Source organism: Pangasianodon hypophthalmus, chromosome 21, assembly GCF_027358585.1.
Source record: "Pangasianodon hypophthalmus isolate fPanHyp1 chromosome 21, fPanHyp1.pri, whole genome shotgun sequence".
NCBI classification, from domain to species: domain Eukaryota; kingdom Metazoa; phylum Chordata; class Actinopteri; order Siluriformes; family Pangasiidae; genus Pangasianodon; species Pangasianodon hypophthalmus.
In genome coordinates this window covers 7,060,042-7,305,799 of record NC_069730.1, presented here as the reverse complement: position 1 = coordinate 7,305,799, position 245,758 = coordinate 7,060,042, and the positions used below count along the sequence as shown (strand labels likewise).

Genomic DNA, 245,758 nt, shown 5'->3' with positions numbered 1-245,758 from the left:
ATAGCCAAATGCAGCACTTTTAAGTCACTGCAACTCTTTTCCAGGTTTCAGTGCCCACAAAGGTTCTGCTTGCCCTGCATGTTCTCGGGCCCTCTGAGTGCCTTAATTTCTTACACCAAATTTTGCTTATAAATCGTCATGGAGGGGCTCCCTTATCTAAGCAGAAGCTAATCCACAGGGTGGCAAACTTCATCACTATGGCCTATAGATGTGCTGGACACCCAGCCCTTACTGTTACATGCCACTCTACGACAAGCATCTCCTTCTCATAAACTCTAGGCCACTCTAGTGTGCACTCTAGGACATCTGAACTGATGTTGCCTGGATGTCAATGTGCACTTTCTCTTCCCAGTGTCACAAGTGCAGCGACCATCTCATTTACACTCTTGCTTTGAAGTTGCTATAAAAACATATCCTTGTGTTAGTTCACTAGGTCAGGGACTAAAACATCTTCAAGCTAAAACCTTAATGGAGAATGGGTACCAGGACAGAGAAGAGTCTTGTCATCTTTGTGCCTTGAGGGATGCTGGGTCCAGGTGAGCCATACTAGAAGCAGAAAGGGAGTGTGTTGCAGAGCAGGGTGTGATAAGTACTGTAAAATCAGTCGGTGCCTGGGCATTTTTGGCTTTGTAGGCAAGCATCAGTGTTTTAAATCTGATGTGGACAGCTACAGGAAGTGAGTGGAGGGAACATGCCAATGGTTCCCTCTTGGGGTTGGAAACAAGTCTTGCAGATGAATTCTGGTTCAGTTACAAGGGTCGGAAGGAGAGCAGAGGCAGACCTGCTAGTAGACCAATCCGAGATGACAGGACTGAACAAGCACCTGAGTGGCTTCTGTGGACAGGAAAGGTCAGATCCCCCCTGGTGTTGTATATATTGTCCAAGGAGGTCACAAAATCTTGATGTGGAGATGTATATCCAGGGATATACAGCAGCTCAGTTTTGCTAGAATTTCAGCTGGTAAGCTGCTTTCCATGTTGAGATAGAAATGCTGAGATCTGTGAAGTAACATGAGTGTCTACAGGAGAAAAGAAAAGGATGAGTGTCATCAGCATAGCACTGGTATGCAAACCCAGGTGAGGATATGACCTCACTGAAAGAACAGGTATAGAGGGAGAACAGGAGAGGACCCAGCACTGAGCCTTGTGGGACTCCAGTAGAGAGTTTGTAAGGAGCAGATGTGGATTTCCTCCATGTCACCTGGTATGACTGTCCCTCTAGATAAGAATTAAAACAGCTGCCATGTTGTGCCATGTATTCCAAGACTCATGATGATGGACAGGAGAGTCTTGTGATTGATGATGTCAAAGGCTGCTGAAAGACCAAGCAGGATGAGGACCAATGAGGTCTGATCAGTAATGGCCACATGGGCAGATTCTGTAGAGTGTGCCACTTTGAAGCTAGACTGGTTAGGATCTTGAAGGTTGCCATGTGCCTTGGCTTCTTCAACATGGGAATAATCCTTACTCTCTTGAAGGCAGTGGGCACATGGCCAGATGTTATGGAGTCGTTCATAATGGAAGTCATGTAGAGGAGGAGACCTTGTGAGATGGTCTGGACCACTGTGAAAGGGATGAGATCCAGTAGGCAGGTGGTTGGATTGCTGGATGAGATAATCTGCAGCATCTCTTCTGTAGAAAGAGGAAAAAAATGTGATAAGGAAAGAAGAAGATAAGGGTGATCGTGAAATGCAGGAAACCAGTTAATCCTAAGGTGGATTTTGTTCCTCATGCCATATGTTATCCAGGTGATTCTCACCACCTCTGATAGTCAGGCAGGTGAAATAGAATGTCCAATATTTGCTGTCATTCAGAACCAGCACCAAGAGGATTCCAGGTGTGACGGCAGGCCTACAGCCTTTGCACTAAAGCCACTTCACACTCCTCACGCAACTGCCGCTCAGGTGCTGAAAGGACAGCACCACGTCAGCACCAGTGTTGCGGATGGCGGGTGAGCACATGGCTACAAGGCAGGGCAGCGAAACAGAAAGCAGCTGGCAGCCAGTAATAGTGGCAGAGGCTATTCACCCTCAAGGAGAAGACAGGAGATTATAAAAGGGCACGGCAGATACATCAAGGGGAGTCAGTTCAGTCTACCCGCGAGTGCTGACCCTTTTCTCTGTCTCATGCAGAAACAGAAGACAGTGCCAAAGACTATCCTCCCTATCTGCGCTGTGCTGAGAGCTCATTGCCCCAGCTCCACACAGAAACCCTGGGGACTCACCTCGCTGCGGCATGCCGCTGACTGGCTGTGCCCCTGTGCCAGACTGACAGCGACTCTCCATCCCTGCACCTTCACCCAAGACACAGCTCACTAAATCTGCCTGCATTTATCTCACTGCACTCCAATAAATCACCATTGTGTGCACTAACTTGGTCTCACTTGTGTCTGTGTTCAGCCTGCCGCAGCCTCCAGTTGCTACAATGGTGGTGAATTTGTGCATGACCATGGACCCAACTCCCATCGACACAATGGACCCTATGTTGAAGCACCTTCTAGAGACCAGCCTCCAACAACAAGTGGTGACTCAGGAGCTCTATGTAGCTCAGGAGTGCTAGGGCTTCGCACCGCCACTGAGGAACTGCTGGCTCAATGCAAACTTAACACCTCCGCTGCCACCCCTCACCCCATCCCCTGCCGGGATGCCCAGTGACTACTCACAAAGATGACTGCCGAAGATGATGCCAAAGCCTATCTGCATACATTCGAGTGAGTCGCCCCTCCATGAGGGCTGGCCTGAGGGGGCCTGGCCCCAAATCATTGCTCCATTCCTCTCTGGGGAGGCCTAGTTAGCCTACTACTCACTCTCACCAGGGGAAACATCCAACTATGAAATCCTAAAAGGGGAAATCCTGGCACCTTGTGGACTGTTCCCCATAAACGAGTTTAAGACCCCACTTGGAGTTGTGGTACGACAGTGGCCCGACCATGTCCCAGAAGCCCGCCGTTGTGCTATTGAGGAGGAAGTTAACCAGAAATTCTAAAAGGGGAAATCCTGGCACCTGCTGTGAGAAGGCATCATCAAAGAGTCTGGAAGCCTGAGACTGTGTAACAACTTCCAGAAGCTGAACCAGGTCTCGGACTTTGACAGCTACCCCCTCCCTTGGGTGGACGATTTAGTGGAATGACTAGGGAAAGCCCATTTCATTTCCACTCTGGACCTAACCAAAGGATACTGGCAGGTGGCCCTGGCTCCAGATGCCAAGCCAAAAACAGCTTTTAGTACCTCCACTGGCAGTACCAGATTCTCCCCTTCAGGCTCCATGGAGCCCCCACAACGTTTCAATGGCTGATGGACATCATCCTACGCCCACATGGACAGTTCATGGCTGCATACTTGGACGATGTCATAATCCACTCCACCACATGGACTGGACCACCTACACCCCCTCAGGGAAGTCCTGGGGAGCTCCAGAAGGCTGGGCTGATGGCCAATCCATGAAAATGCCACCTAGGGCTGACCAAGGCACAGTACCTGAGGTACTGCATCAGCCATGGGTTGTTGAAGCCAGAGGAGAAGAAAATTGAGGCAGTAAAAGGGTACCCCCCCGCCCCACCACAAAGAAACAGGCATGTGCCTTCTTGGGTTTGGCAGGCTCCTATTGGAGATTTGTCCCTTCTAACTACCCCCTCTCAGATCTCACCAGGAAGGGCCAACTAGACCTGTTGCACTGGATTGAGGAGGCAGAGCAGCATTGCAAGCCCTGAAGAGCACTCTCACCAACTCACCGGTACTCAGGAACCCAAACTTTAATCAGCCATTCACGGTCCACATCAGTGCCTCCAAGACTGGGCTGGGCACCGTGCTCTCCCAGACGTTCAACAGGGAGATGCACCTGGTCTTGTATGTAAGCAGGAAGCTGACCCCTGCCGAACAGCAGTACTCTGCTGTTGAACAAGAAGCCCTAGCCATATACTGGGCCATCAAGGAGCTCTGATACCACCTCGCAGGCCGACACTTCATCCTCATTACAGACCACCATTACACCAATGCCAGGGTAACTCGATGGTTTCTCTCGTTGCAGAACTTCTCATTTCAGGTGCAGCACAGAGTGGGGGTCCACCTTGGCAACGCTGATGGCCTTACCCAGCTATACAGTCTATGGAAACACAGACGTCACTGGCAGTAGGTTCGGAGCTGAGGGGGCGGGTACTCTGATGGCAGGCCTACAGCCCCTGCACTAAAGCCACTACACACTCCTCATGCAACTGCCACTCGGGTGCTGAAAGGACAGTGCCACTTCAGCACCAGTGTTGTGGACAGCAGGAGAGCACGTGGCTACGAGGCTGAGTGGCGAAACAGAATGCGGCTGGCAGCCAATAATAGCGGCAGCAACTCCTCACACTTGATGACAAGACAAGAGCATATAAAAGGGCATGGCAGACACAGCAAGGGGAGCCAGTTTGGTCTTCCCATGAGTGCTGACCCATTTCTCTCTCTCATGCAGAATCAGAAGACAGCGCAGAGGACTATGCTCCCTATCAGCACTGCCCAGCGCTGCCCTGTGGCTCCACAGGGAATGATGGCTGTATGACAATGGCATTTATTACAAATACCGTGTCATATGTCCCTTCCTGATGTTGTCAGAAGGTTTTGGAATCCAGGTGATTCTAACTGCCCCTTGTGGTTATCCAAGGTTCATAGAACCACTATGACATTTAGAAGTTTCTGGTGACCACAGTATTATCCTCTAATAATTTGCATATCAGACTGTAATAGGTTAGTTTGTGAAATTGCTAAGTCCAGACACAATGCTCAAAGTTTGTCCTTACAGTTTTTTTAATCATTGTTTCATCAATGTACAAGCTATTATAATGTAACCAAGTATTAACTTGAGGAATGAAATGTGGAATGAAGCAGGAGTGAAACGAAACATGGATGACATGGATAATGTTTTTTTCAGTTACTACTGATAGTATGTGCTCTACTGCTATATGTGCTGCTACCCAATGTGTTGCAGGTGCTATATCCTGACATACTCATCCTGCTGGGGCTCCTTTAATCTTCCAGACCTGCCAGATTCATCCTGATGCTGTACTCCTGCTCTGTCCCTCCTCCTTCTTCATCTGGAACGTTCTGTGCTGGTGACTCATCTCCTGCTGTTGTGGATAATCTCAACTGGATACCCTAAATACTTGTACTCCCCAAAAATGCCTAAGACTTACCTTCCTGCTTCAGTGAATAATCTGACCTGAATGCTATAGACTTGTACATAAATCATATGCCTTTCCTTTGTACAAGTATATAGTGTACTCATCAAAATCCCACAATCCACTGTCACCCAGAAGAGGATGGGTTGCCTTTCAAATCTGCTTCGTCTCAAGGTTTCTTTCTTGTGTCTGACAATGTCTATTGCTAAAAGTGCTATACAAACATAAATTAAGTGAGTGAAATTAAATAGTCTGTCATATTACATATGATTGTTGGTGAAGTAATGATGGCCAATTATTTTAAGATATAGAGAAAAAATTTCTATGAAATTCATTTTCTATGAAAAAGGCATATAAAATGACTCACAAATGTGAATCATTTTTTGCTGTAGGAAAAAGTGAACAGTATGATGGGCTTTCCTCCTGGCTCACACCTATTCTGAAGACCCAGGCAACCTTCAGGGACTTTAAACTGCTTTATATGCGTGCACACACACACACACACACACACACATACACATACACACACAGAAACCTGGTCTGTCAAGGGAGCACCTTTGTTTTGACAACTCAGCTCAGACACAAGGTTCCCTTACAACCAAACACAGACTTCCCTATCATTGGCAAAATGTCAGCCAGAGGACTCCAAGCCACTTAACAGCGGATCGGATTTCCCATTCGTTGTGTTGCCCATTAGCCAAGAATAAAAGAGTCCAAATTACTGCCATATGATCCCTTTTGTCACCTTAAACAAAGAAGGCGACAAAAACACAACAGGTGCATGCGTCGGTCCAAATATATCAATGTATAAGATTACCACTGTCCCCAGTGTCACACTTAAAGACATGTAGGTAGCTAGTAATCATTAGGGATTACATTACAAGTCATTGGACAGCAAGACATAGAAGGTGTCTATAGAAAAAAACTGCTTATAGTTAATTAAAAGTCATTTGGGTTAGTTGAGGGTCAGACTTTAAAGTTTATAGTGACATATAAATTAACCTTAAATCTGCTTGTGCCACATGTAAAAAAAAAGTCTTTAAAATAAAATGTTATCTTTTGTTCAGCTGGAAAAGATGGAGTTATGTTATGGAAAGAATTTAGGCAAAGCTACCTGATATGGAAATAAAGGACTCATTTCTTTAGATACATTTTATAACATCCTGGCAACCATAATGAGTGAAATAATACCTAATATACAATACTGGGCCAACTTCTTTAAAAACGTAATTAGCTAAAGCTAGCTAGCTATGCTATATGGCAAACTAGAGTGTTTATTTGTGCTAATCTGTTGGTAAGGTAGTTTAATTATTTTGTTTAACTTGACTGGAAAACTGATGACATACCACCTTGCAATTGAAAAATGTAAATAGTCAAACTAGCTAGCTAGATAGTAGCTTCACTAGCAATGCTACTGTCTAGCTAGGCTACACGTTGAAATGCAATCAACATTTGTATGGCGTCAGCATTTAACATTGACAATTTTACATATGATATTTTGATCCTGCAAGAATCTTGTATTTCTACTGGCTCAAGGAAAATAAACCACATCTTCACATGCTTTCTTCGCTATAGCAGACCAAAAGACCCATTCTAGATGAGAAGTGACCTTTAAGTTGCGTCAGATTGACTGGAGTTGACAGAGTGACTAGATTCCTCAAAGAAAACAGCCTACAGCATTATTGAACTAAAAGTCAGGCCAAAGACTGTTCAGATAGCATCAAATAATTGAATGAGGGGACTCTGATAAGTAAAAAAAGACGACAGTTTTAATTAAAGCAGAGGCAAGGATGGTGGCATAACTAAAAAAATCTATACTCGACTAAACTTTCAGTGTAGTCAATAACTAAATCTGCTATTTAAGACTGAGATCAGGAAAACTGAAGCACCCCAGCAAACCAAGTGCACTAATGTGGTATTAGCAAAGTTAGTGCAGTCGTGCTGCATTGCCTGTGTAGAGTCTGAAGAAGTCCCCCGTGCCTGGCTGTTCCTCCTAATATCATCCTCCTAACTTAAAAAAGAACCTGTTAGGACTGTGTCCAAGATACAGCGATATGTAGGTAATGTTTAGATAGTGCTGTGATAGAGCACTGGTGTAACACCAGCTTATTTAATACATAATGTTATTTAATACTTAATTTTATAGAGTTATAGAAGCTATCAGCCACACCACATGTGACTCACACCTGTGTGTTATTATCTCGGGCCATATACTTCAATGCCAAACGCGATCCATAAAAGAAATTCCCACCAATTTTGTACATATGACAAAACATATAGAGTTCAGATTTGGCCTGTGCAGTTATACCATTTCTTGACTAAATGTACCAGGTAACAGTTACATGTGGCCAAATTGTGCATGCTACTTCCAAGGTCCTTGTTCCAAGGTCCACACTCTGGTGAAAATAATCTATATTTAACACTATTTTTTGGTAATATACTCACATAAGAGCCCTTTGTTGTAATGCTAGCATATTAAATTAGCAAGCCAGTTGGGATAGGAAACACTTGGGATTTGGCCTGTTTTGAAGGGGGCTTAAATGAAAATATATATATATTTTTCCACATGAAAATGAAATGAAAGTGTAACTAATCTAAGACATTTAGCCAGTTTTTACCTTTTGTGGTTTATATAATGCACGCATTATTCACTCATTAATTGTCATAGACTCAATATTTGAAATACACGCAAATGGAAACTTTTTAAGTAACTGCAAATGCAACTTGACAGGAATTTGTCAGCTGTCCACTCTGAGAAAAGAGTTTGTTGGATGGTTAAGGGTTCTAGCTTCCTAGAAGGAAATCTTCACTAGTGTTCTACAGAGAACCACTACGGGTTACACTAGAGGTACAGATGTAAAAAGGTGGAACATTTTTCTCCTGAAAGTGTAGAGTACACAAAATACAGCGGTCAGTAGTATAATTAAACTGATAAATTTTCACTATGCAGTTTTCATTTGTCAGCTTTCTCTATATTTCTTCTTTTCATTTGCAACTGAAAAATATTACTAATTTAAAAAAAAGTTAAAATAGTAAGCTAATAAATCTATATATCATAAATTAGTCTTATGATTGGTGCTATATTTCAGTCTGAGGTAGAATTGTTAAAAATAAATGATGAACCTTGTATGTGTGGTGCAGACTTTTGAAAATGTAGCCAACATAATGAACTTATTTGTATTGGTCTGTGTTTTTTTTTTTTTTTTTGTGGATTTTTTTTTTTTTTTTGGTGGTAAGCATTTTTGCTAATTGTGTATGCCAGATAACTACAGTAATGCTAAACAATGTCTTCAATGTCCAATCATTTGACTGTGGATTGTTGTCAGGAAAGAAATAATGAGAGAGAGACCTGATCCTTTCCTGATCCAGCCTTTTGTTTAAACAAATCTGACCTTCCCTGGTCTATAGGAATATGACTGCAAGGAAGCCATTTTTTTCTCACTCTCTGTGCTCTGTGCTTCACGCATATTCTGGCCCACACATATTTCACACACACACTCACTCATACACAGACACATGCAGACACACACTCTCCCACTGGCATTCCATGTCCGAGCCCCACCCTGCTACTGCAACCATTGGCTAGCTGGAAGGCAAGGACCGGCATATAGCTGTAGCCAACCTTGAAGTACTAAACTAGGACACAGAGGGGCTCGAAATGTGAGTAGAAGAGGGTGGTAAAGGGGGAGGAAGAGAGAGAGAGAGAAGGAGGGAGGGATGGAGGAATGGGTGTGGATGTGGGAAGGGGTGGGGTACACGAGAGCGGTCTCCTCTATATAATGCATTTTTCTCTCTGCCTTCTAACGGTGCACCGGAGGATTTTCACAAAGACTAGAGGTCTAATTGACCATTAAATGATGCATAATGTAATAGAGGTAAGGCTCTACATGAGGAATTGTTCAGTATGACTGGATTCTTTTAAATTTTTAGGCAAGATATTTGTCTGTCCTTCCCATTCAGACAGCATTCATTACGAATAAAGATGTTCACATCAGCATGTTGCTTTTGTGTCAGCTAGCTTGTTTAAAAAAAAAAAAAAGGTGAGTCAAAAAGCACTCTTGAATCTGACTCCTCAGCTTCACAACTCGATTCAATTCAAGGGCGCCGCGTTGCCTAGTAACGATGGCACACAACTGACCTTATCTCATGTGGTCATAAAAATGTATGAAGCCCCCCCACCCCCCCATTTTTCCCTCTCCCCTTTCTTTATCTTTCTCCTCTCTGCACACAATCACTTGCATGCAGCCAAAGGCTAAGCACACCATGCGTTTCCTTATCCTGCAGCACTGGTGTGTGTGTGTGTGTGTGTGTGTGTGTGTGTGTAGGTGTGTGTGCATGTACCTGGAAGCTCCCTTGTTTCATTACCATGCTGCTATCACAGCACAGCCTTACATCACACATGGGTGGAAAGGAGGCAGTAAGAGATGGTGTAAATCTGAGAGAGGGAGGATGAGATGTCTAAAAAGGAGCACACGCTGAAACGTTCAGCTCAGCGCAGAGCTGCATCATTATTGGATTGGCCTTGATGGTAATCATTTCAGAACAATCCATTCCACCACACGGGGAGGGGGAGCATGGAGCAGAGCATTCAGCAACACCTGACACTACGTCTCCATTGATCTGCTCCACTTAGGTGGAATTAGCACTTGGCTTCTGTTACAGCAATAATAGAATTTCTTGCTACATATGAGCTTTTTTATTAGACGTTACCATGTTACAACATTGACTGGTTCATCACTTGGTACTGCCTGTTATTGATCCCTGCTTCACTAGCACTCCAGTCTTAGGTTTAGTAGCTGGTGTGAAACAGAAGTTGCAGTTATGAAACCAGACAGTTTGCAGTTGTATGGTGTTTTGATGCTTCGGGCGTGTTTGCCAGGAAATAGGGGGCAAGAGGGGGGGCAGCAGGGCACCGGTACTCGACCTCCCTCCATCCAGAGCACAGCTGTCAGAGCACAGATGGCTGGCAAGGGCAATACCTTGGAGATGCCACCCTCACCATGGCCCTCAGGAGAGATGTAGATAAGGGAAGTGAAAGAGAGAGAGAGAGAGAAAGAGAGAGAGAGAGAGATCTGCTAGGTACTGGTGTGTGTAATGCTTAAAGTGTGGCACACACAAATGCAGATATAAACATTTAAAGTTTTTAATCTTTACAAGTGTTTCTTACATCATTTAAAAGATACTATAGACTGGGAGTTTAATAATGTATTAAATGAATGTATACTTATGTAATGAATCTCATTAGTTTCTTAAGTTCAGGATTCTGTTTACATCTTTCTGGCCCATAAATGAGCTCCGCCCCTGCTGAAAGAGCGCTATGTAGCTCCACCCCTTTTTAAATTCATGATGCATACACTGTTTTGGTTAGGGGAAATTGGAAGGCTTGTCTGTATTTTCATTGCAATTGTGACTGGAAAGGGTGCTAATAATTAAATGCCGCTATTCTAGGATTCGTGTAAGAATTTCCAGGTTCTAAAAAGTTATGATAATATCCATTATGAAAAAGCAATTTGTAAACAACACTGAAGTTTGTAATATTTAAGAACAGTAATTAGCTCCATCATAATTACATTGCCAGGAATATGTCCTTCCCATTTGCATCCAGTACTTAGCTAATGAGCATGCATGCAAAGATAGAGCTAAACAAAACTGGATAAGTGAATGGAAAAATGAATTAAAAGAAAGTGACTTGTAAAAGCTGAGATGCTGTTGAAATGTGAGCAACGACGCAGTCACCAAACAGGAACATCTAATTATCCAGCTACGCATTCGCTAACCTACTGCAGAGAAGTTTCTTTTATTTCATTATTTTTTTTATGCTTATAGCCAGGACCATTTATTAAATGTATAAATGTGTTAAGCTAACACAGAAAAAAAGCTGGGACAATTCAACACAATTCAAAGCATGCATGGTTTTAATTCCAGTATGATGCACATGATTAAATTATGATTAAAAGTGAAATTCTTTGATTATTACAAATCGAGAAAGAAAAAATACTGCGACGTCATTCTGACATCAGCCGTGCCTTCTGCTTGCAAACACATAATGGGAGCCTATTGTGATTTTTAACAGCAGCCAAAATTTATTCTCTAAAATGTTGTGTTGTGCTGTTGGGTGTCAGAATCGGAAAAATATTCACATTCGTATTTACTGCATCCCATTGAATCGGACACCTTTCCAAGCCAACAGAAGACGGTTGTGGTTACAGGCAGTTAGGAGGGATAATTTTCCATCTTTGCAGGGCCCATTTAATCTTAGCTAAGCAGCTTAACTGTCATATCAGTGTAGTTGGCTTGTTAACTAAGAATTCACCAGGCTTGGCTTGTAAGTTAGCTAACATGCATAATTTATATTGCTTTAACAAACGCAGCTTGCCTAAAATCTACAACATAAAGGTAGCTAGCTAACACTAGATAGCTAGGTGATGTTCTTACTGAGGACTTGCCTATAATGGAAACTATTAGCTAGCTAACCTTGTTCAGCTAACAAATGAGTTTATTATTTATTATTATTTATTATTTTTATTGCTCTCTAGTATAATCTCTCAGAGTTTATGTGAAAAACTAGCCATTTCAGGTTAAACCATCACTTAGGATCGTTTAGCCACTGACAGGATGATCTTCTAGAGTTTGAAACTGTTTTTTTTAATCTGTTTTTTTTTTATCTACTGTTTTTTTATTATCATTGTCTGTCCTGTCTTTTAGTCATAATTCATAATAATAAGCCCATAATAATTTAGCTAGTGTGAATCTGATTCCTGAATAAAATTCTTGATTCAGTCAGATTATAACCATGTAGCGTCATGTTGCTAGGCTACTCGGGTCTTTTTGCAACCAGGTTGCGTGCATCACTATTTGTTTACAAACACCAGTCTATTGATAGACAATAGATTTTAACCTCGCAGGTAATATCATGACCATCCATCACTGATGTCAGTAGTTGCCTCATTTCAGGCATCTGTTGAATATTTGCAGACCTGGAACATAGTCAGGAAGCATTTAATTTTAAATGGAATGGTTTTAGATGATTTTTTTCTAGTCAGAGTGACAAAAGAAGGAGTTCAGCATCACCCACTACAAAAAGGAAACATTATGTTTGTAGGTTTGTGCCTGTGCATTTTCCATCCAGTGCATCATAAACAGGAGATGCTCTCATGCTCTCCCATCAGACAGGAAACACTGGGGAGAATTTCTACCCTGACGCTGTCTCTATATTTCCTGGAGAATTGCTAGAGAAACAGCACCGCTCTGCCTCTGGTTATTCTGCTTGTAGCATGTCAGCTACTGACATTCGAAAAACACAGAAAGAGAAAGAGAGAGAGAGAGAGAGAGAGAGAGGGAGAGAGAGATGAGGTTAAGCACAGCTGTCATAATAATAAGAGTCTAGGTTTGTGGCAGGTGGAAGAAAATTGAAGCTATTGGTATAGCTTCACAGCTTCACACACACACACACACACTCACACACAAACACACACATGCACACAAAACAAAACAAAAAAACAAGTACAGCAACAATGCTCAGATAGTCTGTGGCATTCAAACAATGCTCGATTGGTATTCGGGGCCCAGAGCATGTCAAGAAAACAATCCCTACACCATTACACCACCACCACCAAACTGAACTGTTGACACAAAATAGGACAGGTCCATGCACTCATGCTGCTGATGCAAAATTTGGAGCCTACAATGCATGTCACAGCAGAAATCAAGATTCATCAGACCAGGTGACAGTTTTTCCAGTCTTTAGCTGTCTAGTTTCAGTGAGCCTGTGCTCCCTGTAGCCCATCCACCTCAAGGTTCAACGTGTTGGGGATTCTGAGATGCTTTTCTGCTCACCACGGTTGTAAAGAGTGCTTAATTGAGTTACCGTAGACTTCCTGTCAGCTTGAACCAGTCTGGCCATTCTCCTCTGACCTTTCTCATCAACAGGACATTTCCACCCACAGAACTGCCACTCACTGGATGTTTTTTGTTTTGTTTTGCATAAAAAACCCATACCATAAGGTTTTTTCTAAGAGTGTCATATCAGTTAATATGTATAATAGAAATTGCTTGTTTTGTCCCTGAATGTGCAACGGCACATAGCAGCAACTGCCATCATTATTAAAAGATCATTCTGAAAATGCCAAAGTTTTTTTTTATTTCTGTGCCCATTTGTGCGAGTTAACCATCTTTCCAGATTAATCTTTAAACACACTCACTGAAAACTCTCACTCAGCCTAATTTAGCAAGCCATGCCAATATCGCACACAGTGGGACTTGAGAACCCCTAAGGAGAAGCCATAAACATTCAGATGAGTGCAATGAATTAACAAATTGAGAGATACAAGGCAGAGAGAAAGAGAGAGAGAGAGAGAGGGAATGAGAGAGCTTGAGGTAGAGAGAGACTGAGAGACAGACAGAGAGAAAAAGACCACAGGCAAGCACAAGACTTGGCATTAGACTGTCTAGCAGAGCTCAGACACCTTCTGTGGATTCTCTGAGAATCTGTCAGACTTGGACTGCTACTCTGATCACCAGCAACAAACAATGTCCCAATCTGCCTCATATAAAAGGGCCAAGGCTGGAAAAGAAGCTTTGGAAAAGAAACATGTGGACAGGTCATTACAGTGCACTCACCCAACCCCTTCCCAGCTTAATCCCAGATTGTGCGGCTTCACTTCCCTGCCTGTAATTACACAATATCCAATATCGTTTGGAAGATCCCAACAGATGCACTGCATCTAAAATGAGCATTATGGACTTAGGGATGGTCTACTCTTTTGGTTGGTACAAGGGCTTGATGATTAAGTGCGCAGAGGTCTGGCTCAACAGGTGAGAAGTTTCATGGACCAGTGGAAAAATTCTCAACTAACTAATGACTTCCAGAAAATTTTTATAATACAAGAAAAGAAGACCTTGTATTTTATTAAATTCAGTTTTATTCTATTTTATTTGTATAGTGCTTGGGAGAAACCTTGAGAGGAACCAGATGTAAATAGGAACTTCTTCTGGGTGATACCAGATAATGGGATTAAACATATTTCTCTTCTACAGCTGTATACTGTAAAGACAAACAGTACTACGTGTGTTGCATATTGTGAATAAGAGGCCTGGTATGTGCACAGGACAGTCTTTATGATTTCAGCAGGTACAAATCTACAAAATCCATGTGAGATTATCCACTGAAGCAAGTGTGAGACTTGGGCATAATCTGTTTTTTTGGGAAGTGCAAATCTTTAGGGTATCCATAGCCATTTATAATACAAATTTAATTTTAAAATAGGATTTTTGCCAGTATGAACGATGTTCATAGAAATGTATACACACATAAAACCCCTTCACATGGATCTCCCTCATAGTAGGTATAAGTGCAACTAAGAGATGGACAAAATGACACAAGAACTAAAATTTTTGTTTGATATTCATAAATAATAATCAACACATATTTAATCTTTTTGAACTCTCAGCTCAACATCATCTATATAGTATAAAAATGATATTCCATGTTTACTAGAGCCCAAGAAGCATGGGAAATCATTTTTAGTATTGTTCCACAAACTAAAATGGCTTCATTTATCTGTAATTGAACGTAAGCTTCATTACAATTTGAATTTTAATCTCAAAAGTCATGAATATGGAATAGACCTGGAACAAATAGAGTACATTTAAGGAAGCACTGCATAATTTGTTACAGTTATCACAGTGTTTATTCCAGATGTTCCTTCTGTGCATGGGCAGAGTTAACTAGCGCGGTAAGGGGTTAGTTAAACTAGATATGTTGTGTACATGTCTCTAATTCCATGTGTTATCTAAAAAGTACTCTAGATACTTTGGCAATGGGTTGGTGCACGGTCTTATGGCAGAATCTGCACTTTCTATTATCTTCTATTACTATGATGGGCTATCACTGGACAGTAAATTGATAATACTGTAAAGTTGCATTCTGTCCTCAAATATCAAACTCTGCCCATGTTTCTTCACATATTACAACATCCTGTCCATCTCACATGGCCCTATTGTACAGTCAGGATGAATATATATATATATATATATATATATATATATATATATATATATATATATATATATATATATATTGTATGTGTGTGTGTGTGTGTGTGTGTGTGTGTGTGAATGTAGTCAGTATGCTTTTGAACATGTGACATGTGACATCTAAAGGTGGCTGGGAACAAGAGTGGCTCTGGTGTGAAAAAGGACAAACATTCAATTAAAAAGGAGAGAGAAATCTCTGTTTTCCCTTCATCAGATGTTCCAATCAGGACTCTGATAATCTGAGACTTTAATGTTATTTACACAACAAGCATGTGAGCCTGCTCATTGTGCTAATCTGCTTAATTTACTGAGCCATGCATTTAGAGTTCTAAAGGGGCAACACAGTGAGATTACAGTACATGGCCCTCCTGTGGCCTTTTTGAGTATGGCAGGTTGGGGAAAATCCATTTTGGGAGCAGGGGTAGAAATCTGCAGTACATGTTGCAGGGTTCTATTTTAAGGTATTTATTAATCACACCACAGGTTCTGAATGAACAGCTATTGTTATTTTAACTGAACAGTATACCATCATAAATAAATAAATAAATAAATAAATAAAGGTTTACTATAAATGGAAATGTACAAAAAGCATTTTATCAATGAGAAGTTTGTCTCTTGAAGCCTGGTACAGGAAAAAACCCCATTTTAAAAATAGAAATCCAGAATTTTTGATTTTTCATTTTTCCAGTTTCCTAAACTCTTCTGATTTTCTGATCAGTTTTCTTGCTTATTCTGAAACTTCCACAAAAAATGGAAAACACAATATCTAATATGCATTAGAAAGGTTTCATTATTGAAGAAAATAAGGGAGCCAGAGAATTCAAGAATATTAAGAGCCCAATTTTTCTCTTATTTTCTTTAAAAAGAAAAAAACATAAGAAAACATTAAAAAAATACATTTTTTTCATGATGGATGCTAGAAAATGTTCTCATATCTCACACTTCTTTTTTTCCATTTTTATTATGGTATTAGTACTTAAGACTGTTGCTACAGGACCAAAGTATTTAGAAGAGTGTCTGAGAAACTAAAGTCACAGTTCTGTTTCACCCTTCCTAACTGTACCTTCTTGTGCACATTGCATCCATGTCAAAAACTTGCCACAAAGTCATGCGGTGACCTTATGACCTTACAAAATGCTATCGTCAATAGCCATCATCCCCGGTCTTCTCATACACATGTTGGGCATTTTTGAGCTATCTGAGTAAAAGCTTGTGACTACAGTTGGCACTAGAAATCAACTTGTACTCCAAAGCTTACAATAGTCTCATAATAATTTAAGTTCTTCAGTTGGATTAATTCATGAGGTGCTTAACTCACATTGCTGAGCTTGTAAGTTTATGGGTTCCATTAACATGCATATTGTATATAGGACAGAGTTGATTACCCTCCATCTTCCCGTATCAGTGGTTAGTATGTTTCCATCGGTGTGCTGGGCCCTCGCCTGGGCACCCTGATTTGTGTGGTGGCCGCCAACAAGGTGGAGTGGGTTGCCCTCGTAATTCCACATGCAGACCTCTATATTCCACTTGCATGTACAGACCAGCGTGGGTTCCCTCCATTTTCCTGTATCAAACTCATCAAACTCAGTGAAAGGTAGGTCACTCATAGCTGGCCTACTTTGTCTTGGGGTCATTGACAGCAGACTAAGATTGGAACTGAGTCTCTACTCAACATTTCAGAGTCTCTGAAACATTTCAGAGTTCATTCAAGCAGGTTGGCCTGGCCACATATCTGCCATTGTCACTTGCACCAAGTCACAGATGGCTTCACCAGATTAAATACTATATTCAGGTACAGAATAACCAAATACTGAACACAGATTCACTACCAGTATCCTGGTGAGGTCTTACTGCAGTGCATTGCACGTGGTGCACACCAGCAATTAACTACTACTGCTTGCATTTGTGGAATCACTCCAGACTGCAGCCACTGATCAGTCTGTGACAGAGCTGATTGAAACCTCACTACTGGCAGTGAGATATCTAGGGTAGGATGCAGGATAAATCTACACCAGTTTGGTTAACGGATGATGCCAGGTATGGTTGGCACAATCAATATTGGAGGACATATGCAATTAAACCAGGGCCTTATGGTTCTTCTCCTTTCCTGTCATTACTGGCCCCAATTAGGACTCTGAAATTCTGTGACTTTAATGTCGCAGTGAAGTTTATTTGTACCACAAGCAGGTGATCTTGCTCTTTTTGCTAATCTGCTTAATTTTCTGGTAGGCTATCGCCAACCAGGGCCACTCCTTAGGAATGCAGCCAAAGAAGCCCTGGAAGGAGGAAGGCATCAGATTCAAAAGCCAGAGCAGCTGAATGGATTGGCCAAGTGGCACCCTTGAGTGGCCACAACCTAGCCCAGCGGTTAGGCAGCCACATAGATTCCTCATACAAGCCCTAAATGGACAAATATTATGTTCTTTGACTCTTATCAGCTGTCTGAGCACTATCAACTTAATCATGGATTAAGTGTGTGTGTACAGACCATCCCCACCCTGTGGAGCCATTCATAAAGGACTGACAATAGGACATTTACTATTTTTTCAAAAACTTCTTTAGCAGCTCTGCATCAGGCTTCTGCATCAGGGGTATTCTGATGACTGAGCGGCAGTGTTATAAATTTCAATTCTGCCATCGGTCCAACTTTTGGAGTTTAGGTTCTGACCAATTTCCAATCTCATTAAGAAACAGTCTGTTCCACGAAAGTTGTTTTTCTCTAGACAGAGGCACAATCTGAAAGATACATCCCATCGTCTGAACAATGGGTTCTACTTCACAAAGCCTACTTCTTAGACCTCAGTGGGCCCGTATGATGCACCATTTGTACACTCCTCTCCCTGGAACACAGTTCCTTTTGGGGTTGTCTTTTCAATGACAGGCATTCCAAATCCAACCTTCCACCTAGAGCAAATGGTGCAGGCAAACAGCCCTGTCACTTCTGGTGGCCAGAGGCATAAGGGTATGGCCATACTCAGACAATGGGTTTCGACAGGCCTCCACCAAGGAATAGGACATCCAGGACATATCCATCCTCCTGTTGCACTTTATGGTGCTCAGTCTCCCAGTGAACAGGAAGATCCCTAGTAACGAATTAGACCATATGATTCGTATGAATTTAGTGAAGCTAGATTCATTGGGAATGATAGCCACCCTGTTATCTCAATGCATGTCAAACATTTACTGGTTTAGATAGGCCACTAGGGGTAGTTCCAGGTCTTACAGGTATACATGGAGTAATAAATGCAGCTGTGGCAGTAACCTCCTCTGGGGCAGAATTAAGGAAATCTTGGAAGTAGTTTGAGCCTGTGGCTAACCCTGAATCCCGCTGTCTGATTTACTGCCAAGTATGGTTTATGGTAGTAGCCCACGACTGAACAAGCAGAAGAAGTATCATTGTAGACATCCTTTTTGGCTGATGATCATCTCATCAAAGGATTGAAAGAACTGCCTGCCTTAGCGGTAAGCTGGGCTGATGACCAGATGGTTCCAGGGTGACCTTATGGTCTAACCCAGGGTTCCTGTCTAAGGTTATGCATCTCAAAAGTGAGAAACTGCCAATTAACTTTGCAGTGCAATGGTCAATCTGGAGAACGTTCCCTACCTTGTTCTGTACACGCCTTACAGTGCTATTTGAGCTGCACGCCAGGTATTTGGACTTTCTGAATTATCTATTCATCTGGCACAACGCCTGTCTAAGTAGAGTTTTGGGCCACCAATAGAATGTTAGGTTACATATGGAGAGAAGATTCCAAGGGAACAATGGGCATTGATGGTGGCAATTATAAGGACATAATTCACCACATGACTTTGTGGTAAGGTCTTGACATCCATGCATATATGCAAAAATGGTATCCAGGTGTTGAAACCATATGTTTGACATATTTTGTAAAAATCCATTATGTCTATTTCATCTCCAGATTGAAACTCTAGAAAATGTAGAAAGGTTCAGTGGGGATGAACAGATTATGCAAGGATAATGTGTTTTGTGCATTTCTATCAATGTACAGTGCTACACTGCTTTTTAATGTGCATTATATATTATTAAAAAATAATTAGATATGTCTAACTTGCCTAATCTTTAGCAAATATACATAGCAGACCCACAGACCCCATCTCTTTTGATTAATTTTCATGACATGATTTTGTTTATATGTGATTATTTAAAAAAAAAAAAAAAAAAACAGGTTTTAGGGATGTGGTTATATTTTAACTACAAAAATGCAAATGTAAGCAAACACTAGCCTACCAAAAGCAAATTTGCCTTTGGGGCATGGTAATGTTTATTTAACATTAACAGCATTTTAGAGACATCACACAAGGTGTACATTGCACACTTGGTTCTGAGGGAAATTACTGTCAGTAGTAAAGGTCTAAAAATGTTGAAATGTTTTAAAACATGCTGTCTTTATGCTAGTGGCACACAGACCTACATATTTTAATGCAGGATTTGACTACCTTTGAATTTGCAAGTCAGGTAAACTAGAAGTTTCTAGGCAAACACTAAATGTTGTCTATAACACATGATATGATTAAAATGTAGTGAATTAACAGGCAAAATGATGTATTAGTAGGTGATATGTTTAATAATATGAGGCCAATTTCAAGACCTTGATTTTTGGGAAAACTGCATGTTTCTATACACCTTATTAAAATGTTTTGTATGATATACTGTAAATATTGCAGTATACAGTATTTGCCACAATGGAGTTTTATACAGGATTTCTGAGGCACATATTTTGAGTTTTGTAATTAGACTGGTTGAATTGACCATTGGGCTGCTTTTCTGGGTTAGGTTTGAAAGTGCATTGGGCTGGTTTTGTCACAGAGACCTGGCCGACCTGGCTGTACAGTGGCTGTAAAGTGCCAGTTAATACACAGGCTGTAAAGTGCCCTTTGCTGTTTATACTGTCAAAATGACTGGTGGTGTGTATAGGCAGGTTAGGTTTGTTTTTCACTGTTAATTTGCACCAGTGTCTACTTGCACTTGCAGTAATGACTGTTGTGTTGGCAGAATGACTGCAGCAGAAAAGTACAATGCAGTGGCTTGGGAAAACATGTTTGGGATAGCCTTGTGAATATAGTCAATCCATCCATCCATTTTCTGTACCACTTATCCTACACAGGGTCGCCGGGAGCCTGGAGTCTATCCCAGGGGACTCGGGGCACTAGGCGGGGGACACCCTGGACAGGGTACCAACCAATCGCAGGGCACAATCGTGCACACACATACACCCATTCACACATTACGGACAATTTAGAGATGTCAATCAGCCTACAAAGCATGTCTTTGGGGAGAGGAAACCGGAGTCCCCGGAGGAAACCCCTGAAGTACAGGGAGAACATGCAAACTCCGCACACACAGGGCGGAGGTGAGAATTGACCCCCAATATAGTCAATATATATGAATATTACTTTAATATTTTAAAAGACAGGGTTACTGTCTAGTGCTCAGATGTTCTCCCTGTGCTTGTTTGTGTTTCCTCCAGGGTTCTTCAGGTTTCTTCCCACATCCCAAATGCTTGTATGTAGGTGAACAGGCTGTGCTAAATTACCCTTACATATGAATAAGTGTGTGAACATGTGTGTGCTTGGTGCCCTGCTATGGCTTACACCAATTGTTCTTGGGATAGTTTCTGGAGCCACCGTGAGCCTGATTAGGATAAAGTCGTTACCGAAGATGAATGAACTATGTTAATTCTGTGAACTATGGTCGAACGGCGTTCCAAGAGTGCCTATATTTCCTATAACCGCACTGGGATGTTTCACTGTGTGCATCACTCCACTCTTCTGTGTTCACCACATAAAATTCCTAGTTCGAAACCGTTACTACAGTAGTGTTAGCGACATTGTCAGCGGACATGGCAAATGATACTTTTCAGGAGTATAACTTTTGGCTTAAAATATGAAATCTCATCAGATGAAGATGAAAAGGAAGAAGGGAGGCCAATTTTACCGGAAACCTTTAACGGGAACGTGCAAACCAATGTGTGCTAGCTAGCGAGCTCGCAGATGGGCTATAAAGTGAGTATGGCTTCTTCGGGATCTATTTTCACTAGCGGAGCAAAAATAAACAGAACATTTGGCCATATTGTGTCTGAAATGTCACTTACTCTATATTAATTTCTTTTTATAGAACTGTTAAAAGCAATATCGCATGAACAAGAGTGCGGTTCTACTGAATACTAGCACGGCTGTGATTACCTACAGCACTCGTCCTGCGATATTCAGTAGAACCGCACTCTTGCTCTTGCGATATTGCTTCATTATAATAGTATTAGAGCAGTGGTGAAAGCCACGCCCTTCTGCCACGCCACTCTGGATGTGCCCATGTGGTGATATGCCGTTTACACGTTTCCGTTAAACACTACACAGCAATGTTTGGCTGTAAAAGAGATGCCAGCTGTTCTCCTTTAACATGTGGGATTTGTAATTACAATATCTTGATTTTATTTTTAAGGGTCCCTGATCATGTTCACTCAATACAGTGGAACTGGATCAGTGCATGTTCAAAGGTAGCATGCTACTGTATTAAATAACAGTATGCATTTTAGCAAAGTGCCACAAAAAGTACTATTTTTACATGCTATTTAGTATGATAGAATGCATTTTTTAGTTTATATATATAAACATAGTACAGTACAGCTTTTTAAAATTATGTTTTTTAAAAACATAATCCATCACTCAACTATTAAGCTCGTGATTTGAATAATATTCTATCTTATTTATTTATTTATTTATTGAGTGATTGATTGATTGATTGATTGATTGATTCATTCATTCGAGAGCTGTATTATTCCAGAATTTTCCACCAACTGAACACATTAAGTGCAATTTAACATTTTGAGTTTTTAAGATTTAGATTAAACCGACTCAGTACAAATGGTCAGTCAGAGACAGATAGATTTCTACTTATAAGAGCTCAATAATAATAATAATAAATATAACTTTGATAATGGTGGGTGATATCCACCATTACACACACACACACACACACACACACACATTATATATATATATATATATATATATATATATATATATATATATATATATATATGTATATATATATATATATATATATATATATATATATATATATATATATATATATATACACATAAAACATCACAGACCCCACAGCTTTACTGTATGGATGAGTCAATATAACAAACACATCACAAATTGCAAGTAGCAAGAAATGATCTAGGAAGATTAATAAACCTAGTTTAATAAAGTGATCTTCATAAAACAGTCATAAATTGAAAACAATAGGTTTTTCTTTCTTTCTTTTTTTTTTGGATAGTCAACAAACTAACGTCTGGGTACTTATTATTCCAAAGACTCCATCTGGGGATCCTTGTGTATGTGTGCTGTGTACTGGTAAAGTACTCGTCATGCACGTGTAGTGGCAGTGCTGGAATGTCTTGTGAGTCGTCACATCCGTCAGATGGGAGTGCAGGAAGTTGTCCAGCGCAAACTTTGGAGCTGTTGCTCGCGCAGTTGTCTCAGTCTAACCTGCCATCACTAATTACTCCCAAGTGTCAGAAATGGGCGACTGGAACACGGCACGACTCTGTCTTCTGACCCCAGCCTGATTTTTTTCTCCCTCCTACACATGTGCGGTGGTTAGGAAGTGGTTATAATGTTTATCCGCGGTTTGCCGCTGCTGTGTCTCTGCTTCTGGAGCTCGCAGTCACTTTACCGCGTCCCTCTGAAGATGTTCAGCGGAAAGTTGGACTCGTCGGTGCTGCTGGAGCTCAGCGCTTTACAGAGGAACCAGAGCGCATCTGGAAGCGGCCTGTCTCTGGCCTCAGATCCTGCAGGAAACGTCAACTTCTTAAACATGGTGGATAATTTAGAAGGAGACGCTGGTCGGGGTTATTACTTACAGATGGTTATTGGGACGCCAGGTCAGACGGTAAGTTTTTTTTTTTTTTTTTTTTTTAATTAATTTTTTTAATTAAATAAATATTAAAATTAAATAAATACTGGAATAATATGCTGTTTGGTCCAAAACCTTCTCACATTTATACAACTTCACAAAACACTTATAACTTCTGAAACTCTGAAACACTGCCTCTTTAACAGTGAAATAAATCCTCACACCCCCTCAGTACTGCCTTGTTTTCAAAAACATAATCCACCATTCAGCTATTAAGCTCTTGATTTGAATAATATTGTCTATTTTTTTTTAAATATATATTTTTTATTTTTATTTTATTTATTTATTTTTTTGGAGAGCTATATTAGTCCAGAATTTCCCACCAGCTGAACACATTAGGTCCAATTAAACATTTGTTTTGGAGTTTTTACGGTTCAGATTAAACCCATTCAGTTCAAATGGCCAGTCAGATAGATTAATAGTTATAAAAGCTCAATAATAAATATAATTTTGATAATGGTAGGTGATATCTACCACTGTAACAAAGTTAAAGAGAGAGAGAGAGAGAGAGAGAGAGAGAGAGAAACGTATTTATCACAGACCCCACAGCTTTACTGTATGGATGATGATACTTAGCCTAGCAAAGTGCTAGCAAAACAGTAGCAACAGTAGCACTATGATTGTAATGCAGAGTTTCAGCTTTTAAAAGCTGTATTTCTATGTTACTTGGTTGTTTTTTTATAAATATAATTAAATTAATAAAAATGTTATTTTATATTAAAAAGTGGTACTTGCCACTTTCTTTATTGAAACTGTTATATAATCTTTTTTTTTAAAGACATTAGCTACATTAGCTCAATTTGCTTCTTAAGAACTATTTAATAAATCCTGTTTTTCATCAATATTCAGTTGTATTTTATTTTTCTGTCCCCAATATCACTTCTTCCTCTTTTATGTAGTACTTTTGTACTTGTGTAATGTTTTCACCCAGTATACATCATCATTTTTGGACATCATCATTTTTGGCCAAATTAACAAGGTTTTTCTTTTCTTTTTTTTTTCCCCCTTGAGGTTCAAGCTACAGCTGGTACAGTGTCTTTTAGCAGTCTTGTAATGTTTGAAAATGAAATCTGTTTTGCTAACGAAATGCCAATGAAAATAGTGTTGTTGCGTTATAAAGTTTTCAGCTGTCCTCAGTAGTGAGGACAGCTGAGAAGATCATCGAGTTCTCTCTCCCCTCTGTCACGGACATTTACACCACACACTGCATCCGAAAGGCCAACAGCATTGTGGACGGCCCCACACACCCCTCTCACACACTCTTCACACTACTGCCATCAGGGAAGAGGTTCCCAAGCATTCGGGCTCTCACAACCAGACTGTGCAATAGTTTTTTCACTCAATCAGGCTTCTCAACACACAACTGAACTGGAACTAAACTCACACACACACACTCATTCAACTTCATACATTCATTAAGTTATTACAAACAAGTTGGCTTGTTCTACTGTTTACATTGTACATTTCACAACTGTTACTGCTGCTCTGCTCGGTTCTTTTTGCACATCACTGGCACTGCCACTTTAATTACTTGTAAATTTGCACATTGCACTGTATATAGATATATATACAGTAGGTTATGGGTTGCTGCTATTTTGTGTTTGTGTACTTGTCCTGTACAGTACTTGTCCTGCACTGTCTCGTGTTGTCTGTTCTGCACTGTTTTGTTTTGCACTGTTTGCACTAGGCTGCACATGATGCACTTTATGTGGCTAGGACAACTTAGTCTAGTCCTCAGCTCTGTGTTTGTATCTCTATGTTGTGTGAGGTCACGATGTTTTTATGTAGCACCTAGGTTCTGGAGAAACGTTGTCTCATTTCACTGTGTACTGCGTCAGCTATATATAGTTGAAATGACAATAAAAGCCTCTTGACTTGACTTGACTAAAGAAACTTGTTTATTTTTGACTCTCAAATGAAATTTCTAGGTTGTTTTAGTAATAGGTTTCAGGAAACACATCAATTATTGTAAGGCCTAAATTGGTGGTATGATATCAAAGATATATTTATCACTTTTGATGACGCGTTCAGGTGGGTGACAAAAATTGTCTAGTCGATGAACCAACCACTACTAGACATTTCAGATGACCTGGATTGCTTAAGCCTTGTATAGACAGGTTCTGGATAAGAATTACGATCATGGTTTTGTGGTATTGAGGGCAGCATGGTGCAGCATGTGATTCAAGAGACTATGCTTGTCCCCCTTGGCTAACACAAGGGAGACCAAGACTTTCCTTCATATGTCTGCTGTGGGCCTGAAAGCTCGAGCTCACATGAGTTCACATGATTCCCAGGCAGGCAGCTGACTGAGATTATGAATAAAGAGAGCAGCAAAGGGAGCATGTTCACCAGGAATGGTTTATTAACCCAACACCTCTCATTGCCTCTACGTTGTATGCACTTTCTTGAGAGGATGAGATGATTACTTGTGGTGCAAGTGGTTTTTCGATGATTAAAATAGCTACAACATAGCACACCAAGGACAAAAACACAATAAGGATCTAGATCATAAATCCATTGTGCTGCTCATAAGATGACACAAAACACAGCACGAATGTAGTATATATGTAGAGAAAAGAAAAGCATGCACTGAGCAGATGGCAGCGTAGATTTTTTTTTCCATTCCGACTTTTTCTCATGATATGATATTTAATATTTAAATGTAGTAATATCCTGCAAAATAACCAGCTTTTTAGAACAACTTTAAATATTTTGTGAAGGATGATGATGCTGCCACCACCATGCTTCACCATAGGTATGGTGTTCTTTGGGTTATATGCAGTCTTGTTTTTGTGCCAAACATATCTTTTGGAATTAGGCCCAAAAAGTTTTTGCTTTGGTCTCATCAGACCATAACATATTTGATTATTGTTGTCACATGCAGGGAATGACCAGTACTTGCCAGATATTTCTGCAGCTCCTTTAATGTTGCCGTAGGTCTCTTGGCACCCTCCATTCTTTTCTAATATGTCTGTGGTTCCCCATCTAATGTTTTGGAAAGTCTTTTGTACTCCTCTCCTGATCAATACCTCTCAACAATGAGATCCCATACATGCTTCATAAGCTCTTTGTGGTCCATGGCTTCAGCAGTCAGTTGAATCCAAGATGTCAAGAAAACCCCACAGAAACAGCTGATCTTTATTTGGGGCTAATCAGAATCGCTTCATTAATGACAGGTCTATGATAATTACTGCACTTTTGAACATGAGTTTGAATATGATTGGTTAATCCTGAGCAGTCACATGCCCCATTATAAAAGTGTGTGCACATATATGCAACACTTTTCCTAAAACATTTCTGTTTGCTTTTCTCTTAAATTTTGTTGGTTGCTATATCACATTAAGTGGAAAAAGATCTGACATGATTTATCTTGGTTTCATTTTCTACAATTTCTACAATTTTAACAGGGGTGTGCACACTTTTTACATCCACTGTATTTTTCAAAAAATTTTTGAAACATGGATTCACTTTGTCATTATAGATTATTGTGTGTAGATTAATGGCAAAAAAAAGAAATCTATTTAATAATAAATATACACATTGATCCTCACAAATTTGGTTAAAGAATTGTGGGTAAGCATTATGATCTCAAGCCTAAGCCAAAATATCATGATTCCTACATCATCAAGAATTGTGCAGCCCTAATATCCAATAATTAAGCTATACAAAACAAATATCTATCCTAAAACAACAATGCTGGAAAGCATATGCAAGTGCGAAGTTTGTGGAAAGTAGGCTGAACGTGGAGGGAAACTGATTGAATGAATCATTTGAAATACCTTATAGACTCAGTATTACATTACCTTTTAAAAATAAATAAATAAACAGTCTTTTAAAAAAAATTGTTGTATTGTTGTGCTTGGTTTGGTTTGACACTTAAAATTTTATGTAATCATCTTCAGAAATGTCTTTGAAGCTGATGAAGTGAAGGAAAAATATGAAGGTGAAGAAGAATACATTTAATTTATATCGCCTCATAACATAAAAACACTGTATAAAACAAATATAGAATACATCAAAATAATGTTCCCTTTGTCACAAAGTGAGGAAACAGCAAACTCATTCCCTCTTCCTTTTCCTCGTCTTCCCACCCAGTCATTCCCCAAGACCATGAGCTCATTCCCGCAGGTTAACACGTGATTTGTGCAGATCTTGTGATCTCCACGTCATGTGATTGCATTTCAAGTACATCATGATTTGATGATTGTTCAGTCTGTGCTGCTCCGTGTGAAATCTTCATTATCCAGACGCTTCTCCTCTCAGTCCTCTCATCTCCTCCTTAGATGCCTAAACAGGCTGACCCGAATGATGCGAGCATTTAAAACCCAATCCAAGATCCTCAATGGATATGTAATTAACGGTACTTATGTTAATTGACACCAGGCTTTTTAAACAAGGCACTAATTGTTGAATCTGTCGAGGTCCGCCGAGGCGACGGCTGGAGTGGCTCACATCTGCTAATTGTTACAAACAGGTAGCAGATGTGTGCACGGTGACAGAGAGTGCCTGCCAATTAGCCAAGGCATCTTGATGTGGGCCGATTAGCCTAGCGTGCAAAGTGGTGGAGTGGGAGGATGAAGAGGAGAGGAAGGGAGGGGGATCAGAGGAGCATTAGATAGGCAAGTAAACAAGATCCCAGCCAAGAGAAGTTAGATTTCAGCACTGTATTTGCAAGTCTAGTTGCAAGTTACAAGTCTAATCCTGTGTCCTCTGATACTAAGCTCTCCCAGCTTTGAGTGGACATGCTTTTTCTAGATCATAGGTGTGAAAATGGGCAAGTCTAAATGTGGAAGTCTTCAGGTAGGCAGAAGGAAGTCACTGGCATTCATATACAGTGGTTTGCAAAAGGATTCAACTTTCCTGGAATTGATCAGATTTGGCTGCATAACAAATGATAAATACACACATTCTTCCTGTCAGTATTTTTACTGCAAACTCGTGGTCTCTTGAACAGTGAATTTTCAAAGTCAAAATTTATTATTGATCTGTATTTCAAAGACAATCAAAAATGCCAAAATGCTGCTTGCATAAGTACAGTATTTAAACCACCAGGTTCTGAAAGCTCCAGATGAAAGACATAATTGGCTTATGATTGGCCTTCACCTGTGAAACATTAAGAGTTCCCATTTTCTGGACAAAAAAAACACCACAGTTGAATTGTCATTGAACAGACTGTTAGCCTGAAGAAAGGAGTGAAAATGAAGGCTAAGGATCATTTTAAGGAAATTAAAGATAATGTAGTAGAATTTCTCTAACTTGGTATAAAATTATATCTAAGAGACTGGACATCCTAGTAAGCACTGTTGGACCAGTGAAGCACTAACTAGACAAGTCCCACAAAACCCAGGACAAAAACAAGACAGAGACTGGTGATGGAAGCCACAGTGAGGCCAACAGTAACTCTTTTTTTTTTAAGTGAAGTGAAGTGTGGCCAAGTATGGTGACCCATACTAGGAATTTGTGCTCTGCATTTAACCCATCCAAGTGCACACACACAGTAGTGAACACGCACCCAGAGCAAGGGCAGCCTTTTTTGCTGCAGCGCCCGGGGAGCAGTTGGGGGTTCGGTGCCTTGCTCAAGGGTCTCACCTCAGTCGTGGTATTGAGGGTGGAAGAGAGCGCTAGTCATTCACTCCCCCCACCTACAATCCCTGCCGGACCCGAGACTCGAACCCACAACCTTCAGGTTCACCTTCGGGTTGCAAGTCCGACTCTCTATCCATTAGGCCACGACTGCCCTGAAGGGGTTACAGCGTACAGTGGCTAAGAGTGGAGTGATGGTGTACCAGACAACCATTTCAAGAACTCTGCATAACCGAGGAAGGGTGTCTAGAAAGAAACTGTTGCTCAAAGCACAAGAGTGACCTAGTGAAGATGTGTGTTTTTTTTTTTTGGTGTGATGGGACCAAGATCGAAATATTTGTTCAAGACAAGTTTCAAAGTGCTATGTGTGGTGAACACCAAACACAGGCCACTGACGTATTTATCCATGTAGCTAAAATCAACAAACCTGACTGGATTTCTGAGAGAATTCTTAAATGACATTGGTCAGTGGTCATAATCTTCACTTGTAATGCTAGTCATGTAGCATCTAATATTTCTCAGAAAACCTCTCGGAAGGTGAAAATTCAATTCAGTTTTATTTGTATAGCTCTTTTAGTCATTCAGTAGACATTGTCAAAAAGCAGAATTTACAGAATTTATATCTTTGATGAGCAAGCCAGAGGCTCCAGTGGAAAGGAAAAACTCCCTGACTCCATGACTCCACTCCACGATATGAGGGAGAAACCTTGGGCATCATTTCTTAAGCTGGATATGGATTTATTCATAAATTGTTCATAGGAGCATTTACACAAGACATTTGTGCAATACTTTATTAGAGCCAGCAGTAGTGACTGATAAGTGACCGATCTGGTATGCCTCAAGCTGAAACATGTAGTATACTATATAGTGTGACATCGTCTGGCTTCTGGCTTCCTACTTTTCCAAAAGGCATCGAGGAGGGTGCATCGGAGCATTCTGGTCAACAGTCACTAAGGCGCTTTGCTTTGAATAAAAACGGCGTTTTTCTTGTGCAGTGTGAATGGTGTCCATGATCACCTGGGTATAGTAGATTTTATATTCGTTTTCTCCGTTTTCATGTCAAACCATTTTCTGTTCACCTCACATAACTTTACATCTAATTCACCTTTTTCTGGTCTTTTATTGCCATAGGCACAATAACTTTCACTTCTACCTCTGTGAAAGTCACATTTTGCCGTTTTACTCGTCATTTCCGCTCTGTGAGCTTTGCCTTTTATGGAGTTTATGGAGTTTTATTGCGCACCGGTTTGGCTTATGCAAACATTCACGCAATTTAACTAAACAATTGATAAATGGAGCCCCTTGAGAGGATCCAGACTCAAAAGGGGACCCAACCTCTTCTTGGTGACGGCTGATAGTGTGATTATAAATCATTACTCTTCTATAACTCTATACTGTGAAGTCAAATAGTTCAGTGTGTTGTACTGGGATGATCACAGGACAACCTTTATGATTACAGAAACAGTTTTTAGGTACAGTATCCACTTTAGCTTATCAGCTGAAGTAAAGGTGAGCCTTGAACACAAACTATTTTTGGTGCAAATATTTAGGGTACCCATTTGGGAACATCCACAACATCAACTCCACTTTTTTAGTGTGGATTCAACCAACAAGAAATGAAGTTGCTTCTGCTAGTGTATGGGCAAATGAACAGCTCAGAACACACATTTGCACAGCAGACCATTTGTTAGACATGAGTGCATTCAGATGGAAATTGGAGCCTTTTCTGTGTAACGTTCAACCCGGAAAAAGTGGGAGATTAATGAGTGCAGGATTAATTCCTCAGTTGGCTCAATCGTGCATATATGACAAAAGAATGAACTTTGAACTTTCTAGTTTCACCACTATATCTTAAAAGTCTGGTTTCCTTTCACATAGTGGCTTCACTTCACACGTGAAAAATGAGGAAACTAATTAAACAAAAAACCATAAGCAAATGGCTGCAGTGTTAGAAAAATAATTTACGAAGAGAAGACTCTGTAGATAAACAAATGTTCTTCATTACGTCACCTCAGTTGCTTGAATAAACTCAGCATTTTTATTTTCCCTCTCCGTATGGTTTGATTGAGATAATAAGCCATTAAAATGAACGGCGGCGTTGAAGAGCTTAACTGATTTGAAATGGGACAATGGGAGATGTTGGCGGCATAGTGGAGCCCAGAGTCAGTAGGTTTATTATGATGGAGTTAACGATGAGGAATGTCTGTAATGGCCCCTCTGCCCACTCGGCAAGATGGCACTGCTCCGTTATCTCATTAGTTCTCCCTCGTTGAGCTGGTGCTCAGACAACATTATTCTGACTGCTGCGGCTTGCTCGCGTGCGTCTGCCAAAACAGGAGCATATGTGTGGTGTGTGTGTGTGTGGAGAGGGAGAGAGGGAGAGAGAGAGATAGAGGGCTGTGCCAGCAGAGTCCCTGAATGGGATTTTCACAGTAGCTTGATGGTTAGTGTGTTGGAAAATTTGAGCAGGGTTTAGATCATTAGCCTTGTGTGTGTGTGTGTGTGTGTGTGTGTGTGTGTGTGTGTGTGTGTGTGTGTGTGTGTGTGTGTGTGGGCATGTTTTTATATCTTGGTGATATTTTTTGAAGCACTGTTTTGAATTTATGGGGACATTTGGTTGGTTCTCACAAGGAAAACTTTTATTATTACTTTTTTTCTTTTTTTTTTTTTTTTGCAAAAACTGCAGCTTTAATTTAAAATCTAAAAGAGTCATAAGGTTTCTTTTTGGTTACTGAGATTAAGGTTAGGGTTAGATTTAGATATAACAGAGCAGTAATTAACTGCATTAATAATTGAAGGTCATTGGAAGGTCCTCACAAGGCTAGTAAGATAAATGTGTGTGAGTGTGGTAAATGAGAAATGTCTTACTCATTGATATTTCATGAATTAAAATCAAAGTGTCACCCGTTCTTCCTCCCCTAATTTACACACAGCTGTCATTACAAGTATTGCTACCCACACAAACATATGATTAATTCCCATGCTGTTGTAGTGATGGTTAATATTCTTAATTATTTGTAAAGTTTGCGGTTCTAGTTTAACTTTGTGAACCTTCCCGAAAGCTCAGCTAAGGTGTGACTCACAGGGCGGGAGTCGAGTCATGAAATGATTCATCATATTTACAATGCTCATGGGGTTTTTTTTTTTTTTTGTGCTTACAGCTGAATATCCTGGTGGACACTGGAAGCAGTAACTTTGCTGTAGCTGCTGCATCACATCCCTACATCTCAACATACTTCAATAGAGCACTGTAAGATCATGAATCTTATCTTCAGCTTATTGTTCTGCTGATAAACTGTGTGTTGAACTGTGATACTCTGTTGGAACTTCAAGTAGTTCCTGAAACTACATTCCTTTAAACCAATGAGTGCACCAGCACATTTACGTAGCCTAGTTTGAATGTAATTAGGAACTACATTGGAGTTTATGAACCACCAAGAAAATTATTGGTTGCACCAAATGACAGTTTCACCAAGTTATAACTAAAAACTTAAACGTACCTCCCTAGTAGAAATGGAAGTTATATTATTATTATATTATCATTATATTTGTTGTTATGGTTGTTATGGTAAAGTGCTGTTAAATTTGTTGACCAAGAGCCAAAGCCTACCCAAGCTAGTCCACCTTATTTTAAAACAATATGACTATAAAAATCTAACTAACTTGAAGTACATATATTACACTGAAAAGAGCTCCTCCCTGCAAATCGACAGACCTCAGTTATGCGTGTAATATTTCCAGTTATACAACAGTTAGATCCGGTCCACTAATTTGATTGGTCAAGTGGTGTTCCAGGAGTGCCTATATTTCCTATAACCACACTGGGATGTTTCACTGTGAGTATCACTCCACTCGTCTGTGTTCACCACGTAAAATTCCACTTCCTAGTTCAAAACTGTTACTACAGTAGTGTTAGCGGTATCATCAGTGGACAAAATGATACTTTTCAGGAATATAACTTTTGTCTTAAAAGATGAAAGATCATCAGTTGAAGAAGGAAGAAGATATGGCACTGTTACTGGAAGCACCTTCAGTGGGAATGTACAAATCAATGTGAGCTAGCTAGCGAGTAGGTGTGGCTTGTTCGGGATCTGTTTCCTCTAGCGGAGCAAAAATAAACAGAACATTTGGCAATATTGTGTCCGAAATGTCACTTACTCGATATCAATTTCATATTTATAGAACTCTTATATAAAAGCAATATGGCACTCGCAATTGTGCGGTTATTCTGAATATCAGCATGACTTTGATTAGCTACGGCATTCGCCCTGAGGGCTCCCTGCAAATTTAAGTTCATTAAGTAGCATTCAGAGATTGACATGTTGAGCTGCAGTTGATCATTCAAAACCAAACTAACATTGATTTGAATCCTAAATATTGAACATGTTGGAAGGGACTGTATATAGAGGCGTTAAGCTTGAATTTTTCCACACCAACACACCAACACCATATCATAATCTGGGAAGATAATTTTTTAAGACCAGTCTAGATTTGAGACATCAGCAGGAGGGAAGAGTCGAGTCTTGTTTTGAACACACTCCTACGCTCTAGCTAATTAGTGAGACAAGCGGATCATGTTAGCTAAATTTATACAGGGCAATCTACGAACACAATTATGATATATGTTGCTTCAAACTTTGAAAGAGTTTTTGGATGTTTTGCCACAATTTTGTGTTTACCTGAAAGTAAACGATTCCTAAACAGAAGCATCCACTTATTTTTAAAATGAACCTTAGCACTTTAGCTCAGACGGCACTGCAGTAGTAGACGGCAGTGCGTCTTCTGTATACACTAGCATTTTGAGACCAAAAACAGGATTGACTGCCATCAACAGCAAAAACAGGATTGACTGCCATCTGTTTTCAGTTAAATTTTATTTGTATAGTGTTTTTGACAACAGACGTTGTCACAAAGCAGCTTTGCAGATATCTGCATGTAGGTTTAGTTTCGTTGTAAGGAAGTCAGAGATGACAGTGGCGAGGAAAAACTTTCTGAGGTGACATGAAGAAGAAACCTTCAGAGGAATGAGACTCAAAAGGGAACCCATCCTCTTCACATTATAAATCATTACAGTATACAGGTGTAGAACAGGAAAGGAAATATTACTGTGTGCTAAAAGGATGTTCATTGTGAATATGAGTCTTATTGATTACAGCAGCAGTTCTTAGGTACAAGTCTACAGTATCCAGTTGGGAAAACAAGGGTGAGACTTGGCCATAAACTGTTTTTTTTGGGATGAACAAATCTTTGGTCCATGTGGGACCATCTACAACAGTATAAGATGAGTCTCAAGTGCAGAAGCACAGCCTCAGGATGAATTACGCAGGTCCAGAGGACAAGAGTTTTATATAAAAAAAGGCCTCTCTGTCCAAAGACGTACATCAATGCTTGTTCTAATGGATTACAAACCGTGCTTGATGAACATCCATGAACATCCGTTGAAGTCTTACCAACAAATGGGATCTTCTAAAACAATTTCCATCCCTGAGTTTATGAATATTTACTGTTTCTAGTTATCATATATTGACCCATGTACACAATTCAAGTGCTTTCATACCTGTTAGTCCATTTCCCCAAACAGAAACAGAGCAAAATTGAGGGTTTTGTTTGCTAATTGATTTATGTTTGGTTTCACACTGCAAATGATTAAATGGATGAAAAGCAAACAAATAGAAAAAAACAATGGCTGAGGTGCATTTAGGGCTGAAAATGTACTTGGGAAAAGGTAAACAAACCTTGGTCAAGTGCGTAGAAAAATAATAGCAAAAAAAAATAAAAAATAGCACAGAGAGCCAGCACTAAATAAATCACATATGTATCACATTTATCTTTTATTCTTTCTTTTTATTTTCAGTTCAAATATCCATAACACACATAGCACTTGGCTCAGTTTGTGCCTCAGATTTCAGAAATGTTGCTTAAAACCCAAGACAATGTTTGGTTTGAATTCTTTCCTCACAACAGTTGAGCTACGGAGAGTTTGCTTGAAGTAGACTGAGAACACACCTCACTCGGACACTTGATCCACACCCAATCACATTGTTCTCACCTGCCTAAATGCAACACACCACACGGGGGGAACAGTCCAGTGTTTGATTCAAACAGACTAATCATCGCATGTGAACACACCCTTAGGCTTAAAACCCCAATCAGTGGTTGCACTGTGCACATTTTTACAATAGGTAAAGGATACCGAAATAGATCAGAAGAAGTTCTAAACCGAAGCCTGTATTAATCTGCCCCTCAGCTCCAGTACGTATAAAGCGAGTGGCAAGTCTGTGTCAGTCAGATACACTCAAGGTGACTGGCAGGGAGAGCTGGGCTCAGACTTCGTCACGATCCCTCAAGGCCCCAACGGCACCATTTTGATTAACATCGCTGCTATCTTAACCTCGGACGGCTTCTTCCTCCCTGGCATCAACTGGCAGGGCATCCTGGGACTGGCGTACCCCTTACTAGCTCGGGTAAGACAAATGACGGAAGTGTTGCTCTGTGGAATGTTGATATGGATGTGGGTGTGCGAGTGTGTTTGTTTAGGCACAGCCTGCACTGTGAGATGACGTTGTTAAGGAGCTGTTACAAGGAGTGGCTGATGTTTCAATGTTAAATTATGGATTCATAACCTGCACCGTTACAGTGTCATAATCCGTCATAGGATGAGAAGACACAAGATACTACTGCTGTTCTGTTGAAAGCCTACAAATATCTTGAATATAGTCAAATTTATCTAGTATTTCTTATTATAAGATTACAATAAACCAAATATAAGATCATTAAACCTATTTCTGGACATTGTTACTCATTTCAAACTTGTAGTTTTCTTAATCTATTAATTTCATATTCATTTTGCTTCTTTTTAGAAATAAACGCTTAAAATGAGTAAAATCATCTGCCAATAGACCAAGACTATTTCAAGCCTGAAATGAGTACAAATGGTTTAAAATAGGTTTAATAATCTTACATTTGATTTACTGTAATCATATAATAGGAAACGCTAGATAGATTTGACTATATTCAAGGTATTTCCACTTGATAAGAAGCATTTTAGCATCAATTTGTTAGCATTTATGTCATTAGGTTATAATTCTATTACATGGAGCAAATTTTGTTGAATGATAATTATAACTAAATACTTGTAAACAATTGAATCAAAAACAATCACTGCTGTTATTTCTCTCAGCCCGACCCATCTGTGGAGCCCTTTTTCGACTCGTTAGTGAGGCAGACAGGCATCCCAGATGTTTTCTCTCTCCAGATGTGCGGAGCAGGAATCTCCGCCAGCACTGCCACCAACCCAGCAGATGGGAGTTTGGTGAGTTTTAGCTGTTTTGCTCATCCACGCCAAAGTACATGCTGCTGTATTTACACTGATCTGCAACAGCTGGTGCAGCTGGCAACAGTTGGCACAATTCCAAGCTAAACCTGCATAAGAACACTAATACACATCTAAATTACAAGCAGTGGACAGATCACTAGCTCAGGACACGCATACTTTAATCCATAGTTGCTCAGTGTACAAGTAGGTTCAACAACCAGAAAAAAAACCTCCATATTGATGTTTAGCATAGCAAAAGTTTTAGTTTGCTATGTAGCTATGTGTAAATTTAACGCACATAATGCACACTCATTCCAAATCCCACCACCAGCTATACTACAAACATTGACCGTGGCGTGATCTACTGACGGGAGAACAATATTTACTAGGCTGGTTTATTGATGTGACAGACGATCTTTTCAGAATCAGAAACACACAGGTATGTGGAAACAAAGCCATCATATATGTAACTCTACTGGTGTAAGGGCTCCGTGGGCTAGCTAAGAAATTTATGATTTGTCCATTCCTGATTACACTGTAAACTTTCCGAACCTGTACCTTTATTGGGTCTGATGACATCATCCTTAAAAAGAGCCCTTGAAGACCCCATACAGGTTACAATTGTCGAGCTAGCGATCCGTGTAGGTAAATGTTTAGCTACTGAAATGATGAATGGCAGCTTATTTAGTACTTTATTTTATTTCATACATCATTTTATATAGTGATAAAGGCTATAATCTAGCTGCTAAACTGTACGTTTTGGTACTTCAGTGACAACCACTTGACGTAAGGCAAAAATCCACCCTGAATGACTTGCGTATCAAGATTCAGCTTTCATACTAATATCACAGTGAACAAGCTGTAACTCAGCACAACTGTGTCATATAACTGCATTGCATTCTGGAACTTTGAGTCCACCATTAGCTGTTTCCACAACTGCTACACTGGACTTCTCATTAGTACGATGTTGCTGAAAAATGGTAAGTGAGAAAACGAAGCTTGTTTTAGGAGCTAAACAGCAAAATCTGACCGTTTTAACCGTAAATTACCCGACGTGTGCACTGCACAGCTGATTTGCATTTGGTGATGCCCACAAAACTCCATAAAAGGCAAAACTCAGAGCTGTGATAGACTTTCTCAGAAGTAGAAGTTATTTAGACTTACATTTATGCCAATAAAAAAATATTATTTAACAGCGTAACAACACCTGAATGGCCAAAATCTGGAGTTAAATTACAGAAAGGTGAATTAGATGTGTATTAAGTGAGGTGAAAAGAAAATGGTTTGACATAAACAGAGAAAATTAAAAATGTATGTGTGTGTATCAGAAACACGAGTCGGATATGAACATTTTTCTGAAATTACAGGATTTTCATGAATACCAAATTTCTTTTGTAAATGCTCCGACAAACGATTTACAAATAAATTCGTATCCAGCTTGATAAATGAGGCCCATTGTGAGGGAGCATGAGGTGCTGAATGATGTCATACAATCAGTGTTTAAAAAGAGAGTTATGTTTCGTTTGTTCAGATTTCAGTGTGTGTGTTTATATAACATTTGCAAACTATTAAGTAGAAGTAAAACATTTCAAGTGAACAAAAGACAAACATCCTAAGGCCTTATAATAAAATATATAAATAAAAAGAAAAGACAAGCCAAAATAATCTAAAGTCACCTGAACCAACATTATATACAAGTCCAAGGAGATCTCAATGCAAGTGAAGGAGGCCATCATTAGGCTGAAAAAAAAACAACATAAATCTATAAGAGAGATTGCAAAAACCTTAGGTGTGGCCAAATCAACAGTTGGGTACATTCTTAAAAAGAAAGAAAGCACTGGTGAGCTCAACAACATTAAAAGGCCTGGAAGACCACGGAAGACAACTAAAGTGGATGATCACAGAATCCTTTCCTTGGTGGAAAAAAAAAACCTTCACAACATCAACAGAAGTCAAGAATACTCTGGAGAAGGTAGGCGTATCATTGTCAAAATCTACAATCAAGAGACGCCTTCATGAATGAATACAGATGGTTTACAACAAGGTGCAAACCACTGGGAACATTCAAGAACAGGAAAGCCAGATTAGACTTTGCCAGAAAACATCTAAAAAAGCCTCCCATGTTCTGGAATAAGATTCTTCGGACTGATGAAACCAAGATTAACTTGTACCAGAATGATGGGAACAGAAAAGTATGGCGAAAGAAAGGAACAGCTCATGATCCAAAGTATACCACATCATGTGTCAATCATGGTGGAGGCAGTGTTATGGCATGGGCATGTATGGCTGCCAATGGAACGGGCTCACTGGTGTTTATTGATGATGTGACTGCTGACAGAAGTAGCAAGATGAATGCTGAGGTGTATAGGGCTATACTCTCTGCTCACATTCAGCCACATGCTACAGAACTGATAGGACGCCGCTTTACAGTGCAGGTGGATAATGACCCTAAACATACGTGTATGATGAAGGCAGAAAGACCCACAAACAAGCAGCAACTGAAGGTGGCTGCAGTGAAGGCCTGGCAAAGCATCTCCAGGGAGGAAACTCAGAATTTGAGTTTTGAGAACTTGGGCTCCAGACTTCAGGCAATCAATGACTGCAAAGGATTTTCATCCAAGTATTAAAATTATGGTTATATTTACAATATGTCACTTTGTCCAAATACCTTTGAGCCTCTGAAAATGGAGGTATTTTGGTGTGTGTGTGTATATATATATATATATATATATATATATATATATATATATATATATATATATATATATATATATATAGCACCAACCCCCTGGCTGTTTCTAGCTATAAGTAGCTACTTGGACCCCCGAGCCACCAGAGGTCCCCATAGGCAAATTGTTGTCAAAAAAAAGAGGAATAAAACACTTTGGGATGTGTGTATATATGTACTGTATCTATACAGCATAAAAACATTTCTTTTTACTTGTCTTAAACATCAGCCATTTCTCATCATCAGCTTGCCTTTTTTATGCTGACCAGAACAGCTGGCACAGCTGGCAGCAGTCTGCACAATCCTAACCTGAAGTAGTGTAAGTAGAGCAGCTCCACGCCACACGATTCCTTGAGGCCAGGTTTGAACACTAATAAGCCATGAGTGGGTTGGATTTTATCACAAGGATCAAATTATCCTGCTGCCCGAAATCATATAAACTAAAAGCCCTCAAGGGCAGATGAGATTCACCAGCTGCATCTTAAAGAAACATGAGAGCTCGCTCAGTCCCCATGTGCCTTACTGCAGCTCCCTGACATACACACACACACACACACACACACACACACACACACACACAGAGGAGAGAGAGCGTCTCGTTAGTGAGTGGCTAATTAAGCTACAGAGGGCCTCCAGCTGAGCGCACGGTCTGTTAGCAATATGGAAGTGTTTAAAGTGGAGGCGGCTGTTTCACCTGTTGAGATGAGCAGATGGATGATATGAATCTGTGCTCTAGTTTGTTTCCACTCCCACCTCACTGAAATATCTCTCTCTCTCACTATGATAATCATGGAATATAGAACAAAATGAAAACGCAACCTCTTGAGACTCTCCTGTTTCGCCTTTATGCAATTCTGATCCAATTTGGATTTAACTCTTAGAGACCTGCAATTCTCTTATCTTTAAGTATTATCTTACTCTAAAATTCCATAAAAATGAAGCAATGTAAAGGTTACTAATGTGTCTGTATTAGTCATCATTCTTGAAGTTTTTTAGCAAACCAAATAATCAACTATCACTGCAATATTGTGCTGTGTGTTCATTTATGGAAAGATTTCTGTGGATAGTGCAGGCTACATGAAAATCTCTGCACAGCTTCTATGGGCTCCTATGGCAGATTCAGTTACATTGTTTTAATGGGATCAATGATTAATGCTTTGGAGGGAAGAAACGGCTCCATATCATAATGCACCCACCACCGTGCTTCACTGTGCATACAGTGTTCTTGAGATCATACTTTCTCCTTTCTTTCTCCGAACACGAGCTAAATTATTGCTAAAGTGTTCTATTTTTGTGTTCGTCTGACCAGAGTATATTGTTCCAAAAGAGTTCTGAATTTGTCTGCCTGCTTTAGATGTGCATCGCTGTGCTCATTTTTTAGCAGAGGAGTTCTGCGTGGGGTGTCGGAATTGAGGTGACTGTGGTGCAGTTCATTGCGTATTGTTCTCTATATAACTGCTGTTCCCACTGCTCTCTCCCACTGCTGTCTACCCAGCTTTCTCTCTTTCCTTCCTTATCATTAGTCTGGGAGCATGTGGCGCACATGCCTGGGGATGATTCATTGTGGTTCCATGAACATTTCACCAATTTACAGTTTGCACGAGAACTTGTTGTTATTGTAATAACGAGAGTTATTGTCATTTTAGCTGTCTACTGTAGTATAAATCTACCGCAATATGAAATTAAATAATGAATACGAGCTCATGACTTTCACCTTTAATTTGAGGCCATTTGCATCCAAATCTGGTGAACGGTGTAGGAATTACACTTTTTATGTACTTTAATATGTTTTTAGTTTGTAATTGGACAAACTAACAATCATAAATTGAATTGTCATTTTTTTATACTTGGTTGCAAATCCTTTTCAGTCAATGACTGCCTGAGGTCTGGAGCCCATAGACATCAGCAGATGCTGGGTTTCTTCCCTGCTGATGCTCTGCAAAGCCTTTACTGCACCTGTCTTCACTTCCTGCTTGTTCTTGGCTTTCAGCAAGTGAAATGCATGCTTAATTTGGATTCAGGTCAGGTGATTGACTCGGCCATTGCAGAACATTCCACTTATTTGCCTTAAAAAAAAAAAAGCTCGGGTTGCTTTCGAAGTATGCATCAGATCATTGTTCATCTGCAGTGTCAAGCACCGTACAATGAGGTTTGAAACATTTGGTTGATTCTGAGCAGATAATGTAGCGCTACACACTTCAGAAATCATCCTGCTGCTTCTGTCAGCATTGACATCATCAACAAATACAAGGGAACCAGTTTCACTGGTAGCCATGCACGCAGACACGGCAAGTTGAGGTGGCATGCTTCGGGTCATGAGCAGTTCCTTCCCTTCCCTCCCACACCTAAAGCTCTAGACCGTTTATCTGTTTACTTGTAAATGAAATAATGATGGAATAACACACACATGGCTATGGAACAGCTGAGCAGCTGATTGTCCAATTACTTTTGGTACCTTGTAAAGGGGGGACAACGGCATATAAAAAGTGCCATCAAATTAAAACTGTAAGTCTGCACTTTGAGCTCATATTCATTATTTCATTTCAAATCCAACATAGTGTGGTAGATAGTATACAGTTGAATAGTTTCTGTAAGCCATTCTTTTTCCTAGAAATATCCTATTCTACTTACAGAGCCTAGCTCATTGGTTTTAATCGACAGAATCCATAAGTTAAAAATTGAACATTTTTCTTACATAATTGTCTTTAAAGGGCTCACAAAAATGCTGATGTGGCCCAGGCAGAATTTGATTTTTGATACCCCAGCTGTATACTATAACACTCCTAGGATTTGCTTTAAAAAGTCAAGATTAAACCATAACAATCTCTGTAATAAATCTTTCTTATTGACATTTTTATTTTAATTTCTCACATGTTTAAGATCATGGGAGGACTCGAACCAACGCTGTACCGCGGCTCAATGTGGTATACGCCCATCCTGCAAGAGTGGTACTACCAAGTGGAGGTCTTGAAACTGGAAGTTGGAGGCGAGAATCTAAACCTGGACTGCAGAGAGGTATCTCACTTCATTTACTTTTACAGTACATGCTGTAAAATATCTCTGTTTCTTCCCTTTCTCTATTTTTTTTTGCTTACTAGATGCAGCACAGCGCAGTTTGTTCCTGTGCCTGAACAAATCTAGCCATCCATTTTGAAAGAGTGAGGGAGAAACCGATTATGTGACCTTATAAAAACTCAAATGCATTTTGCTTGGAAATACTTATGAAAGGATTGGCTGAGATTGTTCTCTCCAAGGCTACAGAGAGAAAAAAAAAACCTCAGCACTGAATTTCCTGTTGTGTAGATGTGAGAACTTTGTTTATGAAAGCCTGAGAAAAGAGAAGGTGGCTTTTGTCTGCTACAGGCCTTGACTAATTTCTGTACGCATTTTGTTTTCAGTATAATTCAGATAAAGCCATTGTGGACAGTGGGACAACATTACTGCGTCTTCCTGTGAAAGTGTTTGATGCTGTCGTGGAGGCCATCACACAAATGTCAATGGTACGGCCATGGTTATTTGTCTTAGATATTCAGTCATAACTGGTGTTTGAACAGCTTTGTTTGTTCGTTTGCAAATACAAGTCCTTAGAATTGGTGTTACAGCCACAAAAGCCTATGTGAAAACAGCATAAGTCTGTATTCTAGCATCAAATCCATGTGTTGCTAATGGATTTTCTTTCTAAAAAACTCAACAACTTGTTTTAAAATGCCCAGCTCTCCTCTGAATAGCTAATTCTGATTTTACAGTTACCACAGAGCTACATTTTCTCTTGAAAACCAGTTCCAGGTCTGAATTTCTCTTTTGGGATAAATTCACATATTTACAATATATTTTTTTGAATCCGTTTATTTCAGTAAAGCTGCTTTGCGACAATGTCCATTGTTAAAAGCGCTATAAAAATAAAATTGCATCGAATTGAATTGAATTTGTTTACCATATAGTGCACTATTTGGAATACAATATCTGCACTAAAGTCCCAAAATGCATAGCAATTTGTGTAAATGTAAAATGTTTAATGACCACTAAAGCCAGCTTGTTAGTGGCGTATTCAATATAGAATATTGCTTAGAATACTGAATTTTGTGGCTTCAGATTAGTAGGTAATTTATACTGTTTTATACTGAGTTGTTTATGTAATGGTGGGAAACAGTGGGTTTTTACGGAGCACTCACTAGTGAATGTTGTCAGAATTCTGTCCTGTCTTCGTTACTGCTGCGCTTTAAAGTACTCTATGTGAAACATTTTATATAGCAAATAGTGAACGAGCAAGTGGTGGAGCACTTTTAGACACTGGAGACACAAGTTTGTGATCTGACAAAATAAGCTCAGTGCCTTGAACCTATCACGATCCATCATCCTAATTATCAGAAGATTACAATATGATACATAAAAACATTTAGCTACGGAACCTGTATACTAATGTCAATGTTATATACAATTAGAGCTAAACTTTTCCATTCTGAACCCAACCTGAGAAATGTCAGTTAGTTTATTAGCAGTTAATCGACTAGCTATGTGCTAGCATTCCTTCCAGTACAGTGCAGTTGTACAGTAACATGTTGGTAAACACAAGTGGATAACTGAATACTGATATGTGAACAATTCATCTATGTTTACTTTTTCAAACTCTGAGTCAGTTTGAAGCTAACACTTCCAGGGTTGTCTTTCTCAAATGTATTGAAAGTATAGCTGTCTCAGACGTATGAAAGTCGAACCCTCTGCTCACGTTCTTCTGCTCCAGATCCAGGACTTCTCCTCCGGTTTCTTCTCTGGGACCAAGTTGGCGTGCTGGATGAAAGGAGAGTCACCGTGGGGATTCTTCCCTAAAATCTCAATCTACCTCAGAGCAACCAACACTAGCCAGTCATTTCGCCTCACAATTCTTCCACAGGTCAGAGTCGTGCCGACATGCTACAAAAATTCTCTGTATGATAACCCCTACCGTTTTTGTCACATCACAGTATCAGATTACAACTTTAAATTTTCAGTAGAGACAATATTACATGGCAAATAACACTGCCACGGGACTGAGGTTTTGGTTTGGGGAAACTGCTCAGACCTTTTAAAAACAATTTCTTGAGATAATCATCTTTAGCTTTTATTAGTTCACTAAAACAGTCTAAAAAATACTTGCACTATGTAGCAATGTGAGATAAATGAGGCTACACTTTCCTGAAAGAAAAGGAATTCTAGTGATGTGGAATTAGCTTTTTCTTGATGTACATGTAAGCTAATTAATTAGGTTAATTTTAACAGTGAATTTGGATTTAGTCTTGGACTTTTGACAAAAATATAAGTTTAGTCAGATTTTTGGGCTATGGTTATTGCTAGTTTTAGTCTAGAGTTAGTTGAAAACTATAGAAATTTTAGTGAAGTCAAACTGAACAGTTTCTATCATCAAACTTCCACAATATATTCTTTTTATGTTTCCAAAACACAAATGCAAAAACCTTCTTACATTTGAATTCCTTCTGAAATGGAACACCTTATCCCTTTACAAAAGCCCTTTGCAGTTACAGACTTACTAAAGCCTTTCTTCTACTCCCATGTGAGCTGACTAAACAAAGTCACATGGCTACAACAAGTCCATTTTTGTGTCTCGGTGTGGCGTCATCAAGGTGCACTACTGCTAGCTATCTAGTATTATATTAGTCGAACAAGTCCAACACTAAGCAGACAGTTTTATCTCGAGGATGAAACATTTTAATCACAAAATGGTCACTGTAGATCTGAGAAGACAGAGGGTGTCCTCTCGCCTTGCCTCTTGCAACATGCAGTCGAGCACATAGCATGATCATTGTTTTAATTCATTTCACTGTATAATCACATAATTTACAGTATTTACAATGTTAGTGTACATTGCATTATTTATTAAATTTACAATGTTAGTGTACAAAGATGAGAGAAGAAATATATATCATAACTTGTCCAGTCAACCATTTTTGTCTCATTTTTATTTGTTGAGGAAAATTATTTTGTTATTGTTTAGTTTTCCTCATGGAAAATGGTTGTTAACGAATATTTTTTGTCAAAAAAGAGATACCAAGGCAACTTGTCGCTACACTATACAGCCAAATGTTTGTGGACAGCTGACCATTACACCCATATGTGGATCTTCTCCAAACTGTTGCTACAAAGTTGGAAGCACGTAATTGTATAGGATGACTTTGTATGATGTAGCATTAAGATTTTCCTTCACTGCCAAAAGGAGCCCAAACCTGTTCCATCATGACCTGGTTTGCTAAGAGAAGAACTTGAATGGCCCAAGCCCTGAACTCAACCCTATTGAACAGCTTTGGGATGAACTGGAACTCCGTCTGTAACCCAGGCCTCCTCGTCTAATGTCAGTGCCTGACCTCACTAATGCTCTTATGGCTGAATGAGCACAAATCCCCATAGCCACACTCTAAAATCTAGTGGAAAGCCTTCCTAGAAGAGTAGAGGTTATTGTAACACCAAAGGGGTGACCGACTCTGTTATTCTCCATAGTTTTGGAAAGGGGACATACAGTATAGGCGTGATGGTCAGGTGTCCACATATTTTTGGTCATATAGTGTAGCTAGTTGATGTTAGCCAGGTACTTTAATGTTGGTCTTTTAAGTCTGCTTGCATCTGTTAGGTGAGAGTCGATTACATGCTCACTTTTAGTGTTTGTTTTTTGTTATCCACTGTGCTTTAGTTAGCTAGCTAATGTTACCTGACTAGTTCACTAACATCAAGTCTCATTTATCAAGCATAGTGCGAACAAATTTATTTATAAATTGTTCACAGGAGCATTTACACAAGAAATACATGACATGCACTAAAATCCAGTGAGTCAGGAAAACCTTTGTACAGGAATTGTTTAAATTTGCATATTATAAGACTCAGTAATATGAATCTTGACTTAAAGGCTTGAAATCCTATAACTGAAATCAGTTACTGCAATATTAAACACGGTTTACATTGACAAATTTAAATAGTTTATTTATTTCAATTGCACACAAATTTTGAATAGCTATGCTGATGAATTGGGTTGCTCTGACAAATATGTATCCGTTTAATTTTTTATATCATCAGTGTTAAAGTCAAAGCCAATATTATGTTTAAAAACATTCCAAAAGGTCCAAGGGTGTGGATATATATTAGGAGAATATAGGAGACCTATAACACAACCTTGAGGGACACATTATTGTACTTTTTTCCATTTATGCTGAAAATCTGGTAATGGCCTGTCAAAAACCTGTCTGTCTAACACAAATGTGTCTTCACGTCTGTTCATTAAAATCTCACGGTCCGTAGTGTCAAGTGCTGCACTAGTCCAACACTAAGACAGAAACATCTCCACAATCTGAGGCAAGCAGTAGGTCAGATAACTAGTGCTAATTCTGTACTGAAATACATCCTCCTCAGTACTACTTATTCACAAACATATTTGCTATAATTTGTGCTAAGGTGGGCTAAAATTATTGGACATCTAGCTTTTCCAGAAGTCACATAAGCTTAATGTAATTAAAAAAAAAATTTTTTTTTATTGGACACCAGACGGCATGCGACTGAAAGATCAAGATTAATCATTTACAGCTCTACCTTAAAGATTAACCGAGCTAAATGGGCTGTGTGGTAGATGATTTAAAGGACGGCACTGCTGTGCCAAGCACTGGCAAACTGCTATTGTGGATAATTGGAGGACTGAAAGAATCCTCTCATGTTTTAACCACTGATCTGTGAAGCACCATATGCTCTAAAGCTTAAGTTCCTCTGTAGCGCAGGAGGACTAAAAAGCCAGTTATGTTTCGTTGCAGAACAGATGATGATGATGATGATGATGATGATTAAACTGCACCAGAGACAAAATAAATACGACTTGTACATTGCATTATGATATTGATATTTGGATTATCAGTTTTATGAAGGTTGAAGAAATAAAGCATTAGCAGGCATTCGAGTATAAGCTCATCTTGATTTGCTGCTTTAAAAATAAATAATAATAATTTAAAAAAAAAGAAATAAACACACATATTACACTGTCAGACACTATGCAAAGCAGCGAGCTAACGAAGTAGAAAGCAGTCCCAGGATAAAGAGCAGTCTCTGTCCATTGGCCTTACGTGATTGGGTCACAAAAGTGCTGACTGAATTCACCACTTTTAACATTTGAAATGTTTTAAATATAACCATTTTTTTTATTTAAATACACTATGGCATCAAAACTGTGAAAAAGCATTGCAAAAAATGTCAAGAAAGCACAAAGTACAGACTAAAACCTTATTCATGTAGTCCTAGTTTATAAACTGTTTTTCTCACATGGGGTTTACTGTAATGTCCACTGGTATGTGGTACTTAATGTGCTTTGCGGTTGTTGAGGTTTGAAAAAAAGGTTGAATGTCGTCCAGGTCTTACAGTGATATATCATTGTTTGTCTGCAGCTCTACATCCAACTGGTCGCAGACGTGGATGGCACACTGAACTGTTTCCGATTTGGCATCTCCTCCTCCACGAACGGGCTGGTGATTGGCGCAACAGTCATGGAAGGCTTCTATGTGGCTTTCGACCGCGCCCACAAGCAGGTCGGCTTCGCCGTGAGCACTTGCGCCGGTAAGGACATTACGTTCCTTTCACTCTTATGTTATTTGCTAGGTACTAATAAATGTTCTGTTTCACCCAGGCCTTTCTGTTTTGATTATACTGCCATGTTTGTTATAAAGCCATGTTGTTGTGCAAGTCAAAGCTTCAGTGTACTGCCCTATCCTATGTTTTGGTTGCTCGGAAACCTAACTGACAAAAAAAAAAGGTACCTAGCATATGCTAGTTATCTACGTGAATTAATACTGACACAAATGAGAATATAAAATTCTGCCATAGTCATTAGACTTTTTCTAACAAAGTGTCTGAGGTCACACATTGTGTTTGCATCATCAACAAAAAGTCAGCCACTTGTAGCAAACATTTGGCTATAAGCTGTGCTGTTTTTCATTATTTCAGTTTTTCAGTATTTCATTATTATTTCAGTCTGGCTAGTGTCTTTATTTTTTTTTCAGAACGAGTAGGGATTTTTTTCTCTGGTTGTTGAATAAGAGAAGGAAAAAAAAAACACTCGCTAGTTTCATGGACCTACTTGTCTGTCGAACTAAAAATACAAATAAATACAACTAGCCTGGAAACAATCTTCTTATCTCAGGCACCCGGGATTTTTGTCTGCTCTTGAATAGTCACACGGACTAATGTAAGCACATTCTTAATTCTGATTGTTGCATTAATTTGCCTAATTCCAATATTGTCCTGCCCTGTCCCTCATTCTGGAGAGAGAAATACAGCAGAATCTGTTACAAATCCTTCAATAGATATAGAATGGAAATGTGTTGACAGGTTTAACAAATTGCCAGCCACATAAAAAAAAAAAATCTAAAGGGTATAAATGGCCAACACATGAAAATTTTTTAACTTACTTTTTCACCCTCTTCCCATGCTTCCAGAAAGTAACGGCATTCCCGTGGCAGAGATAACCGGTCCGTTCCTTGCTGACGGCGTGGCATCGGGCTGTGCAGGCGGCCTTCGACTACAGGAGCCTTTGATGTGGGTGGTGGCCTACACCCTGATGGCACTGTGTGCACTGGTACTGCTCATCCTCCTGGCACTGATCGCTGTACCCTGCCGACGGCGTCAGCTGGACGGAGAAATTACAGACGAGTCCTCGCTAGTACGCAATCGCATCAAATGATGCTGTGCCTAAAACTCAGCCCGAAAAATAAGAATGATCAGGCCTCGGGCTGGGGACACAAGTGGAGGACACGCCCTTCTGACTGAAATCAGGTTATTGGTTAATCGTTTAGCGTTAGAAGATTGAACTGTTGATTAGAAGATTCATAAGAGGACAAACCTCGCTCTGAAGCGAATACTACTACTGAAAGATGACATGGGTTTGGGGTTCTGGATTTTTCCACCAAAGAGCTGTTTTTGTTACAATTTATCAAACACTAATGTAAAAGGTCACATCATTTGCCACTAATATGTTCCTGTTGGTTGTTGGTTAGGAGTGTATGTGTGTCATCAGTTTAATGAAACATAGGAGAGCAGCACGGTGGTGCAGATTTGGTTGTAGCGTTGCTGCATCACAGCTCCAGGGTGTTCAGTTCGATCTTGAGCTCGGGTTACTGTCTGTGTGGAGTTTTACATTTCTCCCCAAGTCTGTATGCGTTTCCTTCCACCTCCCAAAAAAGATGATGGACTGGCATCTTATACAGGGTGTATTCCCACCTCCCGCCCAGCGTTCCCGGGATAGGCTCCGGATCCACTGCGACCCCGACCAGGATAAAGAACTTACTGAAGATTAATGAGTGAAACATAGGATCTCACAATGAAGGAAGTGGTGTGTGAACATTGTATTCTAAAATGTTTATATTTCATCAAAGGATTTGCCATGAAATTAATTAATCTCAGTTTTAAATAATGGTTATTAAATGATAACTAATTTATTTTTAGTCGACTGTAGATAAAACTCAATATATTTCACACTAAAAATCCAAAAAGCAGTTCCATCATAAATCAGAAATGACCGCAAAATTCCAGAAGGTTGCATCAGTGTAGAAGGAAACTGAAATAAATACAAGATGAATTGATGCTAAAGAAGCTGACATCAAAGTTAAGTTACTATTTAAATACACTAGGAGGACACTTAATTGTTAATATGGTAATGATGATGTTACTGAGACAGCATATGAAATATGAAAGGCACACATTTTTATTAGAAGAGCTCAAAATGAAAGTTTTGTTAAGTCCTGTAATGATTTACCTCATTTTCCCCCCTCTGTCTTTAGATTTCAGTGATCTTTGTATTATATGAGTACTTGATGGTCTGTGATTGTTTGGCAATGGATTGTTATAGCTTTTACTACAATCATACACTATGCAAATATGATATGCAAACACTGTGTACAGTGCAAAATGAGAAGAATTCCAATAAAATTTTAAAGAATGTTTATTTTTTTCTACACAAAATGTTAATTAAATAAAAGGATGTGTATATGGTGCTAATGCTTCTAAACAATCAAAAAAATGCCCTCACTCTGAGTATTTTAGATATTGCATGACTCTTAATGACTATTAACAGTATAGTGATTTTTTTTTTTTTTTTTGCAATGCTATAGCTAGTTCTAGGAGCTTTACAAAGTGGCAAACATCATTAAAAAAAATAAATTAGAAATAAATGGGTTCCTCAAAGGTTCTTTTGGTGGTTGATGGTTCTAGGTAGGGATGCACCTTTGTACAATTCCATGTTTTTGGTTTTCATCAATACTGATACTGTAATGAGTAACCTACATAGTATTTAAACAATCTTTAACGAGGGGCATCGTAGAACATTTTATTTAGCTCTTTTTGTGTCAGTTGTTGCCGTGTGGTCACCTTATGCATAGTTTTATGTCTAAGATGTTATTGCGTTTAAACAGTATCCTTAATAGAGAGCGTCTCTGTGCTCAGTGCTCGCAGAACTGAAGTGCTGTCTCGTACAACACTTTGTCTGCATCAAAAATGCCTTTGTGTACGTGCAATTCCCAGCACGCTGAGCACATTTTTAATGACTACGCTCACTGATACTGCTCTGTGGACACCGGTTGGTCGTCCTCACACTCTCTATTACACATGCTGTTTAAACCTAAATAAGATGTTTCATCATTTTAATAGTTCTTCACAGAGCACAGTTTGCAGTCTGCTTCGCTTTAAATGTTATTTGTGAAATACTTCCAGACCACTGTAATTTCCTGTCACCTGTTCATTAGTGCAACAACATACACTAGGCTTGTCACACAGTCTCATTAGGTTTTGGTGCATTTTTACAAGGACGAGTAAACGAGCACATTAGCGGACTGGTATCTGATACCACTATCTGTCTCGACGCATCCCTGATTCTTACGTTCAAAAATGATTCTACCCAAAACTTTTTCTGAAAGGGAAACTTTCTGTTGCAGGTTTCTACAAAGACTTTCAAGTGCCAAACCAAAGAAGCCTTCAGAGATGCTAAGTGAAAGCTTTTCAGCTGTAGCAGAAAACCTCACGCCATTCTGATAAAGTGGCTACCATTTTTCTCTGCTGGTTTTACAGAGAAAGGAAGGAAAAGGAGGATAAGCTTAAAAACCCAGACCAGACTCAATTAGGCCTTACAGGTATGTGCTCTACGAGAGCTGATTTTATTAATTCTTCATTAAGAGCTGCATTATTGAAAATGGTTTTCGTGCAGCTGTAAACAATATCTGTAGGCGTTACACAAATTGTTGAAATTGTCCAAACTAAAATTTAAAGGGACACTCCAGCCAAAACAAAAAAATGTAACCAATACTACTGGTGTAAAAATCTCTACTTATGAAATAAATAATATCTAAGCAGAGAAGCAGATCTTCCCAAGTAAAACTGAGCCAAGTAACTATAGTATACGATTCACATTTGTACTAGGATACAGGAAAAACAATAACTTAATATTAGTAACCAACAGTAAAAGTGATCCAGCAGAATTTGAATATTTTCTTCCAGATGATAAGAGTATGAGATTTAGTTGCCTTTTAAGGAAACTAGGCGGGGCTGAGCTGCTCTGTTCTGGCTGGAGGCGGAGTTAATTTCCTGTCCTGAAAACGAGATACTAGTGACATCACAGTTTTTTGTTTGTTTCTTTTTTTTTTAAATTACATAACTATGAAGATTATGAGAAGGACTTGTAAACATTTTGAAATGCTTAAGCAGCACCTTTAAGAAGTTGACGTTTCCTAACTAAATAAGTACACATACGTATTTCATAATTACATTTCAACTACTTACATTTCAAAAATTTTAATTTAAGCACTTCAGTTCACTTGTGTGAACTCCACAATATCTATGCTTCACTGAAAGAAATTCAGATGTACAGACTCAGTTTGTAAGTCTCCTAGACTGAATATAAGCGTGTACAATTTAAAAAAAAAAAAAAAAAAGAACTCCATGAAACACAATGAATACCATATTATAAATAAAATGTTAAAAAAAAAAGAGGTCTGTAATAAACCTGTGTACATTTATGCTTGTTGTGGAGCCACCTGCTGGTGTGTGGTGGGAATCACACATTCAGAAGGACAATAATAATAATAATAATAATAATAATAATAATAATATTAATAAAATAAATTGATCTACAATTTTCTAAAGATTATACGTTTGAGTTTCTCCTTGAGTTTCTTGTGAACCCAGTGAATTATTAACAGCCTCAGTTTAGTAATAACTTATTCACAGATAATTAACACGTACTTAGGGTGTGTTAGTCTTTGGCTAATTAACACTTTAAGCAAGCATTTGTGTCAGTTTTGCTGCTGTAACATCACTGAATAGAACACAAAGCTTTCAGGCAAGTGGTGCAGTGTATGGCTGAGAAAAAAAGTCTTTAACAATTACTTCACTTCACACCTAATCCGATGAGTTTTCAGATTTAATACATGGCATACATTTGTCCCAAAATATATATATTTATATAACGGGCACCCACAAGCTCAGTGCTAAGACTGCTGAGGGGTTTGAGAGGACAAACGTTAGCTAGGGCATGCTTCCTCAGGTAACGACGCTGCTATATATAGACTTTACACCAGACCATCAAGCCCATATGTGAGTCTTCTCCAAACTGTTTCCACAAAATTGGAAGCACACAATTGTATAGGATGTCTGTACGCTGTAGCATTACAATTTCCTGTCACTGGAGCTAAGTGGGCCAAACCTGTTCCAGCATAACAATGCTCCTGTGCACAAAGCGAGCTCCATGAAGACACAGTTTGCCAAGGTTGATGGAAGGACTCGAGTGACCTCCACAGAGCCCTGAGCTCAACCCCACTGAACACTTTTTTGGATGAACTGGAATGCTGACTGCACACCAGGTCTCCTCGCCCAACATCAGTGCCTGATCTCACTAATGCTCTTGTGGCTGAATGATCACAAATCCCCACAGCCATGCTCCAAACTCTAGTGGAAAGCCTTCCCAGAAGAGTGGAGGTTATTATAACAGCAAAGGGAGGACTAAATCTGGAATGTTAAATGTTCACAAAGCAGGTCAGTTGTCCACAAACGTTTGGCCATAGTGTGTACCTACAACCAAAGGACAAGGGACACTCCTTTGAGGACAACGTATACGTCTGGAAAGGATTCTATATAAATGAAACTGCACTGTAAACATCTCTAAACCAAGGGGAAAGTCTGCATCAACACCGAACAACATACCTACAGTGTAGGTGGTTACACTCTGGATCCTTGGTGTCACATCAGTCTCATGATGCCACTGGTGTGAGTCACACGCTGTGATTAAATGGTGGGGGGATTTTCCCATCATCAGGGAGAACTACTGCAGGACTCGTCAATGACGTCAAAAAGGCGCTCCTGAAAGAAATCTATTGACTTGTTCTTTGCTTAGTAGTTTACATATTTTGTCATTTCCATTGGTTTTTAGGTGCTAATTGTAATAAATGCCATGTCTGTAAAAGTCCTAAATGTAAGACCTAAATCCATCTCTCAGAAAAGTAAAAATAAATACACTACCTTTCCAAACAAAACTGTCTGGATCATGAATAATCATGAATAGGAAAACCCAGAAATAATGGTCAAAATGACATGTGACTGAGCCACAATGAACCACGTTTTGTATAGTTAAAGCAATCCAGCATAACAATTAACCCAAAGTGTGTGTTCTGTTCTGTTTTTGACCCAGTTACATAACTGACCCAAACTGTCATTTAACTCGGTGTGAGGACTGTGTTTCTTTATCAACAATGCTGCACCTCCAGACCGAGCAGGTTTACATCCTTATCCTTACCTTATCCTCCTGACATCCCAATGTCTATAAAAAGCACAACAGAGAACATCCTAATATTCATTCATTCCTGCTTTCCACACATAATTAGCTATTAATTATAGAAGAGTATTGTAAAGTGTTACCTGATTAATTTACCCTCTCTTGTCAGTACTGATATCCAAGCATGACTCACCATACAAATTTGAGGAAAAAAAAAAAATCACTTCTGTGTCTCAGGTAGTTATCTAACCTTAGATAACTTAAAAAAAAATAATAATAATTTAATTGTCAGTGTTTTATTATTTCTCAACGGCCCCACATGGCTAATTTCATCCCCGTGGACACACCGGTTTATGTCAACAATGCTTGTGGAAGCAAAATAACCTGACACTTAATTGCGTTTATTACTTGCATTTTCCAGCCTCTTAAACAGCAGAACTATAAAACAATCATCACTTCATTTGGCATGAAGACGTTTGTGCATTTTGTCATTGTGAAATCACAGTCAGTTGGGCAAGGAACATTCTAAACGTTTTTGACAAACGTGATTGCATCCGATATTTCATACGTGTACTCTTAAAGGAAGCATGTGACTCCTGATGTGATTTAATCACTATAACCTACTGTTAAAATGTGGGTTGATAGTACTAAAGTACTATCACATTAAGCAGCTTTGATCATTTTCTCTCAACAAATCATCAGTATATAACAAGTATATAGGCCTATGTATAAAAAAAATCAAGGGTTGTCAAAAATATAAGATTATAATTCTTTTTTTTTGGGAGGGGGGACAAAGGAAAAACTCATAAATGACAACATGAAGCCGACAAACAGGGACAAAGCTAGAGCTACAGCTTATTCAGTTTATATACAGCAGAGTGCAAAAGTCTGCATCCCCCACAGTTCCACAGTTTCCATGTGAAAAGAAGAAGAACCTAAAAAAAAAAAAAAAAGTAGTAATAAAGATCTAAATCTGGGCATATAGATTATTAGGGAATATTTATAATCACATCCAGGAAGGGAGACGGATTTTTTTTTTTTAGTATTAATATCTTAATATACACATAGAATGTCTTGTAATTGCAGTAATCACAGGACATTTGTGAAACCAAGCAGACTAAAGGCATTGATTAAATTTCTTTTTTCATTCAAGGGTATACAAACTTTTGCACTCAGCTGTACTTACAAGTGCTAAACAACCATATCACTGTATCTGATAGTGCAAAGAATCCTTTCAAAGGAATTCCTGATGATACAGATACAGTACATGAGTAAATTGTTCATTTCTCAAAGCTATTATCTGTGTGCATGAGCACGAATAAGTGCATACACCAGATAATGAAACACAACTCAAGAGCAGGTGTGTGTTTCAAACCCATGCCTGCCAGCCGGGGAAGAGGCGGCTCAGGTTTTTAGGATCCATGGCCTGCTGGATGAGGAGGTTGACCTGGCCGCCGACGCTGAGCACTGCTCCCTCCTCCACACCTTTGAGTTTCTCCTGCAGCCGCAGCAGCACGCGCTCCGCCACCTTGTTGAAGCTCTGACTGTCACTGAAAACACGGAAAACAGCAACACGTGTGAGATTGAACTGATTAACCACAAAGCAACACAACATGCCTGTGAATCGATGTAGGGTCTGCAAATGTAGGGTCCATACAGTCAAACTCTTTGGGGTTGATTAGCTTAATCTCACTGAAATCAAACCTTTAAATAAAGTAATTTTTTAATTTAATAAGTTCTCAGTTACTGTTCACATCAAACATCAGAATGTGGGGAAAAATCTGATCTCAATGACTTGGTTGTTGGTGCCAGATGGGCTGGTTTGAGTATTTCAGAAATTGCTGATCTCTTTCACACAGACTCAAAAGTTTACACAGAATGGAAGACAAAAAAACATCCAGTGAGCGACAGTACTGTGGTCAGAAATGGCTTGCTTGATGAGAGAACGGCCAGACTGGTTCAAGGGAACAGGAAAGCTTTGTTCGATTGGACGATGAACCCACTTAAGGCCTTCTATCAGCCTCAGTTTCCTGTTCTTAGCTGACAGGACTGGAACCTGATGTGGTCTTCTGCTGTTGTAACTCATCCACCTAAATGACTAATGTGTTGTGTGTTCTGAGATGCTTTTCTCCTCACCACATTTGTAAAGAGTGGTTAGTTGAGCTAAAATAGCCCTCGTGTCAGCTTTGAACCAGTCTGTCCGTTCTCCTCTCCTCTATATAAAAACATTGATGTCAGTGTGAAATAGGCAGAGAACCCAATGTTTTTTTTAACCAGATTTCAGCCACAGACACATATGATGGGTTTTCCCAGGCCTCTACACATTTCCTACCTTTCTATCTTCGTCTTTTTTTTTTAAATTGGTTCTTTTATTTCAGCATATTTGACCTGTTACAACTGCTCTGTAAAGCACTTTATATAGTTAAGATGTATTAATATCATAATTAATAAACATTTAGTAGAGTGTGGGTGTTAAACCTGGGTTTGCGGTTGGTTTCGGGTTCCTCTCCTGCAGGTGTGGGGTTGAGGGTGGCGTTTAGCTCGGCCTGCTCGTCCTGCTGCTGCAGATAGAAGGCCTTAAGTGGGTTCATCGTCCAATCGAACAAAGGATCATACAGCAACACCTGCAAACCAAACACACACACACACACACACGTTAGGGCTTCCAGATTCTGTTCCAGGTTTCCAGATTCTGGTGATGACCTGACAGCGCGCCCTCTCACCTCCACTATGGTCAGGAGAACCTCCTGAGAACTCCTCATGACCTCCATGGTCTTCTCACAGCACCTTAGTTAAAAGAAAGGCAAGAAAACGTAAGTTAATTTCATTAATAACTGCCTGATAACACATGAAACGACATACCATGTTATTTATTATGTGTAATATTGCTATGGTGGCTGTATCATCACTGTCACTATCCCTACGTTCGCCTCCTGGACAGGGAGCAGGTTTTGGGGAGCATCTGTGCATTTGAGAAGTGTGTCCTGTATCAAATACAGCGAAAGACATGCCGTACAAATCCAAACGCAGAGTAACATGTCTGCGTCAGAGAACACCATAATGGAGGCAGATTATTTATATTCTCAGAAACACAAATACCTGTCCCACTGCACCTGAAAACACATACTACTGTAATAAATATTTTGTCAGAACACCACAGAAATATTTATACATACTGCTTAGTGCACATTATATGGTTTGGGATACAGCCTTGAATTCTTATTGAGTGTGTCTTGAAAGTGTTTATTCCGAGTGTTGTAGCGCAATATTGTAAAATGTTCTTCTGCAATAGCTTGCAATAGCATTTTTCTACTAGAGAGGGCAAAATTTCTAAATCTTGCATTCAGCAGCTTTAAACACAATATATGTCAAGCATATTTTTTCCTGTAAATCACTGCTTTCAAAAATATCAAGATGACGTTTGGTGAAGCCTCCGCCTGGGAAAATAACAGCACTGAGCTTTGTCTACTGCAATTTCCTTATATTCTGAGCTTGATAAATGTAAAGACCATGGGATTCAAATGTGGACACTGATTTTGTTCCCTACAACCGTTTAGATTTTTGGTTATGGTCTTGCTGGAAAATCCAGGTACAAACAACCCATAACCTCCTGGCAGAGGCAATCAGGTTTTGGGCTACAATTTCCTGGTTAGACCCAAAGTATCAATGATCCACCACCATATTTTACAGTGCATATGACGCAATATTTGGTCAAACATGGCTCTAACAGAATTCTGACTGCGTTCTGTGAGTTGCTCTCATGAAGGTTTTCTTTCATGCAACTCTTCAAACTGCATGTTTTGGAGGTGGCATCGAAATTAAAAACGAAAACATGATGAGAAAACAAATGAAGAACTGACCTTCTGAAGACTCCTTCTACGCCAGTGATGCCCATGCCATCCACAATGTCTCTGGACAGCCTGAAGGGCACAGTCTCTGGAGTGGGCAAGATCTTCCCTTGCTCAAAGGCAACACCTGTTAATTGAAACACGGCAGGTTAAAGCTGAAAACGAATGACTTGACCAAACAGGAAGTGAGTTTTCACTTATTTTCCCTCCACTCACCCAGGTCTATGTGCACCAGTTCTGCTGTCTGCTCGTCTATCAGAATGTTCTGGATGTGTCGATCACCCAGCCCAACGATGTAGCCCACTGTGAGAGGAACAGCCGTTAAGAATGAATGAATGAACGAATAAATGAATGAATAAATAAATAACCCACAACCAGGGCTTCAAAGTGGTTCAAACAATGAAAACGAAAATGAAACAGGAAACAAATGGTATTTTGCCAGGGACAAAAATACAAAAGAAAACGTACACACTCGTACACACTCTTCTGCAAGAGAAACTTTTTTTTTGTTATTTAAAATCTTTGTTACCAGTTAATAATGTTCTTTTTTGTTCTAGTGGGGGAAAAAAACAGAAAGAAACGATAAAGAAAGCAGCTAAATGTACTTTGTTAGTCTGAAAATATTTCACACTAGATGAACTAAATTCTACATTCAACTGCACAAGTACATATTTTTTTTATTTTCTTTTGCTTTAATGTACCGTAAACGCTTTGATATCACTTTGCATGTAACGGAGAGCTGTGAGATCCCACTCAGCTAGTTTAGAGTCAGATCAGCGGCACATGGCATGCCCATCCAGACTCACTTTTTGAGGCTACTGAGTTGAACATGGTGGAAAAACCTCCCAGTCATTGCTGTAAGCGCTGCATCCTCCATCGATTATTAATCTAGGATTTTATCATCATTAAGCAATTTCAGCTGAGCTGCCAGCTCATCCACACGGGTGTAACATGACACGCAAGATTTATTATTTTGCACCTTTATTACACCAATTTATTAACATTCATTGTTAAAGTGGAGCCTAAAAAAGCACTGAAGATGTGGGAGTGTGGGAAGTGTGGGAATTAATTGAAGTGCACTTTGGCATGTTCTTTGCTATTCTTTGCTTTAACTATGGATAAGATGGATAAGCAGTCAACTACTTTTTTTTTTAATTGCTTGTCAACTAGAAAAAAAAAATGAGTAGCTGTGCAACCTCTAGTGTCAATACCTATAGAGGAAGTAGCCACGCTGCGTGTGTATGCCAGTCTTTTCTCCATCCATATGGCCGGGTCCAGGAATCTCTCCATGCAGAAGTAACGGAAAACGGGACGAAAGTTCTGGCACACCTCCATGTACGCCTGCAGCTTCAGGTCAGATTCCATCTTCTGAGCTTCCTATATGACAATTATACAAATATCACAGTTCAAAGATCATTTCAATGGCAATTAATATAATGCGAGCAAAACAACACAGTTCCTAACCACAATACTCATAATACTTAATGTAAGCCATAAGATCACAAAAAAGTCATTTTTATTAGTGAGCTGCTTAACCTGAGCTCCCTGAAACATCAATGAAAAAAGAAATCCTCGTTGTTAAAGGCTTAAAGGCTGCGACTGATTGTTGAAGTAAGGAATAAAACATGATGGGAGTGTACGAACATTGAAAAACAATCACCAACTCGGTCTTCAAGTCTACAATACACAGTTACAATAAATCCCTCCAAATGTTTCATGTCAGTTTTTTCTACAATAATGAGTATGCAAGTGATTATTTCATTCATCGGGAACTGGAAATTTCCCCTAATCAAAACTCATATTTCAGTCAAGAGCAGAACAGATCTGAGTGTGGACGTGTACGAGAGTGAAAGAAGAGAGAAGCTGTCTGAGAGAAGCTCCTGGATAAATCTTTTAGAGTTAAACCCAAGCTGCATATTCTGCATTAATGAGACAAATTAAAAGAACTAGTCCAATCTTTGCGATTGCTTGTTGCAAAATATCAGTAAAAAAAAGTGGGCAAAACGCATTAGCACGTACCATCATTTTCCTGCGACAGGCCATGCTGCTCCAGTCTTGAGGCCGAAAACGTTTGTGTGCTCCCTTCTGAGCGTCCACTAGAAACTCTCCTATTGGGACGGTACCAGAGCACCACTCCAGAACCCCACTCCTCTGAGAGAAAGGCACCACCTGACACACAACAGACCAGAACGTGTATTTCTAGCACGTAATCTAATAACACCTAATAGAATTCAGCACATACAATTACTCATTTACAGTAACAGTTCCTAGAATTTTAACCCGTTATAAAAACTAAAGACATTTCCTACCGAATATTACGTGATTATCCTGAAGTTTTTAAAATGTTTTTAAATATTTTATTTTTTTCCTCTATTGTCATCTACATTTCATTCGTACCCACTATATTAAATTTTATACACTAGAAAAATAAATCACATAAAAGTGAGAAAAATGAAAAGCAGCAGTGATGAAGCCTTTTTTTTTTCCTTTATGAAGGCGGACCTTGTAGCGGCGAATGTTGAGCTTCCTCCTGCGCGTGTCAGCGTTGCGCTGCAGCAGTGTGGAGCACATCTGAAACACCTGCTGCATCACTGCATCCTGCCGCAGATCATCCTGCCCCTGTACAGCCACGGTGATGATGATGATGATGATGAAGATGACAAGAGGAAGAAAAAGAATGAGAATTAAGAAGAAAAGATGAAGGAAAAAAATTAGATGACGAAAGAAAAAAGAGGAAATAAATTAAGACATAAATAAAGATGATGATGAAGAAGAAGAAGAAAGAAAGAAAGAATAAAAAAAGGAAGACGGAAGAAATAAGAAGTAAGAAATAAAGAAAAAAATATGAAGAATGAAGAAAGAAAAAGTAAAAAAAATGTTGAAAAAAGTAGAAACAATGACAGAACAAGATGAAGAAGACAGATGCAGAAGAAACAGAAAAACAAAGATAGAAGAAAGTAGAGGAAAATAGAAGAAATAAAAAATGTTAGAATTCGAGGAAACGTTGAAGAAAAGAAGAAAGAATTTAAAGAAAAAAAAAGAAGACATGTATAAGTCTGAAGCTAAGGCATGTAAGAATAAGAATAGCTTTTTATTAGCTCATTTCAGCATTCCCATAATTCTTTCCCTCTTACATAATAAAGATGATGAATGGTACAAATTTCCTTATTTATTGATATTTATTATTTATTCCTGGTTTAAAGATCAAGGTGAAATGGTAAAAAAAAAAAGTCTTTTCCACTGTAAATCTTCACTAATCGGGTCGATGTTTATCTTACGCATCAACAATTCATTTCGTTTAGATAAAAATCCAGCTAAATTAGAAACTGAATCATCTGCATTACAGACTGAAGTGCTAGAATCTAGTCTGTGGGTGGTTTTTTTCTTTCTTTTCAGCAGTCTCACTTTGACCAGCTGTCTCCTGCTCTGACCATCCGAGCCCACACAGTCGATGATCTTCGGCAGGTTGACGCCTCCAGCCAGGTGGAAGTGAGGTTTAAAAGACCTGATGGTCACCAGATCCTCATATTTCCCTGATGGATCCACCTGTATAAAAACACACAAACAGCAATACGTAATACACACACCAAGCATCAGTGATAACAGAGACTCCATACACATGTGCCTCATGTTCATATTTCTAAAAAAAAAAAAAAAAAATCCATAGTGAGATGTTTAATACGCTATGTTCTATACTAACCCTGCTTTCACACCATGACCAGTCGATCGTGACGCCTGTAGTCTGTCTCTTGTGGGCACGGAGCGACTGCTGGTGATGTCGTTTGCGAGTGTACACTGTCCAGTGCTGCTTCCTTTCAAGCTTTATTTTTCTTTGAAATGTTTCTATACGCATTTAATGATAGTACAGGATAAAATGAAACCATTATCATCAGTTATGAATATTTCTACCATTGCTGAATAGGAAAAAGGAACCAATTGCACGTAGAACTAACGATGTGAACGGAGAACTGAGGAAACGTCGGACCACACACGCCATAGGATTGGTTCGAGGAATCCTTTGAATCGGTTGTTTGAATTTGTTGCTTTACCTAATTACTGTCTTACCTAATTTGCAGATGTCACATGTCGCTTGTCGCTGTTGCGGAGATTACAGCTCCGTGTCACATGTACACAGAAAATGAACGTGTTTGCGAGTGTGAACACAGGGTTAGTCTCCTGGTGTACATTTACTACAATGTTTGTCTAAATAAACCTTTGTGTTGTAAAAAGGATGATTAGATGCATGTCTTGGCTCTATTAATTATATATAAATAAATATAAATATATATATATGTGTGTGTGTGTGTGTGTGTGTGTGTGTGTCAGGTCATGCAACCATTTCCCAAAAGGCTTTTATTACCATCACATTTTGTAGTTTGTGTTATGAACTACTGCTAGTGCAACATTATAATCTGATTAATATTCAAATGCATTTGAATACAAGATCTTTTCACTAAATACATTTCGAATGGAATTTTTAAAGCTGTTTGAAAGCCATAGTGCATATGCAATGGCACGCAAAGTCCCCTTCAGAACAGCAGGGGTACATAAGGGCTAAAAGTATGTGCACTCCTGACCATCGCACCCATATATGGTTCTTCCCCGAACTGTTGCCACAAAGCTGGAAGCACTCAATTGTCTAGAATGTCTTTGTATGCTGTAGCTTTAAGATTCCCTTTTAACTAAGAGGCCCAAACCTGTTGCAGCATGACAATTCTCCTGTGCATGAACTGAGGTCTACTCTATGAAGGCATGGTTTGCCAAGGATGATATGGTCCAAACACTAATGGGAAGCCTTCCCAGAAGAGTGGAGGTTATTATAGGAGCAAAGGGGGAAAAACTCCATATTAATGAGGTTTGGAATGGGAAGGTCAACAGTCAGGTGCCCACATACTTTTAGCCATGTAGTGTACCTTATTGGTTCTGATTCTGATTCAGGATTTTAATTTAAAAAAAATCGATCTAGCCTGTACCTTAATCTCCATCGTGGGGATTATGACGTCCTCTAGATCTTTAATCTGCATGATGGGTTGATCTGCCGGGATGGGGATTGCCTCTGTACCAACACACCGAACACTCAGCACTGTTATTTTGCTGTTACTTAATAATAATAATAATAATAATAATAATAATAATAATAATACACACTCACACACACACACACACACAGTACTGTGCAAAAGTCTTATACACCTTATATTTTTTAGTACAAACTTTGTTATAGATTTGTATTTTATGACTTCTACTTTACTGATTCAGTACAAAAACATTTTAGATTCCAAACATTAGTTTTCCAGCACAAAATTAAATGTTACAGAAAAATGCATGTATGTCAGTAAAGAAAGCAGCAGATTACAGAAGACCACTTTTATTACTTTTCAGACAAGAAAAACATAATGAAGGCTGCTGGATTTTGCTGCAAAAATAAGAAGCGAGTGTGATAGTTAAAGTCTCCAGAAGAACTGTGGCTGCTTCTGCAAGATGCTCAGTAACACTTACAGCTCATTTCCTTATAAAACTGCACACATTGTACCTGAGACCAAGTTTTTTTTTTTTTTTAGAGCAAAGGATCGTCACACCAAATGTTGACTTTGTTTCATTTATTACTGTTTACTGCTCTTTATAGTTTTTTTTTTTAAATTTAGAGACATTTAATTTCAATATTTTTGAAGGCATCTTTACTCTACAGCATTTCTTTGCATGTGCCTAAGACTTTTGCACAGTACTGTATATAAAAGTGACCACATCCACATATTTTTCAAAAAATACATTTCTTTTCTATAACACGGATGTGATTAAAAGGTGTCCAGCATAATTCTTTACATTAACCACAAATCACTCACTCTTCTCAGTTTTATGCTTGCTTGCATCCATGTATGCGAGGGTGATGTAGGCGTGGCAGAGGGTCTCAATACCCCGGATCAGCTGTGCCTTCTTCTTTCGGATCGCATTGAGGATTTTCTGTGCCACGTCGGCTCTGTCCTGCAGACCAGCAGCATGTAGCGCAAATCAGTAACACTTTCTATAAGCCCTTCACACACTCTAATGCTGTCTATACAGTTTGGCTGAATCGAGGTTAGAAAAGAAGCTGAATGAACTCCGGCTGATTTATTATTAGGTGTTAGGTGTACCAGGTCCAGAGGTGAAGGCTGCCGTGCGCTGCTCCTGGACAGACGGCTGCGGGAGAAGCACTCATCCTTGTTGGCGTTGACCAGAGCGAGGATGATGAAGAGTGTGTGATGAGGGTGTTCCATGGACGACCTACAAATCAGCTGTGCGGCAAAGACGGTTATAATGGCATTGAAGTGTGATAAAGGAACCTGTGATACTGTTAACATTTTTTCTATTCTATTGCGTATATGTATAAGCAATGATGCCACAAACAATACATACATTCGTGAATAAAAAAACATTTTACAGAATCTTGACAGAATATTTTCAAGAACAATCATAACAAGCCAAAATCATCAAGCATGAAATTCTTTGTTCTGCGTGTTCAACTGCTATAAAGCCCATGTTCAGCTGGTGCTGATGTTCTGTTCGACTCTTCTCCACTTCATCCATTCAAAGCTCACGTTTGAATATTGGCTTCTATCACCAAGATCTGCACCTGAGCTGGCTCCTGAGGATTCCACGCCACCACAGAAGCACTCTGAATACTAGTCATGGCTTAGGCCCAAAAATAAAAGAGAGAATGGGTATGACGCTCCATCCAGCGCCATCCATTTTCCAACTTCAATGGCCAACGTCCTGCTGTCTATATCAACCAACATCTTTTATGGAGTCTGATGAGTGTTGGCATCAGACGCCTTAATCTAGTGTTCAGGTCATCCCGCAGTTCTCCTTACCAAAAGTGACCCTCTGGGAGCTCGCATTTTATGCCCATCTTCAAACCAGAATCTACCCTTAGGTAGCTCAGTGGTTAAGACGTTGGACTACTGATCAGAAGGTCATGAGTTCAATCCCCAGCACCGCCAAGCTACCACTGCTGGGCCCTTGAGCAAGGCCCTTAACCCTCAACTGCTCAGATGTATAAAAAATGAGATTAAATGTAAGTCGCTCTGGATAAGGGCGTCTGCTAAATGCCATAAATGTAAATGTACCCTTAGTAAATGCTATTTACGTGATAACGTTTTTCATTCCGAATATCACTAATTTTTTTTACATAACCACGATGGATCTAACCAGCGAAAGACCGTCCCAATCACATGCCTGCCACCCTAGAAAGTCTAGGCTGACCTTCGCAGCCTGCTAAAGTGGAAGGAAAATGAATGAATGAATGAATGAATGCATAACCATGATGACTGAAAAGGAAAAGATTAAGTGTAAAAACGTAGCCATCTGTCATACTAGGTACCTCGTTGAGAACAGTGTGGAATCCCACATCCTCTGAAGTGACTGGATTGGACACTTTGGTGCCCATGCGGGCAGCAAGCTGGTACATGAGAGGCAGGAACTTGTAGGAAGGGATCTTTTTCACACCTTCCTAATATGTGAAAACAGACACATGGAAACTGTGATGATAGTAAAACTAATGCAACTAATAAATTAAAAAAAAAACAAAAAAACATAATAGCATTGCATTATATCAAAGCTGTATGCTATGTACTGGGCTATGTATCTGCTGAAGTTATCTAGATTATACAGAACAGTAGAAATGTAATGAGAGAAACTCTCGCATGTCTGCTGAACAAACTGGTCAATCACCTTCATCAGGTCGTTGACGTTCTTCGCGTCGACGTTCTCCAGCCAGAGTGACGCCAGCCTGAACACCCAGGTGTCGTGTTCTTCACCCAGCGCGAGGCAGCGTGTGTAATTCTCCACCGCCTTCAGTAGGAAACGTCTGCGGTCGGCCTTCAGGTTGTCCAAAGCACGGACGTCCAGCTTCAGCTCCCTCTGCACCTTCACTGTGTACCTGCACAGAAACAGACAACAAACCACACCCCACCGTGATGGAGCTTTTCTTTCATTTATGGTGTAACTACATTTACTCTTGAAGTACTTCTAAATGTGTAATATTAAACCATTAAGAAATCATTTATATTAAATAAAGCTGACCTATTATCATGAACTTTTCTCTCCTTCATGAGCTCCACTTCCTCTCTGGCCTTCTCCAGCAGCGCCTGTTTGTTCTCAAACTCCGATGACCTCATGTAGTTCTTGATACTTTGATACTGTGCATCAGAGAAGCGGGCGAGCGAGAGGAACGCCTGAGTTTTCTGCCTCTGCAGTTTAGGTTCTGAAGATCCGCCCTGGCCCACAGTGACAGCCTGACCAATAAGAAAATATATATAACATGCCTAAATAACATGCCTAAAAAGGTTTTATTAAAAAGGGAATTTATTAATGTAACATCCTTAAATCATAGAGCTGTATTCAGAGTGGAGTTAAGCGTACCCTGTGAGGATTTAAAACCAAAACGCACACATCAGTATTCAGACCTCAGACATAACCTCAGAGCTCAGACGTAAACACTGTTCAGAAGCTTGCCTAAAACGAGACGCGTCTCAGTTATGCCCAATTCTGATCATATTTCAATATTGCAAATACACACCAATAAACTAAGAAATACAATTTGAGGGCAATATTAAACACCTAAATATGGCACTCAATTAATTACTAGTAAAAGTTGATTTTAAAGGTGTGTTTTCACATGGTGGAGATCAGACGAGACGGTACGTTAATATGAGACATTGCTGATTCTTAGGAGCAAATATTTTATGACTAGAATTATGAACACCACTTATTTAGGTGAGCTGTAAGTGTAGCAGATGTGTGCTTGGTCAGATTATCCTTCAAACTGGCACATTTTCTTTACAGGACAGCATCATGATAAGCATTATTTTATTCATTCTACAACTAAAAAAAAAACGCAAGCTAAAAAAACATGATAAAATAGCCTACAATAGCCTACGATTTCATGACCTTAATTTAGTATCAACTTCAGAGAAAATCAGCTTAAGCAGGTACATCACCCATTCTGAATACGCATAACATTCCCCATGTAAATACTGACTTTTGGACTTCAGTGTTCAACTCTGAATATGGCCCATAGAATCCTTTGTGACATTTTATATGCCACATAATTTTTTTTCTTTTTTGGTTAAAAAAGCCTTATAACTGCAAAATGACTCTCACTCTCTCCAGGTAGGTTTCCAGTATTACAGCAGGACTCTCTAAACACGTCTCAGCCAGCCAGCTGCCACATAATCTCAGACACTCGGCATACACCGGCACCACAGCAGGGTTCACGTCCACCTGCGAACGCACACACACACACTTCGTTAATCTTTTTAAGGTCAATTTACATTTACATAATTATTAATGCAGCTAATTAATGCTATACTACACCTAAATCTAATCCTAACCTTAACCTCAGCAACCAAAAATTCATTATAAATAAATAAATAAATATAAAGACAGCATGTTTTGTGCAGTGATTTTCAGGATATTTGACACTATCTTATCATTGTAAGGATGTGTGGTCCTTATGCATAAACCAAGTGTGTGTGTGTGTGTGTATGTGTGTTGGGGGGGCCCACTGACTTTCCTCATAGTCTCTCTTTCACCTTATAACGGCAACATGATAAATACTGACAATGTAAGAGATTTTATGGAAAATCTGCTCTCAAAAATATCTTTCTATGAAAGAAGAACAATTAGGGGATTATTCTTATTGTTTCGCTTTTGTTTGTTGTTATACAGTCAGCTCCGAATGTACTGGAAGAGCAAGGTCAGTTCTTTTGTTTTTGCTGTACACTGAAGACATTTGGGTTTGAGATCAAAAGATGAATTTGAGACGATAAATCAGTATTTCAGCTTTCATTTCCTGATATTTACATCTAGATGCGTTAAACAATTTAGAACATGACACATTTGGTGGCAGACTACCCAATTTTTAAGTGAGCAAAAGTATTGGAACAGATAGACTTAAAGTAAATAACACTTAATATTTGGTTGCATATCCCTTGCTTGCAATAACTGCATCAAACTGGTGACCCAGTGACATCATCAATCTGTTGCTTTCTTCTTTTGTGATGCTTTTCAAAGCTTGTACTGTAGCTTCTTTCAGTTGTTGTTTGTTTTGGGGGTTTCTCCCTTCAGTTTCCTCTTCAGGAGGTGAAATGCATGCTTAATTGGGTATAGATCTGGTGATTGACTTGTCTAAAGTCTAAAACTAGTCTAAAACCTTCCACTTTTTCCCCTGATGAAGTCCTTTGTTGTGTTGGTGTTTTGTGTGTTTTAGGTCATCGTCTTGCTGCATGATGAAGTTACACTTCTCTGTAAATTGGCAGACAGAACGTTTCTGTAGACTTCTGAATTCATTCTGCTGCTACCATCATGAGTTACATCATTAATAAAGATTAGTGAGCCCATTCCAGAAGCAGCCATGCAAGCCCAAGCCATGACACTACCTCCACCATGTTTGACCGATGAGCTTGTATGTTTTGGATCACGAGCAGATCCTTTCTTTCTCCACACTTTGGCCTTTTCATCACTTTCTTAGAGGTTAATCTTGGTTCCAGAACTTTTGTGGCTCATCTCTGTATTTCTTTGTGAATTCCAATCTGGTCTTCTGATTCTTACTGCTGATGAGTGATTTGCATCTTGTGGTTTTTCTGTGATATTTCTGCTCTCAAAGTCTTATTCGACAGGTGGATTGTGACACCTTCACCCCTGCCCTTTGGAGGTTGCTGGTGATGTCATTGAGTGCTGTTTTTGGGTTTTTCTTCACAGCTCTCCCAATGTTTCTGTCATCATCTGCTGTTGTTTTCCTTGGCTGACCTGTTCAATGTCTGGTTGTTAGTACACCATAGATTTTTTTTTTCCCAGGACATGCTAACTTGTTGTATTGGCTATGCCCAATGCTTGTACAATGGCTCTGATCAATTTTCCCTCTTTTTTCAGCTTCAAAATGGCTTGCTTTTCTCCCATAGACAGCTCTCTGGTCTTCACGCTGGTTTATCCTTTTTGACAACAAATGGAGTCTTAACAGGTGAACCCCAGGGCTCAAACCAAGAAAAGACATTTAGAGCTATTCATTGTTTAAACACTCAATCTAACAGGGCACACCTGGGCAACAAGAAATCTGTCAGTCAGATGTTCCAGTAATTTTTGATCACTTGGAAAATGGTGGGTTCAGACAAAAGGTGCTATGTTCAAAGTCGTTTAATACATGTAGATATAAATATCAGGAAATGACAGCTGAAATTGGCCTTGCCTTTCCAATACTTTCAGAAGGAACTGTATGTACAAGGTTTTGCAAAGACAAATTTTCACAACCTGCTTGTGTGTTTTTAACTAGTTGAGTAATATAGTGATATGATGTTTGCTGTTTGTGATTACTACCATCTATTTGCAGCAAAAAGCCTAATAAAGCTCTCATTGAAAATTAATGAGCTAAACTACACTCGTACTGGGCTAAACTACACTCATAAAGCAGACTTGACACTCACCAGATCCTCCAGCTTATCAATCATCTGTTTGAGTAATCCCAGTGCAAGTCCTTGCTCCTTCTTCACCCAGAACACTTGAGCCTCCTCCAGCTGCCACGCCCAGGACGTAGCGGTGCTCACACTCGCCATGTTCTGCTGCTTCATCTGAAACACCGCCCGCTCTGCTAGCTAGAACGCAGACCCACGGAATGAGTCATATTTTTCATGAACTCTTGATCTTAAAATTTTAAATTGCAGCTTGTGTCTTGGCTCAACTGGAAGTCACTTTACATAAAAACGTTTGCCAATGAATAAATGTAAAATATAAAATGTAAAAAAACAAACGGCATAGATGCACTTACTTAAAGAATAATAATATCATTGTTAATATTACATGATGGACAAGCTCTCTGACATGCAAACCTGTGTGTTGCCTGCAGCGCGCGCCAGTCTGCACAGCTCCATCAGGTGTGAGGAATAGATGGAGCTCAGGAACCTCTTCCTGTCTGGGTCAGTCTCGCATTGGAGAAGTGTCTCCTGAATGGATGAACGCAGAGCCAGGATTGGCTCGACCAGGCTAAAATCACTGTCTGTCAACAGGTCTAAATGCTGATGCCACTTCCTGCAGACGTCCAGTTGGGTGGATTCACTAACATACACACACAGACACGCACACAGACACGCACACAGACACGCACACAGACACGCACACAGACACGCACACAGACATACAAATACCCACATGTGCACACAAACATCAGAGCGTAGAGTTAAACATTAAACATTGTCATAAATACGTTAGAAAAGACATTATAAAAGGAGACTTTTATGGAAGGAGTCTCCAGCGTCAGTGCTTTGTAACAGTAAGTTTTCGCCATGGGACAGTCTCCGAGACCGGATGTTTTGGTTTCTCAGTAACACAACAAGCCGCATTTTCTTTCTTATTAACTCCAATAAAGAGAACAAGAGACAAGAAGAGTGGTACGTACAGCTGCTATAATGTAAATGATAACAGGATCTAACATTCCATAACATTAAACATAACAAAAACGGAAAAAAGTATGATGCATTGTTCTTTACTTAATAAAAATTGTAATAGTTGGCAAATAGTTGTGATACAAGAGAAATCAAAATACACTTTGGACCTTTGTTTCGTGTTGGGCCACAATACACCACTCTCCCCTATTTCTTTAAATGTTTGCTACTACACCACTCTCCCCTATTTCTTTAAATGTTTGCTACTAACACACAGTAATAAATCCTGTTATCTCTAAACAACTATTACACTCAAATAGTTGCATGCATGTATTGTATTATGCATTATCATCTCTACTGTATTCAGTCAATGATTATATTATATTATATATATATATATATATATATATATATATATATATATATATATATATATATATATATATATATATATATATATATATATATATAATTTTACAAAAAAATATATAAAATGAAATGATTTTCATAATAATAAACTCTTTTGGACCAAACTGTCCCATGAACTCATAAAATACAACTGCATGTGACAATGCATTCAGAATTAAATCCACTGTTTAAATACTATTAGAATTATCAGATTTGGTAGGATTTAAGATCCTACTTTTACTTTGATTTGAAAACCCACATTTTGTAAAGCCTTTGTCTCATAATGTAGGAAAGGTATGAAACATCTATGTCAATTTTGTAACTGAACATAAAAAACATACCTGAAAAGCTGTTTGACACTTTGGATTTCTTCGATCATCTGCAAGCTGCGTAGAGCTGGATAGAGAGAGGACACGGCCTCCAGACTGCCACGACAGAGCTCCTCAACCACGCTGCCTCTGAGAAACCACACACACACACACACATATATGCATGTATATTATATATATATATATATATATATATATATATATATATATATATATACATACACACACACACACAGCACTTATATATCTATGAGGCTGTGTTTTCAGGAAAGCGGCAAATGATATTAACCACTTTATCCCCTTATCCCCTGATCAGTTAGGCTGCAGGACAATCCTAGAAGAAAACCGGGTCCACTCTGCCAGAGTCTTGAGACTGAGGTGGAGGTTCACCTTCCAACAGGACAGTGACTCTAAACATACTCCCAAAACTACACTGGAGTGGTTCAAATCCAGCAAGGTGTTAGAATGTCCCGGTCAAAGCCCGGACCTCAATCCAACAGAGAATCCATAGCAAGACCTGAAATTGCAATTCACCAACAGTGTTGCAGACCAACCGAGAAGTGGACGTCCACGAACATCCACTGATGAAGGCACAGCCGATGTTGTGCTGGCGTACATAGTCCCCTGTGTATGGAGACTTTTGGGACACCCCGTATCATGGGCTAATTTGTATAGATTCCTTGGCATACAATATGTTCACGGGGGGTTGAACACTTAGGCAAGTATACACTCAGTGTTGAGAAATAAACACACTGAAGAGGAGCTGCTGATGTGTTATTGGTCTAATTTTTTTGGTCCGGCCGACCTGACATTGAACTAAATGTAAAGTAGCACATTACCTAAATTGAGTTTGACACCCCTATTATAGAAGTTTGATATTTTTGCATTTTTCCTGTGCTTATGCTGATCCTGTATACCTGGTGTGTTTCAGCGTTTGCTCAAACATGAAGAAGTCTTTGTCCTTCAGTGCTTGTAGAGCAGTGAACACAGACTCGTTGAAGCCAGGATTCAGTTTCTCACTCCTGCAAAATAAGGGAAATCCATTCCATTCATCAAGCTAGATACTAAATAACTCAAAAACAAACTGATCATGTCAAGTGCAATAACTTGGTGAACATATTTAATTAACATAATTTAATATTTAACAAATAAAAGAGAGCCTAGTGAAGCAATGAGAGTTTATAGCTGCTATATTATATAGTATGTGATAACAGATACCTGCATATCCATGCAGCTAGACTCAGCATGTTCTCATCTCAAGTTTTTTATTTTTTTAATTTTTGGTATAGTGAAACAAATTTGTTAATGGTGTATGAATCTATCAACTCTAAAGAGAGGAATGATGGAAAGAGCACCAGCCAAACTTAATCGAGGGCCAACTTGTATTCCTCAATTCTTTTTACTTTTTTTTTTTGCTTTTGAAATAAAATCTCCTACCTCTCATCCACGTCCGTCTCCCACTGTGTGTTCCTCCAGGCTGCCTGGAAGTGAAATTCTCGGAGCTCAGGTGCCCACTCGGCCCCGTGTCTTCTCAGACCGTGCAGGTACGTGTTCAGGATGCCACAGAGCCCTAAATTCTGCAAACCCTAAAAGAGAGCATAACTGATGAGGTACTGCAAATGAGAGAGGAACTGAAGGATTGAAGGAAACATATTTCAATATTTCATGAAATTCAGACTCATCTTTACCTCCATTATGCCAACTTGCCTCGTCACCTCTGGGAGATTGGCGTGAAGGTCATAGGAGGCCAGAGCCTTACCCCACAGGGCCTCATGCTCGTACGTCCTGATTCTGGTATTTAAAAAAAAAATCGGAAATATGTTTAAATAAAAACAGGGCAGTGGTGGCTCAACAGTTAAGGCTCTGGGTTACTGATCAGAAGGTTGAGGGTTCAAGCCCCAGCACCGCCAAGCTGCCAATATTGGGCCCTTGAGCAAGACCCAAAACCCTTATCATGGCTGACCCTGTGCTCTAACCCCAACCTCCTAACAAGCAAAGAAAAGAATTTCACTGTGCTGTAATGTATATGTGACAAATAAAGGCTTTTTCTTCTTCTTCTAAAACAAATGCTATCATTACTAATACATGTGTTGAGATAAGTGAGGTATGCTAATGTTCGTTTCAATGCCTGTTCTTTCCACACACATCTTCTAAATGAGCAAAAGCAAAATATGCATGAAAAGGGGACAAATGCAGTCTAACCTAGTGAGAGGATTAATCAACTTGCCACCTCCACATCCATACAGGCTATCAGGCTCCCCAATGCTCCTGTACACCTCAATCAAGATGTCCTGCAAAATGTGCACAACTAAAATTAGCGCACACAAACCAACGTCTTGGACTAGAAATAGATTCTATTAATGTGCGAGTTACCTGCAAGCTCATGCCCGAGTCTTCTATACTCTTCTCAGACATACTGCCGATGGACAGGCTTTGGCTGCTATCATCAAACGTGATCCTGCGTGATGTTCTGGATTGAGCTCTGAAGAAAATCAAAATTATATACACAAAATTAAAAATAAATAAATAATAAAAACTTCCCTCAAGAGTAGCCGGAGAGGATTATTTGAACCAGTCATTATAAAAAAGCAAGGAGGGAGTCAGGAATAAATAATATGGCTATGAGGAATATTCACCAATGCAATAACATGAAATATCATATATCTGAAAAGAAAAAAAAAAACAAAACTCTATGTGCCGATTTAAACTTATTTTTATGTTTTAGTCGTGTGGGTGCTCATTTTTATCAATGAAATTCCCACTCTGGCATGGAATTATATGGTTCTGATGCCTGTGCATGACTTTCTTTGCTTAAGAAAGCAACAATTTTCACCTTCTGTGTCTTACATACAGTGTGAATGTGAAGGCTCATCTGGAGTAAGTGATACCTAATTAATAATCAAATGAATTTGAATACTAACTGGTGTTTGCATTTTCTAGAATTATAAGACATTTGTATGTTCTTTGCACAGTTGGATGTTGACCCATAAATCTGAGTTGTAAGTCAGTACTTCAGCAGTCCAAAACACAGCCCCACAAGTCCACAAGTGGTACCTGCGCTTCTCTTCCATGCTGTTGCGGATGTTGTCCACATAGATCTCGGAGTACAGAAGGGCAGTGAAATGGGCGGAGCAGAGCTGTGCTGCTCGAGCCACTTCCAGATAGTTCAGATCCAGCCAGAAGTTGGACTCGCACACGGTTCCACACTCAACAGCACTACAACAGTATTGTTAAAATTCATTATTATTATTATTATTATTATATTATTATTATTATTAGTAGTAGTAGTATATAACCAGTTAAAGGAAACATCCACCCTGACCTGCACATTAATCTTCAGTGGCATCCAAGATTCTGAGTTGCCATGAAACATGATTATTTATAAAATGAATAATTTGATAATAAAGTGTTAAAAAGTGAAAAAAAAGGAAAAAAAAGAAAAGTGATGTGTCAAAATCTTCTATTCATCAAATATACCAATCAGATATAAAATTAAAACCACCTGTCCAATATTGTGTACTGCCCCCTTATGCAACCAAAACAGCTCTGAACCGTCAATGCATGGACTCCACAAGACCTCTGAAGGTGTGCTGTGGTATCTGGCACCAAGATGTTAGCAGCAGATCCTTTAAGTCCTGTAAGTTGTGAGGTGGGGTCTCCATGATTGGATTTGTTTGTCCAGCACACCCCACAGATGCTCGACCGGATTGAGATCTGGGGAATTTGGAGGACAAGTCAACACCTTGAACTCTTCGTCATGTTCCTCAAGCCATTCCTGAACAATTTCTGCAGTGTGGCAGGGCACATTATCATGCTGAAAGAGGCCACTGCCATTAGGGAATACTGTTGCCATGAAGGGGTATACTTGGTCTGCAACAATGTTTAGGTAGGTGGTATGTGTTAAAATAGCATCCACATGAATGCCAGGACCCAAGGTTTCCCAGCAGAAAATTGCCCAGAGCATCACACTGCCTCTGCCGGCTTTCCTTCTTCCCATATTGCATCCTGGTGCCATCTTTCCCCCAGGTAAGTGACGCACACGCACCCAAACATCCACATGATTTTTAAAAAAAAAAAAAAAAAAAAAAAAAAAAAAAGGGGATTCATCAGACCAGACCACCTTCTTCCATTGCTTCATGGTCCAGTTCTGATGCTCACGTGCCCGTTGCAGGCTCTTTCAGCGGTGGACAGGGGTCAGCATGGGCACTCGGACTGGTCTGCAGCTACGTAGCCCCATACCCAGCAAGCTGCGATGCATTGTGTTCTGACACCATTCTACCATAGCCAACATTAACTTTTTCAACAATTTGTGCTACAGTAGCTCTTCTGTGGGATCGGACCAGATGGGCTAGCCTTTGCTCCCCACATGCATCAGTGAGCCTTGGGCGCCCATGACCCTGTCACTAGTTCACCAGTTGTCCTTCCTTGGACCACTTTTGGTAGGTACTAACCACTGCATACCAGGAACACCCCACAAGACCTGCCATGTTGGAGATGCTCTGACCCAGTCATCTTTTGGCCCTTGTCAAAGTTGCTCAGATCCTTACACTTGCCCATTTTTCCTGCTTCCAACACATCAACTTCAAGAACTGACTGTTTACTTGCTGCCTAATATATCTCACCCCTTGACAGGTCCCACTGTAACAAGATCAATGTTATTCACTTCACCTGTCAGTGTTTTTAACGTTATGGCTGATCGGTGTATGCTCCAACATATGGTTTTCTTAACAAATCCCTATGTGCAACAAATCCCTGAGAACTGTGTGCATTACATGCTCAAAACACTATTTAGAGAGTTTCAAGGCGCTAGGGCTTCAAGAAAGTGTTTTTTCAAAGCAAACACATATATGCAGCTGGGTGGATTACTGTTAAATGATGTTTTTCACATGATTATGATGAAAAAGGTTATGAAACCAGATTGTTTAAAGAGAGCTATGCAGCAGCACTTTAGTCCTTTAGTCTGTCCAACTCTCTCAACTCCTTATCTGTACACTCTGCTCAAACAGATAAGATTCTAAAGCTTGAAATTCTATGCTAATACGACTCACGACCTTGAACTCTGATCAGTAGTCCAACATCTTCACCAGTGAGCTTCTTCTACATTGGATTTCTCATCAATATAACATTTTTTTCTAATATTAAACACCATTGTAATCATGTTAGGAATGTCCTACCATGAAGTCAGCATGACAGAGGAATTGCATAAACCTGTTAGGTCCCAGTGGTCGTCTTTGCTGTCTGAGGTAGTCGATGACTGCTAGCATGGTGCGCAGAGAACATTTATCTGGTTGGCCCTGAACGCCAACGTCTGTGTCTCCTGTTGAGAAACGATTTCAATGTACTGTCTGAATATCCAAACCCAGTATCTAGTCTACCCATAATGCTTGTAGATGTACCTTTAAGGTATGCATTAAGCTTATAGGTAAGGCTTGTGCTATATCTGTTTACATTTATCTATGAATGATAGGGGAAAATGGTGGGCAAATGTTCATGGTACATTGGTAATAAAGAGTAGAGATAGAAATGTGAACCTGAATCAGAGGGCATGGGGGTGGTGGGTCGACTGCCGGAAGTGCCCGGTCTGCAGCAGCTGCTGAAGAAGCGCTGGATGTGTGTGGAGAGAAGTTCCCTCCATGAGCCATTACTGTCTCCCAGCAGCATGTCATGGATGAAGAGGGGAAGCATCTTTTGGCAGAAATCTGTTTTCACCTGCAGAGAAGAAAGATTGTTGAAGGCTAATGGGTTAAATCATCTTCCCCGATACATCGTAAGGGCAAGTCTTTGACACAACCAAGGAAAGTGAACTGATTCACTCATTTACAAACACGTCCTGGGCGTGTTTTATTTTATAATATTTATAATCGAGAGCTAGTGAACATTATCTCGCAAAACTGGACTTCAGTAGGGTTGCTAGAGAGTCTGTCACGGCCACCATGGACAATTTCTTCCCAGACCACCAGAGCGCACCTTCACTCACTCTTTGAATCTCTTCTTTTGTTGTCTGCCCCATTTCCTTTCCTGATTTTGCACACCTGTTTTGTATTTCCCTATTAGTCACCCTATTTAAGACCCATGTTTTCCCTCTTTGCTTGTTGGAGCATTATGCTTATGTCTGCATCTGTGTTTGTGTGTGGTTAGATTCTGGTTACTGTTTGTACTGTTTGTTTTCTAGTTTTCCATGCCTTGCCATGCCTAGCATTAGCCTAGCCCTTTGTTCTTCTTTTTTGTTGTTTTCCAGTCCTTGTTTGTTTCTAGTTGTTTTTTTATTAAAGAGATTCTACACCTGCCAAAAACCACCTACTTTCGCAGGAAAAAACCACAGACCTTTTCTTGTTAACCTTTATACAGTACTGTCCTAAGCAAAAGTATTCATTCCCCTTGAACCATTGTAGTATTTCAATGGTCTTAATTGGGATTATATGTCATAAATGAACACAAATAGCTAGGCTTGGGATTGATGCCTGTTTCATGTATCAATAAACAGGAAATTTCCCAATTATCGATTTTTATCAGTAATTTTCAAAAATAAATACTGACTGCTGCAGCGCATCCTTAAATCTACTGCGTGGGATTACATGTATACTATTAAACCACACAAACAGTGTTACATCAGGAAGAGCCATTAGATAGAGCTGTATTAGGTTTCAGAGGACTGATGGAGACCAATCGTATCTACAAGATCTGCTATATCTCCCCACTGTGGCCTCCCACAGCTATTACACCAGGCAATATTAAACAGTAGTAGAATAAATTACAATGTGAAACAGCTAGCAAACGCAAACTACCCATTTAAATTTAATTTTAAACCATCAATATCTCAAAGATGCATTCAGAAAATAATGTGCTTATCAATAATCAATATATTTTTGGCCTTGGCCCAAAGTGCTACGATTGGCAAAAACCCACCACTGCTCATTTACCCCAAGAACACCATTCCCTCAGTAAAGCATGGTGGTGGTAGCATCATGGTTTTTTTGAGGGGGGGGAGTGGATAGTTTTCAGCAGTGCAATCGAGAGAAAAATTGGGGAAAAATAAAAGTAAAGGTGATTTGTAAATACCTCACAAAGGGCTCTGGTCATGAGCAGGGCTTCATTGCAGACCCCTCCACTGTCCAGCAGAGCCATGCACAGGTTCCTCAGCCACTCATTGTGTTTTCCAGGCTGCGCTGACCACAACTCTGCACTGTCCACTCGATCTCTGGAAGCTGACGTGACCTCCGGTCTCACCATCTGCTCCTAGGATAGGCAACAGATAGATACAGTGAAATACAAGAGGATAAAAACTTTCCAATAAGACACTATTACTGGTGGATGTGACTCATTTTTATCAAGTTCCATGACAAAAATGAGTCACATCCACCAGTAATAATGTCTTATTCAAAATTATAACCAATAGTGTCTTATTCAAGGTTATTCAAAAACATATTTTTAAAAACAGGCTAAAGCAATCAAGCACACAAGCAAGCAATTTCAATAGCAACAACTCCATGTATTTCTTTATTTTGATTTAATCTCCACCTCCGTTTTGTTATTGCTTCATTTCCTTCATTGTCTTCACCCGTATCTAGTTTTAATTCCGTAGTTTGTCAATATACATATACACATCAGTTTGTGTATATTGTAGTACTAGGTTGTCAATATACATATACACATCAGTTTGTGTGATGTAGTACACATCATATTGTAGTACTATGTTTTGGGTTTTTGTTTTCTAACTTTCTGTAGGTTTTTTTACCTGGATATTTCTAATGTAATTCAGTCTGCTTGTAAGCCCAGCTTTGGCTAACGACTACAATTTTTTTTTTTTGGAACTGCAATACCAAAACCTTCTCTGCTTCTAACCTCCCTCCAACTCCCACACATTTATTTTAGACATTTATTTCATTTAAATGGAGAATCTCTGCTGTCTCTAGGTGTAAATAAGTTAATTACACTAACAAAACCTTATTTAAGATACAATTGGAAAGAAATTGCAGTAAATAAAACAATAAAATAAAGCGAAGAAATAAACGCATTATCCTTTACATTATGGTTCCCTTATTTAACGTTAACAAACCATGAACTTCAGCACTAATAAACCTAATAAACATTAAATAAACATTAAATAAAGTAATGTTGACAAGGTAAGTTTATACACGTATTAACTGATGTTTGTTTCACTGTTAACGACATACATGTATTGAGCAACGTTTATTCATTCCATCATTAAAAATAAGTCCACACACACAGTAAATTACTGTAATAACATACTGAACAGGTTAAATATTAAAATTTGCTCTTCAGCTTCAGTTCTGAATTTTCACAGTAAGCATCTGAGAACATATTCATCAAGATGCTGGATCATATTGGTTATTCATATTGGGTTTCATTTTTCTCACCTGATTAATCATTTAGCTTATATAATTAATCATTTGGCTTATATGGTTTATTATTTTAAAATGTATAAATTATGGAGTATTAATGCTTAAGTTCATAGCTTGTTCATATTAACTAATGTGTTATACAACATCAGTTAGGAAAACCTTAATGTAAGGTTCCCAAAAGCTGTTTTTAGCCGTGTGGTCTGAATTTTGGATCCTACTGTATTATATGGACACCAGCTTTCACTGAGAGATACTTGCTTTTCTCTTTGCTGAGCGAAAAGGACTCAGGTAAAGCAGCATTGGGTCTCTCTGGCTCTTGTGTATCTCCCAGAACTCCAAACCGGACGCAGTGGCCAAAATGTCCTTCAAACACACAGCAGCAGCCTGGCGGATAGAAATACTAACACACACGTACACAATGGTTAGACACAAGATACACAGATTATTCCTTTAAATAATATATTTTAATAATAAAGACAACAGTTGCAATGGATAAGAGTAACGTAAGAGTAACACAACAACATACTTTGGATTTGCGAGTACATTAAACTGAACGCTTTCCTAAAACCATCTTCACACACATATACTCTATAAATCCACCATTGTAGGTATAAATGTATTTCACCATTACAAAAAAGTCTGGATTTTAAAAGAGTAGGATGATGTCTGGTCAGATTGCTGCAGAATCCATGTCACCTGTGGTCCGTCAGTGCGTTGTTCATGCAGCTGAGGATGATGGAGATCCACTGATGAAGAACATCAGGATAAAGAGAAGCTGCCTGGGTGTAAATCTGATCTTTCCCATGATGCAGTGCAATAGTAGACAAGTCCACAGGCCCGAGTTCTCCCAAGCAACCCCCAACAGCCTCTGAGAGAACAAAAGCGAAGGTTAAACGTGTGCAGAAATATTCAGTAACCCATTTCTCTTTTCTTTTCTCTTTTTTCACTCATGAAAGCATGAGTGAAATAAATGTGAATGCAACAGAAACTGCTTACCTAAGATGTCTCTGCCTCCAGGATGGTTGGCTGCCAGTTTGCACAGCTGCAGGAGGTTCAGCACCAGCTTGACCAGCACACTGCTGGCCGGATCAGCTTTGCAAAAGAAATACTTCAGAATAAGTTTGTCTGTAAAACCTTTAAACCCTTAAATCTGTAAGTGAAACATCTACTAAACAAAATCATTTGAAACTTATACTGAACTTCAGACAGTAATTTAGTATGAAGGATCACTTAGTGAGCAGCCATGTTGTCATAACAATATTTAGTTGTAGCTCTACTATAGCAGTGTTTACACTGTAAGATTTGCTTACAATGCTGTTAATGCGAGCTCCATTTTGTTCACAAGCCTGAATCATGCGGATTGATCAGAAAATATTGATTTTTGTTTAATCACAGGTCTATCGTTAGAGGATCTTCATTGTATAATCTGACCTGTCTGCTTTAGACTTTGACCAAGATTTTACTGGGATCTCATACATTGTGGCAAGTAAAACAAACAAACAAACAAACAAAGAAAACACATGTAAAAGTGTAAAATCGGCTTAGATCAGTCAGATTACACAATGAATGAAGATCCTCTAACGATAGACCTGTGATTAAAGAAAATCAATACGTTCTGCTTACGTGATCAATCGGCTCAGGCTTTTGCACTAAACTGTAAGTGAATCACTGCTTTAATGTTTAGATACGAAAAACTGAAATAAATTTGTGAGAGGAAAGTGACAATTCATTTGTCTCTTGCTCACCATGACATTCTTTCAGCAGCTGCTCAATCTGCTGTTTGTGAGTGTGTAACTGTCTCTTTAAATCCTTTAGGCCCTCCATTCGAGTAAGAGGTAACGAGTCACATGACGTCACAGACAAGAAATGCTCAATCTCCTGCAAAAGCCATGAAAGAAAATCATGCATTTTTGCATTTAATATTTAATCACGATTCAGTGTTAACTTCACACTACAATATATCAATAAATAAAAATAAATCCGGCACCTGTCTGAGGGTGAAGGCTCCGGAGCTGTATTTGAGTGCGTGCTGAGCCGCTCGGAGCTCTGCGAATGCCGGCTGATCAGGAAAAGGCTCAAGCAAAGGAATTGCTCTCTTTAGACACCCGTCATCTGGGTTTTCTATCACCAGAAACTTGAGCAGACTCAGCACCTGTCACAAAAACAATACACTCTGCTGTTACTTTATAGATCCAATCTAAAATAAAGGCAATTCATTAGTTCAAAAAGGTTCAGCACATGTGGCACAAAGATCTTTGCAATGTCTTTTATCAGTTAGTCATTTATTATTTCCATCATTAATCCTAGGTCATTAATTCAATGTGTTCTTTTACAAATCCGGATCAAGATATACCCTTTGTATGGCATGTTTTGCAGAGCAGTAAGAGTTATAACTAACCTGTTGAGATATGGCCGGATGCTCGGTGACTTGTGCAGTGAGAGTTCCTACAATGACCTGTAGATGGCTCTCTAGCGCATCGCTGCAGAAGCGGATGGCTGTTTGGCACACGGTGGTGAGCAGGTCACAGCACAGAGCGAGACTGCGCGCAGAGACCTCGTCCTGATGACCTGACCTGAGGAAACGAACCGGGTGTTTCATCAATTCATTCATCTTCAGTTAACGGCTTTATCCTGGACAGGGTCACGGTGAGTCTGGAGCCTATCCAGGTAAGGGAGGAATACAACCTGGATCTAATCTATATCAGTTTACCAAACACCACTCATCACTCATCCTCCAGCCAGAGCTTAAAGAGCAGGACTGGTATGTAAAAAGCACTATTTTATGCAGAATGAAGTCCAAAGAGCATCTTTAATGTTTATATCGTCTTTTAATATCTTTGATGCAAAGACTGGAATTGCACGTAGTTAACAAAATGAGAAAAAACTTTTTTTTTCTTAATGTGACTGCAGAATTATATAATCACAGTAGCTATAATAATGTTAGATAAATAAAAGCACTACATTATTACACCATTTAATATTGAATAATTATGTGTTGCTCTGTGGGAACCACATTTGTTCTGTTTTTTTTTTTTTTGCACTTATTTAATGCAATGAAGGACCCAAAGGCTTTAAAGTGATAGAAAAAAATTGGGGGGAAAAAGAAAACCTTTTACTTTAAACACTAACAGAGCTTCAAAAGATTTATTTCCAGTTACTGAAGTTAAGTGTAAGTGCAGGCAGAAGTCAATGCAGAGACCTCATAAAATCAGTGAAACAAGTGTGTGTGTGTGTGTGTGTGTGTATAGACCTGCCGTTGATGTGGTGCATAAGGGTGTAGATGATGTCTCGGAGCACAAAGGCCCACGCTCCACCCAGGCCATCTTTAACCTCAGACAGCAGCAGGTTCACAAACAGGTGATACATCATGAGGATGCGGTGCCTCTCGTAGGCGTTAGTGGTCTCGGCTGCGCGCTGGCAAACTGAGGTCAGAATCTTCTGTATGGACATCTAGCACAAAGAATAAGACCCATTTATAACACAGTTAATAGCTTGGATGAGTACAGGACAGATGCCAGGATCTTCATTATACAGGTAAGTATATATGTATCTAGCATAGACATTTTAACATCAGATCCTAACCACGTGAAGAGGCTTTGTATGTGTATTGGCATATATGTTCGTTATATACAGTCACCTCCAAAATTATTGGCACCCTGGGTGAAGATTACGAAACAAAGTCTTTGTGGTGAAATAGATTCACCTCATACTGTCAACATGAAAGAAATCTAACCTTTAACTGAAGTAAATTTATAGTAAGAAAATAAAAACTCATCAAAAATGTTCTACGTGTCACAGTTAATGGCACCCCTGCATTTAGTACTTTGCACAACCTCCCGCTGGAAGCATAACAGCATTGAGTGTTCTATAATGCTTGATGAGACTGGAGAATAACAAAGCAAGGAATCTGAGACCACCCCTCTGTATGCTATTACTGAATAACGTCAGGGTCTTACCGGAGTCTTGGACAGTATGGCTACCAGAGACTTGTGACTGGTGCTATGACACTTGCTGAGGTAATCTAGCGTTGCTTTAATCACGTGTGAGCTGAAGAAAGGCGGATTTGGAGCAGGATCCAACTCCCTAGACAAGGGACAACAACAAGTCCAAGACTCAACTTTACATAAACTGTTCACTAACTCTTAATAACTAAAAAATGTTGCCATAACAATAAAATAAATAAATAAATAAAATAAAAATAACTCAACCAAAGTTAAGACTTTGAACACTATCAATAGTATGTATATAAATGTAGGTAATAATATGTGAATGTAGGCAGTATGTATACAAATATACAAATGACCATTAATTAATATATGAAAATATTTTCATGACTGTTATACTGTATATACAGTATAGTTACCCAATAAACTTCTGCAGGTCTCCTCTTTCTGCAGTGCCTGATCCTGCGCCTTCATACAGCGTCATCAGCAGCTCAACAACGATGTCTGCCAGGTTGCCACATATCAGACTGTCGATTTGCTGCAAAGAAGAAACGCCAGCACAGATGCGGCAAAAGCAGAATCAATCAATCAGCGTGTCTCCTGGCCCTCAGGAAAGTGTCACCTTTTAATATTAGAGTGGAGGAAGGGTGCTTTAACCAACGTAATATGACATGCGGGGAAATTTTATTTGAAGCACAAAAAACTCAGGCTGTAATTTAAGTAAGAAATAAACCACTACAGGTCGTGCCATTATAGGAAAATCAGTGACAGTGTGGTGTGATGCGTTATTACCCCAAAGTTCATTATCATCCCATAAAAGCACTCTGAAGTGTTTTATTCCACTTATACCACAGCAATTTGCCAACACTAACACTTTTTATTTTATGCTAACACATTATCTTCTTAATTTAATGTTGTGCAACGTCCAGAATCAAGTCAGTTCCCTTTATAGTTGCTTTAACATAAGTGATAAACAGCTGTTCTCTCACTAGCCTCTCTTTCTCTCTCTTGAAGTTAATAAGGCACAAAAATGTCATTTGTCATGTTACCAAGAAACCACAGAGCGCAAGAAGTCCTCTGTCCTCAAGACACTCTCATGTCTGAAAGTCTAAGGTTACAGCTTCATCTCTGACACGCACTTTTTTTTAGGAAACTGATTATATAGCGTGTCTGCCATACAAATCCCTGTTAAAGAGCTGTTACTACAAAAACAGTGATGTATTAGAATGAGTGAATTAATACAAACCTGTGATTTGCAGCTGGACCACTGTTACAGAAAATGAATCAAAAACTGACCAATCAGATTTGAGATTTCAATATCATTGTGGTATAACATAAAATATAACCTTTATTTAATTAGAATCCACTCTTTTTCGTCACGTGTGAATAAAGGCAATGACCGAGATTTCATTTTCGTAGTAATTCCCGTGTAACGCCGACCTCTCGTGACTTTGAATTAAACAGGTAAAACTTAAAAAGGGCTAAAACAGGTAACGTCCTGGACTAGCTGAACTGGATTAGAGCTCGCACCTGTTTCCCCAGGCACTGGTCATCCTTCAGCAGGTCATAAACGTGGTGCGCTTTCTCTCTCTGCTCTGCCGCCTGTGAGTCATGGCTGGGGAGGGCGAAATGGGGCAGGATGTTCACCATGATTTTCGGGAAGCACTTAGCCACTAGCTGCCTCCAGTCTTGCTTCAGGTGACACCCAATAGATTTCACCTGCTCAAAGTCATTCAGGAAGATCAAGCGTGGGATAAGAACATGATACGATGACCTGAAATGGAGAATGAAAAAAATAAATCACGCACGATGAATCAGAGCTGTCCGTCATGTTCCTTTTAGTATTGCAAAAACCACGATTTTTTATCCTTTTAAATTTTCAAAAAACTGGGAAGGGAGCCTTATGGGGGAATAAGTTCGAATACCTCCGATCTAAAGCAACCGTGAGGTAAAAGTGCAATGATCTGATTATTTTTCCCATGTTTTAATTAGTGCACATGCTCCATCTTCAGGTTTTTCTTCATATGCTGTCAGATATGAAGCTTGCGGGACAATGAGACCATGTTCACGAACAAGAATGTGCGGCGCTGCACGACGAATTTAGAGTATTCGCTCATTCATCCTTAGTAACTGCCTGGTCAGGGTTGTGGGGATTTAAATGAAGCTATCTTCAGGAACATGTGTAAATGGAGCACCTGTAAAACTCCTCCAGACTGCTGCAGTTTAAAAGCGTATAAGGGAAGGACTGTAGCGTGTAGCTGGTGTCCGTCTGTCTCTGGCTCAGCCATTCAGCCACCAGATAATTCAGATGAGAGCAGACAAACGCCTCAGAGCTTCTGTAGCCCAGAGTAAGAGAAACACTCGCCAAAACCTGCACAGGAAAAAAAAAAAAAACTGCATAAAGTTGCCCGTACAACACACAGAAGGACACACACATGCATAGAGTATATTAAAGTATACACAAACGTTACCGAATAGGAATACATTATGAACAGATATTATGTACTAAACAGATACAAATACAGATATGTATAGCAGGCAGACTATTTGTGTTTATTTTATATTTATTTTATATTTACTTATTATTTTTTTACGACAGCTTGCCAGAAAGGTTCACAAGGCTTCTGGTTTGTAACCATTCATGTGTGTATCCTGACTGGGATCCGAGATCCACGGGAAGCGACAAAACAGTCAGGCAAGTGAGAGCTTTTTATTTCCATGCTGGCACGAGCATGCTGTCAGATATGAAGCTTGTGGGACAATGAGACTATGTTCATGAACAAGAATGTGCGGCGTTGCATGATGAATTTAGAGTATTCACCAGGGCTCGCAAAATTTCAAAATCCCTGGTAGACCTTCGGGCAGGCACTCTTCAGATTTTGGTAGCCCGAAATGAATTTAAGTAGCCCAAATAAAAAAAAAAAAAACATTATTTTTAATGTAGAATATTGTAAAGGAGACAAAACATCAATCAATAACATTTTCAAAACACAAATAACAACAACAATCGTATAAAATAATGAAATTACAATCATCAATACAAATATTTGGTTCTAACTGAACTGAAATTTCTACGAACTTGTAAAAACAATATAGAACATAATTCAGTCTGTGTCAGATTCAGATTCAAATATCAACACATAACTTTCAGCGATTTTCTCCACTGCGCATGCAATCTCTATCACATGTTTAAGCTTGCTGCGGGAGATTTCACTTGTCGTGTGAGGATAGTAATGACTGACACGACGAGCGTCACTGATACACAGTCACTGATACACAATCGCGAATTGAAAGTGAAAGTTGAAAGCGAGCGCGCATTCAAACGCGATTTCAATACCCCACATATTGATAGTGGCTCCCCGATGCCCAAAAATTACATACAACATAATTACCCGACCAAATTTGTGAGAGAATGCAAAAGCATTGTAATATATTTTTCCTCCCTATAAGACAGCCTGACGGGCAGGGCGGACTGGATGACACAATAACCCCGGGACTTTGGGCTAGCGATTTTGCGAGCCCTGTTCACTCATTCATCCTTAGTAACCGCCTGGTCAGGGTTGTGGGGATTTAAATTAAGCTACTTGGTTTGTTTATATTTTGGGAAAGAGAACCAACTAAATCTGTTTGAAAAAAAAAATTATAGGCAGGTAAAAATAAAATAAAACAAAACAAAACAAAAAAATAAATGTGCAAACAAGATTTTAAAAGGTTCGAAAGTTTTAAAACCAGAATGTGACTTGGGGTTTTCCTTCCTCTCTTTGACTTTAGGTGACACTGTATCTATAAAACTACATGAATATAGACACTATATTTTATACAAACATACAAAATCAAAATCATGTTAGAGTTATACAATAGTAATATAAATTTTTGATAAACTTGTGAGAATGTTTTATTGGTTGTATCTTAGTAAAATAATAAAAAAATAACATTATGAGAAAAATCCATGAGAAAAATCCATAAATAATAGGATTTTCTGTTCTTTCTGCCTGTTATGTCTGTTCTTTACAAAGCAGGAACGGTTTTAAACCTCTGTCTAATATAAAGAGTCCTGCTGCTTCATCCTGCAGTTTTTTTTTTTTAAATCTCCTATTCACAGTGCACCATCACACTCATTCCCTTATTGTGCACCTTTTTAATCAGGTTCTCCTCGATGCTGTTCTCCTTGTAGGACTGAAAGAGGGCGAAGAGGGCCTGCTTCTCACACACAGGGCTGCAGCACATCACCATGGACAGGCTTTTCAGCAGAGTCGCCCGACGGTTAAAGGTCTCATCAGGCAGGTCTTCAGGGGATTCGTTTCTCTGTAGGGATGAACAGAAAGAAGTAAATTGAGGTAAAGAACAAACTATGCATAAGAACAAACTATGTTGCTGTAACGGTGTATGTACATCATTGTCTTTTTTTTTTTTTTTTTTTTTTTTTAAGGGATTCCACAGAAGTATGATAGTCCCAACTTTTCACCTGGATGAGTTATAGATTTGCTTCTACTTTTGGAGATATTTCAAATGATTTGAGACGGGTATATAGTGTCATCTGCTGCAAGTGTTTGTGCACATTTAAGGGTGCGTTCAAGAAGAACTGAGACTTTACAGTGTCTAACTGTACTCTGAGTGACAGCTAAAGGAATAAGAAGTCGGGTTCAGGTAGCAGTACATTAGGCACTTGAGTGTGACACGAGTCACAAGTCTTTCTTCATCGTTGATACTTTGCATTGAGGCATGCAGCGTTCCCAAAGCATCCACCTTTCTGACTCATCCGCCAGACAGTGAAGCGTATCTGCACTACGTATTTTTTACAGCAGTGAGTTGTACACCTCTCTAGCTAATGCTTGGCACTGTTGATCGTTGTTTGGTTCCTGATGTTGCATATGAAACTCACTAATGAATGATTTTTACACACTCAGCCCTACATTTCTGTGAGTTTCATCAGTTACTGCTCTTAAACTAGAGATCATTAGACTTACAGGCAGCAGCCTGGCACTTTTCTGAGCTAGTTAGTGGATTCATACTGACAAGTAACATGCAGCTTTCTCAATTCAAGCAACAATTCCAAACAATTCGCCAGTCCAATCCTACGGCACGTTTATTTATTTAATATAAAAAAAGTTCCCCACTCACAACTAAGTTCTTACCTGCGATTAGTTTCCTTTTAATGTTGGACTTGCAAAAATGGAAGAAAAACCATGGTTTTACCTTATCCTGTCATACACGATCTCTCATCAAACATGCAAAATAACTACACTAAATTTGTTAGAATATATTGTGGGCAGGTACAAAAATAAATAATAAAAATAATGACATGCAAATGAATTTTAAAAAGGTTTAAAAGCAAATTTTGATTTTCTGTCTTGAGTAGTTTTGACTTTGACACTTTATCCATAAAACTGTTAACAATAAAAATACTTTAATAAACTTTTGTGAACATTTTATTGGTTCTATCATAATAAAAAATGCATTATTAGAAAAATCCATCGAATTTCAAAAATCCATTTTTCATCCATTGAAAAATAATCTATTCCTTCATCTGAATATTGTAATAGATTTTAATTTGTGTATTGACGTATATTTTTTTACCGTAATTGCGTTTCGAAGAAAAATAAAGCTCGGAAGGAAGTAGGAGAAGTAGCAGAGATTGTTTTTGGTTGCTTTGCTAATCTAATCTGCCAGTGAAAGCCTAGTATATAAATCAAACTTAAATCCATAAAAAAAAAGTGGTGTGTATAAATGGTATCGTAGGATGTAGGCTATACATTTTGGCTACTATAATTTCTCATCGGAACTAAAAGAAACCCTGGACGGTGCACGGTCACAAGAGACATGAGTAACTAGCCACCTGCTAGCGTGACCGTAGGGTGAGATGATATAGATATCACTCCATGGCATTTACCTGGATCCTCGTCCCCTCCTGTGCCTTCAGGTAGACGTTCTCAAAGGCTGTTTGCTGGTGTTTTAGTGGGAGCATCTTCTTCTTCTCTCCACCCCAACCTACTTTCTCCAAGAACAGTCTGTAGGCATGAGGAGTTTAGACAGCTTTTGATTACTTTCTGAAGAATGGCTGTAGGTCACATTACTTGCCTGATCATGACTTTGTGTTATAAATGACTGTAATATTAATATCAGTTTCTGTATCAACATTATGAATTATTTTAAAGACACCTTTCTACATTCATGGCTGCTTGCATGCGAACATGGTGGTGGGGGTCTGCAAGGTGTGAGGGCAAAACCGCACATGCCGGAAGCTCCTCCCCCCTCAGAGATAAGACCACCCACTTACAGCAAGGGTCAACCTACGCAAACACAAAACTGATTAAATATTAAATATTAAATATGCCTTAATACCATAATACGGTGCTTATACCATAGAGCTGTTGAATTCTCTAATATGATTGGTCAGAAGATGTTTTAATATTGTATTAAGTGTTTTGCAGAATGATCATTAAACAAGTTAATTCTTGTTATCACTTACGTTATAGCAGCTATAAACAGTCGTTCTCTCACCAGCCTCTTTTTTTTTTCCTCTCTCTTGAAGTTAATAAGACAAAATAGACAAAAACAGACTGCCTTGTCCATGTTACCAAGTCCTCTGTCCTGAAGACTTTCCGCATGGCAGAAAATTTAGAAAAGCTTCAGCTTTACTTCCGACTGTTAGAAAGCTCTGAGACTCCTTCCAAAGATCTCAAAGAATAAACCTCTCCTGATAGAAAACTTCACCATATCAACATCTACACAAGCGTTTTTGTGGAGCGTCCACCATACAAGAAACCATAACATATTAGAACCCTCGCACTACTGTTAGGACTGCTGTTAAAGACAATTAATCAACTCTTTCTTCTGACCAATCAGAATCCAGAATTCAACAATGCTGTGGTATAAACAGATACATCATTCACTGAATGAAATAATATTTAATGTAGTTGTAAGGTTACACTACGTTTAAAGTAGTTTGTAAAGTTTACAATTATTTTTACTCCTTCTTGTGAAGGGTGCCAATAATTCTGGATTTGAATGTATTGTACTTTTGTATATTCTTGGAGATATTCTAATCTTTAGTACGTGCTCTACACTATTATTTATTTGTCTCATTCTGCTGTTCTTGTTGCATCTGTGTCCAGTTTCATGCTCGTGACATCTTACCGAGCCAGTTAAACACATTCGCATTAGTTCATTAATAACTCCATTTCTTGCACACTGAGTTTATTCTTACCTCCATTAAGGCAAGTAAACAGCGTCCCAGTGCTGCCCTTACAGCTGAAGTGCATTTGCCACTTTTACCCAAGATGCTGTGGGGGAAAAAAAAAATGGAGAAAATCTTGCTAGTACAGTTCTTTATTCACAACATTTGTCTCACTCCTCTTTACTTAACACTATACTATGTTCTCATCTTAATAATTATTATATACTTGTATTATTTTTGTGAATGCGATACTATATTAAAAGCCAATATATCAAAAACCTCTTAAAAACACATTTTTTTCTCTGAATATTACTCTTCAGTTCTCAGTCTGTAAATTGTACCCTGTTATGGATGTTCATATAAATTCTCTGTATCTCTAAGCTAATTTTGTAAGTGGGCTCTGTATAGGTGTGTGTTATGTGCTGGTATGTGCATCATATTATTATTATTATTATATAAATTAAATGCACGTATTATGTAATAATAATAATAATAATAATAATAATAATAATAATAATAAAAACATTAAATAATAACAATCAATAACATTAATCACATTATTATTATTATTATTATTACTATTATTATTATAATACTTAGTCTTTTCACCCACCAGAAGCCTGAGACCACTTGGAGCAGCGTACCCCGAACGTGATCCATGTCCTCGCCCTGCTCAGGTGGACACTGTACTCCACGCAGGCAGCGCACACACGGCAGCAGCGCTAAAAGGATGGTACAGCACATCTCTTGATCTTGGCGGTACTGTGAACATATGTCCCTGGTAAAAAAAAAAACAAAAAAAACGGAAAAAATCATAATAATAAAAATGATGCTATTAACACTATGTATGATTCCAGAAATAACATTTATTGACCCTAATACCTTTGGGAATGGTTTCAATGAAAATCTGCTGGTCTGAGTTTTGACAACAGTTTCAGAAAAACTGGCTTTAGTGCAAGTATCAGTACGTACACAAGCAAACACTGAGCTACAGATCATTAGCAGTGACTGATATTTAAAACTGTGTGAGTTTCAGGGAAAAGCCACTGGATGTCACTGTGATACAGGAGGTTCTATCTGACATGAGAAAACTTCTCTTACGCAAGAGGTCTGAGCAGCAAATCAAACTCTTCAGCCGTCAGAGACATCCTCTCTGCTGGAAGCACCTTCAGCAGAACCAGATACTGCACAAGAACAAGAAGAGAAAGCGCTTCAGATGCACAGTAGATAAGACTGATTAAGCATGTTGGACAGTGCATACAGTTATGGCATACATTTATGGCATATGGCAGACGTCCTTATCCAGCGCGACTTACATTTATGTCATTTTTATACAACGGAGCAGTTGAGGGTTAAGGGCCTTGCTCAAGGCCCCAGCAGCGGCAGCTCTGGGATTTGAACTCATGACCTTCAGTAGGATCAGGAGTCCAACACCTCAACCAATGAGCTTCCTCTGCCCATGTTTGACAGATCTTAGTCTTTCAGAAGCGCTTTATCCTGGGCAGGTTTGTGGTGGATCACTGAAATGTTTTGAACTGCTGTCTTGTCGCATTTCATTTTTTCATTCCTTGGAATTTTTAAATAGTTCTAAAAGACATTTGCATTTTCCTTGTTCCTAGTTAAAAATCATCAGGATGTAAACCTTTGCACACAAATATATCACCCTCTGTGCTATGGCCTGTATTCTGCTTGACTGGGATAAAAGCGTCTGCCAGACAAATTACATTTAGTGTAAATGATGCATACAAACCACCCTTTTGCTCTGCCTCGTATTCATCTATAATCTCAAACAAAAAGGCAGAAAAATTGCTACTCTGTCACCTGGCTTTCATTTGCTAACTGCCATAGACATGATTAAAACAAGCTGAAATGTCAGTATCAATATCAAATCCTACAATACTGGCTCTCCTGGCTCTCAACAACCTCTTTAAATTAATGACACATTAAAATATTCACCATGTGGAGGTGCAGCGGTTTGGCACAGTCCATCAGATCCAAAAGTTTCAGCAGTTTGCGTCGAAGGTCCAGGGGTTTAAAGGTGAGTCCGGTACTGAGTTCAAACGAGGCGCACAGTGAAAGGAACTCCAGAGTGTCTAGGAAGGCCAGGTCCTGTTTGGTCAGATGCTCCTGTGATAGAGGGCTCTTCGCTCCTAAACAAACAATAAACAATACACACACAATTAGGAATTAATATGCATTGATTTAGTGGGTTTATATTATACTCTTCCCTTACGTTGTTTCTGTATATTCATACTTACTCATGTATATTCACACTTACTCATATTCATCCTCACTCATGCTAAGTAAGGAATTAAAAACATGCCGTTATCGGAAAATAATCTTGGGAGATATTATTACCACTGCAAAGTTGATTATTTGCTCTAACAGCATGTCAGAAAGTGTTTTATTCCTCCTATACCACAGCTATTTGCCATCGACTGCAATTTTTTATTCATTAAACAACAAGTAACACTTTTTATCTCTTTAGAGTTACTCTGTAGAGTTATATAGAGTTATTTATTGTTTAATGTTGTGGAACATTCACAAAATAAGCTCACTTTTTATAACAGCTGCTCCCTTACTTCCGCCTGAAGTTATTAATAAAGTTATAAACTTATTAATAATACACAGCTTATTACGGAGAAACTGCAAAAGTCGAAGTCCTCCGTCCTGAAGACCTTCCCACGACGGAAAACGTAAATTTATGGCTGTTACAAAATGCTGACACTGGAGACTCCTTCCATAAACGTTAAATAAACATCTCCTTACAGAAACCTTCATCATATCAACGACTAGACATTCATAATTCATCAATTTATTATTAGGATTAGATTATGTGGAGCGTTCATGAGCGTTCTATGAATGAGTTGTTACAACAGAAACGTATTAGAACGAGCGCATTAATAATAATAATAATAATAATAATAACAACAATAATAATAATAATTGATTTGAATTACTACTGTCAGTGCTGCTGTTACAGAAAATGAAATCAACACTTTCTGACCAATCAGAATCAAGAACTCAAGAGTACTGCGGTATAACTGGTACTGCTAAGACAATTTCGTGGTTCACAACAGTTCTCTGTTTTTTTTATTTATTTATTTATATATTTTTAATACCTAAGCCATGCTGAGAATCAGCCAAGTCAGTATTAAGCGTCTGTGTTCTGCTGTTGCCATGCTGTGCGCTGTCTCCATCATCAAACAGATCGACTTCCTCCTGTGGGTTCTCCTCCATCTGAGTTCTGCTCACGTCTATGTCATCCGGATCATTATCAACCCCTGCGCTGTCTCTTTTAGCAGAGTTACCTAGCTGTGGAGTGGGATACGTTCCACACAAAGACAAAAAAAATACAGATATTCAGAAATAAATGCCTGATATACTGGATATTAATCACGAAAACATTAAATCCGTTGTACTTCACATTAGATGAACTTTTGTTATAGTGAAGAAGTCCCTGCACTCCCGTCAATTCCATACCTTCCACCCAAAAACTCTACACTTCCTAAGCTGCTCATGCAGACACACACACACAAAAAAAAGCATGTCCACTGAAGAGACAAATCACAGAGACAGTTTATTTCTCAGAGCATCTGTTTTAGCAAATGTGTTTTAAATAGTGCTCTTTAAGCAGCATTAAATGGCACTCATACCTTCTACAACTAGCTAAAATTTGCCAGTTATGTTGCACTGCATATTTCTGTTGGTTTTAGTTATGGACGCAGAGTTCAGAAAACACTTGGGCATTTTTACTTACAAGAATTCATGGAAATTTAAATGAAAAGTCACTGACATTCAGTCCTGTGCAAAAGACTAAGGTACATGCAGAGCAAACGTGCCTTTAATAATGAAATTAAATGATCCTACATTTTAAAAATAATACTATAAAGAGCAGCAAGCAGTAATAAATGAAACAAAGTCAATATTTGGTGTGACGATCCTTTGCTCTAAAAAAAAAAAAAAACTTGGTCTCAGGTACAATGTGTGCAGTTTTATAAGGAAATGAGCTGTAAGTGTTACTGAGCATCTTGCAGAAGCAGCCACAGTTCTTCTGGAGACTTTGACTGTCACACTCGCTTCTTATTTCTGCAGCAAAATCCAGCAGCCTTCATTATGTATTTTTTTTGTGGTCTCTTATGTAATATGCTGCTTTCTTTACTGACATACAAACATTTTCCTGTAACATTTAATTTTGTGCTGGAAAACTAATGTTTTTGCACTGAATAATGTAGAACTCATAAAATAAAACGCTATAATAAAGTTTGTACTTAAAAAAAAAATACGGTGCCTAAGACTTTTGCACAGTACTGTATGCCATATGACTTTATGACTTCTTAGTTTGAGATATTGTCTCGTTATTCCAACATATCATCTCGACTTTAATATCCATCAATAAGACTAATTCATTGAATATTAAATTCTTATTCCATATGTTTCTCAGATAAGTGAACCAGTTTCAGTGTAACAAACTCTTTAAGCTGAATGAATGGACTGATGATGCTTATAGGGATAAATTATGATAATACAACATGTGCCACGTGACAAGCACGTCAAATTGAAAACGAGCGCTATGATTATTACGCACTTTCATCACTGTAAGTGGCAGGAGTCAAACACATCGACCACACCTCAATGCATTTAAGTTAATTACCAATAATCATTAAACATTTAATGTGTAACTGAGTAAAACTAAAACAAAGCCTGGTTTACGTATTATTTTGGAAACATCATAGAGAATAAGAATTATAAGGTAATATTCAATAAATCAGTCATATTGCTCATTTTTAATCTCACGATCTAAATAAAAATTAACATAATATGTTGAAATAAAGAGTTATTAACTCATAATAATGAGATTATATTTTGAAGTTATTACGCTGAAGTAATGGAATCAATTTTTCTTTTCACAACTTGCACTTCAGGGCTTCTGTACATGTATATTAGACACATTCAGCTTGAAATCCACTCTGTAACTGTAAGGAATCACTTATAAACGTTACATAGCTATAAAGAGCAATCAAGTGTGTGTATGAGACTTACCATTAGCTTGCAGATTTCTGACAGCTCACTCAGCAGTCGAGCGGGGACAGCCTTCATGACTAAACTGCGAGAGATTGTCGAAACGCTGTCCTGCAGAAGCAGATCTTATATTAGACTCCTTTATGTTAAAGATCTTTTTATAAAATGCAAAAAAAAAGGAGAGCTGAACTGATATCATATTTTCCAGCACTTTTATTTAAAACTCTTTATAACAACAGGGATATCGAACTCACTTTATTCTTCGTGCTGATGCTTTCTGAGTACAACAGCATCACAGATTTAAGCACGGACAGAGTTTCATCTTCACTTAACTTGGTCTTTGCAGAGGTGATGTAATTACTCAGGTCCTGCGCTATAGTCTGCACACAACAGAGAAGTCTTTTAGTGAGAAATTTTGGAATACAATCTTATGGTTTATGTGCATACAGATAAAATTGTTTCATTTTTTTTTTTTTTTTTTTTTTTTTTTTTACACGGTGTTACCTTTGCTTTCTGAAAGAGAGGAGTGTGACACGCAGTTTCCTCAGTAAGGACTCCGACGCAGATAAAGGCACCCAGGGTACCAGTAAGTAGCCTCAAGCAGTACACCATACACGCAAGGGAAGTATTAGGAGTCTTAAAAAGAAAGAAAGAAAGAAAGAAAGAAAAAACAGCCTTATACATAACTGCTACGGAGAGCTGCTTTGAATCGCCTTTATTGCCAAGTTTACATGTACAAGGTATTTGTCTTGGTGTACTGGTGCTTAGTATAACAGAAAAAAAACAAGAAGTAAAAAGAGTAGTAATAAGGTAAACAACTATGAACATAAATATAGAAATATAAAAATTTAGGAGAATAAAATAGAGACATTAAAGGTACATTAGTGCAGGATGTGCAAAAGTGGGCCAGTGCAAATGCTCACAGTTTGAAGTAAGAAAGTGAACACACACAAAAAAAACTGTTTTAACAAACAAAAACGAGACAAAACAAAGCACACCAAGACACCAAGGCAGCCATCCGCGGCGCCATCATGAACCACACCTTTTGCTCGCAAAATACTAGCAAAATTAATGCAGAATTAATTAAAACTCGATCAGAAATCTAGTCAGCAAAATTGTGAAGCAACCCGAGAAACAGTTTTGCTCCATTTTCTGCTTATACTCACTGGACCAATTGGTATTAAGAGGCCAAGTGTGTGCAAAGAAAACATTCCCCACACCATTATACCGCCACCACCACCAGCCTGAACTGTTAAAGGCAGGATGGATCCGTGGATTCATGCAGGTGATGCCAAATTCTGATCCTACTATCTGTATATCACTGCAGAAATCAAGATTCATCAGAACAGGTGACATTTTTCCAAACTTCAACTACCCAGTTTCAGTAAGCCTGTTCCCACTGTATCATCAGACTCCTGTTCTTCCTGATTTGATCTGCTTTTTTAGTCCGTCTGCCTCAAAGCTGGATGTGTCGTGCATCCTGAGATGCTTTTCTGCTCACCACGGTTGTAAAGAGTGATTATTTGAGTTATGGTAGACTTCCTGTCACTGCGCTCACTGGATGTTTTACGTGAACGTTAACTGGAGCTCTTGATCCATACTTGAACTGTTTTTATGCACTGCGCTCCTGCTATATGATATGATTGGCTGGTTGTATAACTGCATGGATGAGCAAGAGAGCAGGTGACTGAACACCGCGTTTATCATTACGTTTGTTAAGTCGGCTCCTCACCCCATATGATCTTTACACAAAGAGTCTAGGCAAGATTTATAATGAAATAAAAACATTTCTAGGTCGTTTTGGGTGAAATTTATTTATATTTTCTTACAATTGAGATGTCAAAGTATGTTACAGAACACAATTTTAGTCAAAATCCAATTTTCTATATATCATTATTTATAGTTTTTGTTCCAGTGTTAGTGGAATCAGCAGCTCAGGGGGAAAGTACAAGGATGACGGGCTTTTTTATGGTACCTTTTATTCTGTTCTCTAGTTACATTGTGCAGTGAAGCCAGAAATTCAATCCCAAATCCAATAATGCAACTGACATGCTACAATTAGTGAAGGCTGATGTTAATTTGATTAATTAATTTGATTTCGCTCTGTACAGGAGTGCTTGCTAAATGAATACCACGTTCATGAACGTTCGTCCCACCACATCTGAATGAAATGAATAACAAATATGGCGTGACTCACGTCAGGAGAGTAGGAGTTGAGGAGATGGTCAGCTACAGCCTGAAGATTCTGCTCCACTCGAGTCCTGAGAGAGTCGATGACTGTGAGCTGAGGCTTTTCTCGACATGTTCGACTTCTGTCTTCTTCGACTGCGCAATGCGAGGCCACGTCATCAAAACTGACCTGCAGGTACAGCGTCTCAATGTCGTTCAGCAGGGTTCTAGCTTCCGCAGGCTGATCCGCAGGAGATATGCTGGATGGGGCAAATACGGAGAAAAGTATCAGTAGCGTTAAAAATGTATGCAGCATGGCAGACGTAGACATCTGTAGCCTGAAGTGGTGATGTGCCGTACAAATGCTATTGTCAGTGGATTCACTTTCTAATAGAACTGTGTACTGGTCGGAGCTGCACTGGGACTTACTGTGCCCATTGTCTATCCCAGTAGTCATCGTACTGTCTTGTGCTGTCTTGTGCTGTCTGCACATGTTTGCACTTGTGCACTTTATGTATAAATTTGTGTAGTCACTTGTAGCTCTGTGTTTGCCTTGTAGCATGTTTGTCATGTAGCACCTTGGTCCTGGGGGAACGTTGTTTCATTTCACTATGTACTAACTAGCTAGTAGTATAGTATATGGTTGAAATGTATCTACTAGTATATGGTTGAAATGACAATAAACTCCACTTGACTTAACTTGAAATGCAAAGCACAGTCATTATTGTGACTCAAACTGGGGGAAAATGGGTTGTACTTAGGTATTTACACCATTATTTTCTCCAAAAACAGAAAGTTTACACCTGGTTAATTTGTCACAAAATAAAACTGATGTGCAAAATAAACCTGTAGTTTGCTTTTCTAATAAGATAATCTTTTTAGATTTCCATTCTGTAATCGAGAAAGCAAAAAAGTTTGTACTTTACTTTACTTTACTGTACTATACTACTACTACTAATAATAATAATAATAATTACACTTGCAGTTAATTTTAAAAATGCGAAAACGATAACCTGAGTCATAGTAAACACTAAATCATGCGTAGGAATGAAAAACTCCAATCTGTCATGGCCTCATTCACCTTATTATCAGCTGAAACTGATACACTCACCACTCTGGTTGAAGAGAACTCATCAGAAACGTCATTCCTGCCACGGTATCTTTCAGCGTCAAAGCCACCAGAATTCTCGGGATAAGATTTAGAGGAAAATTCCTGCAAACAGGACCAAAAAAACCCACAAGCTTAAAAATGAATTCCCATGAACTCTCTAAAATAAGAAAGCTTTCTGCCAGAATGTCTAATTTTCCTGAAAACTATATCACAATGCCAGAACAACGTATTCACTACACAGAGCTAAAATCGAAAGTATACCACATCGTTGCTGAATTCTCCATTCTGATTGGTCAGAAGGCATTGATGAGTCTTCTATAACAGTTCAGCTCAAACAGCAGTTCTAGGTTTATATTAATGTGTGTGTGTTGTTATTTAACAAAGAAAAAAATAATCAATGATATAGTGACTTTTTTTAAGGAGACATTTATTTAACATTTATGGAAGGAGTCTCCAGTGTCAGTGCTTTCAGCTACAGTAAAGTTGTTAGGACAGAGGACGTTGCTCTTCGGGATTTCTCAGTAACATGACAAGCTAGGATTTTGTCTTTTTTTTTTTTTTTTTTTTTTTAAATAAAAGACTGAGAGAGACGGAACAACTGTTTATAGCTGCTATAACGCAAACGACAACTAGAACCAACTCGATTTGCAGACGTTCCACAGCGACAGAAGTAACTATAAATGGATAAAAAGTAAAGTTTTCTTTTAATAAATACAAATTGTAATCATTGGCAAATAGCTACAAGAAACAAGAAAATAAAAAAGAAGAATTTAATAATAAACAGGAACATAAACAAGAATATTACAAGAAAATAATCAACGTCATGTTGGTAATAGCTGCTTTGTGATGGACATCACATCACCGCATCATTGATCATTTTCCTAAAACAGCACGTCCCGAAGTGTTTTATACCTTAACTTATTGTACACAATCTTTGAAAACTATAAGACAGTTGTACAATATTAGTAATCATATGAGCAAGAGAATAACATCAATGTCCTTATCATAATAATTATACACTACTTACCTTTATTTACTAGTTATACAAAATCTCAAGTATATCAATGATCAAGATACAGGCATTCAGAACTGTTCAAAACTAGTAACTGCATTCACATGATAATACTAATAAAATATTGGCACCCATATATACAGGTGGTTAAAGCACAGAAACCCGAGATTTAAGACGTAAGCACCTGCAGATGATTGGGTGAAGCTTGACGCTGTCCTCCATCTCATCACTCTGCTCATTCATAAGCAGCCAGTCAATGAGTGCTTCTTTCAGCAAGGGCGGAGAGCCGGCATCCAGCAGCACCGATGACAAACACTCACTGCTGTACACACTCTTCGGAACCGAGCACTTAGACAAGGCCTGGGCGAGGCTGAGGGCCGAAACACTACAGAACAATAATCAAAGGAAGAGTGTATTTATTATAGCAGGATCCTAAGGTTTGAGCCCACTACTGATAATAAAATTTCTGCAAAACTAGTATTAATCTGTTAACATCGTGTATTAGAAGCATACCACAATATACACTCACCGGCCACTTCAATAGGAACACCTGCTCATTCATGCACTTATCTAATCAGCCAATCATGTAGCAGCAGCAGCAGCGCAGTGCATACAATCATGCTGATACAGGTCATGCCCCGTAGCCTCAGATTCCTGTTCTTGGCTGACGGGAGCGACCTGAATGCTGTTGTAGTCTTTCCACCTCAAGGTTTGACGTGTTGTGCTTTCTGAGGTGCTTTTCTGCTCACCACGGTTGTAAAGAGTGGTTGCTTGAATTAACATAGACCTCCTTTCAGCTCGACCCAATCTGGTCGTTCTTCTCTGACTCACTTTTCCCCATTCTGATGTTTGATAAAAACATTCACTGAAGCTTTTGAATTGTATTTGCATGCGCTGCTGCTGCTACGTGATCGGCTAATTGGGTAATTGCAGGTGTTCGTAATAAAGTGCCCGGTGAGTGTATATCAAACAACACATAATACTGAGTGTGTGTAAATTGCATTAAGATATCTTCTAATTTTATAGAGATGGGTAATAGTCTTGAGACTGAGACCTGAGTTCACAGTTGTTCATTTTAGTAATCGCCATACATCTGATATTTATTCTTGGTATTTATAAAAACATTTATAAACTTAGCGACAGGTTTTCAGCAGGGGCGACTGCGAAAAGAACTCACACAGATGGTTTACACACGCCACCAGAGAAGAGCTTCCAGAATTCTCTGTCGACGGGCACAAGGTGGCACTGCACCAGGGTTTGTAACAGCTCTAGGCACAGAGCCTCGGTGTGGGCAGAACTGACGCCTCGCACTGCCAGCGCCCACACTCTGGCCCAAATCCGGCCTACTTCCGCCGGCAGAGCCTGGCTCTTTCCTGAGATTTTGGCCTGGCACAGAGCCACCTGCTTCAGGCAGCGCAGCACGTACGGACCCCTCTCTCCTCGACGTTGCTGCTCTCCCAGCAGCTGGCACAGCAGAGATAGCAGAGGGGCCAGCTCATGGGCAGGAAGCATGGAGGGGTACTTAGAAGCCAGAGCAGCTGTCACCTGTAGCCTGGAGATGCAGAAGAAGAAGAAGTGTTGGAGCTTGGAGTCTACACCAAAAGCAATATGAATCATTCGGGTGTCGTGATTTGATCATTCTTTTAAATAATTCATATTATTCCACAGTGCCACTAAAAATCTCATTTAAATGACATTTTCCATCATTACATTATCTTTACCCAGACTGTGGAGCATCATCAATTATTAATTTTAAAAACAGATTACTGTAAATTACCCAGACCCTACTAGAAATATATGAAAGTAAAGGATTACCAAGGTATCATGTCGAAGTCGCTGTGATGGGGTTGTAGGTGATCCCTCAGTGTTTCCCAGCCGAGCTCCATACGCCTCCGCTTACTGCTCTGTGTGCTGTCCCTCAACACAACACGCAAATCCTGACTAAACAGCTGAAGAAACAAACACAGATACAGTTATCTAATATTAAAACAAAATATCCAAGTTCATGCAGCTGACACAATTCAACAACTATAGGCGCTGGAAAGCTGACAACTCAAATTAGATGTTCCAGGAATAAGCCAAAGACTTTTCTTTATTACTTTTAAATACTGAGACTCGTCATTTTCATACATTCGCTGATGTGTACGTGACGGAAACTGATGAAGTAAAGGCAAATCATTTATCACCTGGTGGCAAATGTCTGCAGTCAGTTCAATAAGGTTTTCTTTGACAGCGATATGACGAGAACCCGTAGCGTACTTTCCGCGACTGCCGATCTGGCTGATCTCCCCCACCAGAGCATCGTACAGGCTGTAGAGGAGACTCTGCCATTTCGCCCAGTCCTCTGCGTGGGCACCTGGACCGACACACAGATGATAACATTGCTAACAAGTAAATCCTAGCAGGCAGAAAAAAAGAATTTTACCACAAAAAAACCCTAGTTTATATCTATGGACCATGAACATATCTATGTTTGAACATATATTCAACTAGCTGAGTGTGTAAACTTACTTTATACACCTGTGACACTATTTAGCAGAAGTGTGTGTCAGGTCTGCAGTTTGGTCTACGTCAGATATTGCACATAAGAATAGTAGTAATAATAATAAAGTATATAATATAATAATAAATATGCTGTCTTTAAAAAAAATTCTTGCCTTTCTTTTATGAAAGGAAAGAATCAAACTAATTAAAAAAAAAAAATAGTTCAATCCTTAAAAAAGAAATCGTGACCTATCACAGACCTGTGTGATAAATGCTAAAAGAACATATTAAATGTTGACAGACACTGCACATTCATTACTCAACGACCTGCTTATTAACACAGAATGTAAAAAACCTCGCACTTTTACTGTTCTTTTGGCTCGCAAGACTGTGGTTCATTTAAATAAAAAATTTGCTTAAATAAATTAGCAAAAATAACCGCTACAGAGGCAAACACATATTATTCATGTCCTGCGTCCTTTCCCCTTCAGTGAATTGGCTTTTCCGCTTATATGCATTTGGGCTGACGGATGCTGAAAAAGCAAGGGGTCAGAAATAAATGCTAAATGTTGGCACCTCTGCGAACAGTATTATTTCGTTGGTAATATATACATATATACAGTATATACGGTATACATACATATATATGAAAGATGTCAATACTTTTTTTCAAACCCCCATAAGCATTAATAAGAGATTAAATATAGACCCCTTTCTTGTACGGCAAATATTAGAGGAAGAAACGAATTCACAGCTCTAGATGATGACATTACAGCACGGTACAGTAAGTTTTTCAGACTGAAAACATGAACTCTTTACAGCGTGTGTCTGCTTGCACTTAGTTGGTCACACTGAGCAGAACCCTCACCCGTCTCCAGGGTCTTGGCTCCTTTGGGATGATGCACGCTGAGCTGCATGTTAAAGAACTCCACCATTTCCTCTTTCAGACTGGAGCTGGGCCTCATCTGGCTCCACACGTACACGATGGAAGGAAACAATTCTTCTCCGAGTCTGCACACTCGTCTCCTGCGGTTCATGGCCACGGAGCGCAGGAAGACGTTCAGAGCGGAGATCAGGTGCTCCAGCACCTGCAGCTGTCTCTCTGCTCTGAAAGAAAAGTCCACAAAGTCCTTATTTTTGCCAAAGTAATCAACCAGCTATTAAACATCCAGCTATTAAACAACCAGCTATTGACCAAATGTTAGAGTAGAATAGAGATGATGCTAGAGATGATGCTTACAGTGAAGGATGCGCCTTCAAACTAATTTTAATCACGTACTAATACCATGAGAATGGTTAAACGACAGGAGAGGGGGAAAAAGGTGTCTTTAATGTGGCGTAATGAACTAGCATCAAGTGTCACTTTCCTCCTGTTGGTGCCAGTGCATGTGTTTAGGTCTGAAGTGCGGAAATATTTAGTTGACAGTCAGTGAAGGTGACATTAATAAAGTTGTTGCGGTGTATTCAATATTTTAGCTTGTAGCAGTACACGTTCTGGCATAACAACAGGACAAGAAAAAAAACTACTTTTTTCCCTCTAATTTACACTAACAAAAATTATTCATACAAGAACTTTTTATTTAATAGTATTTTATCTTAAAAACATATGAGGCAAAATTATTGCTTCCATAAAGTACTTTTAAAGTACTTTTTTCTTTTAAAGTACTTATAAAGTCCTTTTGTCATTCATCACTATAGGGGAAATGCTACTGAGGCAGATGATCAGGTACTGGGATATTTTATTTAAAAAAAAAAAAAAAAAAAAAAAAAAAAAAGACAATTTGTGAAGCTTGAAATGGTATGCATGCAGCAGGGCTCAAGGACCTCTTCAAGTGTCTCCAACTACAGGAATTAAGTTCAGGGCTGTTATTCTCTCCAGAGAATGCTTCCCTATATTTTTACTGTGGGGTGCCAATAATTTTGAAACCACTGTTTGGTTGTGCAAAGTAGAATCTTAGAAATATGTACACAAATTTCAGAGTTTCTTAGTATTTGTTATGTCCCGTTTTTGCTTTAATGCCTGTGCTTTAATGCACTTGAGCTGACAGAGTCCACGGGTTTGTGTAAAGCCTGATTATCCATGTTAGACCGAATCCGTCTGCGTGTTCTCTGAACATGTGCAGTGGAAGGGATAAGACTCACGGAATATCTGATCTTTTGTACAAAGACGTTAACATGGTCAAAATCAAATTTGCTTACATTTAAACAGTGACCTAAAATTGTGCAACGTCATAAATACTGAATAGACAGGATGCTGCAGGAAAGTCAGGATGATTTCCTTTTTCCTATCATAAATAAATGTTTAAAAAATCCCAGGTTTTCAGTGTGGTCTCAGAAAAATATATATACATATATATGTTTCACATGACTGAAGAGTATACACATACTCTGTTTTTTATTACCTGGTGTTACTTAGAGCTCTTGAGAAAAAGCTGAAGAGTGTGTGCGACAAGCCGTCAGTCTGAAGGCAGCATCCCTGAACCACAGTGTGAATGATCCTGCTCACTAAAACCCGGTTTATGGATTTGGATGCGGTGAAAAGTCCGCAATACACATCCAGCAGACCTAGACAACAAACAACAAAACAACAGACATAGACACAAAGATATGCACTGAAGATCAACACAACAAAAATTTCCTTATTTTATTTACGCAACTACGTTTTGCTTTTCGAGGCAAATCCTGGATTTCAAATGACACACTTAGCGACACACTTCACTTAGTAAAGTGCATTTAAACTTTAAGGATATTTGAATCAGTAGTGGGTGAAACATACAAGAGTCCCCGTGTGGTTTTATACGTATGCAGGGATAGACAAATCAGAAGCCGGGGTGTCCAGAACAAGCAGATTTCTTGTCAAGCCAATTCGTTTTTTTATTCACAGTTGCTCAGCAACCAACACAAAAATAAACCCTGCTTCCTACTGACTTTCACAAAGCGTAAGTTTTCTTTTCATACGTAGCTTTATTTAAGCCTTGATGCTGTAACTATAGAGCATGGTTCCAAACCACACAGCTCACTGCACTACACACACCGACTGAAAAATTCAGCCATTTACTCAAGAACCAGGAGCCTCAGGCGTAAACAACCTGGCAGATCACCTCAGTCCTCCCTCAAATGGATATGAACATAATGATCTGCTTGTTTGTTCAGGTTTTTCCTCTTGATCATAAACAGCACATATGGCTCAGGAAAGCTGGAGCACTTCCTACTATTAAACATAGCCAAATATTTCTCTTAGCTCCACCCAAACTTTTTTTTTCCCCCTTTGGCTATGTCCACATTAATCGGGATAAATTTGAAAATGCCTTCGGTCCACACTGAGATGGCGTTTTTGTCCAGTGAAAACGGAACTTTCTGAAAACACTCTCCCAAGACGTTTTTGCGTTGTAGTGTGTGCCCGAGAAAACAGAGATATACAAAAACAATGCCGTATTTTTAGTCACATTGCGCAGTCATGTGACCCATTCAACTCAAAACAAGCAAAATGGTGGACGATGTTGTACTGCAGTTGTTGCGCTTGCTATCCAGTTTGATCGCGTTTTTAAAGATTAATGTAACTGCGTGTAAAACCTGTAAAAACTTTGTATAACTTTCAGATTGTATTTTCCCAAAGGGGACAGAATGTTCACTCACAACTACTCAGTGTTTTTCATCAATTCAAAGAGACGGAAAGTAAATAAACAGCTGACGGAAATGACGCACGTGCACTATAGGGATGTAAGCGTTTCCAGATTTTTCAGTGTAGACCAGCAGTTTTTTGGAAAACGTTTGAAAACAGCAGTGCAGACGGAGAGCATTTTAAAACGAAAATATAATGGATGTAGCCTTTATTACTGGCCTTAGATTATATGGAGTGACTTCCCTACAAGTCCCTGTGTGTGAGCCGTTACTACAGGAACCATAATAAATTACAACGAGCGCATTAATATAAACCTTCTATGATACCTTTAGACGTACTGAGAAGAGGCTGCAGGAAGGGTGGAACATGGCTGCTTTTCAAAAACATTTCAACTTTTCTAAAAAGCACACAGTGACGTCAAGCACTTTTTACTGACAATCAAGTCGCACTTGAAGAGTTAAGTGCGAAAAACAAATACAGAGCACAAAGTGCTAGTGACAAAATGAGTCTTGTTAGTGAGTGAATATAAGGAAATTTACATCATGCTGAATAAAAAATATTTCATTACCAAAATTAACAAAACAAAACTTTCACAGACTTTAACAAAAATAAAAACTTTCATATTTTTTTTCAAGCGATCTGCAAGTACTGTAAGAATGACTTGGTATGTTCGGGACAGTCACAGTAGGGCTGGGCGATATCACCATCAGAATCAGAATCAGACTGAGCTTTTACTGCCAAGTGTGCTCACACACACACACACACACACACACACAAGGAATGTGAACACACATACCAATAAGATAGCAAGACATATAATAATAAAAATTACAAATAATATATGTATGTATACACACAACTGTTCATGAGGGAAATGCCTTGTTGGAAAAAGCTGTTCTTGTGCCTGGTTGTTCTTCACTCTGGATGAGTATAAGTCCCTTTAGGGTGGGCAGGGGAGCACCAATAATCCTCTCAGCGGTACGGACACATGACAATATGATATTGATATTGTGATAAGTTATATCACAATACACTTTTCTGAGATATCGCGGTGTGACGAGGAGGAGGGAGAACCCAGGCTGCGAGGATGCACGCCTGGCACTGAGCTGTCTAAACAGTGGGAGAGAGGGATAAAGGAGCAACTGGAGACGCTGAGGGAGAGATAGAGACGCACGCATGTCATGTGTGTTACGTAATGTTTATGATTAAACTTTACGCTGGCGATCACTCGGTTCCCGCCTCCTCCTTACCCGTTGTTGTTTGAAGATTGTTACACGCGGATATTGTGATATCTTTTTTAGTTTATTTATTTATTTATTTATTTATTTATTTTACAGTTAAAAACTCTGGATGCGGATTTGATCAAGTGTTCTACTGTCGGTATCTTTAAAATGGTAAAATGTTACAGGCTTTTTTCCCACATTTTTAATTATTTTTCTCCTTTTCAGTGTTGATTATTTTTACACACATCCTATACAAGTATCAAATAATTGAAGCTAGGAAGTTAGATGATTCTAGAAAGGACTGCATCGCGTGAGCCACTTCTGCCACGTGTGAATGCACACTAACTGTAGCTTCTGGTAACTAAGTGGATGAATCCAGGTATAAAGATTTCAACTCACAGTGCCACTGCTGCTGAGTAATCTCACACCAGTACTTGCGGACAGAGAGGATGTTCTTGAGCAGGATGCTGCTGTAGTCCTCTCCGTACGCAGCACAACTAAAGGAGCTCTGCAGAACCTCCACCACATGAGCCAGCAGATCTGCACACTTTAACTTCGGCCCTCCTGGAGGAGGAGAAAGTGGAGTTTAGGGTTGATGTCCACCAAAATCACACCATATAGGCACAATACATACACATCAAACTCATTCATTTACTCAAAGATGCATTAGATAAGATAGATTAGTCATTTGCAACATTTGGATAAGTCCCACCCATGTTCGTGAAACTCCGCCCCCAGGATCTATGGTGCCCAGTAGAGTAGAGTATCTAGAAAATGATTAACAGGAAGCGCATCCAAACACAAACAAGCATTCTGAACCAGAAGTCAGTTTTCCACTTTTTCCACTTTTCCCGGTTATATATACAAGTAAGGAATAATAATAAAAAAAAAAAAACATCGACTATTGCAGCTTTAAGCGTAAGCATGAAGGCGGGTCTAATGAAAAACATGGGCTGAACACATACACAAACTACTGAAAATAATACATGCTAAAATATTTCTGAAATATGTGCATGATAGCAAACAAGAGCATTACAGTAAACATCTAGCAAACTCTGAATTATAAATACAAGCCAGAAATGTGATGAATCACAGCTCAAACACTTATCACACTGAGCTGAGAACGGTCTGGGCGTGGCCTAATATTCAAATGAGCAAATCTGATTGACAGTTCTCTGTCTGAGACTTCTAGCATGCTAATCCATGCTTTTGCTCGCTAGTTTGCCTTCATTTGCTGAATTAGTTCTCAATCTTATGTTAGCACTCACTAGTTTAATTTCACTGCCTAGTTTACTTTCACTCACAGAGAAAGTTTTCACCCAGTAGTTTGCTTTCGCTTGCTAGGTTAGCTTCTGTTTGCTAGTTTAATCTTCGCTTGCTAGATTAGCTTTCACACACTAGTTCGTTTTAGCTTGCTATAGGTTAGCTCTTGCTTGCCAGGGTAGCTTTTGTGGAAAGATTAGCTCTCACAAAAAACGGTATGCTTTCACTAACTGGGTTAGCTCTTATTCGCTACGGTTTGTTCTCGCTCACTAGGTCAGTTCTTCCTCAATAGTTAAACTCTCGCTTACTGCGTTATCTTTTACTCGCTAGGTCATTATGCACTCACTAGGTTAGCGTTCACTCTCAAGGTTACACTTTGCTCGCTAGATTAGCTCTCACAAGCTAGTTTGCTTTCACTCGCTAGGTTAACTCTCAGTTGCATTGAGATTCCACTCTCAGAGTCAGATTAGCGCTCACTTGCTGTTTTGCTTTGTTTGCAAGGTTAGCGCTCGCTCGCTCGCTCATTAGTTAGCTCTTGTTCTTGTACAAGTTTGCATTTCCCTGTTAGGCAAGATGACTGATACCAGCTTTGTGACTGATTAGGAAGAAGCTGCCAATCTTTATCCAAACTAAGCCCCGCCCACTTTACAATTCTAGTAAATGTACACATTCGAATTATATAAATAATCACACAATCAGTTCATAAGATCAACGTGATACCATGATATAACATACAAACCGCGCAATGCATTAACATTTTTAAAAAGTGAGCAAGCATGGCTGAAGGCTTACGTTTGTTGGCACATCGGACAAAGAATTTAATCAGGCTGCTGATCTCCTGCATCTTCTTTTGCCGGTTGGCCTGAGTGGTGGCTGAGACGTTCACTTTGCCCGACTTCAGGAGCTCCGTCTCCTTCTGCAGGTACTTCTTCAAGAACCTGGAGTGAGATTATTTATGCATGATTTAAGCATGGAGCACACCCAAACGACGGCTGGCTAGTCGAGTGATCAGCATCACACACCTGAACACAGCATCCCAGGTGAGCTGGGTGCTGCCTCTCGAGGCTTTGCTGGTGGACACATTGTCGAGTTCCCGCACCGTTTCAGGATCCCGAAGAAGCCTCCTGAGACGATCAACTTCCTTCTGCATGGGAGAATAAAGTAATTCATGAGTATGAGGAATAAATGGCAAGCGTGACCTACGTCCTTGTCGGTGTGGTACTGTCCTGCTATGAAGCACAACACTGGCTTAACGCTGAACATCGTCAAGAATGTGACAGATAAAATTAGCTAAAATATGAAAAAAATCAAACGGGTATTTGTCAACCCTTCATGTTACCTTGACAAACCAATATCTTGTCATGCCCCAAAGAGAACAGACCTCATCTAAAGTTACTGGATATGCATAATAATAATAGCATAATAATATAATATAAATAAAATAATATAATATAAATAATATAGCAAGCATTTCTGTTGTGTAAACTGATAGATGATTTGATGTCATATTTGCTATTCTGTACCTCAAGTTTGGCGTGTATGTGTGTGTATACATATAATGTATGTATTAGTATATATACACATATACATACATATATATATATACATATATACACACACACACACATTATATATATATATATATATATATATATATATATATATATATATATATATATATATATATATATATATATATATATATATACATACACGCACCGCTACTGCTGTATGAGGATATCGGTATCAGGATCTTTAGATCCATCCGTATATATCTGAATTACTGACAACTATTTCTGAGCCAAATCCTGGCGTACTATTAAGTCTTCAGAATCTTGTCTGTTTTTATGGTTTTTGTACTATCTAACAGTAAACAGGCATTGGAAATGGAGCCATGGAGGTGTAGCTTGCCTTTATTTGCTCAATTAGTTCTCGATCTCATAAGAGCTCTCACTTTCTCGTTTATTTTCACTGCCTAGTTTCCTTTCACTCGCAAAGAAAGTTTTCACCCAGTAGTTTGCTTTCACTTGCGATGTAAGCGTTTGTTTGCTAGTGGCAGTCAGAGCGGTAGGCTATCGATAGACAAGAATGGAAAGACTGCAGTTTAACACACAAGTGAAATAAAACTGCTTTGAGAAACAAGAAAACTCTGTTTCTCTCTCACACACAATCTATCTTGCCTTGATACGTCCAAATGCTCACTCACTTGCCATTTCACACACTCACACACATTAATTGTTCATTATGGTGCACTGAAGTCATGTCGGAAAGATCGTATTTACGAGTTGAACGCACACGAACGCCACTACAAAGTCGAGTGGGAAACTCGGGATTTTCTTTGAGTTCCGAATTGGGGGCGTGTCAGTAAGAAAACATGGTGGAATCAGTGGATGCAATGTCTGTAGCTGACGGTAGATTTGTTGAAATTGAATGGGCATTTAGAACTGACATGTCTTTGTCAGGCTTTTTTATTTACAATAAAATAGGTGAGTGAGTAGAGTAGAGTAGAGTAGAGTAGAGGTGAGGTGAGGTGAGTAGAGGTGAGGTGAGGTGAGTAGCGTAGAGGTGAGGTGAGGTGAGGTGAGGTGAGGTGAGGTGAGTAGCGTAGAGGTGAGGTGAGGTGAGGTGAGGTGAGGTGAGGTGAGGTGAGTAGCGTAGAGGTGAGGTGAGGTGAGTAGCGTAGAGGTGAGGTGAGGTGAGGTGAGGTGAGGTGAGGTGAGTAGCGTAGAGGTGAGGTGAGGTGAGTAGCGTAGAGGAGAGGAGAGGTGAGGTGAGTAGCGTAGAGGTGAGGTGAGGTGAGGTGAGTAGCGTAGAGGAGAGGAGAGGTGAGGTGAGGTGAGGTGAGGTGAGGTGAGGTGAGTAGCGTAGAGGTGAGGTGAGTAGAGGTGAGGTGAGTAGAGTAGAGGTGAGTAGAGGAGAGGTGAGGTGAGTAGAGTAGAGTAGAGTAGAGTAGAGTAGAATAGAGTAGAGTAGAGTAGAGGTGAGGTGAGGTGAGGTGAGGTGAGGTGAGGTGAGTAGCGTAGAGCAGAGGTGAGGTGAGGTGAGGTAAGTAGAGTAGAGGTGAGTACAGTAGAGGTGAGTAGAGTAGTGGTGAGTAGAGTAGCGTAGAGGTGAGTAGAGGTGAGGTGAGTAGAGTAGCGTAGAGGTGAGGAGAGGAGAGTAGAGTAGCGTAGAGGTGAGGTGAGTAGAGTAGAGTAGAGGTGAGGCGAGTAGAGTAGTGTAGAGGTGAGGCGAGTAGAGTAGCGTAGAGGTGAGGCGAGTAGAGGTGAGTAGAGTAGTGGTGAGTAGAGTAGCGTAGAGGTGAGTAGAGGTGAGGTGAGTAGAGTAGCGTAGAGTTGAGGCGAGTAGAGTAGCGTAGAGGTGAGGCGAGTAGAGGTGAGGTGAATAGAGTACCGTAGAGGTGAATAGAGGTGAGGTGAGGTGAATAGAGTAGCGTAGAGGTGAGTAGAGTAGCGTAGAGGTGAGTAGAGTAGCGTAGAGGTGAGGTGAGGTGAGGTGAGTAGAGTAGAGGTGAATAGAGTAGCGTAGAGGTGAGTAGAGTAGAGGTGAGCAGAGTAGAGGTGAGGTGAGGTGAGTAGAGTAGAGTAGAGGTGAGGTGAGGTGAGTAGAGGTGAGTAGAGTAGAGGTGAGGTGAGGTGAGTACAGGTGAGGTGAGGTGAGTTGAGGTGAGGTGAGGTGAGGTGAGGTGAGGTGAGTAGAGTAGAGTAAAGTAGAGGTGAGGTGAGGTGAGGTGAGGTGAGTAGAGTAGAGTAGAGGTGAGGTGAGTAGAGGTGAGGTGAGTAGAGTAGAGTAGAGGTGAGGTGAGGTGAGGTGAGGTGAGGTGAGGTGAGGTGAGTAGAGTAGAGTAGAGGTGAGGTGAGTATAGTTGAGGTGAGTAGAGTAGAGTAGAGTAGAGGTGAGGTGAGGTGAGGCGAGTAGAGTAGAGGTGAGGTGAGTAGAGTAGAGTAGAGTAGAGTAGAGGTGAGGTGAGGCGAGTAGAGTAGAGGTGAGGTGAGTAGAGGTGAGGTGAGGTGAGGCAAGTAGAGTAGAGTAGAGGTGAGGTGAGTATAGTTGAGGTGAGTAGAGTAGAGGTGAGGTGAGGTGAGTAGAGGTGAGGTGAGTAGAGTAGAGGTGAGTAGAGTAGAGTAGAGGTGAGGTGAGTAGAGGTGAGGTGAGTAGAGGTGAGGTGAGGTGAGGTGAGGCGAGGCGAGGCGAGTAGAGTAGAGGTGAGTATAGTTGAGGTGAGTAGAGTAGAGTAGAGGTGAGGTGAGGTGAGGTGAGGTGAGGCGAGTAGAGTAGAGTAGAGTAGAGTAGAGGCGAGGCGAGGCGAGTAGAGGCGAGTAGAGGTGAGGCGAGGTGAGGCGAGGCGAGTAGAGGTGAGTAGAGTAGAGGTGAGGTGAGGTGAGGTGAGTAGAGTAGAGGTGAGTAGAGTAGAGGTGAGGTGAGGTGAGTAGAGGTGAGGTGAGTAGAGTAGAGTAGAGTAGAGGTGAGGTGAGGTGAGTAGAGGTGAGTAGAGTAGAGGTGAGGTGAGGTGAGTAGAGGTGAGGTGAGTAGAGGTGAGGTGAGGTGAGGTGAGTATAGGTGAGGTGAGTAGAGGTGAGGTGAGGTGAGGTGAGTAGAGGTGAGTAGAGTAGAGGTGAGGTGAGGTGAGTAGAGGTGAGGTGAGGTGAGTAGAGGTGAGTAGAGTAGAGGTGAGGTGAGGTGAGTATAGGTGAGGTGAGGTGAGTAGAGGTGAGTAGAGGTGAGTAGAGGTGAGGTGAGGTGAGTAGAGGTGAGGTGAGGTGAGTAGAGGTGAGTAGAGTAGAGGTGAGGTGAGGTGAGTAGAGGTGAGGTGAGGTGAGGTGAGTAGAGGTGAGGTGAGGTGAGTAGAGGTGAGGTGAGGTGAGTAGAGGTGAGTAGAGTAGAGGTGAGGTGAGTAGAGTAGAGTAGAGGTGAGGTGAGTAGAGGTGAGTAGAGTAGAGGTGAGGTGAGTAGAGTAGAGTAGAGGTGAGGTGAGTAGCATAGAGGTGAGGTGAGTAGAGTAGAGTAGAGGTGAGGTGAGTAGAGGTGAGTAGAGTAGAGGTGAGGTGAGTAGAGTAGAGTAGAGGTGAGGTGAGTAGAGTAGCATAGAGGTGAGGTGAGTAGAGTAGAGGTGAGGAGAGGAATGTCAGTACCTTCCTCTCAGTGGTCTTGTCATTGTCCAGTCCTCTGCAGCACAGCAGCAGCTCATTCAGTACCAGACTCATTTTCCTGCCATTGGCTTTAAAACTGTCAGTGAGAATGAATGAAGGAAAACAAATGAAATATCAGTACTGTGAACAGTTCACTCCCACACAGCATGCTGATAAACAGGTGTGATCTGCTGTGATCTGCTGGGATCTGCTGTGATTTGTTGTGATCTCTCACTGCACAGGAAGCTAAGCTAAACCTGCTAGCTAGCAATGATTTGATACAGACATGATTAGCTTATCAATTTCCCTCATATGCTCGAAATTAAAGCGTCAGCAAGCTCGAAAATAAAACCAAACTGTACTAAACAAAACATGTCTGCAGGCTAATCAGAGGAGTGACACATGCAGAATTGATTATTATTAGTTGCTTACACAGTTTGTTTATTTTCTGTTTTCTCTCTGCCAACTCGAATCCAACTCTCACGCACACGTGTGAAGAAAAACCCGCCTTCCTCTCTTCTTCATCTCGGATTGAATCCTAAATCAAGCAGAAATAGCTGGATAGGGCACAGAATTCCTTACGATAAAGCCTATTGAGTGCACCTATATAAGGACTCAGTGGTGCATTTGGCATTCAGCCTTTGCTGCTTGTTGTGACAGAGAGTGAATCAGCGCCACCTACTGGTCAGGAGCGCCTACAGAGGATTATTATTATTATTATTATTATTATTATTTTTTTTTTTTTATTTCCTTTAGACAGCGGTTCCTGGTACCTAACTCACAAAATATGCAGCATGATATAACCTTAATTTTCGTATTTTTCTGTATATATTTTTAATTATTTACAAATAATTAAACCAAATGTATTTTTTCTACACTTTGGGTAATAAAGCAGGAAGTATCGCCCCGCCCTCTCTACCGACTCCGCCCTCTTTTCATTCGGCAACATGGCCGCTGCGAGGAAACACAAACGCGTGGCGGCATCTCAGCCGGGCTTTTTGCCTTTAAAATCGGATCCTAATAATGAAGCAAGTGCAAACCTCGGGCGTCGAAAGCGTGTCAACAAAAATAAGAAAAAGAACTGGAACAAGTACAGCGATGTACAGGATGTCGAGGAGTTTTTGGAGGACGTGAGACTCCAGGAAAGAGCTACAGGGTGAGTTTTCACGCGTAGCCGATGGACGGAGATGTGTGACTTATTCAGTAATTTCATATGAAATTCGAAGCACTTTAGACTGCACAGTCCGGAATTAAATGAAGGATTTGTGTAAAATCAGGCGCTGGTTTAAATTCCCCATGCTTCACCACGTGCGAGAAAGATTTCTAGTCACGTGGTGCAAAAGCGATGGCGTCATCGGTTGTTATCGTCGTAGGTGTTTTGGTATTTTTTGGGTGCGTTCACGCCATGTCTTAATTACCGTAATTACCCGATTCTGACTTGTAAAAATGACATAGAAAAAAAAAAAAAAAAAAGCGTTCACTTTCCTCGTAGAACCCGTAATTACAGCTCGCACACTAGGAATTTTCTGACTTGTACCACGTGACCGCTTCGACGTCACGCCGAAACACTCAAAATGGCGGCGGCTTCAGCAGTAAAACAGTTAAATAGTTATCTCGTAATATTTGTGTAATAATTCGTATAACAGTCTATTATTAATGTCTTAATAATGCAAGATTAATCTGAAAATAAACGAAAGACATACAGTACAGTTTAATGTAGCTAGTACAGCGAGACAGTTGTTATATTGTCGTATAATTGATGCAATTGTAGTATAATTTTATCTAAAAAATAATATTGTTTAATTTTTCTTACTGTTATTATTTTATTGTTGTTGTTTGTTTAGGTTTGCAAGAACACATTACTAATGCCTGCGTTATTCATAAACATGTTATTGTTACCTGATGCTCTTTCTGTGTTCTTCAATATTTAGCCATAGTATAAAATGTGATTTAATGTTGTAATTGTGTATTTTGCGGTTGCCAACAACATCAAACGTATAATTCCGAGTCTGAGGACGTGAATAGCTCGGAGCAGAACGTCCAGGTTTTCATGGTATTCAGTAAATTCCAGGAGTTTCAGTAGTGTGATGTAGAGTGGGCGTTTCTGGAGGCGTGGCGAAGACGCCCCTTTACACGTCACCGAAAATTCGCAAAATACTTAGTTTTTTGCGTGGACATTCCCAGGATCAGCGACGTATGATGAACAGTCATATCAGTAGCTGTTTTTCGATGTTTTATCATCAGTTAAACGATTTTCTAAATCCTGAATCTCCTGGTTCTTCAAACTGTCAGCTTTGCTCTTTCTGTGTAAATAAAGTTGCGTATGAAAGCGTGCATAATTGAGTGTTTTTTTTTTTTGTTTTTTTTTTGTTTTTTTTTTTTATAATGAGACAACAGCAGTGGAAACAACACTGAGGTTAAAAAGAACTAAGTTTTCACTGCAGATTTTTAGTCCTGCATCATAGAATTGATGTAAAGTCAGTAAGACTTTGAGCTTATTTATGTGAAACAAGCGTTTCATAACCGAATAATATTTTTCAAACACGAAACCCTGCGATCACAGACAGGTATCTGAAGTTATAGCAGTATGAATGTAAAAGGTATTTGGCACGAAGCCCCTGCGATCACAGACAGACAAATATCCACAGCAAATGGCTTTTCTTCCCAGACTGCACTTGATCGTTGACCCATGCAGATTCTCAAATAAGCCACGCCTAGACCATGCCTACCCGATGACGCAATGTCTGTTACGCTCGTCATCTGGTAATTACGGTAATTCCGACATGGCGTGAACACAGCGTTTGTTTAGGAAGTTTCTCGACTGTATAACCTTAACAACTTTATAAACATTGTACATCATAAATAAAAGCAATAGTCTATGGTGTAAGAATAATATTAACATATTGTAGCTAGCATTATACTGTAAGACCTGAGAGCATCAAGCAAAACTATGTCATTTAATATAAATGAATAAATAAATAAATAAAGCAAGCTTTCTGTGTTGTCCATGGCTGAGGTGAATTTGTGTGTGAAGTTATCAGTTCATGGAAACGTTGAAATGAACTAAACAATAGGTATTTTGCAATTTTTTTAAAGTGTTATTAGTATTGATAGTATAACTTTAAGGCTTATAAGTATTAAATCTGCAATTTCCTCAGCAATTGAATGAGTTTTCAGGGGGTATGAAATGATACTGAAGTTTACTTCAGCTTCATACGAGCTGCCCTCGTGTTTATTTTTCCTCCTCTACCCTGCCTGTGTGTCCGCACAATCTTTCTGACTCCTCTTCCTCTCTCTATCCATCCACAGAGGTCTGATAGCAGACAAACCAGACGAAAGTCTCTTCTTTGTGGACACAGGAGAGAAGAAGAGCATCCCAAAGCCAGGTAAACATCCAACTCCATTCACTCCCACTCCTGCTTGTTGACATATTTTCCAACGTGTGTGTGTGTGTGTGTGTGTGTGTGTGTGTGTTACCCCTAAAAGTGAAAAAGTGAAAACTGTATTTAAAGAATTTGTTTGAATTCAGCTGAAAGTGCAGAATGGGAAATGGGGGATCATTTCTGTCTCATCACCTGAAGTAAAAGTCACTCACGCTGTTCAGACACGAGCCTCATCGTCATCGCGTCACGTGACCAATCACGTTAAATTTCTCTGTTTTAACAGTAATATGATGGTGCAGGAGAATCAGACGTTTTTTTGTAAACGAATAGACATTTGATAACCCAATTTTTTCATTTATTTATTTATTTTTTTTTTAAATTTGTTTTCACTATGGCACATAACTATCCAACATTTTGATCAAAGCATGGCCCAGAGCATTTCCTCATGATGATGTGTGAGGAAATCACACTTGTGAGATTTTAGACATCTGTAGGGTTGAACAGTATACCAGTACTGCGGTAGTATCTCGACACTAAAGCCTCAAAATACCAGCAATGCCACTGTATTTTTTAAACAGTAGTATCGTCAATACGGCAGTACCCTAAATAACGTTGTATGTGAGGCAATTAACAGTATTTTCGCTAAAACGACACATCCCAGTGCTTTTGCAGAATACAGAAAGATTAGTGACACTTCATCTGGGACTGGGATTTTCATGTGTAATGCATATGCAAATACATGTTCAATTCATGTGCAATAAGGGACTTTCATGTCCAATACAAATTTAGGTTTATATATTTATAAAATAGGTATATATTTATTTTCTTTTCTTTCTTTCTTTCTTTTTGAGAGCAATTGTAACATGGCAAAGCAATTTCCCCCTGGGATTAATTAATTAAGTTCTTTGAATCTTGAATCTAACCTAAATTCTTTACCTCAGTCTTTAACGATTTCTTGTTTAATAGTAAGAGAGCTAACGTTACGCTAACTGCTATGTGTAAATAATAAAATTGGCCGTATTAGATAGTAAGCGAGCTAACATTCCCAATTTTATGATTTTTTTTTTTTTTTTTTAAATTTATTTTTTGGAGTTCATTTCCAAATTCAGATAAGGACACAGTTTTTATTTTTCACTTACTTATTCCTAATGTTGTGTTCATTCGTAGTACTCTAAGGTACTCTTCATTGCTCTATAGGGAACAATAGATGAAATATCTGGCACATTGAATTAGTTGCTTGCTGATTGTGCGATTCTTCTCGAGTTTTTCCAATAGCCATTTATTCTATTCTCATTAATAAAGTATTCAGAGGAAAATTTGGTTTGTCAGTTTTAATTTCTATCTCCCTATTTGTGTAAATTCAGTTCATTCTGTAGATTTGAATGAGGAATTAACACAATATTGCGTGGCACTGTGCTACTGCAGATGGTGTAGGATCGTAAGCTGTGATTATACAGAAGGCAGACTGGTCTTTGGGACGTCTTCCTTACGCTCTGTCCCAAATGCCCATTCACCTCTAGTGTCCCTATCTGACCTTTTGCTTGTTTAGTCCTGAAACATATGGAATACTTTATTACACATGTTTTATGTGGTAGTACTGGTTTCTGATGGAGCATGTGTAATGAAATAATTTGACAAGTTTTGGTTGTAATGTAGCTAATTGTCATTTGTGTAGCATCTCTGTGCTGAGCACATTTATTGCACATTATTGCACATTACATCACACAAATGGCACATATATATATATATATATATATATATATATATATATATATATATATATATATATATATATATATATATATATATATATATATATATTTAATATTTTTCTTTATATTACACATGTAATATAAAGAAAAATATTATATATATGTATTTTTATATTTAATATTTTTCTTTATATATTTTTTTTATGTATACATTTTTCTTTATATTTAATATTTTTCTATATTTTCTTATTTTATGTCGGAACAGTTGTATAAAGCATTTGACCGCAAGTCGTACTGTGTATGGTTCTGCATGTGACATAAAATTTGAATTTCTCACAAACCGCAAGTTGGCAAACTCTTAACTTCTTACTGAATAGATGGCAAGAGTGCAGAGTTTTCTCTCCTAGCAACTTTTTCTTTGTCTATTTAAGCAGTTTTTTTTTTTTTTGGAAAGAATTCCAGTAATGATGATAATAATGAGCGTTTGTGGCATATCCGACATTTCAGTGGTTTCATTTCTCTTTCCAGAAGCCGTTAAGAAGAGTAAACGCTCCAAGCCACTCCGGATAGATCTGATCCTGCAGCCGGATTCGCAGGTTCCGGCACCTAAAGAGTAAGTGAATGCTGAATAACTCTTCGTTGTCTTAAGTCACCTGAAATGTGTCCTTGTTGATCGGCTCAGGAGCGGTCAGCGCTCAGTACAGGTGTGAACGGGGTCAGATGCGTCTCGAGGGCGCGTTGTGGTACCACATCGGCGGTGGTGATCTGGGACGCAAATGGCCGCATCACGTTAGTAGTGTGAACGTCTCTCGATGCGTTCCAGACAACAACGAAGGATCACTTAATAGACCGCGTCATTGCCCTAGCCGGGAAATATGTAATCGTTACAAGACTGCGTGACGCTATAACGGCGAAAACAAAAGCAGCTGCCTTTTTCAAGTCAAGTCAAGTGAAGTTTATTGTCATTTCAACCATATACAGCCAGTTAGTACATAGTGAAACGAAACAACGTTCCTCCAGGACCAAGGTGCTACATAAGACAAACACAGAGCTACAAGGGACTACTGGGATAGACAATGGGCACAGTAAGTCCCAGTGCAGCGCCGACCAGTACACAGTTCTATTAGAAAGTGAATTCAGTGAGAAATAGTGCAAAGATTACAATATAAGTAGCTGAAATAGTGTAAACATAAGAGTAGCAGCCTATATACAGTATAATAAATATTGTAGCAGCATAATGTAATGTGCAAAAATATGCAAAAAAAAATTGCAAAGAGGGTGGAAGATGCTCAGGTGTGTGTGTGTATATGTGTATGTATGTGTGTGTGTTTCTTCAGTCCAGTTTCTGAGTGTTTAGGAGTCTGATGGCATGGGGGAAGAAACTATTGCGCAGTCTGGTCGTGAGGGCGCGAACGCTTCGGTACCGTTTACCAGACGGCAGGAGGGCGAAGAGTGTGTGAGAGGGGTGTGTGGGGTCATCCACAATGCTGGTGGCTTTGCGGATACAGCGAGAGGTGTAAATGTCTGTGATGGAGGGAAGAGAGACCCCGATGATCTTCTCAGCTGTCCTCACTATCCGCTTTTCATAGCTTTATTCAGCATCTCGGCTCTCATTCATCTAGACAGATAGACAGATCGATCACTTCATTCATCCCAGATGGAAATTCACATGTTACAGCAGCAGTTACACAGAGTTAGAAAGTCTGCTAAAAGTAATTTAACATTATAAATGAGATATATAAAAAAGAATACAGTGTAAGAGTGCGATGTGTAGTGCAGTGGGGTGTGAACATTGTAGATATAAGCAGCAGATATGAACAATTTCAACAGTGTAAACAGTATAAAGAGTGATAAAATGAATAGGGATGTAGAGTATTGTGTAGAGTGAATATGAGGAAAAACAAAAATGAATAGAAGTAAAGTGGCAATGTATATTGGAGATGGATAGTGGTAAGGTTCAGCTCTCGTCTAATTTATTGGACATTAGTTTCGTTTGATTGACGGGACAGTTCTGCCTGAAAATAGATGATGCAGAAGATTGACGTAATAAATGTGCATGATGGTCTTTCTCCAACGGAACCCGTGTATGAAATCCAAACACGAGTGGTCACTAGAGACTCGTTCAGAGTGCCAGGTGTGAACGGCTTTACGTCTCAGTTTGTGCGATGTCTCCCCTTGTGAGCCGATCATCCAGGACACATGTTAATGCCTGGTGTGGGTTTTTTTTGTTTTGTTTTTTAAATTAATTCCTGCACATTTTTATTTCCTCGTTTGTAAAATGCATCAAGCCCTGTGATGATCTCATCCTTGCGCTCCCAGTATTTCTTTGGGAATGTGAAGACACTCACTGGGACCTGGAGAGCTGTTGTGTGAACGCTCGTCTAGGATCTGAGGGCTGCTTGGGTTTTCATCGCGTTTGCTAGACCACCTGATGCGCTTTGTTTCTTCAGACATCAGGAGTGCGCCACATAGTGGATCTGTTTTTCAGATATGGCTTGGAGGAACAGATATGTGTGCACATGTACACAATCTGCAAAAACGTGCCTCCACTGGTTTCCACCTGGTCATTTTATGCATGTTCATGGTAGATAAATGATAAATTCATTAGCCTATTTGATAAGTAAAAGCTCTAGTGTGCTGCCCAGTCCCTTTTTTTGGTTTCCAAGGAACCTAGCTATTGTATTGCTATATTAATTGTATTGTATAGCTATTGTATTTGAACTACATATGGTTAGCTAGTTAAGTGCACATCATATTTGTGCCATACACACGTTTCAGCTATGAGCTGTGGTGTTCTTTTCTTTTTTCAAGTATTATTTGAGTCTTTTTGAGTATTATTTTTTTTTTAACTTAAAGTGACTATATGTTGCACTAACGAGATCGTTGTATCACAGTGTTGCACTGCATTTTATTTTGCTTGCTTTCGTCAGTGTTTCCATACACCTGCTCACATATAACTGCTCAGTCATCCAGTTCACACCTCAGGCAATGCGTGTGGTGCAGCAGGAGGTGGGAATAACACGCTTTGCGAAAGTCAGTGAGGATTTGTGACGTTTTCCTTTCTCTGGAGCGTATTTGTCCACTAGGCAACCATGAATTAAAAAAATACTACCAGGCAAGAGACGAAATCTGATTGGCCCACATGCCCAGGCTAGTGATTTGTCCACCGCTGATGTGGATATAATGCTGATACCAACAGTGGTCATTAACTTAAACTATAGTTACATGAACTAAAATACATTAAACTCTGATCATCTGAGTTTTATTTATTTTTATGTAAATAATTAGTATGTTATATAAGTATAAAGAAATCAGTCTGTATAAGCCACATGAATCAACTAAAACCCATTTGAAATTAAGGCCTTTCACCAAATTACCGAAAAAAGAACAACACAGTAAGTGAATTATCAGTCTTTTGAGCAATCAGACTTTAGTTCAGGTCCCCGAGACACATGCATAAACCTTCCCAGGATCCAATCAAGATACACGATGCATGAAAGAACAGGTGGAAACCATGGGGTCATGGACGACTGGAACTATCAGAAGTGTTACATCCTTATGCTTCTTCTTTCCTGATCAGTATCTTGGCGTATCAGCGTCCCAATGCCAAGAAGCTGCGCCGCCTGGCCGAGAAGGCCGAGAAGCTGGCTGCCATGGGTATGCTGTCACGCCGAGAGAAGCTCCTGCAGCTACGCAAGACAGCAGCAACACACGTTAAAGAGAAACCCCTAAACAGCAAGGATCCAGGGAGAGGCTTCTACGATCTGTGGAGTGCAGGCAGTGAGTAGACGAGAGTGATTTAAGATCTTTTAACAAAGAAATCTGTTACTAATAACACTGTAATAATAATAAACAGCAGGTGAGAGGGTAACTTTATAGACGCTATAACGTAAGTGATAACAGGAGCTAACGTTCTGCGGATGTACCACAACATTCAATGTAGCTATAAATGGATAAAAAGTATTGGCACATTGCTGTGGTACAAGAGGAAGAAAACACTGGCTGTTATTGGAAAAGAATCAACTCCAGGGTGGTACCAGTTCATGTCAGGCTACTCATGGGTTAATTTATTTTCCTTTAACAGCATAAGTGCTGAACGCAGACCTTTTCATGTTATCCTTGGCCCTTTTTTTTTTTTTTTTCCTCTAAGCAGGAATCAAGATTTGGCATGTTTGTCTCCCACTGTTTTTTTTTTTTTTTTTTTTGTAGATTTTGTGCTATTTTGTTGATCTGTAGAGTAAGCAGTATGATATCAAACAGTTAATGAGTCATTCAGGTTTACAGTTCTCATGTTCCCCTCTTACAGGCCCTGACCCTGCAGATCCCTACTACCTCGAGCAGACTAAGAAGAAGCTGGTTAAGGTGAGAATATTAGCGTTCCTCCGCCAAACACTACAACCCACGGCTCTCCCATCCAATCAGTGTCTCAGACCCGAATGGTTGTTAGGAACAGCAAAACGTGAGATGATTTCTGGCGACGCGCAGAGCGCGAACCTTATAGTGAGCACGCCCTTATGTAAACAAATCAACTGATCGCAAGTGACGAGAAGTCATGCAGTGTGAAGGAGTGTTTGAAACTCTTTACCAGATGCTAAATTTCCATCAGTATCTCATGCGTCCTAGTGTATTACCCACTAGTGGCTGCTGTATGGATTAGAAATTCTGGAATTCTTCATTCTTATTGTAAAAATTACACTCCTGTATATAATTTTCTGCCTCCCTCTCTCTCTCTCTCTCTCTCTCTCTCTCTCTCTCTCTCTCTCTCTCTCTCCCTCCCTCCCTCCCTCCCCAGAGACCAGAGAAGCTGAATGAGAAGCCCTCCATCCTTCCTGCTGTTGAAGTCATCGCCCCTGGAGGCTCATACAATCCTGATTTCCTTTCTCACCAGGTACACCAATGCTCTTACTGATACTCGTTGATAGTTTTGTCGAAGGTGTGCATGCTGCATTTTACTATTTGTGTGGCGATTTGGGAAACCCAGTACATGTCACAGTGGCTGATTTCTGGCATAAAGTCAAAAATAACCAAAAAAAAATCGTGTTTGATCAAAATTGTTTTCCTGCCAACAACATTCTTTGACATCTCAACTTTAGGAAACCATAGATTTATTACACCAATGTTTTTTGTTTTTATTAAATTTGTAATCTCACCTGTGCTACCTTCCTACAAAGAGCATGCTGGGTAATGGCCCATTTGTACTTGGATTAAACGTGGAAAATTGTTCACAAAGCTGCATTGTTCACTTTACGCAAGATACCCGCTTGCGTATCTTATGTACGCATATCTGGAGGATTAAAAGCAACGTCCACTAGATGGCACATCAGAGCCTAAACATTCCTGTCTGTCAAGCTATAAAATCTTCAGTGATTTCATTCACATTCAAATATATAATATATATATATACAAATAGAATTTATATTTTTCTTTATATTTCATATTTTTCTATATTTTCTTTTTATGTTGTACAAAGCATTTCACTGCAAGTCATACTGTGTATGGTTATGCATGTGACATAAAATTTGACTTTGAATGTGGTTATGCTAAAGTGTGTGTGTGTGTGTTGTACTCATTAAGACATTGCTGCTGGAGGCTCATGAGGCCGAGGTGAAAAAGGTGAAGGCTGAAGAGAAGCTGGAAAGACAGCTGGCAGTAAACAGGATGGACATCGCCACTGAGGTACAACCATTCAACATCCGTCTTCACCAGGAAAAGACTTTTTGAATTCCTGTAGTTAAAAGACGCAAACACAGGACTCACTTTGATCCACACGTTTGGGGGCGTGGATGGCATTTGGATTCTTCAGTATATAGGACATACTGATAATAATTACACAACTGCTATTTACTCTAAGAGCTTATAATGCGCTTTAGAGAGCTCACACACATGAGGCTGAGAATAAGAATGGGACAGTTTTAGCTGGTTTAGTTACTCAGAAATATCAAGGGTTTTTTTTTCTCCATGATTTGAATCTAAATCTATAAAATTAAAGGTGCAGTGTGTAATTACAGTTGTAGAAATGCTTTTTGTTCATTAGTATAAATACAGTATGATAGTGATGGTCAGTATTTCTGTGCATTCTCTGCAACCTGTGGCTTTGTTTCAGGTTTCAATTTTTTATTTATTTTTTTTATAAATAGCACAGCGCTGTAGAATGCTCAAATCTGATTGGTCAGAAAGTGTGATTGATGTTCTATCACTGAGGCAAAACACAGGTTTATATTATGTGTGTATTCCAAGACGTTATCATTGCCATGGTAACAACTCACAAGCCGGGATTTGTGTAGTGGACGCTCCACATAATAATAATAATAATAATAATAATAATAATAAGCAGATTTAAAATACGTTTTCAGTAGTTTAACAATGAGGAATGTGTAGATATTGCTTAGGTGAGGTTTACTCTTAGATGTTTATCCAACATTTTATGAAAGAAGACTTCATTTAGTGATGTACAAGTTTTCTTTTGCATTTCCTAGCGGTAACAGTAACTCACCAATGTGAAATGTAACTATAAATGGATAAAAAAAGTATGCTGTTTTTCATTAATTAACAAAAAATTTTATTTGTTTATTATTTTCCTATAACAGTGCGTCTCATTGTATTTTTTTTATTATGTTTTATTTTAGAGAATGCCTTAAATTCATTGATCAAATTTAGATAAACATTGTTGCAGGTCTAAAAGCACCATTTTTTTCATTCTGCTCAAGGTGAATATATTGTATGTTTGTGCAGGAGAGCGTCTTTAACGAACAGGTCGAAGGTCTGATCGAGGAAGACGAGGGGGAGGAAATGAAAGAAACGGAGCACACAGCGGAGGATTCCAAAGACGCAGGCGCCGGGCCGACAGCGCAGCCGGAGAAAAAAACGGAGAAACAGAGGAAGAGGGAGAAAGCCGAGAGGATAAAGGTAATGAGGGAGGAAAAGACGGCTGATTAAAGAGCTTTCTGCTTTCCATCCCGCCCTGAACCCTGCTTCCTGTCTCCGTCCCTGCAACAGGAGCTGCAGAAGAAGGCGGAGAGGAAGATGCTCAACAGCCGACAGCAGCTCTTCCAGCTGCGTTCCATCGGTGCAGATCTGAAGCAGAGGGAGCTGAGGACCAAGACGAGACAGACCAAGCGTAAAGCCAAGCAGGAGGCACAGAAAGCACTGCCTCGCCGTCTGGGCAAGCTAAAGTTAGTGTCGGTTTATTTATATCTGCCTCGTTTCCTTTCCAGTTAACAAGTTCTTCGTCATTCGTCGTTTTACTCTACCACTCGGACACATTTGGTCATGGAAGTTTTTGTTTTCTTTATTATTTTATGCTATTAATGAATAATAATATCAATAATAATGACAAACTTCAAATTCCTAGCATTGTGCCTCAAGGGACATGGTGCAATACACAACAACAAGCTACACAAATTTGCGGATTAAGACCATTTTACACCAGAAGTGACACTTTTTTTTCCTTTTGCACTGCTGTAGCACCTGGTGTGTGTGTGTGTGTGTGTGTGTGTGTGTGTGTGTGTGTGTGTGTGTGTGTTTTGACAAAGACTGAGGACGCAGGGGGCTTTTTCCCACAACTCATTTTTATATTAAAGTGTTTTTCAGCGTGTGTTCAAACTGTCCCACAAAACCAAAAATAAACACATTAAAGGTTCAGCACCCATCAGCGACATTCAAGAAGGTTCAAGATGGGTGTGTGTGTGGGTGTGTTGGTGTGTTTTGAAGCTTTACCAGCTCTGTCACTCAATCTCTCACTTACGATAGTTTTCCCAAAATCACAAAAGTAAAAAAGCAGTAAAAAGGCACAAGTGAGAATGATCCGCCCCCAGGCAGCCGACACTCGGCCACGCCCACTCCACCACAACTGGTTGCAGCAGCTCTTATATGGAGCATTTATTTGTTTTATTCACCAGTTTAGTAAATATCACGTTCAGATATGTGACAGACAGTTGCGTTATTATACATATACACCATCATCTTTTCCCAATTCTATTTTCACTGCTCAACTCTTGTTGATCTCAAAGTTTGAATTTTCCCCAGCGCTGCAGGGTTACTGGCTGAAATATTGATCTGACCTTCAATATGCACGTTTGTAACAATGCGGCCATTTTGGCTTACTGGCTAAACACCTAATAGATTGGTCCTGTCGTCCAGATAGGCTTTCTTACCTGAAATTCGGAATATTCCACGTAATTTCTTTTAAAAATTCTTTCCAGTTTGTTAAAACACATCATGAAATACTCAAACATGTCTTTCGTTCAGCTCGTGTACTTTAACAGCAAGGATGATGAGATCTCTCCTTAAAGATCTTTGTGAATATTGTTGAGATTTTTTTTTTATTATTTTAAATTAAAATGATCTAAGTTGTACATCTCGTATCAACGTTTGATCTATGGAGTTGTGAGGAGGAATAAGTTAAACAGTGCATAACGGTTCGTTTTATTATAATAAATCTTAAATCTGGGTGGGGTTATGCAATCAACATAGTTCAGAAATCAACACGTAAATTTGTATTTACGACATTTTACTTTGTAATGAGTGTAAAAAAGACAAACATTGAAAAAGCAGAATTCGAAAAGATGTGATATCCCTCATAGTGATCCTTCATTAACGTTCAGAACCTTGAACAATCTTCACTTGCTTGGTTTTTGTGAAATCATGTGAAAACAAACCACTAGGGATGAGAGAAACATCTGGGATGCTGTTTTTTTTTTTCTTTTTCCTGCTTGAACTGCAACAAATACAGCATCCTGCGCTCTGATTGGCCACTCGTTCTTATTCACGTGATGACCGGACATTCAGCCGTCACGCCTCCACGGCAACCGGAGCAAGAAAGTAGAAATTGATGAGAATCACACATTTTTTTTCCCCTCTTCCTCCTTCTTCTCTCTCATCTTTTGACCTCCGTTTTACTGGATATTCTTCCGTTTGTATCACATCTTTTCTGTTTTGCTGTCCCGCATGTCCCGCCTTTTGTACTCCTTCAGTGACGTGTTACGCACGTCATGCACGTGCTTTTAATCATGCTGTGTGAGGGACATTTCACAGCATCCAGTATTTTTCCCCTAGCAGTGAAATTTCAGTCAGAATGTTCATGTTTGCTCCAGCTGCTGAAAGATAAAAATAATGGCACCCTGTAGGTTATTGAAATAGCTTCTCATAGCCCTGTTTCGGTGGTTGCTGTGACGACCGTATTCACCCGAGAGATAACTACGGTAATGATTCAAAGTGAAGGTAGTAATTCAGGACATGAATATCTCCTTTTTTTTCCCCCCCCATAGTCTGCTCTAGGTGTCTGTTCTAGAGCCGCTCTGTGCTTTTCCTCTCATCTCAGCCAGCAAACGCTCCGAAATTCTGCTGTTCAGAAACCAACGAGTGACGGCAGTAAAATAAGTAGTGATGCACAAAAATGTGGGCCAGCAAATTTACAGTTGAAAACCTAAAGCACTATTTTTAACCCCTTTTGGGTTTTGTTTGTTTGTTTGTTTGTTTGTTTGATGGTCAGAATTTCACCTATTTTTTTGTTATTTATAAAAATGCCCCTGACACAAGAGGAAAAAATGGGGAAATGTTTGACCCATAAAAAATCCAACAATGAAGTGTCAAATTTTCTTCCTAATTTTTATTACTGTTCAAAATTATTTGTAAATTGATTCAAAACTGTAAATTCTGTAGCCATAGTTTTTTTTTTTTTTTTAACAAAATAAAAAATTCACAAACAGTACTGAAGAAAAACAAAATTGTTGCATATGATATGAAGAAACTGGGGCCTCATGTTGTTCTTGTCCCAGCATAAGTCACATTAATACATTACATTATTATAGTAACATAGATAAACTTTCTAAAAATTATTAAACTATTTTTATTTCTCAGTCAACTCAGTCTTGTCCTATAGAATGGACTGACTTGATCAGTAATAATAATATCAACAACAGCCCACATTTCTCCAGATATCTTTTTATTTTTTTAATGATTTCATTCATACAAACAGGAAAAAGAAAAGGGAAAAAAAAAAATGTTAGATTTTGAATTTCATCCCTGAATTTCAGTTTTGTCCAGCACTTTTCATTCAAAATAAGGCTTATCGTGGGGGATGACCGAAAGCTGTTTGAAAGAAATGATATTTCAGAACTGTGCATCACTAATCCGAGGAGGAATCTAACATTTTACAGTAGCAGTGAGTTAAACGGGAGTTACGCTCATTCTAATGAAACTCGCTTTGGGAAATCTGCTGCTTAGCGCTAAAAGCAATAATATTTCTCCTCTGATGCATAATAGTTGCTTTGTCATTGTGTCTGTGAGATTTGAGTTCAGATGGAAAACGATCTCGAAAGGCAGAGGTGAAACAGAGGACTCCATGGTTATTATTTTAGTAAATAATAGTAAACTCCAGCGTCATGGTTCAGCTGTCAAACCAGTGGAAACATCGGAACCAAAAATGGTTCCTGCTTCCATGAAGCCTTGCTGACGTTGTCGATTGGCGTTTTTTTAGTAGCTGTAGTCTGATTGTGGCTGTGATTTCTTGTAACTGGAAATTGAAGTGTGTGTGTGTGTGTGTGTGTGTGTGTGTGTGTGTGTGTGTGTGTGTGTGTGTTTTCACTTCAGGTTCCAGGTTCCGGATCTGGAAGTGCAGTTAAGTGATGAACTCGCAGGCTCTCTCCGCACACTGAAGGTCTGTATAGATAGTGAGAGACGTGTACACCATACACTGAGCTCACATTAGTGTTCCACTAATAATCCTGTGGTGTTTTGTTCTGCAGCCAGAGGGCAGCGTACTAAAGGATCGCTTTAAGAGCTTACAGAAGAGGAACCTGATAGAACCCAGAGAGAGAGCGAAGTAAGAGTCTTTTTTTACTTTTCGAAGATGGTCATTAGTGATAGGTGTGGGCAAGAAGACAAAAAATACCACTATGATACTTGATGACATTTCTAAAATATGTGTTCTTTTCTAATTAGATTAGATTTAGATTAGATTCAACTTTGTCATTGTGCAGAGTGCAGAGTATGAGTGGTTTTCTAACCTTATGTAGGACTGCTAAAAAACAAAAAAAAAACGTTATGTTAAAAAAAAACTGTAATCAATGAGTTTGTTAATTGTTTAAAAATACTGAGATTTGTGATTTTCAGCAAAAATCGATTAGCAAATTGATAGAGCTTAACACAATATGTGTGTTTTATGATCATATTATGATCATACGTAGCCCTAAGCAGTAAACTCTTTTCCGTCAATCTGCCGTGAATGTAGCTAATAGTGGTGCTTAATGTAACGTTTGTCGTCTAGTTCATCATTATGCGGCTCAGTATTTATGAATGTTTATGTTCTTTCATCTTTTTTTTTGCAGGTTCAAGAGGAAACACAAGGTGAAATATGTAGAAAAGAGGGCTTTCAGAGAAATCCAGTGATTACCGACCCGGTTGCATTGTGTTATTATCGCTGCTGGAGTCGTCCAGTCGTGTCGCTCAGTGCTGGCAGATGCTGTCTGGTTAACCTGCAATGCGGGCTTGTCTGATCACATAAACACCCCCCAGTGTGATGACAGAACCTTCAGCATGAACTGATCAGTGAGAGGTCTCATTCCTCCCAGGTTCCCAGAATTTAAAAATCGACCGTGATATTTCTGAAGCGCAATGTTGTGGAAATGTACTCTAAAGGAAAGGTTTAAATCCCCCAGTTCTGCTTTTCACAAATTCTACAAGTACCAGCTGTGAAAACTGACTTTTGCAGCTTTCAACATTTTCAGTGAAAGCTGCAGATTTTCTCCTCCAAATTTCCAAATCAAAATGTCAATCACATGGATGACTACGGATAATAAAACTATATTTAATACTGCACATCAACGTTTGAATGTTTTTTTACACAAAATGTAGTCCAATTACACAGACAAGATCAAACAAACAGTGCTTAAAGGAAAACTCCACCTTAAACACGTCACTATGTTAATATTGAAATATTTATGATTGGGGTTAGTGATTCTGGTGCTTATGTGGTAGTTTGTGCTGTATTAATACTGTGCTGTGAAAGCTTAGCGTTGTCTCCCGCTCTGACATCACAGGGTGACATTGCTAGTTCAATTACAATGGTTTTTAATCGGAGAAAAAAATTAACCAATTTTAAATGTAAGCAATAACGATCAGGTTTTGCTGTTAGCTCCTAAAACCTTTCTCACTCGCCATATTGACTTTCGATGTCGTGTTAATGAGAAATCCAGTGTAGACGTAATGGAGACAACAAGCGTTGGACTCAAAGTTCTACAGCGTGTCCCAGAAGTCTCCATACACATGGGACTATGTACACCAGCACCATGTTGTTTGTGCCTTCATCAGTGGATATTCGTGGACGTCCACTTCTCGGTTGGTCCACAACACTTCCAGTCTTTTTGAATTTGTTATTAAGTTTAGGAGCAGTGGTGTGTGTGTGTGTGTGTGTGTGTGTGATATGTGCTTGCCATGTTTCCTGTTAAAGTCCATCACAATTTTGCGACAGCTTCCTGATCCAGCCATGAGAATGATTTCAATACCTTCTTCTGTTGTTAAAGGCTATCTGAAAAAGATATAATATAAGTATGAAAAATTATGGAAGACATTTTGCTAAAAAGTATTCATTTTCCTTACGTATGGAGACTTTTGGAACACCCTGTAGAATGGAATGCAGCTATATGATGCAGTTGTGCCGAGTTAGCTAGCGATCAATGGGATGATGAGCACAATCGCGTTCATGCTTGTTCACGCATGAAAGCTGAAGTTTTGGAAGCTGACCTGTTTGAGCAGAGTGTCCAGATGAGGAGGTGAGAGAGCAGGACAGACTGAAGACTCTAGAAGACTCTACCTCTTTAGGTAGAGATGCAGCGAGGGTTAATTCCCATTGGTACAGGTAGTCAGATGGCATTGTGGGTAATGGAGGAAACCAAAGTGAAAATAGACCAAAATGTTTATGAAAGATATTAAAACTTAAAAACGCAACTTAGAATTTCATTACAAAATAAATGTTGGATGCCACTGAAGATCACATGATTATAAAGATGACTGTGAAGGTTGCTCAGGGTGGATTTTTTCTTTAATAATGCTGCGTTTATGCCTTTACTGGGGCTGGTTAAGGGCCAAAACAGCCTTACTAACTCAATATTGGTCCTGACCAGAGAGAACCACTCATTCTAAAGGATTCTTGAATAATGTAAGCTATAAGAGCAAGGGGCAGTTTTTAAAATTTTCATTTTCTATCATATACAGAACTCTCTTTTTCTTTGTTTACTAATCTGTACACACATAAGCAGTGCCCATTTTGTGCCGCTCTGGTGGTAGAAGGTCAAAAATTGTCCAAATTCGACTGAGATTGTAAATTATTAGCCATTTTGGAAGCTTTATTAGTCTAATATTCACAAGGCAAAATGCTAGTCATCATGATTGGGAGAATAATGCAAGGCTGTGACTGTATCTTAATATAGTACATTGCCCTTACAGATTAAACATCTTTGTTCCAACTTTTGTGAAAACGTATTATGCATAGGATTCTTTTTTTAGTCACAATTTTTTAGTTTTTTTTTCTTTTTTCTTTTTTTTTTCTTCTTTTTTTTAGTAACTTGTTTGGAAGAACATTTTCTGTATTAAAAATTGCTTGATGTGGCAGCTCCATTAAAAAGTTATTAGACAGAAAAAGGCATGAAAGTGCTGACACTTTACATCTTTACAATTTCAGATACTATGAATATGCAAATTGGGAAAACTGCCAACCCTACAAAACTGACCTCTTCAGAAAGTCTGTGTTGCATGACCTGCATTTGCATGTTGTAATTTCATTGGGCCTTTCATGGATCGAGACCTTGTCATGGTGAAGGGGTTTGCGCTAATAGAAACCCATTGGGGCAGGAATCACGTTGCCCCATACTTGCTGGAACAGCAAACATGGCAGTTAATGACAGGGTCAACGGGGTATAAACACGAAACACGGTTTTACACAAAGTTACATGAAGCCACCGAGATCTTGTTTTATAGCAAATAGTTGAAATTAAATCTGATAAATTTCTGCAAATAAAGGCTAAGTGGAAGTGCAGACAGTGTATCTATGATGTAAGGGAACCACTTATAGTGTAAAATAAACTGGAAACATTGGGAGAGGGAAAGGAGCATTGTGGAGTGGATAATGTCCATACATCAGAAATGCGTGTACACCACAGTGAACTTCACGCAAGGTCTGAAGAAAAGAAGAAAAACATGCCTCCTTTTTCCAATACTTACAGGTTTTTGTGTGGTTTGTGAGATATAATTAACTCATCGTTGTGCGTCTCACATGCAGTGACAGAAAACACCTACTGTATTGAACACAGTTGAACAAATGTACATCTAAACCCACTCAAAACGAGCTGGTAGAGTGTATGCTGGATGACTATGTTGTCATCTCTCAACTGTTTATTATGGGGTTACTAGATAGTAGTCTAAGCAAGTGTGATTGCTTCCCAACTTCATTTTGTCTGAGGCTATGTCATTATTAATGACATACTGCCCCACCTAAAATCTATGGTCATGAGCTGCTGCTTGTTCAATGATACCTTTTTAAAGGTACACTACATTCATATTACGATGCAAAAAATATACGCACAAAGTACAAAGATATACCCTTGAGGGTACCACCATGAGTGGCAAGAGAAAGTACAGTTTAGTCCTTATTTCTGAGAGATCAGGAGAGACCTGATCGTATCCACAAGTATGGGATAACGGTGTAAAATTGACAAATGGATATCAGGTCAGTGGCAGCATTGTTCTAATCGCTGTTCCGGTCTGTGGTGGTGAAAGAGGAGCTCTCTGTTTACTGGTCAAGATACACCCCTATACGGGAGCAGTTGTGGTGGCCTAATGGATAGAGAGTCGGACTTGCAACCTGAAGGTCGTGGGTTTGAGTCTCAGGTCCAGCAGGGATTGTAGGTGGGGGGAGTGAATGACCAGCGCTCTCTCCCACCCTCAATCCCACGACTGAGGTGAGACCCTTGAGCAAGGCACCGAACCCCCAACTGCTCCCCGGGCGCCGCAGCAAAAAAGGCTGCCCACTGCTCCGGGTGTGTGTGCGCACTTGGATGGGTTAAATGCAGAGCACAATTTCCAAGTATGGGTCACCATAATTGGCCATAAGTCACTTCACTTCACTTCATACTCACTACGAGCTATGGGTAGTGACTGAAAGAATAAGGCTGTGGAAATGAGGCATCTCTGTTGGACTTACTCTACATGATAGTGTGAGGAGCTCAGGAATACAGTCGAGCCTCAGAGTAGTCTTTGAATAGAGAGGAGCCTTTTACGGTGGATGCCATGGGGTCAGCTCCCACTACAGCAGTATCAGGCATGCCTCACTTGACAGAATCCCCAGAGAAGACCCAGTACCCGCTTGAGAGATTACATCTCACAGTTCGCTTGGGAACATCTGGGGGATCCCCCAGGAGATACTGCAATTTGTGGCTGTGGATAGAGAAGTCTGGTGTGACCTTCTAAGGCTGTTGCCACCACGACCCCACCAGGAAAAATGAAAAAAAAAATGAATGAATAATTTAACAACTGATGTTGCAAGAACTCTTTCTTCTCCAGGGAAATACTTTTTTGGTGCATAAGGAATAATAAAGAGCACCAAAACAAGCTGGAAAATTGCAAATCCAGACCAGTTTCTTTTTAATAACAGTGCTTGAAACTGGCTGGCAAGATGGAGTTTGCCCGTCCCTGCATTAGCACCTAGATCATCTGTCACAGTTCTTAAAATAATTCCCACAGGATGAAGTTAAAACGCAACAGTCTTCTGCTTCCAAAGTTGTGGCTCTTTCTAATGCTCTACTGCATGTACACACCTCAGCAATCAACCTGCCACTTTGCAACAAAATTTGTCAATATTTAATTATATGTCTTCTAATGACAGTGGCGTTAAACACACTCCATCTGAAGCGGCACTTGACTGAAGTAATGGTGGTTTAATAAACAAATCTTCCTTCCTCCTTCAGGTCTCATTAATGACTTTCACCATGACATGGCTCGTTATCCAGACCAGTAATGAAAACACATCACAGTGTGCACTCTACAATCGTCACTTAACATCTTTTACAAGAAAAGAGATTACTGATATTCTACTAACCTTTTTTGATGACCTTTTTTTTTTTTAACTTTTGTCACATTATAGCACTGAAGTACAAAACTTAGTGACTGTATTTAATGAATATATACATTCACCCGCCACTTTTGTTTTAGCAATCTTAAACTGTCTAGTTTCATTGAGCCTGTGCCCACTGTAGCCTCAGATTATTGTTCTTGGCTCTCGGAGTGGCATCTGATGTGGTCTTCTGCTGTTGTAGCCCATCCTCAAGGTTGGCTCAAGGTTACATGTGTTGTGTGTTCTGAAATGCTTTTCTGCTCACCACAGTTGTGGTTATTTGAGTTACCACAGCAATCAGCTCGAACCAGTCCGGCCATTCTCCTCTGACTTCTGACGCTTACCGAAGTGTTTTTTTTTTCTTTTTTGTAAACTCTACAGACTGTTGTGTATAAAAATCCCAGGAACTCAGCAGTTTCTGAAATACTCAAACATCTGGCACCAACAACCATGCCACCCAAGGTCAAAGTCACTGAGATCACATTTTCCCCACATGATCAGTAACTTAACATTAAGCTCTTGACCTGCGTCTGCATGACTTTATGCATTGCGCTGCTGCCACATGATAGTTGATGGCTGATGATGCTATATAGTTGATGGGATAATTGCATGAGTGTACTGGTGTTCCTATCGAAGTGGATGGTGAGTGTAGAAATCTTGGAAAGTTGTGACTGTTTTCATCATGGTGCTAGCCAAGAAATGGAAGCACAAACCTCTACTTTTTTTCTGTCATTCCTCCACATGAAAAGCTACACCTCACGAACAATTTCATGATTTTTATGCTAAACCAATACTGCTCTATAGTTAAATATTTCAATGAAAGTATGCATATATTGTTCTGGAAATCTGAGCCACATATTACTTTGTCTTGATTTATCACTTTAGAGGATGAAAGCCTCACTACACTCAGATAGAAATATACATTAACCAGAGACAACATTACTAACTGAAGTGGCATAATCCAAAATACAAAATGCTGTTTTTGCTTGATACCTTTTTAATAAGCTGTCAAGATTTCTTTAACTTGGTGTGTATATGTGTGTGTGTGTGTGTGTGTGTGTACGACTTTCACTCAGGCTTAAGAAGCTAATGCCACCCAGCAGGACAGGAGTTTTATGAAGTGAAGGGCGGCTGGTAATTGATTCCAAGCCATTAGCCTAAGCTTTAATTACCCTTGCTGGTGTGTGAGTGCTCTTGCCCTTTCTCTCTGCTGACAGTGAGCATAGGAAAAGCTGATTATCATGTAATCGAGGGCGGATCAGGGGAGGTGGGGGCATAATCTTTCACCTAAAGAGTGTCCCCTTGTGTCTTGTTCCACACAGGACGTCCCAATCCAGACTGTTAATCTGTGTCCCTTTATATCCTGCCAGGAACCAGAAATAGCTCGTCATTGCTTTTTGGATTTGATGGACAGAGATGAATACAGTGATTATTTGTCAATATAACATGATACTCTTTTTGGGAATTTGGGAATCTGATTGGTCAGAAGATGTTGATTAATTTTCTGACAGTAGTGCTGGGTGGTTTATGTTAATGCACTCGTTCGTTAATACATTATATGGTTTCTATAGTAATAACTCTTCCACAGGGACTTATAGTGGTGTAGTGGACTTATACGTATAGTGGACACTCCACACAGTCTAAGGCTAATAATAAATGGATTGAAAACCGTGCTGTATTGAGATGATTATTTAACATTTATGGAAGGAGTCTCTAGCACTTTGTAACAGTCAGTAAGTTTTCCACCACAGGAAAGTCTTCAGAATGAACTGATTATAGCCATTATAAATGATAACTAACTAACTTCTGAGTGAGTTTTCACACTATATATATATATATATATATATATATATATATATAAATGGGTTAGCAGTCCCTCTACCTTAAAATATATATATATATATATATATATATATATATATATATATATATATATATATATATATATATAAACTCAATATGTATCATTTTGTTAACAAATGTCTTATTTTTGGATTTTTGTGGAATCATGTGCATCAGCACCACTAATGGTCGTAATGTGTGTAATCCTCGTTCTTATTAGGCCATTCATAAACCCTCTTGATAAATTACATTGCTCAACCTTTATAGTTTCATTATCGAGCTATCAGTAAATATTAGCTTTTAGCCTCTTATCTAATATCATGACCATCCATCACTGAAATCATTCACCACTCAGGGACATTCATATACCATGAAGTGAGCTGATCACTTGGAGAAGCAGCATATCTTATAAATGCAAGACATATCCTTTGTCTGGCTTAAGCTATTTTATCTTGATCCAAGTCATAATGCCAGTGTGTCCAGTCTCATCACATTGTCCTCTTAATGATCTCATCTACCTATCTCACAGCATTCACTTCTGAGCATCTGTGAGACTGTTTCCTCTCCACTCAGACACACTACAATTGCACTAGTGTCGTATTGGATAATAAACAGAGTCGTGTAATGTACACAAACTGCATTCCGTGAGCCTTAGGCTCCTTTTGGCTAGCGCTAAAGCCAGCTTAAAGCACGTCAGAGCTGTGAAACAATACCTCTAAATCTCTGACCATCAGGCTGTTTTGGTTTTTTTTCTCATATTCTCCTGGAATCTCATAGCCTAAAACCCATTTGTCCTTTCTTCACTCTCTGTATGTGTGAGAGAGAGAGAGTGTTGAGTGCGTACAAACATACTGCCTTGAATGCAGCTATTAAAGCATTCTTTGAAATGACAGTTGTGCCAGCGCTGTGTGATATTATAGACAGTTCCAAAAGACTGAGCACTTCCAAATAACAAACAAGTTCCTGTACATGCTAATCACCGTCATTTGGTGCACTTAAGTTGAGTGGTTGGCTACATTTTCACTACCATGCTCCCATATCTCAACCTTGATATGAACCAGAACTTGAATGAAATGCCACACAAGCATTAAATATGGTTAGCTGCATTTGGGCCATTTTCATCCCAGATTCCAAATGCCATGAAAAAGATATCCTCCAGGGATTTTTCAGACAACAATTTGGGTGTGCGGACTAAAAAAAACAGAAAAACTGTTTATTTGAAACTTCCAGTAGACTGGAAGCATTAGGGCAGCTATCGCAAGTTTTGACCTATCCCAACTTTTAAAAAAATCCACAAGCCAATCATAATAAAATGGGCAACTTCAAAATTTTGTGCTTTTGTCCCCCCTCGTTTCCGAATGAAAATATGTGAGTATGCTTTCCAAACCCAACACTGCTCATCACCTTGAGATCACCATAGCCACAGTGAAGCATGGTGGTGGCAGCATCATGTTGTGGAGTGAATTTCATTTAATGCAAATTTTGATTCAGATATACTGTATGTGATAGTGTTTCAGCTAATGGAGTAATTATTTTAGACCGCATTAAATAAACAAGCAAATGTAATGCATTTTGGACTTATTTTCACCAAAACACACTTCTGCATTATATTATGGAACAAAAAGGAAGGTTTTCCTCAACTGTCATTGTATAATTCGCCTTTTGAGTTGCTGTACTCCATCAATAAACATCAAAATACAGAATAAAACACAGAAATCCTGCTTTCCAACACTGAAGCAAAGCAATGCAAAAATAATTGCAGTTATTTACACTTTACAAAAGATTGTGTGGTATCCATGGTAATGTATAACCACAATTTTTTCCCTCTGAAAGGATGTGCCATGCAGATACAGAGTCTAATTTTCAAAGACCTTTATAAAGACTGAATAATTCATGAAAGCACAGGTTCTTTTTTAAACTATTTATTTGCGGTGTAACTGCTCTTCTGGATTTATGTTATAACACCATTATAAAGTTTTCAGTAAACAGATTTTCTGTTTTGTTCTTATTTCCAAGGAAGGGTGTAAATTTGAAGCCAAATACACTTGTCACTGCCACAATGGATGCCCATGTGCCTAAATACCAGCATATTTTAGAGGAAATGATCAGCCGTCTAGGATGTACTCGCATCCTTTCTTCCCATTCTACACAGTTCAGTCAACGGAAAGGCATGTAGAAGCGAGAGCAGCGTCTGAAGATGAAAGGAGGGACAGAATGCTTTGGATGGCATTTGGATGAGAGAAGCGAGAGGTAGCGAGAGAAAGTGGGAGGGGCGGATAAATGAAAAGAGATTGAGGAAGGTGTAGAGCAGTGATTCCTCTCACTAATCTCCTGGACACACGCACAAACCTTGTGAGAGAGAACAAAAGAGTGATGAAGGGGGAAACAGGTGAAAGAGCTGGTATGAAGATGACAGCAGTAGAGATGTTTCCAGGGAATCAGAGCTTCTCACATGAACAATTTTGAGCATATTTAATAGGAACTGAGCGAGGGTGAAAGAGAGAGAGAGATAGCAAGCAAAAGCAAGGGAAGGGGAAGGGAGGGAGGGAGGTAGAGAGGGAGGGAGTGTAAAGCCACGCTCACTCACTGTGACAGTGCCAAAGCAAGCGGAGAACGTGAGAAGGAGGGGTAGAGAGAGCAAAGCAGAAGCCTCGAGAGCGCTGGAGGAGAGACTCGTAGTGACAGAAGGGTCAGAGGGAGCGGTAGAGAGAGAAAGGAAAAAAAGAATGAAGGGCTAAAAAAAGAAAAAGAAATGGAAGGATGAGAGAAAGGGATAAAGATGTGGCAGTGAAATTTCCAGAGCTGGATAGACACATCTAAAGATAGGAAAGAAGATAAGCATGGAGTAACTAATACTCGATGTCTGTGTGAGGTGTTCTGACTGACGGAGATTGGGAGATGCCCTACTGGTGGATTATGACAGATGAAAGTAAGGACGAGTGTGTTTTAGCGTAAGGCTTGAGTGAGGGAGAGCGTAAAGTGTAGGGGCATCCAGGGTCAACGTGAAGTGAGGCTCGGTTCAGTTCACGCTTCATCACATACTCTCTCATCATGGGATTTTAGAAGCTCTCCATCCACAAGACCTCATAGTAGGATCACGCAGTCTCTTCTACCCCTTCTCTCTTTCACTTCCTCCTGTTGCTGATCATCTCCAGAGAGAGAAAGAGAGAGAGAGAGAGAGAGAGAACGAGCCTCGTGGATCCTGAGGAGGTCTGAGGAGCGCCGAGGCAGTACGTAGTGTTCGGTGGATGCCTCTAGTATCCAGCCATGGGGGAATGGACCATCCTCGAACGCCTCCTAGAGGCTGCCGTTCAACAGCACTCTACTATGATTGGGAGGTAAGAACATCTCTTTGTGTTTGCACTAAAACGATTTGTTTCCCAGTGTGAGGTATGTGTCAACATCATGAAAGAGACCATTTGATCCCAGGCCTTTTGTTCCATTCAACCCAGGAAAGGAAAAGGAATTTACGAAGTGATTAAGGAGAAATATTGACATATATAGACACATATTCGGTGAATATATATATATATATATATATCAAATTAGACTATATATACCGATTCCATATTAATAGTCAGAATATGCATGGTGTGCTTTTTCCCAGCCTCACCATTATCTCTAAAATGAATCAGTTTTACATTGTGAAGGTTTGGTTAATGGTTGAATGCATGCATTTCCTTTACTCAGCTTAGGTAAGACCCCCAGTGCAGATTCACCTATGACCTATGCCTAGTGAATCAAAATCTAAAATGGCGATGAAATAAAACAGTGCACACACTATGCATTTCTACTGTAGACACTGGCCCATTACAGTGGCTCATGGCAGAGAGAGTGACGTGCTGGGTGATCATATGCTGGTGGGGCTTTGAGTTAATCCTATAGGATGAGGGAAGCAAACACACACACACACACACACACACACACTACTGTTGGCTCAATGTTTAAATGGCAACAAATACAACAAGACCTCATGTGACATCTATTACAAAGCACACACACACCTCATTCTACACTGGGTTCATTGTAATTCTTTCATCCTAGCATCTAAAATGATTTCGATACTTACAGTAGAGCTGTACATGCACAAAAAAGCCATACTACAATTGCAATTACATTTACGTTTATGGATTTCACTGAAACAATAAAATAAATAAATAAATATTTGTATGCAACATAGATTTTTATTGTTATTTTTATATATGTATTATTATTATTATTATTATTATCATTATTATTATCAGTATTATTATTATTATTATTATTATTATTATTGTTATACGCAGAATGTATGCCCCATGTACCAAAAAACATAAATCTGGTAAAAATCTAGGAAAGATGATACATGAAAGTAGCTAGCAACCACGGCTAATGTAGCATCTCGATTTCCTATATCACAACAAACCTACAATTTAAACATGAAGCTATATGAATAAAGTGCACATGATATGTAACAGACTGTAAATCAATATTAAAGCTATTATTACTCTTTTTATTCATTATTAACAAGAATAACATCACATATTTTCTGATAAGCATTTGCTTTAGGTATTCAATTTCTTGCCTGTCATGAAGGTAGTCCTTTCTTTCCATTTCTTGTCACTGAAATTCTGACTTGCATGGAAACAGAACAGTGTGTGAGTGCCTCATACTGTTCAACTGTCTAATCCCAAGCTAAATGTCAATTACGTCGCTAGTTGAACGAACCTCACCATACGTTCATATTAGCAAGTGACAATTCGTTTGTGTCGTTTGTATCTTGTGGCTGTGTAGCGACTGTTCCTGTTGTCGCTTGTGGGCGTGAACCGTCCAGTGATGTTTTTTTTCCCCTCTTTTTTTAGTTTCAATGAAAATAGTAGTAACTAAACAGTCCACTATATGATTCATACACGTCACTTTTGTTTAAAATGTATTTAGGTTTGAGTTACATGGTACATGCTACACTTTGTACTAGCATCTTTGAGGAATTAGCAAAGCAAGCTACCTGTATGTACACTCTCACCACTTTATTTTTCTCCGTAAAGTTTCTATACACATTTAAATAGAGGTGGTATATGACATAATAAGATGAAACCATGGCTGTTTATGATTCTTCAAAACAGTAAATTGGAAGTAAACGCAGGTAGAAACTAAACTTGTGATTGGGGAACTGAAGACACGTCGGACCACACGCTTGATGTAGGATTTAAGATTGATCTGAGGAATCATTCAAGACAATCATTTGGATTTCTTTACTTTAGACCTGGACATTTTCTCTCAGTGACAGAGAATTTCCATTGGATTCAAATTCTATAATATTCACATGATAATCAAGCCAGTCACTCACACAGTATAGGAACATGGTTACTAAGCAACGACACACTCCTAATAAAAAAAAAAAAAAAAGTCACAGATCGGGTTTAGCTGTATGCTATTGCACACTTTTTTCAATGCAAAATATTATACAGTCAATATTCATTTGCATAAAATTTGCACCAGGGCCTATATCTTTCCGTCAGAGGCTTGAACTGAACTTGTGAATTTGTGCTTTCGACATTGGAAGTCAAAATCACTTGTCTTTCAAATGATTAAAGTCATGTGAACACTGTTGCTAAGCAACTGGGAAAATATGGATGTCGAGCACACGCTTGCTAATGGCGGAGGATAGCGATTTGACTAGCTAGTCATTTATACAAGCAAGGAAAAGGCAGATTGACACTGGAAATGAGACCTGAATATCAAGCTTTCCCTCAAACGTGTTGGTAAATTACTAAGAAAAGACTCTGTATGACTAAAATTACCCCAAAACTACACTTTGAGCGCAAACACTACTTTTACAGCACCAAACTAAGAAACATTGCAGCACAACTCCGCTTTAAGAAATCTCTTCTTTCGAAGTGGTTAATACTATAAAAGTGGAATCTTTAAAACTAGTAAAAACAGTGGATGCAACCCTGTTTGTATGCAAAAAAAGTAGTCACATGATTTTTTTTCACATGTATGTGATTTTATTATTATTATTATTATTATTAATTAATTTTTTTTACAAATGATTCATTTATTTTCATATGCACTTTTCACATGAATCATTTATTTATTATTTTGCATGACTCATTTAGTTTTTCATGTGATTTTTACACGAGTCATTGATTTTTGCATGCAATTTTTACGAGTCATTTATTTTGCATGTGATTTTTGCTTGATTAACTTATTTTCGCATGTGATTTTTATGTTTAATTTATTTTCATGTGTGATTTTTACGTTTCATTTATTTTCACGTGTGATTTATACACAATTCATTTATTTTCGCATGTGATCTCTGCGTATTTTATTTATTTTTGCATGTGATTTCTGCGTATTTTATTTATTTTTGCATGTGATTTCTGCGCTTTTTTATTTATTTTCACATGTGATTTTTACATTTCATTTATTCTCGCATGTGATTTTTACACAATTCATTTATATTCACATGACATGATCCCATATTGTTCACATGATGTCACATGTGTTTACATAATTTTCAGGGTATAACAGGTTGAATCGCAACTTCAAGTGTTTTTCACACGAAAACGTGAAATGTTTGAGATTTTTCCTTAAGCATTTGTCTGTTGCAGGTTTCTGGAACATCAGTCTATATATACTGTACAACCTGTGTTTATAACAACATTCCTGCAAGTTTTATATCTAAACAGTGACAGTCCATTGTAGTCGTTTATTGTTGGTCTGGATTATTAGGAATGTAACACAGAAAAGGAGCATTAGGTAAGATTTGTAAAAATTTAAATAGATGAAATTTAAATAGATTGATGATTTTTTTACCCCTTGAGTCTGCCCCCCATCCCATTCCCTGTCTGACAGTCATGACATCAATTTCATTGCCCTGTCTGACTGTCATGACATCAAAGTGCACTTGAAAGCCAAGTTTTAACACTAGAAACACACAACATTCAGCCGTTAATGATTTATGAGAATGCTCCTGAGTGCAGTCGTTGTCCTTTTTTCTTTATAATAAAAAAAACATGCATCTACTTGATTTGTTATGTAAAGCCAGCCATTCAAACAATTCAAAGCTTTCAAAGATTGCCTTTATATACCTGTCCAGGAGCAATGTAACTAATTCTGTGTCCAGCTTTTTCCCTTTCACTAGTAATAAATTAATATTAAGTAATAAAAAAAACCCTGCCAGTGTTTATTCTGGTTTTACTGCATTTTTTATGTTAAGTTTTTTGAAACACAGAGGGATTATTTTGCTCACAGGAGAATTATTGCCAATTTCACACTTAGATGGAGTGCAGTGAAGGGGCATTGAAGAGTATCTGTAAAATGACTGACACGAGACCCGTCCAAACACAAACAAACTTTCCGGACCAGAAGGCAATTTTCTAAACTGGTGTCCTCAGCCACATTATACATGTGCTGAGGCCATGGCTTAATCAATTATTTTTTACCACGTTCTACAATTTTTTTCTATGTTACTCGTACTAATAAGAAATATACAGCATTCTTGCTGTTATTAATGATGCTGGTGATAAATACACCTGTAAGCAAACCCTGTCATACACAATGCCTCTCTCTCCATTAGTCGAGGAACATAAAAATAAAACAAATCGTGCATGCTTCACTATTCCCATACTTAGTGAAACATTGATCTCCACCCCATCTTCTGTGCACTCATCCTTTATATTGCCTCATTTCATCCTTTAAGTAGACAGGCTCTTGCTGTGATTATGACCCTGATTTGCACAGTGAGCTCAAACCTTAGGCATGCTCAAAGCGAATACACTTCTGTGCTAAGAATGATTCCACTGCATGCAGATTCTCATTCATTATTCTACACCCAGAACTGTTCAGTTGCACCTCAGTGCACGCAATCAGGTTTCTGTGATCACCGGCGCGTGAGTCTTGCAACAGTCGTGATTACAATGCTGTGACTATAATTAGCAATGCCTCTTTTATAGCATCACGCTTCATTTTTATATATAGCAGGGTTTTTTTTTAGAGTGGGTATATTTGCAAATTGCTCTTTCAGTTGACATTTTCATTTAAAAAGTAAGGGGATGAGACATATATTTTAAATTGTCTTCTTTATTATTCATAAATACTATTATCTCATGACATAGGACTATGACTCTTACTGTGCTGGTGAGATTTAGACCAGTCTATTTGTTTCAGGAGGAAAACTGAAGAACGTTTATTTCTATAATAGGGAATTCAGTGCTTTATCTATTCAGCTTCCTTAAAAAGTAGGGAAGGATTTTCTCTGGAAAGAGCGAGTTCAGCCATGTTTTTGCCATTTTAGGGAAAGAAGAGCAGGCTTCAAATATGAATTGGCAAATGACATACATACAAATGTGTAAGGAATAATTTACACTTGTCAGAAAAGCATTTTTTTTCCCATTTACACACTCACTTCCATTGTGCTATTGTACAAGGATCCAGACAATATTGTTTTTTTTATGAAGTATAATGATACATACACTGGATTTCACAAGGATGATAATGGTTTTTATACGATTATGTTTGTTGAAATAGCAAATTGCCAAGGTGAAGAGGATACAGAATGCTCTTCTCAGCTTAGAACTTAAAACAACGGCTTAATTATGTTTTTGTATGCAAATGGGGTTTGTGTTTCTGTAATGGAGTCTAGCAGTAGGTCTTTTATGAAACCTAAAATGGAGATAGGCCTTCATGATTTCATGTTTATTTAAAGGGAGCTTAATATATCCATTAGTCATCGCAGATGAGATCCAAACCTTTCAAACAATGCTGCTTTCATACTAACCTGTCTATAATGAATAGCTCATCTTAATGCACTGGCCTAAGGAGGCCATTTTCTAAAAAGCATTTGTGCTATTTTTCAGGCAACAGGATGAAACACTCAAGTCAGATTTTCTGTTCTTCGTTACCTGATTGGGCTCAGTGCATTAGGCAGTAGTAGATCAATAAAACCATTCCCCCCCACATACATTTCATAACAGTTCAATGGGTTTCTGGGAATTGGATTCTGTGAGAAGTCAGCTAGCAGGGACCCATCAGCTGAATAAATATTTTCCAGTCTGCTATGTCTGAAGTGAATATATTACTGGTTGACCCAAAATGAATGAAGAACCATACAAATGGTCGTCAACTAGTGGATCACAGAACCAGCAAAGTAGGAGTGTTATTGTGTCTGTTTAGTGCTCCAAATATTCGTATCTGTATTCGGATTTAAACCTGAAGTGGATATGGCCTAGACCAATGCACATCTCTAGTCTCAGCCAGGTGAAACCAGATGCCCTGTCAACCTTTCTAATAAAATGAGTAGTGCCCATTTACACATTATCTATTCAATCCGATTATTGTATTAGTATTCCGTTGCATCCCTACAGCAAAAGATTACAGTGGACTTAACCAAGTGCTTAATAATACCATCAACATATTACAAAAAAAAGCCTGCCAATTGTTCAGCAACTCTTAACATGAACTTGCATTTATTCCATCATCAATTATTTAGCTGAAGGCAGGTCATCAGACCAGAGACTAACTACAAGGCTAGAGACATAAGGTCAGAAAGGGGAGAGTTTCCCAGATTTTTCATTTTATTTACCCTCTCCGGTCTGATTAGCAAACAGCCGACACGGCTTTTTTTTTAAGTGACTATGAAAAAACAGGAATGCATAAAGAAGTATCCGTTTATTCTCCTTGCATCAAATTCAAAATATAGTCAAAAGTAGTAACATAGAACATCACTATGGAACAAAACATAATAACAATCACTTCAAATTTACATTGTATATAAAACCATAAACTAATCATTAATTATTAAGCATTTGTGCTGAACAACATTTAGGAATTTTTCTGTACACAGACCTTTACAAACTTTAGTAGAATACCCCTGAAATATACATGCAGTTCATGTGAAGTATATATGCAGTTCATGTGATATAATAGGATTGGTGGTGCCCCTTCATTAACATTTTAAAGCAAATGTCACATGATTGGCAATGTGTAATGACTTTTGCAGTACTAAGAATTGAAATGTCTATTTAGATATAAATAGTAGTTGTTTGGAAAAGAATATGGCTGCTGGATCCTTGCGGAAACCGTGTACTGGTTAATTTGGTAATTAGCTAAGACATCTGTGTAAACTGATATACAATTTATGTGGTGTACATCAGTGTTGACAGCAAAGCATTCCAAAATTGACAAGCTGTTATAAGAATGTCCTAGCATGTTAAGCTGGCATGGAAAAATCTGGCACATACCAGTGGTGTATTTGGATCCAACTTGGCTGACACTCATAAGAATATAAAACGCAAATACACACAGTAGCAAGAGTTTCCAGAACCATAGGGAAAAAAAGAATTTATGCTTCCTTCCATTCATCTATCCATCCAGTCAGATGATCAGCCATTCATTAATTTCCTTTTCAGTTATAGTCTCATGGGTACATTTACTATTCTTTCTTTCCCTTTACATCTGTCTTTCTTTGTTTCTTCCTTCACTGCCTGCAGGGTCGTCTAAGTTGAGAATTCCACACGGAGGTCGAGGGCATGAATGTTAACTGCCCTATACTGAAAATATAACATAACCTGTTTACTCCATCAATAATCACTTTAAAATATGAAATATATGCCACACAATATGCTATTATATGGCTTTATCCAACTTTCCACCACTGGAAAATTATAGTAAACTGAATCTAAGAAAACATCGATTTAACCATTCAAAAATGCATTAACCCATATCACAACATTTTCCCATTTCTTTCAGTTTGAATTTTTTGACAATTGTAAAATAAGTAACAAGGTTGAGTTTTTTTTAGAATAAAAATACACAAAATGTAGTTAGCTAGCACCCGTGTTAATGGCATGAGGCCATTAAGGACATTCTAATGATTTAGTTACGAACAAATTTCATTAAATAATCTTTTTTTCAATCGATAATTTGGGTAACGGAGTTCTACAGTCAAAGTGACCTTTTCAGTTAATGTCACAATATAATTAAAAATAAAGAAAAATAAAGACTCAAAAGGACTTATCTTCTTCCCATGATCTTTGGGAAATTCAGATGATTCAGATTTCTGTTATTTTCTGGAATATTCTAAATAATTCATAGAACTTGTGAACATGTTCAGATGAAACACTTAAATGTACATTTTTAATACGCTATAATTGATTCATGGAAGAAGGTGTTTCAAGCATGTTAAATGACAAGACATGTTAAATGGATTCACATGATGATGATGATGCAAAAATAATATGATTTTTGAAGTATTTCGGTGATTTGACGACATTTCAAGTGTAGTTATAGTCAGATTGGACAAGCAAAAGTGTGGTTTTATAAGTGCTCTAATGGTTTTATTAATGTTTTAAGTTATTTATTAGAAACATGCACACAGGTTGTTGTCAGGGACACTTTACCTGTGTTTAAAATGTCCTTTACATACATACTGTCTGCTCTGAAAGTATTGGAATGGCAAGGGGTTAAGGTCTGGTGATTGACTTGGCCAATATAAAACCTTTCACCTTTTTCCACCAGTGGTTTCTTTCTTTTTCAGGACATTCCAAATTGTTGTAGTGGCTATGCCCAATGCTTGTGCAATGGCTCTGTTTTATTCTCAGCATCAAAATGGCTTGCTTTTCTCCCATAGACAGCTCTCTGGTCTACATGTTGGTTTATCCTTTTTAACAACAAATGCAGTCTTCACAGATGAAACCCAGGGCTCACACCTATAGTAGACATTCAGATCTATTAATCTTTTAAGAAATCAATCTCACAGAGCACACCTGGGCAACAAGAAACACTTGTCAATCACATGTTCCAATATTTGTGATCACTTGTGATCAAAATGTGAGGATTCAAACAAAAGGTGCCATGTTCTAAGTTAACACATCTAGATGTAAATATCAGGAAATGAAAGCTGAAATTCTGGTCTATCATCTCATATTCATCTTTTGATCTCAAACCCAAATGTCTACAGTGTATAGAACAAACAAAAGAATTGGCCTTGCTGTTCCAATACTTTCAGAGGGGACTGTACATATTTAATCAATATAACTAGCTCCCCAATCATGGAATCACCCAAAAAGTACAAAATGTACAGTTACTTGTGCTTTGTCTGAGGTCATACCGAACTTCGTTGGTATCACATAAATAAATATCATTGATTGAAGAATTCATGAAAAGAATCACCAGAACTATGTATTTCTTTTAAGTACCCTTAAACTTCCATTGTAAGTAGGTTCTAAATAATAAGATGGGAAGACATGGAAAATAAGGAGAAAAAAACAAGCTTTAAAGTGACAGTAAGATAAATGAGCTTTTGCCTACTTTGACCAGACCTTGTTAGTCTCTTGGGTGAGAGTGCACATTGAGGCCAAACTCCTAATAGGAACTGAGAGTGTGTGTCAGGCTTACTGGGGCTATAAATGCACACAGCTAGACGCACCAGCCGAGCGCTCTCCACATCATCTAGCATTTGTTTCAGATAACTATCAGCTTTGGTGAACTCAGACACTGCTGTGAATCTCCAGCCATCCATCCATTTTCTGTACTGCTTATCCTACACAGGGTCGCAGGGAGCCTGGAGCCTATCCCAGGGAACTCTGGGCACAAGGGAAGGGACACCCTGGACAGGGTGCCAGCCCATTGCAGGGCACAACCTCACACACACTCCGGACAATTTAGAGATGCCACTCAGTCTACAGGAGTTCAGGAATCGAACCCCCAACCCTGGAGGTGCTAGGGCAAACATGCTAACCACTAAGCCATCTCCAGGGTTGGGGTTTCAATTCCCGAACCCATGTAGGCTGATTGGCATCTCTAAATTGTCTGTAGTGTTTGAATGAGTGTGTGTGAGATTGTGCCCTGCGATCCCCAACCCTCAAACCCCCAACCCTGGAGGTGCTAGGGCAAACGTGCTAACCACTAATCCACCTTGCCCCTCCACCGCTGTGAATCTCTACAACTTATATAGACAAGATGAATGTAATGCTGCAGTTAGAAAGTCAGCATGCACATGTGTGTGGTGTGTCAGAGTCGTGAGCTGATTTTTAGTAAAATCTAGGTTGACTTAAGGAGATCTCAAATCACCGGGGGGTTGAGCGGGGTATTAATTAAGATTTTATCCCACCAATGCAAAAGAAAGTAAAGAAAGGTTGGAAATTTTAGAAATTACACTGTGTTCAACTGTGTAAACATTGAAATATATATTTTTCTAACCAGGTTTGGACATTTTAAACACCCCTCCAATGGGTCATACATTTCTTCACTGCTGCCTCAAGCTTACCTTTCTTATCACATAATGAGTCTTTGTGAAGACAATATGTATAAATCAAGGCTTAACTTTGCTTGTTAGCCCTAATTACAGTATTCAATCAGCAATTCATCCACCACACCAGTTGAATCATGTCATTTAGGTTAGGTGTGCAGTGGTATTTGATTATTTGGTGCTAGCTAACAATAGTTGGTTAACTTATCTTGCTAGTAGCTAGTCACTGGGTTAGCCATCTCTGCTTCAGTTAATCATTACATTTTAGATACCTTTTATGCTATTTTTTCACATCTTTTATTGCCACTAGCATACCATGAATCAAATTATCTAGCTAAAATTTTAGTAACTAACCCCTTCTCTGTCCTGGGTGCATGGAGTTTGCATGTCCTCCCGTGCCTCGGGGGTTTCTTCTGGGTACTCCGGTTTCCTCCCCCAGTCCAAAGACATGCGCTGATGGCACATGTAGGCTGACTGGCATTTCCAAATTGTGTGAATGACTGTGTGCAATTGTGCCCTATGATGGGTTGGCACCCCATCCAGGGTGTCCCCTGCCTTGTGCCCCGAGTCCCCTGGGATAGACCCTGTGAAGGATAAGTGGTACAGAGAATGGATGGATCGATGGAAATTTTAGTAACTGCAAATACAGTGCATTTTAGCTTTTAGCTAGTTGACAAGCTGGCTAGTTCAAAATGTGGCTACATTTCAAATGAACTCATTCTGATTGCAGATGCTGAATGAACTGTTTTTATACATGTACCTATCTGAGCAGTCTCAGTTTATATGCACTTTATATGAAATTTGATCCAGAATTACATATACGTGGGAAGTGAGGTTTCAGAGTTCAGATGGCGTATTCAGCTTTTTAAGTGCACTGCTTGTGTTGTTAACACAGTTTGAATGATTTCACACCAAAACCCTTATCTAAGTGTGATTATTGAATGGATAGAGAGAGTTTATGAGCGCAGTAATGTTGCTCAGCATTTCAAATTTGCCTGATATTCAGGAACAAGGATGCTTGTTGTTGAAAATAACATAAAATGCACGTTATCCATCTTTACATGGCCTTTAGTCATCTTCTAATGTTAAAGACCATTGTTTTGGAATAACTGTACAAGAAATTTAGGTTTTATTAAAGTTCTTACTTTTATACAGAGCTGCATTCTTGTTGAATGTCTAGTAAATAGCTTATTAAATGTCAAGCCCACATTACAGAAATCACTTTGCGTCTCTCATCTGCCTCAAAATATTACTTAGACGCTCATCCAAGTACATTACAGTACATGGCAGCAGGGTCTTGAGACATATGAATAAATTGTGATAGACAAAGTAACCAGACACAAAGTTTTTCATGGCTATTATGCTTTTATTTATTGGATTATTACAACGATTATGATTCAGTTGCATGTAAATTTTATTCAGACTGACCTCAATCATCTTTCTCTATTCTGATTGAGGTGTATACATGAACATTTTTTAAAATTCTGATTTAGCTATTAGTTATTAAGCTATTATTAACAGATTATCGGACTCTGTGTAAACATAGCTAGTGGTATGTTTTCGTGTGTGGCATAAATATGATTAGAAAAATGTCAGGAGCCATTTGCAGAAAGAACTTTGAAGCTAAAGTAACTCCTAATTGGAAGATGTAGTGGATGGGCATACTTATCTTAATTTGAGAAATCTGTGAGAACATAGACCAGAGATGTATTCCAGTGGAATTACTAAGGAGTCACTTAGACTAAGATGATCATACATGGCTTCTCTCAGTGTTTAATTGTGCAATAAATTTTTTCATAACAACGTGCTTCTAGTAAGATATCATCTCAGTTGTGTGGGTATTGCACCTACTGAGACAAGTAATGCAGCACCACTGGAGATCAATGATGACGACTGGTGCTCACATGAACCATGAGAATATCATCTGCGAGTCGTGTTACACATCAGTGCCTTCTCCAGACCATATATTGTCCAACAATTCATCTTGTTATTAGTTGGAGCTTAATGTGATATAGTGAATTGGAATTTCATTTATGAGTTTACTGCGGCCCGATACCACATCAGCTAATAACTGACAATATTTATTCACTAAACCCCAGCCCTGTCTCTTAGTGTAGGAATTCCTTACTAAAAGTACCTCTCAGCCATTCCTAAACAGCTTTTATGGAGAAACTCCTATGTTTAGTGTCACTTCTAACTTTTATTGGACAGAAGATAAATACACATTCATACTGTGACAGCCAGAGCTGCAAGAAGATCTGGCGCAAGTGCTACTGCTCCAGTGCTACAAACGCAATTCACTTGTCTCTCGATTCGTCTGACGTTTAAACATGATGTCAGAAGTCACAGATACTTTTTTGTGAGTAACCAAATGGGAACACTGGTTCCATATATGCATAGATTTATCCCTGTTCTCTCTGAAATGACTGTACGAGCAACTTGTTCTCACTGTTGCAAATTCATAATAATACACTCAAGCCAACTAATCTGAAAAAGTCACTGAGAAATCCGAAAAGTTAAATCCAGTTAGTCATTCATAACAGTTCGTAAGTTTTCCGCCATGGCAAATTCTTCAGAACAGACGGCTTTTCTCTTTCATATTTCTCAATAATATGACAAACTGCGTTTTTATTTATTAATTTGAAGATGAGTTTTCAAGCTGATTAGTGAACGATTGTTTATAGCTGCTCCAACATAAGAGACAACAGGAACTAACTAGCCTCAAGAGACGTTCCACAACATTAAATGTAACCATAAACTATAAAAAAAAAGTGTGGTATGTTGTTTAGTAATAAATAAAAAATTGCAATCATTTGGCAAATTGCTGTCACATAGGAGGAATTAATAATAAATAAATAAATACACTTTGTAACATGCTGGAAAAGAATCAACTTGGGGGTGGTAACAATAACTCTGATTTATATTTGACCACATCACATTACCCCGACGTTGATAATTTTCCTATAACTGCATGTCCCGGAGTGTTTTATTCCTTAAATAATAAGGCTGTATTTCGCCCCAGTTCTATAAAAACTATCTAATACCACATACTGGTATTATATATATTAGATACCAGAACTGGTGCCTAATACACGTGTGTTAATGTGTGTGTGTGTGTGTGTTCAGAGTTATAGGCTGTCACTTCTGCTGTATACATGAGCCAAAGTGAGGAAATATGTGAAAGTCAGTGGATTAAACAGACTATTAACTCTCAAAGACACACATTAGAATGTTCTCTCTATAAACACAATAATGATTCATGTTTTATACAAATGCTGTAGTGATAAACCTTGGTGTGTGTGTGTGTGTGTGTGTGTGTGTGTGTGTGTGTGTGTGTGTGTGTGTGAGAGAGAGAGAGAGAGACAGAGAGTGTGATGCACTGTCATACACGGATGATCACCCCCACTGGAAACCCGAGCAGAAAACAAACACAAGCTCACACACAGGCGGTAAACACCATAAACACAACCTCTCACGAGTGATTCATATGCACGGAGACACACAACACTTTAAGGACCAGATGGTCAGCCATATACACACATACAAAGAGAGAGAGAGATATAGATAGATAGATAGAGAGAGATAGAACTGAGCTATATTTAAAGCCAGTGAAAATCATGCCAACACTCAGTAGTAGGACCAGAAAGTCCTATATCAGGAGACTCCTTGCAGTTTTCACAGACTAGCACATACACACACTTTTACATGGTATTAAACAATTATCCTCCTGTTTGCAGACACACATCATGCCAACACAATTTGCTATTTACTAGCAAGTGTGTATCTGCGTATCAAAACCAAGCAACTATTCTGTGGCCAAGTGGCATCTGGTAGCGTTGTGTAAAATTTAATAATCAGACTCGCAGATTCACACATTCACATACACAAACAAACACACACATTTGAATAAGCTCAGGGAATCTGCCGTGAAATGAATTACACTCCAATATCCACACAAATAGTAAGTAAGTAAAGCAGTAACAGCCAAACAAATTCAGTTCAGATTCATTTGTATAGCACTTTTAACAATAGACATGGACACAAAGGAGTTTTACACGAATCAAGATGTTCATTTTTAGATCGCCATAGGAGACAGGAGGAAGAAATCTTGAGGGGAAACAGACTCAAAAGGGAATTCATCCTCTTCTGGGTGACACCTGAAATTGGGATTATATACAGTATATTACAGTATATAGTTATATACACTGAAAGACAATTTCCACACCAAAAAAATCGTAGCAAATTTAACTAAGCATAATTTAAGTAAGGTTTACATTGCACCAAGGATTATTCTCCTCAAAAAAGTTAAGTAAATTTAACTAGCAAGTTTCTTATTTTACCAAGTACATTTTACTCAAATTTGAATTAAATGAACTCAATAAACCACTTTTAACAAATACACATCATATAAACTTTATCATTACTACATAACAGTCAGTAACACCTTCAATGACTCCAACAAGAAGCACATCAATGAGTGAATACAGTCAGTAAATAAATCAACCTTCGTATAAACTGAACTGGAAAAACCCAAGATGACTAATTAACTAAGTTGTGTGTACGCACACACCATACAACTGACTGAGAAATACGAAAAGGGTGAACCAAGAAAACTTAACTGAAACACTCGATCTTTCAGAACATTTCATAATACAATAACCTTAGGCCTTAAAGCTGACATAAAACGAGAAATATCGAAAACATCCCATCCATAATACTCAAAATTAAATCAGTTTAAAGTTCTGTGCACACATTTGCAGATCGAGTTTAAAAACCACGCCCCCACTTTAGTACTCCATTGATTCAACATTGCTTCAGTAAGCGTTACTTCTTTTTTTCCACTAGTAAAATGCTATTTTGTAAAATACTAGTAAGCCAGTAAAGTAAGTAAAATATACACTTTTAGCTGGGTATTAGTTGTGGGTTTTAGCTGCATATTTACATGAATTGATCTAGTAGAGAATGTAAAGCATGTAAGTAAATCTAAACATTTTTTGTGTCAATATCACAGATTTGTTTTTTGTCACATTTACTGAACCACTGAATCATTATTTTTCAGTGTAGAGGAAAGGCAACGGTATTAACCATGTTAAAAGGATGTTCACTGGGAGAATATTGTTAACCGAAGCCCTGGAATGAGGACAAGGTTATTATTATGATGATGATTGTTATGATTTTTCTGATGACGATAATGATGATGATGATTATTGTCATCATCATGATGGGGCAAGTCTACAGTATCGAGCTGAGATTATCCATAAAAGTAGGAAGGTGAATCCTAGATATAAACTTTCTTTGGGACTTGAGTGCTATTCAGAAGTTATGCAAGTTATCAGCTGAAACGTGGACTAAGTCCAGCGCCACTGTCAGACACACAATGTGTCACACTGGAGTTTATGCTTTGTGCTATAAATACATCTAACTATGGGATGCCATTTGAGGCCAGTTTTAAATACAGAAATATGATATAAATATGATCATTCATTCATTAATTAATAGTACGAGGACATCCAAGGAGACCCATCTTAATCGGAGACATTGCAAAGGATTTTTTTTTTTTATTTTCATGGATATGAAGTTATGAATCAACTTAAACTAAGCTGTAAGCTTAGCAGATGAATTACATAACCTCGATTTAGTATCTCGTGGCTTCCTTAAGTTGTGCACGGCATTTAACTCTAGAGCACAATATTAAAAAATAAAAGAAATGCAAAATAATAAGATGTGCTGGATCAAGTGCTATTTTAAAAGCTGCCGAGTAATGCTGAATATGAATGGCTTCATATTAGAGGATTATTTTAATGCTTGCCATATTCTCATTCATATATCATTAGTCTTTTTTATTTGGCATTTTAAAATTGTCTGTTGATATTATGTTACATTGCACTACTTTGACAGCAAAGGAATAAAATGATATATTTTTTATATTTTCAGTTCCTCTTTTTTTTCCGTCCATGTTTTTTTTTTTTCTGGAATAAAGGCAAGTGCTTGGATTTAAGCACTTGATCTAGAAGCTAAAGAAAAATCTGGATGTGTGAATTACACACAGGTCATTTGGTGCACTGGAAATTGACTTAAACTTGTACATAACCTGAATGTACAGTAAATACACAAATTCCCCTGTGGAATTATTAACAGAATTTCTCACTTCATTCTTTTCAGATTTATAACATTTCCAGTTCTAAATGCAATACTATATGGACTTATTTGGAGATCTGTTAAATAATCATGACAGATGACATAATAGGGTACATTTCTTTCTGTTTCTTTCACTGCAATAACATTTTTATTTCTCTATTCTTAATAAAGATGGGTAAGTACATTAAAGCTTGTAGGTTATAATTGTTATTGCACAGCTCTTATCAGACCGGCATGTCAGATTTGGGGTGGATTAATCTGGATTACAGTTAACCTTCCACTGTACTGGAGCTTTTTCCAAAGTCAGATCCTCAAAACAAGGACAAAAGGGTTCAGTGCCAGGGGATGGGAATCTGTATAGCACACTATGAAAGCATAAAATTCAATTATTCAAGTAGACGAACAACAGGGACACCGGGCTTTGCACAATATCCTTCACTGACAAACGATGAAGAAGAAAAGACACCAGAAAAAAGTGACTTTTCAGCTCTAGAAAGTCAACCGTGCAACCACAGGAACTACCTTGCTGCTTTTTGAGCATTTAAGAGCTGATTTAAGAACTGATTTTGCTTTATTATTTAAAGAATTTAATAGCTTTTCTGAGGTTATTTATTGGCAGGGTGAAAATAACACATTATAGTTATAACTTGAGGTCTATTTTGTTGAAGTTATCAATATTTGAAGTTATCATTATTTGGTGTGACAACCCTTTGCTTTAAAAAAAAAAAACATCAATAGTCTCCAGTACAATATGTACAGTTTTATTAAGAAATAAGAAATTATAATAAGATTTACTGAGCATTTTGGAGAACCTGCCACAGTTCTTCTCCAGACTTTAACTGGCACGCTTGCTTCAGGATGACCTGGAACACTGACCGAGCCCCAGACCAACATCGGGGTCAGACCTCATGAATGCCCTTGTGCCTGAATGAGCAAATCCTCACAGCCACACTCCAAAATCTAGTGGAAAGCCTTCCCAGAAGAGTGGAGTTCATTATAACAGCAAAGAGAGGACTAAGTCTGGAATGGGATGTTCAAAAACCACATAAGGGCATGATGGACAGGTGTCCACATACTTTTGGCCATGTTGTATATTCGAGCCTTAAGACACATAAATGACTACACACTCATAGACCTATGTCCAAGCCACCTACTATTATATTTTTGAGAGATGGGAGCAAACCGACATGGGCATGGACAGAATATGCAATACTCCACACAGACAGTAACTGAAGATCAGGATTGAACTGGGGACCCTGGTCCTTATTCAATATCACACACTTGTTGCTGATCGGTTACAGAGAGCTGGAGGATATTTCCAATTAGAGGAAAAATTAGCCTAAATAAATTTACTGATGTTAAAGTTATTTTAAATATTCTGTCAACTTTTCACAGCATTAATATGAACGCTGAAGAACCCACCTAAAGGAAGGAAGGTTATTCAGAAGAAAGAACTTCTCCTCTCTATAATAACATAAGCAAACTCGCATGAAATATTAGTTCCTAGGATAACTAGATATCAGACTGAAAATGTCCAATTTGTTTCCCTTCATGATAGTTATACGCCCTGTCCAATCAGCAACGAGTGTGTGATGTTCAATAAGGACCTACCCGTTCTGTTTTGAGTTCATGGTAATGTGTTTTTGATTTCTTGTCGTCTTTTTGGCGTTGCTGTTGTATTTTTTTTGGTGTTGCTCTTATGTTTTTGGTTTTGCTGTTACGTTTTTGGTTTTGCTATCACATTTTGTTTGTTTTGCTCTTGCATTTTCTGATGCATTTTTGCTCTTTTAATGTGTTTCGTACTTAGAGACCAGCAAACATGTGATTGTACAGAATAAGCAAAGAAAATCACAATGCTAACGTTGTCCAAAGCACCTACAGCTTGGCCATGAACACCACAGGCTACAATCATCAGCTAGTAAATCCAACACCATTAGTGTTTTAAGCTCTCGTTTTAACGTATATGAATCTGTACAATTCTTTATCTTTCATTTTCTATATAGCAGCCCATTGTCTTTGAAAGATGGTGAGTGATTGCACTGAACAGAATTTAATTTCATGGGTGGCTGCACAAAGGGGTTGCCAGTGGTTGTCTTAAAGCCTGTGTGCTTTCACAGAAGGCATTGGTGGATACAAATGAGTCAATATCAGGTGTGCAAATTCTCATCTACCACCATGTCAGGCAGCTGGTGGGTGAAAAAGCAGCAGGTCTTTCAATAGCCGGTCGTTATCTCATACAGTAACTGCTTCGGCTCATGCCGACCTCTCTCTCTTGTTCTCCTGCTCTTTCTGCCTTGTGCTGTTGCCGTGGCAACAGGCGCAGAGAGATGGGTGCAAAAGAGGATGGAGTTGTGGGTAAACCCCCCCCCCCCAGCTTCCCCCCAATCTCCCTCTCTACTCCACTCTTATTGCCTCTCTTCTCTTGACTAAGTAGCTACAGGGTGACTGGCTTCGTTACTCTCTTTCTCCCACACACACTACAGTCATCATCAGTGAATAAAATAAATCATGATGTCAGCTGGCAGATTTTGTGCAATATAATGCAACAGCCTGCAAAACTTCTGCAGCAATTTGTCAAAGGAAGAGCTTTCAGTAGAATTATTGATTTCCGTGTCATGCAGTAAATCACTTTTTTAGCTCTTGACTAATAATGACTTAGAGTGCATAACAAAGTGTTATTTAAATAATTGTTAAGAATTAACAGTATAAATTGAATGTTTCACATTGCTCCTTTTTCACTGGGCGTGAAAATGCTAGAAATGATCACACACTTGATATCAGGGGGGAAAAAAAACGCTCATGAAAAGAAGGAGTAGGTGGGGGTTGGGGATGGATAATCTAAAGCTATTGGATAGCATTAAAACAACTACTAATGCAAGAATCCCTCTACTGGCTCCAGTACAGATTAAATGTTTGCATGTGGAAGCATTATATAATTCATTTTCTGATGAGATTTTGTTTTCCATTTCATTTCATTTCATTTTTTTAATCTCCTCTGTACGTGTGTGTGTGTGTGTGTGTGTGTGTGTCCCTGCATAAATACCTTATAAATGATTTCCCTTTCATTCTTGCTTTCATGCATTCCCCCTTTTGTATTTGTAACTGTACACAACTGCACATTTCCAGTATGAAGAATTATAATGTATCTGACATTCCTCAAGTGTCTTCCAGCAAGAAGCCTTTTCATTTTCAGCTTGGACGGAATCCAGATTTCAGGAGGTGATTCCTCCTCCCCAAGCTGGACAATGCTGTGTGTGATTTGATGCAGATTATTCTTGGTCCTCTTTGACCACACAGCTGGAATGCAAATCCATTATGATTTGGATTAGAAAGCAAGAGGGCTGGCCAAATGAATTATATTATTTATTAAACACCTTTGCACATGGGCTGAAAGGGCAGGTGGCTCCCCTTTTTAATAAAAAAAAAAAATATAAAGCAAAATGATGGAATTGTACATCGTACATTGTACAGTGACGGCTGCTCATGATATTAGATAGGAGGGCTAAAATGTAATATTTATCAATAGCTCGACAGTGAAACTATTAGGAGTGAGCAATGTGTTATATCACAATGTTTCACTGATGGCATAATAAGAATGAATAAATAATAAATGTGTGGAATAAACTACGACACGCACACCATTAAAGGTATATATGCAGTGTTTCGAGTCTGTAATGCCCTACTGGCTTCATGTCATGTTTCCGCCGAATATCAAACATGTTAAAAACAATTTTAATTTCTCCTCTAAAGGCATTTTAAAGGGAAAAGCCTGCTATTAGGCTGCATGAATCTACAGTCTGGGCTAGAAAGAAACAAATCAGCTCCTGTATTGCTACTTCATACCATTCTGTGTATTTTTCTTATGACCATTGGTGGTGCTGTTGTGCTTGGTTCCAGAAAGATCCGAAATAAGACATTAACATAAAAAATATCAAATGTGGATGCCTGCTAGCCCATTTATACAAGCTGCACCTGAATATTGCAATTATATATATATATATATATATATATATATATATATATATATATATATATTTTTTTTTTTTTTTTTTAATTAAAAAAATATATATATAATCTCGCTGTTTTGGTTAGGTTATCAACATACCTAATTTGTCATTTTTGTGGTAACTTTTGTAATGTAAAGAGAACGGGGATACTGATATATGAACAATTACATTTTTATACTTCTAATATAATATATAAAAGTATATGCACTAACAATCCTTGTACACACTAAACAGCCTCTGTCTATTTCTCTCAATTCTAAACACATCTCCAGAAATGGTTGTATATGCTTATGAACTGTTCTGTGCTAAATACACATTGCTATAGAGAGAAAGAATAGAACTGTCTGCGATCATGTGTAAATGAAATGAAACATCTGGTCTGAAATTCGCTGATGAAGGTTACCCGTATAAACAGGGTTTAATGGCACGGAAGGCGCTGCTATAATTAGTGGTTGAGTGCGTGGCTACGTCAGCCCTCACTTTCAAAATAGGCTACTTCATTAAACGAGCAGAGACGGCCATGAAAAGCATGAGCACGAAAAAGGCTCATTTGAATAGCACAAATATGGCTAATTAGCATGTGAGTGAAAAGATTTACGTCAGCAGAAGCCTCTTTTTGCTTTCATAAGGTTTTCTAATTTGTTTTACACACTCTTCCCTTTTTTTTCTCAGGATTCTACTGACGGTGGTCGTGATCTTCCGGATCCTCATTGTAGCCATTGTGGGTGAGACGGTGTACGAGGACGAACAGACAATGTTCATATGTAACACACTTCAGCCCGGCTGCAACCAGGCCTGCTACGACAAGGCCTTCCCCATCTCACACATCCGCTACTGGGTCTTTCAGATCATCCTGGTGTGCACGCCGAGTCTGTGCTTCATCACGTACTCTGTGCACCAGTCAGCTAAACAGCGCGATCGCCGCTATTCCTTCCTCTACCCAATGCTGGAAAAGGACTACACCCGAGAAGGCACCCGCAAAGTGCGCAACGTCAACGGCATCCTGGTGCAGCACCCAGACAGCAGCGGTGGCAAAGATGAGCCCGACTGCCTAGAGGTCAAAGAGATCCCTAATGTAGCACGTGGCCTGACCCACAGCAAGAGCTCCAAAGTACGTCGGCAAGAAGGTATTTCTCGTTTCTACGTCATCCAGGTCGTGTTCCGTAACGCCTTGGAGATCGGCTTCCTGGCAGGCCAGTACCTCTTGTATGGCTTCAGCGTACCACGCATTTTTGAGTGTGATCGCTACCCATGCCTAAAAGAAGTGGAGTGCTATGTGTCACGCCCCACCGAGAAGACAGTCTTCCTGGTGTTTATGTTTGCCGTGAGTGGTATCTGTGTGGTGCTCAACCTGGCTGAGCTCAACCATCTGGGCTGGAGGAAGATCAAGACGGCCATCCGGGGTGTCCAGGCACGCCGCAAGTCTATCTGTGAGATCCGCAAGAAGGACATGGCGCATTTGTCACAGCCTCCCAACCTGGGCAGGACCCAGTCCAGCGAGTCAGCTTACGTTTGATCCTCTATTACCATCTTTAAAATGGAGTCAGGGGGTTGAATCCTGATAGTAAGGGATAGGGAGTAGCCTTACCAAACCAAACCCCATTTCCACCAACCACTCCATTCCCATGTGTTAGATAGTGTTGTGATGTTGCATGAGAGGGATGATGGGGAGAGTGCAAGAGGGAGAGTAAACATATATTCTGAGATTCTTGTTTCTGGAGAGTCTCAAGGATAATACGAGGGCTGGGAGAGGACAGAAGAGCGGAAGAGCCGTCAGGAAAAGGTGACAGACTTCCACTGCAACATGCTACAGGAACAACAATGTCTTGGATCACCTTATAACTACTCCTGTTATTTTCTGGAAAAAAAAAATTGCATGAGAGTGTCATTCCTGCCATGGATCATTGTCATGGAAGAAAATGACTGTTTATGCTCGGTTTTGTCCCTGAGTCTTGCTAAAGAAAATAATGTGGGGTTATCTAACAGATATTTAACAGATATTTGCTTCGTTGCTCCTTTTCTTCTCTCCCAGTCTACTTCATGTAAACTTGATGGCACCTTTATATCACAGTGCCCTGCCCCAAGATGTCCTCTGTCTTTGTTTTAGTCTATCATCCCTACATATCGTATCATAAAGAAGAGAAAGAGAAAAAAGAGAAAAGTGCACGCAGAAATGAGTAAAAAAAATGGTTATATCTTTATACTTTGAGATATTATGTAGTGCCATGATTTTAAATGACTTCATTTCAACTATATATATATATAATTCGCTATTTAGTTACCAAATCATTATAAAAATAGAATGATTTAGCTTTATCGGAAGATGGGATGAAGCTTGTAATTTATTCAGAGATTTCATATATACAAATAACTCTTATCTAATAATTATTTCAAAGCTTTTCTTTCTGCATTTATGAGGAAAAAAGGAAGCTATTATAAAGGTATGACATTGAAAAAGGCATGTTTACAAAGCACACTCTGTTGTGCAAATGAAATGTGTTGTTTTGTTGTGAGGGAGCTTTTATTATTTGATTATTAGCTTTCGTCCGTCCGTGGCGTGTTTCGAATTGCATGCCTTTTACGAGAAAAGAAAGAGAGGAATCATGCATGTACACATTGCACCTTGTTTATCAGAGAGACGGGGAGAGAGCGGCTGAGAGAGAGAGAACTCACTCAGGGAAGGGGTCTGCTGATAATGCTCTTACAGCAAGATTTCGTTTAGTTCACTAGCCAAAGAGACAAGAGTGCAGAGGACATGGAGGCAGCCTTGAGGGTTACGTCTATAAGAAGTGACACGCACAAGCTCGACTGCTCTAAAGAGACTTCTTAGCCTTTAGTGGAGATAAAGATGGAAAGGAATGACAATACTTAAGACCACTCCACTTTTAGTGTCCTTACTTAGTACTGAGTACATTTAGTGTCTTTGTGTGTGTGTGTGTGTGTGTGTGTGTGTGTGTGTGTGTGTGTGTGTGTGTGGTCTGATCCATTGGTAATGCTTGGGTTAAAACAAGGTTTAAGGTGTCCCATGTCCATGCACACACACATGTACACACTCGGAGCTAATATTTCAATGAGACACAATTAGGTCTATATTATCAACACTCGAGCATAAGTGCTTGAGCATGCACTCCACAGATAGTGATGAAACAGTGCAGAGAGCTAGCACAGGCGTGGAGACAAACCACAGACTGACAGAAAACTGCCAGGAGAAAGTCGGAGGGAAAAAAAAGAGAGACAGTCACATGTTCTTTTTCTGGTGTGTCACATACACAAGCCTCTTTGAGAAAGAGGAACTGTTTAGGTTTGGAGCAACAAAAGCTGCAGTCTAGCCATAACTCAGCTCATGTTTTAGCTCATGATCTCCAGCCAGGAGAAGGTTGATCTGTATGTCCTACTTTAATTAAAATAGTGAAATCAATGTGATTAAAAGGGCAGAATGAGTTTATTTACGTCTTTAACATCGGTATTTCGGATGCTCCTGTTTCTCCTGCAGCCATTAAGCCAAAATTTGCTTAGAATCAATACAGTGGAAAAGGCAACAAAATAGATTTTTACATAAGGACAGATTGGAAATCCATTTATTTAACAAAGGCAAATTTGACTCGCATTAGTATTAGCTGGAAAACCAAACGCTTTGCCTTCTTTTCTACGGAGCTGGCTCTTAAATGACTTTGGCAGAAAGTAAAGGAACTATTTAAAGCCAAGGCTTAGTGTTCCTTCTTTATTAGGGGAACAGGTGAGAGAAAGCTGGGCAGCTAACATTAGCAACTATATTAGTAACCAGACAAAGACATCAGCAACTCACTATAATTGGGCTATTATGAGAGAAACATCAAAGTCTGACCAGGTGCTTCCCTAAGTGAGCTTTTCTTCAGTTCCTCTCCTACAGTTCTTCAACTCCTCTCCTCAGTCTCTTCTTCTACTACCTTTATCAGTATTTAAATACAAAGAGAGAAGCAGAATTTATGCAAATGCTTTTGCTATTTTTTCTTTCTTTTGGCTTGTGTATTGTTCTCTGTATTTTCATTGTTGTGGTGTTTCCCAGCCTGGTCTTCAGGAACCACCAGATGGTCCTGATTGCTGCTCTTTCTGAGCTTCTGAAAACATGGCCTAAGCCAAACAATCAAACATGTGCTGTTATTTTTGAAAGTGTTGGCAGTCGTGCTTATCCAGTGCTTTGGTGATTAGCTGGAAATCATACATGCCCTTATGCTAGTGCAGATTGGCTTAAGTCTAAAGATGCCAACACATTACAGCACTGCCAATCATGGGTCAGGAAATAAGTTCTTACAGTACATAGTGTACTTTTTTCATGTTGAGTGTTAATCTAAGTGCTCATAAGTCTGCAATCTGCATTTAAGCAAAGGAAGGGACAAGGCATTTCGGGAAGACTTCATCCACAACCACGTGCCAGGATTTAGGAGTCTGGATGCTTGTCTTTCTTGTTTGTTAAAGCAGGGCCATACTTGTATTTCAAAGGGTTTGAGGTACACTGTGGGATTTCACCTTTGTCATTAAGTAGGCTGGTAGTTACAGCCTCAGACTCTCTGTGAACCATGACATCTTTTGTACACTTATCTGGCCACAAGATTCAGAATCTTAGAGATTGCAATCTGATTGCATCTTCATGCATCTGTATACAGACTTTTACATATCTAGAACAGGGGTCGTCAAATGGTGGACCATGGTCTGCATGCGAACCCTGTAAAGTATTTCAGCGGACCGAACCAAGTACTAGAAAAATATTGTAGCAGAGATGAAAACACTTGCCATTGTTCAATGACTTTCGTTTACTAAATCTGAACCAGCTCGACTTCTGTCATGCTTTATCCAATCACGTGCAACTATGTAAATGATTTTACATAAGAGCCTAATGCGAATACGTCAGAAAGGGGTTAATTTTCACATTTCATTTACTCTCGATTGTCTGATTTGTGAATTGATGGCATCACTACGATTTTAAAACAAAAGTCAACAGAAAAAAAAGATTATTTCAAGAAATTTGGACAGAGAAGTATGAGTTTATTCTCCACCTGTGAGAGTCTGGTAATGTAAAGTACCACTACAAAACCTTCAAATTCAAATTGTCTTATTTATAGCCATAAACAAAACATGAAGCATGGTTAAGCGTTATAATGTAACAGTTGTCGCAATTTTAGTAGTAGCTTATCTGGAATTTTGTAAACAAGGAATTTTATGCAGATAGATTTTAATGCAGATTTTATTACAGATTTTAGTTTAAAACCCCTGAACTAAGCTTTTTGGAGCTAGATATAGAAAAAATCTGACTCTGTAGCAAAGAATATATGGTCAGCTGGTTTGGAAGCTGGTAGAGAGCAAAAATAGCACTGCCTGGAGGTTTGCCTAAGGGCTGATTTGGGAAACACTTCTGTACTGTAAAGTGAAGTGATGTTAAGAGCTTTGGGGCATTTGCATTAAGAAAAGAGGGTAATATGCCTGGGGAGTGGAAATATACATATCCCTCACCAAAGTACTGTAATATGCAACTTACTTCTTGAATTTGGGGTTTTAAAGACATTAATAGGCTTGGATATGTGCATGCTTTAAGGAATGTGGCTGGAATGAACTTGTTTTGTAATTTCTTTTTAAAGGAAAAAAAGCTAAAGCTAAGCTTTTTTTGTTTTTTTCACTTTTTTTCAAGACTAGTTCTACTTAATAGCAGAGTTTCAGCCCTGGTCTGTTAGTTAGGCAAAGTAGACCAACTGAAAATTATGGTAGCTCAATCATAACAACTAATTATGCACAAAGTGCAATATTATCATTTGAACAAAAAATATATGTATGTGCTGTGTTTTTTTTTTTTAATTTTTATTCTTTTATTTTGGAGAATGTGGTGTTTATGAGAAGATTATCGGACATTTTGTCTTGTCACATCATGTCTACAGCCCCTCACTGCCACAGTGTTTTCTAGGGTTCGATTTTATGTTGTTTTCTCGATCTTTTGGAGACATAATTGATGTGTTTGTAGCCGTGATCTGAGCATTCTGTCGACTCTATAACCTTAATCACTGCCACTGATCGGTCCTTCACTTTTGAAGTGAGGACGTTTTCTACTATTACAGGAGGTCATAAGGTTGATGGAGCGCTCAGAGAAAGTAGTGGACCAGCATTAATGTCTACTGCACATGCAAAAAATGTCTCAGGTATGTTTTTTTTTTTTAATCTGCCACTTGGAGGTACATCGTTTTTACTTTTTCTACATTTAATACTCAAATGTATCTTAGTAAAAAGCCATTTGGGATTGTACCCACTTTTTTTTTTTTAAAAAGTTGTTACTGGCCAACTGTAAAACCTGTAATCTCTGTGTTGTGCAGCACGTATTAATGCATTCAAAGATGAACAAAAAAGCTTGTTTTTTTAACTTTTCAGCCATGCCAAGGGACAGTGATGTTGAATATGACTGTTCAAACAACAGTGTTTTATAAGCACACACAGCACATACAATGCGAAGTCTACAATCTTATATTGCCACGTATTAATCCCTTTAAAAGAACCATCATGATGTACTAATGTGCTCTCTCTGTGCTCATGTATCTAACCACAACCCACTCAATCCAGCATGTAGCCTCTTATTCCAGTAAATACTATTAAATCACAGAGATTTCCTCGCTGTTTACGTTTGTTGGGTTGGCGCTGGGTTGGTTGTTCTGTTCTTGGTAAAATGTTGCCTCTTAAGTAGATCCAAGACTAGTTTTTCATCCCTAAATCCTGGTGAAAACTGGCTTTGTAGTGCATCTACCAATTTGGAAGAAAGTGCTGGGCACGGAGAGAGCAACAAACAATGTCAGGGTACTTTCTAGTAACCAGGGTAGCAACATAATTTTCAGATCACTGCCTCCCAACATGCCGTTTTTGAAATTTTAGAGCACTTGAACAGCATTCCATGTGTATCTGAGCATACGACACTTCTAACACCATTGTTGAGCATTGGTCTAGTACCATATTCAATGATAGCAGAGTTTATAAGGACATATCAGAAAGATCAATTCTTACATTTTTACATGAGGGCTAAATAACAACAAATTCACCAAACAATTGAAATCGCTACATTAATTATTAAATAAAACCAATCATACCATAGTAAGAGCCAACATTCTTTAAAACCTGGATTCTTAGACTCTATCTAGTCTTGATCCCTTAATAGATTAGTTCAATGCAACAATTCTTTTTAGTAATGCTGGTGTAAATTCGCATGAGTCTGTACAAAGAATTTCTGCATTTAACCGAGTCCTGGAGTTGCTCCTCTAATCCCCAAAAGGCAACTTCTAACTTCAGTCATGTCACAATAGAAAAGATACAAAGCCATAGCAGAACTTTAATGGGCAGTTTGTAAGGTCTTTTTAATTTTTTCCCTCCATTTTCTTCCCAATTTGCTCACCTGTTAATTCCCACCCACTATCCAGCTCTCACCTAACACATAACAGCTACCAACTGGGGAGTTTAAAGGCTAACACATACGTCTTCTGAGACATGTGAAGCCAGCCAAATGTATCTTTTCAAGCCGCCTGAGCACAGTGTAACACACTTGGAGGAAAACGCTTTCTGCCTTCTTCTGCATACATGAGCTCACAGACCCCCATGATTGGCTAGTTTCACTGTGATTGACAGGGGAAAGAGAGTATGCCATCCCTCCCACCCAGAAAGCCCAGCCAATTTTGCTCCATTGTGGCTCCCATCCACAGATGGCTGTGGCATTGTCAGGATTCGAACGTGCAATCTCTCAATGATTGGGCAAATGCTTTTCTGTGTGTATGTTGCACCACTCAGGAGCTCAGTTTGTAATTTCTAAACATGTTTTACACATGATAAACTGATAGTATTTCAAAAATACTTTAGAACAACTGTCATTCATAATATTTTGTTACATTTATGCCTTTTTTTGTTAAATTTTTCTGGTCTGGAAATCATCTCCATCATCTCCAATCATAGTTGGTTCTATTTCCCTTAATATAAAGAAATTAAGTAATTTCAACCACAGTGGGCATGGTGGTGCAAAGGGTAGTGTTGCTGCCTCCTAGCTCCAGGGTCTATGGTTCGATCGTGATTGTGGGTTACTGTCTGTAAAGACTTTTACATGTTCTGCAGGTTCTCTGGTTTCCTCCTACCTTCAGTAACATGACAGTAGTTGGTTTGGCTACTCTTAATTGCTCTATGTGTGAATGAGTGATTTCCTGCAATGCTTTTGGGAAGCTCTCAGGCCCTGCTCAGGCTGTTTTCCTTCCACAAGTCATGCATATTTTAACAGAAATGGGGGTGGGGTCAGATGGGATGGAAAGAACACCTGTCAAAGTTTTCCTTGCAATCGCAATTTGCCCTACAGACAGCACAGGGCTCAAACCGCTCCTTTAAGGGCATTTAAAGGATACTGAGACATTTAAGAATACATAGAATTTAAGAATCCATGAGTTTGACTTTTTCCTAAAGCCATATAAAGAAAAAGCTGGTGTTTGTGTATGCAACTTATTGCACTGGCATTACAGCATCATAAACACCATAAAGTTTCAGGAAGAAATACAATCTGTACTAATAAACACTATGGCTCCATGCTGGAAGCAGGATTTATTGGTCATTATGCACATCTAGCTTTTTAAGGTTAGTCTGCACCTTGAGACCGTTATGTCATGATATCAATCGTATAATGATTTACTCATGAGTAGGGGTTTGGATTTGTGTACAATGCGCACTGGATTTTTAAAAACCAGTTTTAAAAGTTTTAAAAATATCATTTTTTTTAATTCTCGGAAAAGAGTTGGAATAACATCAAGTCATACAAATATGTGCACAAACCTCACTCGCCAAAAATAATAAAGTCGTACATGTCTTCGCTGTCTAAAGCTGCCGCAAAAATAAACATTCAGAAGTCTATCTTTAACCAAGAAGTGAAATTGTCACAAACAGCTGCCAAAGTGGCAGCCTGCTGTACTTGTTAATATAGACACAGCTGCGCTCTACTCTTCACATTCTTCACACATTTTAAACATTCAGGTTTGCTGAGCCATCTGACACATATTTAGTCTATAAAAATCTCATCCATAGCCTTAGCTAGGGTTCTTCAGAATTTCTTCAATGTACTCGTTTCTAATTTTTAGAAGAAAAGAAAAATCTGTTGTTTGGATCACAGATGTTTTATATCTGAATGAATTTATGTATGTTTCTGACTTGTGTACTGTACATAATGAGTGAATTAAACACCTTGAATGTTGAATGAGATGCTATCTGTGTGTGTGTGTGTGTGTGTGTGTGTGTGTGTGTGTGTCTATGTTTAAACGATCAGTATATGGAAGATCAAGATCAAATTGCAAAACTGCAGACTTTATTTCAGCTTCTAGCTGATAAAACGTCCTAACAGTATTAATCACAAGAGAGATAAGGAGAGCCTGGGGTTGCCAGGTCTTCCCATAAGAATCACATAAATTAGTAAAGAAATAAAGAATACCTACAATGAATGAGTAAACTAATTCACCAACACACATCATGCATTCATATGTACAAAACTAATGGAATTGAGAGGTGTGTGTATGAGAGGAGACGACCTTGCACTGCTGCTAGAGTGTGCTGAGGAGTTTATGTGTGTGTGTTGGGTGTTTCCATGGCAATGTGTGTTTGTGAGCATTATTTCATTTGAATGTGGATTATAAGTAAGGAATAAAACATAATATCAACTTCAGGGTTGTTAACAGCGTCACACCACTCCAACGTTGATTATTTTCCTATATCAGCATGTCCTAAAGTGTTTTATTCCACTTACACCACAGCATTGTGCCAATAATTGCAATTTCTTTGAATTAAGTCACACAAGAGGTCATCATTTCTATCAGTTTATAGTTACATTTCATGTCTGTGGAACAAGTTAATACCTGTTATGACTTACATTAAGTTGAAGTTAATAAGAAAAAACAAACACAGCTTGTAATGTTAAAGTGGAAACTCCTGAAGACTTTCCTGTGGTGGAAAACTGACTGACTGTTTCAAAGCACTGACGCTGGCGACTCCTTCCATAAAAGATAAATAAACGTCTCCTTCCAGAAAACTTCACCATTTCAACTCATATACATTACATTTATCGTTGTTAAATAGCAGCATGCTTTCAATCTGTTTATTGTTAGTCACTAACTAATAGTTATCATACAAGTTCTTGTGAATGAGCTGTTACTATAGAAACAATGACATATTAGTCATGAGCGCATTAATATTAACCTGTGATTTGTCTTGCAGCCAGCACTACTGTCAGAGTCATGCTGTACCAGAAAATTAACCAACACCTTCTAAGCAAGGAGATCTGTAAATTCTACAGCACTTATAATAATAATATTATAATATCTTTTTGGTACAATATCTTTCAACTCCTTTAGAATTCTATGATTTCTACCAACCTAAAATATAGATATTGTTCACATTCATTAATTGTACCTGTGTATGAATATTTAAAATTATGTATACAAAAACAATGCTCCTTATTATTTTGTGATTTGACTGGCTCATGCTACTCTTCAGAAATGTTTTACCTGACACCCAGTAGGAAAGAGCTTAACTCTTATTGGTTGTCCAATAGTCTCTCAACCAATCAGTGGATAATCTCTCTTTTTTATGTGCATTAATGAAAAAAATCCCCAAATGTTGTGATATTCTATGCAGGGATTAATTTATAGATTTGTACATAGAATGAATCAAATGTATACAAAATGCCCAAGCACTAAACTGTGGATTAAATCGCATACCTGGCAACACTGAGCTGAGAAATGAAATATCCATTTGTCCCTTCTGTAATCATTTAGAGTTATCAGAATGGTGTGTGTGTGTGTGTGTGTGTGTGTGTGTGTGGGGGGGGGTGGGTGTGTGTGTGTGAAACACACACGTGCCTCTCCCCATTTCCATCTCCACACCCCCCAGTCACATGATTGTAGCACAGAGTTAGGATTGAAGGCTTGTTGCCAGGGCGATAAGCCAGGCAGTAATATGTGAAAGCGCTGCAGGGATTAGTGTGTAGACAGATGGCTAGAGAAACGCGTCACTTCCTTAGAGCCAGGCAGGATCACGGCCTTGTCCCCAATATGACTGTGATCACTACTGCCACCACCTGCAGGTGCGAACACGCCACCTCAGGTTCATCAGTCCCCTTAGCAATCTTAATCATTAGCTCTCAGATATTCACATTGATTCTATTCCCTCATTAGGATTTGCAACACATTTGTTTGATGAGTAACACTGTTCAATCCAGTGTGCTAGCCTTGAATGATATTTATTGCAAAGGCCCAATAGATACCACTAATGCATAACTGCAGTTTGTAATTTTAATTATCACAGCGCTGTTGAAGTCTCGAATCTGATTGGTCAGAAGGTGTTTTCTATAACAGTAGCTCTGTCAGTAGTGCTGGTTGAATTTAAATCATAATTTTATTAATGCCTTTAAACCTGAAAAAAATCATGGATGGAAAATGTGAGCTGAAGACACAGACACGTTCTTTGCTATCAAATGTAATACGCTGCAATATAAAAGCAAGAGATGACATAAAAATGAAATAATAAAAATACATATCATGTACACCGATCAGCCATAACATTATGACCACCTGCCTAATATTGTGTTGGTCCCCTTTTGCTGCCAAAACAGCCCTGACCCATCGAGGCATGGACTCCACTAGATCCCTGAAGGTGTGCTGTGGTATCCGGCACAAAGACGTTAACAGCAGATCCTTTAAGATCCTGTAAGATGCTCAATCGGATTGAGATCTGGGGAATTTGGAGGACAAGTCAACACCTTGAACTCTTTGTCATGTTCCTCGAACCATTCCTGAACAATTTTTGCAGTGTGGGAGGGGACATTATCCTGCTGAAAGAGGCAACTGCCATTAGGGAATACCGTTGCCATGAAGGGGTGTACCTGGTCTGCAGCAATGTTTAGGTAGGTGGTATGTGTTAAAATAGCATCCACATGAATGCCAGGACCCAAGGTTTCCCAGCAGAACATTGCCCAGAGCATCACACTGCCTCCGCCAGCTTGCGTTCTTCCCATAGTGCATGCTGGTGCCATCTCTTCCCCAGGTAAACGATGCACACGCACCCGGCCTTCCACATGATGTAAAAGAAAATGTGATTTATCGGAGCAGGCCACCTTCTTCCATGGCTCCGTGGTCCAGTTCTGATGCTCACCTGTCCATTGTAGGCACTTTTGGCAGTGGACAGGGGTCAGCATGGGCACTCGGACAGGTCTGTGGCTACACAGCCCCATACACAGCAAGCTGCGATGCACTGTGTGTTCTGACACCATTCTATCATAGCCAACATTAACTTTTCAGCAATTTGTGCTACAATAGCTCTTCTGTGGGATCTGACCAGACAGACTAGCCTTCACTCCCCACGCGCATCAGTGAGCCTTGGGCACCCTTGACCCTGTCGCTAGTTCACCGGTTGTCCTTCCTTGGACCACTTTTGGTAGGTACTAACCACTGCATACCGGGAACCCCCCACGAGGCCTGCCGTTTTAAAGATGCTCTGACCCAGTCATCTAGCCATCACAATTTGGCCATTGTCAAAGTCTCTCTAATCCTTACGCTTGCCCATTTTTCCTGTTTCCAACACATCAACTTCGAGAACTGACTGGTCAGTTGCTGCCTAATATATCTCAACCCTTGACAGGTGCAATTGTAATGAGATAATCAGTATTATTCACGTCACTTGTCAGTGGAAATAATGTTATGGCTGATCAGTGTATTTTTACACTAATACGGCTGATGACTAATACATATCATGAAGTAGAAAATGGCATGCATTCAAATAAACATTTACTAGGACTCTAGTATATTGCCAGTATTGCTGCAGGAATAGCAGTAATTATCATTTTAATTACTGTAAATTTGGCTTAATTTAGCAATTATTTAATTTAGAGACTTCCTCCTTTATTATTCTACAGCCTATAAAATAGCGCCTCATCCAACATATCCATATGCATATCCATATCCATCCATACTGCATATTTGCATATCCATATTTTTGTATATTGTGCACACAACTTAAAGAAGTCACAGGATGCTACATCGAGGTCATGAATTAATAGTGTGTGTGTGCAGGATGTAGGCTTTTAATTCGCTCTCCAAGCTCTCATCTGCTACAGCTCACTACACTTAAGAGAAGTCGGTCCTTTTATCCATAAAAATACAGTCCTTGAGATAATTAACGTGTCAAGATTAAGATTGCTGTCTCCTCCAATGTCCTCTGTGCAAAAAATGGCTTTATTAGGATGATGCTATTAATTAAAATAACATTTAATTAATTACAAATAACAATTCATTATTTAATTAGAGTCATTCTATGTTTTTTAAGTGTACTTACATCCTAATACATTTTAGCATGACAAATTGTGCTTAGACCTGTCAGACACTGGCGCTGGACTTAATCCTGCTACTCTCTTGAGTTGATATCATGCAAAAAAGGTCGGAATTGCGGTCAGAATCGCGTGTATCTGAGATATGCTTCTGTTTTACTCAAACTCCATGCCGCATGTATAACTCCTGCTTCTAAATAGTGCTCAAGTCTGTAGTTATATCCGAGGTCTGAATATAGACGTGCGCAATTTCGGTATTAAATCCTCACTAAGCGTGTATAACTCAACTCTGAATCCAGCTCATAGTGCACTACGTAGGTTCTACAACAACCTATGTAGTGAGCACATTTAGTGAATAGGAACCTATTTGGGATTTGGCCTAACTGTGTGTTGAAGACTAGAATAAAACATATGTTGAAGATGGCAGATGTTTAATAAGGTGATATGGGTCACTTAAGAAATATAAAGTTGAGCTAAATATCAATGACAAGAAAACATTACTGTTTAGAAATAAAACAACCTAAAATGTTCAAGTTTGCGATGAAATTATGATCTCGCCTCATCATTATTGGTTTTTTTTACACAAATACATAGTGTAGCATTACTGCTAATATTCGCTCTGTGTAAAAATAAAAAACTAAAGGTGCATCAATATTTATCTTTCGAGTAATTAAAATTCAAGTGCTTTTTTTTAAAAAAAAATCGTCATTAATGCAGCAGGGCTGCAAATTACTCCTTCTCCTTGGTCGTTGCTGCTGCTTCAGCTTGCATCTCTTCTGCCTCGTTTTTTATCTTCAGGGCCTTACACTACACCAAGGAGAGCACTAACTAATACATCACAGAGACAGAGAGATAAACAGACAATAAGAAGGAAAGATGGAGAGAGTATTGGAGACAGAGAGCAGTATAATTCAAAGGGTCTAAAGAAAGAAGATGGAAAAACCATAAATGAGCAATATAAATAGGTAGCTCTATCCTGACTGAGACTAAAGGAAGCAGCAGATCTTCAGTATTCACCAATCAGCCACCAGCCAGCCATGAAAATCATGCCTTCCATTCCTCACGCCGGGCGTTTGGCAGCACTCCGGCGGCAAGACACCACATGCAGCCGCATTTGGCTTGCTCTCACGGCGCACACTAGCATCCACACACGGCGGCATGCTTGGAGCAGGGCCACGGCTCGTTCACACACGTATCTGTCCTCCTCAAGCCTCGACAGAAATAATCCTGCCAATTAGACACGAAACACAAGGTCTCCTAAAGGGAGAACTTTACATACACACACACATACACACACACAAGGCTGTGTTATGTAACACTTCCAGTCACAGCATGTACTTTTAAGTAGGACCTGAGTCTAAGCCATAGAACTCCATGTTAGAGCCCTAAATAGCCAATGATGTCATTCTATCCACAGTAACGTGAGGACATTTGCCCCCATTCTCGTGCTCCCTTTGAGCACTGCAAAATGATTGTTTGTCTGTTGTTCCCAAAAATGAAAATGTAGATGAAAATGCAATGACACACAGTTTGCGATAGTGTAAAGGTTTTATTTTTTTTTAAAAGATTGGAAATTACCTAATCTGATGACTCTCGATTTCTGCTGCAATATGCAGATGATAGGGTCAGAATTTGGCACCAATAGCATGAACCCATGGACCCAACCTGCCTTGTGTCAACATTTCAGGCTGGTGGTGGTTGTATAATGGTGTGGGGAATGTTTCCTTGGCACAGGAATTCGTTGGGGCCCTTAAAACCAATCAAACATCGAGTGAATACCACAGCCTATATGAGTTTGGTTGCTGACCACGTGCATCCATTTACGGCCACAATTTATCTTACAATGACTACTTGCAGCATGAAACTGCTTCATATCATGAAGCACAAGTCGTCTCAAACTGGGACCATGAACATGACAATGAGTTCAGTGTACTTCAGTGGCCTCCAGATCTGAACCCAGTAGATCACCCTTGGGATGTGGAATAATTTGGCACTATCGTTTTCATCTGTTGTATTTTTCACTTTCCCACTTCTGCCATATTTTTTTGAAGAACACTTTTTTTTGGTCTAAAGACAGCAAGCGGAGGCCAGCCACACTGGATCCGTGTAAAATAATATCAACTAATCTTCGACTAAGGTATGTTAAACAACATGTCAAACATTCAGCTTATTCAGTGTGTTGAGTGCAGGATGTTTAATCATTCTTCGTCTGTCATTAGTAATAGCTTTTTTGTTATAAGTGCATATTAGTTAGCTCTCTGACAGAGAAGACTGCAGCATTAGAGCTGCGCATCCTGACTCTTAATGCTCAAAAAAGGAACGACAATAAAGTGAGGCAAGATCCATATACAATTTACATTTATAGCATTTTTGAGTTTTGTCCAATAAAGAGAAAGAGAGAAAAAAAATATTCATTAATTCATTACAGAGTTCTTGTAGAAAATGGTAGACAAATACAGTATTTACCAACACATATAAAACATTATATTCTTATTAATTTAAAAAGTTTAACTAACTTATGAGTCTTAAGTCAATATGTATTAAATATATTGTGAGCAGTATCATCAGTCATTTTCTTGGCTCTTTTAGCCTGTTTTTAACAGTTTCTGTTCTCAGTACAAGAAAATATGTCCAAATTATTCTCCTTGCTGATCACGCATATGGTACAAATGGAGTGGATAGAAATACAATTACAAATTTTGAAGAATTCTATAAAGCTGATCAGCATTTATAATATCATCATAAAAAAGCTTAAGGCCCTTATTTTTTGTCATCGGGTGCATGTACAAAAGACATAAGATCTAAAAAATAAGCCACAAAATCATGGCATTATACACTATATGGCCAAAAGTATGTGGAAACTTGACCATCACACTCACTCTCTAGATGTGATGCATGACCTCCTGGAAGGAGCTGCATAATTTGAAATGAAACTACTGTTGGAATATCTTTCAGATTAGTTTGTTTCACAGTTTGAATTGCTCTCTAGACTATACTCATATGATTATTTATATTTACAGAGAAAAATTCGTCCTACAAACGTGAATTTGGAGCACAGTGGAAATGGGTTAGGGCTCAACTCTATCCAGGCACTCTTTCTTATCAAAAACACACCATTACTGTTTGGGATCCTGGCATGACTGTCCTCCTAAAGTATTTGATAATTGAGCAACATGAATTGTTTAAAGAATTGTATTCACACAAGAACTTGCTGCCCAAACATCATTCTATGATACACTACCCAGCCTGCATTCACGAAATTGGTCCTTTGGTGCACATGTGGAGCATGAGGTTTGAGGCAGAGCATAAAGTTTTTAAGAGTATGCTCAAGAATTTCAAAAACATCACCAAATCTTTGGCAAAAAGTCATCTCTCACTATCCATACATTAAATCTGTTTAATCCGTTCCACAATACGCCTAAAATTCAATGTGTTTCTTTGATTAAAATCTTTACACACCACTATACCCAGATATGTAGCGGTCTCTTTAATTGGTATTCCACTTGTTTCTCCCAAAACATAGTCTTTAAGAGGAGAAAGTACAGATTTGTTCTTATTCATCTTTAAACCCAAAACCTCAGAAAACTCATTTATACACTTAATGGCTTTTTTAACCACTTCTTCACTGCTTTTAACAAAAAGTGTATCATCAGCCAGTTGGCTTAGCTTAATTTCTTTGCCAAACACAGAAATTCCCTGAAAAATTGCTTGCTTAATATAAATTGCCATCCCTTGTATAACTAATAAAAAGAGAAATCTGATGATATCGGACATTCTTACCGTATTCCATGGCCCATGTTAGATCTCTGACAGGTACCATGGGGTAGTTGAACTGAACTATTACATCCATCATCAAGTATTTTAATAGCTTTCTGAAAAAACTCCCAAAACCGAGATACTCAATGACCTTCAAAACAAAACAGTGTTCAATGGTATCAAAAGCTTTATAAAAGTTAATAAATAAAATAAAGCTTTAATCTGAAATAAGATGTCTATATTCAATTAAATCCAAAATCAATCTAATATTGTTATCAATGTAACATCCCTTCATAAAGCCTGATTGTTCTTCATCAATTATTGTATTTAAATCTTTTTTCATTCTTCTTTCTACAGCATACAAAGTGTAAATCTTGGTGTCATTATTTAATAAACTGATTGGTCTCTAATTTTCAATATATAATTTATCTTTTTAGGTTTTGGTATGAGTATAATTATTGCTTGTTTCAAGGAGGCAGGAACTACTCCCGAATCGATGGATTCTTTAAAAACAGCAAGTAAGAATGGAGCAAGATTATTGCAAAATGTTTTATAAAACTCCCCCATTAATCATTACCTAGAGTTTTGCTTCTTTTAAGACTATTTATACTATCTATAACTTCCTGAATTTCTAAGTCTTTGTCACATGAACTTTTAAAATCTGTAGCTATCATATTGATATTGTTTGACACATTCCGAAGAAAATGATCTATATTCAGAGATCGGTTGAATGAGCTTTATAACCTACAATAAAACTGAGCAACAAATTTAGATAAATCTTTAGGATTCTCATTAGGAATAGCATTTATTATTAATTTATTTATAGAAGACATATTTCTATTTCTTTTTTCTAAGCTGAAAAATATTTAGTATTTTTTTCAACTGCTTCCATCCATTTTTGTCTTGATCTAACGAAGGCACCCTGGTTCTTCCCCAAACTGTTGCCACAAAGTTGGAAGCACACAATTGTCCAGAATGTCTTTGTATGCTGTAGCGCTAGGTCTTCTCACCCACCACTGGCTGTGGTTGGGTGTGCTGCTGCAATATCAAATCAAATGGTCTCTTCTCATTCCATATAGGAGCTGCATATGTGTGCCAGCTGTGTATGTGTGGACCCAAATGTACTTAGAAAAACACTGTGACTTCTACATTAATATAATTGCATAGATTTGGCAAAATGTCAAAGCATATTAATCCATTACCCATTCAGTTTGGAATATTCTATGGTGAGGAAAGTCAAAATAGCCAAGTGTCCAAAACACAGCTTTGAAGACCTTACTGTGAAATTAGGGGGTATGTTTCATCTGGAGTTGTTTAACCTTCACCTAGTGTCCAGTTCATACGTCAGCATTTACATTTTCTGAAGTGCTTACACCAGAAGAACACTCTATATAATGAAGACCTAGGTCAGACCACACTAAACATATTTAAATGATTTTATTATGCCTTGCCTCATTTCCATGCTGGAATAAAACTGTTATTACACTTTCTTTCAGTGACACAGAGATAGTAATTATTAACGGTATGGTACAGTCATTTGTGAATAAGAACATCTGTCCATAGCACATGAGGTGGATTTGATGGTACATAGGTGTGAAAAAATAACACATGATGGGACAAGATCATTTTTTTTTCTTTATTGAGGACATGTCAGGAGAAGTAGGCAGTGGAGTGCAGTGATCCTGATGTGATAATTAGTCTAAAGGTGTTGGGTTTTTTTCAGCATAGCCTAGAAATAGAAAAGAAGTAGCACTTCAGACTGAAGGACTTTGAGACTGGTTATTGGGATTCAACAGAAAAGAAATAACTGCAATTCCATCTACATTCCAACGCTAAGACAAAGATGAGTGGCGGTAGATAGCTAATGTTACTACAGTATATCTAGCATTTGGTTATTTTTGTTCATGTATGTAAAGTTCATGCTTTTAAATCTATCCAGCTACAAACAGGAATCATGTATTTTATTCACTTGCCATGTTTTAATTGAAGAAGACCTGCTTATTATTACATGCTTTCTTACTGCTATGTTGTTTAGGCTACATGGATTTGAGTAAGGTAATTTAAAAGCCTTCCCATTTTTGAACCTTTCATCTGATTGGCTAAATGCAATGTGTAGCATGCAGTCATTTGTATAAAGCTGAGCTTCACTAAACGGATATTAACAAATTTTTGCCCAACTTGGAAGTGGACACTGTTAGAGGCAAGTAACTAATTTAAAAATAAATTAAACAGCTTAGTGGTTGTAGTTCTTCAAACATTACTTCCACCTCCAAAATGTATTTATAACAGAAAATCTTGCTTTAAAGACAAGAAGAAAGCATGTCTACAATAGCTGAAGCTGGTTAGATAGATTTTTTTTTAAATTTGGCAGACAGTCCCTTAAAAAGGCAACCTGACAATTCAACTAGGACAGAGCTCCTACCAATATACAGCACTCAAAACCCTAAAACTCTTTGTACATGGCTTCTAACACAATTAAAAAGGATCTAGAATAAAGACTAGATGTTGCAAAGTCATGGGGGAGCGCACACACTGCCCCATTTAGCTTCCATAGAGTTATTATTGTAGCTACTGTTCAAAAATGGGAACTGCAACAAGCGCTAATAGAGGCCCATTGGGGTAGGAATCATGCTGCCCCATGCTCAGGGGAGGAGCAGCAGTCAGACAATTAATTGGGTTGCCAGATTGGGCTAGTTTAAATATATTCTGCGGCCATCAAAATGCTGTTTAAGAGCAAATAATCAGAATTAAATCTAATAAAGTGTCTCTATAATGTACACAACCATTTCTATTGTAAGATATGTTGCAAAGATTGGGAGAAAGAAAGGGGGATTATGGAATGGATAGCGCACATTAAAAATGCGTGTCCACCAAAGTGACCTTGTTTCCCATGCAAATACTGGGGGAAAAAAAGAAGAAAAATATGTCTCCCTTTTGTCAGTGCCTCGGGGTTTACCCTGCTCCACTATTTCACAATACAGACGTTTTAATATATTTTTCCTTCATTCCAAATGATCTTTCAATCTGTCATGAAACAGACAGATGCATGCATGTGCAAGGCAAAGTTTCAGAAATTTGAAAGGCAAATTGTCAGCCGGTCAGCAAACAAGCATAAACTAGACAAGACTACATCAGTAAACATTAAACAGAAAAAGGTCAAAACATTAAATCAAGACAGGTAGAGAAGAAAGGCTTGGAAGCAACACTGACATAAGGCTGGAGACTCCGCAAAGTAACCCTTAGGGCTCTCATTTATCAACTGTACATACGCATAGTGTTGTACATAAACTGCGTATACATGTTTCTACGCACAGAAGCATAGAATGTGATTTATCAAGTTCTTCTTGTGCATATATTTTTACGCACACTCCTAACCAGGCTATGCTAAAACCCCTAGAAGTAGAAAAGTGTAATCACAGGTAAACTGATTATGAGGAGCTCCCATTCCACTTATTGTCAATCAAATCAGTATTGTTGACAGTAATTACTGACTTTTGTGCTCACAACAAGGTATACACATATGACACAAATGGAAAGTAAAAACACATGAATGGCACATCTAAAGATTGCCTGGGATGATGCCTTGCTTGAGGATTTTCACATGTACAGTAGCTTTGCATAAGGAACATGCCACAGAAACCTCTTTGCTGAGAGTGATGAGAGGCTCATCAGTTGATTTCGTTCACCCAGTGCAGTCTTAGTTGACCTCTGCCAGCAATTCATCCCACTTTTGGAATGGCTAAAAAAAATTACCAGTAGCATACATACCCCATTAACACTCAAGTCCTTTGTATTTCAAAGTTTTTAGCCATTTCAACAAGAAAAAACATTTCAACAAGAAAATGGAAGACATGTCTGGCATTTCTAAACAAACTATGAGCCAAATAATGACATGCATTCATTTCACTCATGCTCCAGGACATTACATTTCCATATATGAGGGATTGTCGCACCACTGCAGCTTTTCCAAATGTAATTGGGACACATATAGCCAAGTTCATTACCATATATGGCAATTTGGAGGCGTTTCTTTATGTAAATGAGCGTGGCTGTATATACGCAGAGCAATTTAGAATGTGTAGGATTTATCAATGTAATTCGCCTACAGCTGTGTGTGCACACGTGTGATAAATGCCAAGTTGCTAGTGCATTCTAGCAATTCTTACACACAGAAATATGCTTTTATAAATGAGACCCCTGGTTATTTAACAGGAGTAGTGCGGTTATAGATAGGTAAGTGTCATTAGTAATCAGGTGCAGTGGTGGAAAGAGTCGAAAAATGCAGTCCAGAAAATGCAGTCCAGAAAAAGCACTGCTACTCTAGTAATAATTCACTTGAGTAAAAGTAAAAGTAGTCATCAATAAAATTACTCAAGTAGGAGTGAAAAAAGTTAAAATGAAAATTATTTAAACATGTTCTGTATCTGAGGAAGACATTTATGAACAATCATGTTAACTAACCAAGTAAGCCACGCTGAAGTGAACACCACCTCGAATATCAACATATAAAGAGTGGTAATGTTAGCTTGTTAGCTAACTTAGCCAAATGCTGCTGGGGTTTCAGTAGCTTGCTAGGTTTGTTAGCTAGCTACCTCATGATAATTCAAAATGTTTCTAGCTAACAATAATGCCCCTTACACATTATTCTGAGTGTCACCTACAGGCCGTATATTTATATTTATCACAACAGGCAATCACTACCGAACATCAGAGTGACCTCTTAAGTTTAATGCAGAGCTGTTCATACTGTAAAACTTCAAAAGATCTGGCTAGCTACTCTAGCTCACTTAGCTAGCTAACGGCTTACCTTTAGATGTTTCTGCAGGTTGGATGTTGAGCTCAGATCATTATCACACTGTTTTCTTTTGTAGCATTTAAAATTGAAGATAAATTAGGCCAGGGACGCTGAAGTGTAGACTTCTGACAGGAAACTGCTTTATTTTGAAAGTAAAATGTATTAACTATATAAAATGTGTAAAATGTATAGTTAGTGGCATAAAAGGATGAAATTCTATATAGACATGTTCAAATGTGCAATCAGATCATCTATTATATGGTAATATAGCAATATTGGATTTCCGCATGTATTTATTTAATACACATGGAATCTCATTTAATTAAAATACCATACCATACAGAGACATTTCAGTGTACCATAGTAATTTATATAAAAATGCTAATGCTATGTTGCAGTAAACTGTAGCCATTAAATGATACTAGCAATGATGTAGAACATGCACATATGTTCTTTCTAAATTAAACACATATCCATATGTTATATGTTTTATGCCTCATATGTATAAAATCTTTAACAAGTAAGAAATGCCTCCCTACCACTTCTCAAACAGAGTTTTGTACAAAAGTTTTTTTGGATGCACTGAAAAGACAAAAGTTTGCATCCACCATGATTTACGAGTGGAAATCTACAAAAAGTAGATTTGCCTGTATTTTAAAATTAGCTTAAAAAAACAAAACAAAAAAAAAAAACATGGAATTCCAAGAAGCTAAAGAAAACTAAAACACAAATAGTTTTATATTCCACCTCTGTGATTTTTTTTTTTCCTGGAAGATTTTGGAGCAATAGCTCAACAGAAGATACATTCAGTCTGTGTGCAGCTGATATTTTCCTTTATGATCTGCGACAGCATTTTGCATTTCTTTGTTTCCATAGGGACGTTTTTCTCATTTTCAGCTGGAGGTCAGGCACACACTTGCTTGGATATGAGTCAGGAAATTAATTGTACTTTGGGTGCAGATGGTACCTGTACCCTGGAGGATTTTGATGATTTCAACTGCAGTTATATTAAGCTTTTCCTTCATTTTTCTCTATGTCTCTGGTCATTTTGTTCTGCTGCCAAGCACATAAACAATTTTTGAAATTGTTTCAATTAAATAATCCATAAAAAATTTTTAAACGATTGCTAGTCTTTTTTGGAAGGTAGGAGTCCAAAGACAGATGCTAAAGATAACAATTCTCAATAAAAAAAAAGCTCTCTTTCGTGAGTTCAGGCAATAAAAGTGAACAAATGCAACCTGTTCAATGTTTTTTTCTATTACATGCATTCACAGAAAAGGCCTAAAATGAACAATATGCAATTCCAAAACATACAGTGTACATGTGAATTTAATAGTACTATATTTATGAGTGACATTTTGTGAGGATCTCCAGCTGCTGCAGGCTCATGAGAGCCTGATGCTGTTGCTCCTGCATCTGTGCTAGAGACTGGAGGCCCTGGCATTGTGGGGACCCCGGGCGTTTCCAGGACCAATGCCACGTGATGGAGGTGTGGGTGTTGGTCTTGGTCCTCGATGCACAGCAGTCTGCCTCCAATAAGCTGCCTCCCATTGAGCTGGGATGTTCCGTATACTGGTGAGTATTCAATGGGTTACGTACCACGCATGATTCAGGCTGTAACAAAACCTCAATTCACCGATGCCTGGTTCAAGGTGAGACATTGGGTACGGCACGCTGGGCTCAGGTGAGGTGTGCATGGGGATGTGCATGAATATCCCCTAGTGGCCATCATGATCCAATTCTGGGGACAAAAGCATAAAAATAGAGGCAGTGGTTAGTGCCCGCCTCACTCATCCACTGATTTTGGGGACAAATTGGCTGGCATTTCAAATGTTGTTGAGGGGAATGTGTGTGGATGGGCCCTGCAATAGTGTAGCATGGTGTGGGATATGTTGGCTGGGAAGGCATTGCCTGGGCCGTCAACGTCAGCTCCGCATTAGGAAAACACGGAGGGTGGGGAGGGCCTGGCCCCCCCGCACTTCAGGGAAATTTCCTTTGGGGATTCCCCTTTGGAGCAGACACAAGACAAAACCCTCAGGCACACCTTTGACCAAGTGAAAGTAATTGATGGTCAGAGGGTTCAGGCCAACGTTGCACTCTCCTTCTACTATTTTGCGATTGTCAAAGATAAGTTATACTGAGTGATGCAGGACACTCAAACAATGGAAGAAATGACCCAGTTATTGGTCCCAAAAAGCCATCAGGAAATGTTATTCCAGGTGGTTCATCATAATCCAATGGTGGGGCAATTAGGTCAAGACAAAACACTGAACCGTCTCATGGCCCACTTCTATTGGCCAGGCATTCGTGGCGATGTTCACAGGTGGTGTGCAGCATCGGGCCATTGGAATAGACTGCATGAGGGCATTGCTTTGTTTTGGTCCTGGTGGATTACACAACGGGAAACCCTGAAGCTCTGCCTCTTCACACGCAGTGTTGTGGAGGCACTCTTCAAAATTATCTCCCAGGCACCATGTTTATGTCACGCACCCTTTGCAAACTATATGAGCTCTTAGGGATTAAACTGATTCATACCAGCGTTTATCATCCTCAAACAGATGGCCTGGTCAAGCAGTTTAATCAAACCCTTAAAAATACAATTTGGAAGTTAGTACACAAAGATGCTTGGAATTGGGATAATTGCCTCAAACGCCTATTATTCACAGTACAATAGGTCTCACAGGCCTCCATTGGATTCTCCCTGTTTGAATTGCTATATGGGCCCAGGCCTTGTGGCATCTTAGACCTTCAGAGAGCAAGAGTGAAATTCAGTACGTTCTTGACCTGAGAGCAAAACTCCACACATTAGGGCAATTAATACAGGAGAATTTGCTACAGGTGCAAGAACGTCAATCCCAGTTGTATAATAGGGGCGGTCAGCTACATGAGTTTTCATAGGGAGATAAAGTGCTCATATTATTACCCACATAGATCTCCAAATTACTCGCCAGGTGGAAAGGCCCTTCAAGGTCACACGGTGAATCAGAGTCATTGACTATGAGGTAAGGTGAATGGATAGAGGCAGGGCACGGCAGGTATACCACCTCAACCTCCTTAAACCATGGAGAGTGGTGGTCCCCATGGCTTTGGAGATGGTCGTTCCGGAGAGGGAGGAGCTAGGACTGGAGATGAATCTAAAAACGAAAGCTCAATCCACCCTGGTCCTTGTGGAGACAACCTCTCACAATCCCAAATCACAGAGGTTGCCAAGTTGCAGGCAGAACTTCTGAGATCACTGATATCACGGCTGTTCTGAGATCATTGAGATGGGCAGGACTCACAGCAAACCCAAAGAAATGTGCAATTGGACAGGTGAAAGTGCGGTATTTGGGCTTCAATTTGTGCCATGGACAGGTGCGTCCACAAATTGATAAGGCAACAGCGATTGCAGCCTGCCCGAGACCCAAGACCAAAAAGGAGGTGATACCGTTTCTGGGGCTGGCTGGCTATTATTATAGGTTTGTGCCCAATTGTTTGGAAGTCACCAGCCCACTGACTGGCCTCACTAAAAAGGGAGTGCCAGAGCCAGTCCAGTGGATGGAGCTGTGCCAACAGGCTTTTATTCAGATAAAAGCTGCACTCTGTGGCAGACCACTCTTACATTCTCCTGACTTCTCTCTCCCCTTTGTCTTGCAAACTGACACATAGGACAGAAGGCTGGGGGCTCTGTTGTCCCAGGTGGTGGAGGGAGAGGAGTGCCTTGTGCTGTACATCAGACACAAGCTCTCGGTGTGAGAGAGAAAGTACAGCAAGATCAAGAAAAAGTATCTGGCCTTCAAATGGGTGGTCCTCATCCTCCGATACTATCTGTTGGGATGGGCCTTCACCCTCTTTTTGGACCATTCCCCGCCCCAGTGGCTCCACCGCATGGCACCTCATGATGCGAATGTATGGATCACTTGTTGGTGTCTGGCACTTCAGCCGTTTAAGTTTGAGGTGGTCAGGGGTGCATATGGCTGTGGCTGATTTCCTGGATGGGGGAGTCAGCCGCAGGCTGGACAGCTCCCTGGCCTGGGTCTGGCAGTGGAGGTATGTGGAAGTGGGTAGTCGAGTGCCCATTTGTGAATGGAGAGTGGAACCAGGAAAAGTGAGTGGTAAGAATCTATACCTGTGTGGGATTTTTCTAACAAGTGTTCTGTGAGAGCCACAGTAGAGAGAGCTGGCAAGCACAGTGCTGTGTATGTATGCTTGTGTATATATATGTATATATATATATATATATACATATATATATATATATATATATATATATATATATATATATATATATATATATATGCCTAGTGAGATAAAATCACTGAAAAGCGAAGCCTTCTGTCTACACATTTACACGCAATCCCATCAGAGTGCCACAGTGGGCCTTTCCCAAGCTATTGCCACAAAATACACATAATCGAACTCAAGTGGGCTGCACAGTGCCCTAACCTCAACCCCACTGAACACCTTTGGGATGAATTGGAACACTGACTGTTCCCCAGGCCTCCTTGCCTGACATCAGTGCCTGACTTCATTAAAGCTCTTATGGTTGAATGAGCCACATGAAAATCCCCACAACTACAAGCCACAGAACTTTTTGAAAGATATGGGTCCCATTACACCTGGCAAAATTCTAACACAGCATTCCACAATAAGACCATTATACCAACAGTCAAACATAATGTTTGTAGTGTGAAAGTATGAGGATGCTTTGCTGCTTCACGGCCTGGGGAACTTACCATAATTAACAAATAATTCTGCTCTCTACCAGAAAATCCCAAAGGTGGATGTCCAGTCATCAATCAGTGATCTAAAGCTCAAGCGCATTTGGGTTATGAAGCAAGAAAATGATTCGAAAAACAAGAGCAAGTCCACTGCTGAAAGGCTCAAAAGAAACAAGATTAAGGTTTTGGAGTGGCCTAGACAAAGTACTGATTTGAACCCCACTGAGATGCTGTGGCGGCTGTAACATCTGGAAGGTCATTTTCAAAAGCCCTCCAATGTGGCTGAATTGAAGCAATTCTGCAATGAAAAGTGGGCCAAAATACCTCCAAAGCAACGTGAAAGACTGGTCTCCAGTTAGCAGAAACATTTGGTTGCAGTTGTTGCTGTTAAAGGTAGCACAACCTGTTATTAAGCTTAGGGGGAAATTACTTATTCACATATAGGTGAAATAGGCAGTGGTATGTGATGAGCTAAGACATGATGACCACTCAAAGATGAAGTGAATAACATTGATTATCAAGGTATGGGAAATATTAGACAGTAAGCAAACAAGTTCTTGTAGTCATGGAGAAATGGGCAGACATGAAGACCTGAGCAACTTTGACAAGGGCCAAGTCATTATGGCCAGACCACTGGGTCAGAGCATCTCCAAAATGGCAAAGTTTGTGTAGTGAGTACTTACCGACATTGGTCTGAAGAGGAATAAACCATGAAATGGTGACAGGGTTTTGGATGCCCAAGGCTCACTGAAGTGTGAGGGCAACAAAGCCGATCTTTGGTCTGAACCAATGAAAGCACTTACAATAGACACACAAGCATTGGAACTGGGCCTTGGAACAATGGAAGAATGAAAGAGTGGGAGTTCAATGGTGATCAAGTCTATGGTGATAGTCTAGTCATAATTGTACTATTTATGTCTTCTAAATGAATTATGAGTATGAAAAATTTCAATATGGATACAATGAAAAAAAAATTACAACTACTCAAATGTGAATTATAGATTACAAATTGTAATTGTACAATACTATGAATTATTAATAGTGCATTGCAGATCTGAAATTGACATTATGTCTAGTAAATAATTATGACCAGTAGACCCAGAGGTATTTTATGCAAAAAAAAAAAAAGGCTTGCCACATGAGGATGGTAGGCACCCTCTTTGAGTTGGAAGACAGCACTGGGGTCTGGTGCCCTAAAGGCACCATGTGAACGATCCATCTGGCAATGCTGGCTCTGTGATTCTTAAACTTGATGACTTTTCTTGTTCTTCAAAGCAACTAAGGGATGTACACAAAACAGTTTAATATTTTAAGAATGCTGGTATTAGTATTGTTCCACTTTTAGATAAAATAGAAAAAAACTTGAGCTGAAAAGAAGCATTAACAATTAAACTGATATAAACTACTATCAACTGCTATTTGTGATATTTGAGACATTGAACTCATTTTCAGTTTCAGTAATGCAGTTTCTGCTTGCACTGCATTACCACCCTGACCGAGCAACAATAATATACCTGGAATCAAACCTTACTGTACAAGACAAAACCTCCATCTAACTGATTCAACAATGATGAGTTAACAAAACTTATCACCCCTCCATTTGCACCTCTATAAAGGTCACAGAAATGATAATAAGCAAATCAACAGGAGTGAAAGACAGAGATAGAGGCAGAGAAAGAAATAAGAAAGCAACAAAGTGATCATTGCATCAGATTGCATCAGTGTGTCATTGCATCAGATCTCTGGTTAGAAAAATACCAAATAAATACAGTGTACAGTTAACACTTAATGATGATGTGCTACAAATGGGCGGTGCAGTGATTTTTGGAATAAGGAACCCTGAAAAACTGACTTCACACTCCCAAATCCAACAGACCAAACAGCACAATGGTAAGAATGCTTCAAATATACATAATCTGAGAAAGTGAGTGTGTACTAGATAATGTGTATAAATATTCATTAATAAGTACCACTACTCATTATTCATAAGATTACTCATAAGGCTATTATATTGTCATTAGAGTTCCATCAAATAATCTAATATTTCGGAAGAAAAATGCTTAACTGTGGTTAAGCACAACTGCCATACTACTTACCATAAGAGACTAAAGTATAGTTTATTCTTCAAAATTTATGAATTATGCATAAATGTTATGTTTATTACCTAATTAATTAGTTTGATGCATTAATTCTACCCTCAACATTGGTTGGTTACGCATGTATTTTTAATACTTACGCTATTCAAGGGTTCTTCAAAGGTTCTTTAAGGTTTCTTTGGATAAATAAGAATTCTAAACAAGGGTTCTACTCGAAGCCCATTCTGATAATGAAACATTCTGTTGTAGGGTTCGACGTAGAACCTTTAAGGTTCACCAAGAGGGACAACTATAGAACTATTAAGGTTTCTCAATTTTCTAGGAGTGTAGCCATGGGCAAATTATGTTTTATGTGTCAGATTATTTACAAAGTATCTAAGTAATTGCAAATAAAGTTTAACCAAATTTGTTTATTCAGTCCTTCAGGTAATTATGCGTATGCTGGATTATAGTCTTTTTTTATCATTTATCTGAAAAAAAATAAAAAACCAAAGTGGTGTAGCACATTTATTATAAATAAAAACTAAAATGTCACATTTAGACAAGTATTCAAATCATTTATACCCTGTACAGTCTCTAATGTAAAATGAGGAGGAAATAAATGTACTAATTGTTTAGTAGTAATACTACGGTCTTTTAAACCGTTTATAAATAAACATTTAGGCTAAAGGCCAGTAGACTTTATGCAAAGACATTTTGCATGCTTTAAATAAATCTCATTATTGTGATGAGAAATCCCCTGGGTAAAATTAGCTCTCGCATACCACAGAGAATTTGGGCTCTATTTTCATGGCCATGTCGCACACACAAAAACAAGTTTGTATTTTCGTGAGCATTGGCGCAGGTGTTAACATGGCACAAATGGTGTTGGGTTTCAGTGAATACATTACTAAAATTTGCCCACAACATACATTACTAAAATTTGTTTTCTTTACTATCCAGTTGTGCAGCACAGTGACGTTTTTGTAAGGACATTACGAAATGAATTGCCATTTAGTAGCCACAACTAAGTTGTTTGCTTTTTTTTACAGTTATAATAATCAAGTATGCTGTATTTAATATTTGGATGACGTAACCTCTTTATATTAAATGAAAGATTATGTTAGACAATACAATTCACATTAGCGCAGTGCATTAATTTATTACCACAAAAATAGCAAGAGAGCTCAAGGGCGAAAATATTGGTTTGCACCCAACAAAAAAAAAAAAAACACACCTGTTAACCTGCAAATTATGCTTGCATTGGCATGAAAATAGAGCCATTTATGTGCAGTAATTATATGTACAATAATCTTTATGGCTGCAGGACAACTGTTCCAGTGTCATCACTCCACTATTAGAGAGAGATTACCTCTCACCAATGTATGCTCTAGAATTTACCTTAGGCTTCATCGGAAACCTAGTGGTGGTTCTAGGCTATATCTTTTGCCTCCCTGCTTGGAAGTCCATAAACGTGTACCTGTTTAACCTGTCTATGTCCGACCTCATCTTCCTGTGCACTTTACCCGAGCTGTCCTACAACTACGCTCACAACCTGAAGAAATTCAGTTTTGCACTATGCATGATTAATCGCTACATCCTCAATGTGAACATGTACTCCAGCATCCTTTTCATGATGTGGGTAAGTGTGGACCGGTTCTTGTTGCTGTGTCACCCACAGCGAGAACACATCCTGTTGACTCTCAAGGCTGCATTATGCATCACCATCCTGAACTGGATCTGGGTGACCATTCAAATCGCTCCCCTCATTGTCTTCATTATCCAGGACTTGGAGCTAAATAGTTGGACAGTGTGTCCTGATTTTGCGAGTCTGGGAGTGGCCAAAGTTACTCTGATCTACACCATAGTGCTCACCATAACTGGATATGTGCTGCCACTGGTGGCTTTGTTTCTATCATCACAAAGGATGGTTTCTGTACTCATGAAAAGAGAGGAGATGCGTGGGACATCTTACCAAAGGCCGGTAAGAATCATGAAGGCTGCAGCAATCATGTTTCTGGTGCTCCACACACCCATCCATGTAATGAGGATTGTGCATCTCGCATCACGGCTTCCTGAATTAAATTTGTCATGGTGCATCATAGACTACATCAATGCGGTTTACATAGTGACACGACCAATTGCATATGTTCACAGTGTCATCAACCCTGTGTTTTACTTTCTCATGACAGAGAGCTTTAAAAAAGCACTGCAGGTTAAGTGGAGGCAGCTTAAAAGGATGCTAATGACTGTGCCATAAGCAAGTCTGACCTATCAAGCAAAGACAGCACTGATAAATGCTTTGCTTTCAAATCTTACTATGGTGTACATTTATATACAGATTGGTGACAAATTAAAGCTAAACCCAACATAAAGTGTCTTAGTGAACTGCCTAGAACATTTTTAGTACACCTTGGTATAGATTTTACAAGTCTATAGAACTGTACTGGAGAGATAAGCACCATTCTTCCAAAAGATATTTACTTAATTGGTGTTTTGATGATTGTCTCTCTTGAAGTATATAGAGCTATACTTTTGCTCAGATTTAGTCAAATGCTGCGAAATTGAAAAACTGACGGCGCTTCATAGTGCAGATGGATAATGACCCAAAACATACCTTGAAATCAACCCAAGAGCTTCTTAAGGCAAAGAAACGGAATGTTCTTAAATAACCGAGTCAGTCACCTGATTTCAACCCAACTAAGCATGCTTTTCACTTACTGAAGACAAAACTAAAGGCAGAAAGACCCACAAACAAGCAGCAACTTAAGGCAGCTGCACTCAAGGCCTGGCACAGCATCTCAAGGGAGGAAACTCAGCATTTGGTGATGTCCGTGGGTTCCAGACATCAGGCAGTCATTGACTGCAAAGGATTTGCATCCAAGTATTAAAAATAATCCTTATATTTATAATGATGTTAGTTTGTCCAATTACATTTGAGCCTGTGAAGATGGAGGGACTATGTAAACAATGGCTGTAACTAAACAGTTAAGCAATATTTTTTGTTAAACCACTTGAATTAAAGCTGAAAGTCTACACTTCAATCACAGCTTGATTTCTTCATTTCAAATCTAAAAGATTTGGTGTACAGACGCAAAATTAGGGCAATTCTGTCACTGTCCAAATACTTATGGACCCGACTGTATGTGTGACAGTAGTAAGGAATAAAACAGGACAGGCCATGCTGTTTTAGGAAAATAATCAAGGATGGGGTAGTGTAAGGCAGCTGAACATGAATTGACTCATGGTTATGACCTAAAGGTTGATTATTTTCCAATAACAGCAAGCTTTGTTCCTCTCATCAATGATAATTTTGAATTTATTAATTAAAAACATCAGACTTTTTTTGCATCATGCATGTTTCTTTAGTTATATTGAATGTTGTGGAACATTCATAAGACAAGTTGGTTCCTGTTATTACTTACACCGATCAGCAATAACATTAAAACCACTGACAGCTGAAGTGAATAACATTGATTATTTTGGTACAATGGCACCTGTCAAGGGGTGGGATATAATAGGCAACAACTGAACAGTCAGTTCTTGAAGTTGACGTGTTGTAAGGAGGAAAAATGGGCCAGTGTAAGGATCTGAGCAGCGGCAAGTCTTGTGGGGTGTTCCCGGTATGCAGTGGTTAGTACCTACCAAAAGTGGTCCAAGGAAGGACAACCGGTGAACCAGTGACAGGGTCATGGGCGCCCAAGGCACATTGATGCATGTGGGAAGCAAAGGCTAGCCCATCTGTTTCGATCCCACAGAAGAGCTTCTGTAGCACATATTGCTGAAAAAGTTAATGCTGGCTATGATAGAATGGTGTCAGAACACACAGTGCATCTCGGCTTGCTATGTATGGGGCTGCGTAGCAACAGACCAGTCAGAGTGCCCATGCTGACCCCTGTCCACCGTCGAAAGCATCTACAACGGGCATGTGAGCACCAGAACTGGACCATGGAGCTATGGAAGGAAGTAGCCTGGTCTGATGTTTCACATTTTCTTTTAAATCATGTGGTCGGCCAGGTGCATGTGCATCACTTACCTGGGGAAGAGATGGCACCAGGATGCACTATGGGAAGAAGACAAGCCAAGGGAAGCAGTGTGATGCTCTGGTCAATGTTCTGCTGGGAAATCTTGGGTCCTGGAATATATGTGGATGTTACTTTGATATGTACCACCTACCTACACATGTACCGTGTACCACTTTGCAGACCAAGTACACCCCTTCATGGCAACGGTATTCCCTAATGTCAGTTGCCTCTTTCAGCAGGATAATGCGTCCTGTCACACTGCAAAAATTGTTCAGGAATGGTTTGAGGAACATGACGAAGAGTTCAAGGTGTTGACTTGGCCTCCAAATTCCCCAGATCTCAATCCGATCGAGCATCTGTGAGATGTGCTGGACAAACAAGTCCGATTCATGGAGACCCCACCTCACAACTTACAGGATCTGCTGCTAACATCTTGGTGCCAGATACCACAGAACACCTTCAGAGGTCTTGTGGAGTCCATGCCTCAATGGGTCAGAGCTGTTTTGGTGGCATAATGGGGAAGTACACAATATTAGGTAGGTGGTTTTAATGTTATGGCTGATCGGTGTATATTACAGCAGCTATAAACAATCATTCACCTTATCAGCCTCTTTTTTTCTCTGTCTTTATGTTAATAAGACGAAAAAGACAAAAATTGTCATGTTACTGAAAAACTGGAAATCACAAAGTCCTGAAGACTGTGGTGAAAAACCTGCAAAGTGCTCACACTGGAGACTCTGTCTATAAATGTTAAATAAATCTTTTTTTTTTTTTTAAATCCCTTTATTATTAGGCTTAGATTATGTGGAGCGTCCACCTTTCAAATCCACGTATAAGCTATTACCAAAGAATCGATAATGTATTAGAATGATCTCATTAATATAAACCTGTGGTTGTCTTGCAGCCAGAACCATTGCCAGAGCTGCAGTTATAGAAAATTAATCATCACCTTCTGACCAATCAGATTGAGCATTTATTGATGTTGTTTAATATTGTTTATCTTTGACCACGTTGACAGCAGGAGAACAAGACGGTAAAATGATCTGTTTTCTGGAGGAAAGGCTATCTGACAAGAACTGTGATACTACACACACACACACACACACACACACATACACACACCAATTTTAGATACACTCCAGTCCAGAGTCCAGTATATTTACCTGATCATGAACCATCATGCACTATACAGAAGACTTTAGTTTTTGTTTCTCTCATCTGTGAACATGACAGGTGGTGGTTTTCTTTCTGCCTGACCTATAACACACCACTCTCACTGAGGACACACACAGTCCTACTGGGACCTGATATGCCCTCTTACTACCACACTTTAATAACGCCCCAACATATATATTGATATTGGTATGCCACCTGGGCTAACTTTTTTGTCCCATATTATTGGAATAGGTTAATAATGACTTATATTTGCATCCCATTATATTTATTTGTACAGTTATAATGACCTAGAAAACCTAGATGCTGCACTAGCTGCATTCATACCTTAGCCACATTAGTAGGGGTGAGGAAGGAGATGACGGTCTACCCTTATTAAATCAGCTGTAACTCACTTTAAGTTCAACTGATTTTCACAAAGTTTGCTTTGTTACAGACATCTTATATTTCTATATATTGCATCTGATGTAAATAAACTTCTGTCAATCTGAAAATAATGAGATAATGCTTAGGATAATATACCATGGGAAAGAATTTACCATAAACCTACCTGCTAGTCTTGAGAAGCTCTTTGCTGGTATTTATCCTTTTAAATCTACTGCATAATTAAAACAAATATAATAATTTCCTACTTGCAATTAGTCTAGAGATTCCAAGAGTTGTTTTATTATTATTATTATTATTATTCATATAAGAGTAACCAGCAATATAAACAATTAAGCTTTTAAAAGATTAAAAGAAGTTGTATATATTCATTCAAGAAGTTGCATACATGTGCTCGCCAAAAAACACACACGAAATTATTGACACCGCTTGATCTGAAGAATTCAAGTAACATCCATTCATACTGTACATTTTCATTAACCACTATATCCTGGTCATTGTTGTGATGAATCTGGAACATTGGGCATGAAGCAAGAATACACCCTGAATGGGCTATAACGTAAGTGATAATAAGAACTAACTTGTTTTATTGACATTCCACAACGTTAAATGTCACTATAAATGAATAAAAAGGATGATGTGCTATTCTTTAATTGATATAGAATTTTAATTGTATTTGTGGGAGTATTATTACTTATTACTGTGGGAATGATCCTCTGATCATTTAAAACCATGATATATATATATATATATACACACACACACACACGCTGCTCAAAAAAATTAAAGGAACACTTTGAAAACACATCAGATCTCAATGGGGAAAAATATCATGCTGGATATCTATACTGATATGGACTGGGTAATGTGTTAGGAACGAAAGGATGCCACATTGTTTGATGGAAATGAAAATTATCAACCTACAGAGGGCTGGATTCAAAGACACCCCGAAAATCAAAGTGAAAAAATGATGGAGCAGGCTAGTCCATTTTGCTGAAATTTCATTGCAGCAACTCATAATGGTACTCAGTAGTTTGTATGGCCCCCACGTGTTTGTATGCGTGCCTGACAACGTCGGGGCATGCTCCTAATGAGACGATGGATGGTGTCCTGGGGTATTTCCTCCCAGATCTGGACCAGGGCATCACTGAGCTCCTGGACAGTCTGAGGTGCAACCTGGTATTGATGTGCCATCCTGGAGGAGTTGGACTGCCTGTGCAACCTCTGTAGGGTCCAGGTATCGCCTCATGCTACCAGTAGTGACACTGACCCTAGCCAAATGCATAACTAGTGAAAAACTGTCAGAAAAGATGAGTAGGGAAAAAAATGTCAGTGGCCTCCACCTGTAAAACCATTCCTGTTTTGGGGGTCGTCTCATTGTTGCCCATCTAGTGCACCTGTTGTTAATTTCATTAACACCAAAGCAGCTGAAACTGATTAACAACCTCCTCTGCTAATTAACTGACCAGATCAATATCCCAGGAGTTTAACTGACTTGATGCTACACTCTGATTAAAAAGTGTTCCTTTAATTTTTTTGAGCAGTATATATATATATATATATATATATATATATATATATATATATATACACACACACACACACACACACACACACACACATATATATATATATATATATATATATATATATACACACACACACACATTAAGAAAACCTACTGAATATTTACACTATATATATGGGCTTAAATAAAACTATACAGGGTCCCTTAGGATTAGACACAAAAGATCACTCACTGCATGTGTTTTTCACCAAGGGTACCAATACTTCTGGACTTGAAGGTAAATTGCATTTCATATTAGCTAAACGCTTTAATTCGAGTCTGTAATTTTATTCCATTTTATGTTTGCGCCATCTGCTGTTTGGTCTCATACACATACATGAAAAAAACGTTTGTCCCTCCGTGCTCGCCGTAGCAGTAGATTTTCAACATGGCGGCCTCCATGTTGGTGAGTAAAACCTTCATGTAGACATGTTTTCTAGCACTATATGCCATTTCAGGATATTTTTTTTTACTTAGTAGGGTTTGCACATTACTGTTAAGTTAAGCAATTGATTGTATTCAGTGATTTATTAACAATTTATTGATTAGAAATTAATTGAATTTAACTGTCATGCTTATCCAGAGGAGTCACAAGGGGTTGATCACTCAAATAAATAAATAAATAAATAAACAAGGATACTTCAGTCAGGGTGGTTGTTAGATCTGAGAGAAACACGCATAAAGGGTTTTGTATGAGTGTTGCATGTAATAAAACATTATTTGTTCAGTGATCATTCTGGTCTTCTCTTTTCTTTCCTCTTCCATTTTCTCATTTTTGTCATTAGTTTCAGGTGAGGAGGCATTGTGCACTGGTGCCATGCATCACTGTGGCTACAAGGCAGTATGCTTCCAGTCCCCCATCTCTGTTCAACAAGTTCCTCTTTCAGTTAAATCAGCGCTTTCTTGAGGTGGAATATCTCATAAGGTTGAGCAACTGGTTCAAAAATCGGGATGTGAGGCGTAAAAATTTGTAAGTTACACTTATTATGTGTAGTCAATGTTTATCCAATGCATCTTAACAAGTGAGGCACAATACAATCCAGGCAATAGTTCTACATGAGTAAGGACGCTTCTCATTTATTTAAGTGTGCTTCCTTGTTTTCCTTCCTTGCTTCTTAGCTCCTCCCTCTGAGGAAGCACAGAAAGGATGTAACTCAACCCAAAACTCAATTGATTTCTTTAACTAATACGCAGTAAGAGTTTTATTGTGATCAGGGTCATGGTGGATCTGGAGCTTGTCCCAGGAACATTAGGCGTGAGGCAGGAATTCATCCCGGATGGGACATCAGCACACTATACACTCACATTCATATTAACTGACTTTCATTCTAGGATTTTATTTGTACCCATTGTTTGTTAATCAAGTTTATTAAACTTGTTTTTGTGGTTCTTCTTTTTGTATAATTTATTACCAGTTTTTTTTTTTCTGGGTGGAGAGGGAGAGGTGGAGCATTTATACCACAGGCTTCACAGCATCACACCAAATGATCCAAAGGCATCCTCTCTCATTGCTGTTTGAATCCCATGAGCGCATTTTTAGAATCGGTACTTCTTTAAAGATTGATTTCTGGGTCATGGGCTGAAGGAGGTAGTATCGAGGAATTGAGGAGGCATCCATTTTGGAAGCACCCTAAGTTTCCACAAACTGACAACGCACAAGGGCGAGCTAGGCATAATCACACACGCTCACACACTCGCGATGGAGTGCAAAGTAATACGTGAGTCATTGACACATCGACACACAGTCAGAGGAAAGGTGCTGTGGAGATTTTGGTGTCAAATGTAAGTGAGTTCTTAGCCATCAAGTGCAAATCAAAACATTTTGTTCTTTTGTCTTCTCTGTTGCTATTCCTTGATTACACTTGCCCATCTGTAGTAGTGGTGGTGGTGTTCTTTTTATGTCCCATGTTATTGGAATCCATTAGGGGTTCCAGCGATCCGTTAGGGGTCGCCGCAGCGGATCATTGGTCTGCATGTTTGATTTGGCACAGGTTTTACGCCAGATGCCCTTCCTAACACAACCCTCCCATTTTATCCAGGCTTGGGACCGGCACTGTGAATACACTCCCAGTGGCTGGGTTGGTACCCGGGCTGTGGCGGTGAGATCACGGGATCCTTAGCTGCTAGACCACGACCAGGCTTGCCCATCTATACTGAGATAAAAACAAAAGAATGATAAAAAAAATCTACCAATATGGGCCAGGTTTCTTAGAAACCTCAATGTGTTAACATCAGGTTACCTATTTGGCGAGAGTTGAAAGTGCTTTTGAATGTACCATGACAAGTTACAGACCATGTCTCCTTTGCAGGATCTATGATTACGCACAGAAGAAATACGGCGTCAATGTCGCAGCAGCATACTCCATTCTGAAACTGGGAGGAGGCTTCAGGTACAGAACATCTTCTCTTACAGAAAATGTCATAACATAAGCCATACAGTAGTATATTACATGAAATATTTGGATATACACTCACCGCCCGCTTTGTTAGGAACACCTGTACCACTTGCACATTTATGCAGTTATCTAGTCAACCAATCATGTGGCAGCAGTGCAATGCATAAACTCATGCAGGTACAGGTCAAGAGCTTCAGTAAATGTTCACATCAAACATCAGAATGAAGAAAATCTCTGTGAGTTTGATCGTGGCATGGATGCTGGTACCAGAAGGGCTGGTTTGAGTATTTCAGAAACTGCTGATCTACTGGGAATTTCACCCACAACAGCCTCTAGAGTTTACACAGAATGGTGTGAAAAACAAAAAACACTGAGTGAGCGACTGATAAGAGAGGTCAGAGGAGAATGACCAGATTGGTTCAAGCTGCCAGGAAGGATATTGTAACTCAAATAAACACTCTTTACATCTGTGGTGAGCAGAAAAGCATCTCAGTATGCACAAAATGTCGAAACTTGAGGTGGATGGGCTGCAACAGCAGAAGACCACATCAGGTTCCACTCCTGTCAGGCAAGAACAAGAATCTGAGGCTACCATGGGCACAGATGTAAAGAGGGATTATTTGAGTTACTATATCCTTCCTGGCAGCTCAGACCAGTCTGGTCATTCTTTTCTGATCTCTCTCATCAACAAGGTGTTTCAGCATGCAGATTCTCAGCTCACAGGATGTTTGGTGTTCTTCGCAACATTCTGTGTAAACTCTAGAGACTGTTGTGTGTGAAAATCCCAGGAGATGAGCAGTTTCTGAAATACTCAAACCAGCCCATCTGATACAAACAACCATACCATAGTTAACGTCACAGAGATCACATTTTTCCCCATTCTGATGTTTGATGTGAACGTTAACTGAAGCTCTTGACCTACATCTGTTTTTTTGCATTCATAATTTTTTGCATTGCGCTGCTGCCACATGATTGGCTGATTAGATAACTGCATGAATGTACAGGTGTTCCTAATAAAGTGGACAGTGATTGTATAGATCACAGTTTGTTTTGTCCTCCAGCACACTGTATTTTAAATGAATCAGTGATTACAAGTGTACACCTGACTGGCTGGAGAAATAAAGGTCAATATTTGGGAAAATACACCTATTTCAAAACTGTATATGCTTTGCAAAACTATTCACCCCCCACCCATGATATGTAGAATTACAGTTGCCTTAATTGGGATTTAATTTGCCTTACACAATATGTCTAACAATTTAAAGGTCCAAAATGTTTTTTACTGTAGTCAATTAAACAAAAAAAGCCAACATTTGTTGGTTGCATAAGTATTCACCCCTCTGGGTCGATACTTAGTAGAACCACCTTTGCCTGCAATTACACCTGGGATGTGTCTTTATCAGCTTCTTTATCAGCTATCCTGAAATTCTTTGGCAAAATTGCTCAATCCCTGTCATATTGGAATGAGACCTTTGGTGAACAGCAATTTTCAAGTCTTGCCACACATTCTGTATCTGTGGATCTCTCCACTTCTTTCGCAGGTACCCTTGGCCTTTTGGTAGCTTCTCTTCTAGGCAGAAGCACGAGTGTGCCATATTCCTCCCATTTTTAAAAAATGGATTTAATGGTGCTCAATGGATGTTCAGAATTGGGGATGTTTTTTAAATAACCAAATCCTTGATTCTTTTCCAAAACATTGTCATGGACTTGTTTTGATAGCTCATTTGTCTTCATTTGTTTAGGTGCGGTCTCTAACAAACTGGACCTTCCAGGAAGAGGTGTACTTACTGTATATTGAAATCACAAAGTGACACTTTAATTGCGCACAAGCCAACCTCACTCAACTTTTAATTAAGAACTTATTTAGGGGTTTCACAGCAGCAGGGAGGAATATTTATGCAATCAGAAAGTTTCTGGTTTTATTTGTAATATAAGTAAAAAGAGTGGGGGTGAATATTTATGCAAAGCAGTGTAGATGCAACAGTGAGTGTTGCTAACAGTAAATGCTTGACTGTCTGCTTGATCTTCTTTGCAGGTTTGCTGGACAGACTGAGTGGTTTCGTGCTGATTCAAAGGGGAAGTTTAGTTTTGACTTTGTAAACACACCAGACTCAACTATTGAGGAGATTGACTTGAGCAAGTCTCTGATAAACCACGCTGGACTGCACAACCTCAGTAATCCTCTCTCATCATGCTCACACACCTCACAGTACTGTACAAACCTAGAAACCCTTTACATGGAAGGTATGAGAGTACAGAATGCAAATTAGTAATTGTAACTCGAGGCATCTCCAAAATTTAAACGATACTAAACATCAAACTAGTGTGTCAGCAACTATAGATTAATATAGATTATCCTTGGCAGAGGTCCCCAAAACTAACATAGTATAGTATAGCCTTAGCATTTATGATTTTTGACCACTTGCCAGTCGCCATGCTAATACAAGAGATGCTTGAAAATGATACTTTTCTGTTATTTCAGGTAAAGAAGTAGTCAAACCGAACACAAATAATGTAGGAAGAGGTGATTATTATTAAGCATCGGTCACACAGGACTTGCTGTTTTCCTGGCACGCATCTGAAAAAAATGTAAATTAGCCCTCCTGTAAACTTTATTTTTTCTCCATGTCTTGTAGTATTTTCTTGTTAGAAATTAGATTAGGTTATGTTCAACTTTATTGTCCTTGTCAGAGTACAGGTACAGAGAAAACAAAATGGAGTTAGCATCCAACCAGGAGTGCAAATAGCAAATAAGTTAAATGAGATAATAAAGTTGTGGTGCAATAAGTTAAGATAACAGTGTGCAGGTAAAGATAAACAGTGTGATGCATACCAGTAATGCAAGATGTGCAAATAGCAATAATGTGCAACAGTCTGATATAAATAATTGTAGTAATGATAGACAATTGCAGTAAAGTGCAAGTACTTGCAAATAATTGCAGATGACAGCAGTAATGTACAATGCCGTATAGTATGGTGTCTAATGCTACTGTTTAGTTATTAGGTGGAAATAACTAAATTTCTGAGAAGCTGGGTTCAGAAATGCCAGCACCTTCGTGTTAGTGATGGATGGATGAAGTTAATTTCATCTTAAATGTTATGTGCTCTTAAAAAAAACTCCACATGAGTTTATTTTGATGTTCTGATAGTCCTATTCAGTCGTTTAAAATGCTGCAGGAAATGAACATGTCATATTGGTACCTGTTATTTACGTCTTATATTTTACTAAAACCTTTGAAACAGCCCTCCTCCTTCCTGTGTTTAGTGAATTTTGAAGCTTCCTGTGTCAGCAATCTAGATTTGATACAAGCTTCAGCACGTTGTGAAACATTGCTCTGCAGCAGATGTTCTGTTCAAAGCAACTTCAATGCCTTGTGTACAAATGTCCCATCACTACTTGCGTTATACTATCGTGATATATTATTTAGTGCAGCAGTAGGTAGTTTTGGTTGGAGCCTACAGGTCGTTTATAATACAAGTGTTGCATTGTATTATAAATAGGGACTATTCTAACAGCTAATTCACAGGGACTTGTATGGCAGATGCTCACATACTCAGACTCATGACTAAGACTAATAATAAACAAATTACAAATGTGCTGTATTTAACAAATGCGTAATCGTTGCTGTGGTGATACTTTCTGTGAGGGGATATTTATTTAACATTTATAGAAAAAGGCTACCGTGTCTGTGCTTTATAACTGTCAGAGGTAAAGTCTACAAGAGAGCAAACATTGCGTTTTGCGATTTCTTATTGACAATCTGCATTTTTTTTTTTGTCTTACTAACTTTGAGACAGTAATAACAGGAACTAAGTTGTTTCATGGACTTTCTGCAACGTTACATAATGTATGACTACCAGTGGATAAAAAGTACAGTGTCGTTCTTTAATAAATAAAATATTTAAATTAGTGGTAAATCCCTGTGGTATGAGGGGAATAAAAACCTTTGGGGCATGCTGTTAAAGGAAAATAATCAATTACCTGTGCAGATATGTCTGTTTATTTAATAAATCCATTTTTGTCACCTCTTATTTTTTTAATTTAACATAGCAACTTTTGCAAAAGACTTTTGCAAAAGACTTTTGCAAAAGATTTCTGCTGTTATAGTGGCTCTGAAGTAAAGTTGGGCTTAAGTGCTTTTTCTCAGCTGAAACCAATTCCTTGACCTTTTGAACCACAACTGACCTGGGTTTTACAATCTATTTCTCACCACAGCGAGTCAGCGCAAGCTGCGTTCCCTCTCCGTGCAGGGCTGTCTGGAGGTCGATGACTGGTTCCTTGCTCACTTGCATGTTTTCAGCGAGACCCTTCAGGAGTTAAACATATCCCACTGTCCTCGTATCACTGTGGGAGGTTTAGCTGCACTACAACACCTCAGGTACATCAATTTGATGTAAACTTGCAAACTACAAATGATGTTGGATAGAATTTAACACACTAGGAGCTATGAAGTAGGGTTTAATGCTATCTAAGCTACCGAATGTCAATACAACATGTATGCAAACTCAGTGTATTTCCTAATACCTGTTATTGAAGTAATAGATCAATAAGCAAAGCTGTTGCAAAAGGCTAAGAGGTTCAGTATGCGAGTGCCTTGCATAAGTATGCATGCGGACCCTAACCCTTGAACTTTACAACATTTTATAGTTACAACTTGTAACTGAAATGCACTAAATTGGGAGTACATGTAATATATCTACAGGTGCTGGTCATATAATTAGAATATCATCAAAAAGTTGATTTATTTCAACTAATATAACTGACAACTAATGAAAACCCCAAATTCAGTATCTCAGAAAATTAGAATATTGTGAAAAGGTTCAATATTGAAGACACCCGGTGCCACACTCTAATCAGCTAATTAACTCAAAACACCTGCGAAGGCCTTTAAATGATCTCTCAGTCTAGTTCTGTAGGCTACACAATCATGGGGAAGACTGCTGACTTGACAGTTGTCCAAAAGACGACCATTGGTCATTAATTGTCAGTTATAATCATCAAAATTAAAAGAAATAAACACTTGAAATATATCAGTCTGTGTGGAATGAATGTACACATTATACAAGTTTCACTTTTTGAATGGAATTAGTGAAATAAATCAACTTTTTGATGATATTCTAATTATATGACCAGCACCTGTACATGCTCCACAAAGCTGGGCTTTATGGAATAGTGGTGAGAAGAAAGCCATTGTTGGTAGAAAAAAGGCCATATGGGATCTTGTTTGAAGTTTGACAGAATGTATGTTGGACACTGAGCAGACATGTGGAAAAGAGGTCTCACTATTAATCTTTTTGGCCTTGACACAAACTCAATAGTACTCATCACTCTAAGTACACCATCCCCACATTGAAGCATGGTGGTGGTGGCATCATGCTATGGGGATGCTTTTCATCGCCGGGGACTGGGGAACTGGTCAGGGTTGAGGACAAGATGGATGGAGCTAAATACAGGGCAATTTTAGAAGAAAGTCTGTTCCAGTCTGCAAAAGAGTTGTGACTATGGCGGAGGTCCACATTCCAGCAGGACACTGACCCTGAGTATACTGCCAATGATGCACTGGAGTGCTTCAAAACCAAGAATGTGTTAGAACGGCCCAGTCAAAGCCCAGACCTCTGAGACTTGAAAAATCGCTGTTTACCAACAGTCTCCATCTAGTCTTACAGAGCTTGAGCATGTTCACAAAGAAGAATGGGTAAAAATATCAGGATCCAGATGTGCAAAGCTGACAGACATATCCCAGAAGACTTGAGCTGTAATTGCAGCCAAAAGGTGATGCTATGAAGTACAGGCCCAGGGGGTGAATACTTATGCAATCAAGAAATGCCTTTGTGTCACTATAAAATATTTTTTGCACCTTTAAATGTTAGATGTATTGTGTGAATCAAATGGTAAGTCCATTTTAATTCTTCTTTCTAACACAAAATGGAAAGCTTTAAGGGGAAGAATGCTCGACACAGGGCATGCTTTTACCTGAGAATATGCACCTAAATAGTATTTTGGACATATATGCTATTATAATTATTATACCTCACTTATTCAAGTACTTATTTCTATTAATTTTATAAATTATTCACTTTTTTTTGCTTCAATCTACTTCTTATGTCTTTGTCATAAAGGATACCAGACTTTGTTGCATTGAGAATGTCTTCTCATTCACACGACTACTCAGGAGAGACAACTTAACATTTCAAAACGTAACTATTTTAAACTAAACTAAACGATCTCAAGCTCTGTGTGTTTCTTCTTTCAGGAAGCTGCAGCAGCTGGATATATCCTCACTCCCACAGCTGCAGAGTCCAGGCCTGGTGCACATCCTCATTGAGGAGATGCTGCCTCACTGCAAGGTCATCGGTGCTGAATATGATCAGGGACTCCAGATCCAAACAGACAGTCAGGAGCCCAGAGATGCAGACTCACTGAGAAATGCTCAGACGTAACAGGACTGTGGACACTCCGTTGATGTTTAGCCATCTAATGGCACCAAGCTTGATAATACTTTTATGTAATTCAAGTGAGTGAAGGATATTTGTGCAGGAATTGCTTATACACACAGAGAAAAGTTACTAAAGTGTATATTTATGTCTTATGTGGCTTAGGACCTAGGACAGGAGTGTACCTTTAAAACTTATTGTTGTATCTTTACCTGGTTTGTACAGTAATTACAGTAACTTTCCTGACTTCACATGAGAATTGTGTAGAAGTATCAAAGCAGATATGAAGAGAGGCTATTGTCCCCTTCCTGCTGAAAAATTGGGCTAGGTCTGACCACACACCAGCTCCGAAACACAGGTCAAGCTGGTTACACTGGCACGCTAAGCTGGTAGACCATCTTTCCCGGGAAACAGTTTCTGAATTCCCACGTCTAATGCTACGTTATAGAGAAGCTTTTTTTTTTTTTTTGAAAAATAACACATTAAGAAATTTAGAAATTCTCAAAGAGTTATTGTTCAATTTAATCAAGTAATAAGGGAGCTGGAAAATAATATACCAGCTGGCAAAGATGGTCTACCAGCTAAGTCTGTGTTTTGGTACCTGGTCAGACTAACCTGCTTTTATTCTCCAGGGATGTGTAATCGTGTGATTCCTGTGGGGAAAAACAAACAAACAAAAAAAACTAGAAACCATCACAGAAATTTTATTGGTTTCCACTACAAATACCATTACTAACCATTCAAACCATTCAAACCATTACCGTTACTGGTCCTTTAATGGTATCCACTAGACATAACATGTCAGCAATAGAAGGCAACAAATTACCAGTAGAGACCCACAGGGACCATTAGAGGTTCCGTTAAAACCAACACAATTCCCATTATAACCATTAAAACCATTACAAATTCTATGAGGTTTTCTATTGTTTTTTTTGTTTGTTTTTCAGCATGGATGTGCATTGCATTACAAGTTGTAAACGAAAATGTGTTATTCTGTGAAGTAATATAAGTAATTTATATAAATTAGTATTTAGTACTTGGTACTATTTTTCCTTATCTGTTCAACACGTGTTCAGGTGATTAATCTATTAAGAGAGTGTGTTAATCCCATAAGCCTCATTACAGAGGTGTGGGAATGTAAAGGGAGTTCATGAGTCCAGCAAGTCGAAGATGAAAACAGCCTTTCAGGAGAGGTATATTGTTTTTAACCAAGCCATTTCTACATACTTTACATCATAGAATAAATTATAGAGCTTTTTCCACTAACCAAATGCAACATTTTAATGAAATTTAACCTTCTTGAGCCTATTTCATGAGTGGCTACAGATTTTACCCTGCATTACCAAACCAAACCAAAGGGAAACATTTTGGGTGTCCTATTTATCTTATACTGCTAAGTTCAGATTCTGTATTTGGTCCTAATATTAATGGTAGCCTAATAGTTGAATTATTGAAACGTTTTGGTGTGTAAACATGCAGTTTTTGTCATGTATTCATGTAAAAAAAAAAAAAAACGTATTTTTTTTAACGAGGTTTCGGTTTCCAGTCGGACGACTTATCGCGACGCACAACAACAAGCACTTGTCCCTTTAAACGAATAGCTGGTGTTTTAAACATTTTGTTCAAATATACAAAGGGTGGTTAGCGTTATTGACAGGTAGACGGATAGATGTCTGACTCGCAAGGTAATACTCTAATTAAATTGTAGTGTTTCTTAATAACCACGTTATTAAAATATTTAGCTAACCTACTTCCTATGCCTGCTGTCATGTATTCCTGAAGCAGTTAAGAAGCTAGCTAGCTAACAAGTTAGCACCGAATCTTTGTAATATTGCTTGTTTTGTTTTGTAGAACAAACTAAAAAAGCTGAGGAGGAGCCTGATACACCTGAGCCCGAGGTAACACCTTACGAACCACAAGCTTTTGGTTTTAGAGTGTTTCAATTTTCTATGTGCCCTGAAATTTAGTTTAAAGATGAAGTGCACAAACGCGCATGCGCAGAGCCTTGCAATACAATGTCCTGCTTAATATTGTAAAGTAATTTAAGATGTACAGTACAGTTTGGGGAGGAAGGGTAATACCAGGGGTGGCTGGTATAAATGAGTTGCAGGGCTATAAACCATCCTATCTTTCAAAGATGTAAATATCAGGTTAATTTTTGGAATCCATGTCAGATTATTTACTGTTAACTAATGTCTTCAGGCAGATTATATTAGACTTTTGTGGAATCAAGCTCCACCAATGTTCGTAAAAAGAAAAAATACACAGAATGGTACGAGAAAGCAAGACTGAGGTTGATTGCTCTCTAGCCCAGACTGTGAATTCATGCAGTCTGTAACTGGCAGTCATGTCTGGTGATTACAAAAAGTGAAACAAGCACTTGGGTTAATATTTTTCAACACATCTGTAGCACGTCATCAGCAGTGACTGTGAAGGTGCATGTGAACTACATGCACATGTGTAATGAATGCGGATGAAGTGGAATATTTACTTTATAACATTTTCCCCCCTGGAAATCCCTTTGGAAGAGAAAACAAAAGTAAATTGACTAAGCAGGCACTGGTCAACGTAGAAATTATACAAAATTAGACAGAACTGTACCATTTAAACAAAAGGGTAACAATTTGGTATTTGGAGGAAAGACAGCATGAACCCAGTAGATCATTATGGCCTTTGAACACTTAAAAATCTGACTTTAGGTGTGTGTGTGTGTGTGTGTGTGTGTGTGTGTGTGTTTGTTTGTGTGTGGTTTACATCACATTATCCTTATTATTCTACCAATGACACCTTGTGAAACTTTGCATTGCTCATCTCTAATAGTTTCACTGTCAAGCTACTATATAGAGATTTTAGCCTCCCCTCTAATATCACACCCAGACATCAATGTGTATTACTGCTTTAAAGCTCTACCTCTAGAAACCACATTTAGCTAAACTACAGACATGTCTGCACTGAATGTGACATATTAATATCTTAATAGTCTATCTGCCTAACAAGACCATATGCACTTACAGTATTTGCCGTCACCAGTCAAGATAAGTCTGCTCAAAAACAAAAAAACCCACTCTGATTAGCCACAGCAGTCACATCTAAAGCCTTCAGATCCATACAGATACAGAAACAAAATACAATGCAAATACAATTAGAACATCACGATTATAACATCAGTTAATTTATATGCAATAATAAACCATTACGCTTTTAAATCCATTTATGTGGAGCATCTGCCATGCAAGTCCCTGTGTGAGTTCTTACTATAGAAATGATAATGTATTAGAGCAAGCACATTAACATAAACCTGTAACTGTGAAATTTAATTAACTCCTCCTCTTAGGAGCTCTTATACATCGCCATGATGATCAGACACACACACAGTATCCCTTTGTTTCTGAAATCAAATTCAAAGGCAGCAATCAAAAGTCATACGATTAACCTTTAAGCAATAACTAACTATATAAAATGTTCCGAATACTCTTTCACACACATGCACAAGCGTGAGAAAAGACACAGTTAAAATAGACCACAGCAGTGTGTTCTGTGATGTGGTTAACTTCTGTTACTAGCTAGGGTACACTGTTTGTTTAGTAAAACCAAAACTTACGAAGAGTGGCTTTTTGCAGCACTTGCCTCAAGACCTTAGACTTGTGATGTGTCTAAGTGTGATGTATTAAACATAGGACAGAATCAAAGAGACTTCTTGTCATTATTGCGAACCAGTGTACAAAAGATCAATAAATAACCTTTTCAGGTAGATTAGTGACATAAAAACGTTTGGTTCAGCTCAATATTCAAATCATTTCACATTCTGACCCCTAGGGTTAGGGTTAAGCTTAAAGGGACAACAAATATTTGTCCCATTAATCAAACCCTGTGGAGTCTTACTGCCCCATTGTTGTTGTTTTTTTTGTATTCTTATATTGTATTCTTACTCAACCAGCTTCATGGCTAGTCCACCTTATAGGTTAGAGACTGTAGCTCATCTATTCCATGTGCAGTGTGTAAATCAGGCTTAAGTCTTTCATTAATGTCAGTTTTAACCACAGGATTTATATTGACTAGATATTTTCGATTGATCTGTGTGACTTTTTTTTGTTATAACATGCCAGTGTAACATGCCTTCACATAACCCACATAATATCTGTTCAATGGTGGTCTTGTTGTGGTTTCCCACTGATTCACATTACCTTCGGTAATTGATGGTTGAGTAAGAATACAAGAAAACAATGGGGCAGTAAGATTCCACAGGGTTTGATTAATGGGACAAGTACTTGTTGTCCCTTTAACCCTAACCCTAGGGGTCAGAATGTGAAATGATTTGAATATTAAGCTGAACCAAAAGTTTTTAGCTCAGTAATCTATACACTTTATTAGGAACTCTTGTACACTTGTTGTTCGTGCAATTATCCAATCAGCCAATCATGTGTCAATAGAACAATGCATAAAATCATGTTCACATCAAACATCAGAATGGGCGCAAATGTGATCTCAGTGACTTTAACCGTGGCATGGATGTCGATACCAGATGGGCTGGGTTGAGTATTTCAGAAACTGCTGATCTCCTTGGACTTTCACACACAAGTTTCTAGAGTTTACACAGAATGGAACAAGAACACAAAAAAACATCCAGTTCTGCAGACGGAAACACCTTGTCGATGAGACAGGTCAGAGGAGAATGGACACACTGATTTGAGGTCTGAGGTTCAAAGGCTACGATATCTCAAACAACCACTATTTACAACCATGGTGAGCAGAAAAGCATCACAGAATCCACAACACATCAGAGAGTATGAAATAAGCCGGCTTTTGATTTGCTGCAGTCATCCATCTGATGTCTGCTCTGTTTCAGAGAAATGTGTAAAATAGTAAAATATATGTCACACTATATACAGCCAGAAGTATTTAAAAGTAATTGTATAGGATGTGTGTATGCTGTAGCATTACAATTTCCTTTCACTGGAACTAAGTGGGCCAAACCTGTTCAAGCAAGACAGTGCCCCTGTGCACAAAGTGAAGTCAAGGAAGACATGGTTTGCCAAGGTTGGAGTGGAAGAACTTGAGTGGTCTGCACAGAGCCCTGACCTCAACCCCACTGAACACCTTTGGGATGAACTGGAACGCTGACGGCACACCAGGTCTCCTGGCTCGACCTCAGTGCGACCACATTCACACTCCAAAATCTAGTGGAAAGCCTTCCCAGAAGAGTGGAGCTTATTATAACAGCAGAGGGAGGACTAAATCTGTTCAGTGTTCACAAAACACATATGGATGTTATAGTCAGGTGTCCACAAATCTTTGGCAATATAGTATATATGAAAAATTAAAATAGACATCACTCTTCTAACTCGTTCTATAAGTTGTCCTAAGTAGGGTTTTATTTTTATTTTAACCATGCTTTCTTTATTTCACAGAATGTTGAGGCTGACTGTCTACCAAATCTGAATTTTCTCCAAGCATTACCGTCCTGTATTTTGATTAGCCTGTAACTGCTTTCGTTTTCTCAATGCTTTTATGACGCTCTAGGCCGAGTCAGACGACAGCAGCGAGGAAGGTGACGCTTCTGGAGACACTGAAAGTAAATATCAGTGCTTCCTTTTTAAATAAAGTTTAAAAACTTTTCAATACATCAGAAACTCCAGTATACACTATTACAATATTTTTTTGGCTTCACATATCTGTGAGTAGATTTGAGGTTTGTAACTTCACTCTGTTTCTTTTGGTATTTTTTTTTTTTAAGTGGATTTCTTGCGCAGTCTCTTCTCTCGGACTCTCGGCCTGAGCCCTGGAGAGAAAGTCCTTGATGAACTGAGCCTTGACGGAGTTGCACGTTATATACAGAGTGGTAAATGTAAGTACTAAACATTGAGTGGACAGTGGGTAGGTTCAACAAAACAGACTTCATGTGAAAACTGTGATGAATTTACTGGTTGCACAATTGCACTATTTGTCCATGTAGGACACAGTTATAGAAGGGATTTATTTATAACTGCACTATCCGGAGTCACTCAGATGAAGATGGGTTCCTTTTTGAGTCTGGGTCCTCTCAAAGTTTCTTCTTCATAGCGTCTCAGGGAGTTTTTCCTTGCCACCATCTCCTCTGGCTTGCTCATTAGGGATAAATTCATACGTTTACAGTTTAATAATAACCAATGTTAAAAGCTCTATACAAATAAAACTGAATAGAACTGAATTGATCTCTTCAGAGGTCCTCGCTTGTAAATAATGTACTTGTTTAACTCCAGTACATTGTCTTATTGTGTTCTTTAGGCAAGAATATTATCTGTATGGTGGGTGCAGGAATATCAACCTGTAAGTACGCTGTTTCTGCATTCAATGACTTGCCATTTATTCTTTGGCATAATGTTCTGAATAGAAACATATCAGCATATTAGCACCTCTCTCTCTCCTATGCAGCGGCCGGCATCCCTGACTTCCGCTCTCCTGGAACTGGTCTCTATTCCAATCTGCAGAAATACAACCTGCCGTACCCGGAGGCCATCTTTCAGATCGACTACTTCAAGGTGTGTGTCTTGAAGTGTAACTTTTATTTGGTTACACTCTGGTTTAAATGGTGTGAACATAATCTCTGTGAACAAGCGACTTGTTCACAGCACATAAAGTACCACCTTGGGCAAATTTTCTTTTAGCTATTTTCAACTAAAGCAGGCTTTATACTGTATAATGTTCAGCCCAGTTTTGTGGTCACAGACAAAAATTGCACATTGTTAAAGAATTCATTGGTCTTGAGTTGAGTTCGGCGATCTTAAAACACGTAATGTGATGAGCTCACAGATTTAGGACAACTAATGACAATTGTTTTATTCATATCTTGGAGAGTGACTGTACCAAGACTCTTGTCTGAAAGCCACCAATAGGAGGACAGTATAAGATGATGTACAACACACATGACTGCTACAAATACAGTAGTGGCAAGGGCACTGGCATAATGTGAACAAAACTTGGAGATGTATAAGAAAATAATTGTACTACCCCAAGCTCACTTTTATGCAGTCTGTTATTAAAGAATCTTCATGAAGAGAATAATCTGATGAAGAGAACAGCCAATATTTTATTGGGAGCCTGTATAGTGTGACAAGCGGGGTTGAGAGGGTTACTTTAAAAATGTATTCCTTTACAGTCACAAATTACTTCATAAAAAATGTAATCTAAGTATCACAATATGAAAGTAATGTAATCTGATTAGTTTTGGATTACTTCAAGGTCGCATATGTAAATAAAGTCAAGAGAAAAGCAATATCAACAACATCACAAAAGCATTTCAGAGAACAACTTCAGAGTTTCAGCTGAAGTTATGATGGAAATGAGAAGTGACAGTGGAGCACATTCTGCAAGGGCAGTGACCAATCAAAATTGAAGATATATTCAAAGAAATATTATTAATTTTCATAACTTTGCGACATGATCTTAGAAGCCTTGTTATACAGTATGTCCTTGGACATGTTATTATTTGAATAAAAGTTTGAATCAGTAAAAAATCCAGTTCTTTGTACATTCTCTGTACATTTTGTTCTTATACATTCAAATTTCATTAACTAATGTTAACAAGTACAGGGGAAAAATGTCATTGCCATCACACACGGCATTAAAAAAAGCTCTCTACTGTCTACATGTACATTAGGCTATTTCGAAATACATGTTGATCAAGACTGTGATCTTTCTTCATTTCACCAATCGTCCTTGTAGGGTTTGGCGGGACTTCCCCTTACTGACTTTGCATCCTGTGTGCTGGGAATGGTTGGATGGGGCGATCTTGAGGGGAAGTCGTGTTAATTTCTACCAAAATACAGGACATTTCCAGCTAATTCAGCATAGCTGGCAACCTTCCCCACAACTGTGATCATGCAGTTCAGGGAATTTCAAAGCACTGACTAACACTAATTAATTTTAGCTAACCTAGCTAACATGATTTCCGCGCTTAAATGCTTCTTTAAATTAGATGTCGAGTCCTTCGATAGAGACAGCTTCTTCACAGCTGGAAGGCATAGTTTGCACTGTTCTGTGGTGATGTTGTTGGTGATTTTCTCCTTTATAGACAAAATAATTTCGAAATTTCCAAGACTGAAACGCGTTTTTTTTCCAGCGGACATCGTGATAAACAGCCCTTTCAACGTGCCTCTAGAGCATAATGATTAGAGATAGATGTTATTTCCGCATGCGCCAGGAGATGGCTCACGTGAGTCACGACTGGCAAGAGAGAACCAGAACTATAATCAAGCGGCTGTCTATGTTGCGTTATGTCAAAAGATTAATTTCTTTGGGTTTATAATGAAAAAATTGTAATTTTGATAGTATTCAAATTTTTTACAAAATGTACCTGTAATCCGATTACTGTTTTTCGACATAACTGTAATAGATCAGTTACCATTTTTTTTCTATCCTTATTACGTAACGCTGTTACATGTATTCCGTTACGAATAATAATCTTAAAAGCCTGCTGAAATTACACAGTGTACAACAGGCTTTAGTTTAAATTTTAAAAATGGATTGACACAAGTTGAACATGACCGGTGTGACTAGATGTTAGTTAACTTACCATCTTTTTTCTTTTTCATTTCCCATCAGAAACATCCAGAACCTTTCTTTGCTTTGGCCAGAGAGCTCTACCCAGGACAGTTCAAGGTAGGAACTCCACAATTCCCCAAGATCCCAGAACATTAGTGGTCACGTCTTCAGAGAGTCACAGCCCACACTGGAGTCTTTTTCTCCGTATTGTATTTGTCTTTACTTATAACGCTGTCTCTGTTTTATTTTATCTAGCCAACTGTGTGTCATTACTTCATAAGGATGCTAAAGGATAAAGGCCTTCTCAAACGCTGCTACTCACAGGTCAGACATGTGTCCATGTGTGTGTGTGTGTGTGTGTGTGTGTGTTGTCACATTAATGGTCAGCATTATACAATCCACGTTTCTTTATCTGTTAGAACATTGATACGTTAGAGAGAGTGGCAGGACTGGAAGGAGAGGACCTGATTGAAGCCCATGGAACCTTTCATACTTCACACTGTGTGAGTTTCCTCTGCCGGAAGGAGTACAGCATGGAGTGGATGAAAGGTGCGCTACACTTTCTCACATACAGCTGGAGTATCGGTCCATTGCTTGTTTCTGATTAATGTGCTTGTAATGCTTTTGATTTTTATTTATACATGCAACTGATAGACAAGATCTTTGCTGAGGACATCCCTAAGTGTGAAGCCTGCAACAGTCTGGTCAAACCTGGTGAGTTCAGGCTTGTAAAACATTGATAATAGAAATTATGATGAAGAAATAGAAAGTGTGCTCTATTTTTGTTCGGTTATATAAGTTTTACTGAAGAACGTTTGTTTGGCTAGCGTTTCAATACCTGACTAAATACTCGTTTGGAATTTTATTGTAATTGTTCTGTTTTTTTGTCTTAAAAGCCATATGTGCTTACTTCGTCTAGATAAAATGAGACATTTTATGTAGACAGTTAGACTTGATGAAAAGAATAGAATATAAATATATATTACAGATCTTAAAATATATGTAAATAGCAAGATATCTTACCAACTAAATGAGGAGTTTTGGAAATGTATTTTTTCCCTCTTTTTGAAACCATGTACTACTACTACTAATAATAATCATCATCATCATCATCATAAAGTTATTTATGTAGCACTTTGCAAATCCCTTTTGAACCAAAACACATCACAATGGCTATACCGCAATAATAACACAATCGACAGAGACGACAGATTAACAACAAACAGTGAAGACCTTTATGGTAAAGATAGTTTATAGATGGAGAGTGTTGAAGATCATCTAACTGTTAGGAGAGGAGAGTTCCATAGTCTGCAAGCCCTTCTGGAGAAGGCACTAATCTTTAATAATCTTTAATCCTAATCCTTAGAAATGTACTTTTTTAGTGCTTTTACAATGCATATTATCTAAAAGAAACATGACAGACATCAGTGGCTTAACGCCCAGCTTAACGTCCAGCTTAACCTCCAAGCCGATGGTCGACAAAGAAAAACTCCCAGAGATGACTGTAAGGATGAAGAATCCTTGTAAGGGAAACTAGATTCAGCAAGAAGCGTTCATCCTCCTCCAGCTGGCGCTGTGAATGATGTCAGAGACTCGAGCAACTCCAGTTTATATGATGAGTGATAATGATATCGATATACTAGTTATCAGTGGAATCAGCATAGTGTATGTGAAGGAGACTTCCTGGTCACGGAGAAGGGAGTAAGGCATGTGGGCTGTCCGTTGTTTTCAGAAATGATGCAGTCCAATATGGTTTAATTAGTTGTTATTAAAAGAGTGGTTTGTAATTTTTAAAGCTGTCTGCTGCATGAGAAATAAATTGCAGTTGCAATGTAAACTGTGCATGGCTCATGATTTGCCTTTTAAGGAAAAGGGGAGAAGCTCAACAGCTGTGATCCAGCTGGGGGCAGGGTTCATTTCCAGGCTGGAATAATGTAAACTGATGCCAGAAATGAAGAAATTGCATGAGAATATTGTGTGATAGTTTTCCTGAGATATCCCATAAACATGTGAAACATTTCAAACTGCTCTTTTAAAAGTCTTAAGTTGTTAAACTTTTTTTGTTTCAGTAATCAGCATTTAAATCACTTAATTTTAATCTTTCTCACATCTGCACTCTGGCTCTTGTCAGATATTGTTTTCTTTGGTGAGAATCTACCATCTCGTTTCTTCAGCTCAATGAAAAAGGTCAGTAAGAAAGAAAGTCAGACATGAAGCAATTTAATTTGTACTGAACAGTATCACTCATTCTGGTATTCCACTGACCTGTTCTCTATGTATACAGGATTTTCCTCAGTGTGATCTTCTTATCATAATGGGCACGTCTCTGCAGGTTCAACCTTTTGCCTCTCTTGTCAGCAGGTGAGAAACCCATAACGGTCACCGCAAATATACTGCAATCTTTCTGTATTTTTCAGATGGCAAGTTTATCTGTAGTTTTGGACCCAGCACTCTAAATCCTGTGTACTTGCGGAAAAAAAATCAGTATCCCACATTTCCCAGACTATTCTGTCCACTAACCAGCACTTTAAAATCAAACATAAGCAAGTTCTCCCAAAATTGCAACGGTCAGTTTTTGCTATAGACTGAAGACATTTGGGTTTGACATCAGCAGATGAATGTGAAATGATGGATCAGAATTTCAGCTGTCATTTCATGATATTTACATCCAGATGTGTTAAACAACTTGGAACATGGCATCTTTTGTTTTAATACACCCATTTTTCAAGTGATCAAAAAAATACTGGAACATGTGACTGACAGATGTTTCTTGTTGCCCAGGTGTGCCTTATTAGTTTGATTGTTTAAACAATGAATAGCTCTAAATGTCTTTTCTTGGTTTGAGCCCTGGGATTTGCCTGTGAAGACTGCATTTGTTGTCAAAAAGGATAAACCAACATAAAGACCATAGCTGTCTATGGGAGAAAAGCAAGTCATTTTGAAGCTGAGAAAAGAGGGAAAATTGATCAGAGCCATTGTACAAGCATTGAGCATAGCCAATACAACAATTTAGAATGTCCTGAGAAAAAAAAAACACTGGTGTACTAACAACAAGACGTTGAACAGGTCAGCCAAGGAAAACAACAGCAGTTGATGACAGAAACATTGGGAGAGCTGTGAAGAAAAACCCAAAAACGACAGTCAGTGACATAACTAACAACCTCCACATGGCAGGAGTGAAGGTATCACAATCCACTGTTTGAAGAAGACTTCGAAAGCAGAAATATAGAGGCCATACCCCAAGATACAAATCACTCATCAGCAGTAAGGATTGGAATTCACAAGGAAATACAGAGATGAGCCACAAAAGTTCTGGAACCAAGATTAACCTCTAAGAAAGTGATGGAAAGTCCAAAGTGTGGAGAAAGAAAGGATCTGCTCATGATCCAAAACGTACGAACTCATTTGTCAAGCACTGTGGAGGAGAAATGCATCCAGTCTAATTGGGAGAAACCTCATCATGCAGCAAGACAATGACCCAAAACACATTGCCAACACATCAAAGGACTTCATCAGGGGAAAAAAGTGGAAGTCAATCACCAGACCTTAACCCAACTGACCATGCAGTTCACCTCCTAAAGAGGAAACCGAAAGGAGAAACCCCCCAAAACAAACAACAACTGAAAAAAGCTGCGGTACAAGCCTGGAAAACCATCACAAAAGAAGAAAGCAACAGTTTGGTGATGTCACTGGGTTGCCGGCTTGATGCAGTTATTGCAAACATGGAATATCCAACCAAATATTAAGTGTTATTTACTTTAAGATTATATGTTTCTGTACTTTTGCTCACCTACAAATTGGGTGAGCTGCCACCAAAAGTGCCAAAAGTTGTTATAACACATCTAGATGTAAACATCATATACACATTATACCCTGATTAGCCATAACATTAAAACCACCTGCCTAATATTGTGTTGGTCCCCCTTATGCCACCAAAACAGCTCTGAACCGTCAATGCATGGACTCCACAAGACCTCTGAAGGTGTGCTGTGGTATCTGGCACCAAGATGTTAGCAGCAGATCCTTTAAGTCCTGTAAGTTGTGAGGTGGGGTCTCCATGGATTAGACTTGTTTGTCCAGCACATCCCCCAGATGCTCGATCGGATTGAGATCTGGGGAATTTGGAGGCCAAGTCAACACCTTGTCAAACTCTTTGTCATGTTCCTCAAACCATTCCTGAACAATTTTTGCAGTGTGGCAGGGCGCATTATTCTGCTGAAAGAGGCCATTGCCATTAGGGAATACCGTTGCCATGAAGGGGTGTTCTTGGTCTGCAGCAATGTTTAGGTAGGTGGTACATATCTAAGTAACATCCACATGTATGCCAGGACCCAAGGTTTCCCAGCAGAACATTGCCCAGAGCATCACACTGCCTCTGCCGGCTTTCCTTCTTCCCATAGTGCATCCTGGTGCCATCTTTCCCCCAGGTATGCAATGCACATGCACCCGGCCTTCCACATGATGTAAAAGAAAACGTGGTTCTTTGGGCCAGGCCACCTTCTTCCATTGCTCCATGGTCCAGTTCTGGTGCTCACATGCCCGTAGGTGCATGCTGTAGGTGCTTGCGGTGGTGGACGGGGTCAGCATGGGCTACGCAGCAAGCTGTGATGTACTGTGTGTTCTGACACCTTTCTATCATAGCCAGGATTAACTTTTTCAGCAATCTGTGCTACAGAAGCTCTTCAATGAAATAGGACCAGACAAGCTAGCCTTCGCTCCCCACGCGCATCAGTGAGCCTTGGGCGCCCATCACCCTGTCGCCGGTTCACCAGTTGTCCTTCTTTGGACCACTTTTGGTATGTACTAACCCCTGCATATCGGGAACACCCCCACAAGACCTGCCGTTTTGGAAATGTTCTGACCCAGTTAGCTAGCCATCACTATTTGAACCTTGTCAAAGTCGCTCAGGTCTTTGTCTTCCCATTTTTCCTGCTTCCAACACATCAACTTCAAGAAGTGACTGTTCAGTTGCTGCCTAGTATATCCCACCTCTTGACAGATGCCAATGTAACAAGACAATCAATGTTACTCACGTCACTTCTCAGTGGTTTTAATGTTATGTGTGGTCTGTGTATACAGGGTGTCCCAAGAGTCTCCATACATAGGGGAAATTACCACTTTTTAGCAAAATGTCTTCCAAAATTTTTCGAAAATTAGTTTATATTATATATTTTTTCAGGTAGCCTTTAAGAATGCCTTTGACAAAAGAAGATTATATTGAAATCATTCTCATGACTGGATCGGGAAGCTGTAGCAAGGTTGTGATAGACTTTAACAGGAGGCACGGTAAGCACATCATACACAGCACTGCTGCCAAACTGGGAGCCAGAGTTGTGAGAGATGACTCTGTGTGTGTTTACAAAGAAATGGCAATCATGGAGAGGATGTTTTGCTAAAAAGTGTTAATCTCCCCTATGTATGGAGACATTTGGGACATCCTGTATACAGAGTATATGTACTGGTACCAAGTCCACAATGAATGAAAGAGCTGGTCCATTCAGTAATGATTACATTAAGAATTTGTACATTCTTCATTAATATGACTAATCTGCTCCGTCAACAGAGTTCCCAATAGCTGCCCTCGGCTCCTCATCAATATGGAGAAATCAGGACAGGTACTGACTGATTGTGTGCTTACAAGGTCACGTGCTCTTTACATTTTAAACATTTCCCACCAGCTGTTGCTAAGCATGTATTATTTGCTGTTTATCTCTGACAGTCGGATTTTGGAATGGGCTTGCTGGGATTTGGAGGAGGTATGGATTTCGATTCAGATAAAGCCTACAGGTGAGTGCTGAGTGCTGTTCAGTGGAGGTTTTTAAACATAAATCAAGCTCAGCCTGTGATACATTCTAATGAGGTTATTGTTGCTCTTGTGGCCACAATAACCTGATTAACTATGTGACTTTTTTTTTTTTTTTTAACATAAAATTGTATATAATTTGAAATGCAATGGTACCTCCCTCAGCAATCACAGGACTAATGATGCTCCTCATGCCCACATTCATATAAGATTGGGTTTATGCCAAATATATAAGAAAATGAATGTGATTTATTCATACACCATAACCTATTTCAGAGTGAAGATGCATATTTGGACAGACAGGACTTTTTTCTGTTCATCATCTTTATCCTGGTCAGGTTTGTAGTGATTCCAGAGCCCCAGGAATACACCCTTAATGAAGCATCAGTCCAACATTGGTTTTATCCAAAGAATTTGATTGGCAAACATGGAGGCAGAACTAAAGTCTAACCTCCAGTCATAAGTGGAGGACTGCTTGCTTGAAAGAAAGGACAAAATCCTGCTACTGAAGAAAGATTGGAGGAACTTTCATGCCAGGAGTGAGGCCATATGTATTACTTTTGGCCAAAGCTCATTCTCACCCAATGAACATCTTGTCGTTTGTCATCGTTTGTCATCTTGTCATTGTAACGTCATCTTGCTGATTGGATTTTTTTTAATACTTCCCACAACTCTTCGTGACCTGGTGAAAAGTCAGAGGTGATTTAATGGCAGGAAATATTTACTGCACTTTATTAAGTGGTTAGTAGAGATCAATCATGCACAATCTATTCAAAGACATGAGCTAACAAGTCAAGAAGATCAGGCTGTCTTTAAAGACGGTTATTATTTTGACAGTGCTTTCATGTTTGATCACAGGGATGTTGCACATTTGAGTACGTGTGATGATGGTTGCTTGGCTATAGCAGAGCTGCTGGGTTGGAAGGTAAAATGTCATGCACATTCACACATACAAGCATACTACCATATGTCAATTAATTTCATTCATCTGCAATATAGGCTAACCGTCCACAACTGCTCGTTCATGCAATTATCTAATCAGCCAATCATTTGTCGGCAGCACAATGCGTAAAATCATTCAGATACAGATCAAAGGTCCAGTTAGTGTTCTTATCAAAACATTAGGGTGGTGGGGAAAATGTGATCTCAGTGACTTTGACCATGGAATCTGAACAGGAATCAGAGATAGCACAAACATTGCCAAGTCTTTTTCTTATATTCAACTGCCCAGTTTGGGTGAGCCTGTGTTCACTGTAGCCTCAGGTTCCTGTTTATGGCTGACTGGTTGGTTCCTATTTATGGCTGAATGGTTTATCTTCTGCAGTTGTAGCCCATCTGCCTCAAATTTCGACATGTTACCGGGTCTAAGGTGCTTTTCTGCTCACCATGGTTGTAAAAAGTGGTTATTTTAGTTACCGCAGCCTTCCTGTCAGCTTGAACCAGCCCGACCATTCTTCTTTGACCGCTTTCATCAAAAATGCATTTCCACCCGCAGAACTGCTGCTCAGTGGATGTTTTTTGGTTTTCACTCCAATCTGTAGAAAAATTCTAGAGACTGTTTTGTGTGAAAATCCCAGGAGATCTGCAGCTTCCGAAATACTCACACCAGCCCATCTGGTACAACAACCATGCAACGGTTAAATTCACTGCGATCACATGTTTTCCCCATTTTGATATTTGATGTGAATTTTAACTGAAGCTCTTGAGTGGTATCTGCATGATTGTATGAATTGCATTATTGACACTTTTGCACTATATGGCTGATCTGATAATTGTATGAATGTGCAGGTGTTCCTAATAAAGTATCCGGGTTGATAATTGTGCTTCCTTTATTCCACTTTCTTCCATTTCAGGCTGAGCTGGAGGAGCTGGTGAAGCGTGAAAACGCTCTTATTGACAGCAAAGATGCGAAAAAGAAAAGCGAGCAGACGAGTCAGAGCCCTGCGGCCTCAGAGAAAGACGTCAAAAACGCTGAGACTGAGAAGACAAAGTAATCAGTCAGAGTGAAAAATTAAAAACCAGTCCATTTTTGATGGTTTGACTCCCAGTCTTTGCTTCTCAGAGACTACCGTCCCTCGTCTCTCTGTCTCTTTGAAATTTGTGTCGTACTAGATATACAATGGGCTTAAAATTTCACTCCTCCTTAGAGATTTCTATCATGGCAAATTAGGACAACTAGGCCCAGAGCAGCAATATTCATCATGTAAGCTATGAATTGTACTGTACGCATTGAGGCGAGACAGACGCGGGTGACAGAGAAGCCAACATTCTTATGTGATCGTGACTGGTTCACCATAATCCTGATATGCATAAGGCTTTTAACAACCATTTGTCATATTTTTTTTTTTTATTAAGGATTAGTTATGCATACTTTCCCAGATGAAGTGGTATTATATGTACAGGAGGCTATTTACTATCTTGACAGATGAGCCGAATGTGTTTTATTTGCAGAAGGTGGCAGAGGTATTTGTTAATGCTTATAATATCATGAGAGTTATGGAAATGGTGGTTTTGTGTACAGCCTTACTAAGGGAGAAAGTAACTGATTGTAGAGTGAAAAAGAAAAAAAAATTAAATTAAAAGTTCACTCCATGTCCAACCATATAAATAGTAGCTAGATGATATGATAGACAGCTGTTTAATGGTAAGTATACTTAAAGTTCATAAAATTGACTGATGCCTTTTGCCTTAGGAGGGCAGCATATTTTCTCTTTATCACTCTTTATGGTTAAACAAATTTCTTATTCTTTTAAAAAAACAGATTTCTATTAATGAATGAAGCTATCCATTATAATAATATAATCTGATATGTTTAATTTAAATTGCTTAATTTGCTTTTTTTTTGTTTTTGTTTTTGATAATGTTAGAGTGTTTCCGATCTGTGCCATGATTATGCAAGAAAAGCTTCAGCTTATCTAAAAACATATTGCTGTAATGTTTCCTGAATCATGTGTTAGATAACCAGCAAGAAATGGAAATAAACACTACATAAATTATTGAATTAATGATTGTTTTTTGTAAAAGAGATTTGCATTCAGTTATACCACAGGATTGTTGAATTCTCTCTTCTGATTGGTCAGGAGGTGTTGATGAATTTTCTGTAACAACATCTCTGAGTGTAGTTCTGGCTGCAAAGCAAATCACAGGTTTATATTAATGCACTCGTTCTAATACATTATCATTTCTATAATAACAGCTTACCAAGGAACCTGTATGGTGAGCGCTCAGCATAAATAGATTTTAAGCATAAACAATGGTTTGTAATTGATTATAATTTTCTGTTAGGAGATTTTTAACTTTTTTTTTTACATTTTTTTTTATGAGTCTCCAGTGTCAGCACTTTGTAACAGTCAGAGGTAAAGCTTTCTGATACAGGAAAGTTTTCATGATGGAGGGCTGTTTTTTTTTTTCCTTATTAGCTTCAAAAGAAAGAAAAATGAGAGGCTGGTGAGAAAACGACTGTTTATAGCTGTTACAACGTAAGTGATAACACAACCTTACTTGTTTCATGGACGTTCCACACTAATAAACGTAAGTACAAACTGATAAAAATGTGTGTCGAGGATTAACGCACTTCGGGGCGTGTTATTCTCCGAAAATAATCACCCCATCAGGTTTTATTCCGTACTTAAACTTTTGTATGGTGCTTTTTAGAATAGACATTGATACCTGCAGAATTTTTTCTGAGGTCATTAATGAAAAGGTCATCTCTGGTAGATGCAAAGAAAAACTTTCTGACATGGTATGAGTAAGACATCGGCAGGAAGACTCATAAGGGCAAGTCACCGCAAGTATGATTAGTAAGTGTTTGCTAATATTATGGGGTTGTTTTACTTGGCCTGTAACTAATAAAATGCTGTTTGTAATTAGACCTAAGCTGACTGTAAGGAGCCTCTTCCTTGCTTATAATCACACTTTAAAGCATTAAGGCTGATTGTGAAATAAGCTGTAAGCTGTTAAGAAAGCTGTTATGGTAGTTACTTAACTAGCTCTCAGGAGAAGCCAGTTCAGTTACTTGCACAACAGGATGCTCAGCTTATCATTTCTTTATATAGTAAAGAGCTAGACACTGCGGTTAGTAATGCAATGATGATTTCTTCAGGTGGGAAATGTTCCTGGATCAACTCAACTCTATTATTTGATAAAGTCATAATTCCACAGACAGGAAAGCTACAGTGTAACTGCATATCCATTCATAACATAAATAAAAAAATAGTGAAACAATCTATTCCACTCTTAATATGTTAAATGCATAGCTAGCTAATGTTAGCTTTGCACTACCTCGCTAAGAAAGCTAGATAGCTATGAATCAAAATATTTTATTTAAGTCTTCTTTTAAATAAATGATTAAAGCAGTACAACAGCAATATTTGAACTAAAATGCAGAGGTACTCAATGATACACCTGCACATTTTCGAGGCAGTTTTTAAAAAGGCTTAGCTAGCATTAGCTAACTACATATACAAACTGATCGGACTACTTGAGGTCATGAGTTCAAATCCTAGCGCTGCCACTGCCGGGCCCTTAAGCAAGGCCCTTAACCCTTACCTGCTCAGTTGTATAAAAACAACATAAATCTAAGTCGCTCTGGATAAGGGCGTCTGCCAAATGCCGTAAATGTAAATGATAGATTGGTTGATAACAACTAAATATGATAAGTATTTAAATATTTGTAACAGACAAACAATTTGTTATAGTAGTCATATATAGCAATATATTGTCATATATAAGGTCATATAAGGTCATTCCCTCGCTAGCCTGTTAAAAATTTAATAAGGCATAAAAGTTTTTCATGTTAATCTTTCCATCTTTTCTAAGGAAGCTCAGGTCCTTCAATGTGTGCAGCAGACTTCTGGGGCTTTTCTAAAAGTCGATTATGACCAGCGTTGTTTTCTGTGGTGTGGTCTGCTGGGTGAGGAGTATCACTGCAGGAGACACGAAACACCTCAATAAGCTGATCAGAAAGGCCTACTCTATCACAGGACTGACATGAGACTCATTAGAAACAATCAGAGAGAAGAGGATGGTAGCAAGACTGGAGATCGTGATGAACAGTTCTGCCCGTCCTGTACATGGCACTTTCAGCACATTTAGCTCTCGGCTCATACCACCATGGTGTTCAATGAAGCGCTATTGCGGGTCATTTCTACCAGCTGCCATGAGGCTCCACAACATCTCCTCCCAGTAGGACGCACCCCTAGCTTCTCAGAATGAATGAACAACTGGAAAGAATTTATTCATATACACACATACACACATACAATGCAGACCACCACTTGGTTGTTATGAATGAATGAATGAATGAATGAATGTCTGCTGCTGCTATTATGCACCTTGTTGTAGTTTTGCACCTATTTGTTTTACTGTTATGCTGATGCTGTCCTTCTGCACCTCGGATTTTTGCACCTTATCACATGACACTATACTTTTGCACATTATCACTGATGTCTCTTTGCACTGCGTTAATTATTCATATAAAGTATATTGAATGTTATACCGTTGTCTAGTACTTCAATGTCCTTTGCTGCTGTAGCACCCAAATTTCCCCTTGAGGATCAATGAAGTCCATCCATCCATCTCTCTCTCTCTCTCTCTCTCTTTTGTAATGATGCATTACGTTACATTATGCTACATTATGCTACGTTACGAAGAAAGCACAAAGTGGAAAGTCCTCTGAAGTCTTTTCCAGTTGGAAACTTTAAAAATACAGCTTTACTTCTGACAGTTACAAGGCGCCAACACTGAAGACATCTTTCAAAAATGCTAAATAAACATCTCCCAAAAGAAAACTTCACCATATCAATATTTACACGTTATTTCCGCAGAACTCCCCATACTGTCCCTGTAAGTTGTTACTATAGAAACGATAACATATTAGAGTGAGTGCATTAATATAAACCTTGCACCTGAAATTATTGTCAAAACTGCTGTTATAGAAAATGAATCAACACCTTCTGACCAATCAGAACCGAGAATTCAACAGCATTGTGGTATCAGAGTAAAACATAAAATGTAGCTCTATGTGACAATTTTTTTTTTGGTGCTTAAGAAATGTCATTGTACTGTGAGTTTAATAATAATTCAGTTCAATTTTAGCAATGGACATTGTCACAAAGCAGCTTTACAGAAATAAATAAATATAGGATATACATGATAAATTTATGAATTTATTCCTAATAAGCAAGCCAGAGGCGACGGTGGCAAGAAAAAACCTCCCTGAGATGATATGAGGAAGAAACCTTGAGAGGAACCAGACTCAAAAGGGAACCTATTTTTGTTGAAGTTATCAACTCTTCACTGATGGAGACTAGAGTGCAAAACTGGTCATGGCAATTGCAGTCCTAAAGCTATCAAAGCAATTGTAGTCTCAAGCCATTGTAGCAAAACTGTTCATATCAGTTGAAGTCCAAAGCCATCTTCATGGTTTCTACCATCCTCAGTAATCTCATGTATCCGTATGAGGCCATCCTCAGCAACAGCGAATGGTTTTCAAGTGATGACAACTCCAACTAGAAGCAGGGCATCAGGATGGATCAGGCAGGTCCGTAGAGCAGAAGGGGTCAGGATCACTGGCATCTCAGGAGCAGCATGTGTAGCTCGACAGAAAGAGAGGGAGGGAGAGAGAGATTGTTAGGTATGCTAACTGTCATGTAATGATTAAAGAATATGTGTACGGTGTACAGAGGGCAAGCAAGGACTTCCGCAAGACTAGCTATGACAGCGTAACTAAAGGTGAGAGCCAGAAGGTAACACAGACATGAGGGCGCCCTGGGACATAAAGCGGGCCAGCCACTCCACCATCAACAAACTTAATAAACTAAACTAATGTATGATATTATATGTGTAGCAGTAGCCTGTGTGAATTGGGCTCAGCACCTACTTCAGATTTTGAACAGATTGGCCACTTATAAAATATGACTTTCTTTATGCCTTTGTATAACTTTCCTGAGGTGACTAGAACAGGGATTCTCAAACTTTTTTGCAGCCATTAGCTGAAAGAACACATTAGATCAACTTGGTATTATTTATAGATCTTGCATGAAACCCATTTAATTGGTCTGACCAGTCAAACAGACTAATAACTGTAAGAACTGTAGGTTGTGATTTCCATAAACTCCACTTTGAGAAGCGTTGGCTGAAGCCGAGCAGCAGTTGCTCCTGAATACAGCGTGTTTCATCACTGCCTATGTGTAAAAATGCATGTTTGAGTGTGTGTATGTATGAGTGTGTGTGTGTGTGTGAGAGAGAGGTTTACCACAGTCTTCAAAGGGAGGAGGGAAAGGAAGCGCACTCAAACAAAAAGCATACATAGGGTTAAAAAAAAAAGAAAGAAAGTGTGGTGAAATGTCACGGCAGGTCTGATAGAGTCTGATAGATACAGAGAAGTCCAGTAGTAGAATCACCTGAGTTGTGTGATGCAGTCTGAAAGTTAACCTTTCATAATGGCGAGGCACAGTTTCACAACAGGACTGAAACCAAGATGAGCTGTGCAGTGAGGAGGTGCAGGCGTGAGACTCAGCGGGTAGCAATTTCTCTAAACACCGAGGCCTAGAAGAACCAACTGAAGAGTCGATTAATGAGTGAGTTTAATTTTATTATACATCATCAGTCTCGTTTTTTTAGTGTGCTATGATAGTTGTGTGTGTTAGAATTAAACTAAAGGCATTAGATTAAAAGCATTCTGGATACATGAGTTCATTGATGAACTGTTATTGAGACCTTTTAAATTAATTAGCCATTTTGCTTTTTAAGTGACCATTACTTAAAGAAGCTTTTAAAGTGTTCATTATTTTAAAGAACCATCACTCTTGTTATAGAGATCTCGTGCGTTCACGCCACGCCACGCCACTAGAGAGGCCACACCTGTTCGTGCTATAAAGTTTGAGGTTTATTAATATCTAAGAAAATACTGATTATTCATCATTATTAGGCTGAAGATTCAGTTAACTGATGTGTATCGAGTGGAGATCTGAAAGACACCAAGACACATTCAGAAGTAACAGGGATCTTTACGTTTGTGCAGCCTCACTCACATCATCAAGGCGGCTCCGTCTAGTAGTCTGAATTTCTGCTTTTTGGAGACAGTTATGATTTCATGCATGATATAACTGCAACATACCAGGAAACACAATGAAACCTAGGATAAGAGCAGATAAAGTAGAAAAGGATGCAACCTTTGTTGTCAGTGTTGCTTCATTTCCTATTTTGCCCTAATCATTTTGCAACAATGGTATTTTGTATTGATAAAGAGGTAGTAAAAAACTGCACTGTAGTACACAGTTAACAGAAAAGCAAGACTTTTCACACAAAAATCCTTCATCAGCTGTTCAACCAAAGGGCTCCTATAGGAGGTGAAACACTTGTTAGCATTGCTGTTTGTCGCTAATGAAGCTATAAAGTAAGGTAACTTAAGCATTTCTACACTCTAATAACTTCAGGCACAATGAATTTTATGCCTTCAAGAGCTAAAAATTTTGAATATCAATTCAGCTGATACCAAAGTACTTTTCGGAAACTTTTACTCTGCAACATGGGACGTCAAACTTGAGTCAAGCATGGGATGTGTCTTTTTTTTTTTTCTAAAGGCTGCTCATTTTATGGAAAATTTTTAATATGACTAAATATTCATAGCAGGGGTGGGGAAAAAGCCCCGGGAAATCGACTTAAGTGAAAATATAAGTTAATGTGTCAAAATCCTTACACATTAATATAACTGAAATGTGGAAATACACTACATGGCCAAAAGTTTGTGGACACCTGATCATCACATCCATACCTTCTTCCCCAAACTGTTGCCACAAAGTTGGAAGCACACAGTTGTATAGAATGTCTTCGTATGCTGTAGCATTACAGTTTCCCTTCACTGGAACTAAGAGGCCCAAACATGTTCTAGCATGACAATACCCCTGTGCACAAAGCGCAGGACAGCGCAGGAACTGGAACATCGACTGTGCGCCAGGTCTCCTCGCCCGACATCAGAGCCTCACCTCACTAATGCTCTTGTTGCTTGGGCAAATGATTAAAGCCACACTCTAGCTAAAGCCTTCCCGGAAGAGTTCAGATTATTATAAAAGCAAAAGGGAGGACTAAATCTGGAAAGCGATGTTCAAAAACCACATAGGAGTGTGATGGTCAGGTGTCTACATACTTTTGGCCATATAGTGTATCCAGCCAAAAATGTGTTTAGGTGAACTTAAAAAAAATTATTACTTTTAAATATAATGAAGCATCAAAAAGTAAATGTTTTTAATGGACGAAATGTTTTCATGTAAAAAAAAAACTGTTATTACTTACCTAAAACTGTTAGACGTTTCTTTTAAGAATCTAAGCCCATTTAATTAATGTCATGGCTGGATGAGAGAAGAAGAGACCTTTGAGATTTGTAACACGTACCTTGAAGGTCTAAATAAAAATGTAAGGAGAAAACCTAAGAGTTTTTTTTTTTGGAAATGTGTACAAGTATTCAATTTCAATAACTACTCAAGTAAAGTATAAATACCCCAAACAATAGTTAAGCATAGTAGCGAAGTACTCAAGTATTTTCCACCCATGGATGCATAATATAGCATTTTTTTACCTTTTTGAAAACTATTTTTTTCTTTGACCCATTCATTGCAATTTCCAGAGAAACCGGATGATTCAGAAAAACATCCTTCATTAGCTAAGCGTGTGCTCGAGGTGTGGAAAGAGTGAACAGCTGATGAAGGACTTTTGTCTTGTTTTTCTGGAAACTTTATGTGCTTGATTTCTGAGTTTGGTTTCTGTACTTTTGTGTTTCTAATCACTATAAAGGGAACCGAATGCTTCCTCTGCCTCTGAAACACCACAGGAGGAGCTTCACCAGCACACAGAAAGTGGCTTAGTAAGACTTCCTGAAAAGGTCATGGCCTCGCCCAGTTGATCACATACAATGAAGAGATTGGATGATGAGCCCACAAAGAGTGGGAACAGGTGAGAACCTCCATATTTGCATCGTTACATGAGTGTGACTAATCCACCCACAATGGGAATTAATGATGAACAGCAGTCAAATATATTTATAGGAACTTCAATTCATTTCATTTTAATTTGTATAGCAGTTTTTAACAATAGACATAGTCACAAATTTGGGTGTAGAGTTATATTTTGATCTTGAATGAACAAGCCAGAGGCAACAGTGGCAAGGAAAAACCTCCTGAGAGGACATGAGGAACAAACATTGTGAGGAACCAGACTAGTTCTGGGTGATACCTGATATAGTGAGATTATAAATATAAATTACTCTTCTACAATTACATACTGTCTAGTCTATAACCTACACGATGCGTCTTTATGAATCATAATCTTTATGATTACAGCAGCAGTTCTTAGGTACAAATCTCTAGTAACCAGATGGATAGAATAAATGAGACTTAGGCATAAACTTCAGAGAGATACACACATATTACCGCTGTGTATACTGATATAAAGTATAAAAACAGGAAGGGCATCATAACAGACAGACCTCCTGAAAGATTAATATTATGTATCTAATAAAGTGCTACTGGAAATATAAAATGGCCTCAAAATCATTAGCAGTTATACAACCATTTAACCTAATGATTTGCTGGAGAAAGTGTTCGTCATCGTGGATCCACTCCACAGCAGTTTGAAACAGAAATTCTTTAGGCTTCAATATTCATAACCCTATCTGGATGACGAAATAAGCGTGAAAGATGATGCTTTAGACTACCTATATAGTCTACTTACATTGTTTAGGGGAGTTTTTGATTTTTTATTTTGTTACAGTGGTGTAAATCGCAAGCTACCATTATTAAAGTTATTGTAATCATTATTGAATTCTTATAGTTATTATCCTGTTTGACTGGTCAGTCGAATTGAATCCAAAGCCCGATAACTTTAAAGCATGTAGCCTATAAATAATATCAACTAGGACCTAATGTGTTAACTAGGATCTAATAAAAACCTCAATAGTTCCAATAAATAGGTGAAATGTTATTGTACACATGTAAGTAAAGAGTCCAGATACACAGAGGTATGAGATATATAACAATGAGATATATTACAATGAGATATTTAATAGTTGGATAAGCTGATTAAATAAAAGATGATGAGGTTTGTGAAATTTATTTTAATTATAAGTTAATGGAACCCTTGGTTTAGAGATCCAAATACCAACCTCCATGTCTTTTTTTTTCATCCCATCAATTCTGCATTTTTAAACATTTGTGATTTTGGTTAATGCTAGCTCACATATATTACAGTTCATTAATAGTTTTGCTGTGTTAAGCAACTCTCCGCTTAACTGTTCCTCTTTGCAAACCAGTTTATTCATGTTTGACATGCGTTGTCATGACTGTTCAATTCACGTAGCAGTGGTGTTTCAGTGGTTAAGGTTCTGACCTAATTGTCAGTTCAAATCACAGGATGACCCACAACTCTCAGATCTATACTTGGATTGTAGTGTCTGAAAAAAAAGTTAATTATTTAAATACTCTGTTATTTGCCTCATGCCTGCACCACCACGTCCATTCCCTATCCATAATATGTTCTGTTCACTAACAATGGCTGTCCCATTGACCCAGTCCAGATCCTTCAATTTTAACTCTAAAATTAATTCATTATCAATATTTTATTGCTAATTTACTCATTTACTAATTTCTAGTTTCAGTTATGTCCATCTCAGCAGGGGAGCAGGTTTGGGTCAGATATTCAAGACACATTTAAGCAACACTTTTGCAGGAAGGAATAACAAGAAAGAGTAGGACAATGACGAGTGCCAGAACAGATCACTAGAGCTAGCTAGCAAATAGACATTATTAGAAAATGTTTCCAAATATTTTTCAAATCTTACCAAAATACAACCTAAGAAACAAGCTGTGATTTAATGGTTTAAAACATTACCTTTATTTTGTTTTCACATTGCATAGACACTCTTACAATTTGGATTTTTGTCAACTGGCTTCCTCGACCACATCAAGAAAATTTTTTAATGCAAATAAGCACACACGAAAAAACAGTGTTTTGGGGATCCTTCGATGTTTGGGGATCCTTCAATAGGAAATGTAGGAAAAGAGGGGAAAATTATTAAAAATTGTTCATTCACCTTGTGGTTCTGAGGATAAATTGCCTCAATGTGGTGCATTAGAAAAAAATAACCAAATATAAGGGTTATCTGTGCACTGCTAATAAAATCGGTTCCCTTTTTTCCACGTTATTTTTACATTTCTATAAATATTTCTTGTTTCCTGCAGGACGAGCCTTTCTGACCAGCTCCCCAATGGTGACTCGGTGACTCAGAGAAGCCCTGTGGCTTTATTGCAGGGGTTACGTCAGTGTCAGGGGGCATGGAACCCAGGAAGTCCGTGGGACGGACAGGGAGCCCATGCTGCCTTGTGGGGCAGGCCACCAGGGGTAACGTCCCAGTCACTATATTTATACTGTTTCACCCGTGTCCTGTTTTGTGTTTTCGGCCTGTGTATATACAGTCTGCAGTGTTTGTGTGTGGAGGCATTTTTTAAAGTCCTGTATGTGCAATTCTAAGCCATGTTTCTTTGGTTTCTCTAATCTCCTGGTTTCCCAGTTACAGCATTTCCCTTTTTCATTAGTTCCTACTTGTGTTCTGGTTTAGTTTCTGGTTTGGTCCTCTGTCTGGCCGCTTGGATGTTGATAATGTAGATTCTGGCAATGACTCTGATCACAGATTACTCTCTATGATCCTATTAACTCATTAATAACTCTATGAACGCTGTATTCATACGTCATTATAACTGTGCTTATAATTTCGGTAATTGACAATACAGTGTAAGTATTTCAGTAACTGGATTCTTGCATTCTTGAACATTTGCAGACCATTTAATTAGTTCAGGCTTGAATGTTTACATTATATGCTTGAAAATTATTTTTAGAACACCTTGCGACAATAATATGATTAAATAGTGATTGAATGTAATACACTATATGGCCATCACACTCATATGTGCTTTTTGAACATCCCATTCCAGATTTAGTCCTCCCTTTGCTGTTATAATATATAACCTCCACTCTTCTGGAAAGGCTTTCCACTAGATTTTGGAGCGTGGCTGTGGGGATTTGTGCTCATTCAGCCACAAGAGCATTAGTGAGGTCAGGCACTGATGTTAGGTGAAGAGGCCTGGGGTTGCAGTCAGCGTTGCAGTTCACCTCAAAGGTATTCAGTGGGGTTGAGGTCAGGGTTCTGTGTAGGCCCCTCGAGTTCTTCCTCACTAACCTTGGAACATCATGTCTTCATGGACTTGCATTGTCATGCTGGAATTGTTTGGAATCTTAGTTCCAGTTAAGGGAAATTGTAAAGCTACAGCATACAAAGACATCTTATACAATTATGTGCTTCAGTTGTGTTAACAGTTTCGGGAAGAACCACATAAGGGTGTGAAGGTCAGGTGTCCACAAACTTTCAGCAATATAGTGCATATCATTCACTCTAAGAATTCTAATATTTGAAATGTTTAAAATTTATTAAGGATTGTACAAAATTATGATGTCTTTTACAAAATCTATCATTATGCACATTCATAACAATAGTACGATATGTCACGAGGCATTATGATGACTACGTATGGAATAAAACACTTCAGGACGTGCTGTTATAGAAAAAAAATCAATGACAGATAGGTGTGATGCCGTTACCACACTGAAGTTGATTACTTTGCTATAACATCTGCAATTTGCCAATAAATTTTTTTTAAAGAAAGACGCAACACTTTTTATCCATTTATAGTTACATTTAATGTTATGGAACGTCCACGAGTTAGTTTTATTAGCGGTTGTTATAAACAGACGTTCCCTCACCAGCCACTTTTTGTCTCTGAAGATAATAAGACAAAACAAAATGCAGCTTGTCAGGTTGCTGAGAAACCGCGAAGCTCAAAGCCCTCCATCCTGAAGACTTTCCTGTGTCAGACACCTTACAGCTTTACCTCTGATGGACAGTCTTTCCAAAAAATATGCAAAAGAAATGTCTCCTCACAGAAAACTTATCAACAATTCCACAATTTCTAATCTGTTTATGTGGAACCTGTTACTATAGAAACCATAACGTATTAGAATGAGTTTACTCAAGAATTATAAGCACAGTCATAAAGCTTTATGAATATCTTAACTTGGATGAAACTGTGCAATAAAGATGATAAACGATAACATCGCTATGTGGTTGAGAGGTCTGCCGTTTGCATTGTTCCTTTTCTGTCTGCTTCCCTTTTAATCACAAAATAATTGCAGAAGTAATGAGAGCTAAGCATCAAACAGGACGAGCATAGCAATCGTCTGGTGGTAAGACATACAGCTTCAATTTAATAATTACATTTTTGAAGTGGTGTGAATAATTAACATAGATTTAAAAACATGAATTTCCTTTTGAGTGACCAAAACAGATTTGAATTTCACAAAATATGTTTTTATAATTGTTGGGATTTTCTTTTTTCAGCAAAAGGTTGAACAGGGGTTTTTTTCCTCCTGGAATACTCAGCTGATTTTTCAAATTTAAATTCAAAAGGTGAATTTGTGTTGGTCAAAAGGTGGACTAATCATGTTTTCCTTTCACATAATAAGACATACGCACTCCAGGAAGGTAGATTACATGACATCAGATTAGTTTTTGTTCTTGATAACTTCTTACATATCATTACATTCATGTTGAGGAATAGGCATTGAATCTCAACATATGATAAGCTGTCATATATAACTCACTATTTGAAAATGAATTTCTTACACCACCAGTGTGAGTGTAGTCAGTGGCAGTGGTGTGTGGTTTTCCGTTTGAATGCAAGTAACTTCTACAGCTTTCCTCTCTCTCTCTGTCAGTGGGACTTTTTCGGTTTTGCTTTTCGTGTAGTTCTCTACTGCCGAGCATGCCGACTTCCTTTTTGCGTGAGGCAAATCTACGCACCTATGTATAGTCTGTGCCTTCTTCTGTACCTCAGTGCATGTGTGTGTATTTTTAGACTTGTGCAATCACACGTAAAAAGGAATCAGCTTACAATTTGAAATAAATGTTTAGGAGCACATTTTTTGAGAAGCACATAGAATCATTAACCCATTATTAATCTATTAATTCTATTAATCATAGAATCATTAATAGAGTTTAACTTACAAATCTATAAGTAATAATTTCATCTAATATTTATGCAATTATACTGTAGTACATTCCAAAATAATGAAACTCCAGATTCCTGTATATATATCAATATCGCCGATATAAATATCATGCATCTTTAGTGACCCGAACACTTTCACTCCAAACAGAGTTTCCTGGTGGTGTCTGACTCTTCTTCTCAGAATAAACTCCTGTGTGTGTCTGTCGATGACCAAGCCAAGAAAGTACAAGACTTTCCCATCATACACACTGGCTCAGGTAAGTAAAACACAGACTCACAGTTTTTTGTTCTTAAACATTCAAGTTCACTTTTACGAGATTACACACACATCTCTTTGTACACACAGATTGAAACAAAAGTCCAAAATGCACTGAAACTGAATACATCTATTTTTAAAAAATCCATTTTTTTAAAACCACAACTGCTGGTTTTCTTTTTTTGAGTACCATGACCTCAAAACAATAACTAGTGTCATTACAGTAGATATTTTATATCAGTTTTTGAGGTAGTAGATATTTATCTCTCTAGTTTATACTGTATTGTAATTAGTCAACTGATACAAACAGAACTGTATAGAATGGACCACGGTGTAAAATAGCTAAAAGCAAAACTGCTGTAATAAAAAAGGTGTAATAAATGTTTCTTCATTCATTTAATCAATATCACACCACATCCATCCATCCTTTTATACTTCCATAAAGATCCCCTAAGGATAAAATCAGACTTTCAGGATTGTAAATGAGCCGAGTTGGGATTTGTGTTAGAGAAATCTATTGTGTAATTTTGCTGCACATTCGCTCCACTCCGGCCCAGAGCGTTCACTGTGGCTGTATTCTGTTACATATTTTAGGGTTTTGATTGTTCGGTACAGTTTTTGCTAATTAAGGATTGCTATCCTTTATGTTTTATTTAAAAATGGGCACCGGCCCATCCAAACTGGGCAGCTGAAGATTGGAAAAAGACCGGATGACATCTGTATCTGCATGATTTTATGCATTGCACTGCTGCCACATGTTTGGCTGATTGGATAATTGCATGAATGTGCAGGTGTTCCTCACACCACTCACACCACTGAGTGTATATACACTCACATCCACTTTATTAGGAACACCTGTACACCTGCACATTCATGCAGTTCTCTAATCAGCCAATCACACGGCAGCAGTGCAATGCATAAAATCTTGCAGATACAGGTCAAGAGTTTCAGTTAATGTTCACATTCAATTAAAAAAAAAAAAGAAAACTGTGATCTCTGTGACTTTGATCATGGCATGGAGGTTGGTAGCAGAAGGGCTGCTTTGAGTATTTCAGAAACTCCTGGGAATTTCACCCACAACAGTGTTTAGAGTTTACACTCTAGAGTTAATGGCACCCAAATTACTGCGTACCTTTAAAAAATAAGTCATTGTCAGATGAACATCATTTTAAAATAAACCCCCCAACATAGAAATGAACATTGAAATTGACTAAGAGTTGAAAATCCTGTTGGATGTGGCAACAGTGATCTCAGTGTTTGACTTTGAACCTAGTAAACAGTCTTAGTGTTGTTAGTCTCTACAGTGTTGGCACTGCATGGCAATGTGTTTAAATATATATATATATATATATATATATATATTTTAATATGACTACACAGTGTCCACATATGTTGAAGCAATAAATATCAGTAATTGCATGAGGTATTTATTTTGTTTATGCTTTAACAGTAGTATAATATGCATTTTCATAAATTATTTAACACACTACAAACATAAAGGGATATCTATCTATCTATCTATCTATCTATCTGCCTGTCTAAAATTTGAAGCACGTTAATTAAGCTTGAAGGAGAAGTCGTTGGCAGTTAGGGTGGCTCAGCTTAAAACAGAAAGAAAAAAAAACAACTGAAAGAAAAAAAAAACCAAATGTGCGAAATTAAAAGTAGCTTTGTCAGCATGCTTGCAAAAGCAAAAGTGTATTCGAAATCTGTTTATAAAGTACCATTACAGTTCAATGCATGCTATAACAATGTCCCATTAACGATAAAACATTGTTTTTCTTCTAGTACGCAAACAACCTTAAGGGCTTTAATTATTTCTTAAGACTTCACTGCTAGTAACTCTTCCTACTTCCTTGTGCATGAGACTGTAGTCAGCACCAGTCTGTCCGGTTTCTTTTTTTGTTGCTCTGCCTTTCACATGCAAGCTCTCATCCTGTTTCTCGTTTTCTTCCTCAGCACAGCGCCTGAATACATCTCACCTGGCCTTTTCTGACCTGCTGCAGCTGGTGATCTTCTACACTTTAAGCAGGTAATGCATATCCAGTTAGACTGCTTTTTTCCAAATCAGTGGGCTTTGGTTTCTATGGAGTTAGACTTGTACAGGCTTGCAATTATTGTAAGCACAAGGTTTGACTGCTCAAAGAGTGAAAAGAAAGAACATGCTCAAGCTCAAACTTCATGATTAATATTATTATTAGTAGTAGTAGTAGCAGTAGCAGTAGTAGCAGTATTGGGGCATGTGTGTTTATTATTAGTAATGTATTGCTAAATTCTCTACTACCACATTTCATTTCTGTCTCTCCCACAGGGATGTGTTGCCTTTGTGTTTGTCGGTTCCCTCATGGGTGTGTGGCTTAACTGAACAGCCACAGCATCTTGTTTCGCCACTGGGTCCAAGTTAGTCATCTGTCATATCATCATCCAATCACATTTCAGTCACTGTTTGTCTTTTAAAGGTGCTGTCCGTAATGTTTAAAGGTGTAATGCACTGGATAAAAGTGTTTCTAGACCTGTAGTAATCATGTGGTTTTCAAGATGCTTTAAAATATATTCATAGATTTTTTTTTTAATTTTACATTTTTTTTTTTTTAGGCTGCAAAATAAAATTAAGGTTAGGTTTAGATTTAGGTGTTGGCATAGTATTAAATAGCTGCATTAATATTAACATGTTAATGGAAAGTCCTTACAAGGATAGTATAACAAACATATGTGTGTTATTTTCAGAGGCCTGGCTTTGTCCCTCATCAGATCTGCCATCAGGCACAATGAGTCCAGGAACACCAGACACACAGGACACTGTAATGTGCACCATACAGGTGAGCATACTACTGTGATCATCCTGTTTCATGTGAATGCACATTCATTATATTACATTATATTGGCCTATACAGCAGTATATTATACGTTGTTATAGGTATTCAGTTAGCATAACATGTTATGAAACATAATTCTTACAAATTACTGTTAGAGGCTTTATAAGATCCCTTTTGTTTTATTGCAGTTAACAGCAGCCAATGGTGCACTCTGCTTCATCAACCCTCTGTATCTCCAAGAGCATGGAGATGATTGGCTGACACATTCCTCAGTCAGCACAAATCTCAATAATCGCCCCTTTTCCAAGCGCGAGAGGCGGCTGAGTACAGCAAGAGCTTGGTCAGGGGCGGGGCTTAAGAAGCGAACCGAATCGGTGGAAGACTCGTCTGCCACTTTAGACAGCTCAGGTGACGCTAATGTCTTGGCAATGTTCTTTGTGCATTGTAGCTATACTACAAATTTGCTGTGTTTATTTAGCAGACCTTAATGTTCAGGCCAGTATTATTTAGTCTGGTATATCAGCAGCTATATTTCTGTTAAAGTTTTTTTGTCAACCAGGTCATGTGCTTTCAAGTCTAGGCAACCGAACTTGGGTTATAATGTTGAAGATGTTTCACAAATCTTCCAGCAGTTCTACTGATTAGGGGGGAATTCCCTGGTATTTAAACTCTGTGTATGATTCACACCTGTGACATCATGAACATTTCCCTGATGTTTCGGTTTGGTTTTTGTGAGGTGTTGTGAAACAGTTGGCGTAAAGCGGTTTAGAAGGCATACAATTGCAGCATTTTCCTTGAATATTGCTAGAAAGTGTCTTTAAAGAAACCTTTTCTTTGCAAAACTCCTGGATGTTAAGAACGATGTTTAAACAGTTCTGTTTCACAAATGACAATAGTTCCCCATACCAAATGAATTGAGTTAAATTCTACAAAATCTAGAATCTATTATGACCAAATCAGATCATACAATGACTGGTAGTGACATCACCAATGGTAGATAATAAGAAATAGTAGAAACAAGAAAGTAGAATATTTCAAAATCACAAATCGGAAACATTTTGCACTTGATTGGTGTTACCCACATCAATCGGGTTTGAAAATCTACACTAGTTGCATTGGTTTGCATTGCAAATTAGTGTTTGCAACTTAAAATGAGCTTTACTGTCCTCACATTTAACTGCAGTGGCTACAGGCTAACAACCAAGAGGCTGACTTTTTACAGCACTATGCATAGACAGATAGGTTGCTGAAAACGGTGATTGTCTTGTCACATCGTGTGTAAACAGTTACCCTGAAAATAGTAAAAATGCTAGCTGCATACAGTTCGGATCGTGGGTGCTCAGGCCCATGTAAACAGGAAAGAAGTCACTTTAGTTTTTTTAAAGGGTTACTAGATGCCACCTGCTAATAATACTGTGATGTCCATCTCAACCTGGCCATAAGAATATGGTGGGAACAATCAGAAATCTCTCAAATGGTATAAACATCCTTGCTTTTTCGCTGTCAATAGTAAAAGAAAAAAGTGAGAAATCACGTTTTCTAATCATGAAAGTGGAAGACAGATAGCCTTTACCATACCAGAGTACCATAGTAAGTACAGTACCATGAAACAGGAAGCTAAAGTCAGAGCACAGGGTCAGCCATGTTAGGGTATCCCTTGAGCAGAGAGGGTTAAGGCTCTTGCTAATAGCAACCTCTACCCCTAAGTACCCCAACTCCTACCCTACAAGCCCTAAGTGTTGTAGCTTTTAAAGTCATCCGCTTTGAAGATGGTACTGTCACAAACCAAAAGAACAATACCTTAGGTTAGTTTCACATGCTGTTTCAGTACCACTGATGGACTTGATCTCTGATCTCTCCAGCAGGTTCTCTCGTTCAGAACCCGGTTTCCCCGATGACTCCAACTGGAGTGGTTTTGCGCAGAGCAAGCAGTTCCAGTATCTCAGATCCTCAAAAGAGGGTGAGTGCAGATTCGATCGGCAGCCCCATCCCTCTGTCCCCGCACCGAGTGTCTTGGGTCGAGGACAAACTATGGATGAACCCACCTGCTCCTTCCTCCCTGCTCCACCCTCCATGCCTAGAATTTGATTCTCTGTCAATGAGCAGCATAGACGAGGAGGCTGATCCTGAGCCATCCGTAAGCCCCTCCAATGTACAAAACTCACCACGCCTCCAACTGGCTGACAAGGTTAAGAACAGGCTTTCAGCAGTTGGCCAGGCTCTAGGTGGCTTAATGAGTCCACAGAAACGACTGAGTAAGCGTGTGCAGGAAATGAGTGAACGTAAGAGCAATCCCTTTGCAGAGGCTCTAAGGGGATTTGTGGAGCAGACGCTGAAAACGAGAGATGTTTGTAGCATGACAAGTACAGAGATGCTGCAGGAAGTGCGCTCCTCCCTCACAAATTTGAGGGAACTGTTGTACGACTCTGTCGAAATCCAGATCATCATAGACTCCCTGGGAGATGTGCCTGATTTTGAGCTAGGTAAGAATACACCACCTAGCAGAATTAAGTTTAATGTCCACTCTTACCAACAGGCAAACCTTTTCTTGTACACATCATTTGAACATTGTCTGCAATGGATATGCCTGTTGCAACAGAATTGTTATTACAGTTGGGACAAAATAGAAAGTTCACAGAATGTTAACCATGCAACCAAAATATTGTGAGTTTCATTGCATCAGCCTATAAGCACCCTGCTACAAACCTCATCAAACACAGCACCTAACCACAGCTAGAATGGGCAGAGCACCTCAGGCTGGATGTGAGACAATTGCAAGTGGGTGGGGTCTGGTTCAAATTGGTGCACTATCTGTTAATTTATGACATTACACTGCATTTACTAATATGGAAATTGGGCATGAGGTGTGAATCGGGTAGCCACAGGCACTGCACCGGACTAGCTAGTATTCTGTGGGAAATTCTTTTTTAAATTTCCCATTCTGAAATTCTGAAATTCCCATTTTGAAATAAAAAAAATCTGCTCTTTACACATGTAAACAATTTCCTCTGTATATTAGGCCTGCTTTTAAAATTGTGTAGCATGTTTTATGAGATTTGTGAGCTCTGTCCATCATCAGAACATAAGATAAGTAATTTCATGGTTTTTTTTCTTTAGCAGTGATCATTTTAGACCAGTGGTTCTTACACAGACACCGAAGACACCGTGTGTTTCCTTCATGAATATTATTTCCACATATAAATATAACTTTCCACAGATAGAACACATTAGGTCTGAGTTGACTTTGGTGCTTGGACCCCTAAATATAATAACTTTGATAATGTGGGTCATGATGTCCAGCACTGTAACAAAAATTTGAAAGAAATTATGGACCCCCTAGCTATGTATCACATGTATCACTTGGAGAACAACTGCTCTAGCCCATCGGTGTCCACACTTTTGGTTCCTTAACCCAATGCAGAAAGAAATGTATTTAGTACAGTTAAATGTGTCCAGGGAAGAACACTGAAACCTAATTGCCTGTCTCATGCTATCGCAATTCTTTATCATCTTCTGTTCCACTCTCCACACCAGATACCTTGCTGGAGCATGCCTTACATAAAGTGGCTCTGAAGCCACTGTATTCCCATTTGTACGAGTGCATGAAGACGGCAAGGCAGCAGGATGGCAGTCTGCAGCGGTTGCAAGTGAACCAGCACACGCTGGTGAGCCGAAGCCTAGAGGAGCTGGAGGGGACAGCGGGAGCAGGCGTGCCTGATGTGGCCATGCTGGAGAAGATCCAGCAGCGCTGGGCTACCATGCATCAACAATACTCACCCCAAAAGAAGGTGGAACTGCTGCTCAAAGTCTGCAAAAACATTTACCACAGCATGACTGTCAATGCCAAGCCTGGTGAGTGCAGTAGAAATGAGGACTGCATCAGAAATCAAGGGCCATGTTCAGAGTTTAGCACGCACAGTGTGGATTTAAAACCAAAATTGTGCACATCTGTATTCAGACCTCAGACTTAACTACAGATTTAGTTGTTCAGAAGTTATGCAAGTGTTACACACACTGGGTGGAGTTTGCCTAAAACAGATGTGAGGCGTGTCTCAGTTATGCGCAATTCTGACCTTGGACTCCTATTAGATGTTTATTTCAATGCTTGCCATCTTCCTATTCATATATATAATTATATTAATACTTTTTTAGTTTTTTTTTTTTTGTTTGTTTGTTTTTATGTTAAATTGTGCTACATTTGATAGCAAAGAACTTCTTTCTTCAGTCATTTTCTATCCCTGATTTTTTTTCTAGCTTAAAAGCAAGTAGTTGTGTTTAAAGGTGGTGGTCTAGACACTATTGCAAAACCCGTCTCTGACACTTCTACTCAGGAAAAATGTGACAACCTCAGAGTCATGAAATACAAGCAGGTAATTGGAATAATCTGAATGGCGCACCCAGAGAATAGACTTAAGTATTATGTGCATAACCCGAGTCTGAATATGTGTAACTTTCCCAGGTAATTCGCCATCTCTGAATACCGCCCTAAGTATATGCACTGATATGCCAGTTTATTAAATGCACATTAAAAGATACCTTGTATCTACACTTATTGGCTGTTTTATTAATTGGTACCTTAGGATTACCACTTACCAGATGAGTGTATGTGTGTGTGTCCACTGATGCCACTGTTTTCTGACAGGTGCGGTTTTCGGAGCGGATGATTTCCTGCCCTGTCTGACGTGGGTATTACTGCGTAGCGATGTCGTTACTCTGCAGATAGACACAGACTACATGATGGAGCTGCTGGACCCCTCTCAGTTACAGGGAGAAGGTAGGAGGCCATATGGTTGTGGTTCAGTACTATTTTTAAACAGACACTTGATGACTTTCCCCTCGGGGAGTCCCTATCACCATCTTAGAATATACTTATAAATAAAATATAGAATAGCATAGGATAAAGTGTATATGTAGTAACTGTAGTGTAACTCAGTAATAAGTGGATGTAGCAAAAATGTAAAGTTTGCCGAGAAACAGGATGAAGGACAAGTGCTTCATCAGCTGTGAAAGAAAGAAAGAAAGAAAGGCATTTATCACAATAAGTGTTTTTAGCCCCAAATGTATTTGAAATGAATTTTAGCCAAAAACATGCAACTAGAACGCCATTAATTAGGTTCCGGGTTGCCAAGGTTGTGTTTTTTACACCAAATCGGGCTAGTTTTGGAACAAGGTTGCAGATGGGGATACATTGAAAAGACTGAGTGAGGGAAAAGGGAGAATACACCTCACCTCAAAAATTTGGGTGCACCATGGTGAACTTGTTTCCCACACAAAGACTGAGAAAAAAGAAGAAAGCATGTGTCTCTCTTTTCCAATGCCTGAACTTTCTGGGCTAGTCAAGGTCTTTTTGTATGGTTTTTGAGATGTATTTGGGATGGAAATTTTGCTGAGCCCTGGCAGCCCTGATCATGTTTCTGGCCTCCATTCGAACCACTGTTTTCTAGCCTACTTCAAGTGTATTGTACAGTAGGACATAACATTTTAGACATAATATTGCATTTTCTTTACTTTACCAGATTCTAAATATAATAATGTCACCTCAGCTGATGAAGACTAAATAAACACTGGACTAAAAGTTTCATATCTGGCCACTAGTGATGCTAACTGGATCTCCGCAACACCTACACTGGAGATTGTCAAAATTAGCTCTAACACGTAAATCTGTTGTTACCTTCCTGCAACTCGCCCCACATTGAGTAGTGAGTCAAAAGTGACCATGAATCTTTTCTGGTAGTTTCTATCTAAATCTGTCTCTCCTGCTCTAGGTGGCTATTACCTGACGTCCCTCTATGCCTCCTTGTTCTACATTAGCAGCTTCCGGTCTCGTTTGGCGACACGCCAACTGAGCGCCGAAGCCCAGAAGTCCCTCAGCCAATGGCATCGCAGACGCACGCTCCACTGCAACCAATCACGGCGCAGTAGGAACCGCAGGACCATCAGGAGGCACAGAAGTGGTGAAAGAGTCGAGGAGGACTCAGAGGAGGTGAATGCAAGTGCATCCAAACAGAGAGACGGAGACGGGGCTCACGCTGGTGATGTGACAGAGACACTGCAGAGTTTGACTGAGAGTTCTAGAGAGGAAAAGGAAGAGGAGCAAAATGGAAGATCAGAGGATTAATAGCTCTGAGGCTGGATACTAGAGGAGCAATATTAACATTAAAACTGCCCTGCACTTTTGCCTTAACAGTGTGTGGAAAGACTTACAGAAATATGGACAACACCCCTGTCCAAAACTACACAATTCTTGGTCTTGGGGTTCTTATTTTGTGTGTCCTAATAGCACCATTTATGAGGCCTTAATGCACCATTTGGTGAAGTCTACAGACTCAATGCTGTATAATATATTCAAATGTATCTTAAAGTGTTTTTATTTAATTTGTAGCAGCATTAGAGTCAGAGGAAGGTAATCAAAAACCTGATTAAATGATTTGAATAAACCAAACAGAATCGATTACTGATTTCCATCTGCAGTCTGTATCATTTGATATGGAGTTGCAGCATAGGATACAGGGAGTTGATTTTGCCATGATGCACCACAACGTCTACACCCATGCACTTCTGACGATGGTGCACTACAGAGGAGGACCACATGACTGAAGTCAACACCAAGTATTTCAGTCTACGCAATGTAATTTCCTGTTAAAGTGAGCACACATCCTGGTTTAGATGCAACCAAATTGCTCTACCTTCCTTTAAGGCATGCACCTCACTATTGGGGGTTATTTTAGATGCTGGTAATACAAAGAAAATGCCTTAGAATGAGGTAGGTGTATTTATAATTAGTTTTCTTATACCTAAGAAAACTAATTACAAATACATTGCATAAGACAATTAGGCATAATTGCAGATTTATTAGGATTTTCCAATACAGACTAAAGATTTAATGAGGGTTGCTTTTTTTAACAGTATAATTGCTATAAATCTGATATGTGATCATTGCAGTGTAATTTAGTGCATGCTGTTCCATGCAAAACTGGAATCGACAGTAACATAGCAGTACTGAAACTATTTAAACTTCACAGATCAGGCTTGTATAAGTCCCAAGTCTTCATATCAGGCATCAAATTGTTAGTCAGCAGCAGCAATGTCTGAGATAGTGGAGACAGATAAGCATTGCTAGCCCAATCAAAATGCTTGGACAGAAACAGTGTGATTATAATCTGCAAATAATCCGAGCCAAAATCTGTGGAGATATCGGCATTTCACAGCTCAACATCTAACCTGCAGAAACATCTACAGGTAAGCCTTTAGCTAGCAGCGTGAGCTAGACTAGCTAGCCAGATCTTTTAATGTTTTACAGTATGAAAGCGCTGTAGTAAACGTAAGATGTGTCTCTGATGATCAATAGCGATTGCCTGTAGTGTATCTATCTAAGTGCTGCTAATATAGAGGTGTCCAATCTTATCCACAAAAAGGTCCAATGTGGGTGCAGGTTTTCATTCCAATCAAGCAGGAGCCACACCCGATCCCACCTGTTTAATCAGTTGACCTTGGCTTTCAGTAGACTCAGGTGTGGCTTCTGCCTGGTTGGAATGAAAGCCTGCACTCACACCGGCCCTTTCCGGATAAGATTGGACACCCCTGTTCTAATCTAATGTATCTAATGTATGTGCTAAGTGCTGCTACAGCTTAAGACATGTATGAATTAACATGAGCTAGCTAGCTAATAACCCTAGCAAGCGTCTGAAACCCCAACAGCATTTGTCTAAGTAAGCTAGCCAGCTAGTATTAATGACAACATGAGCTAACCTGAAGTGATACTTTTCACTTTTAGGATAGCTCACTTGTTTAGTTAACCTGAAACCAGAATAGAAAATGAAACATTTTCAGTTGCATCAATTATAGACATATAATCCGTAATTTGTAAAGTAATTACTCAAGTAGATTTTCACCAGATGACTTATTAACGCTTACTTGAAAAATGCTACTTTTACTTTTACTCAGGTGAATTATTACTCCAGTAGCTTTACTACATTTACTATATTTACTCAGTCAGTATATAGCAGTATATATAGTCAGTGTGTTTTGTACTCTTTCCACCCCTGATTACACTTTTTTCCCCATTTGTTCTTCTTATTTTTCTTTTTCTTTATCTTTTTTTAACATTTTTTTGTTTGTTTGTTTGTTAAACATGGCTCACAATTAAAACCACCAGGGGACGCTGTTGCATCTGTATCTGCATATTTGTGGCTAGTACTAAGAAAATATCAAATTCAATCTGCTGAAGTTGTCACAGCTGGTCCTAGTATTTATTTATTTATTTATTTTCTTTTTTAATTAAGGGTATTCTGATTATTATTGTGCATTTAAGTTTTACTGAAAATAAAACAATTTTGATAATTTTCCTGAACTGTCTTATTTTCATCCCATTCATTCAAACAGAGCTGTTTTAATGAAAACTGTAGTTATATAGTTATGTAGTTTTATATATGTAGCTATAAATAAGCTTCTCCTGAAGCTGAGACTAGTTGAGGCATATACAAGCAGAATGACATACATGTGTGTACACAGACATGTACACATGCTACTGCTCATGCATGCTACCCCATATGCTTATACATGCATAGACATGCTTGATCATGCGCACACACAGTAATCCATCGCCCTTAATCACAAACACACACGTTCGTAGGGTACATATGGAAGTCAAAAGTCAAAATTGCAAACCTAATCACATTTGCCTAATGAGGCATCTGGCATACAGCCTGCATTTATGATCATAGCATTGCTAATAAAACATCTGGGCTGGCTTTTTTTTCCCGCATGTGAAATCCAACTGGAATCAGAAAGCCTCTATGAACTAGCCGGTTAACAACACGGCATTTCTTTTTAACATACATGATTGTGCATTTTAACACGCGATTTCCAGTACGAAACAATATTATGCATTCAGCTGGGCTGTAAATTAGATATATGGCCTTCACGTGTGAGTTAGTGAATACACAGATGGTTGAGGCCTGAGGCGTTTGAAACATAGGGACAGTGTTCCTAAAGGGAGGGAAAAGAGAAGAGCCTGTGAACACACACTGATCACGCCTGCACACACTCTTCTGTTTGCTTGGATCAGTAAAGACCGCTGTGTATTCCTCTGCTGGGAAAGTTCTGACTGACAGCTCGCTAATGAGTGTCAGCTCTAATGA

General features: G+C 38.8%; 8 protein-coding genes across 11 annotated transcripts; 7 read left to right on the top strand and 1 right to left on the bottom strand.

Annotated features, from left to right (window-relative positions):
* Nucleotides 1-22,582: 22,582 nt before the first annotated feature.
* Nucleotides 22,583-51,132, top strand: bace2 (beta-secretase 2). Its single transcript, XM_026940838.3, has 9 exons — nt 22,583-23,107; nt 31,876-31,964; nt 34,962-35,178; nt 35,895-36,026; nt 41,638-41,772; nt 42,156-42,257; nt 43,499-43,648; nt 47,166-47,334; nt 48,213-51,132. Exons 1-9 carry the CDS (start codon nt 22,832-22,834, stop codon nt 48,455-48,457), a joined length of 1,515 nt encoding a protein of 504 aa, XP_026796639.2. The 5' UTR covers nt 22,583-22,831; the 3' UTR covers nt 48,458-51,132.
* Nucleotides 51,133-53,910: 2,778 nt separating this feature from the next.
* On the bottom strand, nt 53,911-113,681 carry atm (ATM serine/threonine kinase). The gene is made up of 63 exons (XM_034314802.2): nt 113,477-113,681; nt 113,048-113,141; nt 108,938-109,059; nt 108,708-108,853; nt 107,052-107,216; nt 104,210-104,372; nt 102,676-102,914; nt 101,510-101,679; nt 101,139-101,272; nt 100,501-100,875; nt 99,508-99,708; nt 98,312-98,413; nt 97,229-97,460; nt 95,536-95,667; nt 95,286-95,411; nt 95,053-95,142; nt 93,132-93,324; nt 91,966-92,159; nt 91,111-91,193; nt 90,623-90,787; nt 90,040-90,115; nt 88,992-89,122; nt 88,723-88,840; nt 86,967-87,137; nt 85,028-85,203; nt 84,363-84,606; nt 83,252-83,370; nt 82,845-82,971; nt 82,139-82,338; nt 81,287-81,461; nt 80,876-81,040; nt 80,634-80,766; nt 79,885-79,980; nt 79,585-79,756; nt 79,147-79,288; nt 77,585-77,761; nt 76,057-76,234; nt 75,734-75,842; nt 73,580-73,741; nt 72,899-73,007; nt 72,728-72,816; nt 72,214-72,316; nt 71,963-72,111; nt 71,443-71,547; nt 70,538-70,654; nt 69,237-69,462; nt 68,835-69,002; nt 66,517-66,636; nt 65,437-65,648; nt 65,086-65,293; nt 64,736-64,864; nt 63,510-63,650; nt 63,222-63,360; nt 62,352-62,434; nt 60,784-60,924; nt 59,881-59,997; nt 59,398-59,547; nt 58,590-58,755; nt 57,595-57,681; nt 57,391-57,505; nt 56,254-56,317; nt 56,009-56,154; nt 53,911-55,080 (listed from the first exon to the last, which is right to left on the bottom strand). The coding sequence occupies exons 2-63, from the start codon at nt 113,117-113,119 to the stop codon at nt 54,900-54,902; spliced, it is 9,240 nt and encodes a 3,079-aa protein (XP_034170693.2). The 5' UTR covers nt 113,120-113,141; nt 113,477-113,681; the 3' UTR covers nt 53,911-54,899.
* Nucleotides 113,682-113,969: 288 nt separating this feature from the next.
* Nucleotides 113,970-129,956, top strand: nop53 (NOP53 ribosome biogenesis factor). The gene is made up of 12 exons (XM_026940957.3): nt 113,970-114,200; nt 116,354-116,430; nt 118,668-118,752; nt 121,720-121,919; nt 122,446-122,501; nt 122,932-123,027; nt 123,714-123,815; nt 124,872-125,045; nt 125,136-125,311; nt 128,730-128,796; nt 128,885-128,961; nt 129,467-129,956. The coding sequence occupies exons 1-12, from the start codon at nt 113,992-113,994 to the stop codon at nt 129,525-129,527; spliced, it is 1,380 nt and encodes a 459-aa protein (XP_026796758.2). The 5' UTR covers nt 113,970-113,991; the 3' UTR covers nt 129,528-129,956.
* An 8,743-nt stretch (nt 129,957-138,699) lies between these two features.
* Nucleotides 138,700-168,693, top strand: LOC113543395 (gap junction delta-2 protein). The gene is made up of 2 exons (XM_026941534.3): nt 138,700-139,424; nt 160,135-168,693. The coding sequence occupies exons 1-2, from the start codon at nt 139,354-139,356 to the stop codon at nt 160,976-160,978; spliced, it is 915 nt and encodes a 304-aa protein (XP_026797335.1). The 5' UTR covers nt 138,700-139,353; the 3' UTR covers nt 160,979-168,693.
* A 20,764-nt stretch (nt 168,694-189,457) lies between these two features.
* LOC113543374 (succinate receptor 1-like) lies at nt 189,458-190,390 on the top strand. Its single transcript, XM_026941504.3, has one exon. The coding sequence runs from the start codon at nt 189,512-189,514 to the stop codon at nt 190,388-190,390; it is 879 nt and encodes a 292-aa protein (XP_026797305.3). The 5' UTR covers nt 189,458-189,511.
* A 5,071-nt stretch (nt 190,391-195,461) lies between these two features.
* dmac2 (distal membrane arm assembly component 2) lies at nt 195,462-204,127 on the top strand. Its single transcript, XM_026941215.3, has 7 exons — nt 195,462-195,517; nt 195,653-195,685; nt 196,065-196,249; nt 197,589-197,669; nt 199,711-199,850; nt 201,892-202,054; nt 203,930-204,127. Exons 2-7 carry the CDS (start codon nt 195,668-195,670, stop codon nt 204,114-204,116), a joined length of 774 nt encoding a protein of 257 aa, XP_026797016.1. The 5' UTR covers nt 195,462-195,517; nt 195,653-195,667; the 3' UTR covers nt 204,117-204,127.
* Nucleotides 204,128-205,335: 1,208 nt separating this feature from the next.
* On the top strand, nt 205,336-221,434 carry sirt2 (sirtuin 2 (silent mating type information regulation 2, homolog) 2 (S. cerevisiae)). Its single transcript, XM_026941214.3, has 16 exons — nt 205,336-205,795; nt 205,962-206,008; nt 209,631-209,682; nt 209,845-209,955; nt 210,375-210,416; nt 210,522-210,628; nt 212,691-212,747; nt 212,886-212,954; nt 213,050-213,179; nt 213,285-213,344; nt 214,762-214,817; nt 214,915-214,991; nt 218,194-218,245; nt 218,350-218,417; nt 219,292-219,358; nt 220,287-221,434. The coding sequence occupies exons 1-16, from the start codon at nt 205,780-205,782 to the stop codon at nt 220,425-220,427; spliced, it is 1,152 nt and encodes a 383-aa protein (XP_026797015.3). The 5' UTR covers nt 205,336-205,779; the 3' UTR covers nt 220,428-221,434.
* Nucleotides 221,435-225,684: 4,250 nt separating this feature from the next.
* rinl (Ras and Rab interactor-like) lies at nt 225,685-244,941 on the top strand. 4 transcript variants are annotated; one of them, XM_026941433.3, is made up of 12 exons: nt 225,685-226,013; nt 228,226-228,384; nt 230,667-230,826; nt 233,695-233,803; nt 235,762-235,834; nt 236,114-236,202; nt 236,530-236,621; nt 236,807-237,026; nt 238,484-239,101; nt 240,153-240,470; nt 241,261-241,392; nt 242,384-244,941. In XM_026941433.3, the coding sequence occupies exons 2-12, from the start codon at nt 228,344-228,346 to the stop codon at nt 242,734-242,736; spliced, it is 2,205 nt and encodes a 734-aa protein (XP_026797234.3). In that variant the 5' UTR covers nt 225,685-226,013; nt 228,226-228,343; the 3' UTR covers nt 242,737-244,941. The 4 variants fall into 4 exon arrangements, with proteins under 4 accessions (XP_026797234.3, XP_026797232.3, XP_026797235.3 ...); XM_026941431.3 differs by having other exon boundaries at nt 238,481-239,101; nt 242,384-244,940; XM_026941434.3 differs by lacking the exons at nt 225,685-226,013; nt 228,226-228,384 and having other exon boundaries at nt 230,670-230,826; nt 235,767-235,834; nt 238,481-239,101.
* Nucleotides 244,942-245,758: the final 817 nt, after the last annotated feature.

Coding starts and splice junctions, on each gene's coding strand:
- LOC113543374 (XM_026941504.3), top strand. CDS start 189,512: ATGTATGCTCTAGAATTTACCTTAGGCTTCATCGGAAACCTAGTGGTG.
- atm (XM_034314802.2), bottom strand. CDS start 113,119: ATGAGTCTGGTACTGAATGAGCTGCTGCTGTGCTGCAGAGGACTGGAC. Junction 76,235..77,584: donor TGACCAGAGCCCTTTGTGAG/GTATTTACAAAT, acceptor TCTTCTCTGCAG/GTGAAAACAGATTTCTGCCA. Junction 62,435..63,221: donor CAAGCATAAAACTGAGAAGA/GTGAGTGATTTG, acceptor GTGTTGGTACAG/AGGCAATCCCCATCCCGGCA.
- sirt2 (XM_026941214.3), top strand. Junction 212,748..212,885: donor TCTACCCAGGACAGTTCAAG/GTAGGAACTCCA, acceptor TATTTTATCTAG/CCAACTGTGTGTCATTACTT. Junction 214,992..218,193: donor TTTGCCTCTCTTGTCAGCAG/GTGAGAAACCCA, acceptor CTCCGTCAACAG/AGTTCCCAATAGCTGCCCTC.
- dmac2 (XM_026941215.3), top strand. Junction 196,250..197,588: donor GATGTGAGGCGTAAAAATTT/GTAAGTTACACT, acceptor TCTCCTTTGCAG/GATCTATGATTACGCACAGA. Junction 202,055..203,929: donor GCTGCACTACAACACCTCAG/GTACATCAATTT, acceptor TTCTTCTTTCAG/GAAGCTGCAGCAGCTGGATA.
- rinl (XM_026941431.3), top strand. CDS start 228,344: ATGAAGAGATTGGATGATGAGCCCACAAAGAGTGGGAACAG. Junction 236,203..236,529: donor TGTTTCGCCACTGGGTCCAA/GTTAGTCATCTG, acceptor TGTTATTTTCAG/AGGCCTGGCTTTGTCCCTCA. Junction 236,622..236,806: donor CTGTAATGTGCACCATACAG/GTGAGCATACTA, acceptor GTTTTATTGCAG/TTAACAGCAGCCAATGGTGC.
- bace2 (XM_026940838.3), top strand. CDS start 22,832: ATGTTTATCCGCGGTTTGCCGCTGCTGTGTCTCTGCTTCTGGAGCTCG. Junction 23,108..31,875: donor TTGGGACGCCAGGTCAGACG/GTAAGTTTTTTT, acceptor TTGTGCTTACAG/CTGAATATCCTGGTGGACAC. Junction 41,773..42,155: donor TAAACCTGGACTGCAGAGAG/GTATCTCACTTC, acceptor TTTTGTTTTCAG/TATAATTCAGATAAAGCCAT.
- nop53 (XM_026940957.3), top strand. CDS start 113,992: ATGGCCGCTGCGAGGAAACACAAACGCGTGGCGGCATCTCAGCCGGGC. Junction 114,201..116,353: donor CTCCAGGAAAGAGCTACAGG/GTGAGTTTTCAC, acceptor ATCCATCCACAG/AGGTCTGATAGCAGACAAAC. Junction 123,816..124,871: donor GGATGGACATCGCCACTGAG/GTACAACCATTC, acceptor ATGTTTGTGCAG/GAGAGCGTCTTTAACGAACA.
- LOC113543395 (XM_026941534.3), top strand. CDS start 139,354: ATGGGGGAATGGACCATCCTCGAACGCCTCCTAGAGGCTGCCGTTCAA. Junction 139,425..160,134: donor CACTCTACTATGATTGGGAG/GTAAGAACATCT, acceptor TTTTTTTCTCAG/GATTCTACTGACGGTGGTCG.